General features: G+C 53.1%; 81 protein-coding genes and 2 non-coding genes across 83 annotated transcripts in view; 42 read left to right on the top strand and 41 right to left on the bottom strand.

The window, feature by feature from the left end:
* Positions 1 to 185, bottom strand: part of LRP88_00955 (Rad9-domain-containing protein) — a gene marked incomplete at both ends in the record, with an annotated part of 1623 nt that extends 1438 nt beyond the window's left edge. Inside the window, one exon of the mRNA XM_083237657.1 lies at positions 1 to 185. This exon is cut by the window's left edge and continues 118 nt beyond it. Within this exon, the coding sequence (XP_083106162.1) occupies positions 1 to 185 (185 nt within the window).
* Positions 186 to 2928: 2743 nt separating this feature from the next.
* LRP88_00954 (glycoside hydrolase superfamily) lies at positions 2929 to 4137 on the bottom strand (the record flags this gene model as incomplete). Its single annotated transcript, XM_083237656.1, has 4 exons — positions 2929 to 3599; positions 3653 to 3884; positions 3945 to 3969; positions 4022 to 4137. 4 exons carry the CDS (start codon positions 4135 to 4137, stop codon positions 2929 to 2931), a joined length of 1044 nt encoding a protein of 347 aa, XP_083106161.1.
* Positions 4138 to 8339: 4202 nt separating this feature from the next.
* On the bottom strand, positions 8340 to 8963 carry LRP88_00953 (uncharacterized protein; the record flags this gene model as incomplete). The annotated part of the gene is made up of 1 exon (XM_083237655.1): positions 8340 to 8963. The coding sequence occupies one exon, from the start codon at positions 8961 to 8963 to the stop codon at positions 8340 to 8342; it is 624 nt and encodes a 207-aa protein (XP_083106160.1).
* Positions 8964 to 10179: 1216 nt separating this feature from the next.
* LRP88_00952 (uncharacterized protein) lies at positions 10180 to 10679 on the top strand (the record flags this gene model as incomplete). Its single annotated transcript, XM_083237654.1, has 3 exons — positions 10180 to 10299; positions 10362 to 10425; positions 10480 to 10679. The coding sequence occupies 3 exons, from the start codon at positions 10180 to 10182 to the stop codon at positions 10677 to 10679; spliced, it is 384 nt and encodes a 127-aa protein (XP_083106159.1).
* Positions 10680 to 11335: 656 nt separating this feature from the next.
* Positions 11336 to 12024, top strand: LRP88_00951 (60S ribosomal protein eL34; the record flags this gene model as incomplete). Its single annotated transcript, XM_083237653.1, has 3 exons — positions 11336 to 11373; positions 11458 to 11581; positions 11836 to 12024. 3 exons carry the CDS (start codon positions 11336 to 11338, stop codon positions 12022 to 12024), a joined length of 351 nt encoding a protein of 116 aa, XP_083106158.1.
* Positions 12025 to 12832: 808 nt separating this feature from the next.
* On the top strand, positions 12833 to 13368 carry LRP88_00950 (NADH dehydrogenase 1 alpha subcomplex assembly factor 3; the record flags this gene model as incomplete). The annotated part of the gene is made up of 2 exons (XM_083237652.1): positions 12833 to 13070; positions 13160 to 13368. 2 exons carry the CDS (start codon positions 12833 to 12835, stop codon positions 13366 to 13368), a joined length of 447 nt encoding a protein of 148 aa, XP_083106157.1.
* A 1265-nt stretch (positions 13369 to 14633) lies between these two features.
* LRP88_00949 (triacylglycerol lipase) lies at positions 14634 to 16538 on the top strand (the record flags this gene model as incomplete). Its single annotated transcript, XM_083237651.1, has 2 exons — positions 14634 to 15689; positions 15783 to 16538. 2 exons carry the CDS (start codon positions 14634 to 14636, stop codon positions 16536 to 16538), a joined length of 1812 nt encoding a protein of 603 aa, XP_083106156.1.
* A 587-nt stretch (positions 16539 to 17125) lies between these two features.
* LRP88_00948 (alkaline phosphatase) lies at positions 17126 to 18811 on the bottom strand (the record flags this gene model as incomplete). The annotated part of the gene is made up of 1 exon (XM_083237650.1): positions 17126 to 18811. The coding sequence occupies one exon, from the start codon at positions 18809 to 18811 to the stop codon at positions 17126 to 17128; it is 1686 nt and encodes a 561-aa protein (XP_083106155.1).
* A 3590-nt stretch (positions 18812 to 22401) lies between these two features.
* Positions 22402 to 24242, top strand: LRP88_00947 (uncharacterized protein; the record flags this gene model as incomplete). The annotated part of the gene is made up of 2 exons (XM_083237649.1): positions 22402 to 24026; positions 24080 to 24242. 2 exons carry the CDS (start codon positions 22402 to 22404, stop codon positions 24240 to 24242), a joined length of 1788 nt encoding a protein of 595 aa, XP_083106154.1.
* A 232-nt stretch (positions 24243 to 24474) lies between these two features.
* On the bottom strand, positions 24475 to 25926 carry LRP88_00946 (uncharacterized protein; the record flags this gene model as incomplete). Its single annotated transcript, XM_083237648.1, has 1 exon — positions 24475 to 25926. One exon carries the CDS (start codon positions 25924 to 25926, stop codon positions 24475 to 24477), a length of 1452 nt encoding a protein of 483 aa, XP_083106153.1.
* A 1416-nt stretch (positions 25927 to 27342) lies between these two features.
* Positions 27343 to 30367, top strand: LRP88_00945 (uncharacterized protein; the record flags this gene model as incomplete). Its single annotated transcript, XM_083237647.1, has 2 exons — positions 27343 to 27446; positions 27496 to 30367. The coding sequence occupies 2 exons, from the start codon at positions 27343 to 27345 to the stop codon at positions 30365 to 30367; spliced, it is 2976 nt and encodes a 991-aa protein (XP_083106152.1).
* A 96-nt stretch (positions 30368 to 30463) lies between these two features.
* On the bottom strand, positions 30464 to 31261 carry LRP88_00944 (uracil phosphoribosyltransferase; the record flags this gene model as incomplete). Its single annotated transcript, XM_083237646.1, has 3 exons — positions 30464 to 30873; positions 30923 to 31022; positions 31082 to 31261. 3 exons carry the CDS (start codon positions 31259 to 31261, stop codon positions 30464 to 30466), a joined length of 690 nt encoding a protein of 229 aa, XP_083106151.1.
* A 957-nt stretch (positions 31262 to 32218) lies between these two features.
* On the top strand, positions 32219 to 33679 carry LRP88_00943 (CrcB-like protein-domain-containing protein; the record flags this gene model as incomplete). The annotated part of the gene is made up of 1 exon (XM_083237645.1): positions 32219 to 33679. One exon carries the CDS (start codon positions 32219 to 32221, stop codon positions 33677 to 33679), a length of 1461 nt encoding a protein of 486 aa, XP_083106150.1.
* A 601-nt stretch (positions 33680 to 34280) lies between these two features.
* LRP88_00942 (uncharacterized protein) lies at positions 34281 to 36543 on the top strand (the record flags this gene model as incomplete). The annotated part of the gene is made up of 5 exons (XM_083237644.1): positions 34281 to 34949; positions 34997 to 35219; positions 35275 to 35851; positions 35914 to 36184; positions 36235 to 36543. 5 exons carry the CDS (start codon positions 34281 to 34283, stop codon positions 36541 to 36543), a joined length of 2049 nt encoding a protein of 682 aa, XP_083106149.1.
* Positions 36544 to 38664: 2121 nt separating this feature from the next.
* LRP88_00941 (uncharacterized protein) lies at positions 38665 to 42436 on the top strand (the record flags this gene model as incomplete). The annotated part of the gene is made up of 2 exons (XM_083237643.1): positions 38665 to 41743; positions 41793 to 42436. The coding sequence occupies 2 exons, from the start codon at positions 38665 to 38667 to the stop codon at positions 42434 to 42436; spliced, it is 3723 nt and encodes a 1240-aa protein (XP_083106148.1).
* A 314-nt stretch (positions 42437 to 42750) lies between these two features.
* On the bottom strand, positions 42751 to 43548 carry LRP88_00940 (glutathione S-transferase; the record flags this gene model as incomplete). The annotated part of the gene is made up of 2 exons (XM_083237642.1): positions 42751 to 42945; positions 43003 to 43548. The coding sequence occupies 2 exons, from the start codon at positions 43546 to 43548 to the stop codon at positions 42751 to 42753; spliced, it is 741 nt and encodes a 246-aa protein (XP_083106147.1).
* Positions 43549 to 44489: 941 nt separating this feature from the next.
* Positions 44490 to 47397, top strand: LRP88_00939 (uncharacterized protein; the record flags this gene model as incomplete). The annotated part of the gene is made up of 2 exons (XM_083237641.1): positions 44490 to 45635; positions 45706 to 47397. The coding sequence occupies 2 exons, from the start codon at positions 44490 to 44492 to the stop codon at positions 47395 to 47397; spliced, it is 2838 nt and encodes a 945-aa protein (XP_083106146.1).
* A 537-nt stretch (positions 47398 to 47934) lies between these two features.
* Positions 47935 to 48841, top strand: LRP88_00938 (Extradiol ring-cleavage dioxygenase, class III enzyme, subunit B; the record flags this gene model as incomplete). The annotated part of the gene is made up of 2 exons (XM_083237640.1): positions 47935 to 47977; positions 48030 to 48841. The coding sequence occupies 2 exons, from the start codon at positions 47935 to 47937 to the stop codon at positions 48839 to 48841; spliced, it is 855 nt and encodes a 284-aa protein (XP_083106145.1).
* Positions 48842 to 49097: 256 nt separating this feature from the next.
* LRP88_00937 (class I glutamine amidotransferase-like protein) lies at positions 49098 to 50004 on the top strand (the record flags this gene model as incomplete). Its single annotated transcript, XM_083237639.1, has 2 exons — positions 49098 to 49419; positions 49475 to 50004. 2 exons carry the CDS (start codon positions 49098 to 49100, stop codon positions 50002 to 50004), a joined length of 852 nt encoding a protein of 283 aa, XP_083106144.1.
* Positions 50005 to 55721: 5717 nt separating this feature from the next.
* LRP88_00936 (kinase-like domain-containing protein) lies at positions 55722 to 57214 on the bottom strand (the record flags this gene model as incomplete). The annotated part of the gene is made up of 2 exons (XM_083237638.1): positions 55722 to 56494; positions 56545 to 57214. The coding sequence occupies 2 exons, from the start codon at positions 57212 to 57214 to the stop codon at positions 55722 to 55724; spliced, it is 1443 nt and encodes a 480-aa protein (XP_083106143.1).
* A 1502-nt stretch (positions 57215 to 58716) lies between these two features.
* On the top strand, positions 58717 to 59318 carry LRP88_00935 (uncharacterized protein; the record flags this gene model as incomplete). Its single annotated transcript, XM_083237637.1, has 2 exons — positions 58717 to 58767; positions 58821 to 59318. The coding sequence occupies 2 exons, from the start codon at positions 58717 to 58719 to the stop codon at positions 59316 to 59318; spliced, it is 549 nt and encodes a 182-aa protein (XP_083106142.1).
* A 3897-nt stretch (positions 59319 to 63215) lies between these two features.
* LRP88_00934 (uncharacterized protein) lies at positions 63216 to 64637 on the bottom strand (the record flags this gene model as incomplete). The annotated part of the gene is made up of 1 exon (XM_083237636.1): positions 63216 to 64637. One exon carries the CDS (start codon positions 64635 to 64637, stop codon positions 63216 to 63218), a length of 1422 nt encoding a protein of 473 aa, XP_083106141.1.
* A 9068-nt stretch (positions 64638 to 73705) lies between these two features.
* On the bottom strand, positions 73706 to 75091 carry LRP88_00933 (sulfatase family protein; the record flags this gene model as incomplete). Its single annotated transcript, XM_083237635.1, has 4 exons — positions 73706 to 74197; positions 74250 to 74516; positions 74566 to 74723; positions 74773 to 75091. The coding sequence occupies 4 exons, from the start codon at positions 75089 to 75091 to the stop codon at positions 73706 to 73708; spliced, it is 1236 nt and encodes a 411-aa protein (XP_083106140.1).
* Positions 75092 to 76037: 946 nt separating this feature from the next.
* Positions 76038 to 78042, top strand: LRP88_00932 (uncharacterized protein; the record flags this gene model as incomplete). The annotated part of the gene is made up of 12 exons (XM_083237634.1): positions 76038 to 76159; positions 76218 to 76286; positions 76335 to 76437; positions 76485 to 76552; positions 76601 to 76672; positions 76721 to 76864; positions 76917 to 76968; positions 77023 to 77223; positions 77279 to 77466; positions 77523 to 77586; positions 77634 to 77721; positions 77771 to 78042. 12 exons carry the CDS (start codon positions 76038 to 76040, stop codon positions 78040 to 78042), a joined length of 1443 nt encoding a protein of 480 aa, XP_083106139.1.
* A 555-nt stretch (positions 78043 to 78597) lies between these two features.
* On the top strand, positions 78598 to 79628 carry LRP88_00931 (uncharacterized protein; the record flags this gene model as incomplete). Its single annotated transcript, XM_083237633.1, has 3 exons — positions 78598 to 78747; positions 79029 to 79110; positions 79165 to 79628. The coding sequence occupies 3 exons, from the start codon at positions 78598 to 78600 to the stop codon at positions 79626 to 79628; spliced, it is 696 nt and encodes a 231-aa protein (XP_083106138.1).
* A 4972-nt stretch (positions 79629 to 84600) lies between these two features.
* On the bottom strand, positions 84601 to 85808 carry LRP88_00930 (uncharacterized protein; the record flags this gene model as incomplete). The annotated part of the gene is made up of 3 exons (XM_083237632.1): positions 84601 to 85053; positions 85124 to 85464; positions 85517 to 85808. The coding sequence occupies 3 exons, from the start codon at positions 85806 to 85808 to the stop codon at positions 84601 to 84603; spliced, it is 1086 nt and encodes a 361-aa protein (XP_083106137.1).
* Positions 85809 to 91797: 5989 nt separating this feature from the next.
* Positions 91798 to 91869, bottom strand: LRP88_00929. Its single transcript has one exon. It is a non-coding gene; the product is annotated as a tRNA-Glu (tRNA).
* Positions 91870 to 92679: 810 nt separating this feature from the next.
* On the top strand, positions 92680 to 93999 carry LRP88_00928 (mitochondrial distribution and morphology protein 10; the record flags this gene model as incomplete). Its single annotated transcript, XM_083237631.1, has 2 exons — positions 92680 to 92776; positions 92840 to 93999. 2 exons carry the CDS (start codon positions 92680 to 92682, stop codon positions 93997 to 93999), a joined length of 1257 nt encoding a protein of 418 aa, XP_083106136.1.
* Positions 94000 to 95981: 1982 nt separating this feature from the next.
* LRP88_00927 (Zinc/iron permease) lies at positions 95982 to 97037 on the top strand (the record flags this gene model as incomplete). Its single annotated transcript, XM_083237630.1, has 1 exon — positions 95982 to 97037. One exon carries the CDS (start codon positions 95982 to 95984, stop codon positions 97035 to 97037), a length of 1056 nt encoding a protein of 351 aa, XP_083106135.1.
* A 676-nt stretch (positions 97038 to 97713) lies between these two features.
* Positions 97714 to 98516, top strand: LRP88_00926 (40S ribosomal protein eS19; the record flags this gene model as incomplete). Its single annotated transcript, XM_083237629.1, has 3 exons — positions 97714 to 97746; positions 98041 to 98104; positions 98158 to 98516. 3 exons carry the CDS (start codon positions 97714 to 97716, stop codon positions 98514 to 98516), a joined length of 456 nt encoding a protein of 151 aa, XP_083106134.1.
* An 890-nt stretch (positions 98517 to 99406) lies between these two features.
* Positions 99407 to 100738, top strand: LRP88_00925 (uncharacterized protein; the record flags this gene model as incomplete). Its single annotated transcript, XM_083237628.1, has 1 exon — positions 99407 to 100738. The coding sequence occupies one exon, from the start codon at positions 99407 to 99409 to the stop codon at positions 100736 to 100738; it is 1332 nt and encodes a 443-aa protein (XP_083106133.1).
* A 272-nt stretch (positions 100739 to 101010) lies between these two features.
* LRP88_00924 (uncharacterized protein) lies at positions 101011 to 103291 on the bottom strand (the record flags this gene model as incomplete). Its single annotated transcript, XM_083237627.1, has 2 exons — positions 101011 to 102478; positions 102540 to 103291. 2 exons carry the CDS (start codon positions 103289 to 103291, stop codon positions 101011 to 101013), a joined length of 2220 nt encoding a protein of 739 aa, XP_083106132.1.
* An 802-nt stretch (positions 103292 to 104093) lies between these two features.
* On the bottom strand, positions 104094 to 106919 carry LRP88_00923 (uncharacterized protein; the record flags this gene model as incomplete). The annotated part of the gene is made up of 3 exons (XM_083237626.1): positions 104094 to 106369; positions 106420 to 106747; positions 106800 to 106919. 3 exons carry the CDS (start codon positions 106917 to 106919, stop codon positions 104094 to 104096), a joined length of 2724 nt encoding a protein of 907 aa, XP_083106131.1.
* Positions 106920 to 110420: 3501 nt separating this feature from the next.
* On the bottom strand, positions 110421 to 114983 carry LRP88_00922 (uncharacterized protein; the record flags this gene model as incomplete). The annotated part of the gene is made up of 12 exons (XM_083237625.1): positions 110421 to 111418; positions 111473 to 111641; positions 111883 to 112080; positions 112132 to 113271; positions 113321 to 113752; positions 113801 to 114220; positions 114277 to 114348; positions 114404 to 114472; positions 114522 to 114701; positions 114760 to 114831; positions 114889 to 114930; positions 114981 to 114983. The coding sequence occupies 12 exons, from the start codon at positions 114981 to 114983 to the stop codon at positions 110421 to 110423; spliced, it is 3795 nt and encodes a 1264-aa protein (XP_083106130.1).
* Positions 114984 to 116499: 1516 nt separating this feature from the next.
* On the top strand, positions 116500 to 118052 carry LRP88_00921 (uncharacterized protein; the record flags this gene model as incomplete). Its single annotated transcript, XM_083237624.1, has 4 exons — positions 116500 to 116614; positions 116668 to 116740; positions 116837 to 117374; positions 117447 to 118052. The coding sequence occupies 4 exons, from the start codon at positions 116500 to 116502 to the stop codon at positions 118050 to 118052; spliced, it is 1332 nt and encodes a 443-aa protein (XP_083106129.1).
* Positions 118053 to 118338: 286 nt separating this feature from the next.
* LRP88_00920 (glycoside hydrolase) lies at positions 118339 to 119186 on the bottom strand (the record flags this gene model as incomplete). Its single annotated transcript, XM_083237623.1, has 3 exons — positions 118339 to 118382; positions 118435 to 118687; positions 118740 to 119186. The coding sequence occupies 3 exons, from the start codon at positions 119184 to 119186 to the stop codon at positions 118339 to 118341; spliced, it is 744 nt and encodes a 247-aa protein (XP_083106128.1).
* A 1403-nt stretch (positions 119187 to 120589) lies between these two features.
* LRP88_00919 (uncharacterized protein) lies at positions 120590 to 121210 on the top strand (the record flags this gene model as incomplete). Its single annotated transcript, XM_083237622.1, has 1 exon — positions 120590 to 121210. One exon carries the CDS (start codon positions 120590 to 120592, stop codon positions 121208 to 121210), a length of 621 nt encoding a protein of 206 aa, XP_083106127.1.
* A 494-nt stretch (positions 121211 to 121704) lies between these two features.
* Positions 121705 to 121820, bottom strand: LRP88_00918. Its single transcript, XR_014475136.1, has one exon. It is a non-coding gene; the product is annotated as a 5S ribosomal RNA (ribosomal RNA).
* A 6595-nt stretch (positions 121821 to 128415) lies between these two features.
* Positions 128416 to 129783, top strand: LRP88_00917 (uncharacterized protein; the record flags this gene model as incomplete). Its single annotated transcript, XM_083237621.1, has 1 exon — positions 128416 to 129783. One exon carries the CDS (start codon positions 128416 to 128418, stop codon positions 129781 to 129783), a length of 1368 nt encoding a protein of 455 aa, XP_083106126.1.
* A 2837-nt stretch (positions 129784 to 132620) lies between these two features.
* LRP88_00916 (uncharacterized protein) lies at positions 132621 to 134507 on the bottom strand (the record flags this gene model as incomplete). Its single annotated transcript, XM_083237620.1, has 3 exons — positions 132621 to 133534; positions 133597 to 133845; positions 133898 to 134507. 3 exons carry the CDS (start codon positions 134505 to 134507, stop codon positions 132621 to 132623), a joined length of 1773 nt encoding a protein of 590 aa, XP_083106125.1.
* Positions 134508 to 137834: 3327 nt separating this feature from the next.
* On the top strand, positions 137835 to 138138 carry LRP88_00915 (uncharacterized protein; the record flags this gene model as incomplete). Its single annotated transcript, XM_083237619.1, has 2 exons — positions 137835 to 137869; positions 137931 to 138138. 2 exons carry the CDS (start codon positions 137835 to 137837, stop codon positions 138136 to 138138), a joined length of 243 nt encoding a protein of 80 aa, XP_083106124.1.
* A 601-nt stretch (positions 138139 to 138739) lies between these two features.
* Positions 138740 to 147886, bottom strand: LRP88_00914 (mitochondrial protein from FMP27-domain-containing protein; the record flags this gene model as incomplete). Its single annotated transcript, XM_083237618.1, has 1 exon — positions 138740 to 147886. One exon carries the CDS (start codon positions 147884 to 147886, stop codon positions 138740 to 138742), a length of 9147 nt encoding a protein of 3048 aa, XP_083106123.1.
* Positions 147887 to 150039: 2153 nt separating this feature from the next.
* Positions 150040 to 150852, bottom strand: LRP88_00913 (uncharacterized protein; the record flags this gene model as incomplete). The annotated part of the gene is made up of 4 exons (XM_083237617.1): positions 150040 to 150329; positions 150382 to 150498; positions 150560 to 150673; positions 150726 to 150852. 4 exons carry the CDS (start codon positions 150850 to 150852, stop codon positions 150040 to 150042), a joined length of 648 nt encoding a protein of 215 aa, XP_083106122.1.
* Positions 150853 to 151608: 756 nt separating this feature from the next.
* LRP88_00912 (uncharacterized protein) lies at positions 151609 to 153623 on the top strand (the record flags this gene model as incomplete). The annotated part of the gene is made up of 7 exons (XM_083237616.1): positions 151609 to 151612; positions 151683 to 151736; positions 151831 to 151878; positions 151934 to 151939; positions 151999 to 152067; positions 152117 to 152398; positions 152449 to 153623. 7 exons carry the CDS (start codon positions 151609 to 151611, stop codon positions 153621 to 153623), a joined length of 1638 nt encoding a protein of 545 aa, XP_083106121.1.
* Positions 153624 to 154664: 1041 nt separating this feature from the next.
* On the bottom strand, positions 154665 to 155285 carry LRP88_00911 (NUDIX hydrolase domain-like protein; the record flags this gene model as incomplete). Its single annotated transcript, XM_083237615.1, has 1 exon — positions 154665 to 155285. One exon carries the CDS (start codon positions 155283 to 155285, stop codon positions 154665 to 154667), a length of 621 nt encoding a protein of 206 aa, XP_083106120.1.
* Positions 155286 to 155954: 669 nt separating this feature from the next.
* Positions 155955 to 157613, bottom strand: LRP88_00910 (Abscisic acid G-protein coupled receptor-domain-containing protein; the record flags this gene model as incomplete). The annotated part of the gene is made up of 1 exon (XM_083237614.1): positions 155955 to 157613. The coding sequence occupies one exon, from the start codon at positions 157611 to 157613 to the stop codon at positions 155955 to 155957; it is 1659 nt and encodes a 552-aa protein (XP_083106119.1).
* Positions 157614 to 159557: 1944 nt separating this feature from the next.
* LRP88_00909 (universal stress protein) lies at positions 159558 to 160682 on the bottom strand (the record flags this gene model as incomplete). Its single annotated transcript, XM_083237613.1, has 2 exons — positions 159558 to 160220; positions 160275 to 160682. The coding sequence occupies 2 exons, from the start codon at positions 160680 to 160682 to the stop codon at positions 159558 to 159560; spliced, it is 1071 nt and encodes a 356-aa protein (XP_083106118.1).
* Positions 160683 to 165619: 4937 nt separating this feature from the next.
* Positions 165620 to 167213, bottom strand: LRP88_00908 (serine/threonine-protein kinase; the record flags this gene model as incomplete). Its single annotated transcript, XM_083237612.1, has 3 exons — positions 165620 to 166549; positions 166611 to 166826; positions 166878 to 167213. The coding sequence occupies 3 exons, from the start codon at positions 167211 to 167213 to the stop codon at positions 165620 to 165622; spliced, it is 1482 nt and encodes a 493-aa protein (XP_083106117.1).
* A 322-nt stretch (positions 167214 to 167535) lies between these two features.
* LRP88_00907 (uncharacterized protein) lies at positions 167536 to 169392 on the top strand (the record flags this gene model as incomplete). Its single annotated transcript, XM_083237611.1, has 3 exons — positions 167536 to 167554; positions 167872 to 169289; positions 169360 to 169392. 3 exons carry the CDS (start codon positions 167536 to 167538, stop codon positions 169390 to 169392), a joined length of 1470 nt encoding a protein of 489 aa, XP_083106116.1.
* A 393-nt stretch (positions 169393 to 169785) lies between these two features.
* On the bottom strand, positions 169786 to 171326 carry LRP88_00906 (translation initiation factor 3 complex subunit L; the record flags this gene model as incomplete). The annotated part of the gene is made up of 3 exons (XM_083237610.1): positions 169786 to 169869; positions 169925 to 170962; positions 171018 to 171326. 3 exons carry the CDS (start codon positions 171324 to 171326, stop codon positions 169786 to 169788), a joined length of 1431 nt encoding a protein of 476 aa, XP_083106115.1.
* A 580-nt stretch (positions 171327 to 171906) lies between these two features.
* On the top strand, positions 171907 to 175143 carry LRP88_00905 (GTPase RIA1; the record flags this gene model as incomplete). Its single annotated transcript, XM_083237609.1, has 2 exons — positions 171907 to 171969; positions 172021 to 175143. The coding sequence occupies 2 exons, from the start codon at positions 171907 to 171909 to the stop codon at positions 175141 to 175143; spliced, it is 3186 nt and encodes a 1061-aa protein (XP_083106114.1).
* Positions 175144 to 176348: 1205 nt separating this feature from the next.
* On the top strand, positions 176349 to 177770 carry LRP88_00904 (uncharacterized protein; the record flags this gene model as incomplete). The annotated part of the gene is made up of 4 exons (XM_083237608.1): positions 176349 to 176537; positions 176587 to 176702; positions 176761 to 177208; positions 177261 to 177770. The coding sequence occupies 4 exons, from the start codon at positions 176349 to 176351 to the stop codon at positions 177768 to 177770; spliced, it is 1263 nt and encodes a 420-aa protein (XP_083106113.1).
* A 726-nt stretch (positions 177771 to 178496) lies between these two features.
* On the top strand, positions 178497 to 179621 carry LRP88_00903 (uncharacterized protein; the record flags this gene model as incomplete). Its single annotated transcript, XM_083237607.1, has 1 exon — positions 178497 to 179621. One exon carries the CDS (start codon positions 178497 to 178499, stop codon positions 179619 to 179621), a length of 1125 nt encoding a protein of 374 aa, XP_083106112.1.
* Positions 179622 to 180785: 1164 nt separating this feature from the next.
* On the top strand, positions 180786 to 182321 carry LRP88_00902 (histone methyltransferase DOT1; the record flags this gene model as incomplete). Its single annotated transcript, XM_083237606.1, has 2 exons — positions 180786 to 181339; positions 181391 to 182321. 2 exons carry the CDS (start codon positions 180786 to 180788, stop codon positions 182319 to 182321), a joined length of 1485 nt encoding a protein of 494 aa, XP_083106111.1.
* Positions 182322 to 182544: 223 nt separating this feature from the next.
* LRP88_00901 (autophagy-related protein 16) lies at positions 182545 to 183300 on the bottom strand (the record flags this gene model as incomplete). The annotated part of the gene is made up of 3 exons (XM_083237605.1): positions 182545 to 182718; positions 182773 to 183113; positions 183216 to 183300. 3 exons carry the CDS (start codon positions 183298 to 183300, stop codon positions 182545 to 182547), a joined length of 600 nt encoding a protein of 199 aa, XP_083106110.1.
* Positions 183301 to 183685: 385 nt separating this feature from the next.
* Positions 183686 to 186542, top strand: LRP88_00900 (tethering complex subunit VPS16; the record flags this gene model as incomplete). The annotated part of the gene is made up of 6 exons (XM_083237604.1): positions 183686 to 183830; positions 183955 to 184219; positions 184272 to 184768; positions 184908 to 186057; positions 186150 to 186231; positions 186291 to 186542. The coding sequence occupies 6 exons, from the start codon at positions 183686 to 183688 to the stop codon at positions 186540 to 186542; spliced, it is 2391 nt and encodes a 796-aa protein (XP_083106109.1).
* A 3281-nt stretch (positions 186543 to 189823) lies between these two features.
* LRP88_00899 (uncharacterized protein) lies at positions 189824 to 191739 on the top strand (the record flags this gene model as incomplete). The annotated part of the gene is made up of 3 exons (XM_083237603.1): positions 189824 to 190911; positions 190967 to 191063; positions 191119 to 191739. 3 exons carry the CDS (start codon positions 189824 to 189826, stop codon positions 191737 to 191739), a joined length of 1806 nt encoding a protein of 601 aa, XP_083106108.1.
* Positions 191740 to 192495: 756 nt separating this feature from the next.
* Positions 192496 to 194281, top strand: LRP88_00898 (mitochondrial-processing protease subunit alpha; the record flags this gene model as incomplete). The annotated part of the gene is made up of 2 exons (XM_083237602.1): positions 192496 to 192630; positions 192683 to 194281. The coding sequence occupies 2 exons, from the start codon at positions 192496 to 192498 to the stop codon at positions 194279 to 194281; spliced, it is 1734 nt and encodes a 577-aa protein (XP_083106107.1).
* Positions 194282 to 194777: 496 nt separating this feature from the next.
* LRP88_00897 (uncharacterized protein) lies at positions 194778 to 197499 on the bottom strand (the record flags this gene model as incomplete). The annotated part of the gene is made up of 3 exons (XM_083237601.1): positions 194778 to 195275; positions 195342 to 197205; positions 197279 to 197499. The coding sequence occupies 3 exons, from the start codon at positions 197497 to 197499 to the stop codon at positions 194778 to 194780; spliced, it is 2583 nt and encodes an 860-aa protein (XP_083106106.1).
* A 562-nt stretch (positions 197500 to 198061) lies between these two features.
* On the top strand, positions 198062 to 203527 carry LRP88_00896 (uncharacterized protein; the record flags this gene model as incomplete). Its single annotated transcript, XM_083237600.1, has 2 exons — positions 198062 to 198469; positions 198521 to 203527. 2 exons carry the CDS (start codon positions 198062 to 198064, stop codon positions 203525 to 203527), a joined length of 5415 nt encoding a protein of 1804 aa, XP_083106105.1.
* An 899-nt stretch (positions 203528 to 204426) lies between these two features.
* On the top strand, positions 204427 to 204911 carry LRP88_00895 (uncharacterized protein; the record flags this gene model as incomplete). Its single annotated transcript, XM_083237599.1, has 2 exons — positions 204427 to 204661; positions 204715 to 204911. The coding sequence occupies 2 exons, from the start codon at positions 204427 to 204429 to the stop codon at positions 204909 to 204911; spliced, it is 432 nt and encodes a 143-aa protein (XP_083106104.1).
* A 213-nt stretch (positions 204912 to 205124) lies between these two features.
* On the bottom strand, positions 205125 to 206879 carry LRP88_00894 (uncharacterized protein; the record flags this gene model as incomplete). Its single annotated transcript, XM_083237598.1, has 1 exon — positions 205125 to 206879. The coding sequence occupies one exon, from the start codon at positions 206877 to 206879 to the stop codon at positions 205125 to 205127; it is 1755 nt and encodes a 584-aa protein (XP_083106103.1).
* Positions 206880 to 207753: 874 nt separating this feature from the next.
* On the bottom strand, positions 207754 to 208949 carry LRP88_00893 (uncharacterized protein; the record flags this gene model as incomplete). Its single annotated transcript, XM_083237597.1, has 2 exons — positions 207754 to 208486; positions 208543 to 208949. 2 exons carry the CDS (start codon positions 208947 to 208949, stop codon positions 207754 to 207756), a joined length of 1140 nt encoding a protein of 379 aa, XP_083106102.1.
* Positions 208950 to 209749: 800 nt separating this feature from the next.
* Positions 209750 to 211288, bottom strand: LRP88_00892 (uncharacterized protein; the record flags this gene model as incomplete). The annotated part of the gene is made up of 1 exon (XM_083237596.1): positions 209750 to 211288. The coding sequence occupies one exon, from the start codon at positions 211286 to 211288 to the stop codon at positions 209750 to 209752; it is 1539 nt and encodes a 512-aa protein (XP_083106101.1).
* Positions 211289 to 214292: 3004 nt separating this feature from the next.
* Positions 214293 to 216441, bottom strand: LRP88_00891 (glutamine--tRNA ligase domain-containing protein; the record flags this gene model as incomplete). The annotated part of the gene is made up of 6 exons (XM_083237595.1): positions 214293 to 214373; positions 214423 to 215249; positions 215306 to 215821; positions 215877 to 215950; positions 216000 to 216007; positions 216061 to 216441. The coding sequence occupies 6 exons, from the start codon at positions 216439 to 216441 to the stop codon at positions 214293 to 214295; spliced, it is 1887 nt and encodes a 628-aa protein (XP_083106100.1).
* Positions 216442 to 217476: 1035 nt separating this feature from the next.
* LRP88_00890 (transcription factor domain-containing protein) lies at positions 217477 to 222467 on the top strand (the record flags this gene model as incomplete). The annotated part of the gene is made up of 12 exons (XM_083237594.1): positions 217477 to 217958; positions 218013 to 218025; positions 218080 to 218321; positions 218383 to 218821; positions 218885 to 219030; positions 219934 to 220269; positions 220328 to 220516; positions 220564 to 220702; positions 220758 to 221209; positions 221269 to 221824; positions 221879 to 221973; positions 222026 to 222467. The coding sequence occupies 12 exons, from the start codon at positions 217477 to 217479 to the stop codon at positions 222465 to 222467; spliced, it is 3531 nt and encodes a 1176-aa protein (XP_083106099.1).
* Positions 222468 to 225143: 2676 nt separating this feature from the next.
* LRP88_00889 (microtubule associated protein-domain-containing protein) lies at positions 225144 to 227557 on the top strand (the record flags this gene model as incomplete). The annotated part of the gene is made up of 4 exons (XM_083237593.1): positions 225144 to 225257; positions 225309 to 225573; positions 225627 to 227127; positions 227200 to 227557. 4 exons carry the CDS (start codon positions 225144 to 225146, stop codon positions 227555 to 227557), a joined length of 2238 nt encoding a protein of 745 aa, XP_083106098.1.
* Positions 227558 to 230753: 3196 nt separating this feature from the next.
* On the top strand, positions 230754 to 232302 carry LRP88_00888 (heme peroxidase; the record flags this gene model as incomplete). Its single annotated transcript, XM_083237592.1, has 2 exons — positions 230754 to 231989; positions 232042 to 232302. The coding sequence occupies 2 exons, from the start codon at positions 230754 to 230756 to the stop codon at positions 232300 to 232302; spliced, it is 1497 nt and encodes a 498-aa protein (XP_083106097.1).
* A 274-nt stretch (positions 232303 to 232576) lies between these two features.
* Positions 232577 to 233532, bottom strand: LRP88_00887 (histidine phosphatase superfamily; the record flags this gene model as incomplete). The annotated part of the gene is made up of 2 exons (XM_083237591.1): positions 232577 to 233176; positions 233230 to 233532. The coding sequence occupies 2 exons, from the start codon at positions 233530 to 233532 to the stop codon at positions 232577 to 232579; spliced, it is 903 nt and encodes a 300-aa protein (XP_083106096.1).
* A 459-nt stretch (positions 233533 to 233991) lies between these two features.
* LRP88_00886 (RTA1 like protein-domain-containing protein) lies at positions 233992 to 234945 on the bottom strand (the record flags this gene model as incomplete). The annotated part of the gene is made up of 3 exons (XM_083237590.1): positions 233992 to 234431; positions 234484 to 234735; positions 234798 to 234945. The coding sequence occupies 3 exons, from the start codon at positions 234943 to 234945 to the stop codon at positions 233992 to 233994; spliced, it is 840 nt and encodes a 279-aa protein (XP_083106095.1).
* Positions 234946 to 238101: 3156 nt separating this feature from the next.
* On the top strand, positions 238102 to 238971 carry LRP88_00885 (SDR family oxidoreductase; the record flags this gene model as incomplete). The annotated part of the gene is made up of 2 exons (XM_083237589.1): positions 238102 to 238714; positions 238781 to 238971. 2 exons carry the CDS (start codon positions 238102 to 238104, stop codon positions 238969 to 238971), a joined length of 804 nt encoding a protein of 267 aa, XP_083106094.1.
* A 127-nt stretch (positions 238972 to 239098) lies between these two features.
* LRP88_00884 (uncharacterized protein) lies at positions 239099 to 240889 on the bottom strand (the record flags this gene model as incomplete). The annotated part of the gene is made up of 4 exons (XM_083237588.1): positions 239099 to 239760; positions 239817 to 240112; positions 240166 to 240804; positions 240855 to 240889. The coding sequence occupies 4 exons, from the start codon at positions 240887 to 240889 to the stop codon at positions 239099 to 239101; spliced, it is 1632 nt and encodes a 543-aa protein (XP_083106093.1).
* A 599-nt stretch (positions 240890 to 241488) lies between these two features.
* LRP88_00883 (uncharacterized protein) lies at positions 241489 to 242465 on the bottom strand (the record flags this gene model as incomplete). Its single annotated transcript, XM_083237587.1, has 2 exons — positions 241489 to 242080; positions 242131 to 242465. The coding sequence occupies 2 exons, from the start codon at positions 242463 to 242465 to the stop codon at positions 241489 to 241491; spliced, it is 927 nt and encodes a 308-aa protein (XP_083106092.1).
* A 694-nt stretch (positions 242466 to 243159) lies between these two features.
* Positions 243160 to 245053, bottom strand: LRP88_00882 (DUF4246 domain-containing protein; the record flags this gene model as incomplete). Its single annotated transcript, XM_083237586.1, has 2 exons — positions 243160 to 244704; positions 244760 to 245053. The coding sequence occupies 2 exons, from the start codon at positions 245051 to 245053 to the stop codon at positions 243160 to 243162; spliced, it is 1839 nt and encodes a 612-aa protein (XP_083106091.1).
* Positions 245054 to 246624: 1571 nt separating this feature from the next.
* Positions 246625 to 247617, top strand: LRP88_00881 (uncharacterized protein; the record flags this gene model as incomplete). Its single annotated transcript, XM_083237585.1, has 1 exon — positions 246625 to 247617. The coding sequence occupies one exon, from the start codon at positions 246625 to 246627 to the stop codon at positions 247615 to 247617; it is 993 nt and encodes a 330-aa protein (XP_083106090.1).
* A 379-nt stretch (positions 247618 to 247996) lies between these two features.
* LRP88_00880 (hemerythrin domain-containing protein) lies at positions 247997 to 248616 on the bottom strand (the record flags this gene model as incomplete). Its single annotated transcript, XM_083237584.1, has 2 exons — positions 247997 to 248428; positions 248476 to 248616. The coding sequence occupies 2 exons, from the start codon at positions 248614 to 248616 to the stop codon at positions 247997 to 247999; spliced, it is 573 nt and encodes a 190-aa protein (XP_083106089.1).
* A 1321-nt stretch (positions 248617 to 249937) lies between these two features.
* LRP88_00879 (translation initiation factor eIF3 core subunit c) lies at positions 249938 to 252637 on the bottom strand (the record flags this gene model as incomplete). Its single annotated transcript, XM_083237583.1, has 3 exons — positions 249938 to 251200; positions 251251 to 252227; positions 252292 to 252637. 3 exons carry the CDS (start codon positions 252635 to 252637, stop codon positions 249938 to 249940), a joined length of 2586 nt encoding a protein of 861 aa, XP_083106088.1.
* Positions 252638 to 253210: 573 nt separating this feature from the next.
* On the top strand, positions 253211 to 253991 carry LRP88_00878 (HesB/IscA family protein; the record flags this gene model as incomplete). The annotated part of the gene is made up of 2 exons (XM_083237582.1): positions 253211 to 253567; positions 253620 to 253991. The coding sequence occupies 2 exons, from the start codon at positions 253211 to 253213 to the stop codon at positions 253989 to 253991; spliced, it is 729 nt and encodes a 242-aa protein (XP_083106087.1).
* A 351-nt stretch (positions 253992 to 254342) lies between these two features.
* LRP88_00877 (60S ribosomal protein uL30) lies at positions 254343 to 255794 on the bottom strand (the record flags this gene model as incomplete). Its single annotated transcript, XM_083237581.1, has 3 exons — positions 254343 to 254969; positions 255139 to 255316; positions 255784 to 255794. 3 exons carry the CDS (start codon positions 255792 to 255794, stop codon positions 254343 to 254345), a joined length of 816 nt encoding a protein of 271 aa, XP_083106086.1.
* Positions 255795 to 256117: 323 nt separating this feature from the next.
* On the top strand, positions 256118 to 256765 carry LRP88_00876 (40S ribosomal protein uS11; the record flags this gene model as incomplete). Its single annotated transcript, XM_083237580.1, has 4 exons — positions 256118 to 256184; positions 256241 to 256313; positions 256400 to 256560; positions 256614 to 256765. 4 exons carry the CDS (start codon positions 256118 to 256120, stop codon positions 256763 to 256765), a joined length of 453 nt encoding a protein of 150 aa, XP_083106085.1.
* A 416-nt stretch (positions 256766 to 257181) lies between these two features.
* LRP88_00875 (DNA-dependent ATPase RAD26) lies at positions 257182 to 260676 on the bottom strand (the record flags this gene model as incomplete). The annotated part of the gene is made up of 1 exon (XM_083237579.1): positions 257182 to 260676. The coding sequence occupies one exon, from the start codon at positions 260674 to 260676 to the stop codon at positions 257182 to 257184; it is 3495 nt and encodes a 1164-aa protein (XP_083106084.1).
* A 1179-nt stretch (positions 260677 to 261855) lies between these two features.
* LRP88_00874 (ketopantoate reductase PanE/ApbA C terminal-domain-containing protein) lies at positions 261856 to 263184 on the top strand (the record flags this gene model as incomplete). The annotated part of the gene is made up of 1 exon (XM_083237578.1): positions 261856 to 263184. The coding sequence occupies one exon, from the start codon at positions 261856 to 261858 to the stop codon at positions 263182 to 263184; it is 1329 nt and encodes a 442-aa protein (XP_083106083.1).
* Positions 263185 to 266496: 3312 nt separating this feature from the next.
* Positions 266497 to 267429, bottom strand: LRP88_00873 (SANT/Myb-like DNA-binding domain-containing protein; the record flags this gene model as incomplete). The annotated part of the gene is made up of 2 exons (XM_083237577.1): positions 266497 to 266721; positions 266809 to 267429. The coding sequence occupies 2 exons, from the start codon at positions 267427 to 267429 to the stop codon at positions 266497 to 266499; spliced, it is 846 nt and encodes a 281-aa protein (XP_083106082.1).
* Between the last annotated feature and the right edge of the window lie 2520 nt (positions 267430 to 269949).

The raw sequence follows: 269949 nt of genomic DNA, 5'->3' as shown, positions 1-269949 counted from the left end.
TTGAGGGTAGTGAGGACAAACTGCAGTGTGTAAGCAATGCGACTGATTATTCTAGTCGGGATGGCACCAACAGAATCCTTCCTGGCTTCCAGTGAGACGTCATCACTGAACTTGTTCAGGCAGATGAGGGCGTCACGAAAAGCCGAGACGCCTTCCTCGCTCAGTGTGAAATTGAGAAGCGCCATGACGCTTTCCGAGTAGGTGATGGATCAGCGAAGAACCATGGTGGAGTTTAAAGAACAGAGTCACGATTAAGAGGTCGAATTCTTCATAAACTTGGACTGTCGTCACTCACGATTGCTCTACGTGAACGCGTGCCTGCCACAAGTTCGGTAAGTGCATAACCCCACTTGGTCAGCTACCCTGGATGGTGCGGGAGGCGACGCGATTGAACTCAATATTTTTATTGCCAACTTGTTTAAAGAAAAAGAAGTTCTATTAATCCATGGCTCATATCGCCATTCTTTGCGTGTCTCAATTTATCGCTAAACTCGTTCAAAGCCAGTGTCGTTGTCTCATAATGCCGGGATCCCTCAGCAGATCAACAGAAGAAGTCATCACGTCGGTAAGAAAGATGGGTTCCCGCTTCAAGCTCGGAAACAGCTGAACTTGCCGAGCGAGAACCGCCAGGGGCCTCGTCGGATACCGTTCTTGTCGACGTGGATGCTGGTACCGAAATGGCGACCGCCGATGCCCTTTGACCAGAAGAGACCCATGGTGTGTTGTTTGTTGTTGTGAGGTTCTATAAAGTGGTTGGTAGGAGATCTTGTATCGCCCAGTCAGCTCACGGCGCTTCACAGGTTCTGAGGGTGTACTCACCTTGATAGGTTCAAAAGTCTAGCGCAGGATGTCGTTGAAAGAAGCTTGAAATACAAGAAATAAGGTGATGAGGGGTCGGCGATCGCTCTTATACGAGTCGCTGATTGTTGTTGGGTACGCACGCCAATGACTTCCTTGGCAGGGACCATGAGGCCTCTGGAGGCGTCCAGTGACATGCCTTGACGTAAGCGCCGTGGCAGTGCGGGCCAGACGCCACACTTAGGATATGTCGGTTATCATCAGCTGGACAGGGATGGTGCTCAACCTGCCTACGCGACCATCCATCAGTTATCCGCTCTTCAAACACCCACGAAAGAAAGGAGCAGCAGCTACGTTTCTGCTCTGATAATTACCCCCAAAAACATAATTTGAACACTCCGACGACTCAAAATGATCTCTGAACATGGACACATACGGACAATGTTGTTCAGCAACCTTCACTCTCCCAAGAGGTTAAGGCTGTGGACTGAACAGCCCATAATGCGCTCTCAGCCGGATCTATGACCATCACTCAGGGCTTGCCCAAATACAGAGGCAGATTGTCCATATGAGCACCAACTTCTCGGCAATCCGATGGCCAAATCGATGCATATCCGGACAATGTCGTCCACATCAAGAACACAAACCCTACAAGCACGACCAGCCGAGTTGTGTCAAGACTCGAAATGGACATTGCCGAATAAACATGTCTTACTGGGATTTAAACGAATTTCGTTTACTATATATCGAAGTGTTGGTCCTTGTAACCGTCCCGTTTCCCATCTCCGACACAACTCTCCAGACATCGCCACAGGAACCTGCTAAAGGCAACTACCGACCACTGACAACTTCACTGAACAACGTGGACAAACACAGGCCCTCCAAGATGCCCAGAGAAAATCACCGCAGAAGAACCGGCGACTCTGAGCGCTCCGGCCGGATCCCTCGTGGTCGATTCAATCCATACGAGAGACCTCGCTTTGAAACAGATGCTCGCTCTGTAACTGATGAGCAAGTTAGACACGCAAGAGAGAGGCTTGGTCAGGTCTTGGCCAATGTTATCCAACGTGCGAATGGCTCCCATGCTGAAGCGGAAGTGGTCGAGGAGCAGGAGGCTGAAGAGCTCTTAGATTTGCTAATGGCAATTGATCAGCATCGACAGCAGCGTCTAGAACAGCATCTTGAAGAAGGACGGCAAGAACGGCCAGAACGGCTAGAACGACGAAGACGGCGAAGACGGCGAAGACGACGAGGGCGCCCAATTCCTGCTAGATCCCTTCAGACGTTCCCTGCGCTGCGGCAAATGCCTATGATGCAGCAACAGCCGCAGGAGCCGACATTGCCTCCACTGATCGCGAATTCTACCACTGATATGGCCCCGGCTCCAGCTCCATCGGTTGATGAGCAGCCGACGTGGGAGTTTGATGACTGGTTCGATGGTGAATACCTGGACCAGCTTCTCAGTGACTATCTGCATCCGGAAGGCCAGGAGCTGGTACAGGAGGTGGCGAGGCAGGTTGAGCAACTAAGCTTGGCCAGTAACTTGGCTCAAGAGGTGGCGGGACTTGGTGAGCAACTAGTCTCGGTCCACGTCCCGATTGTTAGTCCAGAGGGCCTGGTGGTCAACGGAAATGGCCCAACGGCCAGCGAATTGAATGAAGAGCCAAACGGCCAGCGGCAGGGGGATGACCGCCAACTGCCTCGGTGAGTACCTACCATCTTTTTGATCGCTGACACGTACCCATAGATAGCTATAATCCGTTTTGGAGGATGAGAGAGAACCGACAAGGCAAGTCTCCAAATGCCTTTCATTGCCACCTGATTGTAGGTGTTTAGATTGTTACGGCCCAACTCGAGTTCATTGAGCCAGTACTATGGCCCTTTTCTTATTTCTTAGATTCTTTCATTCAATGCGAATTCATATTTTTTTAACCCATTCACAGGGCTCGAAATCTGGCAACTATGTGACTAACGAGTTGAAAGGAGTAACTCTCCATGGTAAGTTACCTATGTTGGCCAACATGGACACTCACACACTAGGTAGATATCCAAAACACAACTAAGTTGCCCAGCACGACTATCGAATGACGAAAGACTTGCTTATCTCAAACCGTATGCCATGCCATCACTTTATGCGCATTGAAGTTCGTTCCAGCCTGCAGCGACCAAGCTCTCATCGCCTGTTCGATCTCCAGCACCAGTCCAGTAGAAGAGACCTCCCAACTCCATGGCCTTGGCATATCTGGCCTTGATACGAACCGTGGCGGGGACATCAAATGAGACGAACCCCTTGTCGCCACTTTCGTCGACAAAGGACGCCGCGGCAACGCCTTCATCAACATGAGCGCCTTGGACCCATTCACCTGGGAGGTCGCAATAGTCCATCTCTCCAGCACCTTCAAAGGGATGACCTGGGCCACGTGCCTGGCCAAAGTATCTAGCATACGCTGGAATACCGAGAAGAACCTTGTGGCTTGGGAAACCGTGGTTAATAACATAGTCAACACCAGCCTGGCACGAGCTGCGGAGAGTTGGATAAACGTCGTCTTCACCTGGGGGGAGAAGCTGCGCGTGATGACCGCAGACGTCGGTCCATGCACCGGTGAAGTCGTATGCCATGAGGTTGAGAAAGTCGAGCAACTCGCCCACAGTTGGCAGGTCGAGCTGCTTGAGGCAGTATTCACCCACAGGGAGGGCACTGGTCAAGAGATAATCGGGTGCCGGGAGAGCCTGTCGAATGGCTTGAAGGAACAGGAGATAATTCTGTCCTGCCTCAGGAGTCTGAGGATGTTCCCAGTCAACTGTTCAAACATGTTGGCCTCTCTGCTTGCACCTCATCTTAGGGCACACTCACTGTCGACGCCATCAAGTTGATGGGTATCGCAAAATTCCTTTATCTGCTGCGCAAACGTTTCTCTTGCTTCCTCGCTCTCGGCTAAGCCAGGAAACTCGTTGCTGCTTCCGCCTCCGCCGATAGACACAATCGTCTTTATGTGTGGGTTTTCGGTCTTCAATTTGGCAACGGCTGCAAGGCAGCCCTTCTCACCATCGACTCCCATGTCGTTGTCGGCCCATTCGTCGAGAGTCTGCGGATATAAGCGAGTGCTCCATGTTTCAGAGAGGTTGCATTATAGGCGGCTGCATACCCGAAGGGTTCCATCCTCGTTGACGCTAGAACATGTTAGCCTGCGATTGGCGATCTGTGGCTGGCTTGAGGACTTACCCGACAAAGGCATAGAAGACGTGGGTGATGGAGGAGACGTCCAGGGAAGAAGGTGGACGCTCCTTGTAGACGCGCCACGAGGGGTAGTAGACGGCGTTGGCGTATGGTCCGGACATGTTGGTTGATGCTAATGCTGATGATGATGCTGATCTACGGATCGATCTGACTACCCCACTGAGTGCCTAGATCGACAGGGACTCACCGTGGTGACCCCGCAGGCCGTATCATTTTTGCCAAGGTGAGATGTGAGTTGTCGTGAGGTGATTGGGTCTGTTCTCGTATCCAATGTGGGTTTCCGAGGACGAGAAGACGTGTTGAGACTGGGAATATTGTCTGGGCGCTTATCTAAGCTGTAGATGGTGAACCTGACAAGCAGAAATTATTTGAGAAGAGATTCAAATGGCTACGGTATTGCACTGGTATCACGTGGTACACAGCTGCTGATTTTGATAATAGGTTCTACAGTGTCCAACGAAGTAATGTCGTCTCGATACTCGCAACTCCTCAGATTCCTTTTGTATTAAAGATGCCCTAAAATGATCACAACTTGGCTATAACTCGGTGATCGTCACCCCGCCCACTTTGATATAGACTTTGGTCTCTGGAACGCCGAGCCGCATCAAGTCAGTGTCGTCGTCGATCCCGGCCGTCGATTGGAGCCGCAGACGATATTGGCGTTTGCCTTTCGTAGGTAAAAGGCCCTACTCTTTACATCATGGACGGGAGTGGTTGAGCCTGCGAGACTCGGACCGCTCTAATCAAGGTAGACTAATGCAAGGCACAAATGCCACGAGTTGACAGCGTCATTGACGTGTGCTTGCCAGAAGCATAAATCAACTGCAATCCATACCGATGCTCACACTATCTATGCTAAGGTACTGTTCTAGATGTGTTGTATAGACGGAGCATATACACACTGTCTTCTGAGAACTACTCCTGTGGCAAGATCTGGACCATGCCCGTTGGTTCGGTCTACGAAGGACTACTTCGGATCATCTCGTTCGTGGTTAAATTAGTCAAGAACTCATGTCACAGCGGGCGAGTACCTTGGAGATTGTCCCCGAACTGGCACGCAAATACAAGCGGAACCAGAGCCATGGCTTCAGCCTGGGGTATGCGGCTTCCTCGGAAATCGTATGGCCAACATGTTTGCGAGCGGAACGAAAGCCTCATCTTGTGTCACAAGGCTTCCAACATCTGCTAGGCGGGGCTGCTGGTCAAACAGGCTATCCACGCAGCGGGTAGCCTGGTCTCTGATGCATCCAGCCTTGCCAAACCACCCGGGTTCTCAAGTAGCTCCTCCCCGACCTGATACCCGGAATGCGGATACTGTGCCTACGAAACTTGGGCCTGATCTCGGGAAATGCAAGCACGTGGTGATGGGCCTTGTGTCTCGGATAACGGCCTCCAGGGAGCCTGGGTATCACCAGACTCACAAGCGGTACCGAGATTGCTTTCCCGGGTTTGGAAGCTGGAGAGTTTATCAGGATATTTTGTGTCTCAGACTCCTCTGACATGGTCTGAAGAGGAAAGACGGATGCTTGCTGCGAGGTGGCATGCTAGGAGGGACTCGGTCCTGATGCTGGGAGGTAGATATTGAGGCAATCTCGAGTTTGCCAGCCTCGCTTCGTACATCTCCATTTCTGGACATGTCCTTTGACAATAGCAAAAGTGAACTCAAGCACGTAACCGAGAGTCAAACAAACGCCTTGTCTACTACCCCTGCCGAGTCATCAGTAGCAGATGACAGACACGGTTATCGGGATACTCAACTCGGAAGAGCGGCACATCAGGGGGCGAGCTGGATAGCCGCAGGGTCCGACGGCCTCGAATCTTGGCCCCCCAGTTATCGGTAGCGCAAGGCAGTTTCGTGTTTGTTGGTTCAGTTTTTGTGACAGACAAATGCAGACGGTAAGATCGTCATGCGCGGGCTTCTCGGTGTGGAAATGACCGGGTCAGTGTGCATGGCCAACAGTTCGAGGCCTTGACAAACAGACTCAGCTATGGTGACGATATCCTCGAGAAGGAAAACACTGCCGCGGGGAGGGGGTGACCTTGTACCTCTGGTAACACAAGGCATCCCGCTTTGACGGGCTCGGCGTACAAGCAGCCGGGGGGTAGGGCTGCTGGCATCCCTGTGACTCGGGATGCTGCATCCACAGCAGAGATGCCGCGGATCTAGCTATCTACGCGGCTGGAGTGCAGGCAGCCGCCACCGAATGGTACTCTCAAGTCTCTGTAGGTAGGCCGACGGCTGCCAACATGTATGCCCAGCTTGTTGAAACCGCGTGGCCCCAAGGCACGCCAATGCCTCTCCCCGCCACGCAGCTGACCTCGTTGTGTTTTTTTGTCGATAGTCTGAATAACGCAATCCTTGTCGATTCGGAGGCTTTCTGGAGGCTTTCTGCCCAAGGGCGGAGGCTCAGCCCCCTCCTCAGCCCGTCGACCCCCATCTCCCATTGCCGAGGACCTGGATTGTCTGCCTCTCCCTCTGTATGTGATGACTCTCACTCAAGGCCTGCCGGCTCAGCGCAGCGGTGAACCAACACACTACGGCAAACTTGGCACCCCTCCCCAGTTCTACAACAGTAAACAAAAGACCGCCCGGATTCGTGTGATTCATGCTCTGTGACGAGGCCCGCGAAACCTCGAGGGCGAATAAGAGCACTATACTCAAAAGCCATTCATCGTCGTTACCAGAGCGTCGGGTCAGTCAGGGAGGCGCCCAGTGAGGCTGCGTCTGGCATCGGCGTTTGCTAACTCGATGAAGTTGGGACTGCATGGTTCTCTCTTTCTCTTTTGTTGGTGGGGACGGAGCTGATGTCCAAACTTGTTCGTGAGGCTTCCTCTAGCTTGAGAGTGCGTGAGAGAGACAAGAAAGTCGTTTATCCCGCAAATAGCCTAATTGTAAGCTTGAAAGGACGGTCCACTTTGTCGAGGCGCCTTTGTCCTACATGGGCCCCAGCATGAGCATGGGGAGAAAGAGAGCCTTCGCTTGTACTACGTACGTACCTTGAGTGGCTGCAGGGCATCTCGAGTCGACAAGATGTAGAATCATACCCTTCCGAGAGTCGTACCCAAGCCTCTGGACTCCCAGATCCTGGCTCATGCTGTCGATCCTTCTCTCACTCTTCCAAACACCGTCGCACAAGAGCGGTAATGCACACACACACATAAACACCAAGAGTACTCGATGCAACCCCTCCACGCCTCGAGGGGTCAGAGGTCAAAGAAAAGACAAAAGGGGGAAAAGCAACATCATGGTGGGATGTGCTACTGCAGGTCGTCTGGTGCAGAATATCCAATGCGTGGGGCCGGTGTGCTCGAGAGGTTGGAAATGTTTGCTTGCCTACAGTGTGCGAGGCGTCAACGGCAATGGTCAGAAAACGCCGCTTAGGAAATGCCATATGGAAACGTGCATCCAAGAGGAGGTCCGAGCTCAAAGGAGAGTGTACAGTATGCAAAAGTGAGTGTCTTGATGGATACAACAGGGCTTCATTCATGTCAAGCCGTCATGCAACGAGACAAGCCGCCCCAAAGAAATGCCCTGACAATAACAGTCTGTGATGGCTTCAGGGGCCCATAAACATACATGGTACAAGACAAGACAAACGTGAGAGCCACATGGGCAGACATATACATTTGGTAGGGTTTTCGTCGCCTTGAGGCACTGTACACACCCTCCATCTCTGGATACTCTATCCTCAGTCCTAACGAGAACATCTGGAGATACTCATCCAGTCCCATTAAAAGAAGTAGTCCTTTTGACACACCATACCCTCTGTTCGGCCTCACCATAGGTATGGCCTAGGGCAACTCACTTGTCGCTCACAAAACTCGGACGGGTGCCCTTCTCTCAAAAAAAGTAGAAACAGGAATCAAGAAATGAAAACAAACAGACAAAAAGACCAACATGACCGAAACATTCCCTTGCGCGCGCCTTCATGAAGGGGCAGTAGTAATCTCGCAGAGCCCTCAACTTTGTGGGCCCATTTCCCTGAACGCCCAGAACAATCCCGCAGTTTGTCATCAGTAACAATCCTGAAGAACCTCCATCAATCGTACGTCCTGCTGTAGAAAGTCGTTTCCGTGAACAATCGCTTTTCCATTGATGACTGTGTTTGTCATTTGGATTCTGCAAGTCGTGAAACAAGGCCGCTGGGCCCGCGACTGACTGTTGGCCAAAATGCCCCGTCAAGCTCGCCGTGACACGCGCATGCCGTGTTTAATCATCCCGCTGTGGGGGTTCCCGACGCGTCTCTCGCCTGGAGAGACCCGGAAAGCTCGCAGCAGTACTGATGGTGGTGTAGTCATGCTCCTACATGACCGTTGAAGCCAGGAGGCGCGATTCAACATCGTCCATCCCCATACCGTCCATGCGCGGTCCCTCCATCCCCTGGAGCCTGGACTCGATAGCTTGGAATCGGGGCTCGTATCCTCCCGCTCGCGCTTCGAGGTTCTCCATCCGCTTCTCAATGTTATCTAGGCGCTGCTCGATGCGCATTAGGCCCTGGGCCATGTCGTGGTTGAGGCGATCGAGCTTGTTGGTGAAGGAGCGGATCGAGGTGGCCAGCGGCGCGTTCTCTTGACCGGGAGTGCCAGCGGGAACCCGGGGTTCGTGGTTATGACGACCTTCTTGGATGGCAAAGCGCCATTGATTCCCGAGCTGGACTTCGCAGACAGCCTTTGCACGGAAAGGGCAGTCGATCTTGCGCGTCGATGGATTGCGCTTCTTGGCGGTGCTGTTATACTTGACACCACCGCGATCGCAGACAAGATCGTAACGGGTAGGCTTTCCGTCGCGATAGTTGGAGGCGCGCAACTTGACAATCCCGTAGCCCTGATCCTTGGCGACGCGCTGAACAGAGGCCATCAAGTCGTCAAACGTCCTGAAGATGCCTTCTGGTGGGGGTAATAGCGCTGGAGGTGGTGTATTCGGCATGACGATTGCTTGAGCCAGGGTGGCGGTTGTAACGGGGAATTTTGGGGAAAGTGGGGAGGGCAAGTGTCTTGCCAGAGAAGAGCGGCCGTGGTAGCGGTATAAGAGGCTTGGGATAATCGCGTCTGGGTAGTCGCTGTTGGTCGTAGTTCGTCGTCGTATATTCCGTCGATGTAGGTATGTACTATGCAAGAGGCTGGGCTGTAAGGATTTTTCCAATCCGCACTGTTGATCAAGACGACAGCACTTACAAGGTTTAGTGTTGATCCGGTCCGAACGAGGTCCACTCCGCCTGCAGCAAGGGGCAGAAGTACGTACCCGTTCTGCGGGAGCTTCTTGTCGCGGCGGCTCCGTGCAGATGAGAGAACAAGAGTGTTTGAATTGGGAAGGTAGCTCAATGAAGGGCGTGGGTGTGGCTGAAGAGAAAGAGAGGAAGACGGGGTGTATCAGAGTCGACGAGGTTTCTGCACAAAGGCAATGCTTTGCGGTGATGGGGGAAGATGGTGGTTATATCCTCGAGTCTTTGAGAGGAAGGTAGATTCTTGGAACTGGTGATGCGAGACTTCCCACATCAAGTTGAGTTCCCCAAGCTGCATGGCTAGCACGTGATAGACTGACAATTGAGCATTGGCAGCGGCCTGGCGCAGCGATGCGGGCTCACTCAAAGCAAGGAGAGGATACAATCCGTCTCAAAATCTGCTTGCATCTCGTAGAAGATATTATTTTAATCACTGATGCTGCTCTTATTTCTTTCAACAAGGACCACCAACACGCATGTCACCAGATCGACACGGTGCGGGCTGGCCGTTCCTGGTTCCTTGCTGCCAGCCGACTCAGTTCTGATAGTACCTGGCTCGCAGGCAAAATAACCCGAGAGATGTGGTAACACCGAAACGTCAAAGCTTCTTCCTCCCCTGGCCCCACGCACGTCGCCCAGACCCGTCCCCGACGCGGAGGCAAACGCAGCTGGGAATCAACCTCCAACCTTAACTTTCTAGAATTATTCGTTGCACCTGCTGCACGCAGTGGCTTTTTTGTCTTCTTTTTTAAAAAACAGAGCCGTGCGCACTCTCCCCAGCCTGGTCATTGTTGCCCTCTGCTCGTCTCATCTGGTCTCGGCCACCGGCTGCGCTCGTGTTGCTGCTCGACACCCTCAAATCTTGGATACCCTCACACCCGTCGTTTAGTTGAGCCCGGAGAGCAACAACTCCTTGCTGCCATGAACCAGCAGCCACCCACCCAGAATCAATCCCAGGCGCCAGATGCAGCTGGCCAGGGTGAATGGGATGAAGCCCGTCTCGAGGAAGCCATGCAGCGGCTCAAGCTCCTGCATATCAAGGTAATGGTGCTTCTAAGATAAGAAACCAAGGCGCAAACTTGCTAATTCGGCTCTCGTTTCAGGTTCGTCTCTTGAGAGACACCATACCGCAGATGATCCAGCCGCTTCTGCAGAAGCAGCCCTCACGTAGGCGCCCTATTCCCACACTGAAACAACTTCATCTGATGCATCTCATCACAGCCGACGCCATGTTTGCCGCCTACATGAAGTCCATCACTGAAGCGCAGAACAACGTCAAGGAGTTCACCGAACTAATGCGCGATGACTTCAGCCAGCAAATAACTGCTCAGGTCCAGAAGAGGCAAGCAGAGGAGCCGAATGGCATCGTGCTATGGCGGCATCAGGACCACCCCGACTGGTTCACTCTTGACAAGAAATGATGATGTCCATGATGCTTTGGTTTATGGTTATTCTTTGATGTGATATTAAGGGCGTTCTTTTAGATACAGGTTCTAGGTAATGTCGGGTAGAGTTGCACTGCTCAGACCCAAGTCTGGGCGACATAGATCCAGTCAGGTTAAGGATCTAGACAATGCCATCCCCGTCTATTGTTACAACCCTCCTACGCCTCGGTGACAGATTCGCTTAACTCGACCAGTGACCAACCCTGATTGTCCGTCGGTTGCTCGCTGGTCATATTCATACTGTCAATCAACTCACGACAACGAGTTCCGCATCCCGAAAGGAACCTTGGCTAACAGGTTCCTCGGTCATGATCCGGGAATACGAGCTCGCCCATACTCGGCTGTGTCCTGAGTAACATGAGCCTGAGAAGAAAGGATCCAATATGTTGCTCAAAGCCTGTTCGTCAGTCTCCTTCAATGTGGAGCTAACCAGGTCCTGAGTGGAAGAACTCAGGTGAAGAGAGAATATTGTCACGTGAGGCATTCGGGCAACCCACTGCCCCACTCTGATTCGTCGGTTTAGCGGGCACAATCCAGCTTCCCACCCACACAAAATTTCCAAAAGCCTCGAAATTCATTCTCGTTCTTGGTGAGATCCTCATTGCAACTCCCGACGACCACCAGCCGCCAAAATGGTTTCCCAACGAGTCACTTACCGCCGCCGCAACGGGTGAGTTCCTGTCTAGATGGACTCGAAATGAATACTCGAGCCATTGCCGGCGACCGCCGTGGCTAACCTGCGCTTCTCCAACAGCTACAACACCACCTCCAACCGAACCCGGGTCATCAAGACCCCCGGTGGTGACCTCCGCCTGCTTCACATCAAGAAGCGCGGCACTGTCCCCAAGTGCGGTGACTGCGGCTCCAAGCTCTCTGGCGTAAGTCGAACTCGACAGCAGCGAATTCTTTGCGACGTGGCGGATGGACGAGACGAGCACGATGAGTGTCGGGACCTGGATAGAGGACACGCATACAGCAGACGAGGACACCGACACGCCACACCGGCTGAATTCTCTACCGAAACGAACCCTCTATCCAACCTCTCTCATCTCGTCTCGCAACATTCACCACCACAAAGGGCTTCTCGGACCTAGTCACACAGAACACAAGGACTAACTCTCTTGTCTCATAGATTCCCGCTCTCCGACCCCGCGAGTACTCCCAGATCTCCAAGCCCAAGAAGACCGTCCAGCGCGCCTACGGTGGTTCCCGATGCGGTGGCTGCGTCCGTGACCGCATTGTCCGTGCCTTCCTCATCGAGGAGCAGAAGATCGTGAAGAAGGTGTTGAAGGAGCAGGAGCAGAGCCAGAAGAAGAAATAAATGCAATTTCTAGTTGGCTTTTTCTGCGCGGGAAGGGCAAGGAACTCTGGGGACTCGGTTCACTGCTTTGGTGTTCATTAGGGCAAAAGGGACTGCATGATACATCGGGCCGGGGCCAGAATGGCTGGCCGTCTGCCGTCTTTAGGACTGCTACCTTCCTCTTGGTGGTTTGAATGAAAAAAGAACATCAAGCTGGCGTGGACTGGATTGCCGTCTGCATGAGTGATACTGGGGCTTCTTTGCGTGGGTGAAGTGAGTGCCAAGGTTTTGGCCAATGTTCCGGGGTCTAGGTGAAAAGTTACTGGCGCCTTGAGGTTGAATTAATTCCCCTTGTGGATTCAAGTCTTATGATCAGTGACCCGTAGAGAATATGCACCCCAGTGATGAAGATTGTTGTTGCACTTGATGAGCAATCATCATGACGTGCGGGACCGGAAAAAATATCCATCCCCCACGTTGAATCTCTTCCACTTGAACCCTGCAAGCACCAAGCCCAACTCTTGGCCAACCATCAATTGCTTATTCCTGAACGTCCTTGATATTTTGACGGTTAGTCAACGTCTCAGACATGGCATCGCGAAGTTTTATTCGGCCGTGTAGCGCACAGCGCGTTGCGCGCCAGGCCCTCTCCCAGTCCATCCGACCCTCCCACTCCTCGATCGCAGCTCTCAGAGCCTCTTCCCCGACATTTTTGCACGCCCCTGCGCAACCTATATCATGTCGTCGAGCCTTCCACGAAGCCCCTAGTCGGAGAAAGGGCCAAGAACCGCCAGCGCAGGCTCCTCCGACCGACTTTGGCGAGCTCGACATGCTCGGCAACACGCCCGTCCCCTCAATCTCGGTCGACGTTTGCATGTACGATGGATTTGGTCTGAACAGCGGCGCTACAATCACGGACGGTAACGGCGCATTGTTGGTCGATGGAGAGGTGTTCAACTGGCGGCCGTGGGAGGCGAAGGGTTCGTTGAACCTGACCAACAAGAAGGGCCAATTTGAGCTTCCGCCTCAAGCATTTGCCTTGTTCGATTTGATATGGCCTCGACCTGGTGAGTTCCCGTCTATCTCTCCGCCCATCCTATGCCTTGCCGCTTGTTGGGGGACGGCTGTTGGCAGCACTTAACTAACTCTCTCACAGACCTTTTGATCATTGGAGTTGGTCCATCCATTATGCCACTAGCTCCTACGACGAGACGACGCCTGGCCGAGCTAGGCATGCGAGTCGAAATACTGGATACGAGGAATGCTGCTGCGCAGTTTAATCTGTTGGCTACAGAGAGAGGTGTGTCGGATGTGGCGGCCGCCTTAATACCCATCGGATGGAAAGACGGAGTTGGAGCCAAGTAATGGGACGGCACGGTTATAAGGGACTTGTATACATATAATGTAACATTATGAGCATCGTGGCTATTGTACGCTTTGGTGGTTGGGTTTGGATGGTGGGCAACAAGTTAGACAATGTTGGCGCATGGTGGATGTATAGTAGGTAGTGTATATGAACGCCCACTCTTGACGATCTGTGTTGGACATCTCCTGTGTTCCGCAGGGGCTGGCTCAAATGGTACTTGTTCATAGCTGGCTTGTTATGATGCTGTGTTTTTTCAGTGTTGTGTTTCATCAAATCACCCAAGATTTTGAGATGAAGCAACCCCAGCTAGTAATTCAGTAGTCGCGATTCACTGTCACATTATAACCCACACGTACTTATACAACTTGTCTATCAATATCTCACTATAAGAAGATAACCCATCATCAAATCTATATGTGCTCACCATCAATAATTCGACCATTTCTTCAAAATTCCACTGTCGTTCAGGGTAGCCCTCTCTAGGGCTGTCGTCAATATTAGATAAGCAAGAATTCAACCCCATGTTTATCTGCTGCACAAATGATTCGCCGCAATCGCTCTTCCAATGACGATCCCTTCGCGACCCCAGGCGGATGATGCAATGCCACGATTGGCTGCCCAACCTCAGACTCAATTCATCGCCGACAGACTCAATCTCAAAATCCCATCATCGCCAATTAAAGCATCTCGTGAGCAAGATCGAGTTCCCCACTGAAGCTCCAGCCTCACACCGCGACCGTCCATTTCAAGCCACTCTTGACCTTCTTTTTGAATTTTTTTTTTCGCGCGCCCGCGTCTTGACCGCGATTTCCGTGGGGCCTTAGGGTCAAAGAGGTCTTCAAAAACCCAGCCCAGGCCTGGGTCACTCACAGATGCCCCGATCTATCCCCGGCACTTGCACGGCGCCTTCACCATATCAATTGGCCTGGTGAGCCTGGCCTTGTCCTCCTCTGTCCTGACGTCGCTCTGTGCCGGCTGGAGAGGCTCCGGTCCCGGTGGTACCAAGGGAACAAACGCAAACTCCAAGTTACTCTTGTTATACCCTTGGCGGTGACTCAACGGCTTCAAATCTCGGATACCCTTACTTGGTAGGAGCTACCGAGGAGCTCGGCCTTTCAACTGCAGCCCAATCGATTAATTGCGGCTCAACTACACCTGGCATCTGTCCTCCACCAACCCCATATCTAACTGCGACAACATTATCCCATTTCAATTGGACCCCAGCAGTCATCCATTGAGCACGCTCTCCTCTCAGACGCACGGCATGACGGCTCCTCACTCCGCGGCCTTCCAACAGGCCATAGACTCCACTGACCCTCATCTCACGGACCCCTCCCTCCTCAAGGATCACTCAGACTTCAAGTCTTACAGCACCAGCCGCTTCGCATATTCCGGAATCCGAGTCTTCTACCGCCAGCATGCTAAAGCCGAGCAGCTTCCCAAGAACCCGGCGCCGCTGCCGCTGCTCGTTTTCCTCCATGGACTTGGAGGATCTGTCGCTCAATTCCACCCACTGTTGAGCAGTCTTGTTGACCTGGCCCCCTGTTTGGCAATCGACTACCCCGGATGTGGACGGTCCGACTTCTCGGTCACCAGTTGGGAAGCTTACACGACAGAGGCCCTGGTAGAGCTCCTGGAAATCATCATCGAAGATTACCGCGACAAGGATGCAGGTCAACGTGTCGTTCTGATCGGTCATAGTATGGGAACGGCTCTTTCTGCCCAGTTGGCTAACACGAAGCTGGCCCATGCAACCTCTCTGTCACAGTATGTGGTAGGATTGGTGGCTATTTGTCCAGTGTCCAGCCCACCCAATGAGTCAACGACTACGTGGGCCAGGAGGGCGTTACGAATCCCAGGCTGGCTATTCGATCTGTGGAGAGCCTGGGACGGCTGGGGTGGTCCGGAGAGCCCAAGTGTCAAGCGTTTCGTTGGAGAAGGTGCTGATGAAGCAACCCGAATTCTCCAGTACCGCTTCAACAAGCAGAGTCGGACCCCAGTCTGGAGGCGAATGGCGAATGGCGCCTTGCCAGTTTACAAGGACGGCCAACCGATAGGCGGCATTCCTACTCTGGATACCTGGGCGGGCCTGGATATTCCTGTTTACCTGATCGCGGGGGAGAATGACAACATCGTCTCCCCCAAGGAGGTTGACAAGATTACCAAAGTCCTGGACCCTGAGAAAGAAACCTCAAAGCCCGATGACGGAGAAGAGACAGACCAAACGATTGTTGATGCTGCTGCTCCTGTCAACACCTCGGTACGGCCACGAGATCACATCCCTCAAGCCATTGACGATCTTCGGGATGAGGATTTCCAAGTCATCAGGCAACCCAGGTCCGAAAGCTCCAGCAGCGATAGTCCTAATGATCCTTCGACTCCAAACGAGACACTGGCCGAACTGCCACCGCAGCCGAATCATCCCAAGAAGGTGGTTAGATCCATCGTGATGCCACCTCCTGCAACACACGCCGTTCTATATACCCCCTGCTCAGTTCGTGCCGTTGCAGGATTAATATCCGACTTCCTCGCTACGCATATCACAAACAGACTATCCCTTGCTTGGCAGCTACAGTATCTTTCCCGTGAAGGAAAGTGGGATGTCAAGAATCTCGCCAAGTGGAAGTCAGTCAACCCCGTCTCTGAGCCGATTGGTCCTGTCGACAACCCTGTCTTCCGGGCCCTCAAGACACTTCGAGAGGCCGACGACGTCCACTGCCCACCCAATTTTGTCGACAAGTGGGGTGACATTGTTAAAGATGTTATCGACATCTCCAAGGACCAACCCGTCTATGACCCACGCGGACTGGACCGGGCTGGTGTTCATTACCACAAGTTTCCTACCGTGTCCAAGATCCCCCCACAGGCTCATGAGATCGAGGCCTTTATTAAACTTGTTGATGGGCTCCGCGAGAAACAGGCGGAGCGGGCTGTCGCCGAAAACTGGCCCAACCCAGAAAAATGTGTTGTTGGAGTTCACTGTCACTACGGCTTCAACCGCACGGGATACTTTATTGTCTGCTATCTCGTTGAGCGGTGCGGCTATGGTGTTCGAGAGGCTATTGACGCGTTCGCCAGGGCCCGACCTAATGGGATCCGCCATTCGCACTTCTTGGACAGGCTATATGTGCGATACAATGTTGATGCTGTCCCTCATACCGAGACCTGATGTCATCACTATCATGTCAGGATGAGATCTTGATCCGAAGGAAGGGTAGGCGGATAGGAAAGTGTGGTTGAATCGAAAAGGGGGGTTCTTGTTGGGTTAGCAGGTTGGCGTCTGGATGATTGATTGACTTGTTATAAGAAAGCGAATGAATAGATGGCTGGGCCAAGCGTATGGATTTCACAGTATGGTTCTCACGGGATGGAAGGGTGGAGTTGGCGTTATGATCCATGGATATCAACATTTCATACTGAGATAGCGCTCTTGTCGAATTGATAATAGTTTCACTCGATCCTGGGAATTCACTTTTGCTGTTTGAAATAGAATAAATTGTTTCGTCTGCCTACCAAACGACCATTGATCTCACAGTCATATTCTAGTGACGACAACTACCAAAGTCAAGAGACCAAATCAAACATGGATATTCCAACATGTTACTCCCAATGTTGCCCAGTGTGAATTCCCCTTGAAAACGATTATTGAAAACATCCGTGAATCATGAATGCCTGTACCCAAGTCTCAGTTTCATTCTGTAAACATCCTCCTCTTAGATGTGATCTCTAGCGACAGCTTCTATAATGCCATCTATTCTAGATCGATGCGAGGACATGGTACTCGGTACTGCCAAGAACCGATTCCTCATCTAGTTCATCTGAACCCTTGAGAAGAGACTTGTCCATCTTCGCCTTGAGTTCTTCGGTAATGACATCCACGTCGACGTCAAGGTATTCACGCAGGAACTTGCCCACGTCAGTGTTCTCAACGTTGCCTCGGATGGCGTCGGTTCCCGGGCCACCAGAGCTGTAGATGTTGACATCAACGGCCGTGTGGCCGTGGGTGCTCCATCCGACATGGGCCCGCAGGGAGATGAGGGCCGAGAAGAGGACAAGAGCGCTCTCGGGGTGCTCGGCGATGGTAGTGATCTCCTTGTCTGAGGCGTTGGAGATACCAAGGCCGCGGATGATGAGCTCCTCGTTGATGTACTTCTTGAGCTTCTCCAGGTCCTTCTTCGAGTCAGACGAAGACGCAAGATGGACGTGGAGCTTGGCCGCGAGCCACTCAGCCGAGGCGGTAGCGTTGGCAAGGACCTTGGGATACCAGTTATAGACTGGGAGGTGACCGGGTTCCTGGATGGCAGTGGCGAGACCACCAGTTTCATGGTCGCTGGTCGCGACAAGGACGGTTTCAGTCTTGCTCTGCTTGATGAAGTCGAGAACGGCCTTGAAGGTCTTGTCGTACTCAAGGACCTCGTGGACCTGAGCCGCCGGGTCGTTAATGTGACCAGCGTGGTCAATCCTGCTGCCCTCGATCATGATGAAGAAGCCCTTGTCGCTCTTCTCGGTCGCCTTCTCAAGAGCGCGCAGAGCAGTCGTGGCCATCTCACTCAGAGAAGGGTAGATATCGTTGAGGTTTCGGCGGTCAATCTCAAAGGGAATGTCGGAGGGCGCAAAGAGTCCCAGGAAGGGAAGCTCGACGTTCTCGCCGCCCTTGAGGGCATCGAAGCCAGAGCGGCTATCGGTGTAAGTCCAATTGTGCTTCTCAGTGGCAAGCTTGATGACGTCCGTGTCGTCAGCTCGGCAGCTGCCCTCAATTCCCTTGGCGAGGTAGTTGCATCGACCACCGCCAAGCATGAGGTCCACAGTCCGTCCAAGGGCGCCCTCGCCGATCTGCTGGAGAGCGATCTCGTCCTCCATTTCTCGGACCCTGACATGGGAGTTGAAACACGCAGGTGTGGCATCCTCGATCTTGGTTGTAACAACGAGACCGGTGTGGTATCCGGCGCGTTTCGCAGCCTCGAGCACGGTTCCGCAGGGGTCGTGGTTGGGCAGGACAGCGATGGCACCATTGTAGCTCTTCTTGCCGCAAGAGAAGGCGGTCGCGCCAGCAGCGCTGTCGGTGACGAGGGAGCTGCTGGAGCGAGTACGGCTGGATCCCCAAAAGTGCTTGTCGAGCGTCAAGACGTCGTCGTGAGGGAGGCCTTGGACGAACTGCCTGTAGCTGCGAGTCAAGGACAGCGGCGCGGGGCCCATGCCGTCAGAGACCATGAAGACGAGGTTTCGCTTCGCCGAGGGCACATTGCGATCGTGTCTCGTCTGTTGCTCGTGCTGTGTCCAGACGGCAATGACGATGACTGCGGCGGTGGCTACAAGAGCCCAGACGAAGAGGCCGAGCTCGCGAATGCGCGAGTGCCGGACAGCCTTGCGATTATCTGCGTCATCGGAGCGGTCGTGACCGGACAAGAGAGGATCGCTTTCGTTGGCCTCATAGAAAGCCATTGTTAGCTAAAAATCTGCGTAACAGCTTCGTGATACAGAGGAGTAAGACAAACCATGGTTAAGAATGACGGGCCAGCGTCGAGGGTGAGGTTGATAAAGGGAAGAGTTTAGAGCTCCGGCGAGGCAGCGAGCGATAAGATGGTGGCGTCTCAGTAAAGTTCCATCAGGCAGGGCGCGGGACCCGGAGGCAACAGGGGTCCCTACAGGGGTCTCGACTGCATGGGGCCGCTAACGCTCACTGGGGTGGACACGCTGCTCCGGAAGTGACATCAGTGGTTCACGTGGGAGGGACGGGAGAGGGTTTCATTTGCTCCGCTGCCGGACCCCAACCAGCCGTGTCTCTGTTTCTCCCAAACACAACCAATGAATACTTCTCATCTTGACCACGGGAGCATATCTTTTGACACATGTTTGAGACCATGGGGATTGATGTTTTGCCCGTTGCCTTGGGGACATCTCTTGGATCTCGCTCATCTGCCTGAACTAACTCTATTTATTAGGTCTATGACTGCACCTGACTCTATCCTTCCATGACTGACTCTTCTCTTGCTTGGTCGAAACTTTATACTGAAATGAGAAAAATTCTACCTCGAGTGCGGCCCGTCGTTTCAATAGCCTATTGCCTCTCCCGACGACCCGACGACCCAACACCATCTCATGCAGCAAGGTTCGGGCAAACTCCACACTGAGAGAATTCATTCGAATGGGTCTCTCAACGAGACATGCTCCTATCACCTCGCGATTTCCAAAGAAACCCCTCACCCAGACGACGTGTCCCGAGTTTTGGTGTCAAACTTGCTGCACGATGGGGGCGCTTCCTGAAGCAAGAGGTTGCGGACTCTCCCGGGTTGGTGGACGGTCAAGCGACCGATTTCGGCAAACCTCAACAAGTCACATACGATCCCAGTGGATTGCCAATGGACCAACATCGATGCAATGGACCCAATAGATGCTCGAACCTTAGTGACATTCTGGTGCCACGGACGGGGGGCTGTGGTTCTCTCGTCACGCTTTGAGGGACGGATAACCACGTTGCCTCTCGGAGCGAGTGATGACAGCTGTCAAACCGGTTCGCACAGGAGAAAGTTGCTACACACTCACGAGCAATGGTAGGGAGCTCCCAGCAAGAAATGCATGAAGCTGTCTCGTTTGTTTAAACAAACCCTCCCAGTCGCGGATTGTGCGTTTCTGAGTGATGGATGGCAAATCAACTCTGCAATCCGCAGCAAGGCAAGATGATGCCGGCTGCGTCGACTGCAATCGAGATCCCACTGCCTCAAAAGACGTCAGCCATCAGCATCGCCATGTCCCGTGCCTATCCGAGCACATTCGTCGGGACACAGCGCAGCCAAAAGACCGAGAAAGCCACCCCCCGACCAAGATGCCCCCATGTGCGGCTACATCTTATTAGTGAACCTTTGCGGATGTTATGGCGGCTTCGAGCTTGATACCTCCTGCCACCGGATCTTTGAAGAGCTGAACAGAATAAACGATGCCGACGCCTGGGGTCCTGATACCATCAATGAGCTGCCCTTTTCATTCCCTGACGAGTGCGTTCCTGGCTGGCACAACACGCGCTTCATTATGACCTACAGGGTCTGTTGCTCTCAGTGGTGGTCTAATTGCCCTTCGGTTACGGTTCCTGGCTACCCATGTCTTTACTACTACCTGGAGGACGTGTAGCATCGAAAAAGAAACATTGGGGATTGTACGATACTGGTGAAGATATTAGACGGAATCAGCTCACGCTGAAAGGGGCGGAGTTTCAGGCGTGACAGGTGTGTTAACTTGGCGTTTGGAGAGAGGAGCAGTCGTTTCGAGGTTGAGGTGGGTTTTGGGAGGGCGTTATTCAGACAGGCCTTGTTATTTACTTACGATGTTGTCAGGGAGATAGGCACTCATTGGAAAATGCCCCCCCTCAATACGGCAACACATTCTTTAACTGTTGCATATTGGATTCTGTCAGGTCCCTCAGTTTGATATGTGGTGTCTGGGGCCTTTTGTGTTCTGCTGAACACGATCGACCGGTCAGAAATGGTCGAAAATAGTTCCGCCGGCTGTGTTATACGACGCCGGACGTTCCCCAGCGTCTGAAGCAGGGCCGTTGTGACGCCGTGCCGGGGATGAGATACATGTCAGAGACGAGGATGGCTTCAGGGATGAAGAGAGGGTTGTACATTATAGGAGCTGAATAGTGGGAGGTGACATGGAGGTTGTCCCCGTTGGGCTGGCCTCAGGTGTCAAAGGTCATGCCCCTTGATTGTACTGGGTGTTTCGAAACGTCCTACCAATGAGGCCGTCGTGATAGGTATTCAGAGACTACAAGTAGGAGTACGAGCTTGTGCTCCCTTTCTTTCCCCTGGCCGATAGATCTTTTCTTCTTCTTTCTTAATCCATAAATCTCTCTCGACACCTCCTCTCGACGCGCCCACGCCGCGATAGCTTGCGCTCCCTTCATTTCCCCCACCGAGCCCGCAACAGACCAAGTAGCTTCCTCGACCTCGACCCTTATACCATGGCGTCAACCCTGCCCGCAGTAGCCGCTCAGGCGATTCTTGAAGAAAACCTTCTCCTTACTCTCCCGTTAGACCGCGCTATAAGCGACACTCCTTTTCGCCTGTGAAAACCCCTAGACGCGAGCCAACTCTCTTATACCAAAGCTCTTTAACTTTTATGCCTAGATAAGTCTTTCAAGCATTACCTTAACCCGCGGTCTCCATATCGACGGCTGCCCTAGAATTCTAAGAATTCTCCTACTAGGATAGAGGCAGTTTCCTTACTAGTGATAATATTTTTAACGCTAAATGCCTCCGCTATGGCTAATAAGATCCTACCACTCGAGGTCCCTTCCCAGGAGGTAATTCTATAAATATTAAAAGAAATTTCTTAGCTTATTTCTAATAAAAATTCTATTATCCTTGATAGTCACTCAACTTTGAGAATGACTAACGTGCTGATTTGTCGCCCAGACGGCAGATTGTGGGCTGGAAATGCTTGTTCAGAAGCTTGGCCAAAGACAGCATGTAACTGAGCATCGGCGATTGGCGTGGGGAATTTGACGCCCAGGTCCATCCCATCCCTTGGAGCGAAACACGCAGCGCAGCAACGTCATAATTGGCGATGACTTCCAACAGGGGACGGATAATCGGCTTCGAAATTCGAGACGAACAACTGGCACTAGCTGAGCTGAGCGACGCCTGAATCACTCCCGCTGACATTACCTGGTCGATTTCGCTGCTGGCCGCTGACGGTGGCTTCACTTCTGGATGGTCGAGACCCTAACCAATCCCTGAAACCAATCTTGGTGCTGACGGGACTGGACCTGGTGTTCCCCTGCGTCGCGACGCTCCATCCATGGATGCAAGGCCAGCACGCAACCCAACCCAACTTTACCCTTGAATTTATTTTCGGCTTCGTATTACCTGATGGACACAAACGGGTCTTTCCCTTTTCACCCCTTTCTGCCCACTTGAAGAGGTTCCTGGTGGCTTGAGCGGCTGCTGTAGATCATCCCTTCTCCTCCCGGTTAAACCTTCGATCTTGGGCCTCTCCAATCTTCAGCGCTCGCTCTCTCCTTCCCCGACAACATCATGCCTCAAAACGACGAGGACGAAGGCCGCCCGAGCCATTCCTCCAACACCAACGTATCCAACAATGACGACGACAGCAGCGATAGCCGCCATGTTCGATACAACCTCACCGTCGATACCCAGAACCTCTCGCCGCCCCAGGCCACGCCCAATAGGCCTGCGCGATCCGACACTGAGCTGCATCGCCAGATGACTTTTTCGCCTTCGCTGCTGCGTCGCCGAGTGACTCGCGCCCCGACCTTTAAGACTGTCGAGGACTACGATGAATTCGATACCACCTTTAGCGCCCGCCCTGGCTGGCAGCCCGGCTCTGAGCCTGGCTACGACCCAATGCTCCCCGATGGTGGACATGCGTCAATGCCGACTCTGACAGCGCCCTGCGAGATCTCCGTCATCGACTTTTCGCAGCAGGCCGTGCTCAAGCATCATTTTGACAACGAGGGCTTCATTCACTTTCTGGAGCTGCCTAAGGAGGATTGGGTCAAGTGTCGCTGGATCAATGTCAATGGGCTCAGTTGGGATGTGATACAGGCCGTGGGCAACAAGAAGGGGCTGCACAAGCTGGCGCTGGAGGACCTGATGCAGATTAGGAACCGCACAAAGGCTGATTGGTATCCCAACCACGCCTTTATTGTCATGACTCTGCAGAAGCTCGTCCACCTGGTTGACGACGACGATGATTCGACCGATACGAGCAGCACCTACTCGAGCAAGTCGTTCCACGCGCTGAGGGGATCCATCAGGGATCTCTGGAGGAGCCGCAGGACGTCGGACCCGGAGAAGAATGCGGCACCTCATGGACTGCGACCTCAGGATATCACCACAGATCTTCAAGAGACTGGCATGATCCGGACCCTACAGCGATACCATGCCTCTGGGAACGAGGCGCGGACCGAGTTCATGGAGAACCACTCGTCCCTCGCGCCCTACCAGATGGCCATCTCGGCGGAGCAGGTCTCCATCTTCTTGACATCGGACAATACCGTCATCTCCTTCTTCGAGGTCTCGGCCGGCGACATTGAGCGCCCCATCTTTACGCGCCTCAGCACGCCGGGTACCATCCTGCGGGAGTCTAATGACGCGTCCCTGCTATGCCAGGGCATCATTGACGCTATCATCGACCTCGCTATTCCTCTGACGGCTGTGTATACGGATATCATTGCCGATATCGAGATCGATGTGCTCACGGCGCCGAGCGTCACGCAGAGTAAGAAGCTCTACATCTGCATCAGCGAGATCAACAAGATGCTCAGTTTCCTCAACCCTATCGACAATGTCGTCAACGTCCTGCGCGACCATAAGACGTACATGACACACGATCAGGCCCAGAAGGAGCTTGAGAACGCCGGATCAGGCGTCATCATCACCCCCATGACGCACACGTACCTTGGCGACGTGCTCGATCACTGCATCATGATCACCGAGTCCCTTCAGCAGCTCAAGCAGTCGTCGGACAATTTGATTGATCTCATCTTTAATACTATTTCTGCTGGACAGAACGAGTCGATGAAGCAGCTTACTACCGTCACCATTATCTTCTTGCCGCTTACGTTTATTACTGGATTTTTTGGTCAAAACTTTGACGAAGCGACGTTTCCCGATCTTCATCATCCTATTTGGTATTTGTAAGTTGTCCAGTCTTCCTATGTCCCCAAATGTATACTAATGATTATCACAGCTGGGCCTGCGCTGTGCCTACCGTGGTCGCGACAATCCTGATTCTCATGAGAGAGATGATCTACAACTGGCTTGTGCGCATCGTGCAAAGGAGACACATTGTCACGCTCAGAAAGAAGAAGAAGAAGAAGACGAGGCAGCAAAAGATCAAGCTCAAGGTGTAATAGCTTGGATTGGATACGTAGTTGCAGCATTGGATGATTTGATGATACCCAAACGTTGAGAAGCAGACCAGGATATTTCCTGCTCAGGGGATATAGAGGCCGGGTCGGCATATACACCTGATTCCACAGACTTGTTTTGGCTTTTGAATCAAATTACTTGGATTGAATCTCTAGCTGGTACCTAATAGTATCTATCTGCACTGGTATACTGGCAAGTGTGCTAGTTCGTTATCTATGAGCGCCTGAGCCAGAGTCCTTCATTCGACGAGGACGAAGAGCTGCTCTCCGAGCCCACAGCGTAGTTTCCAGAGGAACCAACCTCTATTATCCCCTGACCGTCTAAGGCCGCTGTAGAAAGACATCCTCCGCTTTGCTCTGCCCTCTTGAGCGCGTTCCAGTAATGGCTGAGGGCATGGTCGAACGAATGCGTCAACATTGCTTCCATACGATCCTTGGGTTCCATCCTCTCAACTTCCGCAATCTTCTCCTCGATGCTTGTCACCGCCGTTCTGAAGCGCTTAGCGTCAGAAGCCACGGCAAAGAGGAAAAGACGTCCAAATAGGTGAAGCCAATACTGCATGGCCTCACGCTGGGGATGCCACAGGCCGTAGCGGAACACCAGCTTGGGCTTCGTGTCTGGGGCAAGGTCTAGCGCTACCGTCATCTCGCCGGCAGTGTTCTTGAGCATTCCGGAAAGCTCAGGGAGCGTGACCGCACTCCAGATCATGTGGATGCGCTCCTGGAGGAGTCGGTTCTTCAACTGGGGGATGTAGTTGTCCATGATTTCCGCCTCAACCGGGAACGAAGGCCGTGACGACGCCAAAACCCGCTCGCGCTCATCTTGGTCAAGGGAGCCCTCTTGGAGGAATTTGCTTGGCCTCATGGCAATGTTGGAGGACTCTGTGATTGGGACATAGTGACTGAGCTTCGGATCCTTGGTCTCAGGTCGCAGGGCGAGGAGCAACTCTGGCTCAAGAAGCCAGACCAGCGTGAGCGCCTTCTTGGAGTCTGTAAGGTCGAAGCCTTCATGCTGGAGGTTCATGTATACGCGGAGCTGGCATGTCGAGTTACTGTGAATCTTGATGTCGGCGCGAAGAAGGCCTAGGACAGTCTCCATTTCGATCTTGCCCCTGAAGGGGGAAATTGGGGCCATCCCTGACTGGGCAGTTCCTCTTCCGAGGTCTTGATCTCCATATCGGTCCCTTGGGAGGATGGACAGCAGCGAAGTGTAGGGACAGCGGAGGCGAACTCCGACCCAGTCGTAGTCTCCGGGGCTACTAGAGGTAGCAATAGCGTTGTGACCTGGAGTGAAGAGCCAGTAGGCCATACGATGGTCACCACCGCTTGGCTCTTCGCCCTTCACTGGCTTCTCTATAGTAAAAGCAAGATCATCTGGAGCCGCGCTGTCGTTCTTATATGCAACGGCGCCTTGGACGCAAGGCTTGCTCATGAGGGTGCGGGCGAGGTACTCAGCGCAGTGCTCGACACATGCCACTGTGGGATTGGACTCGGTGGCAGGACAAGCCCATTGGGTACGGCCGTCCGCTTCTGCAGTGTAAGTCTGGCCGGGCTTCTCTTTGGCGACGAGAAAGTCGACTTCGACGCTCCACTCGACGAGGTCGCTCCAGTTGGTGCGCTCGGAGTGACCAACGAGGGTCTGTGACGAGGAAAGAATATCTGACATTGATGGTCTGTATACCTTGGAATACCCTGGTCGGGATGGCGGTCTGTGTTGATCTTGGGGGATCGATCAGGGGCGCCATCGGTGAAGATATACATAATATGAGTCTGGGACTTTCCTTCACTCTCAGACGTAAGTCGCTGTGAAGCCATGCTGTGAAGAGCGACAAACAAGGATGACGGAGATACTGAATCGGGAGTATTCTATAGAGCTAGATGTGTACTGAGAAGATGTTGAAGAGAGAGTGACAAAGGGGGAAAGCGCGATTCATTGTTCCCTTTATGGACGTGATACAGAGTAACAGAGGCAGGAAAGCAACTGACCAATGAGTTGAATACACCTCGCAGACTCACAAAAGACTCAAGAATGGCGGTGACAAGCAAATCATCTCAAAACCACCGCTTCTGTGAATATCTGACATGCAAGCCCATGAGAGACTGTTGCCAAGACTGTACAAGGGGATTGCCCCATGAAACAATCACGGGCCGATGGGTACCCTGTCCAACTTGTGACTTTCTGTCATGCTGGCGAGGTGTTACGACTGCGGAAAGTTGTTTCTCCAAAGAAATCTTTAGCAATTGCGAGGATTTCACTCTAGTTGTCCAAGTGGAGGAATATCCCCTATTCAGGAGTGTGTGTGAGTGCTAGTCCAGCATGAGAGAAACCTTTGACATGATTTACTCTACGAAAAAGCCAAACAACACCAAACTTATGGGTGTCGGTAGGATTGCCCTGCCGTATACATCCGTGATGTTGAAACAGTTGTGCAACCAAGGCCAGGGTCATCTTGTGTGACACCCAGGGGCTGGCCCTCTATAGTAGGTAGCGGATTCACGTAGATGGCCGGGCTACCAAAAATATCAGCTGTCGTAAGAAGAAACAATCGCAACGAGAATGGCCCCTGGTGACCCTATTCCGATGAGATATGTGCCCAGTAACGAGCTCCATTGCCCATCCAATATATGGTTGGATTCTGAGAGATTACCATCATTGTTTTTCTACCTATCGGGCCTCAAAATTAAATGGCCAAATTAGTACGAAATAGTTCAAAATATGCCTCAATAGGGACTTGACTAAATTCATCAACCAAACAATATCCTGCCAGCTCGAGGTGATGGTGTTGAGGCCATGAGTGATTACGTAAAGCGGGAGCTCGAGCTTGGGCCGTCTGGAGCCTGCAGGCAGCAACACCCATTCTCGGATCACCAAGCCCCAGCTGAAGCTCACTTGTTTACATCAGTGGAGCTTACAGTCCTTCTTTCTTCCTACATCCAACCTATATATACCCCAACGAGAAGAATGTGAACACCGGAAAGCTTTGGTGATTCTTTCTCTTTTTTTTGCGCTAGCTTTAAGGCCTGGGTGTCAGCAACGTTCTTACGTCAATACTCCCCTCATACAATCTCTCATACTCTCATCATGGGAAGTCAGCGAGAAGAGAGAGACCAAACCGAGGATGCGAAACATGAAGATGAGATTCAATATGGCACGGTGGGCATGACCCAGGAGGAAATGGAAGAAAAGTAAGCCATCTCTACCACTTTGCTCTTGCATTAATTAACATCGTCCAAGATATCCGAACCGCCCAAAGAATCACTCAAAGACCCTAGTCTTCTCTGAGCTGTTTCGAGAATTGTTTAATCCATTAAGCGAAAACAAGAAGCAAAATGCCACCGGCGCAGGCCCTAGAAAGGCCTTTAGAGGTGCCAATAAGCTCTCACCACACGAACAGCGACGACACATTATCGAGCGTTTCATCGTTCGATGGCGCAAAGAAGTCGGTCCCGATTTCTACCCTGCCCTACGTCTAATTCTCCCTGACAAGGATCGCGACCGCGGTGTTTACGGCCTCAAGGAGAATGCCATAGGAAAGCTCCTTGTGAAGTTGATGAAGATCGACAAGAGCTCTGAGGATGGCTACAATCTTTTGCACTGGAAGCTCCCTGGTCAAACCACTGCCTCTCGCCTGGCTGGTGACTTTGCTGGGCGATGTTTTGAGGTCATTTCGAAGCGCCCGATGCGTACAACACCCGGCAACATGACAATCGCCGAGGTCAACGAGCAGCTGGATGAGCTTGCGGCCTCTACGGGAGAGGCAGAGAACCTGCGTGTCTTTGAGACTTTCTATAACCACATGAACGCTGAGGAGTTGATGTGGCTCATCCGTATCGTCTTAAAGCAGATGAAGGTCGGTGCCACCGAAAAGACCTTTTTGGATCTCTGGCATCCGGACGGCGACGCCCTTTTCAGCGTCTCTTCGAGCTTAAGGCGAGTGTGCTGGGAACTCTCCAACCCTGAGATTCGGCTCGAGCAGGATGAGGCGGGTGTTGCCCTTATGCAATGCTTCCAACCGCAACTTGCTCAGTTCCAGATGCCTGCCTCTTTTCAGAAGATGATTCAGCTTCTTCGCCCGACAGAAGAAGACCCCGAATTCTGGATCGAAGAGAAGCTGGATGGCGAGCGTATGCAAATGCACATGGTTGAGGACAAAAAGCACCCCGGCGGCCGAAGGTTTTGCTTCTGGTCAAGAAAGGCCAAGGACTACACGTACCTCTACGGTGACGGATTTCAAGACGAGAACTCGAGTTTGACACGACATCTCAAGAAGGCCTTTGCGTCAGGTGTCAAGAACCTGATCCTGGACGGCGAGATGATTACCTGGGATATGGGCGTTGACAAAATAGTCCCTTTCGGCACTCTCAAGACTGCTGCCATCGCAGAGCAGCAGAACAAGTCGGATACGGACGCGGCTGGTCACCGTCCATTATTCAGGGTCTTTGATATCCTCTACCTCAACAACAAGCCCTTGACTCAGTATACCCTACGAGATCGACACCGCGCTCTCGAAAAGGCCGTTAAATCTGTTCATCGACGTCTTGAAATCCACAACTACACCAGCGCAACAACTTCTGACGCCATTGAGCCACTTCTCCGCGATGTTGTTGCCAACGCTTCAGAAGGCCTTGTGCTCAAGAACCCTCGTTCCATGTACCGCCTCAACCACCGAAACGACGACTGGCTCAAGGTCAAACCTGAATACATGTCTGAATTCGGCGAGTCCCTCGACTGTGTCATTATCGGTGGCTACTACGGCTCAGGGAAGCGTGGCGGAATGCTTTCTAGTTATCTTTGTGGTCTACGAGTGACACAAAATCACATCCAAGCTGGCGCAAATCCTGAAAAGTGCTTTAGTTTCTTCAAGGTTGGAGGTGGGTTCCGTGCCGAGGACTATGCAGAAATTCGACACCGAACAGAAGGAAAGTGGATTGAGTGGGATCAAAAGAACCCGCCCTCAGAATACATCGAGCTTGGTGGAGGCGAGCTCAGACAGTATGAGCGGCCAGACATGTGGATTCGCCCCAAAGACTCAGTCGTTGTTTCAGTGAAAGCAGCGAGCGTCGGTCCTTCCGACCAGTTTGCTCGTGGATTCACTCTGCGCTTCCCACGATTCAGGCGTCTCCGTTTGGATCGAACATGGGACACTGCCCTATCCCTAGAGGAGTTTCAGGAGTTGAAAGACCGAGTTGACGAAGAGTCAAAAGAAAAGGCCATGACAGTTGAAGACAGAAAGAGACGGAATCCCAAACGAATCAAGAGGGAGCTTGTTATAGCTGGAGAGGATTCAGCGCCGGTCGAGTTTGAGGGCGAGAAAACGAAGCTCTTTGAAGGGTTGGAGTTTTGCGTCCTTTCTGAAGCTCTGAAACCCTATAAGAAGACAAAAACTCAACTCGAGTCCATTATCAAGGAAAATGGGGGCACCATTTCTCAAAGAGCGGCACCAGGTACAAACATGGTGCTTATTGCCGACAAGAAGGTGGTCAAGGTGGCGAGTCTCATGAAGGGAGGAGAAGTGGACCTTATTCGTCCTAAATGGATCAAAGACTGCCTGGAGCAGGATTTGGGACAATTTCTGCTGCCATTTGAAGAATCACACTTGTTTCACGCTACGGAAGCGATGAAGCGTGCGGCGGAGCAAAACACGGATCAGTTTGGAGACAGCTACGCTCGAGATATGTCTATCGATGAGCTCAAGGATCTGATGGACTATATGCCCAAGATCGAGGACGGGGAGCCATTTGACAAGAATGAGTTTCTACAGCAGCTTGAAGAGCACGGCAAAGATCTGGGCAGTTTGAGGAGCTTCATTTTCCGGCGCTGCGTGGTGTTGTTCCACGGGGTGGACATTGATGCCAATCGGGTCTCTCGGTTGAAGCACTTTGTCAATTATAGTGGAGGAAGTGTCACTGAGGACGCAGGCGACTTATCTGTGACACATGTGGTGATAGAGGGAGGGGATCCAATGCAAGTGGGTGAGGCGGCCGATATGGTGCGCAAGGAGCTGAGCTCTAGACGCACACAACCAAGGGTGGTGACTGGAAAATGGATCGAGGATTGCTGGAAGGAGGGCACATTGCTTGATGAGGAGCAGTTTGTGGTTCCATGAAGAACAATGGGTATTTAACAAGTGTATACTACCTAGCCTTTATGTTTATGTATGCCTTGAGGATTAGACGCCATCAAAACGACCGACCATGGAAGCCTATTTGCCAAGAGTCAAGAACAGTCGGTCTCCAACGTCTCCCAGGCCGGGCTTAAGCATGCCAGTTGATGTCAACTCCTTGTCGACTCCAGCAATCCAAACCTCTGAGCCCTCGGGCCACTCGGCAGCAACTCTCTTGACACCCTCCTCGGCACCAATAACAGCGAGGACGATAATCCGCTTGGCTCCCCATTCACGGAGAGTTTGGATGGCGGCGGCGCAGGTTCCACCAGTCGCGATGACGGGGTCGACGAGGATGGCAAGGCTGCTAGCGTTGCTCGACGAGGCTTGGTCATCGGGGATCTGCTGGGGAAGGTTGTTGTAATACTCGACGGGGTCCAGCGTCGAGGGTTCGCGGTACATGCCGAGGTGATGAACCGGGACAGGTATGGGGAGGATGGTTTGCACAGCTGGAGGCGTGTTAGTTCAGCCCGTGCAGAGGTGGAGGGAGAGACAAACCTTCAACCATGCCTAGACCTGATCGGAGGATAGGAACTAGACACATGGTGCTTGGCTGGACGGTTGTGGAAGTAAATTGGAAGCCCAATGGGGTCTCATCCTGTTGATGGATGGTCAGTACGTTTGGAAGCTTTTGACTTGGCGCATAAACTCTGATACCTGAGGACCGTCGGTGGCTTCCAGCGACGAAGCTAGAGCTTCACACGAGACGATTAGGGAAATCTCATGGATCAGCGACTTGACCTCGCGCGGGCTGATGGACTTGGAGCGAAGCTGGCTAAGCTTGGCGCGGAGGCACGGATGCTGAGAGACATGGACGTTGGAGGGCAGCGAAGACATTGTGTATGTACGCGACCGCTGAGACAAAGGCCAGATAAGAATGTCAATCTTTGGGTTTCACGGTAGGAGGATGGATCTGTTGAGAGCAGGATCTACAGATGAAGCACCACACGAGGGATGCTGGGACGAGGCCAAGGAGAGGGAGAAGGAAAAGAAAGAGAGAGGAGGGGAGAGAGGGAAGAGGAGGAGACGGGTCCCTTTTGTATTCAGTACTTGGCGCATCTCAGAGACACAGGCTCTACATCGTGTACAGTACTACCTGACTTACAGCGACTTGCTCTCACCGGGTTGGATCACAAGGACGGAGCTGGTGGGGTATGGTAGGCGGGAGCTTCCAGTGCTTTGGACGGGCGGCGGCGGGGTGAGATAAGATAAGAGCTTCGGAGCTCACCGCGTTTCACTTTCACCCCGTCTCGCGTCTCCCAGCGGTGAGCAGCGAAGTAGAGGGTACTTGTTTGCTAATATTGGGTTATCTGACTGGCCGTCTCCTGACTCTAGCAAGGATTAGAACGAATTGAAGACGACAAATGATCTTGATGGATCCTTTAACACTACCATCAAGTATCTTGAATGTTCCTTTAATGCTGCGTTATCTCACCCCTGGACCCTGGTCTCAATGGATGGATCCATATCCATATCCATCCCCACCCACCCGACTCTTCCTCCACCTCCACAATGACAGACTCGACCAGGCGCCGCCCGTGGCAGCCTCCCGGAATGTTTTTCCTTCCGAATGCCGTCATACCCGACAGTTCCATGCCACTAACACGATCAACAAAGATTTTTCATTTTGTCTCGCGACTATTCTAACGGCTGATTTTTCGAGTTTAAATATGTTGTTTTCCCACTTTCAGCGTCGGTTCAGCTCGCTGCGACAACTAGGCTAACGATTCATCGAAAATTCCGACACGAAACTCACCCCATTTGCGCCTCGATCGAAATCATCGATTGTTCAACATGCACGAGATTGCTCCTGAACAGAGGCGGCGCAGTAGCTCTGGGGTTTATAACGCACCAAATTCTTATACTGAGCTGGGAGAGATCCTCGCGCAACAGCCAATCGACGAAGATGCGGTTAGCGACACCGAAGCCCCAGCGCTGGACCCCGTACACCGACGCGACTCGGGTGTTTACAGCGTTCCTCGATCGTATAGCAACCTCGACGAAGTATCCCCTGTTCCACCGATCGAGGAGCCTCCATTTGAATCTGAGCAAGATGTACGAGACCGGCCGAGACGACGCAGTAGCTTTGTCCGCCACGAGGGGCCAATTTTAGAGCCGGAGCCTATCCCAGAGGAGGCAAAGGAGAGGACCGTATCTAGACTGGCCACCGAGCTATACACGCACTCGTACCTCATATTCTTTGCGATTCTTGGAACATTAGCTCGTCTGGGCTTGACGGCATTGACGCGGTACCCTGGCACTCCCGTCATCTTCAACACCATATGGTCCAACTTCACTGGAAGCGCGGTTATGGGATTCCTAGCCGAGGACCGTAAACTGTTTCAAAACGAATGGGGCAATGCGACATATGACGAAGCGATCAAGCAAGCCAAACAGAAGCGCAAGGACGAAGAGGATGCGTCTAGTTCAAGTCAGCAGAAGGACGTGGATTTGGCGGCTGCCAAGAAGGCGCATCTGGCTATGAAGAAGACGATTCCCCTATACATTGGATTGGCTACGGGGTTTTGTGGGAGTTTTACCACGTTTTCGAGCTTTATCAAGGATGCGTTCCTTGCATTGTCGAATGAGATGGTGACGCCGGGATGGTCGGACTCGCCGACAAGTCGCAATGGGGGCTACTCGTTTATGGCCATGCTGGCTGTAATCCTCGCCACTGTATCACTCTCACTCTCGGGTCTATTCCTCGGGGCTCATATCGCCATTGGCCTTGAGCACGTCACGCCAACGATCCCCTTTACTCTGAGTCGCAGGGTGCTCGATCCCTTGGGCGTTTTTCTCGGTTGGGGTTGCTGGCTCGGAGCCGTCCTCCTGGCTATCTTCCCACCCCACGAATCTTGGCGTGGTCAGGCCCTCTTCTCGCTGGTGTTTGCACCGCTGGGCTGCCTGGTCCGATTCTATCTGTCTCTGCACCTCAACGGCAAGATGGCGACGTTTCCCGTTGGTACATTCACCGCCAACGTTGTTGGTACAGTGCTGCTTGGTATGGCATATGATCTCGCCCATGTGCCATTGGGCGGCGTCGTGGGTTGTCAGGTGCTGCAGGGTATCGAAGATGGCTTCTGTGGCTGCTTGACGACGATATCAACCTGGGTTACTGAACTTGGAAGTTTGCGGCGGAGGAGCTCGTGGATATACGGAATGACAAGTGTTGTTGTATCGCTCGTGCTGATGATTGCCATCATGGGGGGTCTGCGGTGGAGTGACGGGTATAGTAAACTGCTGTGCAAGGTATAGAACGATCTAGAGATATAGACTGCTAAAGAATAGTTACTGTACTTGAGGTTTACTCTACGGCTGTTAGTCTCAGTTCTTATTCCTCCCTTGGTGAGTGCAAGTTGTGATGGAGCTCTCTACTGATTGGATTGAGAGTCAATGCGGCTCGACAGAGATGACGTCTCAACAGTATGCCTAAACTTCGAATGCGTTCATTATACAGCAATCAGTCTAATAAGATACACAACATCGAGATGTGCTGAGGAACAGCACTACGAGACCATCGACCCCCGAATCAGCGCGAGATGCCTGGGTTGGTATTACATAGATGGATGGATAATATGGAACGGACAGACACAATAAGACGACTACCTCGGTATAGTGTGCGTACCAAGGCCGTAGTTACCTTCGTAAACTCCCTCGGGCCGTTGAACTAACCTGCCTAGGTAGACAGCGCAGTGAGGCAGGAGCACCTGGTTGAGTCGGCCACTGACTATTGACAGCCTGTTCAACCACTTCCTCTCTCTGGATTTCTTCGTTCTGCCAACTTTCCATTCTCCATCCGCATTTCTCTATCAACATCCAACAGTAATACGTCAACTACGATTACCACCATTTCGCCATGGAATTGGATTCCCCCGAGACTACATGTCATATCCTCACGCCTATGACTTCCAACGAACCGCGCACGCCCCTCCCCGGAACAGATCCCCCCGATGAGAAGAGTGAACCGCCAGTCGTGGTCGTATCACCTGCCTCGTCTGTCACCATGGATGCCGAAACTCCTCCTCAATCCCCAAATAGGAACGACCTGTTGCGGCCGGAGGGTTTTCATACAGAGCCCCTTGAGCTACGGATCAAGCCGCCTGCTTCCATAGAAGAGGAAGTCGGGTCAGATGAAGAGCCAGAACCGGTTTACTACCCCCTAGAATACTATCGCAACAAAACTGCGATGGATGATGACATACCAAGTCCAGACACAGAGGAGAATAAGCGCTTCGAGAGGGTTGCCCAGGAGTATGCGAGCCACGTTGTCGGGGAGCCTTTGGAAGAGAGCTTTGCGAATGCTTTGAGAGAGGCTCAAGCCTCTTACGAAGTATCATACTGGGAGCTTCCAGCCACGCAGCCTAAAGAGATCACGATGCCGTGCGGACCGGCTTTCAAGCCAGGGACCCCGGAATACTTCGAAGACCTCCCCCTCGTCGAACCAATCTGTTATAGACAGAATGAAGAAGGGGAAGTTTGCGGGCTATATGCCAAAGTCGGATGCCCAGATTGTCTCCTTATTGCTGTATGCCACCTAGGATCATCACCGCATAGCTGTGCTGACCTACTCAGTACTGTACCGTGGAATGCCAATTGGCCCATGCGGATGCCCACCGATGTCGTGGTGCCCAGGGAGGATTATATTCCAAGATTGCGGACCGCAGCGGTTTGTCTCCAGAAGATCCCACTCAGTTCCGCTACCCATGGGGCCCGTGGCCCGCCATCGATATCCTGCAACTCCAGAAGAACGAAGGCGTTAAGTTTGATGGATTCCTCAACATTCTCTTGACCGGAGGTATGGCAGCCAGCATTGAATGCCCATCGTGTTGGAAGTATACTGACACTGAAAGGCCCAAGCCTTCGCACTCTTGTCAACACCATCGCCAACATTCCTGAAACAGCACATCCTATACTTCATTTCTCGAGCAATGAGCTGAATATGCGCACGGTCGCCCAAACACTCACGGTCTTGCTTCTCCTAACAGATCGCTCTTGTGAGGATCGATACAATGCCGAAGCAGCTGTCTATATTTGGTACTCAAGCTCGATCCCCACTCCCATGATGAAACATATCCAGGACGTTGCCCTGGGGCCGATCCTGGATGCTGTCCGGAAAGCCATGAGATACTACCTACATTACGGCGTCAAGTCAATGCCAATTCGGTTTCCTCGAGGGAACTGCTCAATTGTAGTCGACTTTACCATAAGGGAGTGGCAGGGGATCTTCCTCCACGTAACCCGCACTGAAACGACAGAAATTCAAACGCTAAAGCGCATGCGTTTCGACGACAGAAGGTATTGTGAGAACATTCATACCCGTATCCAGAGGGCACCACATATGCGGATACTTGGGATGCTCAAGTGGGAGACGGACGGAATGCTTCAACCTTATGGCCTTCCCCTACACAAAGATCTGAGGATGAATCCGTATGTGTCTCTACTGGCCCTAAGTATAATGGTCCAAGTGGCATGAAAATTGACAAGGGCAGGTTTTTGATTACGCTCCGGGGCTTGCCAATTCCTGGCATCACCACCGAGCCCGTTACAGAATGGTCGATTTCGGCTATCCTTGGCCAAGATTCAGGCCCAGCAACAAACGACGTCTATGGCAAGATGTTCTATTATGTCCGTTCCCTCTGCCTCAAGTTTCAGCACCGCCTGCGGTCTCTACAGGTGGAGTTCAGTGTGATGCGAAAAGATGTCTTGGCCCTGCCAGCAATCTTTAACGACCAAGGCCGTAGAAGATTTGACCGTATTGATGTGGGAGCTCACATGTCTTGTCATATACAATGCATGCTAACGAGGTTCAGGTGGGCGCGTACTTTGAGTTGGCTCCATTGGCGGTTGCGGCCCCCCTAAACTATCTGCTTCAACACGTAGACATGAATCCCCATGCGACCATGTTAGGCGTGTCTAGACGAGGTGCGATGGCCAGTTCCTCGGAATCGACCAAAGAAGACACTGCTATCGAGTATGAATACAAGTTCGCGCCTATGGGTACCAAGCTGGACGAGCTCGCGCCGCCCGTGAGCCGCGAAGACGAGTTATCTACTAATGGGACCCGTCGCATGTGGGGACTATTCATGTGGCGCAATTGGGACAAGTTTTCGGATCAGTAGGTATTTCTCTCCTCTGTTCAATGGCTTCAGCTTACACGAGGCCTATGCAGTTACCTCAAGGCGCCTCATTATTTCGAAGACATCTCGAAACATGTCCTCGGGCATCATCCTCGTTTGAGCGGCCGCTTGGACACCAGATTTGCTGGCCTTGTTCTCAAAGTCCGGAACACAATCACCACTCGTTGGCCTCACCGTCTCATACATGCCCGCAGCAACACACCATCTCGGACAGACTTTGATAACTATATGAGCTGGGGTTATCCTGGAGGACTCCGATGGCTCGAGTGGTCGAAGGTGACTGACGTATGTCCGGAGGCCATGATTCGTTGGCTTGAGCTGTGCTATATAGAGCGGAAGATGAGCCCGAAGTGTACCCCCGAAGAGTTCACCGAGATAGTGGCCGAAGAAATAGCCCCGTTAATATCGGTCTTTTACCCCTCGGGGGAACTTGTGCATCCCCCTAAACGGGAGGAAGGGGAGGGCTCGGATGAAAAAGTAGAAGCAGAAGCAGAGGGGGGAAAGAAAAATGAAGAAGCAGGAGTAGAAGAGTCCATGGCAGGTGGTGAAAGCTCAAAGAAAAAGAAGAAGAAGAAGAGCAAGAAGAAGAAGAAGTGATAAAGATAAGGTAACAGAGACGTGGATAAGTTCATGCCGGCTATCATGTATGATATTAGACTCACTTGAATACAAGAGGTACAGTAAACTTGAGCCCAACAATTATTGCTATGGTGCTTGGAGTTACTGTATGATTAGCCAAGTAGTGACCTGAGAGATGCAGCATCCATTATTGGGGGTTACAGAACTGGATCTTGACGTCATGGGGGACATGAGGGTAGGAATTAGGCACTGAAGAATATTACTGTCTGCTCTCTGACTCAAGGTCTACTAGATTGAAGGTGCCTCTTCAGTACTGTATCAGGTGAGGTCAATTGACGTTTGACTCAAACGCGGCAGGACTTGGCTCCGTGCCTGGACGGAGAAGCACGCGTCCTCGTGGCTGGGGCCTGCATCATAGGGCGGCCAGAAATAGGCAGGACACAGTCAGTACTCTAAAGGAGACCACTGTGCGGGTTCATTCCTGTTTGATCCCATAAACAAAGGGGATGAGATGCCTCCCTCTCTCATCAAGATGACGTCCGGTGTGAGTGATGTAGCGATGCTTGGCGCAGCTTGGGCTTGACTCAAGAAACAAAGGGCCAAGTAGCAAACTGCCTTTTCGTTGATTAAGCATTCCGATAGTCAAGGCAGACAGGAAATGGCTCCAAGCCATGGCGGACCTTGGGGTCGGTGTGTCTGGCGCCAGGCAGATTTCGCACGGAAGAGCCACTAGCCTGAAGCCTCTGAGCGCAACGAGAATGCAGGCACAAGATGTGCAACAAAGCTCGCCATCTCGGCCAATCAGGTACCCTTGAGATTGAGAGCTGGGACCCGGCAGTTGGGGTCTTGTAGCCGTAGCGTCGTTTCTGCTGGCCAACGAAATATCAAACTCCAGGTCCCCTTTGGTTGCGAGATTTCAGCCCTACCTCGATGGTGCCTCCCTGATCCTGGACATTGGGCAGCTTGAACCAATGGTTTTGTTCCTCTATCATGCTGCGTTCCGTTGCGGGAGAAAAAGCCTGGGACAGAGTCTAGGCCGCTCGTCTCAGTCGGTCTGGATCAGAAGCAAACCATTGGCATGGGGAAGAGCATCATTTGCACCCTTTTCCGTGACATGTCCCCACGGGTTCTCGCATCTCATTTGTTAAGAGGTCACCGAAAATAGGTGGCCATTGTCGCACAAGCTAGCACGGCATGACGGAGAGATAGCTCAGCTGGACCGCTGTTGGCGCAGCCTAAAAAAATCAAGGGCTTGAGGCCGTCGAGAACCAGCCACCTCTAAGATCATGGCCTGGACCGCGGCGGCGGCGGGCCAAGTGAAGCTGGGCTTTTTTTGTTCATGCCCGTTGAACTGGCTCCAATAGTAGGAAGCCATGGCTTGCAGAGAGGCGTCGTGGGCGTTGGGATGGGCTTTGGTTTATGTACCGGTGTGGCTCCCGCCGTGATGAAGCTGCCTGTTCGACCTCTCTTTCGTTATTCACTTTTACTCTATTGCTGTGAAGAGACCGCAAGGTCGTCCTCGCCATGTATCCAAGCCAGGCCGGCGTCAACGCCTCGGCGTTTGGCGCCCGCTACGAACCGCAAGCGACCGACGACTCATCGTGGGACCGCGACGGGCCCAAGTTTCCGTCCTCGCGGCAGAAGAGGGCCAACTACCGACCTACGGCTCTCCGGTGGTACTTTATCGCCGGGCTTATAATCTGCATCATGGCCGTCATGGGTCTCGTTGTGTGGGCGGAGCTCGCGATGCCCAACTCGGAGGAGACGGCGACGATTATCGACAAGAGGGACGGGATTGAGGAGAGGCAGGAGAATACTGGCGGGCCGAGGGTTTCTACTACGCTTATCGTGAGCGAGTTTTCAACGTTGGTTACTGTGCCTGGCACGACGGGCAAGTTCACCACCATGGTTCCGACGACCACGTATGAGACTTCCTGGAACTATTCGACGACTGTCCAGGAGGGCTCGACCGTGGTCAGTTCTGGTGTCACTGTCGTTCCAACAGTGGTTGTCACGGAATTTGTTGTCACGCAGTCTCCCCAAGTGACCGAAATCATCGTTACGAGTACCATCACGGGCGGCACCGTCATCTACAGCAGTGTCTCTGGCGCTGTCACTCCTCCTCCCGCGTACACCAGCCCCTTTACCAGCTATGCCACGATAACCAGCACCCTCACGATACCTGGAAGTGAAGACACATCTTACGGCACTTTCACCTCGGACGAGACCAAAACCGTCGTCACTACGATCGTCGAAAATGGTACCACAAGGACTGTCTCGAGTCTCGTCACGCAACCTGTTGTCAGTGCTTTCCCGAGTACTGGAGAGACGACTGCTGCTCCGAGTGTATATGTTTCGTATGGCAAGATTACCATCACGTCTGTCTACACCATTAAAGATTCTACGAACGAAAAGGGCAAGCAGAAGCCCAACCAGGCAGAGAAGCCCAACCAGGAAGAGAAACCCAACCAGGAAGAGAAACCCAACCAGGAAGAGAGGCCCAATCAGAAAGAGAAGCCGACAGCTAAACCCCAGCCGACTGAAAAGATCATCAACGTTGTTACCGTGGATCCTGACCGAACAGTGAAGAAGGTTGAAAAGGTAGGCCCGGTAACTTATGTCACCAAGGTCCAAGAGAACGACGTCGAGACTTTGGTCATCTCGCAGGGCCGCGAGACCGTCGTCAGCAAGTTCGATGCTGTTGAAACGACCGTCAACGTCGTGGCCACCGGGGCGAATGGAGCATTGACTACGAACCAAGTCGTCCAGACAAAGGCGGCCTCTTTTGCTACTTATGTGAAGCCTATTCCACCTACGGCCGTTGTCAGCAAGGTCGAAGCTTATGAGACGACAGTCAATGTTGTTACAACTGGTGCAGACGGATTGCTGACCACAAACCAAGCTGTCGTGACAAAGGGCGCTTCCTATGTGGTCAAGCCTGCTCAACCTACTGCGGCATACGAAACTACAATTAACGTCGTTACCACTGGTGCTGATGGTTTGCTGACGACAAACCAAGTTGTTAAGACGGTCCAACCTGGAGAAATTGCTACCAAGGCTGAAGCATACGTGACCACAGTCGACATCGTCACGACTGGTGCCGATGGCTTGCCGACTACGAACCAAGTTGTCAAGACGGTTCAACCTGGTGCAATGGTCAGCACGGTTGAGGCATACGTGACTACTGTTGACGTCGTTACAACTGGTGCAGATGGTTTACTCACAACGAACAAGGTCGTCATGACCAAGGGTGCGTCGTTGGTAACTATCGACAACGCTGCCGATAGCGAGGCCACAACATTTGTCAGCTCAGTTGAGGCTTTCGAGACCACTATAGATGTGGTTTCAACCGGTGCCGATGGGCTGCTCACGACTGGCAAAGTTGTGACGACGAAGAGTGCCTCCTTGGCTACGATTGTCAAGTCTGCCGATCCGTTCGAACCCACAACTATCCTCATCACAAAGGGCACCGGCAAAGCCAAGCTCACGACGATCACCTCGGACCGCAAGGAGTCTTCGACATATGTATCGACCATCAAGGGTACCACGAGGACTTACTCGAAAACGACAACTGTTCATCCAACCACTACCGATGAGTCTTCGGCTGGAGAGACGGACGATGATGGAGAAAAGGAGGGAACTGTCAAGACGGTCGTGACGGTGTATGAACTCGACGCTGGGAAATATTTTTTGGGAAAGTTTCTCCCTGCCATGTTGGCTGTCATGCTTTCTATTCCAGCGCGTGTTATCGACCTCAACGCTCAACAGTATCAGCCATTCTACGCCTTGAACCGACCCAACGGCGCTATGGGCCCTCAGTCGATGAATCTTCACTTCAGCGGTTGGACTGGCTTCTTGCAGCCTTTCAAGGTGCTTTCTAACGGCCACCCCGTGCCTTTCATCACCATGCTCATCGTCTGGTGCTCTGCCTTGATGGCCCCGACTGCCGTCGAGGCCATCGGCTTCAAGATGCACGGCAAGTGCAGGATCAACGCGTTTGAGGGATGTGCCCCAGCTCTGGGAGTATCTCCGCAGCCTACTCACTTGCTTCTCGCACTCTTGGCCTTTACGATCGTCCTCCTCTGCTGTCTGCTCTTCTTCCTACGCAACTGGGACACGGGCTTGTATGCGAACCCCTGGAGCGTCGCTGGTATTGCTTCGCTGGCGTCTAACCGAGGGATTCGGCCGAAAAAGGCATCAGAAAATAAGATTGCAAAGGAAATGGCAGAAAAGCGATATGGATTTGGACTCTTTGAGAATCGTATGGGCCAGACTGAATATGGCATCGTCTTATACGACGACGCGGGTGCAAATCTACACGACGAGGGAACAGTATCCGACTCAAACTCTCTCGACTCGCACACGGCAGTCGGCGCCAAGAAGCGAAAACGAAATCCCTTCATGGTTCTGGGACTTGCGTGGCGTCTCGTCTTTTTGGTGTTTCTGCTGGGCTTGATGGCTTTCCTGCTCTACTACCATCTCACCCTCGACAAGCCGTTGGCGTCGTTTAGGAAGTTTATGAACAGCCAGACTTTTGGTGTGAGGTTCTTGTTTGCTACTTTTGGCGTCATCATCTCGTTTAGTTGGACGACATTCTTTAACAGTAAGTGCATGCTGATCTTTACTCTGGAAGTTGTTGCTAACTGTGATAGGCATCGCCATGATTGTGCCATACCATGTCATGTCTCGTGGTCCTCAGACGGCCGCCAACTCTGTACTTCTCACTCGCCCGACAAATGGTGTCTCAGGCTTCTGGTCGGCCATCAAGCACGGACAGCCGTTCCCAGCCATCGTCGCCATCATGAACATCCTCTCCGAGTTCATGCCGATCCTCCTCTCCAACATTCCCTACTCCCTCTCGCAGGTCAGGATCGCACATGACATCTGCACCGACCTCTCGGTGGGCATCCTGTCAGCCATGGCCCTCACTATTATCAGCAGCTTCGTGGTCCGCTGGCCAGACATGCCGGTGGACCCTCGCTCTGTAGCCGGTGCGATGTACTATGTTAGTGAGAGTGTCATGGTGGACCATTTCAGTGGCATGGCAAGCATGGATAACAAGGAGCGTGAGAGGCGTATCAGGGACCTCGGAGGCACGTACATGTACGGTGAGTTGACGACGAGGATGGGGGAGAAGAGGCCTGCTGTTGAGTGGGATGACCGCACGCTGGGGATTATACCCACGGCACCGCAGCATCCAATGGAGGGTGTGCGTACGAGGGAGGACATGCATGCGAGAATGGAGGGTGTTGATACGGCGTATCATGGTTTTCAGGGGGGGACGGTGCATACCTGACGGCGTTTTTGTGCATTGGTTTGAACTGGTTGGGAGGGGGTAATGAACATAGAAAGGAACTGCATATAGAAACGAGAAACTGAACATCATGATTGGATATACTACACAATGAGAGTACGACTTGATGAAGTTGAACTTATAGATGGGTTGCTAGGGCTTGGAAGAAAGGAGGCTATGACGTACGAGCATCTAAACAACTCCATCGGAGTATGGAATTCATCAAAAATTGTGTCGGGACTTTTACTTGATTATTCTTTTACTTGGGTACACAGAGTGAGGCCATAGAGGGGTACCTTTGCCATCCCTCGATCGAATCAGTCCTCTTCCAACTCGGGGTATCTCCGCCAGATGCCGTCCCCGTATGGCTGGCGCCTATCACTTGCCAGGTACTTGGCAATGTTGGGCCTAGCCTTGACTTCGGCATACAACTTGAAGACGTCGTCGTACTTTCCAGACTGCTCCAGTGCTTGGACTGACTTGGGGAAGGCAAATGCCGTGCCATCAACACACTACAGAGTTAGCACTAGTATTAATATGGTCAAAGTGTTTCTTACCTGGAATAGCACCAGATCCACATATGTCAAGCTGTCGCCGTACAGCCATGGGCCTTGGCCGCTGGTCTTTGCCTCGAGAACTCGCTGAATGTAGCCAAAGAACTTGGGGAGGCGGTCCTTGATGAAATATTTGGACCGCCTCTTGGCCTCCTCCTTCTGATCCTCATAGTACAGGCCGACGGCGATGGGGTGGTGAGTATCGTGAATCTCGTTGACAAGACCATCAATGATGGTCAGGGAGATCTGGTTAAGGTGATAGACGGCGTCACCCTCCTTGGGAGCCAGACCAAGCTTGGGGGCAAGGTAGAGGAGGATGTTGGGCACTTGGCTGATAATCAAATCACCGTGTTTGAGAATAGGAGGCGCCAAAGGAGGAGGGTTGTGAGCATCACCACGGTTCTCAGCTGAGATGTGGCTCAAGACAGCGGGGACAGCCTGGTCGGGCGTCTTTGCAATGTCCGAGTAAGGGACGGCGGCTTCCTCGAACAAGAGGCGGACGAACTCGCCGCGGCCAGGGAGGCCGGGCCAGTAGATGAGTTGATACTCTGGCTGAGACATGATGAAGTGAGGCGTTCACGATGGTGTTTTGAGGAGTAAAAGGTGAAGACGAATAATGACGGAGTGAGCTTTACCCTTTACTGGAGGGGCGGGGTTGCTTTCCTCCATGGCCAGTAAGCAATGCATGTTGGTCCTTTTTACGAAACTGACAAGCTATGGATATTACTGGAGCTGACAGGGCATAATCCATTGTTTTTATCCCACCGACAGGCCGAACGAATCGAGTGACTGTGACTGTGGATTCGTGCATCTCACGGCCCGTCGGCAGCTCAGAGGCCGGAAGGCGGGGCGGGGGCGGGGGGAGCTACCGGCCATGATATCATTGTGGTGTTGAGTGCTCGTGATGGCAGGACAACAATGGAGTCTGTGAAGCAGGAATGAAGAGAGGGGTGTTTAGAGCTGGAGACAAGCCCTAGAATCTATCGATGCATTGTTCAAGCGCCAAGCTTGCCTGGGCCTATCTATGATCCTACATAGGTACCCAGTAATCCAGGTGCCCTGGTAACCGATATGGAGCTTGAGCCCATCAAGCCGGATTTAACTGATTTCTTCCGAGGCCAGAATCAGTGTATTGCCACGCCTTTTATCTAAGTCATGGATCACGAAGCTAGATTTCGTCGTGTTTTCAAGCTCATGAACGTAGAAGAGATTCTACTTTTAATTCAAGAAATAGGAATAGGAACAGAGCTCCCTAGCTTATCAGCTCAAGCTTGGGCGGGAGCTTCCTCTCCCCGCGTTTGAGGCTTGCCCCACTGGAACTCCAGCCATTCCGCCTGGGTTACTAGGTGAGATAGCTCGCCATAGTGGAGCCTGATCACTATCGCACCTCAAAGGGACCTCCCCCACCTCCCGGTAACATCTCGCATCTTCCTCCGACTCATAACTATCTCATTCTTTCATCCCTCATCGACCATTGTTCAGCCGCACGTAAAGTAGCAACAATGGACGAAAAGGCTGGCCTCCCGCCTTACAGCTCCCTCTCGCTACCCCCACCTACGGGCGTCTACCCTGTCCAATCGCGAGGCAGACGTTCTGTACGCCGATCACGCGCTCTCAGGCTCTTTGCTCTAGCGTGTCTTGCCTTTATTGTTTTTGCACAATGGCGACAGATTGGGTCTCGGAAAGTCACTACGCTGTCACTCAAGAAGCTCAGTGAAGATCTCGAGACTTGCAAGAAGCTCCGTGCCAAGCCTCAGGACCCTCCCGGCCTCGGCCGCGATAAGAACGCTCGATATATCGACGGTGGCAAGCCCACATTGATCAAGAACGCGACAATCTGGGTGGGCGAGCCTGCTGAGGGCACCAGCGAAGATGACGCGCGAGCTGGCAAGGGTTGGGAGTGGGTGTCAGGCGACGTCTTTCTCGAGAAGGGTCTCATTCAGCGCGTTGATAAGGATATCCTGCTTTCATCGCTACCTGATGATACTGTCGTTTACGACGCTCGCGGCCGACGTCTCACAAGCGGTATCATTGACATGCACAGCCATGTCGGTGTGTACCCTCTGCCCTCACTGGACGGCAACTCAGACGGCAATGAAATGTCGGACAACATCACGCCCTGGGCCCGCGCTATAGATTCATTTTATCCCTTTGACCCTCAGCTTCAAGTCATCAAGTCTGGCGGAGTCACCACCTCACTCGTCCTGCCCGGCTCTGGCAACAACATTGGCGGAGAGGCATATGTCATCAAGCATGCCCTGGGGAAAAAGGACGGCCGCAAGGAGATTAGTGCCGAGGATCTGCTGGCTGATCCGGATCGCAACTGGCGATACATGAAGATGGCATGCGGCGAGAACGCCAAGCGCGTCCACGGCCGTATTGGGAACAGGCCATTCAGCCGCATGGGTGAAAGCTACGAATTCCGTCACGCCTTTGAGCGAGCGAGCGAGTTGGTGCAGAAGCAGGATGATTGGTGCAACAAGGCCGAAACTCTGGGTGTTGAAGCCCTGGACGAGTATCTCCCTCAAGAGATTGCCTGGGAAGCCCTCGGTGCTGCTCTTCGTGGACAGGTCCACATCAACACCCATTGCTATACTGTTCCCGACTTGGAAGCTATGGTGGACCACACGAACGAGTTCAAGTTTCCTGTTCGAGCTTTTCACCATGCCCACCAAACCTATCTAGTACCAGAGGTGAGCACACTTAAGCGGCTTGTAGGACTTTGCTAATGAGACCCAGATCCTCAAGCGAACATGGGGTGGGCGGCCCCCTGCTGCGGCCCTGTTTGCTGACAATATGTACTACAAGACCGAGGCCTATATCGGTTCTGAGTATGCTGGCAAGATCCTCTACGAGAACAACCTCACTTCCGTATATGTCAGCGATAACCCTGTGCTCAACGCCCAGCATGTCCTCTTTGAGGCAGCTAAGGCGTATCATTATGGTCTCCCCTACCATGCCGCACTGGCAGGCGTTACGTCTGCCCCGGCTGATCTCCTTGGTCTTGGGAAGCGCCTTGGAAAGGTCAAGCCTGGGTTTGATGCCGACATTGCGGTTTGGGACAGCGACCCCTTGAGCGTTGGTGCGGCTCCCGTGCAGGTTTGGATCGATGGCACGGCACAATTCGAAGACCCCGTCGAGCTATCGAAGCCGGCAGAGGCAAAGGCGCCTAACGACATTCCTGCTGAGATCATTGAGGAGCCCACAAAGCTCGAGAGTGTGCTCTTTACCGGCATCACTAAGCTGTTCCTTGATAAAGATAAATTTTATGAGTCTGAGGGAACCCCCTTTAACGTGGTCATCTCAAAGGGCAAGATCTCGTGCATTGGAAACTGCGACTCCGAGTTTGATGCAGCAACTGCAACTGGCGCAAAGACGATTGCTCTTAACAATGGTTACTTGACGCGAGCCTTTACTGCCGTGGCTGGTACACTCGGTCTCAACGCCATTGATGCAGAGTCGACGACAGACAACGGGCCCAATCCGGTGGTCTTTTCCAGGGCTGTTGATGGACTCATGCTCGATACGAAGAAGCTGCATGTTGCGGCTCGATACGGCGTCACCAGGGCAATCTCGGCACCGACATATTCGGGTGGTGCTACACATTTTGGTACCAGTGTTGGCTTCGTGACATCGGCGCTGACCAGCCTTGAAGAGGGAGCCGTGTTTGCCTCTGATCTGGCAGTCCACTACACCTTGGATGTTAATGTGAGATCGGCAACGAGCTATTCGGCAGCCTTTGGAGCCTTGAGAACCAAGCTACTAACAGCTGTGACTTCTACGGATCCTGTCCTGAATTCATTTTCTGAAGAGGCATATCTCAAGAAGGTGGTGAATGGAGAGCGAGTTTTGGCCCTTACAATCAACGGTGCAGACGGGATTGCGACAGCTCTCAAGATCAAGTCGGAGGTTGAGGATGTCCTTCTCGAGACTGGGGTAGCGGGTTCCGTGCAGCGCATCAAGCTGGCTATTATCGGAGGTGCCGAAGCTCACCTGGTGGCCAAGGAACTTGCAGAGGCGGGTGTTGGTGTCATTCTGTCGCAGCTGCAGTCGTTGGGTGATACCTGGGACTCTCGCCGAGTCCTGACTGGCGCTCCTCTCACTAACGGTACAACCATCGATGCGCTCATTGATGCTGGCGTTCAGGCTGCAATTGGTCTTCGTGAGGACTGGCAGCTGCGAGATCTTGGATTTGCCGCAGGAACGGCGTACAAGAACAGCGGTGGTCGACTCAACGAGAAGGACGCACTTGACCTTGTGAGCATCAACATCTACCGGATCCTTGGAGCTGACGCCGGGACGACGGATGACATTGGCCACTTTATGGTCAGTGAGGGTAGTCCGCTTGAGATTGGGTCTCGAATCAAGGCGATTGGATCGGGCAAGAGTCAAGTTTCGGTGTTTGTGTAAGGGTCCAAGAGGCGAGGTTTTCACATTTTGGATATTAGAGTTTGATATAGCTGCAGTAATATTATTACCAAGCTGCCGGGTTATGATATTGGATCCGTTAGAGGCGAGACTTGTCATGAGACTTTGCGGTTCAAGTTCCGAGGCGACGATACGAATATTGAGGGATTACAAATACCCGCAGCCCCAAAAGTGGAGACTCGCGCGCGGGTAATGACCAAGTCAGCGCGCGGTCCCATATTTTGTGTCAATTGGCCAATAGGCGTCGACATTTTTCAGATTTTACCGGCTGATGGCTTCGGAAATGGAAGGACGGAATAGGGAAGTGGGAGGAAGGTGGACCCCACAAGCCATGATGGTTGGGATATCATGGGGGGAATAAAAGGCAGCTGAGTCCCCGCCAGATTCGAAATAAGTTGTAGCCAGACTCGGTATAAGAGATTGAGTTACTAGTCAATGCGGAATTGGACTGCTCCAAGACGCATTCTCGCGATACTAAACAAGACGATTTCACTTCGACAACTACACACAACCACAGCAATGGCCAAGGTAGCGCCTGTTGTTGCCCTGTCGCACGGCGGAGGTGAGTTTACTTTTACTACAACATGAACATGGCATCTGACTAACTCTGCCAGGCCCCATGCCCCTCCTCGACGACCCAAGCCACAAGGACATCATCTACTCCCTCAAGAACCGTGTCCCCAAGATTCTCAAGCTGGGCACCCCGGAACAGCCCCGCGCCATCGTCCTCGTCACAGCTCACTGGTCCACCGACAAGCCCACCATCTCATCCGGCGCATCGCATCGTCTGCTATATGACTACTATGGCTTCCCTCGCGAGACATACTCCCTCAAGTACCCAGCTCCAGGACACCCCGAGGTGGCCCGTGAGGTTGCGGACGCTCTCAAGGAGGAAGGTCTCGAGCCTGAGCTAGACGATGAGCGTGGCTGGGATCACGGTGTCTTCATCCCTCTGCTTCTCGTCAACCCCAAGGCCGACGTCCCCGTGGTTCAAATGTCAGTCCTCGAGTCCGAAGACCCCGAACAACACCTCCGCATGGGCAAGGCGCTAGCCCGCCTCCGAGCCAGCAACGTCGCCGTCATCGGCTCCGGCTTCGCGAGCTTCCACAACCTCGGCATCATGCGACAGCTCATGATGGCTGGACCCTCGCAGCGCGCCCAGTTCCGAGGTGTGAGCGATGCCTGGAACAGGGCCCTCACGGATGCGACCGTCAGCAAGGACAGGAACCAGGCTCTCAAGGGGTGGCGCAAGTTTCCTCACGCAGACACCATGCACCCTCCTCACGGAGGCGAACACTTTATGCCGCTGCTCGTGTGCGCTGGTGCGGCGGTGGAGGGTGAGGAGACGGGGAGGTATAGCGATGAGTTTGCGGGGGTTGAGATTAATACCTACTACTGGGGCGCTGACAAGAACGGGAACCTATAGAGATTTTGCATTTGGTGTTTGTTTAAGGTAAATCTTTGTTATAGCGATTCATATGGTTCAAATACCAAGACATGTTTAAACCCACTTTATCTTGACCCGCTGCCGTCATTCATGGGCTTGGCTTCTGTTGCTGACGTCAAGACAAGAAACGACGAGACTATTTGATCCGGGAATTGGGTCCTGGGCTCCTTGGCGAGAAGTATATAGTTCCGTCGATGCCGACGTTCAGGTTGCTCAACTAAACACAATCACAACCATGGCTCAACACTTTAAACCAACCATCGACGCAGACGTCGTCAAGGTTTTTGTCCTAGAGACGGACCAGCCTCATCCCAATACTCAGGCCGAGAAAGGGTCCTTTGGCCAGATTCTGCATCATCACTTTTGCAAGGCTGGTGATGATCATCATCCTCCCCTCGGTGTCGAGACGGAGCAGGTCTTTGTCGTGACTGAAGAGGGTGGTCGGATGCCCAAGGTTGAGGAGTTTGACCTATACGATGGACTTCTCATCACGGGGAGTATGTATGACGCTTACGGTGATAACCCGTGGATTTTGGAGTTGCTGGACCTCTTGAAGCGTAAGATTCACTCAATTTTCAAAACCATCACTCATAGTAACTCATCTTGATATAGAACTATGGACAAAACGCCCCGAGTTCCACTTCACCGGCGTCTGCTTCGGCCACCAGCTCCTCTCACGCCTCCTCGGCGGCAAAGTCGGTCCCTCGCCCACAAACGACTGGGAGCTAGGCCACAATGCTATCACACTCACGCCCGTGGGCAAGAGGCTTTTCCGCACTCACGAAGATGAAGTGTATCTCCACCAGATGCACCAAGACCAAGTTCTTGAGCCCCCGACCCCGAGCAAGTCCAACGGTCTCCTCTCCCCGGATGTAGACTTGCACGTCTGGGGGAAGAGTGACCACACGGCTGTTCAGGGACTGTACATCCCGAATAGGTTGTTTACGACGCAGGCGCATCTTGCTTTCGATGAGGACATGGTGAGAAGGCAGATTCAGATGAGGGTGGATAGTGGGGGGATTCAGGATCTTGAGCATGCGGATCAGGCGGCTGAGACTGCGCACCTTGAACATGACGGGGTAGAGGTTGCGGCGGCGATTCTTAGATTGTTTAGATATGATGACGACGGAATGGAATGGTAGAAGCGCGTCTGGCGCAGACCATGCTGTGGTAGCCAAGACAGATTTCTTCGCATCATGGCTTTCATTGTGAAGATGGAACGCACGCCTGCTTGTGTAAAGGAGCTAGAGTAGCGTGCTTGCAGTGATTTGACTGCATATATATATCCCTCTATGGGAAACTGAAAGACACGCCCAGCCCGACGAAAATCGTTACGAATATCTGGCCCGTCTTGAAGGAAAGACTCGGACTTTGTGACCTAATCACGGCTTCGGAGTGCTTGGGTATATATTCTCAAGTCGATCCATTTCTCGAGAGGCGGTATGGCCTTAGGCATTCCGTCAAAGCATCCTCAGTTTTCTCGATAGTCTTCCCACTTCCCATGGTGAATCTGGGTCTTTTCGAGTCCATGAGGTGCATGTCTTTGAGTTTTTCGGACATATCCTGGCCGTGAAAATGAGAGTCAATCGACATGGAGAACTGAGCCGAGAAGTTGATAACAAGATGGTATCGATTCTCACCCGCCATCGTTCCGCCATCCGCATGGCTAACAAGTGAGAAGTCGTTGTCATACTCCTGATATATAAAGAGGTGCTGTCTGGTGCGGACCATCTCGTTGGTTCCAAGACAGATTTCTTCGCATCGTGTCTTTCGTTATGAGGATTGAACGGGGTGTTGGCATCCATGGTGATTTGACCGTATATGTATCCCTCCGTGGGAAACTGAAAGACACCCGGACAGCCTGACAAGGACTGAATCTGGCCAAACATTCCAATGACCGCGCAACGGAATCCCAGACTGTCTAATGCCATTCCCTTAATCGTACATCCTAAGGTCGATTCGTTCATTCTTGGCCGAGTACAGTCTCAAGTTATATACATGAATCGTAGATTCTTCTTCCATGAGCTTTGCGCTTTCCATGGGGACCGTTGCAGTTTTAGACCCTCTGCGTGAGCTGCCTTGTTTGAGCTTTTTTTAGGTATGACCTAGCCCCAGCAGAGGAAGTTTATCGGCATGGAGAAATGGGCCGAGAAACTGATGGCATGGGGGTGTCCATCCCCATTCATCGGGGTCCTGGTCCGAATCCTCGGACAAGTGTGAAGCTGATGTAGCTTCCTTGATATATATAGTCGGATAAAATGTTCAAGCGGCTCTGAGCGTCTGTGTTTGCAATGAAGTCCGTTGCTTTGGCGAATTCTTCAATCGGTCTCTGGGCCTCTGCTACTGTCGGAGAGCCGAGATGTATCTATACACTTGCGTTTGTTTGAATCTTGGTTCTCTCGTATCAGCCAGTTGAATCCTTTTCGATGATCGTCTTGAGGCAGCAGCGTAGTGTGCTTCGTTGATCGGCTGCCGATGTATTTGCTATAACGATTGTATCCACCCCCGGTGTTCCTCATCCTCCTCAGAGGAGCTCCAAAGTGAACTCTAGTATCTTCAACGAGGAACCGACGGCCAAGGATGCGTCTTCGGGGAGACTCGGGTCACCCGGTGCGACAGTCTGTTGCGGTGGACTTGTTCTGCCCAGTCTCGGTTGATCCCAGAGGCTCTCTTGAAAGGATGGCCCAGGTGAAGAACACCTTTGGACTGGCTCCCTTCTCTGTCGGCTCTTGTTCTGGGATGTGACTCTCTCAGCGCATGCTGCTTTATATATCAATCCATTTATTTGCTCGAAATGAGCTCTGCACAGAGTTCTTTTCTTGCTCTTGAGCGTTGTCCAGATGGTTACGGCGCGTACCTCAAGAAAGAGCAAGAGGCAGCCCGTAGCAGAGGTACGCGTGGTATAGACTCTCCTGAGGCAGTCGTCGAATGAAACTTGTCTGCTTTGATGTCAGAAGTGATGGAGAGAAGAGAGGGGAGCTCCACGAGGGAGTACGGGATATTTCTACCTGGCGGATAGCCAACGGCACCAGGAGGCGATCTCTGTCGGCCTGGGTAGTCTGGTATATATATCTGAAGCCTTAGTCCGGCTCAGCTCTGGAATCATCCACGTGAGCTTCCGCGTTTCCCGACATGATGTCGTGCGATAAGATTCCGTCAACTCGCCTCTTAGCAACAAAGGCATTTCGAGGTGCAAATGGTTGAGGTAATCAATCGGCAAGGTATCCAAGGTCTTCTGTAGGGCAGTATCCCATAGTACTGTCATGTCTAAGACTCATTGGGGAGCGATCTCGTCCTTAGCGGCAACGTGATTTGTTCATCTCTCGGGTCTGTCTCTTCCTCTTCAGCCCATCCTGATAACAGGAACGGTGCCATTAAGTCATGGCCCGGGGCATGGGTGGTCATGGATGTTACGAACTCGTACAACGTAGACGTAGTCATGCTATTTCAGGGTAGCATGGAGTTCATGTCATCGGAAAAGATCACTTCATGGTTATCTGCTTTCTGGTACTTGGACAAGGTCGAGAGCAGGCAGGCCAGCGACCACCACTTGAGGCGTCAAGCATTGGTAGAATGGCATTTCTCGGTAAGTCCAGCTCCGAATCGACGAGGGTTGGTCTCAAGTATCATCCAATCTCACGAGGTGTGTCGTTGGAGATGCCATCCAGCCATGACAGTCTCCCAACCAAGAGCCGATAGGGGACTCTAGGCCAACTGTCAATGCAAGTGTAGCAACAGTCAATGGCTTGAGATGCCATCAGAACTGGGGACACCGTCGATGGCCATCGCTCTGAAGGATGCTGGCGACAACAGCTGTCCAGGCCGCCCAAAGCGCGACAACCTCTGCGGCCTTGGTCCTTGACAAGCCAGGACAGTTGGCGGCTGATGGTGCCCTGATATAATATATGTGGGAATAGGGCTCTCCGTCGGGACTTTGCGAAGAGGCGCATCTGGTTGCTGTGCACCAAGCCTACACCGGAGGCGACAATAATTCCTCCATTCTCGTAGTTTCGATGTGATGAGAAAGGAGTAGTAACGAGTCTCATGTCGTACAGACAAGCCGATCTATATATAGAGAAATTGTACGCTGCGGATGAATCGCACGCCTCGAGCGTAGTCCAGAGAGGGACATCAGTATGCTCTTGTCCACGGCTCTGAGAACACTCAAAGAAAGCATGGCATGAGTGTTAAAGTACCGGGGAAATAGTATAAGGGAGGATCGTCGTGACCATGAGCTCTAGAGCCATCTCATGCTTTTCAATGAAATCAAACCCTTTAGATAGAGTGTCGTAAAGAGGTGGGCGAGCATAGACTCCAAGGCGTATGCGTTGATAAGAGAAGAATGCAGACTCATGATATCAAGAGAGGACTTGGGGGCCTCGAAAGGAGACCAGTTGTCAATATCAAAGCTGTCGACGAGACCTCTGTCCTCTCTTCCAGATGCAAGGTCTGGACTGGCCAAGTCTTCAGGGCGGATCAGCTTCCAGTGAATTCCGAGTTGTTCCGCAAAGCCAGATCTCGGTCGGCGATCGATGACTGCCAGAGCTGTTTTGGGCGAGTGGTGATGAATGAAGAGCAGGCCGTCAAAAGGCGCTGTTGGAGGTATATAAAAAGTTGAATTAAGATAAGTTGTCGAACCAAAAAACAGGAAAGAGTGTGACATGGCCCAATTCATTCAACTCGTTGGAGATGCTCCTCAAAGCCGTCCAGCGCAAAACATGTTTAATGCATGTAAATGTGTCGGCGCCGGAGGCCATCAACCAACTCTTGTACCTCTGCGATTGGGCGCTTCCAACGTAGATCGCTCCGTAATGGTGAGGTGCAAGTCTCGGGTCTTCTCTTAACTTGCCCGTACCCAGTTCTCTGGTGTGAAAGCTTCCGTCAAGTCTGATCATATATGTTGACCACTTTTGCTCTTGATTACTGGCGTTGTCGATGTCGACCTTAATCAGCAAGTTCCATATGCCGCTGTGCCAGTCCGGCGATCCGAAATGGGACCAGTTGTCTCCAAAAGGCTGCCCATTGGCCGCCAGGTAGTTATATATTGTTGGGAGGTTGCGAGAAGTCGGGCACACAGTCATGCTTTCAGTCACCAGGCTGAGTAGTATATATATCGACTTTTGCATGCTCCGAGCCAAGTTGGAAGGCCGTGTGGGAGGCTGGGCCGCACTCTTCTGAAGATGAAAACGCTGCTGAGAAGCAAAGCTTGTGCCCAAGTTTACCTGATGCAGCCACGGGCTAAGGTGTATCGGGGGGAGAAAGAAGTGTTGTGCCGAAGAACGAGTGTCATTCTTTGGTGTCGAGGGTATATAAAAAGGGAGTGTTTAAGATGAGAAAAAGGGCCAGGTATAGATGGTGAGTGTGTAGTCTCCAACCTGAAAGAGCCCCTATTTCGGAGCCGTATGTGCAAGGTCTCAATGATAGCGGAGCCAGTGTGTTGTCGATAGCCAACAAGAGCGACAGAGACGGCATAAGGAACCAAAGGGCAAGAAAGGCAAGGTAAAAAGGTGTCATGGGCTGGCCAGCAGCACGCGCACATAAGAAAGTAGACGGTCCCTTCTTGACTCCAAGGAGTGCGCACAGAGTGCCTTCCCCTGTGTTGGTTGGCTCTCGCCTTGAATGCCCGGTGAGTCCGATCCATCAACGCCCGAGTTTTCAATGTCACTGCCGTAGAAGACGTCTCTAGTACGCTCTACAGCGCACACTCGAGAACGACATTGTCAACAAAGAAGAGTGGCCGTGATACGATCGGGTGTTTCCACACGCTGGAGGAATCTTGTCTCTAGCTGAGAGCCAAAGACCGCATGAGACGCTGCTGGTACCTAGCCAGGACCAAAGGTGGAAACTGTTTCGTGTCCCCGACGAAGAGACAATAATCGTGAACCCATCGCATCTGCGGCAAGGTTCTTTGGGAGCGAACGCAGGAACGGGGGAATATATATAGTTGGGAACAATCATGTGACAAGCAGCGTGCTCTGTTGCTGGTAAGACTGAGAAAGGATGATGAAAGCTGCAGGGTTTTAAAACGGGGCGGCCGAGTTCATATGGCTGCTATTCTGTATGCTTCAACGCGTACTCTGTCCTTCGTGCAAGGTTGTATCCTGTAGGTGGTCCAAGGAATGGTTTTGAATCGAGAAGAAATGCCAACGCGCCCATAAGCGTCTTCGACAGCTTCGTCATCTTGGAGGCACGGCATGAGGAAAGAGTCGTCCAGCATAGCAAATGGCAAGAGACGGGGCGTACGAGGCCTCAATAGTAGATCGGGTTTGAACCCATCCCGGAGAGGGCGTTTATAAACTCGGGCCAGGAGCTGGCTGCGAGTTCTGGCATGACGACTTTAAGTGCTTATATAGGGGGGTCGATATTGAGTTGAAGCTTTGAGAGTCTTTTTCCCGCGGATACTCACTACCTTTTATAGGCGGTGTTGATTTGATTGTTCATACATGTAAGCTCCCGTGGGTGTTGCTTTGGCACAATCAAGGCAATCGTCAAGCTACACAAATTGGTAATGTTGCCGGCAATGCCTGGACAAGCAGTGCAGTTTGTTATCCTCTCCCTTTGTTATCGGCAACAGCCAGACTTGCTTCTATAAAAGCACTCCTGGCTTGCTCTATAGCGGGTTCTTTTTCCTTTTCAGCATACAAATACGAGGGCTGTGGCACTCACACAAACATTTCGGCCCAAGGTTATAACGAAGCTAACTAAAGCAAGCGAGCGAGCATCCCACGCAGCAACAGCAAGCACAAGCAAAACAAACGTTGCAAGACATATTGACGATTGATATCATAAATGCATTCAACTAAAACGCTATCCAGTCGCTAAAATTCCAATGGTATCCCCGGTTTTTTTGAACTCCAAGTCATGAATCCCGGGTCCTTCGGACCTCGGGAAGTGCCCACTGCCTCATCCATCTCGACTCCAGCAGCTCCCGGGCCGAAGCCCGGTCCTCGGGGCGGAAAGTGATCATCTGCTTCATCATCTCGATAAACGCCTCCTTTTCGTTCTCCGACATGGTCTTCATGCCGTTTTCTCGTCTGCTCTGCTGGATGCTTCGCTCCAGTCTGTCTTCCCATGTGAAGCCTCTGTCGGCGGATTGCACTGGTGTGACGTCCATGTCTTCCTCAGCCCAGTATTCGGGTTGGCTTCTTCCGTAGACTGACCATTCTTCTGGTATTTCTCCAAGCAGGTCGGTTTGGTCTCGTAGAATCTCATCTTCAGACAGCGTCCAAGCGTCGAACAATGGTCTTTGTCCCATGACTCCCCAGATCAAGCATCCAAGACTCCAAATATCGGAACTGAAAGAAAGCGGCTGGCATGCGTCAGGGAACTGAGCCTCAGGTGCTCGGTAACGGATTGGAGCGTTGCAGTATTGACGCTTCTCGTTGGAGGGTTTGTATGATTCGCCAAAATCGCCCAAAAGAATCCTTGCATCCGCCAGAGTCACTTCCTCGCTCTTTTGACCCAACCAAATAGGCAGCACGGCATGGTGAGGCGCGTTTTCGTTGAGGGGGGCTCCATCCAGTCGAGTCACGGGAACCGTTTCGGGTTGGCTGTGCTTCTTGTGAAGCTGATCCGGGGAGAGGCGTCTAATTCGTTCAGGGAGCCGTAGTAGTACGTTGTCCAGGTGCAAGTCTATGCCGAATTAATTTCTGTAGTAGATCAAGGATACCATCTTCTCTCACCTCCATGCACCACGCCGCCCTCGTGGAGGTAGGCCAAGGCCTGGACCACCTGAGCAGCAATAGCTCGGGCAGTCCGTGGCTGGAACAGTCTACAGAACGAAGCGTCCTTGGCGAGACGAAGAGACATCATGGCAGGGTCGTTGACCAAACACATATGCCTCCCATTGGGCCCGTCAAAGTGAAAGTTGTCCGTCACATGTCGGATAAGTGACTTTCCAGGATACTTGCTTCCAGGTCTGGCGGCAAGGTGCTGAAGAATGTCTACCTCTGTCGAGTCCTCTCCAAAGTCGGCCAGCACAATCTTCAAGGCGGCATATTTTTGCTTCAGGATATCCCACGAGAGCCATACAGTTGAATAGCCGCCATGTCCAAGCTTGTTGAGGATGAGATATCGGTTGTTGAGCGTCTCACCAAGAGAGACGGGATGGAATCCGCCATGGCAGTACTGCTCCAGATTCTCGACGTGTTCGATATAGTTGAAGGTGTATCCCATGCTGATCAGTCTGGCGTTGTGATCCTCCATCAAGGTAGGCTGAGATGCTTGAGCGGCAGTGGCAAGCCCTCGGGTCGCAATCCTCGGTACCATTCCCTTTAGACCAAAACATCTCCTAGCTCCAGATACCAGAGTCAAAGAAGGCCGCCGCAGCGACTTGAAACCGCGAGTCGCCATGTCGTTTCAGTCAGGAGTTGTTGTATAGGTGAGTGGTGTTTGTTGTATGAGCATGTTCAGGGACGGAGGCCAGACGCGTCAAGCCTCTCGTCTTGGGCTACAGGTCTATCCCATACCGGTGCAATGGATGATGACTGAGTAAAGAAACAGGCGACATAATAGAGCCGAGCCATGGTTGTTACTCATATGATGATGGTCTGATGGAGACACTCGGTTGAAGGGATGCATTCCGGGGTGGAAGATGCCCCAGGCACCAACTTTTCGGTCAAGTTCCGAGAGGTCCACGGTGTGCGGCTGCAATAATAAAAGAAATCTCGATGGGCACACAAAATTAATCGGAGGCTGCCGCAATGCACGTCGCAGCTAGCGCAAGCGCCCGGTTGCTGTGCTGTTGATTTTCGACGTTGTGTTGACTGACCGCCATGTGGTATGGGACATCTCGGTTGCTGCGTTGACGGTTGCATTTTCGAGTCGCTTCGCATGGCGGCAGGGAGCTTGAAAATTTGCCATCAGGTGACAGTACCGTGATTTCGTCCGCCTTGTTTCAACATCTAAGGGGCAAATCAGCTAATTGCCCGAGATGAATCAGGTGAATAGGGCGAGAATGGACAGCAACTTATAGCTTAATGGCCGTCATGAAGTTGTATGCTCGGTGTGGCCTGACCTGACTCATATCTTATCTTTGTCCGGGGGAATCGTCTGGGGACTCCATCCGGGGAAGCCATTCAGCCGATCAATCACAGCCGGTCTTCCATGTCCCCACAGTCCATATCGAGTAGTAGCCGGCTTGGGGTTGAACGGCTTGATATTAGCCTATTAGTGTCTATGTCTTTGTTAGTTGATATTCTGTGAGATCTGGATAGTCTGGGGAACAACCTTGTCGAGACCTAGTTGTGCTGATTAACCACACTTGAGATATCCATTGACAGGACCTTGGGGCCACACACACAAATGTCGCCACTCAGAAGTCAACAGCTCTCAAAGCCTCCTCCTGAGATGACTTACTTGAACAGACAAGTCAAACTTGACTCATCCACCTTGCCATACAAATTCATGAGCAAGAGGGTAAGATGGACACCAATTGACGCTGTTTCCTCGTCGAGTGCCTTCTTCACTCCCTCCACAACCTCAAGCTCCTCCTCAGCAAACGAGTTCAAGTACAAACACCTCCAAGATCATGAGTCTTGGCATCTCCATTCTCCAGCTGGCAGCAGTGCCATGGCCTTCAACGTCGACGCAAATCCCAAAACAGCCAGCACTGGCTGGCAGCTGGCAACTGGAAATCCATCACGTCCCACCCGTTAATAAAAATCTTGAAATTTTTTTCTCAGGATCTTCTCTCCCCCATTGGTTTCTTGAACACTCGTTTCTTGACCTCTTGTGAACAGAGCTCGTCGTTCGCATTCTTGCATCGTCACTTGACGATTCGATACACCACCCACCGTCTGTGAAAAACACCATCAATCACTTGATTGCATAGTCAGTGTATCAAACCGATCAAGATGAGTCTCGAGAAGTTCCTCTTGTCGCTCCTCATCCTCTTCTTCGGCATGGTCTGTTATCATCCATCAGCAACAAACCCAGCAGCATCTCTGACACTTGGCAGGCCCTCGCAGCACCCGACACCACGCTCGGCGACAATATGTCGGCTCACCCTCTCCTCAAATACACTCCCGGCCCTCTACCCTCCATCCTTCGCACCATGGTCAAGGACCCCCATGGCCTTCTGTGCATCGGCACCGATGGCGTGCTCCGCAGCTTCGCCGTCAACTCCTCCATCATCGACTACCGTCACCTCTCGTCGGCGCAGACTCACGGCTTTGCCCCCGACGGACGCGGCGTCCTCTCCGAGGCGGCTATCCTGCACTCCCCCCGTGGCGCCGTCAAGGGGCGGGCCTCAGCGGCTGACGCGGGCCGGCCGGTCGGCGTGGGTGTCCCTGCGGCCAGGAGCACCGATCCCACCGCAGCTGAAGTCGTCCACCCCGAGATTCTGGGCGAATGTGCTCCCCCGGTTGCGTGCTGGAACAGCACGACCTGCGGCGGTGGGTGCGGCGCGTGCACTTATTTCGGCTTCTTCCCGTACGGACTGTGTCTGTCTGGATGAACAGAGAAGGGATGAGGTAGGCAAGCTGTCAGGATGTTGATGATTATCAAGCGGGGTGTGCATGTACAGGCGGACCAATGTCGACACAACCCGGGGTTGATGCGCACGTCAAAGTCTGGGGTGTCTTTCAGCCCAAGACCGGGAGTGAGGCCGGTTAGAGATTGCACTGCAGGCTGAAAGGATTGGATTGGGGTGTCTAACTTGCACATGAGGCAGCCACGACAGTTGATCAATATGTACCTCCCTTGCACAATGCATCATTTTTGCTGCTTTACAACCCCTTCACTCGGGGATATGCCGGGGTGATGAATCTGGGGAAACCTGGGGAAACAGGCATCAGATGAAGAGGCCATCAACCGTGATAGGATGAGACGAGGTTCCCTTGGTCGACTTGAGATAAGCTCCAACGCCCGCTCTCAACCGCCTGCATATGTGTGTCTGCATCTGGTCCGTGTGCCCTCCTTCTTGTTCCCCCTCAACATCATCCCAATATCATGCCCGCATATCTTCCAACGCCTCTCCCTCCCTCGCTTGCTGTGTCCTCCGCTCCTCGCTTTGCTTTGGGCTGCTGTTGCTGCATACTTCGTCACATATCTCCTCGGACTTGACTCCCGCCCTCCCCCCTTCCCCACGGCCCTCGGGATCTACGCTGCACCTCCTGTCTATCACCCCCGCCTTTCAGCCGCCTAAACGTCCTGGATACATACAGTAGCGCAGCCTTTGGGTGTCATGACCTCAACTGGCGATGCACATGCCAGCCTCAAACGCTGTTTCCGATCCCGGCTCGGCTCTAGAGTGGCTATCATCACAAGCCAGCAATGCAGCCTCTACGCACAGCTTGTCCAGCTCACAAGCCATGTCCTGCTTCAACGCTTCGAATTGGCCTACCACGATCCGCGCCGCATCCAATTCCCCCGCCCCCGCGTCAATCACACCCCCAATACCTATCTCTTTGAGTGCGCGAAGGCTCCCAACGCGTACCGGACAGGGGTTTGATCCAATCAAAATGGAGCTTACGAGAGGTACTTCTTTTCCCACCTAAATTCTATGGTGATATAAGTCAAAGCAGTACGATGAGTTACATAGTGCAACATTGCAAAGCTCACAGCCGTACCTTGATTTGGGCACCTTCCTTTTCCCCCTGTTCCCGTCAATCTCCCCCAACGCCTTCTCTTTTGCTTGTGACCTCACAACACCACAGCGATGGCCCTGACAGGCGTGACAGGCAGAGCGCTTGGTGCGGCCTCGATAGCTGAGCTTATGGCCCGGGTGATTGAGGTCTTCGTTGCCGGCCCTGTATCTCTTCCTTCCATGAAAATCGGGACTGAAGGTCGCGATGAGGGCATCTACAAGGCAGCCTCGCCACGCCTCTTGCGACTTGTATCTCTTCCAACTTGGGCTGCCGTGAAGTTGAAGAAGATAGCTGTTGATGAGGGCAATGTCAAATAAGAAGGTCCAGGCTAGAGCCTGCCAAGGGCCCCGACGAACGCGGTGATCATAGCCTAGCGATGCCCTCAGTTGGTCTCCTCGGTCCACATGATTCATTTCGTCGTTGTAAGTAGCAGCAATAGAAGGAATCTCGAATTGCTTCACAGCTTCCTTACCAAAAAAACGCTGTATCGGCCGTGCCCGGGCTTCCATTGTATTTGGCCTCTTCCTCTTCCGGTTGACGCGTTCATCGCCCTTGAATACAGAAGTCAGGAAGAGCACGAGGGCGTTATCCTTCCACGCGATTTGGTTGACCTGCCAAGCCAAGGGACAAATTAGTAAGGGAAATACAGCTAAATCTGTCTGAATTCCTTGCCTTGTGATCAACTGCTGGGGCCATTCGAAGCTCGCCAAACCGAAGAAGGTTACGGCCGGCAGTGTCATCGACTTTGAGCTGTACGAAGGGCTTGAAGATACCACAGTTGCGGCGGGCTGTGCCTGTGGCCCCGTGACCTAGCCGTCGAAGATGTGTGAAGAGATTCGCCGATGAGAAGAGGTTATCGATGAAGACGTGATATCTGGCTTTTGGCAGCTTATTGACTAGGGCAACGACCACGCTTTGAGTCGGATTGAGAGGCGTATATAGGTCCTTTCGTCTCTGAATGCGTAGTTGACGAGAAAACTGACTCTTCTTCCTTGGCTGCCGGCGCGGCTTCTTGGGGAGACCAACAGGTCCGTATCTCTTCTTCGGCTGGTGCCAAATCCACCGTAGGAAGAAGCCCTTCTGGGCCACAACCCAGGTCTTAAAGCCGAGGGGCGTGGGTTTATTTGGGACCTTCGTTGTCTCGTATGACCTCCCTGTGAAGCGGGTCATACACTCATCCACAGCGATATTCGTGCCCGGGCTCCATAGCTCGAGAGACGCCGCTTGTAGGTGCTCAGACCAGTCATCCACGGCCTTGAAGACCTTCGGAAGGCCTGTATCGGCGAGGTTGAACGGGTTGAAGACTCGTAGGTGCCGTTGAAGAAGCTGGAACCTGTCGAACGTCATATATCGAATAATCGAGTGGTCAGGGCCTTGATGCCCCCGATGAGAAGTCTCCCAATGGGCGCGGAGCCTTGGTTCCTTGTGAATTCCTATGTAAATCAGGATAGCAAGCCATACGTATACCTCGGCGACGGAGGTGTCATGCCAGCCTCTAAGCCGGGCTGCCGGGCGTAACTGACGGTCTCGGAGCAGGCTTGCAACCCAGCTATTGGTATATTGGACCCATCTTTTAACTAAGGAATAAGGTAGGAAGAGCTGGAAGAGCTGTAGGGGCGTATGGGGCAGTGGCTTGACCTCAAAGTCGCGTGAAGGCATCTCCATTGGAAGGAAGTAAGCCCCGCAGGTTGTGGCCGGGCTGAAGACCGGCCGGCACGTGATATCGTTGGGCTGCTCGCGGCGGCTATTTTCCTCTGTGATATAGCTACTTGAATCAGAGGCGTTAAGTGCCTCGCCGGGAATTGATTGAGAAGTCATAGGTCTCTTCAAAATGATTTCTATGGTGTTTTGGCTGTAATTCCTGAGAGACCTTCCCGTACCCCGCCCGTACCCTCGTCATTACGTGAGAAAAAGTGGGTCCGGTACGCGTTGGGAGCCTTCGCGCACTCAAAGAGATCTTTTACTTGTTTAGCCTCTACTTCTCTTATCTCCCTCGCTTCCCCTTGTTCTCGTCTCTCTTTTTATCCAGCCCTCCTTCACCCCGCTCTCCCTCCTCATACCCCCGGACGTCCCCCAGACGCCTCCCGCTTGGCGTTGCAGCCACGTCTATGCACTTCCGCCCAGTGCCAGACATGAGACGAGAAACATCCTCGGGAGCCATCTCTTGACCTCTGTCACGGTTGCCTGACCTTGCCTTCGCTATGCCCTCGCCTAACTTTAGCTCTATGCCTTTCTCTTGGCAGTGTCTTCTTGGCAAATTCAACTGTCACTGTGGCACTGATCATGAGATGCAATTGTCACGGTACACGACAAGTAGTTACGAAGTCATTACACTCGACAGTTCACATTGGGTTCAGACAAACAAGTTGTGTCATCTTTCTCTTGATGATTATGATAATGCCTCCGAAGCCTGCTCCTTTTTGGGCGGCCTGGGCTATTCATGGCTACTAAGATACAGTGGCTCTCGTCGCTTGGTATTTCCAACACATGGGATCTGTTTTCATCCCACCCGTTCATGACCTGTTCTCTGTGTGTCTTGCACACCCAACGCCTTTTTTTTTTCGTCATTCCCATGTGTCCTGTAGTCCCGTTCCTTTGTAAATGCGGAAGCATCTCTGTCTTCCTTCAACGCTGGTGGGTATATCGCTTTTTCAAATCAGATCGCCGCGTATCTTATGGAGTTGTAACAAAGAAAACATGCGGCAATTTATGCCAGTAAGAGTATTAGTGTGAGAAGAAGAGATGTCGAGCGGTCGCCGAGGGTTTCAGGATTGTCGGCTGTCAATTGAAGAGTTGGAAACACTGAGTCGGTGAGCATCGAGTTGCTCCAGGCTCTCGTACTCAATGGGGGACTCTTGCATAGGATAGGCCGGGGGGCTTGGGGGCACGTCCTGGTAGACAGGCGGGGCCTCGTTGTCCCAGCTGACGCCCATGCCGGCGTGGTCCGTCATGACAACGCCGTAGTGCATCCGTAGAATGCGGCCGGTGCCCGTCTGTGTTGCGAGTTGTGGCTTGCCCTCGGGCGCATACTCCCTGGACACGACCAGCTCAATGAGGAGCGAGTGGGTCACCTCGATGCCGTCGTGGGACTTGGTATCGCAAGCATACTTCAGCTCCTTGCTGTGAGACTTGTACTGGTTGGCAAAGTAGTCGAACTCCATCTCAACCTTGCCATCGGTACCGGTAAAGTCCGACTTCCAGCCCTCGTGCAGGTGCTTCTCACCCAGGACACGGACCTCGTTCCGAGGAAGACCCTTCTTCTCGGGGTCTTGAGCTTGGGCGGGGGCGTGTCGCTCACAGGCGGGAGCCACAGTCTTGATCGTCTCCTCGAGCCTCCAGGTAACCTTCTTTAGTCGCCAGAAATCAATCGTCTTGGCCTTCTCGTTACGGCTCATCAAGCCGTCGAGTCGCAGGTTGACTGTGTTGGTACCGGTGGGGTGGATGACGTTGTTGTAGTGGGCACTAGCCTTGATGTTTGTGGGAGGAAAGACTCGGACAGAGTGGTGAGGGATCTCGTTCTCAGGCAGAGAGCGCTTCACGGGAATGGTTCTCTCAAATCGCACGGGCGCGCAAGTGCCAGAGGTAGAGTTGATGCCGCGAGTGACGTAGGCATCGGCCTTGAACTCGTAGGAGATGGCGGCCAGGGGGGTATCCATGGTAGCGGGGAGGTGACCACCAAGGAGGATAGAGAAGGGATATGCGTGACGACCCTTTCTAAGAGTGGTAGGGTGAGCGAGCAGTTGCCAGGCCTGGAGCTCAGTGTACTGGTTCTGGCAGTCGGTGCAGTGGCTCTGGAAGGGTCGCTTCTGGAAGACGTGAAGCTTCAGGGATGCCGAGAAGCTGCCAATTTCGACAGCTTCCTCCTTGACATCGAGGAACATCTGGCCCGTGATGAGGGCTCCGGTGCTGTCCTCAGCGTTGCCATGGAAGACAACCGGGGGGCTCTCGATGCTCCAGTCGATGGAAACGGCAGAAACCTGATCCTTGCTTGACTTGCCAAAAGGCAGCGAGATGCGGTGGTGCTTCTTGACGGCGTCTGCGAGGTCGGGCATTCTGACGGCGTGAACTTCTGGTCGATCCTCACCATCAGATGTGTAAGGGCTGTTTGTGCGTGATCGAGCGACCTTCTTGATCTGCGCAATGTTGCCCGATGAAGTACGGAGGAAGTTGGCCACGCGGTGGGGCATGGCTGCTAAGACTGAAGGAACGACCTTTTGTAAGTCGCTCTAGAAAGGAAGTTGCGGTGGGGGGGTTGGCGGGTAAGAACGTTCCAGGGACGGGCCCTTGGAAGTCGGCGGCTAATAAGTAGCAGAGACGAGTTTTTGCAAAATCTCTGCACGCTGATGTAATTCCGTCTTGTCGACGCCGGCGCCGATGGCGGGTGCTTCGATTTGATGGCGTCAACCGGGCGGGAGATGGCCAGGGGCAATTGTGCTGTTTTGAGGGTGGCCTTGTGACTTGTTGCAGTCCCTAGTAATGCAATGACGATGCCTTCAAGGGTCCTTTTTAGTTCAGGGAGCCTTGTTCGTGTGCAAAGGGTGTGTGGTCGGCAGGGTTTGGAAGCCGGGTATAAGCTGCAGGTTCTGAGAGCCGATGGCGGGGCGATTCTTGGTTTTCGCTCTTTTCAAGGTCAGGTGCCTCGATTATATGGATGGTCTGCAGAAAGAACGAGTGACTGAAATCAGAACTGGAGATGTGGTCTCGAGTTGATGTCCGTCTACAAGGTCAATTGTGGTTGACTGTCTTGAATCGTTCGGTCTTGGGTTTCTTCGAAAGCTTCGATCGCGTGTAAGTGACGACGATGGCTTGTAAGTGGGAGGGCGGAGGGTTGGTGGTTGGTGTGAGTAGTTGTTGATTGTGTGTGCTGTGAACCTTGTTCAAGTCTGGGGAACTCGATGTTCAAGTCGAGATGAGTATGGGGAAGAATGGAGAGAGACTCTTCCTAAACAGAGAGGCAGAGGGCATCACCAAGACTAAATATCTGATCTCAGGACTACGACTCGCAAAGAGCTCCTACGCCGGGCTGGGGGAAACGATGTGTCATAGCAAAGGTTGCCCTGTAATGGCGAGCTTGTATTGTGGCGCCTGGTGGGCATGCACTGACAGGCGGCTCCCGCCTGACTCTCCCACCTCCATGCACCCTGGGATGCTCTAGGATTCCCCTGGGCGTGTGGGTTGTGGTTGTGTCGTTGCGGTTCTGGGCACTAGGGCGTGGCCTGGCCACCGCCGGTGGGTGTGAGACCATCAGGGTGGGCTTGATGACCGGGCCCTCGCAACTGAACACGGGCACAGTCTGGCTGGCTTGGACCTCGCCATGGTCTGTGGAGGAGCACCAGACGGTGCGGTTGGCTGAGAGCGCGACTGTGGGCCTGCGTCTTAGCCTGCCCGACGTTCTGACCTGATGCCCTGGACGGAGCACGGCACAGTGTAACGGACAGTACGAGGAGCAGTACGATGGCGAGCTGCTTGGTGGGTCTAATAGGAGGGATGTTGGATCTTGCGCAGAACGATCGTGGATCGTGGGACCAGGTTTAATTCCCGTGGGTGGATAGGACATTGCACAGGACAACGGCCATGGAGACGTCGAGACCGTGAGGGAGACGAAACGAACCGACGCTGCCCGGTTGTGGCCGGTTGTCAATTCGCAAGGGGAGCTCTCCATGTTTAGCAAGGTTCGTCCGTTGATACTGACACCAGAAGAATACTGTGACTCCTGATGCAGATGAGTTAGATCTGATGAGCAGGTTGCCCAGGCTTAGCCTGGTGATGTACGGAGTACAGTGTTGCTCAAACATGCTCACTCTCAGAAAGAGAAATTTAGCCCTATTGCGGCATGGCAATTCCGCTTTGCTGATCTGATCCCATGATTCCCCTTCGCTAGGCTGAGTTTGCTGGTGCTGTCTCGGCATGGCTCCCGTCGATTCACACCAATCCATCCATTCACCCAGCACAGACGGGCCATGTTCCCGAGACTGGCTCCTCGTCAGGAGCACACTAGCCTCAATCCAGTACGCTGTGAGAGAGCGCCCATCAGCAGTGCAAAGCATCGGCACAGCGCGACCGAAGACCGGCCCGGTAGGCGCAGGGGAGAGAGACCCTTTGATCAATCTGTGCCGTTTGAGCTCTTCTCGACTCCCGTGCCTCGACCGTTCGGGAACTGCTGTGGGAACAATCGAAGCCAACACCATCAGATGAGGTGAGGTGACGCGATGCGACTGGACAGCACATGACGCTCTAGATGCGACAGAACCACAGCCAACCAGCTCCATACGCCCCGTCTTGTCTGGCTGTTTCTCCTAGACGAGCAATTGAAGCAACGCCATGCCGAGAAAGGTTGTAAGTGATCATACTGCGGAATGCTTAAACGTGCTCAATTGCAAGGAAATTCGGAAATCCGTTGTTCGGAGTGTCGAGAGTCCAGAGTCCGCGGAGACGACATCCAACGCCACACGGGCACTGGTGGCGGCAGATGCAGGGAAGGCACAGAAGGCGTTCCGTCCTCATAGCGCTGTAATTTTTTAGGCTACAGGGCAGGAGTGCGCTAAAGCGTTCCCGTAGCGGGAAGGAGTAGCGCATATCACGGCTCGCAGCGCCTAAAACACGGCAAGTGATCGGACATTCGGACCTTGGAGGGACCGCCCGTGATTCTGGCATCACCAAACTCAACATGATCCAATGCTGCTGCGGTGCATCCCTCTTCTGGCACGGTTGGTTAGGCGTACTCCAGAGCACCTCAGTGCCCACAGTCGCTGACGCTACAGGCGGTGTACGCCCTCCGGAGCCCTGTCAAGGGGCAGAGTCAGGCGCTGTCTCATCGAAGGAGGACCCCTGTGGCTTTGTGCGAGAAGAGACAACTGGAACCTCGTCCACACCAGCCGACCTCAGGTGCCGCTGGCGAGGTTCTGTGCCCGGAGCTGGACAGGTCAGCAGAAGCTTTTTGCTTCTGTCCGGAGGTACCAAGCCCGACTCTCGGCCGATGGAGACGCCGGCTTGCCCCACTGGGAAATTCTCGTTTCTGGTCCCTGAAAGGCATCAGCCGGACATGGCCGGTTGTCACCATGGAACAGCACAGAACGGTTCTGGCGGCTAAACTACGTCTCCCGTCGCGGTTGCACTGTGAGTCGCCGCATACGACACATGGTCCAAACATACGAGACGACATCATCTACTCCAGATCCGACTTGACCAGTAATAGATTGCGCGTCCGGGTTGATGATGCGGAGCAAACTGGTTGGGGTCTGGGGATTGCCTCTTTCTCGTCGATTCCGACTTGATACGTAGTACATATTGTTGAGACACTATCCAACCCTCTTCACATGCTGGCTTGCAGATGTTCTGCCGGGTGCGCTGGCATGGATGTGAGGTGGCTATCCGGTAATAATGCGAATGGCTGCTTGATCAGCTTGTTCGAAGCTGGGCAAAGGGAGTCAAATGGCACATTCAAGCAGCCAAGAGCAACTGCACGGGCATGAACAGCCGTATCAACCACAGCAGATGCTGCAAAGCCGACAACAAAACGGCCAGGTCCAGTAAGATGCCGACTCTGCTCCCTTGCAAGTCGTCTGAAGCAGGCGCCTCAAACTTGGCATGTCCATCATGTGAGCAACGCCCTTACCCCGGCTTCTTTACATAACCACGTCCGTTTTCAATGGGAGTCATCGAATTGCCGATCATCACGCTCATACTGTATCCTGCTTTGATCTATCACTTTATCCTGTTCTCGTGAGAACTTCCAGATCCCCCAGCGTCCTCGACTCACCTGTGACGACTTGTTTACAGCCCAGCGCCCAGCCGTCACACACGTCAGGTGGCCGGTCTCAGATTTTGCACCTCCGGTGCCGGGCCCGCCAAACAAGGCCAGACTAAGAGAGCGAAAAACTTCTTCGATGGAAGGCGTATCCACATCATTCATGCCGGTTCCGCTCTGAGCTCATCAGGCAAAACGGTGACCTTCTTACGTCTTTGACGCTGGCCTGGTTCCTTGGCCGTCAGCTGGTCTCTTTGACAGGGCCAGTGCTGAATGGTGCAATCCACTCGAATCCAGCGCCTTTCCTCCTGCGACTGAGCACAGTGGGGGTACGTTGTGGGGCTCTTTCCTTGGTCACCATGGGATGAAAATTTTTCTTGAGCGTGACGGTGGAATGTGGGAAGGGACGGAGCCGAGTTACCGTACGTTAAGGTGAAAGCGCACGAGCCAATCGCGGTTGGAAGTCAAATGGAAGGCCACACCGCGGTGGGTACGTACCGATCTGCACCGTGCAAGCCCGTCCCGTTTCCTCTCACCTTCTAGGCGAGCACGTCCCTGACCTCGCTTTCCTTGTTGGTCCGTCATCGTTCTGGCTACTTCGACCATACCATCATCGGTCATCGAACGGTGCCATGCCATCCAAAGATCCTGGGAAAAACTCTGAACCTGAATAACCGCCTCCACAGTTTTCCAAGGCACTAACACAATTGCGGTCGTGCTCTCACGGTGCCTTCGATTTGGAGCTTCGATCTTGTAATAGTCAAGGGGTCTATTACTGGAGCCGAGTCGACACCCAAGACGAGCGTTCCTTGAATCTTGCGGCATGACGACTTGATTGGCCCGTCACCCACGTGGACCTTCTGGAATACACGCACACCCTTCCACGTAACGATTCGATCACGGCATCGTGAAGCAGATTTGTTGCATCAGCAAGGTTTGCGGCCAGCGAGGCCTTCCATGGTGAGATAATCTATGTACTACGGAGATCGCTCTCCTATTGTCGTGGAGGTCCAACAACCAACGAGTCACAGACGTCCAACTACACTAGGCATCGCGGTGTGTCATTCTGGTCTCACAACACGTGGCTCGACATTGTCGCCAGTGTCAACTTACAGTTGTAGTGTGATGCCACATGGGCTTCACGTTCTATACTTCCAGCATTCGAGTCGTGTATGCGAGTCAACTATCCACCCTGGTGAATCACATCACATTAACATCGCCAATTTGAACATTAACACGACCGGGACCTTGTTGCCACAGCGTCAGTGTTCCAAAGCCACTCAGACCATAAGATCGGGCGCTCAAACCTTCTCGATGAAGCAGATCTCACTCTCATCCCGTCTCAGATACGTAGACCTGGGTGACGTGTTTAGGGTATCTGTTCGCTTGAAGCTTTACCCTCATCCCCACGGATCTCGACAGTTGGGCCACACCAGAATATTCCCTGCTCCATGCCTTAGTCGCGGGTACTCCCACCCTGAAGAAGCACCAGAAGCATCTCCGCCTTTGGTATCGAACGTCTACTGACCCCATCGCGGAGTCAGGTCTGGAGGTTCTGATGCGGTCTAAAGTGGATCTTAACCACCATCTCAGCTTCTTTTTCTTGTTCTTTGCCACCAGCACCTGAGTCCCACACGCACGCGCACGTTTGCTTGCGCAAGGCCTCCGGCTCTCAACCACTCAACATCAACTCTGAGGATGCCAAGTTCTTGTTGACAGAGACAAAGATCGGCAACTACATATGCGGCGCAAGCCATGCCCGAAGCCTCCCTCGGCATAACCCGAATCAAGACGAGCCGCATCTTACATGCTGCAGTTCTCGACAAAAACCCTTTACCTTTCAAGGGACCTGGCTGTTTTGCAAGGGTGTGTAACGTAACGCATTGCTCGTTCCTGACGATCCATCGCCAGCCACACAGTGCCTTTCCCGTTACCTAAGAAGCCTCGCAACCTTGGTCGGCCACCACCCTTCATCAACTTTCCACGCCCTTTCACACCCTGTCTCCTGGAAGACCAGATTGGCCGAGTCTGCCTCACACGGCCCTGAGCCACATCTCATCGTGAGAACCCCTTGGGTGTTCGCGACTCAGCCCTGTCACCCTACCCTGGTTCGTCGCCATCTCGGGAACCGCCTCTTTACGATGGTGCAATCATGGACCAAACCAGCGCAACGTGCCTCCAGGCGTCAGCTCTAGACTTTGGCCTTGGCCCTCGTTCTTCAATGGCTGGTTCTAAACCATTACCTGAGCATCAATGGATTTAGGCCAAATGAACGACAAATTCGCCATCACTTACACCATTGTTGTTAGGCCATCACATCATGGAAACCCGCCCTAGATCGAATTCTCTCGACCAGGCTTGGCACATCGATTTTAGCTGGGGGCCACCAATATTGTGTGCACGGGCACCTTGCTAACCACACGTCTTTTCATTTTTCTCCTTCTCTAGCTCAGAAAAGCGTGGGCCAAGCGCCGGTTTTGAGCCGCATTTGAACTTGGTGCGCGGGCCATTTACGCTATTATTATACCATGGGATCCTCTTTATCAATCACAAGACGGCATGAGACTTTTGGTGGGTTCTTTGAGATTTCTCCCTCAGCTCCGTTCCACCTCACGACAATCCCACGGATGTTTCATCTCCAACCTGTCCCGACACCAAGCGGTTAATGCCGGTGAAGACACGGTGAATGGGAATGGAGTCAATTTCGGCGTCCCTTGCCCTGTTTGTTTGGCTGAGAGCAAGGGCTTCTGAGACAAGCTTCGGTAGCGGTCTGAGTAACGGAACAGTAATTGCTGCCCGTTCATGATCGAATCTGGCATCAACTGCATTGTTTGGGCTCCAAGAGGGTCCACGGCAAATCTGCAGATGAGATTAAGCCCAAGGAAGAAAAAACTTGGCTTCAGCACGGTTGCGCCCGAGTCTGCAACGGCGGCGATCGATAGGCATCAGTCGATGAGGCTCTATTTTACATAAACTACTACCCGCCAAGATCGATCTTCATGGCCCAAACATCTTTGTATGCGGCGGAGCTCCATGCGAGTTCGCCCAGAGTCTCGAGCTTACCAAGGGGTGCAGAATAGCCATGAACCGCTTGGCGCCGCATCGGCACAAGGCGCCGTAGCGGCCACGGAGCTCCTCCTAAAAATCGATCGCGACAGCCCTTGTGAGCTCCGGCTCTCACTTGTCCTGCTTAACGGAGCCAAGACCTGGGACGGACACGAAGCTCTTCGGACGTGGCTCACCTGGCACAGTGCTTGCGCTGACCTTGCTTGCCCTTGGTTACGGATCCATACCCTTGCATGCCCTGTCTTCCTCTGCCGACTGTGACCCTTCCAATGCCTGTGCATCATGTGCCTAATTCTCGGCCTGGCCTTGGTAGGCCCTGGTCTCCCTGCTCAATGCGTCCATCTGAACGGCTGTAACCCTGGCCGGCGACGTCCGTGCCAACATGGGCCGTTTCTTGGGATCATCAAGCAAACGGACCATTTCGGCAGACCTGTCATATGGTGCAGCTCCCGATTTCTGCTGCAACACGCCAGTGCTTCAAACGGCGGAGTGCGTGATGTGGAAGCACAAGTCAGCCTGTCATCTCCTGTCCGTCAAGCTGGCTCTTCTCTCGGTGTCAATAAACGATACCCATGGTCTCGGCGACATGTTTGTCTTGCCATTGCAATAGAATTGCATCATAGTTTGGCCGGCCTTGGCAGTTGGTTCCTGAGTTTGAGCACCCATTTTGAGCTTCATCACGAAACTCGTCAGGGTCGAAATAAGCTACCTACGACAGCAGCCACGTTCTCATGAGATATGGGTAGGGGTTGCAGGGGTAGGCTACCAAGATCCTGAAGCCTGTTCCCGCTCCTGGTGTCTGGGTTATTTCGGCGCGCGTGACCGAATCTCGAGTGAGCGACAGCGATTACTTCGGCGAACAGCTAGATGATGCCTTGTGAGGACAGACCAGGTAGCGCCCCTATGAGAGACGAGTGTCGTCGATTCCGTGGTGTCAGCTTCTCAAACACCGGTCAGGTGACCGCGGTTGGCAGTGTCGTTGATCTCTCAGGCTCAGCAGGGCGACCATAAACTACATGCATGAGATCTACGAGTTGGGTGGGTGCTACTCTCTAGCGACATCTAGAGATAGCACATGCATTATCCAATTACAGAGCTGCCCAGATTCTCAGAACGCTAGCTGATATCTTTCATCCTCTGCCGAGAGGCTGTCCGGGGATTCCGGGGTTGAAGATAAGTTCCCTTCTGGGGAATGATAAGGCTGCTTGAGATAAGAGTGTGTGGGCTCATGACAGATAGGGCTGCCTGAACGGGCTGTGATAGATAGGCCTGGAAACTGCCACCTCTCGCACAGTGCCAAGAGGCCTGGTATAGGTTTTTCATCCATGTGGGTAAAGTGAAGGAAAAATCTTCACACCCAAATCGGTTTGATGGGTTCACGATGGTGTTGTGTGTTTTCACCAAGCAAGTCCCCCTATCCGGGCTTTCCCCCTGACAACCAGCTGAGTGACTATGCACGATGAGACAATCTGTTTCTATAGAGGGAAAGTGGGCTTCCTACATCACCCACACCCTTGAATTGTGTGCCTGATTCCTTTTAAGGTTCTTTGACTCATAGTCGGTGGGCTTGTGGACCCAACTTCTTTCATAATGACACAACTTGGTCTCTAAGCGAGGTGTATCGAGATCAAGCGGGTTTTACTAATGTCGATGAGACGGGAGCTGACAGGGTAGAAGCTGGTTGTCACAGTTGTAGGTCTAAGCTTTCGCAGAATGTCACGATGTCCCTGAGTGTTGAGATGTTGGACTTGGCTACCCTGAGGCACACAGGCATTTGATAAGAGAAGTGATCGAGTAACTAGCACGACGAGAGCTCTAAATTTGACCCAATGTATCATTGAAACACGTTTTCTTATAATCAAGTGCGTTTTCTCATGATCAAGTCCAATCACTCCATCTCGAACCGTGCCAATACACGTTTCCGTCCTTCTCAAACTGAGGCCCCTCGGCATCAATGATGTGACCTGACTCGCAGCGAGAATACTCGACTCGAGTTTGCTGTGCGTAAAACTCATCGAAGCGAGGTGATAGTGCATCTCGCAGACTTTCCACGTTGACCTGAGGATGGAGGGCTGCCCATGGCTGGGGGCAGGTCGGTCCCTTGCAGGGCTTGAGTACGAAGAGAAGGGAATCCAATCTTGGGACTACATCCTTGAGAGGGTATCCTAGGATTTTTGTTTGAGAAGCTAGATCTGCTTCATCTGCGTGAAGGAGGTTTCTGAGCTGACCCGGGTCCGTCTGTATAGGTTAGTCACCTGTTCGAGTGGTGTACTCTCGATCACTTACAGTCATGTCATACAACTCCTTCTCGTTCGTACACCAGACAGAGTAGTAGAGGTTATAGTCCCGACCAACAACCCGCAGAGCCTTGTAGGTGTTGTTAAAGATTCTCTTGTCTTTGCCACCGTTGAAGCTCCATTTGCCCTCGCTAATGACTTATCCCTAATACTCGACGTTGACGTGCTCGCGAGTTCGGGAAGCATCTGCTAGCTCTGAAGCAGAGAGGGGAATTGGGGACCCATCAAAGTCAGCTCTGAGAGGCGCACCGACAAGTGACAAGATTGTAGGTACAAGGTCAACATGTGCTGTGACTGCCTCAGAGATGCCTCCCTTTGGTACACCGGGGCCACGGACGATGAGCGGGATGTTGATATCCTCCTCGTAGCTACACTCTTTGCCGGGCTGGAGGCGGTGCTGACTGATGTGATAGCCGTTATCGGTCGTGTAAAAGATGTAAGTGTTGTCTAGAATACCGTGCTTCTCAAGCCTCTCAACTAGACCTTCAACGAGTTCATCCACTGCTTGGAGAGCCTGAAGACGAACCTTATAATGACGATCATTAAAATCGACCATCTCATCCGTGAGTTTAGGCTGACGTCTGATCCAGTCTCCCCCCGAAGGCTTATCAGGATTGAAGTTTTCCGTCCTCGGGACCTTGGCGTCCGGGAAGAGATGCTCATGTCTCTGCGGCTTTGGGATAATTTACGCGGAAGAGGTCGTCGGAGACTGGCACGTCGTCGTCTGGTCCTTTGACGGGGTTGAGGATCGTGCTGTTGACGTTGCTATGTGGTGCTATGGGCGCAATGCCGAGGAAGAATGGTTCACCGGCTGCGACGGCGTCGTCGAGGAAGCCATAGGCTTTACTGGCTACCAGGTCGGTGGAGTATTCGCCGAGATGGTTCTTGGGCTTTTCGTGGTCTCTCTGGAAGGTGGCGTTCCAGTAATCATATGTGTTGGGGTCCAGGAGGAAGTCCTGATGGCGTTAGCTCAAGGCTTGAGAGAGATGAATATTGTTCACTAACTGAGCTATTCCATCCCTTGAGATGAGGACTATCATAGTTCCAGACAGTATGGGCGTTAAACATCTTGCCGGTATAGAATGTGTTGTACCCGGCATTTTGAAGCCACACGGGGAGGTAATTCTCGTTGTGACCATTCTTTACAAAAATCGGAAACCCGCCTTTCAAAATTTAGAAGGTTGAGATCTCAGAGATATGGGCCAGACTCACCATATGGAGGATTCAAGTCAGTCACGTTGGTGTTGTGAGCAAGCTTCCCCGTCCACAGGCTGGCGCGAGATGGGCAGCACACCGCAGTGGTACAAAAGTGACGCTTGTATGCAGTTCCCTGATCGATAAGATGCTTCTGAATCAAAGGAGTAAACTTCAACGAGTCCATATGAAGGTCCTGATCATCAGTGAAGACAAAGACGATATTCGGCCGAGTAGGCTTCTCCTCCGGCCCGGAGCCGAACAACGGCGCTTGGCTATCTTGGGCCTTGGCAACGGCCCATAACGCGAGCGCAGCTTGAACCGACTTGAGCTTCATCTCGACATTTGTTGTCCAATGTCCTCAGGTACGTAAAATCTGCTTCTGCGAATTGAGCTATATTTACTCCATCTGGCGGAACTCGTCTCGGATCTCGCAGCCGTTTTCTGCCTAGATTCGGAGGCCCGGTCTCCAGATTACGGGCCGGGATAGTTGATGATGTGCTCAACCCCATGGATCACGCCAATGCTGAGCAACGTATTGATCAACGCTAAGGTGTGGTTCTCTGCGTCTTCTAGTGGGAAAATTCAGCGACGACCCGACGAGTTCCAAGAAAACTTGTGATGTGTGAGGAAGATTTGGTCTTGGTTGAATGAGTATCAGGTCTTGGTAGTTTATAGAGCCTGGACTAGATAGACTGATAGCTTAGAGGTTCAGCGGTCTATTCATCTCCCACCAAAACAGGCACGGAAATACGGCAAATCTCAGACACTGTCGAGCACGGGGCATCGCATTCACCGATGATTACTCGCACAGAAATCCCAATACGCGTACATACAGCCCAATTGCACCGCGCGGTCAAGTTTCAAAAGCTCGATGTCGCAATTCCATAGTTCGATAGCATCAGACACAAGAACCACAGTGGTCCGGGCTACAGTGGGCCGTGGCCTGGCATCTCCGGACGGTAGTACTCGCCGGCATCAAGCTATCTAGGGCAGAACGTCGTAGCAGTATGGAGTCGCACCGCGTCGCCCCGACAGACATGTCCGTAATGGGCAATTCTAGACACGTTGATGTTGGTGCAGGTTTCCACTCGGTGAAATCGTTCGTCCCGATATATGGGTTCCCTGCAAAGAAGTGGAATGAAGTGAGGGTATGCTCCGTCTGTCTTAAATAGAGAGCGTTGCAGTCAAACTGGTTTCTTTTCCGTAGTCTCTTGGTTCGCACCGATCTGCAAAAATCTGGTCGAATTCGGTCGTTAGCTTCTATCAAGTTATTTTGCATCATGGAGACCATTGGAGACGAGAAGCATCCAGACGCTCTTCAGAGTGATCTTGTCGGAAAGTCTGACTCGGACACTGATGCTATTCAGTGGACAGAGGAGGAGGAAAAGAGACTCCTTCGCAAGTCAGTATTCTTATTATCGGCATCGGCATGAAAACACGACATACTGACAATATTCCAGGGTCGATCTTATCATCTTGCCCCTCTTGATTCTGGGTTTTTTTGCCTTGCAGCTCGACAGAGGAAACATGTAAGCATGGCATTCAATAATCCTTCATACCGGTACTAACCAATGCAGTGGCAATGCTCTGACCGATGGCTTCTTCAAGGATGTTGGGATTACTCAAAACCAGTTCAATGTTGGCCAACAGTTGCTGTCGTTGGGCATCATTCTTCTTGAAGTATGTTCACTCTGTCCGTGGTCGAGAATCGACACTAATAAGTCTAGATCCCTAGCAACCTCATCCTGTACCGGGTTGGCCCGACAATCTGGATCGGCGGCCAGATCGTTGCATGGTAAGCATCGAGCTAGACGAGAAGGTACTATATACTGATTGAATTAAGGGGTCTGGTCGCAACGTTCCAGGCCTTCCAGAAGGGCCTTGGTCCATACATGGCTACTAGACTCCTCCTTGGGTACGTCACCTACCCTCTAAAATAGAAGCAGTTACTGACTTGAAGTAGACTTTGCGAGGCGGGTTTTATTCCGGCTTCCCTCTTTACGTTGACTCGATGGTACAAGAGAGAGGAGACCAGCAAGCGGTACTCTTGGTTCTTCATCGGCAACCTGGTCGCTGGCGCCGTAACTGGTCTCATTGCCTATGGCATGTAAGTATATCCAGAACTTGGGCATGTGGATTAAGCTGATAACCATATGAAGTTTGCACATGCGAGGAGTCGGCGGCCTGGCTGGATGGCAATGGCTGTTCATTGTTAGTTGACAACCCCTCAGTCTTGGGAATCTGTACTGACCATTGGCACTCTAGCTCGAGGGAATCTTCACCATCCTTGTTGGTATCGCCTTTCTGGCCACATTCCCTACCCAAGTTGCAAAGCCGGTCTCCCTTCTCGGTTTCCGCTACTTCAACGAGCGGGAGGCTCAGATCCTCTACGAGAGAGTCTTGCGTGATGATCCTACCAAGGCCCAGGTCAAGCAGAGCGTCACATGGGAAGAGATGAGGAATGTCGTAAGTTTCTGAAGTCCAATCAATCGTGGTTTACATGTTTGCTCACATTATTTAGTTGACCGACTGGAAGCTGCTGCCTCATGTCGGCTTTACGATCTGCGGTCTTGCACCCGCTTCTGCCTTTGGTTCATATGCGCCAAGTTTGGTTGCCAGCTTCGGGTACAAGCCTCTCGAGTCCAACGCCATGTCTTCAGTTGGATCCTGGCTGCTGTTATTTACCAACTTGTTTTGGGGTTGGGCAAGGTGAGCACCAGTCCGTTTTTAAGAGTGTATGGACGTCTCGCTAATAAAAATTTTAGTGATAAGATGAGAGCCCGTGGACCCATGGTTGTGCTTGGCTTTGTTATTGGCCTAGCTTTCAACGTAAGTTCTTGACTGTTTCTCGATGAGTTTGCTCTAATGTTTTCTAGATTGGTATGTATGTGTTGGTTGACTCGACAAACTCCAAGCTCAAGTTTGCCATATTTACCCTCTCGAACGCCTTTTCATGGCCATGGCGTAAGTACAACTTGGTGCTACAAGAAAGACCTTAAGCTAACATGAACAGACCCCGTCAACGGCGCCTGGCTCTCGTTGAACGCGAGAACGCCTGGTGAGCGATCAGTCACGCTGGCCATCCATATCATGTCGGCCAACTGCGCTGGAATCGTGGGAAAGCAGCTCTTCCGCTCAGAGGACGCGCCCAACTATCCCATCGGATTTGGTGTTATCATGGCCCTCACAGCTGTGGCAGTCGTGCTCTCGTGTGTTGCCAACCTTCAGTACTACTTCTGCAATGGACGGAAGCTGGCTCGAAGCGGATTGAGGTATTCGTACTGAGTGGTTAGAAAGGATATTGGTCACCATGAGCTTTTGAGAGTGAATCAGTGCTCGCCAGCCGTCAGGCATTGCTCTCATCCACGCAAATAAACACAGAAATTGTTTCCTGTAAAACAAAACAAAACAAAACAAACCTCCTTCCCCATTGAATCTTTGCATCGTATTTCTCTCTTTGGCCTCTGTCGCCACTAAAACCTGCCATCTCCCTCCTCACCTTCTGACAACGAGAAGACTATCATGCACAGGCTTCGGCTCAGATTTGCTATACTAAACTACCCATTCGCATTCTATTTCTCCCTCAGGTTCACATTTACTGGTCCCCTCAGGTTCGATCTGATAGCTGAAGTCATCGATCTTCGCCACTTCTTGTTGGCTCGAAGCCTGTCACAAAACCCGGCTGCACCTCGATTGTAGACTCAAGACAGGCCGTCGCACACGAACAGAAGCCTTCATCGCAACTTGATCAAAACATTTTGTCGCTTCCCTTGAGGTTGGTTGCCAAACACTCTCGCTGTGGAGCTAACCGTTGATCCAGCGAGTTAGAATCCCATCATCATGGCCGCCTCAACATTCCCGCCCCTGTACAATTTATCCCAGAACCCCGAGGATCAAGCCAGCCTCGGACGCATCAAAGCTGCCTGGGACGATTACTCTTCAGGATGGGACCAAGAAACCAAGATGACAATCCTTTCACGACCTCACGAGGTTCGCACCACGCCAAGCAATCGAAGGAGGCCATGCGATCACAAGCTCCTAAAGGCAGACTTCAACTTTGGCATCTGGGTCATGATTCGCTGCATCTATCCCACACACAAGCTACAATACCTAAAGACCCGGCTCGTGGAAAAGTATCCCTGGATCGACGTCGATAGCTTTGCTGGGCCGAGTCACGGGAGGCCTGCCCATGATATTGGGGGTGCCCATGGGACGACAACTGTCGGAGGAGGCGCGAAACCTGATCTTGACCAGCTCTAGCAGGGCTTTAGGTGCAGATACAGGATTACATCGCTTCTTCTTCTTCCGATAACAACGAGCGTATGATCAAGCATGAGAGTGGTTTGGCACCTGGTGAGTAAGAAGGAGATAGAGTGATGCACCCTTTGGCTAACTAGGCATATCAAGTATTCACGCAGTCTCGTCACCCAGATGGCCTCAACCGACAACAGGATCCATCGTTCATCAGCCTTCGCCCAGTCCAGCCTCTATTTCCCTCGCGTCAAAATGTGGCTCAACCCGCCGCTGCTCATCCACCTCGCGCAAACCCCTTTACAGACATGAACCCCCAACCGCCAGCGGGATGTGTTCCACAGTCGGACTCCTTTTCAAACTTTCTCAAGAGAAAGGCAGAAGAGAATGTCCCCAACACACCCTCCAAGAAACCTGGAGTTTCGGCCACACGTGCTGCTTCGCCCGTGGGTTTTGACTCTCGTTCGTCGTTCCTCGATGACGAGCTCGATCGCCAGGCACCCAATGCCCAGCCCGAACTAGCTCCCGAGGACCATCAGCGCCCCTACGATGCTCCCAAAGAATGCTGCAAGCTGTACCACGAGCGACGCAATGCAGAGTTCAGAGAGGCTCTGGAATAGACGCTTCAACGGATGTAGGCCGACTTGAAGACATTGGTTCAACGCTACAGCGAAGACATGAAGAGAGCGGTAAATCCACTCGGGGCTCGGCAGCAGCAGCGACGTAGCGGAGACGGCGACGTCGATCGCGACGCGTTTCTCGAACGCCTTGATGCAAGGGTCACACGCCTCGAAGAAGTTCTTCGCTCGCTGTAGCTACATCGTCAGCCTCACTCGTCGGTGCCACACAGAGTTGGTTGAATGAAAACAGGGCCTTTGGTCGATCGCTTCAGTGGGGAACAAAAACAGGGCTCATTGGTTTGTATGTATGTAATAACAGTAGTTGTATCTCCTTGAGTGCGTTAAGGCTACAACCAGGTCACGAGCAGGGGTCTGATCCAATTAAAATGCCGCAAATTAGAGGTACTTCAATTGCCTCCTATTTTATATGGTGATAGAAGTCCCAACAATCCTGCTGGTTACAAAGGGCAACATCACACTGCCGGCAGCCGTACCTTGTTTTTTTTGGCCCCTTTTTCCTCGTATTGGTGTTGATGCCGGTTAACGGCTTCCTCTTGCTTCGTGACCTAATTTGACCGCAGCGGAGGCCTTGACAAGCAAGGCAAGGGCTATTTTTCCCTCTTTTGACGCGTTCATGCAGCTCCATAGGCGTATTTTCGTCGCCAGCTCGATATCGCTTCCTGGAATGACCAGTCCAATAAGCCGCAATAAGGTCATCTATAAGGCGGCCTCGCCAGTCACTTTGAGACCGTATTTTATTCCACTTTGGCTGCCCATGAAGCTGAAGAAGATAGCTGTTGATGAGGGCTGTGTCAAGAAGGAAGGTCCAAGCTATAGCCTGCCAAGGGCCGCGACGAATTGAGTGACTATAGCCCCGTGATGCCCTCAGTTGGTCGCCACGGTCCACATGATTCATCTCGTCGTTATAGGTAGCGGCGATAGAAGGGATCGCAAAGGTCTTGACGGCTTCGTCACCAAAAAAAACGCTGTATTGGCCGTGCGCGGGCTTGATCTGTATTTGGCCTCTTCCTCTTCCGTATGACAAGCTCGTCGCCTCTGAACACAGTGGATAAGAAGAGTACAAGGGCGTTATCCTTCCACGCGATTTGGTTGACCTAGGGAAGAGCAAGTCAAATTAATAGGGTTTCTATAGGTAAATTTGACTTGGCTTGCTACCTTATTATCAACTGTTGGAGCACTTCTGAGCTCATTGAACTGAAGAAGTCTCCGGCCGGCAGAATCATCATCTTTGAGCTTCGCGAAGGGGGCGTAGATACCACAGCTGCGGCGGGCTGTGCCTGTGGCCCCGTGGCCGTAGTGACGGAGGCTTCTAAAGAGATCAGCCGACGAGAAGAGGTTATCAATGAAGACGTGATATATGGCTTTTGGTAGCTTATTAATAAGGGCAATAACCACGCTTTGTGTCGGGTTGAGGTGTGTGTAAAGTCGCCTTCTTCTCTGAGATCGAAGCCGCGTTCCGAGGCTAACTAGACCGTATCTCTTCTTCGGCTCGTGCCAAAGCCACCGTAAGAAGAGGCCTTTTTGCGCCGTGGCCCAGATCTTGAAGCCCACGGGGATAGGCTTATTTGGGACTCGTGTTGTCTGGTATGACCTTCCTGTATAGCGGATCATACACTCGTCCACAGCGATATTCATGCCCGGCTTAAGGAATTCAGTTGACGCGTATTGTAGGTGCCGAGACCACTCGTCAACGGCGGCGAAGACCTTCGCAAGGCCAGCTTTGGCAGCCTCTTTGGCGAGGCTGAAGGGGTTGAAGAGCCGAAGGTGCCGATGAAGCAGTTGAAAGCGGTCAAAAGTCATAACTTTGAGGATTGAATGGTCAGAACCTTGGTGCCCCAGCTGGGAAGTCTTCCAATGGTCTCGGATTGTGATTTCCTTATGAATTCCTATATGAATTAGAAGCGCAAGCCATAGATATACCTCTGGCACGGTGGTTGGCTTCCAACTGCGAATTCGAGCCCGTGGCTTCCAGCTGCGACTGCGAAGTAAATGATCAACCCATTCATTCGTATATTTAACCCATTTTGCGACTAGGAAATAAGGCACAAAGTGATGGAAGAGGTTAAGAGGCTGCTGGGGCAGCTCTTTGACCTCGAGGTCGCGATCGGGCACCATCACCGGGAGGAAATTGGTGCCGCAGCTAGGGACCGGGTTGAATACAGGTCGGCAAGTGAAATCGGCTGGCTGCTCGCGGCGGCTATTCTCTTCTGTAATTATAATGCTTGGATCAGAGGCACTCAGTGCCTGACTAGGGATTGATTGGGAGCTCATGAGTATCTTCAAAAAGATTTGCATGGTATTTTAGGTGGAAATAATTAATGGAGCACTATGCCGTACCCCTCTCGTACCTACGTCATGACTAAGGTCATGTGGGTCGAGTAACTGGCTGTAGCCTTAACGCACTCAAGGAGATAGCAAATCTGTAGATCCCATCACCCGCAAAAGCAAAGTGAATCGCCCAACGCAACCCAACACCGACTCTACAAGGCTCCAAAACTCTTAGCGAGAACGATAGCCGACTCGATGGACCTCCACTGTCAGTCATTGATTACCGTACGCTTCGCTTGCTATTATTTACCGCGCAAATTACCGACAACCCCAGCAAGCATCCATACATACGAACCACAAGCCATGTCCAACAAATCTCGCCTGACACGAAAAGCACAGATGCTCAGCTTCGACGACAAGAAACGGTCACCGTTAGCAATCCCTTTCATCTTTTGCTCTGGGAAAGACTCGCTGATGATCATCTCATGCTCATTTCTCAACACCTGTTGGCTGCAGGAACAAATCCCAGCCACTCCCAAGGGGTACCAACCGCAGACGAATTGTGCCTCCAATCGTTGGGCTGCTGCTGCATCTCAGCGAACAGGAGGGTATATCTCGCAGTTTGATCTCCGGTTCGCCCTGAGATGCAATGCATCACCTGATTCTTCGAGGGTCTGATCTCAGACGCCACCCTCGTCCACAGATGCGACAAGATTGATGGACGGAGAATCAGCTACGGGCTCACGCGGTTTTAAAGCCTTCTCCTGTAATACACACATGCAACAAGACGCCATCCCGTCTCTTGCGTGGTCAGAGCACACACACACACACGTAACGGCCGGGACAGGGATCAAGCGCACAGCCATTCGGAGGCGCCGGGTGCCATGTAAATGAGGACACCATCAGTGCCCCAGGTTATACACCTGAGTTCCTGGTGCTTACCAAAGGAAAGGTACCTGGCCTCAAACACGGCAAGTCTCTCCGCGGCTGTTCCCGAGATATACGGATAATGATCACGGAGCTAAATCAATGATGGCGAGGCTAACTAGTGGGCATCGTGGCTTTGGCCGAGGGAAAACTGAGTTTGCGGTAGAACAACTGCCAAGTCTTTAGGCTCTGTGTCTCACTTGACAGCAGTTGGCAGATGAGAGATATATTCGCAGCCGCATGTCAAAGGACAACCTCCAACAAGACAACTCGCGTGGCAGCAGGGTTGATGCACACACCGACTCAGGTTCCCGGCCGAGTACTGCACATTGACTCTCGAGCCCTCCTGAGGCGCTGCGATCAGACTCCTTCCTTGGTCGTGCGATTACGCAGGGCCATGCACGTTGGGCAGAACCAGTCCAGTTGGACGAGAGAGGCTGCGCCCTTGCAGGCGTTAGTCTTGTTCCCTCTCGCATCCTTCGTCCAGGTCTTCTTTGCTTGGCATTTCTCAGAGCCTCTCGCTGACATGCATTGCCGCGGCCGCGGGAGCTAATGAAGCCGACCCGACCTCGTTCTGGAATGTCGATGGCAGCCGGGGCCTCTTGAAGAATAATGCAATGGCTCTTGGTGTGATCGACAATGTGTGTCTCAGTCGAGAGTCTTGGAATGAGGAACGGTTGTCGAGACTCGGAGCAAAGCCACCCGAGTAGAGAAGTGATGCTGACGGCAGTAGAGTCTCTTCTCTCTATGCCTTGGAACGTCTGAGGTTCTTGACGATGTGACGTTTGCATGATTCGTGAAGAGTCACATCGCAAGCGCCACGGCTCTCTCAATGATGCCCTTCTAGGAAACGTTTCGTCCCCTCATCGTCCGCATGCGGAACTTCCCCAGACTGCTCATGTAAGAAGGCATTTCAAACGCTGCCCAGGGCCCGTACTTTCGACTCTTCTCCATGGCGACCGGGGGGTGCTCTCCCCCTCATGCAATGGGTGGTTTGGCCGCGATCGGCGTTAAGAGGAGAGGAGAGAGTTGGGGTCGGTCTGGTATGTGAGGCCCACGACGGACGATGCGGGGAACTTTGAACCACCCGGGGAACAACGACGTTGAATCCCCGGGAGTGGGAACCGGTAAAACTCTAGAGAAGAAGTTCCGGGGTTCTTTTGAAAGGGTCCATAATCATTGACCACCAGTTGTGTTGCCTTGGGGCCACAGGTTGGCCGAGGCGACGCTGCGTTGGTTCTCTCGAGTCAGTAGCCAGAGAGACAGAGAGATTTGACCTTGCAACCCCAGATACAGACTTCACCTATGTTGGATATCCCCTTCGCCCGTTCCCTTCTCCCCGCCTATATCCTTGTCAGGAGTTGTGGGGTCATCTGAGGGTAGACAGGGGTTTCCTTTTGGTCAACGACAAAGAAACTAGTGAAGATCGAATGTGGACCTGGGGACAGGGTACCAGGGCAGGCCTTCAAACCGCTGACAGATCGAGACGCGAATGGTGCATCCAGGGAAGTGCCCTGCTTGTGAGTACGGGGCTGTCAATGCGTATGCTTCAAGTCTTTCACGAATGAGTGAGGAGAGTTTGGTTGGTGCTGACGCCTGTGCTCGTATTCCGTGTGTTTTCATTACATTATACCTTTTGCTGGCAAAAAACCCTCTAAATAATCTATGTATGTGTGTGTGTTTGTGTTTCTGTGGTATGTATCTTATAGCAGTTGTAGTGTGTGTGGTATCTGAGGTGCAAAACAAAACAAGACTCTTATCGCGCGTGCTCGATGCTGTATGGCTCCTGGTGAGCCTTTGTCGAGCTGGCCTCGCTGACGGCCCTCTCGTGGTGCTCGGGGATGTCGTCGTCCTCGTGTCCACCGTGTCCCGGGCCGGTCCTCACAATCTCGGTCACGACCGTCTTCTTGATGCCCTCCAGGTTCTGGCGCTCCTTGAGCTCCATCTCGTCCTCCTCGCCGAGCTCGATGTGCGTCCTGGTCAGGGTGGCGCCGAAGCGGCCGGCGTGCGTGGGCCTGGAGCCGCTCTTGCCCGTGGTGCGGGATCGTGAGCTGTAGTCGTTGGAGTCCTGGTTGTTGCTGGCGCGGACAACCTTGCCGATGAGGTCGGCCATGTTCATCTCGATGTGGAGCTTGAGAAGGTAGACCAGAGGGTGGAACTGCACATAGACGAAGCTGTTGGGCAGAGACATCATGCAGATGAGGAGGATCTGAAAGGGTTAGTTTGTGTAAGAGACATGTCAGAGTCGAACCTACATCAAGAGCAATGGAAATAGCAACGAGGAACAAGTTCATCTGGTACAGACGGTTGTACTTTTGCAGACCGTTGGAAATGAGACGCTTCTTGACGACCCAGATAAAGTAAAAGTTGAGGGCGGCATCCATGACGGCAAAGATGACCTTTTCGCAGCGATCCCAGATCTCGTTGATGTGGATAAAGGTGTCGTTGATCTGGAGCCGGGCGGGCACCCAGATGCAAAAGACGCTGATGTTGATGGCCAGGAGGATGAGGAAGCAGAGCCACTTGAGCCTCGTTCCGTTGGCGCGGACGACCATGAGAAGGCTGACTCGGTTGATGATGATTTGAATGAGGCATTGCACTTGTGTTGACCAGAAGACGACTAGAGACGTGTTAATCACTGCATCTCGATGTCTCAATGAAAGGGATCGTACTGATAAAGAAGTAAAACTGAAAGCTGGGAGGAATGATGCCGCGCAGATACAACCACACCATGACGCCGAGGATGAAACTCGAGATAATCTCGAGCCACACGAGCACCACGTAGGTCGTCAACCGCTTCCTCCTGTGGATGGCCGACTTTGCCTGTCGAAAGGCCTTTGCGCAGTTGAAGACGACGACACCCAGGGACAGGCCCCAGATGATGGAGGCGATGTTCATGTCATCTTCGTTGGGAAGGTCGTCCTTGAAGTTCTCGGGTACGAGAAAGCCTCGCTCGGGAGCCATGGCGAAGGCTGAAAGGACTCGATGTCCTCGTCGTCGTTGTTATCGGTTCGTTTTCCCTTTCACCCTCCCTCGCTCTCTTTCACTCTATCGTGTATGTGTGATGTATGATGATGCACCTGAGATGTGACAAGAACAAGAAAAGCAAACAAAAGACTTGCAACTCCCGATCGATCAAATTGAAAAGAAGAGACACAACAATGAGTGGGATGCACAGGCTTCAAAAAGAAAGGACGAAACCGGGGTGTGTGTGGACGCCTTCTCTCGCACATCCGGAATGGAGAGGGCGGCGCCAATGGGGTTTTTCACATCTCTCACTCATACACTCGCTCTCTCTCAGAGTCACAGGCTCGACGGCTCATACCTTCTGCCTCTCCTCCTACAGTAGTACTGGCCCCAGGCTCTTTCTGGAGAAGCCTGACAGCTCGTAGCGGGCGGTGATCCGAGTCGTGCACTAGGGCCATCCCCTGTGTGCGTCGATCTCGAGCCAACAAATCTGCAGCAACTAATCCAGTGGAGTTGTTGATGAGCCCTGGTCCTCCTCGTCAGCCCCAAGGGAATCCTTGGCTTCAACCATTAGTCTCACCTCTTTTTTTTTTTCTTGGGTCCTTTGTCGCCCAGGTTCCATGCTCCCGGACAAGGGGCGGGACTCCGCTTGAGCTCCGCCTAGCCCGGCGAGTTGGGCTTACTCTGCCTCATGATACGACGAGCACGAGGGACGCTACAGAGAGTGCTTTGCTCTAGCATGAGGAATGGCTTGGTGGCGGCCTTACAGGGGGAGGGGGCCAGCCGGGCCCGGTACAGTAGACCCGGGGTGTGGTTCAAGATCTCCGTCTGCAGGAGAGACACAGAGTGCGAGTGAGTGTGTGTGTGTCGGAAAGAATCTAGAAAAAGAACGGTTTCAGTTGACACAGAAGGACGGTTCGGCGTGGTAGAGGCTCAAAGTAACTTTCCTTCCCGAATGCCAGGACGAAGGAAAAGAAGGATAAACAGGGTTTGTGACTGGTGATGGCTTCATCCGCCCCAGATTCTCCAGAGTGAAGAAACTCAAATCAAAAAGATACCAGGGAAATTCATATCCGAGGAGAATTTCGAGTTCTGGAGTTGTAAACCCGCCCCAAAATCTTCATCTCGTCCCCCTCCGCACTTTTCCTCCAAACAGGCCTTATCCTGACCCTTTTGCCAGTGTCTGGACCTTGCAGCAGGAGATGGAAAAACCCTGCTAAGATTGCATCGCTCTCTGGGCTGTGAGTGGTGTTGGCGTCTGGCGCGAGTCATTCGTCGGTGCGCGCTGATCGGCACTAGACGCGCTTGTCGATGGACCTCTGCGGGACTTTTTTTTTTCCTTTCTTTTTCTCTCTTTCTCTGATGAAGAAAAAGATGGCTTGAAATCCGCTTTGACTCTTTCTGCGTTGGCTTGTCTTGGCGACTTCTGGAGCCCTCCCCGACCAATGTATGTATGTCTCAGTGTGTTAGTCGTTGATGTTCGTGTCATGTTACAGTTCCATCGTTTCCCAGAAGGAAGCCATCTCGAATAATCTACTACAAGTCAGACGACCCAGAGGCTTGGGGAAAAAGAAGCAAAAAGTCGGGGTTCAGGGGGCCGATGACGGTCGAACGTTGCTTTTTCCCTCCCCCAGACAACCGAAATCTCACACTTGACAGTCCAACCCTTTTCCCCGGATCCCCGGATGAAACCCCACGAAACTCTTGTGTGCCTTTTTCTCTGTTCTGATTTCAGACCTGTCTCAAAGGGCTAATCCCTCCTGCACATCATCTTTGTTCCATTCGTCCATTGTGACAGGTTCTTTTTCTCGCTTCCCCTATAGAAGATCTTCACTTGATACCCTTACTCTCTCAACCTCGTCTACGTCTCGTCTACGCGATTGCGCTTACGACTGTTGCTGAACCCTCCCCCCGGTGCCCGGTGCCCATGTTCCCTCCCTAGTATCGACCGTGCGGGCCGAATCATGGGACGCCGTCGCCCATCTCAGCGCCTGAGCGCTCTCGTACGACCAACGAGTCGAGACGCAACGCCTCGCGACCGTCCACTAACCACAGCTAGCTCGCTCACCCCCATGGGTTTGTATGGATGGGTGGACGTAGAGCGATCTCTTGCTAGTGGCCCTTGATCGAGCTTGGTTCCTGGCCTAGCGATATGGATGGGATGGGATGAGCAAGAATCGATCCCGGGTTCTTCGCTACGGCGTGTGCTATCTTGGCTAGCTAGGGATTATCTTGACCCGAGCACGCACGGATAAGTGCTTATCAAGAACCGTTAAAACGCACACAGGGCCGATCTTCATTCAGGCGAGAGAGTCATGTTGAGCCCTGAGATGCCGTCTGCATCCGGAAAAGCCAAGACGAAACGCCCAGCGTTGGCAAACACCGGGTGTTGACGATACCGTCCTTAGTTGATCGTCTCTCTGTCCGATATCATATTTCTTTCGCCCCTCCCTTGTGCGGCATCAGAGATCAAGCGTTGTCGATCCTCGAAATTGGAATCAAGTGCCGCGGCCCCTCCCTCCCTCTGGATCTCGTTACGTCTTGGATTCCCCTTCTGGGAGACATGTCCGAGAGATGATGATGTATGATCAGCAAAGCCGCCCCCCTTCCCGGGCCGTTGCAGACAGCCTCGTGGCTACTTCGTTTTCCTGATGACATTCCCTTCCCTTCTCCCGTAAACTCTGTTCATGTCCATTCAATATCCGGTCCGTCATTAGCAAACGCCACGTGGAATACCACGAGAGTGAAAGCTGTCAGCCTTGGTATGGTGTTGAAGATGTGAAACCGCCGAACCCTTGCCATCGTGGCATCCTTGGCTGCCAAAGCGAATCCCGATTCATCACTCGCCCATTCTCCCCAGAGCGGCGAGTCAGATCTTCGTATCATTATCAAATAGTGTCTTTTTGTCTTTTAATATCTTTTTGTCTCTGGTAGTCACCTCACACTGCCGAACGGGGCTCTTCAGGGTCCTTGTGGCCGGGATATGCTTGCCTCTGCGATCTCACCAAGCAAACACCACTGCTGACCCTTGGCCCAAACACAACGGGGAAGACAAAACCTTAATTCCCTTGAAATTTTCAGGAACCGGGCGGCATTGACCCGGAGACCGAGATGTCGCGAGGTAACCTCATGCGGCATTCTGCGCCGACGCCTTGCATGGCAGCCTCACACACACAACAACAGCACAACGCGGTCAGATGCCAAGGACGCCAGTCCGAGCACATTCTGTGGCACAGACTCTGGTTCGACTTGACTCGACTTGTTCTACGGCGCCCCGATGACACACTACTCTGCCACGGCGTTGAGTACAGGGCGGAATTTGTTACATAAACCCGGGCGCCTAGAGTGGCTTCGCGCTTCATCAAGGCCGTCACGCACGCCTTTCTGATCCTCACCTCCCCCCCTTCAGAAGGCCCGTCTCATTTCAGAAACGCGTATAGCAACAAATCATTACTCACCAGCCACGTGGTGAGAAGCCTTCGCCGGCCGCCAGACTTGAGCCTCTTTTCCCTCGTCCCGTTCCGCCGGCCTTGCCACGTGTCTGAGCCGCCCATGACTCGTTGTAGGGCTTTCATCTTCAGTCTCAAGTCAAGTTCACTTGAAGCTATCAGGAGAACAAGGCCCTTGTCTCCCCTCCTCAATCAGCGCTGTGGCCACCGCTGACGCGCTCATCAAGAGCAGGAGGGGTACTGGCCAAGCCCTTTATCCGTCCAGTCTGTCCTAGAGCACCTCTAGCTCGAGCGCCCGCTTCATCCCATCTCTCTCCGTATCAATTTTTCCCCAATTTCTCCGGCCTTGTCTTATCCCGCCAATGCTTCTCCAAAAGAGAACCCGATGGTGTTCGGGTCCCCTGCGCTAGGGGAGCGTTTCCGTACCTAGATCGGCCAACCCCAAGGATCGTAGACTGAGAGGTTGCAATCCATCGCCCCGAAGGCTGCCACTCAACTGCCTCGCCACTCGCCCGGGAACAAGATGATCAACAGTGATTTCCCAAATCGATGCTCGAGTCAATCAATAGTCGTCAACCGAAATGGTCGACAACAGCCTCATGGGGAGGGCCCCCCTTTTCTCTTCCCAGGTCCCTGGCCAACTTGGCAGGGAGCACGCAAACGCCAATGGTATCAACGGCGTTGGAACCCAATCTCATCCCTATTTCACAACAACACACTACTGGAGGTACAATACACCCAGTGGAGATACTTGGCAGTGCCTCCCGGCTGTCATGTCCCAAGACGGGGTGCTGCTGTCGCCATCACTCAGCTGTCAGCATTCAACGCCGTGTGTTTTGGTCCTGACGGTAGTCCGGCATCCGGTTTTATTAGTGTCATGAAGAATTTGCTTGAGTATCCATAACCTCGGGAACTTCGGCCTTGACCGGACATGAAAGTATGGATCTGGAATCGCCTTTCTTTTTAGATGATGAGGATGTTCTCTGTGGACCAAGGTCGTCGTCAGCCCAAGAAATCCTTTCAAATACGAGGCTTAGAAAAGAGTCCATGGAGATAGGAAAGCTTGGCCATGACGTGCAGGTCTGTTTTGACGCCACTTCCAAGTTTCTTCTGAGCAGTGTCCAGGCACGCATGGCGAAAGATGATGGCAGGGCAAACAAAGTTGACAGGCGATGAGACTGCCGAAAAGGCCATCCCCGTGTTCTATGAGCTTGATTTGACTTGTCTTCCGGTCTCGGCTCGATATTGCTTCCAAATGGTCTTGGTCAGTATGCATGCTCTATATCAAACCCTCGCTTCTGTGCCTCGGGGCATGCAACTCATCAATTGTCGCACCCTCGCAGTCTTCAGTAAAGTCCGCTTGTGTCCGATAGAAATTGTATGCATCAATTTGCCGGGGCCGTAGCCCTTTTTGGAATGAGTGTACGATATCCGTCTGATGGCGTTCGAGGAATCTGTCGAGAGCCTTGATACTTTGCTCCAGGTGTCGTCACTGGTCTAGAGCCTAACAAGACGCGGGCATCAGGCAAAGCCTGTCTCGTATATAGAGTTCATCCCATTTACAGAGGTTTTCCCGACGTTCTTGGGCGGGATAACCAGGTGAAGCCGCAGTCAGAGGGCGACGGCACAGCCCGTTGTCCGTGTCCAAGTCGGTGAAGAAGCCCGAACGCAAGGACATTCAGCGAACAGGCCACTTGCAAGCCTCCCGTGTTTCTGTCTTCTCAATACAGTAAGAATGAGCGGTACCATGGAAGCTCGGGCGCAAAATTGAATGCCGCCAGTATCTTGTGAGCTCGCAACGTCGGCAGATGATGTGTCACTAGATAACATCGGGTTTCAGCCAACAATCAATGAACTGGGCACATGGGCATTGGGCATGGAACCATGGAATTTCATCCTCTCGCAACCTTTCCCCTTTCCCTCAGGGTTTCTATGTGTAAGCGCTGAGTGTTCGCGTCTTCTCCCCCCTTGTGCTTCAGCTGGCCCGGCTTACATCGGTTTTGGGATGGCACGGGGGTATTGCGATCGTGACCGCTGCCATGCCAACATACACAGGAGGCAGTGAAGGAAAAAAGAATGCCTAGGTTACTGGGACTTCATATCTGGATGGTAGTAAATAGCAAGAGAGTGTCTGATCGTGATGCTATACGTGTATAGTGAGGTAGGGAGGGACACTTCGCTGTGCTGCACCGCACCGAACCTCGCGTCTGGAAGCACTTCCTATAGAGCCGTTGAATCCGTTGACTCACTCCATTGCCCCTTTTCACAAGGGCTTTCGGGTCTGCGTGCGCAGCGTTCCGGTCCGCCAGTCCCCCTACCCTTCACCAAGAGTGGCTTACATCGATCAGTCCGACAACTCCGTGATGGTAAACGTTGCTGATAAGCACATGGGGGGGCAAAGGGGGAATATTGAGCAGGTAAGTATTGCAGTTTTTTCGAACAAAATTAGATGAGAGAGATGCCTACTCTTCTAAAGTCTCAGTGAATGCATCACCAGACGACGTGACAGGCAGAGTAAAAATCGGCAAAAAAAGAAGCTCCGGTGCGGGGAGTCGAACCCCGCTCGCCGCGGTGAAAACGCGGAATGATAACCGATACACCACACCGGATGTCAGCTGTATGACCAGGAGCTTCAAATTGCACCTCATAGAGTGACAACGTAGAAGTCAATGGTGTTGTGATGCCTTCAGATATGAGCTCCCAAGTCGCTCTTTCCTATCTCGGACGACAGTTTTCAATCTGTAGTTAATTGACAAGATTCATCATAATTTTAGGGTGGGCATGGCTTGTTTAGGAAGGAGATTTTTTGTTTGTAAGTGGGCAGCCTGGGCAAATGTCTTGACTCTGTGTTTGCCCTGTGCTTGCTTGGGCTATGGCCTTTCTTTCCTTCTCGTTGATGTCAAGGACCAGGTGAATGCTCTTGATAGAATCCCTTCTCACTGTGATTAGACCCATCGGAACCTGGGACGTCTGGAATTGTTCTGGCATGGTTGATTTTACAAACATGTCGTCTCCTTCATATGGCTCTGTTCCTTGACCCTTTGTTCGAGAAGCGAGCTTTGGGAGCACGGTCGAGATGAGTTCGTTGACAATCAGCGAAAATTGCATGCGACTAGGCAAACAAAGAACTAACCCTCCAATAATGCTATAGTTCCCGGTAACTGGACAAGAAATCAAGTTAGAATCACCAAAATCTTGTCAAAGGTTGAATTCGCAACATTCATCGTCAACTTCAACATCGATTCAGACGAGTGGTATAGGGTAGCTCAAAGTCCCGATATTTCCCCGGCACATCGCGTCGGATCCGACATGCAACCAATCGTCATCATCACCGTCACACTCTCTACGACTTCACTCTCACCCAGTGCTTCCGGAGCGACACCCTCGCTCCAAGGGAGGCATGCGCACTACGCCATAACATGCGCGAGTTTATGGACTATGTCCACAGCGCCTTCTACGAAGCTACGGGTTGGAACCGTGACAACTCGTACGCGGCGCTGAATGCGACCACCGATGGTGAGGACACGGGAAGAGTTGAAGCAATTGCTCGAGTCATCGTACTGACACTGCTTATTGTAGCACTCCTGAATTTCCAGACCCCCCGTGGGCTGCGGCTCACCCTCTCCGCCCTCGCAAGCCCCAACTTTGCGACATCTTACCAGCTCGGCTCCGTTGGCATCGTCGATGGCTCCATCTCGTACCTCTTCTCGTCAGTCCCGCTGCGACTCCTCCTCACGCCACAATCGGAAACAGTAAATCTACCGGAGCTGCTGCGCTCGTTCCGACCCCTCGGCGAGCTCCCCCACCGAACCGATCCCTTGCTGCAGACCCCAAAGGACAAGCCCGAATCATCACTTCTGTATGGCCGACTCTATCTCCCACAGTCTCTTGTCGAGGCAATGGTGGTCAGGCGGCTGTCGCCCGCGTTGCAGGTTCAGCTGAGTGCCGTGTCTGCGCAACACCTTAGAAACGGAGGGACAGTTCTGGGGTTGGCGCAGTACGATGTGGGAAAGTATGCCCTAGAAGGACTGGCCTCTTCGGATGGAGGACTGTTGGGCTTCAGGGGAGTGTACAACTTTGGCGGCGATGCCGAAAACCCGTCGGCACCGAGACTCGCCGACAATGGAAATGGTGAGAGGGAGAGGATATACGGGCGGTTCAGCACCGGCGGAGAATTCTATTACGGCACGCTGAATAAGTCTGGTGGGATCAGCCTGGGAACTCGTTTCGCGACATTACCCTCCCACACGGGTACGCCGTTATCCGCAACGCTGACCCTCAACCCCCTGATGGGTAATATCAGCGCGAGTTACGCCGTGGTGGCTGGCAGGCATTGCAGCCTCGCCACGCGGATGGAGTTTAACGTCTTTAGCTACGAGAGTGCCTGGGCCATTGGTATGGAACTCTGGCGGAAACCGTTTACGCGACCTGTCTTGGATGAAGACGTCGATCCCGGTCGACCAAAGGAGCGCAGCTTCCAAGCAAAGCTCGAGTGGCGGCTGGACGAGCCGGAGCCAGTTATCGTCAAACCTCCAAAGGAAGAGATTGACCCAGACAAGCCCGAAGAGGAGAAATACGCCGGTGTTCTCAAGACGCGGTTGGACCAGAACCTCCGAATAGGGGTGCTCTGGGAGGGGCGGGTCAAGTCCCTCCTATTCAGTTTGGGAAGCGGAATCGACCTGCGGAAACTGGACAAGCCCTTTCGGACGCTTGGATTGGAAATTCAGTTCTCTTCATGAACGGGTACCAAGCCACCGACGCGTGGGCTAGACATGGTTCCCGGTCCGCAGGGACGGTAGGAACCCGTTACCACCCAGTTGGGCCGCGTTGATGGCTGCGGACACTGGGATCATGGTGGGAAGTTTATGAGGCAGATCATGCGTGCAGACGCGGCCAATATCTCGATCCGCATACATGAACGCAACGCTAACGGGGATAACGATGGACGAAAGTTGGTTGTGGATTCCCATGAGACTGAATTCGTCAAGGAGGGATGTTGTTGGTAATGTTAACTACTGTATGGCATATCACTGGCGTTGCGGTTGATGAAATCACTACTTTGTATAGGAACGCTAGACTTGGAGTCAATGATGATACGAGCGTTGAGGGATGGTAATCTCGAAGGCTCCAATAGAAGCTGTGTCATCTCTCTTGCTTCATCCCTCGACATGACGGATACTTTGCTGTTGGTTCGCTTGCACCGCATCAAGATATGAAGTTAGCGCCATCCATTCCAGACATGCACGCGAGCTGAACAGGATGGCGATGCCGTCTGATCCGAATGAGTTGTTTGGGCGTTTATAGTTGCGTGGGCAGTTGACGCATCCCGCGCTTACATGGGTCGTGAGAACCTTGATAGACTCCGCGATCTGTCCGACGATCCAAGGTGTGGCTGGTGATGCGTGGGATGATCGAACCTGGCCAATTGGAGGAGGGAGAAATAATAAACGCCACATCTGTAAGGGGAACGGGCTCGAGCTGCTTCCACTGACAGACGAGTTGAATGGAGACGATCTTACAAAGAAACTCGATAGTTCTGGAGACAAGAACCAGACATTTGTCAACCAAGGAACCTCGCTCACTATTAGCAAAAACCTTGTACGTCGCAGTCAGCAAAAGAGTCACCAGCCACAACCTAAACAGAGTTTCCTGACAAAAGTCCATTAGTCGTATGCTTACTTGCTAGCGGGGGTTCCCTTGAGGCTGAGATGGCCATCAAGGTCCTCACCTTAAAACTGACCCACCCGCACCTCTCCCCCTCTTCTGGCTGCGGATTTGGCAAAACGATTTTGATGCCAAGGAACGTGGCAGTTGCCGAGTTCCCTTTTCTCTGGGACCTGATGATGCAACGGGTTCGTTGTCTGGCATCTGATCCGCTGTGGAAATGGAGTGGGATGAACGTCATGTGGGTGGGAGGGATGGAGAGTTTGTGTAATGCGTGGTTGTTTAGCTACTTGAATTGTGAATAACTTGACAAATAATGAGATGGCTTTGGAAGTGTTCATTGACGGAATCGAGAAGGACAGGCGAGTATAAAAGCAGCAGAGTTTGGTAGATCAGAACAAGTCAAGATACTAAACATATCCAACTTCCAGCTTCACCAGCCTGCTCTTCAGCACCCAAATCTTCAAAGTAAACCATAATCCCCTGGTCCCTGATAACGAATCACCCACACACACCCACGCTACCGTCGACGCATCTCTCGGCACCTCGCTTCCGTCGGTTGGCCCAATATCGTTCTCTCCCCCGGCAGCTAACCAAAGAGCCGCCGCGCCCACTTCCCAGCTGGGTCTCGGTTTACCGGCACACTCTTTTTTTTGCTCACGACCTATACATAAGTCTCAAGTCTGCACCATCAGGGTAGTGTCGCGTCTTTTCCACGAAGAACCGGATTTTTCGAATCACGGAATCGACATACATATAAATCCCTCGAGAGGTTCGCTGGTTCACGATCCCTCACACTCTGCAGGCCAAGCATTTTCTGTGGCACAGTCGAATAGATACTAGCGCATCATCCAAGCCCTTGGCATTCAACCCTCCGCTCGAATCGAATCGCTCCTTTGCCCTTGTTCGCTTTCCTCTTTGGGGAATTTTCCAATCGAGGTCATCCTTGGCCTTTGGAGATACACGATCTTGGCATTTTCACCTTGTTGGACAACCACAGACGACTTATACGATACTTTGTGTCCCTGAGCGCCATTGACGCTCTTTTCTCGAAAACATGGCGGACGCTGCTGATAGCTGCAATGGCGACCCCGTCGATCTCGGCCGCAAGGGCCTTCGAATCGGCGCCATCTTCATCATCATGGCCTCTTCGCTCATCGGCGCCATGTCCCCCATCATCCTGGCGCGACAGAAGAAGATTGCCGTCCCCAAGTTTGCATTCTTCATCTGCAAGTTTGTCGGTACCGGTGTTATTATAGCAACGGCGTTTATGCACCTGCTGGTGCCCGCTGTCGAGAACCTGACCGACCCTTGTCTCGAGGACCGGCTTGATGGATATGATTGGGCTGAGGCGATTGCTCTCATGACTGTCATTGTCATGTTCTTTTTTGAGATGCTCGCTACTAGGTTGTCCAACGATGATATGGAACACAACCACAAGACGGACATCGATACCGACCTTGACCCTGCTATGGACGTCGCCAAAAAGTCGATCAGCCCCAAGGCCGAGGGACTCAAGCAGGCCACTGATGTTGAAATGGGACAGCGACAGCCTGGTTTTGCCCCCGTGGGTGATAGCCACCTTGCCCATGGTCGAGAGCACAAGGAGGGTGATTCTCAGGGTGGTCTCGCTGGTCAGCTTCTTGGCATCTTTATCCTCGAGTTCGGTGTCGTGTTTCACAGTATCTTTATCGGTCTCACTCTCGGAACTATTGGCACTGACGAACTCAACGTTCTTCTCATCGTCCTCGTCTTCCACCAGATGTTCGAGGGTCTCGGTCTCGGCTCTCGACTGGCTGTCGCTCCCTGGCCTAGCAACCGCCAGTGGATGCCCTACCTCCTCGGTTTCATCTTTGCCCTTTCCACCCCCATTGGTATCGCTGCTGGAATTGGCGCCAAGCCCAACAACGCCAGCGACCAGAAGCTCGTCAACGGTATCTTTGATGCCATCAGTGCTGGTATCCTGATCTACACCGGTCTGGTTGAACTCCTGGCGCACGAGTTCATGTTCAACCCCTACATGCGCCGTGCCCCTCTCAAGATCCTGTTGACTGCGTTTGCCTGCGTCGCTTTTGGTGTTGCCGTCATGGCTATCCTTGCCAAGTGGGCTTAAAAAAAGAAAGATTATAGAATGATTGGGTCAGCCTGGCTGACTTGAGTTGAAGAGGTGGACGTGGTGGATATAATCGGGGGGTTTGTCGCTTGCATCAGCCTGCTTTCTAGTGATACCTCTCTTGTTTTTCATAGCATATTAGAATTACATGGGGAATTGAACCATGGTTACCTTCTAAATCCCAACCTTACTCCGTAGTTTATTTATTTTGAAGTTGCTATGCCTCTGGTGCTTTGGTGTGTTGGTGTTTGTCCGTCGATAGCTCGGCCCGTACTGGTAAGAGCATGTCAACATAAAAGTTACCTAGTTCTTGCAGATGCAAAAATGAACGAGGCCTGGAAGACAATGCCTTTTAATTGCAAGGCAGAGATCTGCATGTCCTTCACTTACACGCCTGCAATGTTGTATGCTGGTTTCCTAACTCGGACGCTGTAAAGATGGCCCCACTCATACTCACAGTGCATCACCCACAATAAACTGTATCGCCAGCACTGTCCTTAGTCATCATTCTATGGGCTCCCCCGCTAGGGCCGCAAACCCTACTCTGAAAAAGTTCACGAGTTCGAGATAGTCGAATTGCTTCAGCCCGAGCTCACCAACCGACCACGTTCGACATCTCAACCACCCAACGCACCACCCCAATTCCCCCTCCATCCCCCCCATCAATACCGCAAAAATGGCCGGCGGAGTTACCGTGCGCGACGTCGATGTAGGTCCTCCCTGAACAAGAATCACAGAAGCGACACTTTCGACGAAAATAAACCCACACACTTCTCGACGACTTGGCGACACAATCTTCCAAGAGAAACCGCCTGCCTTCGCATCACGAGCCGCCCCGCCCGCCGCAGCGCGAAAGGAGTTTATAAAAAAAACAACTGACCGCTGCGTCGGGACGCTCGCCGCGATGTTGCAGGTCGGGAACAAATGGGATTGAGGAGCAGGCGCGAGGGGGTCGAAAGACTTCTGACGACGGAATCATTGCTAATGGGTATTGTGTCTCCAGGCGCAGAAGTTCATCACTGCCTATGCTGCTTTCCTGAAGCGCCAGGGCAAGCTGCCCATCCCTGGTAAGAACCTCTCACTCAAAAGTGCTGAAAATACCTGCTAACTCTCATTCCAGGTTGGGTTGACACCGTCAAGACTGGTGTCGCCAAGGAGCTCCCTCCCCAGGACATTGACTGGTTCTACGTCCGTGCCGCCTCCATCGCCCGCCACGTCTATCTCCGCAAGACCGTCGGTGTCGGCCGCCTCCGCAAGGTCCACGGCACTGCCATCAACCGTGGCTCGCGCCCCTCCAAGCACGTCGACGCCTCCGGCTCCGTCGACCGCAAGGTCATGCAGTCCCTCGAGAAGATTGGTGTTCTCGAGCAGGACGAGGAGAAGGGTGGCCGACGCATCACCCAGGCCGGCCAGCGTGATTTGGACCGAATTGCCCAGACCACCGCTGAGGCCGAGGAGGAGGATGAGGATGACGAGTAAAAAAAATGCAACCAAAAACTTGCAGGGTAGCAATGGATTTGGGGGCGTTGGGTCATTAGATTTTGTCATGTATGAATGAGATTCCCCCGACAATGGGTCAGGTCATTCGGTTTGCTCAATTAGGACCCGTCCACCTGTCGTTTCGCTTTTACTTGCTCGGTGAATGTCTTCTGTGAATATCATGCTGCAGATATGTGAATGCCGTCAACTCATGTGGTGGGGGTTTGAACCCCTCTCTCCTACATTCATTAACTTCACAACTCGTCACCCATCACTCCGACTCCCTTTGCCGCATCTGAAGCCATCATGAGGACTGGGCTGCTCACGAGCGGTTAGTCTTCTTTCTCAAAGAAGCTCATCGTTGTTGCCGCTTGAGGCTCTCGCCTTGAGGGCCTATCCCATCGTTGAAGCTTGATGCTTTCACTTTGACGATGCATCTCCTCTCCAAGTTGGAGGCTCTCACCAACCAACACAACTCCGGCACTGGCTCAACTCCTCCGTCGCTAGTCGATGCCTGCACCGGACCATTTCATGTTTGAGTTTACTATGTATTCTGTATTCGACCTTTATTCAAGTTGCGAAACTTCTCTACCTCTTCCCGGGTTCCCTACTCGTCATCTCGCTGAGCGAGTGCGAGTGGTGTAAGAGTTTCAGGAGTCTCTATGCTCACACAACTCCCCTCTTATCCACAAAGTATTCCTAAAAGCATGCGCTCGCTGAAGTGATTAAGTGCCTCAGACTTTGTTAGCATTCTTTCTTTTCTGGCTTTATTCCTATGTGAGTGCACCCCAACTCTTGACTTGACTCAGAAACTCATACACCTCTCAGCCAAAACCACAACTCCACTCACTCTCACATTGCGATACACCCCCTCTTAAGAGAAGCCAACAATGTCAAACTTTCAAGAGGTCATCGAGGTGCCTCCCACCTTCCTCTCGAGCATCGAAACTCAACCTCCCCCCATCTACTTTCATCATGTCATCGACACCGAAACCGCCACCCTCAAGGTCATGGTACTAGGCGCAAATCTCACCTTCACCTTTGCGCACAAGCGCGCATTAAAGGTTGTGAGACCATCTCAAATCGCGAAACAGCTCGAGAACAAGACTACTGGTTTCCTCGCCCTCGTTACACGTTCCCGCGAGAGAGTCGTCCTGGTGGCTGCAGAGTCTGGACACGGCGCAGGACGCTTTGGTGATCTTTTAGATCCGCAGAAGGGTGTGCTTAGAAACGACATCTGGACTAGACGTGTCATCGCCTTTGGAAAGACTCTCGGATTACGCATGAACCGTCCCTTTGACGGTATGGGCCGTGCGGCTGTCGCTAGAGTTGACGGAGTCTTTCTCGGCTCTCACGTCGAGGTCAAACTTGCAGTACATGGAATTTGCGTTCTTCTCAGTATGTTTGGCATAACAAAGGATTATGACAATATTACTGTTGAGCAGCTTCGTCAACTTCGAACTGCGCGTTGGGAGGATGGATCGCGACCAATCTTTGAAGTTTACTTCTCCCGAAAACACTGCCATCCTTGCCGGAGCCTGGTCCAGAAACTCTCTGAGATGACGGGAGTACCCATCAGACTCCTCTGGAAGCATCGGCTTATCCCAAAGACGTACGCCGTCACCTGCAAGCCCATAGGTCCACCCCGAGCACGAGACGACCCCGAGCCCGAGGTGATGGTATGTGACAGCCAAGACATGGACTTTGGCGACGAATTATCCGATGCAGAAACCGTCTCTGACAGCGAGCTGGAAACCATCAACACCATCGACCTCACGGAGGTCGATCGCTCAGAGCAAATCGACGCTTACATTGACGGCCTGGCTTATCGAGTTGGCCAGATACGAGAGTCCCCCGAAGGCGTGACGGTCGCTATTGTCGAGTTCGCCGCCACCGTGAAGCGACAGAAGCAGAAGGCTACAGACATACCCAAGCCCCTCCCTGCGACGCCGGTCATAGAGGATCCAGCTCTTGCCAGGGAGCGACACACGTGGCCTCCCGCAAGACGAACCTTCTTCCATGATTCTCAGACACGAAACGGCAGAGCGAAGAGTAGTTCGCCATCTATTGGTCGAGGACATGTTCAGAAGAAAAAGGCTCCGAGACGATTCAACATGAAGGTCCCGGAAACAATTGTGTTGGACAGGGACAGTGAGCCACCACGAAGAAAGTCGAGAAGCAAGTCCAAGGGTCGCCAGCGTCCGACTCGGGCTTTCTACTGAGTTGCTTTTAATTCGGAGATGATGACTTGTCAAGGGGTCATGTTCTCAAACAGCCAGAGGGACCGAGATGAGATGAGACGAGGTTATCAGACGAGACGAAGAGGGCTAGATTCCCCGAGAGGATTGTGCATGAAATTATCGAGTTCGTGGTCTATCCGCATTAGATCCGTCAGATGTGCTAATACCCCTGTAATGTAATTGTATCTATACCAATATCCAACATGTTGCTCTTTGTGAGTCGCAACCATCATCGTACATCAATAGCCTAGTTATTACTTCTCCTCCCCTTGCATGTCTTGAAGTAGCTTACGGAATCCTTCAGCCATCTCCTTCAAAACAATGTTCACATCCGGAGCCTCAGGTCCCTCCTCCATCTCCCGCAGCGCCGCCTCCAGCGCTACTTCTCTTGCCTTCTCCGCACCCGCTACACCCGTCTTGCCCATAGTCAAGGAATGCTTTACATCCTTTCCATGCCGGAGAGGTCCCTTTGGTGTGCCTGGAGTGATGGCTGTATCTTCTAGGAGACTCTGCCAACGCGAGAGGTACACTCCTGGCCCCGACATGTTGTCAGAGTCTGAATCGTCAGATTCGATGATGCGTTGGAGGCGACAGATCGAGAGCGCCTCTAGCTGGGCGAGATAAGCAGCATGATTGTCGAGGGCGTTGAGCACAGGTTGTTGAAAAGTCTGGGGGAGTGACTGAAACAGCTTATTGAGTCGTTCATCCATGGCGCTCATGTTGGTTGTACCGTTGGCCTTGGTAACGTTTGCTTTGTCTTCCTTGCCTGGAGTTTCGCAAGGTTTCCGCTCTTGTTGAAACTTGAGAACAGCATCCTTTGCCCATACCCTCATCTCACTCCAAACATCTGGACATGACGCCGCAAGCGAGTGAACCCACTTGTACATGAGCTCTCGGTTCCTCATGAGCAGATCGACATAGTCGTCCACGCTCGGCATCCTCCCGGGCTTCGCCTCGCCGCCCATCATAGACTTGAGAGGCGTCGAGGTGCCCGCATCGGCCTTCTTGGGCTTGCTGGTCTTGATAAAGTCGTCGATAAACAGCTGGCCTGCCTCGACGTGCTCGCGCAGGTCTACCTGGGAATGCACCGTGCGAAGGATCGGCTCATATGCAGTAAATACGTCCTTGATCGCCGCGGTGAAGAGGTCAGGGGGCTGTCGACAGAACGCAGTTGTGATACTCTCACGGTCTCGGACGGATAGCAAGGCGGAGTAGTACTCGAGGCACTGGGCGTGCTTTTGGTCGGTGAGCTCGCTTGTCAGAGCTGGGTTGGAGCCGTTGAAGATGGCGATGATGATGGACTGAGAATGCTTCGCACTTGCATTTCTCACCGTCTTGTGCTCATCACGACCTAGAGCGATGTACTGCCGGATCGCCTCGAGCATTTCGTCGCTCGGCCGTTCCTTGGCTTTCTCAATCTTATCGGCACCCTTGCGGAACTCTCCCGCGTCCCAGGATAGCACGAGAGATATGATACGCTGCAACAGGTTCATGCCATCGTCGGCATTGGCTGTCAAACCGATCCAGTTGGTGACACTCGTGACGCTCAGCTTGGCGAGAAGCAGGCGCATCATGGCGCTAATCATGGTGGCCGCGTTTCCCATTCGCAGGGTCTGCTTAACCATCTTGTAAGGGATAAGGTTGTGGACGTTTTCAAGAAGCTTGAGTAGGTACTGGCCCTCAGGGGAGAGGACAAAAATGTGATGAATAAAGGTGGCGAGGCTGGACTGTAGTCAGTGATGAACTTGCTCGATGAGAGGAGACATACTGAATAATGGCATACTCTGCTGCAGCCTTGATGACTGGAGAGTGAGACTCGAGGTCGTCGGTCTTGCTGAAGTGGTCAAACATTTCGTCAACCAAACCTCCATACACCAACCCCTCCACAACGTCATCCCAAGCCCTCACAAGGTCCGCAGCCTTGGTTCGATCATACTCGTCCTCTTTATCACCCTTTGACTTCGTCTCCGGCCTGTGTGTTCTCTTAACGCCGCCCAAAGCTCCCCGACCGATCATCTCGAGCAGCCCGCTAGCTCCAGTCGCCAACACTTTCCTAGTTCCTAGGGCACCTTTATCATAGCTCTCAGATAGCTCAGCTTCCCCCAGTCTCGCCAAAAGCCCCTGTACCCTAACGGACCAGTACTCCCGTGGCAGATCCCTCACACCCGGGAGGGGCAGCACGAACCGTGATAGCATCGTCTGCAGAACAGGCGACTCCGACGGCCCGTCATCCTCCTCTTTGCTCTCACTGACAGCCTCACTAACAGGCTCCTTACCAGCAACCGGTGTCCTTGACCGCGGCGTCGCAGGCGTAGAAGTGGCGGGCGTTCCGGCCCAGCTCCTCCAACCCGTGCTGGGCGCGGGAGCCGGCGGAGCCTGAGGCTCAACCGTGGTCCTGGCAAAGGGATACCCATAGCCCGTCACGGCGTCGGGAAACTTGAAGCCCTCGATCTCTGCGTACGTCTCATGATGGGTCAAAATGTCAAAGAGCGCATGCGTCTGCTCGGGGGCCAGAGTGGCAGGCGTCATGGCCATGGTGGCTGCTGTTGCATAGAGGGGTCCCTCCACGTGTGTATGTGGATGTAGGTCAGGATAGTAGCCAGGGTGAGAAGTGTTGGTGGATCGAGATGAAATCCTTGTCTGATGGTATCTTTCGACTTTGCTTTTGATTCAAGGTTGAACAAAATACTTGATTTAAGTCAAAGAGCTTTCATTAAAAGCGCTTGTGCCGTTTTTAAAGGTTCTCGTCTTTGAATAGGCAGAATAAAGTTGTTCAGGTAGAAATACCTTGATACCTACTCAACTCGAGTCGCAAGCGGTGACGTCGTCTGAATGGCCGGCCCACCCTCGACCTCAACGCTGTCTAGCCATTTTAGGTCTAGCACCACGCCGTTTTAAATCCTGCCCGAGGTGCACTGTGCCTCTAGTGTAACCTTCTTTTCCTCAATCACCACCTCATCAACCTTTATCAATTTGGCTCTCAATATTCACTTCGCCTCTTCACTATCATTATCACCAAGATTGGACATAGCCTAAACTACTCTATCTTCTCACTGTGACAGATGCTGCATCACGCTTGGTATAGCAAAGGCAAAACATCAATTTGTCTGAACAAAGCGTATAGTCATTAACAAAGGAAACGGTCATAACTAAGTAATTATCTCTCCAGCGTTTTTCCTAACCAAGTCCCAGTCTTTTGGTGCTTTATCCATCTTCATTACCGCCGTGGTATCAAAACAAGTTGAAGCAAAACTCAAGTCCTTTAGCATGGGTATAACGTCAACAATCCTTCGCTGTCACTCTCCTTTCTCCTGTCTGCGTTCTCATCACTATCCCTCTAGATGGTGCTGATGGGCTGGCCAGTAGGCAGAGCCTGACCACCGTACGCGGTGTGGCCATTTCCGAGACCGTAGCCGTTGCCAGTGTGCGAGTGCTTGCCATTGCCGTTCAGGTGATAACCGTTGCCGTTGCCATTGAGGTCCTTGCCGTTCAAAGCACCGTTACCGACGTGGCTGTGACCGTTGCCAGTGTGGGTATGACCGTTGCCCGCCTGGTGGCCATTGCCGGGGAGGTAAGAGCCGTTTCCAGTGTCAGTGGGCCGGGGGCCGAGGTCAGAAACAGGATGGGCCTTGCGCTGAATCTTGGGCGCAGGAGGAATGTCGGTGCTCTTCTTGGCAGAACCGATGGAGAAGACAGGGCTCTCCCACTTGTCACCCTTGCGGGCAAGCTCCTTGTACTCAGTGGCCTTGGTGCTGATGCCACCAGGGAGGGAGATGTCGGGGAAGATGCTGTCCTCCTTGGTCATGGCGATGTTGGCCTTCTTGTCCTGGGTAGCCTCCTCGGCCTTCTTCTTGCCCTTGGCCAGCTGCTGCTGGGCGGCAGTGTAGTAGCGGTTGTAAATGTTGGGGGCATTCTCAGGATCGCTCTTGGCTTCGGCGGCGGCGCGCTCCGCCTCCTGCTTGATCTGGTACATCAAGGCATCGAGCTTGTTACACTGATCCTTGATGGCCTTCTCAACTGCCTTCTGCAGAGGAGGGCGGATGGCCTTGAGCATGAGCGGCTTGACCAGGGCAAAGAGAAGCTTGTGGCTTGACTTCTTGATCTTGATCTGGAGCTTCTTAAAGTCGACGTCAACCTTGTCAACCTTGAAGTAGTTCTGGCGATCCTTCTTTTCAGCGGTAGACACCTTCATCTTGAAGGAGAAGCCATCGCCAGGCAGGATGATGTCGGCAACACCAGTGTCGGTGATGGAAGGGAAGCCCTTCTTGCGCTTGACGTGGAAGCTGACGTCGCGCAGATCCATCTGGATGCCGGCCACCTTGACCTCAATGGTCTGATGGTTCTTGTTGGCAATCTTCTTGCGGCCCCAGCGGAAGTAGTGCTCGCTCGAGAGCTCAAAGACGTTGGGCGCAAAGTTGTCACTCTCCAAAACCAGGTTCTCGATTATGGCATCGAACTGAGGGTCGGTGTACTCAATGCGAGGAATGGGAATGTAGGCAATGTTCTCAAAGACAGCCGGGAGGATGACATCCCTCAGATCCTTCACAAGATGAGGCTTGAAGACTGGCTTACCGTCAACATCGTTGCCGAGATCCTTGAAGAGCTTCTGAAGAGACTGGGCGAAAGCATGGTTCTGGGCATCCTGGTCGAACTGATCGGCAAGGAACTTGATCTCATCGACGACACGGTCGGTGTGACCACGGTACTTGTCGCGGAGAAGGAATCGACCCTGCTCATAGAGTTGATCCCACTCGCGAGTAGACTCATCCTCCAGGATGTAGCCCTGCTGAAGCAGGCAACGGCGGATGTAAGAGTTCATGGCCTTGAACCAGTCCTTGAGCTCCCGGTCGTTGTCGGCATCACGGTAGATCTGGCCGATTGAGTCCCAAAGATCCTCAGTCGAGGTACCGTTGGCAAATCGCTCAATGATAGTGCGCAAATCATACTCGGCGGCAGAGAACCCGGATCGGGCCTCCTTGGCGGTATCAGCGGATCCCTGACCGTAGGTGCGGCCGTGCTTGCCGTAGGTCTCAGCCAGACGGAGGAGAGTCTGGATGGCCTGGGAGTAGTCCTCGTGCTGCTGGCACTCAAGAATCATCTTCTTGAGACGCCAGATAATCTGGTCCTTGCGCTCCTGAGGCATCTTCTTGTCGAAGTACTCACGGGCGCGGCGGCGGTACTCCTCGTTGCGCTGAAGAATGTTCTGCTTGGTCTCGGGGTCAACCTTGCCATCGAGCTTGGCCTCGGCAACCTGCTTTGCAACACTCTTTCCGGCCTGAGGGTCAACGTTCTGGCCGACCTCGCGGGCGCCAGCGAGAGTGCTAGGTCCATCAGTGACCTGAGTGTAAGTGCCCTGCTGTTCCTGCTGGGGAACGGCGGCATTGAGACCGGCGGCAGCGGTGTCCTTGACGTCCTCCTTAGGGTTTCCGCTGTAGAAACCCTTGGCCTGCTGCTTGAAGTTCTCCTTGGAGAAATCGGGAGCCTCATGCCAGACATTGTCCTGAGCAGGCTCGTCAATCTGTCGGAGCTGCTCATCCGAGGGACGGACACGGGCAGCTGCGTTGGTAGCGGCATCGCCAGCCATGTCGCGGAAGAGAATAGTAGAATCCTGGACTTGATGGGTTGTTAGTATAGTTCTCAGTTTGCGCTGGAAAGTGACTCACGAAGCTTTCGGAACTGGCCGTTGGTGATCAGAAGAGTACCAAGAGTCCTCAGGCCCTGGAGCGCCTCATCGCCGTCCTTCTTGGCAGCATCCTTGCTGAGGGGAGCGTTGGGAGTGTTAACACTCTTGGCGTCAAACTGAGTAGTCTGCCAGATAAAGTCCTGAATCAAGTTGCCCTCGTTCTTGGACAGAAGAAGGTACTTGGCCTGCTGAATAACGTCGTATGCATCCTTGACAAGAGTCTTGCCTTCCTCGGAGAGCTTTTCGTGAGGGCTCGATAGGGCGCGAGAGGCGAGGAAGCTGCTTAGGGCGACGTCGATTTGATCGTTCTGAAGTATTGTTAGCGTGTTGTCGTCGATAGTCGAATTTGTAACCACATACCGAAGGAATCTTGCCATTCTGGAAAGCAGAGGCAATACCGTAGAGCTGAAGCTTTCGGTTGACGTCGGCCTCCTTCACCTCGGTGTTTGTGGGCTTGTTGACGTTGGCGTTGGAAGTCATGTTGGCGACAGAGTGTGAATGTGTAGTATTACGCCTCGAGATAGTACTGGATGTTTTAGACCAGGAATGGATGGAACGACTTCGATAGGACTAAACTGTCGACGGCCAGAGATGTGTGTATGTGTTGGTCCTTGAGGTAGAGGAAGCAATGGAAGAGCTGTTGTTTGGTATCCTAGGGATGGGGTATCACAAAGAGGATGGTATTATTCGTGAATAGGTTGGGGTATAATTGCTTGCGACTTCCACAAAGTAAAAAGATGAGAATTGATGTTTGATGGGATGATGAAATGAGGAAAGAGCTGCGAGAAGTGAGTAGGAGAGATGCTGGATTACATATACTTTTTGGAAGTTGGTGACAGGCAGGCACAAGCACAGTCAGTACCTTGTTCTGGCCTCGAGTTACACATTGACACCCTACCATCCATGCCCTCCATCCTGATCGCATAGGCCAAGCGGGAGTTGGCTGGATCCGGGGCCCCTTCGTCTTGGAGGGAGTGACGTTGACGTTTGCTAAGGGAGAACGAGCCGCTGATCGAGGACGTCATCGGCCAATTTGTCGCAGAACCACTAATTAAGATACCTACGCCGCAGTACCTACGTCGACCAAGCCGGACACCTACGCCTACCGGTACTGTACCTACTGTGTGCACTACCGCACGCGCTACCCGTCAATTCGCCATGATTTGATTGCTGGGGCTGCTTTCATTTCCTTGCTTGCTCCGGCTGGCGGCTCATTGCTGTCCCGGAGCGAACCCTACGGCGTAGCAGGGGTTGAGCAGATATTCATGGATCCTCAGTCAAGGGCAGCAGCTGAAGAGCAAGGGTTTTCTTTTCTTTTTTTTGCTGCTACTTCCATTCACGTCCAATTGGAGGTGGTACCAGGCGCCAGGGGAAAAGAAACGGCGGCGTCGAGCCTGTTTGTTCATGATGCTACCTCAACGACGTTCTGGGCCCCTCTACCAAACAAGTCGACGGGAAGCTCTTGTTTCGGCCACCAAACTCTTGATGCTCTCCTTCACCCACCGTCTCGGTTTAATGGTTCGATCAAAGAGTGGGTTGCCCTGGTAAAACGACCCAGATCAAGCGCTGTTGCTGCTCCATCATGTCTCACCGACCCCTGGCTACCTCGCCGAAAGCAGGGTGAGACGAGAGCAATTCCTGTCTGCTTGCGCCTCAACGCTTCGGCTGTGAAGTGGACACCTGCTGGTGATGCAGGTCTGACTTTGTGTGTCGGCGTCTTGTGCTCTGCTATCGAGATGATGCTCTTCTGGATCAATGGATGCTACTCTGCTAATCTGGAGCCGTCTCCCGGATGATTGACATGATCTCCAGCCCCATGATTTCCCTCTCCACCCACAGACCTGGGAGAAAATCGACAAGGGCAGGCCTGGGAGGCTCTCGATATTGTCTAATCCATCCCGACTTGACCAAACAGGGATCCTTTCTTGGCTGGAATGGGCTACGGGAGAGCTAGCACAGACTGATCTCTTGGTGTCGTCCCCACCAAATGAAAAAAGACCCAGCCATCATGGACCTCTACCTTGAGCCTTAGCATCGTCATCACCCATGGATTTGACCCAATAACACGTAATCGCCAGCTGCTCCCTCGCGTGCATGCCCTGCTTTCTCCCATCTCATTTAATCGCGTCGCGTGGCCTGATGTCGCGATCGCATCAGAAGCTTGGCTCGCTGGATGTGAAAGTGAGCGATCCATGACGTCACCGACTTGACCAACCTCTACACCGTCAGTACCTCGAGCACACCTCAATCCCCGGCCCAGCAATGTCGTCCGAGCGGAAGCCCAAGAGGTAATACGCCAGTCACGGTGCCTCTACTGGGCCTGTCGACGTCAGGTACCCCTTGTTGATGTGCTGTCCAATGCTCCCCATCACGACGACAATCGTGATCTATTAGGAAATCCTCGAGCCAAGATGGTGTCGACCTGGCACCGATTCCGACGGCCAACAGCACAAGTTGTCCCATTTCCTGACCCAATGATTCCATTTCCGCTCGCCAGGTGCAGAGGAAGTCTCCACGCTTCCAGTAAATCCCCGACCAGAAATGCGGAAGACGGTAAGCATGTGAGAGAGCTTGGCCATCGAAGCTGAAGGGTGACGTCTTGGTGGTTGTCTCGGCAGGAATTAGCTCTGAGCCACTGAACGCATCAAAACAACACGATACTTTGCGGTTCCCCTGCCTTTTTCAAACGGACCGGCTCTGCAAGAAGCTCTCCTCAACCGCAACCCAAACCATTACGCCTCACCTTGCCTTCTCCGGCCGCGGGAGGCTGGCAATCATTGCCCAGTCGGGGGCTCGAGACAAACTCCCAGAGCACAACGTGCTTTGTCGCACGCGCGTCGCATCTAGATTTCCGTCTAGATTCACCACCTCGTCTCGTGAGGCGCCACAGGTAGCACTGCCGATGGCTGGGACGCACACATGGCTTCATGGGATGCGAGCTTCCATGTTCTTAGAGGCAGCCAGTCTGAGGAGAAGGATTGGGTCTTCACTACTCCCGTTGATACCGTGAATGAGGGGACCCTGTAAACTGAACGGCACTGAAGTCTGTGTCACATCGTCTTGCCCATCGCCAAGCCGGGAAGTCTTACTTCGGGTGTGCGGCCTGGGCAAACATCCCCGGCATCCATACTCAGTGACAGAAAGCTCAATCAAAGTGAAGATAACCCAACGTTGGGCCGTAAAACAATTTCAAGTTGATTCTTTAATAAACGTAGGCAAGCTGTTGAGGAAAAACGATTGCATAGCGAGACAAGATTGCATAGATAGTAGTTAAAGGAGAGATTTTAGGGTGGCCTAAGATTGATCTGTCAATACTACAAAGACAATAGAAACCACTCTTCTTCATTATCTTCGACGTGAGAACCCCTATTGTAGAGATTAACGGTCTTGCTTCAATGATGGCATGGCTGATATCGTCTTGCCTCCGGTCCTTGGACCCACTTCCCCGGATCTCCGCCCGGGGTCGTGGGCACCTCAACCCCGCAACGGGGCATTGACTACGTGAGAAAATAGAATATAGGCATTCATGCCACAGCAGATGATACGAAGGAAATGATGATAACAGGTCCAATATAATTTTCGTCCCTGTGGAGGAACAAGCTCATACATGTGGTTTTCTCACGAGTATCTTCTCGCGCCTGGATAGCCGAAACATCTCTCAAGAGTCTGGCTCCATGACAGCCATTCACTGTAAACGCCTTCTTGCCCTCCAAAAGGCCAATTGGGATCCTTCAAAAGTACTCTAAGTAAAGCGCACTGTTCCGGGTCCAGGATCCCCGGCAACCGAGAAGCTCGCATTTAGCATGAGGGCATTGCCAACTGATAGCTTAGCAACCTCACTGAAGAGCATGAAACACTAGCCCAAGCGATTAAAAACAAGCGAGTGCAAGGATACACAAGGCCTCTTTATTCACCTCTGAACGCCATCTATGCCGTTTGTAATGCTAAGCGCATTCCTAAATTCCAGATCATCAAGCTTCGTTACGATGTAGGGTTCTCCTTGGACCCGAGCCCGTTGAAGACGCTGGCCTTTACCTGGCTCGCAATCAGACCAGACCGTTCCTTGGTGGCGATGAGGTTGGCGTCCTTGGCCAACTTCTCCACCGCCTTGTCGGTGTTCTTCGCTCCACTCCTCATCATCATGCTCTGTGCCGCCTGATTGCGTGCTATGCCCATCGTGGCCTCCTTAATCTTGGAGCTCAAGTCCAGGACCTGCTTGTTTCCGTAGTCGCGGTTTGTGAGGAGGGGGTTCTGGCTAAGAGTCTGGACCCAGTACTTGTGCCAGAGAAGTTCGAGGAGATGCGCATCGAGCGAGCTCTTGAAGTGTGAGACCTCGAGGCTGTAGTAGCGGCTCGAGTGAGCGCCAAACTCGGCTGCCTTGGCGAGCGGTACTGCCTGGAAGCCATCGGCGGTTGTGCCGCCAACAGGATCCGCCTTGTAGTGAGCAGGGTAGGTTCTGAAAGCGCCAATCTCCACCTTGCCGGCGTTGATGGTACGGTCGGGGTCAATGACAACAGCCAGGAAGGGATCCTGGAACTGCTGCTGCATGGCCTCTGTGTCCACATCGATACCACTGAGCCAGCATCCATAGCCGGGGTGGCTGTGATACCAGCCCACCACGTTCTCCTGACGGCCCTGCGCTCGGCAAAGGTCGAGGTATTCAACCAGATATTCGTTTGCCTCTTCCTGGGCGTTGACTCGTGTCTCTGTTCCTTCGACGGGAAGGCGGAACGCATCGGTGACGACAAAAGTGTCCTGATCAATGTAGCCCTGCATCAGGCCCATGACTTCGAGATTGCCGCCAGAGCGCGCGTGCATGGTCATCTTGATGAGAGCGGTGGCGCTGATTCGGACATGCTTGAAGTAGTTTGGATCCTTAGTCCACGGTTTAGCATCGGCGATGGTCTTCTGAGCTGCGGCATCGTAGTTGTAGAGAGCGTCGCGTTTGGGATCGATTAACTGGACATTATTGTCCAGCTCTGTCGCATGTGTCAGTACCGTTTAAGTGCTGAGAGGGAGTTTTTGGAGCATACCCCACGCTTTCAGAGCCGATGCCTCCATCGTGACAACCCCAGGTCCTTCCTGGGTATGGCGAGTGATGGAGATGCAGAGGACGAGTTGATGTTGGTGATCTAGGCAGTCGACTGAGCCAAGAGCGGGGCTCTTCCTGCTGGGCTTATCGATAAGAGCTCGGTGCTCCACCTAAAGCTGACATCTTATCACCAACTCTACAACCATCTCATCAATCTTACAAACACATTGATCATTACTTGAGTTCTGAATTGAACGAAACAACTTGATTAAACTACTAAGACTCATAAAACTTCATCCGGAGAAGCCAAACATTACGCAACATGACTTAAACCGCACTCCCCGGGGCAGCGGTATTGGCTGGAACAGAAGAGTACAGTGGACGCTGGATTCCAAGGCGGAACCGGGGCACTCGGTCCATACGGTTCAGAGCGGTAGTGGGCATCCTCAGCACCGTCTCGCGGTACATGGTCTGCGTCTCCCACTCATAGGAGCATCCGATGGCTCGCTGCATACCACCCTCAGAGGCACAGAACATGAGAGTCACAGGGGGTCTGACGGCCTCGAACAGGGTCAGCTCCATGTTGTAGGTGTCGACAAGGGTAAAGATCTGGATTCTGTCAGCTATAATGGCACGGAAATTGGGGGAACGACCTCTTACCCTCTTTTCACCTGGACGGGCATTCTTGGCCGCCTCAACCTTCATTCGGATCTCAGGATCTTTGCAAGGGTCAATACCAACACGCTCGCCATACTCGTTGACGACGCTTCGGCTCAGGGGGCTTCCATGGGTGCTCCAGGAGAATCGCCCAAAGTTGCCGCCAAAGATGGCACGCTCGATAGTTGGGGAGTTGAGGTGGCCCTCAAAGCCAAACATCTCAGCCTGGGTGTCGGCAAACTTGCCGCCATAGATGACTCGCACCAGACCGGGTGTGATCATCCAGATGTAGAGGAACAGAAGCAGGAAAATCACACCAGGGGCGATGGTGCTTGCACCGTATGGGCCAGCCTGTGCGCCAGTGGCAATGAGGGCGATGGCGATGATGAAGAAGGCACCATTCCATTCGACAGCGAGGCCGGCAAGCCATCTCTTCCAGGATGGTCCAGTCGACCAATAGACGGGGTAGAAGGTCTTCCAGCGGACGGAGATGCCCCAAGCTCCGTCAATGATGATGGTGTCATTCTCCGCGATACCAGCCACCTGGCAGTAGGGAGTGATATCCCACAGCGAGGACTCATACGCATCCTCCATGTTGTACCATGGCTGATCCTTGTCCACAGGCAGAGTGCAGATGTAGCGCTCGAGGAGTCTATCTGAGTCATTGGCCAGAGACAGTCTGGAGAAAGCCTGGAAAGCAGTGTCGGTTCGGTCAACCTGGGGTCGAAGCCTCAGAAGACCCATGAGGGCATAGGCCTGGTCACCAGGAAGATACTCAGTTGTGTGTCGGCTGTACAGACACTTGAGGGCGAGAACAGCTTGTTCCAGTCGGCTCAGGCTGATGGTGCCCAGATAGTGGTCAATCAAGTGACGGGCGATATCTGGGTCCATATACGTCCAAACCTGGGCTGCAAACTGGTTCTTGGCAACCACCAGCGGCGACGACAGGTCACTGTCACGAGTATAGATGGAGATGCTTCGGCCGGGGCTGAGAAGAACCTCGGGGAAGGTCCACATTCGGCTGCCCCATTCACGAAGGAGAGACTCCGTGTTGGCCTTGCCTGAAGACATCGCCGTCTTGCCTCTTCCGACAGCGATGATCATGCTGTTGGCGCCGCGAAGAACATCAGAGATGCGGTAGACCTATTGGCGTTAGTCCATGTGGCAACGGGACGGGCCTGTCAGCACTTACATCAGACTCCAGCTCACCCTCGTCGCGCATGCAGCTGCAGGCAATCCAGTACGCGGGCAGCTTTGCAGCTCGACAAGCCGTCTCAGCGATGTGATGGAGAGCCATCATGTCCTGCTCAGAGCTGTGGCTGAAGTGCTCAGTCGAGTAGGCGACAAACAGGTAGGCCAGGTTGGCATCCCGACCGTCGCTGTTCTCCCACTCAACGACGCTGCGCACGTCGACTCCCCTGTTCTCGTCGTTGAAGGGCTCACGAAGGAAGCACAGGTATCGCGGGCGCAGCATACGATAGACCTGGTTGTTCCGGGCCATGAGGGAGAGACCCTTGCGGTTCTCGAGCAGGTTGCTCCAGACCTTGGCATCGCCATGGTAATTGTACAGGACCGGGGCATAGCAGAGGTTTCGCTTGATGACGGTGGGTTTACCGTCCCAGAACTAACATTGTCAGATAGATGCGCAGTGCTGAAGAGCAAGACAACTTACCACAAGAGCCATAGCAATGGCCGCAGGAAGGGCTCTGAGCACCATGATGCCCCAATCCTCCCAGCTCTGGGGGTCATAACTAAAGTCAATGACCCAGGTTGCGATTCGCACCTTCATGGGCGCAACCTTGCGGACATAGGTCCTCTTCCAAGTGGAAGTTCCTGGTCCTTCATAGATGTCGTCGGTCGCTGCGACGTACATGTTGCGAAGGTAGCCATCGTTGTGATGCAGATATCGATCGGACCGGGTCTTGTATGAGACACGACCAGCATAGTCGCGATGTCTCATCTTGGTCTCGGTGTCGGTAAAGTTGTACCCAGGCTTCTGGTACAGCACGGGATTGCGCCATCGGAAGACGCTTCGAGGCTCGAAGAAGTGATGGGAGCCCTTGAGCTTGATTGGGAACTCCTTCTCGCCTTTCTGTCGTCAACCTGTCAGCAAGCGCAATTGGGCCACGATTGGGAGTGAGTATTTACTTCGCCATTCTCGGAGCTATTCAGAGGCGACAGCGGCGCGGCAGACACGGGGACGATGGCACCTTTGGTTTGCTAAGAAAAGTTCAATTTGTGCCTATACGCAGAAGCAGCCACGGAAGAGCTTTACCATTGTTCCGTCCTGCTGTCCATTGCCTTGTCCTTGTTGCTGATAGACGACACCCTGCTGCCCACCATACTGTCACGGTCAGCGATGCGCGGAGGTTTGGGGTGAGGCTGAGACAAACCATGGGCTGCTGCTGCTGTTGGTACTGCATGGTGTTTTGGTGCTGCACTTGTCCGAGGGGAATGGGCTGCTGCTGTCCTACGGGGATTTGATAACCGCCGGATTGGGCTGAGAGAGGGCTCGTGGGAGGTGACACGGGCTGTTGTTGATAGGGATGTGTGAAGGGCTGGTTGGGGTATGACTGGTACATATCATGGTAAGAAACGTTGGGACTGTTGCCAAGGGAATGGAATACTAACAACGACAGAACTGCCTGGAGTGTAGGCACCACCGTGCGCTTGGTGCGACACTGGGGGAGGCGGCTGCTGGTACTATGAAGTGTTGGCACAATGCGATCTGGAAGATAAGTCCTCAGAGGGCAAGCTTACATTCACCACGTTGGGGTCGTAGGAGCCTCCGTGTAAGTGAGCCTTGGCGAGAGTCAGCAACAAGACACATCCGCAAGAAGAGGGAGACATACCATGGTTAATGTATGCGAATTATGAAGAGGCAAAGATAACGAATCACTCGCTGGCTTGAGGAAGGAAAGAAAAAAAGAAAGGGGTCAAAGAGCTCGGGTGATCTCTCTGGCTATCTCTCTCGGATGGCCGCACGCTAATATGTTGACAGGACAAACCGAAGGACTCTTGTCACACCAAGAGCTCCCAGGTGGAAAGGAGCTGAGGCTCCATGAAATGCAGCTAGCCGTCTCGTGACGGTGCCTGGACGGGCTCCATCATGTCTGCCTACCCCATGCCCATTCCCATGAGTCGAAGGGGGCTGAAAGGAAAAGGTGCAATGTCCTCTCGCCACCGGAGACCTAGACCGTTTGGGGAACGGGGGTGGTATTCACAATCTATGCATAGGACCACTCGCGTCGCACGTCGGATCAATCCCAAGGGAGGGCGCATGTGATTGCTACTGTACTCTACTCCTGCGTCCAGCCTCACGATGCGCCGGGCCGTGTGATAGGACGTGACTGAGCGACGTTTGCTTGCTGCAGTAGGGGTGGAGCGGCTTGCTCCGTCTCTCTAGGTCTCTGCTATCCGACAGACTAGGAACTATTCAAAGCGGCTGAGCCCTGAGGGATGTCACTCCCGTGGACGATATTGGTGGCCTTTCAGCCGTGGCGCTACTTGTGCAAGTCGGTCGTGTGCCACGGCGCCAGCAGTCTCGACCAGCCCTGCCAAGCAACGCAGCCTGGTTTGAAATGTTTACCGCCATCTGGCTTGTTCAGCCCTAGACGACCCCCCATCTTTCCGGAAGCGGCACACCGGGCGAGAGAGGTTTGGATTTGTCTAGGCAGGGGTAACGGCAGCGCAGCCCTACAGTCTCTACTCTGGAGGTGCGACGATCCGCCCACGTAGTGAGACCTGCACGGCCTCAGGTGAGGGTTCGGCAGTTGTGATAGTGTAGAAACTAGGTTCGTAGTGAATAAAGGGAACCCCTGTCCTGGGGGACCCCTGGCAAGTCCGAAATCCAGCCCTGAGAGCGGGCTCTGGGAGATACACTAGACCAGTGTCCGCCTAAGTGCAACCCAACCCAAGTGGTTGGGACGCGTTGAGTGGAGAGCAAAGAGGAACAATCTCAACTATCAAAACTCTACGCGAGGAGACGAGCGAATGGGGGCCTTTTCACGTCCGTTTTTGGTCGTGCACAGCTAAAAGCCCTGCATTTCCGTTCAGAGACGGCGATGCGGCGTCTGCAGGCTGAAACATGGCGTCGGTCTAGACGCAACATCCGTTGGATATTCGGCAAGCCTGTACAATATTTCTGCAGAAAATAGCTCGACGCCATGAAATAGTCCTAGATATGGGATGCCTTGCGCCGGTTCGACGCCGTGGCTCGATAGTCCGAGACCCCTGAGTGTTGCGCGGCGGTAAAGATCCCATTACTTGACTGTGTCAAAAGACGGTCGATGGGGCAAACAGTCAGTCAGGCTGAGTTTTGTCGCGCAAAGAAGACGATCCACAAAAGAGAAGAAGCAAAGCAAATTCGTGATGTCGTGGACGCACAGAGACAGTCCTCACGATGCGTTTGCCCAAGAGGCGACGCAGACACCCATCACCGTCGCTTTCCCTCAATGGATGCTCAACGTCTGGGAGGTTTCCCATGGTAAGAAGACGTTTTTCCCCCGCGTAGACGATCTAGCCGCTGATCAGGTGTAGATCATCCCGAGGGCCGTTGGTACCTGGAGCCAAATGCGCAGTGTCTCCGCCAAAAGGCGAGCTTGAGGATTGTGTAAGTTTGCGCCATCTGCAACTCCATGAATTAGGAATAACTGCAGGAACGGAAGTATACAATTTTTATCGAGACTTAAATAACTGATTCTCTCAGGTTTGCTCCTCTAGATCTCCCCCGTCGAGATGCCCTCGCGCAGACCCTCGAGCTCTTCGACATCCTCCACATCCCAGGCGACTTTACCAAAGAACGTCTCCAATCCGTGAGCCACAGCTTTGGCAGAAGCACCGACCGTAATGGCTCCAGCTCATGGTTCCACTTCCTGTGCAAGAACATCGACATTAAGCAGGATGGCTCGAACCCGCCCGAGGTGGACAACCGCGCCGCAACCATGGGATACCACATCTCGACGCTCCCGCAGGCTGACTATAGCTGGCACCGCGCGGGCTTCTTTCTACGTGTAGAGAATGACGGGAGCACTACTCTAGTGTGCTTCGGTGCCATGCCTAGGATCAGGCAGAGGATCAATGAGTTTGTCGCGGCCAAGGCGTGGCAGCACGTCGTGACGGATCCGTACATTCTGTTTGATCTGCTCTTTGAGGCGCTATACTTTGAAGTCGACGATACAGTCTGGAAGATGAACACTGTCTTTGGGCCTCTAGAACACGCAAGTCACCCTCTCCCCTTACTTATCGTCCCATTCTAACAGGAGCAGTTGATCCTCGAGTATGCCAACTCCAAGAACATCCGCAAGATGAGCTCCAAGATCCCCTTTGCGGCCATGCACAACTGCGCCAAGCACATCATCCACATCGCCGAAGCCATCGACTCGTGCATCATGCTCGTCGACGCTACTATTCGCAACGTCGGCAACCACGAGCACACGAGGCCCACGACCAACGAGCCTGTCCTGAAGCAGCTGCGCGAAACGCTCCAGTACCGGCGCTCGCTCTTCGGCTCCAGCCAGCTGCGTCTTAACAGTCTCCAGAAGCGCATCGACAATGCAATCACCCTGTCGTTTAACCTGGTCACGCAGCAGGATTCGATGGTGATGATCCAAGACTCCAACTCGATGAAGGTGATTGCCGCCATCACCATGATCTTCCTGCCAACCACGGGCGTCGCCACGGTCATTGGCTCGCAACTGTTCCTGTCCGAAGCCCACGACGATGGTAAGACGTGGAACGTGATGCTGACGCCCTTGTTCTGGACAATGTGGTGGATCTCGATTCCTCTGACCATCTTTGTCGTTCTCCTGGCTATTATCTGGCACTGGTGGGTGCACACCGAGGCTCCTGTTGTAGAGGTACAGCAGGTCATCAAGAGAGCTGCGACTTTCAGTTCTTCGAATACCAAGAAGTTAGAAAAGTGATGGAAGTGTGGATTTTGAGCGTCGTTAGTGTTTCAACAAGTTTAATATCCCCATGTAATTCAAGACACTTCACTGATGAGCGTGCTGTTTGAAGTGGCAAGAGTTGAAGCCGGTTCAGAGCCAGGCTTTATGTCTTTTTAAAGAAATGCACATGCAATGCAGGTATATGTACAAGAAGTTTCGAATACATGTACAACCCAAACGTTGTTCATCATGCCGACTGGCGGCCATGAGAACGAGACCTATCTACATCTCCTCAACCCCCACGGCGAAGAGTTGTCTGCATTTAGCAGGTGAACAGAGCAGGGCCAGGAATCTTGTAGGTGGAAGCTGAGATAGCAGTTAGCAGGCATGCAATAGCTGACAGACAGATAAAACTCACCCTTGTACGCGTCATAGACAATGCCGGAGTCGTTCTGGGCATAGGCTCCAGGGAAACCAACGAGATCGGTGGGGACGGTCGAGCCGGCACCGACAACCTTGAGCTGATGGCAGCCAGGGTAGAACTGGGCTCCGGGGTACTGGTAGGCGGCGTGGAGGGCAATGATCTCGTGGCGGACGAGGTAGTAGCCGGGCTTGAGGCAGCTGGGGATGGTGTAGTCGATGCCCTCGTTGTCGGCCTTCATGAGCGAGGTCTAAAGTATTGTTAGTTTCTCAACTTGTACTTTTTGGAAACATGAAGCTTACGGCAGCCCAGTTGTTGGAGGTTCCCTCTCGTCCAGCCTCCTGAACCTTGAACCACACCTTCTCGCTGGCAGGCTCCCAAGCATCGCAACCCTCATCAGGGCAACGAGCCATGTAAGTCAGAACAGGACCGACATGAGAGTCAGGCCATAGAGTCCAGCGAAGGTTGACAGTAGACCCGGCCTCAGCCTCAGCGTGCAGAGCAGCGGGCTGGCTGCCCTTGACACCACCGGCAGTGTAGCCGTTGCACTGGATGTCAATCAAAGAGATGTCCTCGACGGGGCCGTTGCCGGGGATGGGGCGCGAGATGCGCTCGGGGGTAGGGTTGGAGTAGGGGTCGACGTTGGGGTTGTAGAATTCGTATTCTTTTCCTCCGATGGTCGCGCTCTCGACGTAACCGTGGGCGGCCACCAGGGCCACGGAGGAGAGAAGGGAGAGAATGCAGCGCATTGTGGTTTTTAAGGGGTGAGTTTAGAAATAAAAGAATGAATATATCAGGACGGCTAGCGTCAAGAAAGATGTTATAGAATGAAGAAGAAGAAAAAGAATGTGTATACAAGAATTCACACAACGGCTGGCGTCGAGAGGCGTAACGAACAAAAACGGTCTCTATTCACGAGGAATCATCAACTTAAATATCAACTCCCCTTTCAACCGCCAAGACTTCTCAACGGAGATTCTCAGATGAAAGGGCCCCGACGATGCAGATATTCCCACCACTGAAGCCCATCTTGGCAGTTTCACGTTGGGCGTCTGGGATGAAGCCGTGATTGGTGGATGTTTAAATGTTTCCCAGACGAAACATACGGAACCCTGCTTTTTTTCTAAAGGATGGACTGATTTTATCCCGGTTAAGCGACGAAACTGTAGCGGTTTGAGATTTTGGCTGGGTCCGTCCGTTGACGTAGCATTCGCGGCTCTGTTAAGAACGGATGAATGCTTATAAGATCTGCGAGGTAATAAACTCCAAACAATTCGGATAGGACGACAAAGATTGTTTGTGGCAATCCGGATGGTACAACAGATATCGTTCATAGTCACTAACATTGTTTGTACAACCTCAAACTTCTAGGACGTCTGCCTAGGACTGATTATGGAAATCTGGCGGGTATAAAAAATAAACAAGGGTTCGCACTCCCCTGCAACTAGAGCTGTGTAAGACGGTATCTCAAACTATCCTCTCTTTATATCACATAAGCATAAACCTGTTAACTCTATCTCACTACATCGCGGTCACCATGATTATACCCCTCGAGCTCATAGTGCTCATTGCCGAAAAACTTGCCCATCGCCTTGCCCAGACCTCCCCATTTCTTATAACCACCGACGATGCTGAGTGGGCGGATCTGGAGGTGCATCACCAGGCTCTGGTCAGCCTGGCAGTATCATGTAAAGTTGTTCATCACAACATCCGGCACCTACTGTACACAACTCTGGACATTTGCAACCCCTTCCGTTTAAATACAGCCTTGATCGACATCCTCAAACATCCGCAGGTCGGGCCGTCCATCCGCCACATTTATTGTGACACCGAATTAGACTTTGAGGCTATATGCAAAGGGCCTCGGGGGTCTTCGTTCCGGAAGCAGATGGAGCGGATGGTAGACATCGCATGGGTCGAGGATACTCTTAAGCAACACAATTGTTGCCCTCCTTGGTGGCTCAACCCTGGAACCACGCATTGGCTTCACAAAAACGGAATCAAAACCTGGGTTCATCGGGAAGGACGAATACGTTCGGAATATCTAGAGGTTGCGTTTCTATCGATACTACACATGGCGACAAAAGTCGAGTCCCTCGCTTTTCATCAAGTCGACTCAGGCTGGGGAAAGCTGGTATCCATGCAGGGCGCCATGGGTTACCCAAGCTCGCGTGTTATCGTCACGGTCGATGAATGGGTCGATGATAGCCAAGGGCCACCACGTCTTATTCTGGGCAACCTCAAGGCGCTGCAATGTAATTTCCGTGAACAGAGCCAGTGGCTGCATCTCGCCGGCTCTCTATTCGGTGGCGGATATGAGAACCTGCGAACTCTTGTCCTTGACGAGATGAGTCTACGAGATATGAGCGAATGGTCAGACAAGATCAAAGTCGAAAACACAAAGGTTGAGCAACTCTATCTCGGTTTGCGGAATCCATTTAAGCGCCCGGCCGCCAACCCTCGCTTCGCCAAGCAGGAATGGGTCAGGGGGAGATGGCTCGTCGGTGGGCCAAGACTGGAGAACCCCCAGTTGGAGCTTGCAAGGGAAGACGAAGAGGGATGGAGGCCTAATGCGGAAGATCGGAGGAGACTGAAAGCTAATCTAAGCGGATTCAAGCATCTTCAGGTCTTGGATGTTGTCATCGATTCTCCGCCGAATTTTCCGTCCAGGACCCTTGTGGGGTTGAAGGATATTGCGAGTTCGCTAGAGGTTCTCCGGGTCGAAGGGTACCCATTTAACCTGTACATTCCAGATGACCGCGTGTTTAGCTGAATATGGATGAGGTTTTCGGGTTATATCTAGTTATCCTTGCACTGAAGGGCAGAATAGGAGGCTTCAGGGGTGAGCCCGAATGAGGTTTCTCGGAGCACATTGTCCGATGTAACTAAACGGTCATCTACCACCTCAAGCACGTCGCAGCATGTCCTCCTTGGGTTTTTCCGAAGTCTTCGGAGAGGTGATCCCTTGGGCCGTGTTGTTCAGAGTGTTGGTGCGTTGTCGGTACGAGATGAGCCACCGCAACTCAACAATATGGATGTGAAGATATGGGAGTATGTCTGTTGTTACTCTTCTCTCCACACTCCTTTCCCGTATTTTTTCCAAGTTATCAGCACAGGGGGAGCCTGAAGTCCATTGACTAAAAAGCGAGAGTTGACTCACGGTATCCCCCACATTTGCCAGTATCAACCCCAACCACTGTTCTTCACATCGAGACAGTGTTTACGACAACATAAACAAAGAGGGAAAAAGAAACAAACTGCAAAAAACATACAACAGCGGGGATTCGCTGGTCGTCACCGACCCAACTACTAATCCGCCCCTCACTGGCTTATCTATGGGAGAGCGGACGGGATCCCGAGTTCTCCAGTGGGTATGGTCGTATGTGCTAGAAAGTGGTGCTGAACCAGCCTATGGGCCTGCCTCATATTGAACATAGCATCGGGAAGATCTGACTATTCTTGTGCAAGTGAGAATATTGACAATCTGTGTGTGTTACGCCTAGAGAGTTGGTAGCCGGGAGCATTGGGGGAGCTAAGAGTTGCTAGTAATTTGACACTAACGCCGGCGTTGGCCCAGGATGATCATTTGGTGATGAAACATGTACCATTCGAAGAACCATTTCAATCTCTGTTTAGAATACCCTGGGATATGTGCCGTAGCCATTAGTAACTGTAGACACCGTGTCCCGTATTATAGAGTGCGTCTCAACGTACGGCATCAAGTCATCAAGTTCGTTCCACCGGCCAGATATTCCGCTTCCAGACCCCAGGGACATTGGGCAAAAATAGCAAAAATCCAATACAGTCCTTCTGCCTTAATCACTATCAACATTTGCCTAGATACAGTTCCTTGGGTATCCTATGTTCCAAGTCCCTTGTGTCCCTGGTATCCCTGATCTGCTCATTGGGGGGGTATCAAAGCAGCCTCTTGGATTCGCCTTCTTCCTATCTATTCTACTCATCGACACTGGCATCTTGAACGGTCATCATAACTCGAAACCAGCTGGCAATGACGCAGTAGAAATAGGGAGTTATTTGGCATGATGAGCCACCAGGTGGGCAGTCATTTTAGTGGTTGACCCATTAAATGATCACAGCAAAGGTGAGAATGAAGTTGACTAAGAGTTGATAGAACATACTAAAAAGAAATGAAGACTGCAAAATCCAAGGAAGTTGTTGCAAAGGAAGAGTGCCCAGTTCTCACAAACCCAGCCGAGGAGAGGGGCCAATACACATTGCCATTCGATCCGACAGTTGTGTCAGAAAACATCAATTCCTTTCGCTCGCTCTGAATGAGATTGTACTGTTTTAGAGCAATTGTTGTTAACCGGTGTGTAGAAGCCAAGGGATCGTCGAGTTGAGATGTAGAGCCTGGAGGACCAACATCTCGCTGGACTTGCAGCTTTCCATTGCTGTACTATCTAGATTTACCAGGATAATTTCACAATGACAATAAAGACAGAGTATGAGAGATCCAGCCCCCTCATTCATATCGCCACATCCTCCACAAGATGTTTGGACTGTCCAAAGACTTCATCCTGATGTCGATCCAGATTACCCTATAGCCGGATACCCTCCTCAAGGGCTGAGGGACAACTCTCAACTACCTCACTCCGCCTCTGAAAGGTCAAGGGACTGGAAAGCTCTATCACGATTGCAAGAATAATGTCCTGCGCTCTGTGGAGGATTTTGTGTATTGGGAATGCGAGCATCAATTTGCCATGACTGAGACAGAGATTCACAAGGCTTACGACAAGTCTATTAAATGGAAGACAAGCATTTACCCATTTTAGAGTTCTCTTCATAGATATAGTATATAACAGCCTTTTAAAAAGAAACATTAAACCATTCATTCACACACAATAGAGATAATCAATGCTGTCAAAGTGAGCCCAGCGAGTCATGAAATCTCGACAGTCATCTGGAGCAGCTCTTCGGCTCATCGCAGATCCAGCTTACCCCGGACTATCGTACGAGCACGCAAGCGCACCACCACGCGGGAAGTGTGTCTCCATGCATATCTAGACCTGCGCCAGCTGCCCTTCCTGGTCTAGAGAATCTCGGCCGGCAACTCGATGGTGGCGGCAAGCCCGGGGGATACCGGGGATCCTACCAAGGGAGAGAAGATCATCTCTGTCTGTGTGGACTTGAGCAATGAGGCCAGTTGCCTGGAGGTCTCGGCTGTGGAGAGGGAACAGATCATGGCTGACGGGGAGATGATGGTGTGGGAGTGTTGGCACAGAGGAGGAGTAACAACTGTCACTAGCAATGGAACGTGATAGGTAGAAGAGATAGATCTGTAAAGCTTCTGTAAACCGTATTGATCTATTGAACCATACCGCTGGCTCTTGTGGACCCAAGGGAGCATTCAAGGAAGGTATCGTGACTGGCTATCTATGCAAGTGGGCCAATTGGTACTTCGTCGTAAATCTACTACGTAGTGGGCAGACTGAGAGCCTGATCTACCAAGGGAACCTTTGTATTCGGCGACAACTACCGCAACAGCGAGTCAACCCGAAATATAGTCCCCTTCTTAATAGCTCCTGAATGGCTTTCTCTGGGGAAGCTCCCCTTGGCCATCGTCATGAAGCAGCGGCTAATAGTGGGCACGGTTGCATCGTCGCAGGGAACGACGGTACGTACCTTCTCGACTTGTCCAAGCCCATTTTGCTCCCTACCTGAAAACGGCAAGGCGAGCCGAGCGATGGAAAGGGAATCGCTCGGTTGAGATAAGGAGAGAGTGCTGACAAAAGTTAGTTGAAAGTTCATCTAATCTTGAAGCTTAGCCCCAGTGGCGATTGGGGGCACATAGAACTGTTTGCGACTTGCGCTTTGTCCGATTGCCGGAGTTGATGGGGCTGGCCTGACGGCGAGATAAACAGCGTGGGGTATGTATGGAGAGAGCATGCGTTGAGGAACTGCTGCTGGCATTACCGACGAATGGGAACCGCAGAGGCGACAAACTGACGAGTCGTTCATGTTCAGGTCAGTTGACGGGTCCCGTGATGGCAGTCGAGTGAAACATGGGGTTCAATGGTCCATGGGGTCGCGGAAGCCTTCGCTAGGCACCCGAGATGCTAGCCTGGGCTGATGAGGCCTTCTCAGATGAGGAGGCGGTGCTGGGACGATACAGTAAGACGGCCGACCAGTCTCTGTCGCGTGGCACCTGCAGTTGTCAGTCAGCCAAGAATAAAACACACAGAGTATTACTGTGAACATGGGTCTGGGAGATCTCGATGAACGCAACCGAATCTGAACACGAGAACCTTGTCAAGTCACCACCAATATCCATCACACCCCAGACCAGCTGGCACACCACCTATAAAACGGCAGCAGGAATTCCAATATTGTCGGCCAACTTTTGGAAGCGAACGAGGGGATCACCAACCACGATAGCCAGACCCTGCAGGTGGGGAATCCAGACCCCGCGTTTTTTCCCAGAGATTGGTGTGTGTGGGTGGTGGAGGGCGTATGACGGCGCGGCGCAGGGTCATAGGTCAAGGACGAATCAGACGGCCGTGATAAGGAGAAGCGTCGAGGGAAAACGGGATGGGACAAGAGCACGAGGGACAGGCCAGCTTCCAGTGTGGAGGGGGCACCAAGGTTTTGGTCCCATTGCCCAAAACGAGAGAGTGAGCATGAACTGGGGGAATACGGGCTGTGTGACGGATTGACCGGATGGCCCATGTTTCGCGTGACCAGGGGTGAAGAGCAGCATCTAGGGCTGGGTTGTTTCGGTGATGTCACAGCGAAAAGGACCGGAACCAAGGTAAAGGGGGTTCTTGGGAGAAATCCAAGTGATGGTCGGCAAAAGGTGAGAGAATGATCGTCAGTTCCCAGCGCAAAACTAGACGGCACAGTCGAGGACAGACTGGCGACAAGCAAGATTCCTCCCGTTCTTGTTGGCTCTGCGCGTCACCACTCGCACCTCTTCCTCACCCTCCCCTCCAGAAGTTCGAACCTATCCTCACCCCGAGACCCCATTGGAATCCATCCAGCGCTCAGGCGCAAGGGGGGAGGGCTGACCCCCTTCGGCAACAGAGACATGGCGTCACCAGGAATGAATCAATGTCTTGCCCTCAGGTCGTTGGCCTATTCGCTCTCCCGAGACCCTGCAGATGCTGACAGGTTTCAGAGGGAGACCACCCCCCTTCTGACTCTCTCTCTCTCTCTCTCTCTCTGTTCGTGAGAGTTCGGAGGGCCGATTGATAGATACATGTGCCTGTGGAGTGATGTTGGGCCGTGGAGGTAGTGTAACCGCCGGACGCGGATGGGAAACAAAAAAAACGGTCGACGTGCAAAAGCCAAAAGATAAGGATTTCCATGCAAGGTTTGCTCCGAGGGTCCGGTCTCTCTGCTTTTCGGACGACTACCGGAGTAGCCGCCGAGTGCCTCCGGTTCGGCTTCCTTCACCTTGACTCGCGAGACAAGCGCCGACTCGTGAAGATCAAAAGTGCGAGTCGCGATGAGAAATAAAAAAATCTCTTTCGTGCATTTAGCTATAGAATAGCTTGGCTAGAGATAGATTGCTTACCCTGGCCATGACGGGTCGACTGAGGCGTGTGCGTCGTGATACCCGCGAGGCGCGTCGGCGAGCTGCCTTATCAGCTGGGCACGCGATAGGACCTACACCCGAATCAGGCAGCTTAACTCGTGTGTTTGTTATCTCTTGTCTGCCTGCCGTCGTTCAGCTTGATAGAAGAGACAGTCATATCATAGGCAGGTCAAGAGGTTGGGGTACATACATACATACCTACGTCCCTCTATCCATCGCCGGGATCTGTATGGAACACTTCTCGACGACTGCTGTTGTGCCAGCTGGCTCATCTCGATTTGCCCACCGCGGTTCGAAATCGATTTCTTCTCAGTCCACCATCACAGGACATTTGCATCCATCGTATCCGCACCTCGTTGTCGTTGTCGTCCTTCGTCCCGTCGGCACCCTTGCCTGCATGTGTCTTTGACCCGACAACCTGACCAGCTCATCCTCATCCTCCGTGTGGCCGGCCGAGGCTTTCTCGTGTGTGTCCCCTTTCAAAGAGGGCCGTTATTCTCTGTCCTGTTGTTGGCCGACTGTGCTCCCCCGTTTGGCGCTACGTCTTGGACGACGTCCACCCATTGCTTCCTCGTGACGGTTGAGCCTGTGGTTTTGATTGTTGCGCTCAATCTCAGACATTTGCTTGGCACGCCTTCTTCGCCCAAGGACCCCAGTTATCCCCATCTGGATCACTCCCCTCCCCCACGACCAAGACCAAGGGTGCATGCATTGGGCAATTGTCGAATAAGTATTCGAGGTCACCGCTCATCCGCCGGGGGGAGCCAAGAGATTCTGAACAAGAGGCCGTCGTCTCCTTCTGGTCTATATCAATCCATCGACAAATCCACGAGTTGTCGAGACATACAGGCCTTTCTTAGGCGAACATGGCCTTCAGCTTTCTCCGCGGCCCCACGATCACCGTCTCTCGTTTCGATTCGTCCACGCCCACGCGGCATCTGCCTCTCCCCCAGACGCCATAGACACACGACACGAGTATAAACACAGCAGAGAAACCCTTCAGCGCTCTGCAAGGCACGACCCGCCATCCGCGGTAGCGTCATTCGAACCCTCCTTCAGCTGCTTGCAACACAGGCAATTCGGGGTCCATCACTGAGGGGCCACTTGACCGTCGACGCCGTGATTCGCCCAGCGTCCATCACAACTTCAGTTCTCTCTAGCTCGCAAGCGTCACCCTTGACCCTAGGAGCCAATCCAAGGCTTCGTTTTTACGTTACTGAAATTGTCCTGCGACGCACAGCCTGGGGACAAGACGGACACGCGGTCATCCCCGGACTGGTCCATCGCTTTTTTGCTTTGCATCTCTTGCCCTCCGGTCTGCGGTGCGGATCTCTCATCCGGGACTGGGCTGGGCCTGGAACCTCAGCCGGTTGGGCCCTAGACTTGGTGTCGATTTTCGCTCGAGAAGGAGGACAGCAGCTGAGAGATCGGGCGTCGGAAGCCCCTCAGAAGACGACGTCAGACTTGGGAGGCCCAAAAGGCATACAAAAAGTGACACATTGACCCAGAAAGAGACGGATCCCCAGACATCGTGAAAGGAGGCTTGCCTGCTGAAAGCTGAGGCGGCTTGGAAACCAAAGCCTTGAGCGCCGGCGGGACCCACAAAAACCTACAGTGCCGTCCGACCCTGGAGCACTGCACGCTGAGCAGGCGCAGGCGCCCTACAGCCTACAGTACAGCACAAGGCAGAACCCCCCGGAAGGCCCTGAAAGCCCGCCCCGTGGGCCCACCCCGCCCCGCTGTCGCGAGACTGAATGCCAGCGCACCAGGCCCTGAGGTACCGACCCGAGAGACCCAACCCACCTGCAGCCCACCAGGCCAGCCCTGGCTGTCTGACTGAGGTGTCTGACGGAGGTGTGAGTGCGAGTGTGTGAGTGCCAGCCAGCCAAGCTCTGCCCTGTCGCACTTGCCCCGTCTTGGGTTCCGGGACTCGGACTAGGATTGACTGGGGGGTGGCCACTATGATGACTCCACGCTCCTTCCTGCTGGCCCAGCGCCAGCGCCAAACCCAGTGCCAAACCCAGTATCAGCGCCAGCGCCCTCCCTCAGCTCCTTCGGCGAGTAATCACAATACGGCTTTATCTATTCCGACTCCCTCTTTATCTCCAGCCCTCACTCCCACTCCCTCCCGTTCTCCCTCCCCTTCACCCTCGTCTTTGTCCTTGTCCTCTTCCATTCCTTTACATACTTCGCATACTCCTCGATATTCGCCCTCCTCTTCCTCCTCTGTAAACTACGCCTACACCGACGACTCGTATACAGCATCTCGACCATCCTCTTCGGCGACTGGCACAACCGCAACCACGACGCCGACGCCGACGCCGACCACATTCACCCTCCCGCGCTGGTCGCCCAAGTATGACGATAGCAAGAACGACATTACAGTCACCATCACGCCAGCACAACCAATATCCGATGCAACAATGGGCAAACGCAAGGACCGGCGGGAGACCTCTAGTCTCTCCCCTTCCAGCCCTCCTACTACAACTACGAGTTTGACGACAAGGCCGACAACTCCGACGAGCCCGGTCAAGATTCCCTCCGCCAGCAACAACCGCCATGGAACCCACCCTCAGAAGCGTCACACATCTCAGCGCCGACGGCCCCGTGATTCGCGCTCATCGGAGGCAATGTCGCCTTCGCTTGCCGCTCTGTTGGCTGTGACAGATATTCCCCGGCCAAGACAACTTCAGCGCCGCCGTCGCAGCGAAAAGACCCTGACTGTGGAAGAGGTCATCGACTGCCAGCAGGCGTCGGAGAAGGAGCTGAGCTGGTCATTTAGCCGCAGCCCTCTCGACATGCTGCTCTCGCCTCCTCATGAGATTGCCGACGACGACGATAGCGTTAGTGACTGCAACATCGGGTCCGGCATGTCAACCAGGACTTACTCTGTCGACTCGATTCCTTCTCTTGATGAGTCCTTCACCAGCGACTGCCTCTCATCTCTGGACAGCCCTAGGACACCAAGCCTCTGCTCACGGAGGACGAGGTTTACTCCCATGCGAAAGTCACTGGAGCCTGTTATCTCACCACCTGGATCCGTGGACGAGCACCCCCTGGCTGGAGATGACGCCGATGTTGATGATATGGACGTCATCACCCTGGAACAACCTGAAGAGGCTCAGCCCAGCAAGCTGCAATTCCTGCAGCCCTTCAAGCCGCTTCGATCTGTTTTCAAGTCGAACTTGACTGCATCGCTGCGTGCTTTGAGATCGGCTGCCAAATCTTTCTCGGCCATCAACCTTCCATCTATCCCTCCGGACGACTTCCTGACCCGCTCGATTCTCACCATCGACCCTAACGTGCCCTATGCTGATGAACGCCGGCCACCCGTCTCAGAGGAGATGCCTTCGGCAGCGATGCGCCGTTACTTGAACCCTACGACGAATGCACGGATCGAATCCCCGACAAAGACGGTATTTGCAGGCACATTTGCTGCTTCGATTCAAATGCGCACCTACAAGATCCAGCGTTCCCGAACGGCGCCGGGATCTTTCCGAAACGCTTATCCGTCAACTTCGCTGCAGTCACAACCATCACCTGCGCCTCAGCAGCCACAGCCGCAGGCCCCCACACAGACACCGCCGGGCATGCGACAGCGCGAAATGCGTGAAAACCCCGATTTCATCCGTATCGCCGTGATGGAGATGGCTATGCGCAAACGCGGAAAACTAGACGACCAAAAACCCGGCCGGGCCCGCTGGGCGCTCCCCCCGAGACAGATGTTGACAAAGCCCTACGAAGTGGCACCCAACGGAGTTCCGGTGCGGTGGATTCCAATCACCGCTTAAGGGCAAAGGGCAATGCTGCGCTGCTGTACCACAGCACCACAAGCCACGGGCAGGTCAAAACAGAAGGCCTCCGATTCTTGCAGAGCGATGACACGTCATGTACCTGAGCAGGGTTCCTTTGCAATGCCGGATCGGGCAGGACAAGCAACGGGATGCCTGCCGACAGAGCGCCCACCTCCTGAGCTCATTACGGAGTACCTGGAAACCTACCCGCACCACTGGGTAAAATGATGCAAATTTTCGCCCCCCAACCACAATGGAAGGATTTTGGAAGCCCAGCCACGAGTCACGGTCCCACAAGCCGGCGATGGAACCCCGGCAATGTCCAGCAGTTTCGACAAACTGACAGGGCCCTGACCTGACTCGACCAGACAAGACGAGGGGAAATGATGCAGCACGGCATGGCACAATCCGCCCCGAACACGAAGCCGAAACGCCAGTCTCTTTTTTTTTTTTTTTCGATCGAAACTGGACCTCGGGACAAAGATTTCGGCACCAAGTCAATTGACATTTGTCAATGGCAACACGATCAACCAATCACGAAACCCATTCGATATGGGACACATAACATCATCTAGACAGCGACCGGCATTTTCAGGAGTTTTGACACATCACCCAATTTTTCTTCTTTCTTGTTTTTATTATTCCCCTTTCTGTCACCTTCGGTGGAGAAAAAGCATTCAAAGCACTGTACTGGCATGCATGCGAGGCGAGGCGAGGCGAGGGTGGAATTGATTGATTGATTGACTGCTTGCTTGCTTGCTTCTGTCTGCAAAATTTTCTTCCGCTTTCTTCTTCTCGGACAAGACCCTTGAGGACTCAGTCTGCACCCCACCCAGACGGCATTGGCTGATGAGTGAAATGGCTCACTCGCTGTCAATGCCGGGGCTAAGGAGAGTTCTCGGGAATGCAGACGAGGTTTTCGATTGCGGAGAAGGGCTGGCAAGCTGGCAAGCAAGCAGGCAAGGGGGAGACAGGCATTGCATTGCATTTGTTGAGGGAGTTCAGTTGGCATTTTGGAAGGGCAGGGCATTTGGCTTGGCTTGGCGAATACGGACAAGGGCATTGAACTACCACACACAAAGGTACATATCGCACACACACAGATTTCACTCAACTCACACAGAGTTGCCTTTTGAGACAGACAGCAAAAGGAAAGGTCAGGGCGGCATGGGGCGCAGGCGGCATCAAGAACTAGCGGTCTATATTTTCGGATACCATTTGTTGAATCGAAGGCACATTTTTCAGTCACACACATACACATGCACATGCATCCTCAGGAGTCTTATCTCGTGTGTCTTTCGTCGGCCATTTTGGCGTGGGAAGGGAACTATTGCATGGCCGAAAGCGGCAGGGCTAAAACTTGGCCTCGACGATGAATGGGCAATTGGCAATGCAGGCATGCCCAACCACTTTTCCCCCATGGATAAAAAAGTGTGTGTTGTACGTCGTTTCCCGGTCAATGAGGACTCGAGCAAGCTGGAAACGCGTGATGAAGTCAGCGTCAAACATGGGAGCCTATCAATGGGTCGCTTATTGATAATCTCCTCCTCCATCCATCCTCAGCCGTCTTGAGACTGGCAAACCTGGGTCGGCACGACCTTCCTCGACCGTGGGGGTCACTGACAGACACTCTTCCTTCAGAGCTCAGATCACGCGGGAAGAAAACTTCTAGAAAGAAACGGAACACCCCTTGGTCTCCTTTCCTTGTGGAGATTTTTCTTTGACTCAGACGCTAATCAGCCAGGGGGAGGCTAGAAGTGTGCACCGAGCAAGAGAGCGCATTCTGGTACTGTGCCATCGGTGATTTCCCGGCAAGCCAGCAAAAGATAGGGAATTTTTAAAATTACCCCGCTAAGAAGAGGGAAATAAGGCGGAAAGAATTTTTTGGTCGTTTTTCCTCGGCAAGGGTCCTGTGCAGTAGCGCGTGGTTGGGGAAGATGGGGACGGGGAGACAAACTGAGGTGTTCTAGACCGCTAGATACTGCTGTGGTTTTTTTTTTTTCGTGAGTGTGAAGCGCGCTTAACGAGAGGCGGTGTGTGTCTGTAAATTTGCGGGTTGATGATCAAGTTGATCTTCTGGGGTTGGGATAGGGCAGGGATAAGGATAGCCCTGATGCTTGTTGACATGGGAGTAGGCAACTTGTAGAAGGTCGATCAAGACGTGCAGCCAGGGGTTGACTTTGATACAAAAGAACTGCTGTTGATACAAAAGAACTGTTGTGAGAAGACACCTGCCTCTTGGAGATAATCTCCTTGAAGCAAGGGGAAGAAAGAACTGACATTCTCAGTCATGGCGTGGCAGTTCCCGGGAGTAACTACACACCCCTTGAATCAAACGAGATGGGAAATCACATGCTTGGATATGGCTATGAACTCGGTCTGTCCGAGTAGCACCGATAACATGATAGAGCGAGGCTAGGAAAGTTGCTAAGCATGTCATCCATTGGATCCATCGGCTCTGTAACCGCAAGTATACTGTCAAGACACTGCAAGGACTGTGGAAGATGCCACAGGGATACAGCACGAGTCCAATTTCGTCCGGGAGCGGATATTTGGCATGCCAGCATGGCGATTTGACATCCATGATAATGGATCTTTGTAGGATATACCATAAGAGAATCATGAAACGAATGATCAAAAGAGAGCATCAGAATTCCCCTAGGCCCGAGTTCTCCTCTTATTGTTCGGTAACTGTCGTAGACAATCATCAATAGATAAGAACAAGGATTTCCCGACAACAGTTAGCCTTCATAGTACTCCAAAGAGGTGGTATACTAAATCAATGCTCCTTTTCACCCATGACAGTTGACTATTGAATACTATTATCATTAAAACTACGAATATGCTAACCATCCATGCCATCTACTCCTCAGCTGCTCCGTCCTCGTCATGGAGAGGTACGCAGTCTCGTCCAGTCTATCCTGTAGCTCCTTAAACTTGGACGTCGGAGCCTTCTTCTCGAACAAGATATCCAACTCCAGATAGGTGAGCTTCCTCGTCTCGGGCAGCCTGAAATAGCACCAGATCAAACAGACAAAGCTTGTGCTGGCGTAGAGAAAGCACGCCTTCCCACCAATGTTCCACGCCGACGGGTTCAACATCTTGGGCATGACGATGTTGTTCACCATGATGGCTATGTTGTACGTCACCCTGGCCAGCGCAACAGTCTTGACGCGTAAACGGGTGGATGGAATCTCGGCCACGAGGACGTAGCACACCGGGCCGATGGTGAGGTCGTAGAAGAAGGTCATGGCGATGATGATGGCCCCCAGGGCCCAGTCTGCGCCCCTCCGATCGCCCAGTGTTACCGAGACGATGCCGCCGGCGAGAAGCAGGATGACTGGTATCAGCAAGCCAGAGAGGTATAGCTTTCGGCGACCCACAAACGAGAGGAGAGTCCACGACATGATGCCACCAAGGATACCGACTCCGTATCCAGCAACCGAGAGGTTAAACGAACTGGACGCATCAAAGCCGGCTTGTTCGAAAAAGTATGGCGCGTAGGACGTAAGAGACCAACCGGAGAGTGCCTGGCATATCCAAGCCATACAGGCTATCTCAGTTCTGCGACGGTTGACGCCCTTGAACAAGTCCAGATAGCTACCACCCCCATATTTTAGAGTCTTCTCAACTCTATTGGTGTGCTGCATCAGTTCTATCGTGTCGTTGATATCCATGTTGCTCTCGTTGCTGAGACGATAAAGAGCATGCTTTGCCTCTGCTGTCCTTCCATGACGGATAAGCCACCCTGTATATCACGGCGTGTCAGTCAAGCCACAGGACTCGGGGGTGTAAAGGATTGAATCTCACATGGACTATCAGGAGCAAAGCAGATGCCAAACAACAGGGGTATCGCCCAAGCCCATTGCAAGGCAAATGGGAGGCGATAGGACCACTGAGACGAGTTGTGTACCAATGCCCGAAGAATGCCAGTCCCAATCACTTGACCAACGAGCCAACACATGTTGATGTTGCTCAGCACAAAGGGGCGCAGGACAGATGGCACAACTTCAGCTGCATATGTGGCAGCCAAGGTCTGGATGACGCCCCATGATATTCCTAAGTAGTTGTTAGCAATACATCCCCCGACATTGTTAGGCTTTATCCATACCACACAGAGCTTGCGAGGCCAGCAATACGCCGATACCATTGGCGAAAAAGGCCCCAAAGACGGCAGCACACATCCAGAGCAGACTCGCAATCATCATCTTGCGATATCCGATGACGTCGGTGATGTATCCGTGTGCCAAGAGGCCAATGATCTCGCAGCCAATGGCCGCGTTCTGCAGGCCCATCTGCCACGAAGGCGATATCTCGTACACTTGGTCCTCAGGAGGCGTGTTTGGCGGCAAAGTCGGTCGTCCATATTTTCGCCTGAACGCCGGAAATGCAAGGAAACCCGTAACTAGAGACTTGTCGTATGCCTCCATGACAACCGTGAGGAACAGCAACAGAGACCAGCCGACGGCTTTGGGATACTGCCGACAACAGCGAAGGAATGTTGTCTCCTTTTCGATGGCCACGCCACGACGAACCCGCCCCGCTGTGGTGTCAAGGCTGGACGAACGTGGAAGCCAAAGCGCGTCTGCAAAATTCAATGATACATGTCCGGTAGAAGATTCATTGTGGCTTTGCAAGATTGCAAGGCTATGAAACTCGGGCATGGGGATGTCGTCTTCATCTTGAGAACGGGTTTCGCTGGCTGGGCCCATTGAGTTCATCTCGGTCGCACGCCTCTTGACCGTCGTCGTATTCTGACAGAACCACGTCTCTTTGGAGGGAAGGGCTTCATCGGGTGAAAGAAACGGGAGCCGCGGCAAGTCGAGGAATGGTAAGCTTGAAGGTGAGAGCTAGAAACGGGCACACTTGAGGTTCCTGGCCCATCTCCTAATCGGCGAGAGAAGTTGAAGAAGCATCTTCGCTCGAAGAGTGTTTAGACGACATGAAAAGAAGGAGAGGAACCTCCAATGGGGAAAGCAGACTCTTTAAGACCCCATAAACCGTGCAATGTTACATGTTGCGAGGCGTCATGTTGACAGGGCGATTGGTCAATGGCGCCCGGGGAAGTACGACCCAGGCCGTGGCCGAAGTTTAAGGGACAAGGCGAACAGAAAGAAGAAGAAATAGTACACGTAAAAGGATCGAAATGCCATGTTATTCTGCGCCCTTGGGGGTACTGGTGTCCTGGTGGTGTCCTCGGGCATACGCTCGGGCTGTCAAGGTCCGCCTGGCATCCAGGGATGGTCTAGCCTGGGATTAGCTCAGCTGGTCAAGACTCCGAGGAGCAAAAAAACCCCATGATTTCCAGGCACCGTCTCTATTAGCGACAGAGTTTGGCCGCTTAACGCCGTTGGAGTTGGTGGAGCAGCACGTAGGAAGGGGCTCTGACAGGTCAGAGGTCAGTGATGAGGCGGGCCACTGGATCGCCAGTCGGTTTCTAACCAGGGGTGAAGGCCCGAATTGTCGTCATCTTGCAGAATCGATCAAGAAATGTTTTGTGCATTGAATGGACGCTGCCTGTTGATGTTCATGGTCAAGCTGGTATGAGGGAGTACAAACCACTGCGCACAAGTTTGGTCGGAGTGGGTCACGTGCCCGTGCATTTCGTGGCTTGCCACTACCTTCCGCCACAGTCTTGTAAAGTTAACTGCCCGTCCTGGATCTCACGAATCATGTGAAACCTCAATTTTCACTTTTATACAACTTCACCACATGATCTCAGCCTTTCGTATACGACTCCCTCAACATGGGAAAGGCCATCTGGCTTGGCCAGCACTGGCCAAGAGAGCTTGGCAACATCAGACATTCATCAACAACCACCAATTTGCTAGCTATCACCGCTGGCAAGACTTGGGCGGGATGACTGGCACAACGGGCAAGACGTGGACATGAATGGCGTCAAGCTAGACGCAGCAGGCCGTCTAAAGCGCTACACCGGCTCGAAAATGTTTTCACCCGCTCGAGTCATAAAGAAGCAGCTTCCCAAGCAATTCGGTATCCGTTCTGCTCCTAAGAGAATATTGAACCAGAACCACGAAACAGATGAGCGAGATCTCCGCGTGCTGCTCCGCTACGCCGCGGACGCGTGGGCATCGAAACCGTTGCGGGAACATATCTCAAATTTAGAGGTGCTTGGCCCTCCAAGGTTTGTCTGCCTGGAAGCCAAGAAGATGACTCGCGAAGAATTACCCATCAAGTTCCATGTGGGGGTATCCATATTTGATACAGGACTCCTGGGGCCCCTTCAAAACGGTAAAATGGATCCAGAGAAAGCCGTGACATCTCAGCATTATCTGGTTCATGACCCAATGTTCCACCCCTTTAGGGATTGGGACTTTTTGTATGGAAGCCCGAAGACGGTCACCGATGCTGAGATCGCGGAGAAGCTCCGGAAACTATCTTCACCACCTAACATCCTCGTGACCTACGGGCCTAAGAGGGAGCACCGGGCGTTGAAAAAGCTGGGTTAGACCTAGCTAACACATACATCTTCGACATATCCAACATGGCCCTGAGTCTGTTAAATATTCCCTACGCCATTCCCCTGCACTGGTTGCTACAGAGACTCGAAATTCCGTTCGACCCAGAACTTCTACACGTGGCGGGCAACGACGCCCATTTCGCACTCCAAGCTATGCTCATGATGGTCGCTCTAGATGCGGAGAAGCACCCGGAGCGGCGCAAAATACCGGCGTGGGTGCCTACGTTTAAAGCAATCGCCAACGCCAAACTCCCTGATTGGAACTATGAAACACATATGTGGACGCCGGCATGGTTTCACGAGCAAGAGGATCGTCTTCGTCAACACAGAGACGTCGAGTATCGTATTGCTGAAGAAAGATATCACGAGAAAAAAGCGCGACGACACCATGAAGAATTGTTACTGGGCAATGAAGACGCAAAGAGGGATTCTAAACGTGAAAAAGCTCGGGCTGAGTATTTGGAGTCTTGGCGTTCTACTGGAGGAGTAGCATGGGTTTGACCGAGCAATGGTTGCCCAGACGGATAGGGAGGAGGGCTGGCAGGTGTCGTTGAGCATCTGTCTGTCAGCAGATGAGGAAGAAGCCTAATATCAGTCATCAATGACCCAAGTCTGGGTAGCATCACATGCCACGTACTCAAGCAGGGGGCTCCTTCAACGTCGGGATTTCATTCTCGTCCTTGTTCGATGTTATCTGGGGTATGGCACCACGCGGCCCGGGGCCACGGCAATTTAGCCAACAGCCAGCAGGCAAGGCCAACGAGGGTTTGCCACAGGGAGCGGCACTCAGGTTTGATCTGATGACCTTGTGGTTGATTGGGATGGGCTAGAGGGGGGAACTCGTTCGGTGGACCCCGACCGTCGAATCGTCAGATGGTCAGCACCAAAGGGGCAATCATGATGCCAGGAGGAGCGAATTCGTTCCCGCGACATCGAAAGTTGTTGATAGATTTCACTCCGGCTGGAGCCGAAATCTAGAGATGCATCATGGGATGGACTCTTGCCATGGTTTATGCGCAGAGTTGGGAGTCATGATCGATACCGGTTCATCATGGTAACAATTAATATCCTCACTGTTAGTGGTCGCTACAAAGCATACCCACAATTCCCCAGTATCAACTACCAGGCTGCATCACGGCGACTTGGCAAAGGACAAAGACGTCAAAAAACAATTAAATAAAAATTAATTAAATAAAAAAAATATTTCTATAACTCATAAGACATGCATTCTTTCGTCCGAACACATCAGCCTCATCTAGCGAGCCCTGTTCCCCGGAATCGCCCGAATAGGGTCCGACTGCCCAGGGTCCCAGCCAGCAATCACACCACCATCGACCGACTCGCAACCGCATTGAGCCCTATGTGAATGCTACGCCTCAAGGGCCCAAGGTAAGGGCCAAAGAGCCAAAATTTGATATAAAGATGACTTAGGAACTCGTAATGGAGTGATTCTTTCTTCACCAAGCTCTTCAATACAAGCATCGATACACAGTCAATTGCAGACTATCCCATCTCGACAACTTCTCAATCTACTTTTCCAACTCACTTACACCCGTCAACACTCACAATGGCCGCCCTTGCCAAGCCCGCTGCTGCCCCCAAGTAAGTCAAAGCAAGCTCAAACTCATTCGCATATTTCATCCTAACACTACTTTTCTTCAAGGGCTCTCCCCATCCTCATGGCCGTCGGAAGCTTCGCCATCGTCGCCGGCTTCGTCCGCTCCCAGCTCGCCATCACATCAGCCAAGTTCGACCGATCTTTCGACAAGTACAACACCCCCGAGAGCGAGGCCTCGCGGGCAAAGACATTTGAGGGAGCCGTCGAGAACCCCCGAACAAGCCTGTTCAACGCCCTCGGCCGACGACAGTAGACGACAACAATATCCGAGAAGGGGATGGGAATCTTTTTTACTGCGTAAATATTCACAACGTTGAGCGTTCTCTATTATTGTCACCAAACACCGCCCGGATAGAAAGAGCTGGAATGGTTGACAAGGTTGGCTGCATTTGACGAGCATCGATACCACAAACTCATACATACATATAAACATGAGCATTCAATAAACTGTTAAACATCACAACTGTCTTGACCAACATATAAGTGAAATATAGTTATCAATTCTTTTTAATTACATACGGAAGCCCTCCGCCCAAGGGTGTCTCTTTGTTCGCCTGTCATCCCCTTTTCCTCATCATTGAACTTTGGCCTATCACCTCCTATCCAAACACCACTCATCCATGCCGGAATCGACGTGTATCCACCCCGTCCATTTGACCTGTACTGTACTGTGCTATGCTATGTTGAATGCTTGCTTCCCTGCTCTCCAATGGGCTGAAGCAAGTTATGCAAAAGAATAAACAAGAAAACCTTCTCCTATCCATACGCCCCTATTGTACCATTGTTCTATAAACTACATGTACCTTGCCGTCACTGTGAAGTGACTTGGCTTTTCCTCCTCTTCGTCTCTCCCCTCATCCCGACTTCATCCTGCTGGGCGTCCAACTGAGTCGTGGACCCGTCTGGCTCGACGACCGCCGTGTCCTAGGCCTGGTCGTCGGTGGTGGCGGTGGGGTTTCATCCACGGTTTCGGAATCGTCCTCTTGTTGAGAGCTGCTGGTGTCTCTATGACCGATGCGAGAAGTGAGTGCGCTGATCTTATCTTTGAGATTGCTTGTGCCGCTCTTACGGCGCACACCAGATCCACCCGAATCATGATTACTTAGGCTCGATGGAGGCCGCTCAATGCCAGTCGGGATTCTCCTAAACCCAGGCTTGAGCTGCTGTTGTGCAACCGGCACCGGGATGTTGCTGTGTACACTGCCGTGCACACTGTTGCGAATGCTCATGCCGCTGTGCATACTGCTGTTCATGCTACTGTGCACGCTACTCTGGGGGCTTGCTGTTCCTGGCCTAAGGAGCTCGATGCCATGAGTGTGGTGTCGGTTGTTGCGGTTATCTTCGATGGGTGTTGGTGGTGTCATCATGAGGAAGGATGGCACATTTGGAGCATGGTGGCCGTGAGGTGGCTGAAGGCCATGAGTGCTAGAGGCGCCGTTGCGGTAAGATCTTCGGCTCTTAACGCTGGAGCTGCGGCTTCGGCGTCGCATTGTAGATGATGGCGGTATGCTGCTGTGTGTGCTTCCGGCTCGGATGCTGCGAGGTGGTGATCGAGAAAAGTCAACTGGGGATGAGCCATACATGCTGGAATCGTCGCTGTCGTTGAGACTGCCAGGGTAGTGCTGGGATCCTCCCGAAGACGACGGGGCAATGAGAACCGAGCTGCTAGCCAGTTCTCGTAGCTTGTTCCGTTGTTCAGCATTGGGTCGGTGCTTGGAGAACTTGTTCCCGATGAGAGCGCCCGTATGCGAGATGAGAGCCTTCACCACAGCCTTCTTGAGTGCCAGCGCCAGGTCCAAGTTGGACCACGTCTTGTTCTGCCACTCAATAGTTGGCATCCTGAAGACGAAATCGTGCACATCCTCGATGTTGCGGTTGTCTTTGCCTCGGTAGCTCAGGCACAGTACAACAGAGGGCATCTTGATGGATGCAAATGTCATGAAGTGACTGGCACGCGTCATCATCTTAGTGAGATCGTCAGAAGGCGGCTTCTCGTTGTTTTGCTTCTTGCCGAGACCGAAGCGGGACTTCTTGTCACCGTCCCTTGACTCGCGGCCATCCCTTGAAGACCGCCCAGTTGAAGTGCGTCCAATGCCAACCCGAGGTGTCGCGGTCGATCGCAGTGACTCATGGGATGCCTTTTTCAACATCGTCTTGGAGGTTCCAGGGGCACGGAACAGACGGAACGAGTGCCCATCACTACCGCCGGTATTAACGCTCAGGGCCTTGCGTGGAGATCGCTCTGCCTTCGAGTTTGATGTGAGGGTAGGGCGAAGTCGCAATTCGAGAGAGCCTGAGCCGGCTGAGAACGACGATGAAGACGACGCTCGTTCGTAAGCTCTGTCAAATGACGGCATATCAATGCCATTGGGGCTGTGGATGGAATCATCCTCATCTTCCTCTTCATCTTGGTCAGTCTGCTTAAGCATGAAGGGCGAATCGTTCCTTGTGCCCGACATCTTGTCCCCGTTGATGCCAGGGAAGATGTACTCAAACAGCCGCTTGCCCACTTCGCGCTCAAGCTGAACCTTGATCGGGAACAGGTTCACCTCGAAACGATCCATGACTGTGATACCTGCAATAGCTTCCAGCATATGCCAATACACCCGAATCATCTCCTTGTTTTGACTCTCTGGAGGAAGGGGTCGTTCGGGGTCGATGTACGGTGCAACCATCTCAGGATACGTGGCATCTGGTAGCAGATTCAGACCGAGGACCTTGCCAACTCGGATGAGATTGACGTGGGAGCCATCCGAGTTATCCGTCCGATCGTACTCCAGATCCTTCAGTTGCAGCTCCACCAGAGGATCACTAGAGTCTTGCATGAGATGCCACACAATGTCTCGCACCGAGATGTTCCACCTCAGCAGACCAGTGCTGTCAACCGAGTTGACATCGTATTTTCTTTGAGAGCTGGTGATGGCTTTCATCATGAAGAACAGCTCATCTTCGCAGGCAGCTAGGTCCTTCTCGAGGTGCAAGCGGTCTTCCCAGCCCTTCTTGTCGAGGTACTTGGAGTACGTCTGGAAATGTTCCTTGATCTCCTCCATCTGTCTGATCCTCTGCTGCAGCTTCTGAACCATTGCCGGAGCGCCGCTCAGGTCGCTGAAATCTGATGCAAGGATGATCTTTTCCAAGCGTTCGCTTCTCGTCTTCTCCATGGGTTCGTTGTACATGAGGAGATCCAGCACGATGACATACAATGCATAGTACTGTGACGAGTTGCAGAGTGCACGCGCTGTCGGGAACTCGACCCAGAGGTTGTCCATGCGGTTCTCCACATTGTCCTTTGGCGAGAAACCTTCGTTGTCGTCCGCATTGACTTCGTCGTTGTACTTCAGACGCAGCGTGTTGTACTTATCATATCGAACCATGGCTGAAGTTTTCTGGACAACGCGCTTGAAGCCGAAAGGATCCGCCTGGAAGTCGAAGACAACCTCGATCGGCACCCAAGGTGGCCAAGATGAGCCACTTGGGGCGCCATACTTGCTTCCAACGTACATGGAAACGAGGCTTGTCTGGAACCACTTCTGGTGCGTGACGAAGAACTGAACGCTATCCATGTTGACCAAGAAGCGGCGTTGAACGAGACCACTGACATTGTCAGAGATTCTCTCCTTCTCCATGACTTCCATCACCTTTAGCTCCATCCCCTTGGCTGTCGCGAGCACCACATTCTTCTTGTTCTTATCGCTCTGCAGTTGGATCTGTGGTGCAATGATGCGGATGTGATAGCTGCTCTGAGGGGTGAACTCTTCGGCGATTCCGGTAACCAGGTCCTCGATGGAACCTTCGACAACTCCGTCGGCGTTTGTGCTCCAGGTTGCACTCGTGAACTTGCGGCCCTCACCGAGAATCTTTCGGATCCGTTCCTCGATGTCTTGAGCGTTCTCTTCTTCCCTCATGCTTGACGCGCGAGAACTTCGACCTTTCCTACTGTACGTCGACTTGGCCTTCCCGGGCTTGCTGTTGCTGTTAGCCTTGGCCCTGTTCTGTTCCTCCACAATGTCCAGGATGAATTTGATAGCAGGGCGTGAAAGGTAGTAAGTAAATCCACGCCGCTGGCTGTTCTGGTGGAGGTAGCGAAGTACGATGTTTCGCAGCAGATTGTTCCACTTGAGCTGCAAGTTGTGAATGACGAAACGGTTGTTGAACTCGCTTTCGAACTCGCTGGCCGCCGGGATTTCAATAGTCTCGTCCTGGAACGCAACGGTTTCGCTGGATGGCTTCCGCCCATCAGTGCTGCGCCTGTGTGTGCTTGACGGCGCCCTCATGTAGGCCTGGTTAAGCATGGTCTCCAAGAACTCTTTCTTTTCCCTCAAGACGTGAGTGTGTTTCCTGTACGCCTCAAACTCTTCAACTGCATCGGTGTCCTTGGCATCGCATTTGATCACCTTCAGCTCGGCTTCACCCACCTCACGAGCGTGTGCTTGCATTTGAACACCGAGCTGGTCCAGTCGGTGCTGGATGAGTTGACCCTGAATCCGTCGTGGATCATCATCATGTCGCATGACACAAAAGTGAGTAGGCTCGTTTCCAAACGGACTAGTTCTAGTGGGATCACCAGCAATGACACCCCCAATGTCGGTTTGTCGGAAGTATGTGAGTCGGGGTGCGTATGCAAGGGGCAAGATCTTGGTGTCGGGATGCGGTTCAGTTGGTGTGATCCAATCCAGCTCAACAAAGTCGTCCATATCGATCCAGCTGAAGTCATTGTCAGGAATGGTGAATCGAGACAAGTCCGGCTTCTCCTCAGCGTCGCTCATCAAAGTCGCAATCGACCCCTTCTTGATGGCTTCGGTAGTGGTTCCTTTCAAGCTCGCTGAGACTGCCCTGACATCGGCGCTAACAAGGTCAAGCTGGGCAGCATGGATCTTGATACCGGATGTTTTACTCTCGCTGTCATCATGTCGACCTTTTCCAAGAGTGTTGAATTCCTCTCGTCGTTGGTGAAGATCAAGTGAGAAGCTGTCGAAACGAACCTTTATGCCAGTCGCAGAGACGGCGTTCTCGGAGTAATCCTCGACATCCTTGTGTTTGTAGATGTGACTCAAGAACAAGGGCGCCAGCAGCAGATTGTACTTGACAGTTGCCAGGTGGCGACCGAACTTCTTGCTATTCTTCTCGCGTCCAGGGAACAGAGTGCCTTGGCGAATGGGGAGAGACAGTGGCTGACCAAACAACCCCCACCAGGCGAAGAAATGAGTGAAGAATCTCGGCGTAAGATGAACCGTGTTGTAGCTTCGTGAGGGCTCGGGGTTTTCTGACATCCAATTGCGATCAGCTGGAGCTCGGACCGCGATAGAGAGATGGATATGTCGACTCCTGAAGCCACGCATGGCATCGTACGGAAGGCCGTTCTCGTCGGGCTTGGCAAAGTGCGGGTTCTTGAGGACGATATCGTAATGGGGCCGGAACTCGAAGCTTCGTCTGCCATCCTCAATGGCACGCTCGAAGATGAGCCCCAGCATCACCTGCACCTTGCCCGATAGCTTCATGACGACCTTCTTGAAGCTTGCTTCGGACTTGTAGTTGTCATCTGGCAAGTAACCCTCGACATCGTGTTGCCGCCTGGCTTGCTCTCGGACTTCGTGACTGAAGTCGGGAATAGCGAGAATGTACTCGCCACTTTCCACCGAGAGGAATCGCTTTGGGTCATCATCAGCGTTGATGCTCCATCGGATATCGTTGCGCCAGCACATGAGGAAACCGGCGCCATTTCCAGTGACCTGATAAGGATCGCGAGTACCCTTGAGAGCCAGGTGCACGTCGCCATCACCCTTCCAAGCCGCGTGTATCCTCGAGTGGAAGTTGAGTCGGAGCTTATCCCAGAATCCAACGCGTTCAGAGGGGTCAAACTGAGGTTTAGTGAAAGATTCGATCACCATCATCATATCTTGAACGGCAGGCTGGTAACAGGGACCCCAGGTGATCCGCGTCGGGAGAGCACTGTTGACGTCCATGTGCACGTCGGAGTAAGACTTGACGGGTCCTATCGTGCGCCTCACCTCTATGGCAAAGCTGCCTTCGTTGGAGGAGCCTGGGAGCGAATTCCTTGGAGGAACGACGTTGACGCGTACCCGGCGGGTCGACTCAACACCTCGGAACTCTTCAGCAATGACAAAATTCGTCTTCAACGACACGGCTTGGATCTTGGCTGATTGTCCATATTTCATCGGAGGGATGTGTAAGAGTGGAAGCGGGTAGTCTCGTAATGTCACCTTGGCTTCTCCCATTGCGATGCCAACATGCATTGGTACAAGCAAGCTGTACTGCATATCCCGAGGCATTCCCTTTCCAATCGTGTGTAGGAAATTCGGCAACTCCTTCATCGGAAATGTTGGCTTGTCGATGGTGAAATGCAAGTCACTGATGAGAGTGGCCATGAGCGCTGGTCTCGGTGGCACTTCAAGCAAATTCTCGGCCTCCTCAATGTCCTCGGGAACCTGGTTGGCCCCCCAGAATTGGCCACGGGACTCTTTCATGCTGTTTCGAGAAAGCTCACAGGCGCGGTCGATTCGCTTCTTCCAACTCTGTGCGTTGAACATGTCGAGATGGTTTCGAGCGTAGTGTTCGGTGACCTTTGAAACGCCATTCACCTGCAGGGCCTCCGACTCGGGGTCGTATCGAGGCGCTCTTCCGCGCTGCGAGCTTGGTCGATTCTCCCTTCCATTCATGGCATCCATGCTCCGGCTGCGCGCTCCATGGGCATCCGCCGTTTCGGGTCGCCCACGAGGGAAAGTTGACCGAGAGCGAATCTTACTTGTTCCTCTGCGGATCTCGTCTTCACGCACTCTTTTCAGCTTGACCCTAAAAGCGTTTTCTCGTGCAATGCGCTGTGTCTGCTCGATGAGGCCAGTCCGGTAGATCATGTTCAACTTCCACTCGAAGCCTCCGTCCTCGAGCTCGAACAAGAAATTTCGCGTACGGACCGACACCTTAGGTACTAGTTTAGGTCCTTCTGGCTTCTTTTCGAGTATGTACTCGTTGGTTCCGGTCTTGAAGCGATGATGTAGCTGCTGCACTGCTTTGATGACATTGATGAAGTTGTCGCTGATTTGGCTGACGATGACTTCATGTGGCACAGCGACCCGGACGGCCTCTGTCACGATATCAACCATCTTCTCGTCGACCACTCCACCGTAAGCAGTCTTCTTACGAGATTCTCGGAGATCGAGACGTCCCGACTTAACGCTCACGAGCCTTGCCCACACGTTGCGCATTCGTGGCGGCTCTGTGTAAAGGCGAACCAGTCTGGCTGCAATGTACGGAGTGGACCACCTCTGGCGACCGAGTTCCAGACCATACATGTGCAGCATCATGGAAGGGTCATGAGGCATCTCAGCCTTAAGCTGGATGAGTGCCGCCTTGAAATCGAGGGTGACCAGCTCAGGGGTAACGGTAGATAGCTCCCCGCTAAGATCTGGCGGGGCCCCTGGGGGAGCCAGTCGGTCCTTGCTGGGGGGTACCTCCTTGAAGGTTCCCTGCTGCTTCGGTCGTGGAATGTCCCGGCCTGTTCGCATGAACGCTTTTCGCAGAGTCATGACAGCAACGCCAACTGCGTAATGTCGATAAAGCGAATACTGTGCCAGGATGGACCGCACAGTGACTTGGATGTTGAAGGTCGGGCCACTGGCATCACTGGCAGCTCCCAAGGAAAGTTCAAGTCTCGGGATGCTGAAGAATGGCTCTGGTTCGAGGATATCGATCGCATCCATGATTTGAGCCTCAATCCCGCGCGCAAAGACAGTAAGCCTTCGACCGTCCCCAACGTTTTGCGCCTTCTTCTTAGGCCGAGGCGAGCTAGACGGGGGCGTGAAGTCCGAGTCAGATTGGTTAACTGAGCGACTGTTGGCTCGCCTCCTAGATGGCCGCCGTTGGAGCCCATCAAAGCGATGAGCACGGTACTCGGCCGAAACGGTGTCCCAATGGATGAACACTCCGCGAGTGTCATCTGAGATCTCTTCGTCAATCCCGGCAATCTCCAAGTTCATGTCCGAGGCGTCAAACTGGCATCGCAGTAACCAGCTCGGCATCGATCGCAAGAAATTCTTGCCACTTCTTGGCCGGCTTACGGGTCCCTTCTCTGGCTCCACGTCGATTCGCAGCTCTCGGACGATCTGGCGCACGCCGTCTGTAATTTCAGGTCTGATTATGCTGATTGAAGCGGACTGGAGGTTTCCTGTGATGTCAACGTACACATCGGGACGAGCGCCAAGGTGAACTTTCATATCCAGAGACTCGGTTGTGATGAGGTTGAACCGTTCACCGTTGTTCGTCTGGTAGTAAAGGTCATGAGACTGAAGTCGAATGGCCCCATCGAGCGTGTAGTGAAGATCTTCGAAAAGACTGTGTGAGGATTCCATGTCAAGAGATATGGAAGAAATGGAGGAGATGATGAGGTCGAAATCGTCGGGGTCCTCCGTTTTCTGTAGTGGCTTGAGCTTGATGCGCACAACGGGTTCATGCATTGAAAATTTGTAGTTAGCCTTGGGTAATAGGCGCGAGATGAGATGATGATTCTCGCTCTTGGCTTTTGGTGCCTTGGGCTTTGATTTAAGGAGGGCGATGAGGAGCGGTAAATGTCGAGGGTCCAGATCGACTGAAGGAGATGTAACCACAGAGTTGGCGAACATGATATTTGCGTTCCTCTCGTCCACGGTGCCGTCCCGCAAAACTTCTATAGTCTTGGAGAGTAGGGTCGTCTTGATGGTGGTCGTGGCCATCGGGATGTAAATGAGGCGCTCAGGCTGGCCATGGCCATCGTCAAGGCCGACAGAAATCGACAAAGCGGCGGCCAATGCTTCGTGCGCGATGGCTTCGGCGGGGAAATACATGCGGTGCGCAGGCGATTTGGAGTCCAACCTATGAAGATCTATACCAACCTCCTTCATCGCGAGATTGAGCAGAAGAGGATTTGACCCGGGTTTGATCGACTGGACCTTCTTAGAAACACCAAGGAAGCTCACAGCGAATTGGATCTCCTTGATGCCCCGCAGAATGGAGCTCAAGAACTCTTTGGAGTCTGATACGGTTCTCATCAGATCCGCATTTGTACTTCCGGCTTGGTCAAGCTCCTGGACAACCTTGCCCAGGAAGATATCCACAGGCTCATCGGTGCTGGGAGTTTTGGTTTCGTTCCGGCATTTCTTAAACCGGTCCATGCAAGTCTGCAAGTCGTCAAAGGGGATGTGCAGACGCCCAACCTTGACAGCCACGGCAGCTTCGCGCAGCCCATCCATAGACTTGTACAGATACCCGTGGACATTGATGAACAAATGGTCAAGCACCTCCATCGATTCGCTGCCGTCGGCAGTGAACAGAACGCTCCGGAGCGTAACCGTCCATTCTGCCTGTCGATCCTTACTATGGGAATCGGACCTCCGGGCGAAGAAGCGAGCGCGGTCAACCATTTTGCGTCGCGTGTCCACAGCCAACGTGAAGCTCCCAACCTGAACATTGCCCACGTCCACAATGTTCACGGCCGAGTTGGTTGCGACCACATCAACCAGTTTGAGCCAGCTGATGTTCCTGTGTAGCCTTTTGATCTTTTCTTTGACATTGGTCAACTTCTTCCATGTCTCGCTTCGAACGACGGTACTCGTAGGTCGCCGAGATAGTTGTGGTTTGGGACGGGAACTGGATTTATCCGCCGTCTTCTTGCTCTTGGTCGTCGGCTCGGTGTCGCTTCCTTCGCCGTCTGAATCGGCCGACTTGTTTCCTTCCAGCTCCTTGATGTCCAACGTAACGACAAGCTCGCTCAGAACGATACTTAGCCATGTGGGCTGAGCAAACGTCGGCCGGTGGACGTTAATCCCAAGGCCCCTGATCTCGATCCTGCATCCATCCCGTGGTGTGTATGCGAGGCGACGGAGTGAGAAGTAGCCGATTCGTTGGATAGAGATGCCGGTAAGGATTCGAAGTACGGCGAGGAGGACAAAGGACGATAGGTATAGGAGGACAAGTAAGCCGAACACGAAGGTCGGGTTTAGCAGAGCCATGTTTCAAAGGCTCTCGCGAGCCTCTCCCGCCAAGCTGACTGCATGAGGGCAACGTTAGCCAGGGGCGGTGTATGATGGCGTGGTCAGGCAACTCACATTTACTGTTGGTGGAAGAGGTACCATGCCTTCCTTTCTACTCGAGTTGTCTTGAGGCGGGCTATGCCATCGCCGCGAGCTCGGATGTGCTTGTGCGATCAGAATGCCGAATTTCCGGTTCCTCCCACAACGTAGGTCGCTTAGCCTCCTGATAGCGTCGACCGAGAAGCTTTGCGCGACGAAATATGCCCGAGGGAGGCCAAATAAATCAGATGCTGATGGCGATGGAGCTTGTGGCCGAGCCGTCTGGCATGGAATAGACGACGAATTTAACGAAGCTGAGTTTGGGGCGGGATCGGCGGGATCTCTCGAGCGCGATAGATGTTGGAAGGGGACGGGAGGCGGGTAGATTATCCGTGACGTCAAGGGGGGCCACAACGGTCGGCGGGAAAGGAGAAAAAGGGGGTTGCACGCAGGCGCAGGCGTACAGAGCCGTGATATATAGAGATGGAGATGGCGACGCCTCTGAGCCGCGACCTGAGCAGAGAGAGATGCAAGGTTTGGCAGCGTCGAGTCGAGGGGATGGAGGTGCCAAAGACTGAGATACGTATACTGTCGTAGCGTCCAAGATTGGTTGGGATGGATGGCTCCCGTCCAGTGAGCGACAGATGGAACAAGCGGGCGGGCGTGTTCCGCCGGGGCCAGCCCCTGCCCGTTCAGACGCCAGCACTCAAGCGATCAGAGGGGGTACGTACCGAATCTTCCAAAGCCTCCACTCAGAAGCCTCCAAGCTGAAGCCACGAGCCTCACTCGGGGGTCGATTAGGGCAGAGCACGGGCCATGTCATCTATCAGACAGGGAACGCCTTGTAAGCTCTTGGTAAAGCCAATTCCATTTTGATGATGACCAATCTAAACTCAGCAGCATGTCGAAAGGGCACAATAAGGAGAATTATTACTCTGATACTGGGTCTCAGTTAGCCATTCGGCATCGAATGTCTTGAAAATCATGTCTCCGGCATGTCAATAATCGTCCGGAGATGTTGTTCTAGGCGGAGCAACGGTCTGCCTGCCCAAGATTGGTCACCACGGAACGGAGCGTTCGCTTCCCGGAAGCCCGCATCCCAAGGTTCAACTTACGCACCAAGCAACACTTTCTTTTTCTGCCAGAATTCACCATTGGCTTGGTTAGGTAGGTAGCTTTCTGGCTCAAAGTGCGGGGAAAGCAAGGCAGGATCTTCTATCCCGTTCCAGCACTAAGATCTCGTTCATCATTTGGAGGCGTTTTGCCAGTCAGAGCTAGCCCATTCGTATCCGGCTTGGATTCGTCGTCCACATACCGCCAAGCCCATGCTCGGACCCCTCAGACCACATTATCAAACATTTTACCTGGACGACAATCTTGGGTTGCCATGGCGCTACGTTTGGATCTGGCCACGAAGTGTGAAGATTAGATACTGAAAACAACGTTTCAACCAGGAGCTCGACTGGTGTGACCGCGGACATTTGTTATCCAGGCCGAGTTTCTGTCTCTCGCTCCGAAATGCGTCATCCTTGTTTCATTCAACGGTGACCCTCCACCGACTCGTCTTACAAGTGGCGTGTCATAGCGTTGTTCATTGAGCTCCCACACCCATGATAGCGGTGCTGTGCTGTGCGAGGTTGGTTGCAGACAATGTGGGCATAGCTTGGTATATGCCTCCTTACAACGTGCGGGCTTCGCTTTAATGAGGTTCTTGTAACCCTAATTGCTGATAATGGCAACGCACATGCGCTCATCCCTGCATTGCAGTCCAAAGCTCAATGATCCTGCGCCATTGGGCTTGTTGTTGAAAGTTGTTGGGGATATGCGTTGTCGCTGCGAAAAGCCACCTCTCAAACAAAATGCGGGGTTATTGGAGTCTTGGTTTTGTAGCTTCTCACCGTAAGCTGTCCAGTCTGGACGATCATCTCACAAACTCCGCATGATATGCCGACACATCGCATGAGCCGCCTTTTCAGGGCGGCATTGTGGCCAATAGCATCTCTGCCACCTCCTACGCGAGTGTATCAATGCGTTTTAGTTCCCGCAAGTGAGTCGAGGACAACGTGGGAGCATGGTTCAGTAGGAGTTCATTTTCATCGCAAAGGGGTATCTGCTTGGGCTTCCTCCTGTGCCTGCTTCCTTAACTCGGCAATGCGATCATCGATGAGTGCAATGTCAGCATCGATTCTCAGCATCTTCTCTGACATCATGTTCGTATACTCTTCGTCAGTAAGTTTCTTGAGAGGGCTCCATCGAGAGATCCAACTAGCTTTCTCGTCCTGAACCTTGGGCTGACGACTGGACATTTGGTTCACTGCCATTTGTCCTCCAGCACCCAGGACTGTCCAAACTAGCATGGCCGGGAGTATATTTGAGGGGCCCCCTGATATCATGGTCAGTTGAGATAAGTTGTGTGAAATGCCGACTCAACTTACGAATCAAACCTCCCATGGCACCAGCTGCCGTGCCGGCAATGGCACTGGCCTTGGTTTTATCCGAATTTCTGAGCTGTTCTTCACCGCCCCATGCTTTGACCACGATACTTCTCGTGACTTGGGACTGTCAGTCGAGTTCATGGAGTGAATCACCTGTGCCACGTGAAGATGAACATACACCAAAAGCTGGTCCCTAGTGTGAACCATTGGAAGCCAGAAACTGCACCCCAGACAATGGGGTTTGCTTCCTTAAAGATAGAGCCTCCTACGCCAGCCAAAACACCAGCAGTCCCTGTCATTTGTTAGTTAAAGACAACCTCGTGAGAGAACTCTGTCAGACACACCTGTCAAACCACCAACCTTCAGGGGTGGTAGTACTAGATCGACAATCTCGGGAGCAAACAGGCCTCGAGAAGACTGCCGTTGGCGCAAGGGCGCTGCTTGAGGGTCTTGGCTGCTATTGTCTGCCATGATGAGTGTGACGAGGATGAGAAGAAAGCCGGTTAAGGGTGAAACGGAAGAAAAGGGAAAATACAACTAAAAGTACAATGGGATCTTGACAAAAAGAAACAATATTACATGGCTCGCCGTATCGCCGACGTTGCCGTTTGATATCACGATAAATGACCTCGTGGTGGATATATCGACTTTTCCCCGGCCGGATATTTCTGACGGAGCCCAGGGAGGCTGGCAAAAGGCCAATGGCAGAAGGCAGGAACCGTGGATGAAAAACCCGTGACATGACATCGGCAGGTGCCCGGTCCAATCAATTATTGGTGGGCACTTCGACGCACTTCGACAGGCGCTCACTCGCTCCTGCCATTGCTGAGGCAGTCCTGCAAGCGAGACAGAGGAAGGGGGCCCGGTGGGTGGGGCTAGCGACCAATCAGGTTAGCGCCTCCCACTCTCCCACTGCTGGCCTGGCAAAATTAAGCCAACCCTCACGGGCGCCTCCATCATCATTTTTTCTACGCCGAGCAAATTTCGACTCGTCAACCCCCAGACACGGCAACACTCGTCGGGGCCCAACCACTTCTCGCGACCGTCCCGTCACCATCTTCGAATCTTCAACTTCCGGTCTCCCGGTTCCCGCCTTGACAGCGACCGATCTCGACAGCTTCACTGAGCGAGAGCTGAACCGCCCGCTAAACCCCGGTCGGTTTCGCACTCTGCAATCCTACGCGCATCGGTCTTGGAATCGTTGCGCGTGGCCGCTTAACCGCAATCATGGGTGAGCATTATGCCTCAACACCTCGCAGCCGCTTGCGATGATGGACATGCTGACCATGACCTTCGTATAGCTCCTAAGAAGAAGGAACAGCAGAAGATGTCCCTTGGGGACTTTCTGGCTGACAGTGAGTTCTGCCCCTCGTCTTCTCCCTCTCGTCACCCCGCTACTGCGCACATGTGCCTATTACCCCTCGCCTCTCTTGTCTAACCCTCTTGTAGGTTTTGGTGGTGGAAGCTCTTGGGCCGATGAGGTAGAGGAGACCTATGGTAAGCATCCCGTCGTCGAGTCCATCTCCGTTGTTGGTCGCTAACTCCCTCATAGTCACCGGTACGTGCCATGTTTCATGCCATCGCCGCGACCCACGGTGGACTGACCACACTCTTTAGGCACTCAGGCCCTGCCCCCGAGCGACCGCCCTCGTTACAACAACTCTTCCTCCAGTTGGCAAGATCGGGGTATGTATCAGCCTGGTCGCAGCCTGATTTCCCGCGCTCACATGTCCAGGCTTCTCTGTCCGCGAGGCCGCGCCTCAGCAGATCCCCGACAAGCCTCCCTATACCGCTCACCTGGGAAACCTGGCTTATGATGTTACCAACGATGCTGTGAACGATTTCTTCACCGGCTGCGACGTCGTCAGCGTCCGTCTCATCGAGGACCGTGAGCTTCAGCGACCCAAGGGTTTTGGCTATGTTGAGTTTGCCACCGTTGAGGGCCTGAAGCAGGCTCTTGCTCTTGATGGAGAGTCGTTCCAGGGACGTACTGTCCGAATCAAGGTTGCTGATCCTCGTAAGTCGATATGCGCTATATAATTATCGAGTGATTCTAACTTTCGTCAGCCCGCGGAGGTGATCCTGGCAGAGGAGACTCTATTCGGGAGCTGGGAGACTGGACTCGCAAGGGTCCTCTGCCCGATGCTCCCACTCGAGGTGGCCCCCGGGAGTTTGGCGAGCGCCGACCTCCCCGTGACCCCGCCTCCTTTGAGAGCCGTCCCGCCCGTGAGCTGACCTGGGAGCGACACGGACCTCTGGCTCCCCTTCCTGCCCAGGAGGGCTCCGGCTCCCGAGACGGCAGCCGTCCTCGCCCCTCGCCCGAAGGACTTGGCGAGCGAAGTGAGTCTTACCGTGGAAACCGCCGCGACTCGCCCGCCTGGGGCGAAGCCCGTGAGGGTGGCTCGCGTCCTCCTCGCGCTGAGCGTCCTGAGCGTCCTGAGCGTCCTGAGAGAGTTGCCACCGCCGCCGACAAGGACATGCAGTGGCGGGACCGTATGCGCCCTGACGCTAAGCCTACCTCTCCTGACGGCAGCGCTCCTCCCTCGCCTGCTCTGTCAAACGCCGGCCCTGCTCACGGTGGACGCCCTCGCCTGAACCTGCAGAAGCGAACTGTTTCCGAGGCCCCCGATGCCGCCTCGCCCTCTCTAGGCTCCGATGCCAAGGCCAGCCCCTTCGGCGCTGCTCGCCCCATCGACACTGCCGCAAGGGAGAAGGAGATCGAGGAGAAGCGTCAACAAGCTGTCCAGGAGAAGCGTGAAGCCGATGAGAAGGCCAAGGAGGAACGACGCATCGCCAAGGAGGAGGCGGCTGCCAAGGCTGAGGCCGAGGCGGCTGAGGCTGCTGAGGCTGAGGCTGCTGAGGCGGCCAAGGCTGCAGCGGAGCCCAAGGAGGAGCCTGCTGCCGAGGCTGAGGCTACCGAGTCAGCCAACGGCGAGCAGAAGGTCCCTATTCGAACCCGTGAGCCCCGTGAAGGTGCTGCCCCTCACCCCAAGTCGAGAGCCGCTGAGGCCTCTAGCTGGCGCTCTGCTTCTGGTGATCAGCGAGGATTCCGCGGGGGACCCGGTCCCCGGGGCGGACGTGGTGGTGGACGTGGTGCTCGGGACCCACGGCCTCCCCGTGCCAACGGAGCTGCTGGTCAGCAGGCTTCTGGCGATGCCGAAGGCGCAACTCCGACTACCGACGAGGACGGATGGACCACGGTGCCCAAGAAGGGTCGCCAGGGACGTGCGGTGGCACCCTAGAATGTGTACATATCGCCCCGTTTCTCTACGGTTTGACGACTAGAAATGCCCGTCGCAAGATATCCCACTCGCACGACTCGACTCTACTCTCGACTGGACTCGACGAAGCGGCTTACGTCTTGGACTCTGGAATTTCCTCTCTCGAACGACTCCCATCTCATACCCACCTGCAAGCGATGTCGGAAGCTTCGGCGTCGCGTGCTTTTCTCTCGTTGTCCTTGATACCCAGCGTGTCCAGGACATGGACTCCTCTCCCGCCTTGGTTTCTCTCGGCCACGGTGCCCTAGTTCCTCGTCTGACCGCCACCACGTCGGACTCAACTCATTCAGCCTCCAGACCTTGATCACTCGCTTACAGCAAGGTAGGGAGGGGGTTTTTGAGCATTTGACCTTTTGGCGTTTCGAGACAAAAGCAAAAAGAATGGCGGCGAAACGGATGAATGGATGGATGGACGGAAACGTGGCATGCATTTGAATGATCACAGCTCTCTTATCTCTTTGTTTTTTTTTCTTCTCCTTCTCATTCTTGTCGTTCTGTTTCTTGATTTCCCCAAAAAACGTCTTTGCTGGTTGTTGATGAAGGGATGAGATGAGATGAGGAAAGGGATGATGATGAAAAAAAGAAGAAGAGGAGAGGGACTGAAATCTTGCTCTGATAATGATGATGAGCAGCTCGCAGTCCTCTTCGCAGACTTACACTAGCAAACACGATGAGACTACCCCATGCTCGGATCTGTGTGCTGATACTGAGTGGAGTGGTTTACGGGATCAATGAAATGTACTCTTTGTCTTTCTTCACGCCCTCTCTCTCTCTACTCTAATGCCTTTCTCGGTCAACACGTCTTTTTTGGTCAGGGGTTGTCGGTTGGTGTTGTTTTTTCTCGTTGTGCTTTAAGGGGGTGATGGTGAAGAATGGGGGCTGGCTGGTGTTGTCGCCTCAACAAGTGATGATGACCCGATAGACGAACAGTAATGAGCACACGATATCCCTCCTTCTCAGCCTGATGCCCTATTCAGCTGCCATGCTCAAGATGATGGCTGCTCACTTGCTGTCCCTCTCTTCCCTCCACAACCTGAAACCCTCCAAGACATTCCTCCTCACGCCCTCGCTCGTAAAGTCCAGTTCCCTCCCGTCAATGAACCTTCTCTCCCTGGCTTCTTGCTCCGTGACCCATGCAAACTCGACGTGCTCGTCGTCGCAAATCTTGACGTCGTCGTAGCTCTCAACGTCGATCCAGACCGCCAATTTCCCCCACACCACCTCTTTAACGCGGAATATCATAAAGTCCCCAATCATCTCCAGTTTAGTCTCGAGCACATCAACGGGTAGCTCCCCAGCCTGATCAGCCGGCACAAGCCTCACGGGAGCTTTCACAAGTTTAGCCCTCAGCCCCGTCTCCTCCCACAACTCCCTCACGGCGGCAGCCACGATGTTGACGTCCTCGTCGTCCACGCACCCGCCGGGGATCTCCCACTGCAGGGGCCACGAGTCATGGGGCGCGCGGCGGAGGAGGAGGACCTGGCCCTGGGCGTTGGTGACGAGGGCGCCCGTCATGAGGTGGTGGATGGACGGGTTGGCGGCGAGGAATGCGGCGGGCGTGGACGAGGCGAAGGCGTGGAGGGAGGGGGACGCCTTGTACGTAGTTGGCGGTGCCGTGTTCATTTTGTAAAGTGATGCTTGATAATTGTGTCTTTAAGTCTTTTGTTGTTAAGTCTGAAGCTGTGATGTTGTTGCTTGTTGATGTGGTTCTGAGGTTGAGATTGGTTGGAAGAAATACCCACTAGGTATGATTCATACCTAAAGCCTTGATTGTACCAGGTACAGCATGCACACTGGTTGAATGCAGGTTTTCCCCAGCCTAGGCAAGCACGCAACCAGAATACGAATACATTCAACCTCGAATAAAGAGGCCATTCAATGCAACAAGTAAATATGTAGACACTAACTCTGTATGTCTCTGCGTGCTTCAAAAATAAGGAATGCGGCAATACAACCAACATCCATCTTATCCCTTGCCAAACTCACACGTCTTAGCCACATGAACTCCAATAGGATCAATCATTGTAAATTGCCAAACCAACGAGATATACTGCCTCGTACATCTCTTCATTCCCAAGGAACCGCTGGACCAACCCCGTATCCTTCCCTTCTCCAAGTAGGTATCCAATTCCCAGGCTGGTTCTATGTGTAAACGCCTGTCCTCTTGTCGTAGATTCTTCCTCATTCCCAATAACGCCAAAAAGTCCCCCAAGTGAATCAATCATACACAATCAGCCGCTTATTACAAGTCTCAAGTATAAAGCCATAGTGCTTCAACCGAAGGGAAAGGGACTACGACATCTTGGCGCCCATCTCCTTGGAGCCCATCTCTTCCATTCCATACTCATCCCACTCCTCGTCACCTCCAAGCTTCCTCCCGACCCAGATACCAACAGCTGTGACCAGGCTGCCCATAAGGAACCATCCTTCAAACCAGCCATCCACGAATGCAGGGCTCAGTGCACCCTTAAGCACGCTTCCAACCGCCGAACCCAACGCAGAGGGTAGCTGGCTGCGCAGCAACAGGGCGGATGAGATGACATATGTCGCAGCGATCTGGCCCACAACAAGTGCGAGATTCGCCTGTGCTTGACGGAGCAGGCCAGGCATCCACTTGGCGAACAGGTGGAAGGTTTGAACCACACTGTTGGCGCTGGCCAGGAGAATCACGCCACTCAGGGCGAAGCTGATGAGACGCGCCCAAGCAAGCTGGTCCAACTTAGGGTCCCAGTGACGGGCGAGAATACTGAGGAAGCGGTTGATGGGGTCGGTGTTGGCGAAACTCGACGTAGGAGAATATACTCGACGGATCGTAGTCAGTGTAGTTGCACCAATGCGGTACAGACAGTACAGGCTGAACAGTTGTGAAGGGATCAGGAGGGCTCGTCCCACGGGCGTAGAGGCACGGACAGTCGCCGCATGATGGCTCTTGATCAGGGAGAGACCTGAGGCAAGGTTGGCCTCCATGGTCTCCAAACCAGCAATTTCCAGGCGCAGGGTGCGCATCTCTGCCTCTTCGCTGGTCGGGCCTCGCAGGGAGCCTATCACCTTTCCAACAAGACCGCTACCCTTGCCCACTGGCGCAACTGGAGCGTTGGCTGCCTTGCGTTGCAGGTACTGTAGTCTATGTTGCTTCGTGAGGAGCATCTCGTTGGCGGCATCCAGTCCGGCTTGCTTCCTCGCAACGTCAGCCTCGGTGACAGGTCGCTTTCGACGAGTTGTAACGTCCACAAAGGTGTGCCATGGTGAAGAAACGGCAGCGAAACCGGACAAAAGAGCCATGAGCGAGATGCCGACAACTCCAATACGCTCCAGGCACCCACGAGTCAATATCTCGCTCAAGCTCATGTCCCCATAACTCGAAGTCTTGCGCATAGCGCCCTCAGGAACAGCCTGGCCAACGGACCAGAAAGCAAACAGCCATCCCATGAACAGCGCCAACTGCAACAGCCAAGCAAAACGAGGGAACCTGCCCTTGGCAGTCCTCTGGAAACTCCATCCAGCACTCGAGACGATAGACCGAGCCTCTAACCAGGGCACCAGGACGACCAGCATGAACAGCAGGCTTGGCACCGTAATCCTCAACGCCAGATTCCTTGAATCCGCGTTGATCAATTCGATAATCTCATCCATTATCAGTGCGCCCAGCGTAGCGGCCAACCCGACCGTGACGCCAAACGTCCAGGCCGCGCTGCGCCGCCTCCAACTCTTTGCCCCATGTTCAGCGTGTACCTGTCGCAGCGCAGCCGGTGCGTGCGAGGGGAGTACGTGATCTTCGCCGTCGCGGGATTCGGAGCTGGCGCTAAGCCGAGGGAAAATGTGTCGGACGACGAGGATCGTGACGGAGACGAATACGAAGAAGAAAGGGAGGGCGGCGATGGAGGAGGCGAGGGTTATCGGTCGGGGAGGCGCTTCGCAGGCGTCCTCGCCGCATCGAGTAAAAGGCCACATGATAGAGAAGCGACGGTTGTTGTATTCGTGTAGTCGTCTTTGTCGTGCGTGGCCTATCGACCGAGGCCGCGGGACTTAAGAGGTCGGGCGAACCCCTCTCGACGCTCACTGTCGCAAAAAGACGAGAGTCTGATGGAACGTCGACGTCACTGCGCCTCGCCTTCAACGTCGATGCAGTGCCGTTCCGAACCGTTACTTGAAGCGCAATGTGGATAGATACAAGTCGGTCCTCGTCCTTTGTGTGTCGAAAATGTCGTTGATAGAGGGGAAATGGAATTGGCTAGACTAAACGGAATGAATGATAGTGAGTTGCTGACGTGTGGGTGTCGTCTCCCTCTCTTCCTCATTCGAACATGGCCCAGACCTCGAGTGGCAGGCGCTGCCTCAGGCTGCCCCTGTCCTGGTCCTGTCACGTCCTGCCCAGGCCGGAATGACATGCTCGCACATGGCTCGGGACCGGGACAGGGACAGGCAGGGGTCTCTCTCCCTTCACAAGTTGCTGATTTTGTTTCATCTCATTTGCCCCGCTGAATCATGCCTCCTGCGCTGCTGCCCGCTGACGTGCGCCTCAAGACAAGGGGCTTCACCCCCTGGCCTCGTGAGGTTTCAGCAGTTGCAGCAGTTGCCATTGGTCGCCATCGCCGCCAACCACATCTCCTCGAATTCCTCCCTTCAATTCATGGCACCACACGTCTCAACTCTTTATTAAAGTCAATTCCACTTGCAGCCAGTTGGACATACTGCTCACGCCATTCAATGTTTCGAACAGTATTGCAGGAACTCAAAATCGCTACGCAGTTTCATATTACTGCTTCTACTTGCTATTGACGACGGAACCTATTGATAAATCCGATCCAGCAACCTTGACACGCAAAGTAGCTCAGGAGTCTCGACGTTAAACACGTCTCTTACACACTCGGGGTCCACGAGACATGTCCCGCAGCAGTCCAGTGTGCCTTCCCAGCATCTCCACAGCTTCCATGAAAATGACCCCTCAACCGCTGGAGTTTCATCATTCGCCAGAGCCCCTTCGGGCTGGTCGACCGTTGATATCGCGTGAATCTCCTGAACAGGTTGGATTTCTTGCATAGGCTGGATCTCTTGAATTGACTGAATCTCCTCAGTTGTTGGGACTCCTCTAGTCATGTTGTTAACAGGTAGAGAGCCCTGTTCCGCGTCCATGTTCTGCTCGTTTGACGATTCTTGCCCTTGATCCTCGGTGTTGGATGGTTCATGCCCATGCTCCTCATCGCTTGACGATCCTTTTCCCTGGCTCTCGTCTTCTGGCGGCGCTTTATCCTCGTTGTTTGGCGAGGAACTGGACGTGTCCGCCCCAGCGTCACCCTTCACGGGTTCTCGCTCTGCGGAAGAACCATCATCTTCGCTGACACGAGCTTGGTTCATGTCCTCGATGTTCCAAGAATCGCGGGCCTCGCCTCCGTCGCCAGCATCCGAATTGTACCCCTCTCCTTGGCCGGCATGGGCCATGCGCTTCAGACCTTGGTCCGCCTCTTCAGATTCCGCAGATGACTCCAGCTTCCCTTAGGCCGTGACTTTACGTGATTCGGAACCAGCCATATCGGAAGACGCGCCATCAAGAGTACGCATCCCACATAGATGAGGATAGACATGATGTAGTCCGCATTCGCCCTCTCTTTGGGTTTGATTTATCCGGTAAGGACACCGCCCGAGATGCATAGCCTCCAGGTCTGACACTTCAGAGTCCATCACGCCGTCCTCGTTGCCACCGCAGGGAGCAGAAGGGGCAAGCTGTTTTTTTCTAGGCCGAGCGAGAGGAGAGCTGGATCTCCGAGGAGGGTGTTCATTGACAGATCCAGACACATACTTCCTCTTGAGCAAGTCATATCCTAGTTCCCCGAGGTCTCTTGCACACGTGCCCTTCCAATTCTCTTTGTTGCATGTCGATCGGCTCTCTTCCATCTTCTATGATGTGCTCTTCTGGCGCGTAGGGGTATCATCATCGTCGTCATCATCGTCCTCCATCTTCATCTTTAGAGCGGCAGCCTCGCCCACCTCCATCTTATGGAGCTGCTCGAGCTTCTGCTTGTCCAAGATCTGTTGTCCTGACATGACCTCGAATTCCCCATCGTCGTCGTCATCATCATCGCTCTCGGCGCCTGCGGTGGGAGGATCCTTGACAACTCGTTGATCTTCTGGGGCTTCATCGAGAGTATTGATGTTCGCCGGGCCGGGAGTTCGGGTATTCAAGAGTTGACTGGGGTTGATGGGTTTGATCGTTGGGTCGAACGATGCAGGAAGGCCCAGAGCTCGCGCAACCTGATGGGCCTCCTCATCGGGTGTGTTGGAGACCTCCAGCTCATAGATACTGCTCGCTTCGCTGTCCGCCTCATGCTTACCAGCGGTTGCGGCCAGCATGCCCACATATGTCTGGCGAGTTGAATCATTGGCACGTTTCGTCTTCTTCTTGAGGCGTTTATCCGTCGGTCGAACGACGACAACGGGCACGGGCGAGTATTGCAGACAATACTTGGAGAAAGAGTTGTGTGTGTTGATCAGACCCTGAAAGCCACCCAGTGTGCGGCCTCTGGTTCCGACAATGAGCATAGCAGGTTGATACATCTGGATCTAAAACGTGGATGTTAGCTTTCAGTAGGACCATTCTAGGCAGGACTGACATACCAATGTTTGGAAAGTTGTATGCAGTTTGCCGACGGCGTATTCAAGAATGATGTTGATAGCCCTGTTAGAGCCATTCCGCTTCACAACACCTTTCAGAATCGACTCGGCCTCCTCCTGGTAGGACTTGTCGATGCTGCGAGTGTCCTTCTCAATTACTCTCACACACACGACATCGTCCCCATCGTCGACCAGCTCGTCAAGCAGCCACTGCAACGCATAGTCGGAGTAGGGGTGCTCGTCGACGCCAACCATGAAGGTGCGTGACCTTCGTCGCGCTTGATATCCACGATGCCGAACATTGAGTGTCAGCGAAATGGCATTGTTCTTGGTCGGCTCGCCGGTTGGGACGTTGTCGAAGGAGATGTGGTTCCGGAACCTGTCGGGCGGGGTCTCGGTTAGCGTCGCCATTGTGATGGATGATGTGAAGATGCCACAGAACGTGGGAAGCACGATGGTAAATAGATGTGAGAGATATGGGCAAGCAACAACAGAATTGGAGGAGGAATGCAGAGAGAGTTCAGGTATGACGCCGATGAAAGCCCAAAAAGCCTGCGGGAATTTGCGGGCTTGCTGCGTTCAGGGTGGCTGTGACGAAGGATGGATGGCCTGACAGCCCAGACCAAGTGACTAGCTTCCAAGAAGAGAAGAGTCTTTTGGTCATCCCCACGACAAGGCTTGTCGCAAGCAGCGGGGTAATGAAATAGTGATGCTGTGGGGACAAGGTTGTTGCCAGCGAACTGGACCAGGCCAACAATTGCGAGGTCCCACAGAGGTCGGCATCTCTACCATGTTGGAAGTTGAACCTTGGACAACCAGTCATCGCATCCTTGAAGCCAATCGTCGTCACTGTAGCGATCTCGGCTACAGTCGCATTGGGGATGGTTGCCGAATGCTGATGTGGGGTGTCCAATGCTGAGCCAGCTGTCCCAAGTGTCTCGTTGCATAGCATCATCTCGCCAGCATTGCCGGCATGCCCTTCGGTTCCCAGGAATGTCGCTTCACCCGAGATCTTGAACAACTTCGGCTCGCAACGTGGCGGAGTGAGACCACGATCAAGATCAGACATGAAATACTTTTTCGAACAAGGTCTCGAAAGTGATCGACCGAAGATGGCATTGAAGATCATGTCTGAGAGCAACGAGCTTTGGTGGACACGCCACATGGAGCCGTATTCGGACCATGGTTCGCATGTGAAAACATGGGCTTTGGATAACGTGAGGCTCGATCGAGGAGGTTTTCGAGTTTGACTCGGCGACAGGGAATCGTTTCGGCCAGGTAACAAACCCACAGGCAGGACTCTCATATGGCCAAGGAAATTGACGAGACTAGGGAGGCAACAAGGAAATTATACGATGCAACTTACCTAGCTGGAGCAGGAGAACTGACACGGATACGCGCGTTGCCCATCTTCTGAGGCTTTCCTTGTGGCAATGCAGGATCTTTTGGAGAACGGAACGTGACAGAGCTGATGGATGAGTGCCTGCTAATCAATGATCCGGTTGCTTTTCCTGCATTATCGTTGCTCTCGAGGCTTGCGCTGCGAACTGACGGGGGGTCGGCAGCAAAAGAGACGCTCGACTTGTGACCTGACGACCCGTCGTCGCCGTCGCTGGCCCTCACGCTAGTATTGGATCCATCGACAGTGTTGGAGTCGCAAGAAAAATAGTCAGCCTTGGGGCCTCTTGTTTCCGAATTGCTCGGAGGTACAGTCGTCTTGGGAGATATGTCGGAATCGGAGCGATTGACGGGCACAGGTTGGACGATAGAGGCCGTCGCCATGTCGTCCACCGTGTCGAATCTTGGGATGAAGCGAGCGCTGTGGAAGGGGAAGAGCCGTACTTGGCTTTGGCTTGGTGTTTCCACCAATGTTTGGTTCAAGCAAGAGTGTTGTAAGGATGCAGCTGTGTGATGCCAAACCAGGCAGATAACGGAAGATGGTCAGGACAAACAGGTTGCAGGCGAAACAATCGACAGAGGCCTCCCTTGATGGATGGGAAAGGAAGGAAAGCTCGCGACTTGAGAGATCGGCTTCGACAAAGACTCAAGGAACCCTGGGAACCTCCTTCCCGAGCTGCCAAGATGGATGCGACTGCTGCCAAGACCGAGAGGCTGATAGGCAAGCTTGGCTTGGCCTGGGGAAGACCGAATCACGAGGCGCACAAGAAGGCGCAGATGATGGAGACGGGTTTCCTAGCGCGATAGGCGAAGGGGGCGAAGCCGAGTTTAGCTATGACGCTGAATGAAGCTGTCTGCAAGTGATGGATAGTAGGAAGCTTCCTGACGCGGGTTGCGATGTGGGCACAAGCAGAAGAGAGCAAGCAGCGGGCGCAGATTCGATTTGACGAGGAAAGCAGGAGCGAAAAGATGCGAAAGTCAGAAAGAGGACTGTGCGTCGCTTTATCAATCGATAGAAACCGACAGCGGTGAGTAGACGAAAAGTGCTGGTCAGACGCGAGTAATTCAAGGTCGACGAGCGGGCGGTGGTGAGGTCGATCCTGGAGCTTTCCGAGGGGAGCTGCAAGCAGGTGATGGTGGCGGCAGGAGAAGGAACAGAAAAACCACAACACAACAGGGTTGCTTGCAATGGATATAACGGAAAGTGGTTAAAGATCCTTGTGCGAGTGTGAGATGAGCAACAGACGGTGTGCGGCGTGTAGGTGTGCTTGTGTAATTGTTTTGGTAGGTCGGTGGTCAAGGTGACGAGAGGTGAAGCCACGGCCAAGGCCTAGGTCAGCCCAGATTTTGTTTGAGGTAAGGTTATAGTCAGGCAAGGAATGGAGAAACCACGTTTTCGGACGTCGCCTTTTACCACAACAGGTCAAGGAGACGGGACGGGATGGAGAGGGAAAGGGGGAGGGAAGGTTTAGATTTCGTTTGCGGAGTTCTTTTTTAGTCTAATCCGTCCATGGTCCTTTTTTTTTTGTTCCTTAGGCAGGCAAATTGAATCATGGCATGGGGATCTGCTGTCGCAATAAGAGAGGCGGCGCGTGAGGGAGGGTGAAGGAGGAGGCGGAGATACCTATCCCCCCCTTCTACCCACCCCAAAGGCGCTGGCGCCGAACGGATCGGGCCTTGATCCACGTAGCAGCAGGGCGTTTGCAGGGAAAAGGAGGGTGAGGCTAGAGACAGCGAGCAGGTACTGGATTTCATTTTCAAGCGTTGCAGAGTTGTGCGGTTCGTGCACTTTTTGAAACCTAGGTTGAGGCGGTAGCAGCGGCGGAATTTCACCGAGTTGAACACGACCTAGGTACTAAAAGACATGCAGAAGCAGGGTCGAGGTGCGATCAAGGTTGGAGATGCAGATGTGGTGGCTGTGAAAAGTGCAAACACTTGACGTAGTCCCGGCCCGTCAGAGCAAACCGTTTATCATCCATACGACGTGCTTATCCCATCCCTTGTTGCTCAACCCCCAGGGATAGTAGCTCACTGGGTAATGAGTATCCGTAGGTAGGTTGTGTGGCAACGGGGGACAACGGCGACGCGATGCAGGCCAAGACACGGGACGATTTGGCACGCGAGAGGCATGGGCTCGCTGCGGGGAGTCATTGGCTAGATTCTACGAACTACAAGCAGGGTATCTATCAGAATCTCCTTGAGATAACGACAGAAGCGAGAGTAAGAATCACAGAGGGAACAGAGGGAACAGAGGGAACAAGAGGCCGCCGGTCCAGCCCTCCCTCGAGTTGAGCAACGAGGAAATGAAGGGCACACCACCAGGCACACGCACGCACAGCACAGCACACTGACGGTAGTTGGCAAAAGAAACATTAGCCCACTCACACTCTCTCCGCTGCAGGCAAATACGACGAACCCTATCAACACCATCATCCCTGGGGATCCATTAGATCACATGGAAACTCTTTGGCTCTAACAGCCGGCAACCAACGAGTAGGGCTGCTTGCCGGAATATCCACTTAATAAGCGGCCCTTAGTGAGGACCGCTATCCCCCTCACTAATGCCACCTTGTTTTTGGGCAGCCATGGTTGGAAATCATATTCTATCCCAACCAACTTTGGGTGCAAATCCGTCACCTGCCGCCCTGTCCTCCGCTCTCTCCAAATCTTGGCTCCGGCACTCATGGCCCGAGTGTTACTCTAATGTCCGAGAAAGAGAAAGCCAAGCCTGCGCTAGATGGTCTCGGCACTCGTTGGATGACGAACACCTCACCCAACACCTGGGAGCCGGGAAAAAACAAGCTGCGACTCCCGCCGCCCCGGGTGGATCATATCACCAGCTGGTGCTGCACTTGGGCATCGCGGTGCGGAAGCCCGTGGCGGGGGGTTACAGTTAGCTTGGCTTAGCAAGATGAGCTAGCGGGGCTGCGGCTAGATCCAGCATGGTGTGTCGACTGAGAACAGAGCCTCCGCAGATGAGATGGGATCGATGCCGGTGTCACTTGTCTAACAGCTTCCCGGGCGAGCGAGCAACCATCAGGCGAGAGAGAGGGCTCACCCATGCAAGGAAGCACAAGCGAGAGACATTCAACCCATTCAGAGGAAAAGTTGCCACAGGCTCTTGCTCACCGCATCACACAGGTCGTACCCGGTCCGCCATGATAACCCTTGAAGCAGGGCCTATCTGAGCCAGTCAGTCCTCTTGGTGGGCGCACATGAAGACTTCTGGTTGTTTTGAGCTGTCAACTCCACGACTCCATTCTGTGTCAACTCTGCACATTCCCGTTCCGAAGTCGACTAAAAACGGCCCCGGAATCCTACTCCGGTAATTCCGACACCGCCGGCTTGGCCCAGCCATCAGGTTCAGCCCCAAATCCAGGTTCCCGGCTGCGGAGTGCCATAGGTAATCGGCACTTGAGTTGCTCTTCACGTGGCTCCCCGATAGGAATGGATATCTCGGGCAGAGTATCAATGCTTTCTTCCCACCAATGACGCCAACCTCACATGAAACTTATTAAGGTGGCAGAGAAAAGAATGCAAAGAATCAGTCCAACGCAACCATGTCGTTTAAGGTTAATCATTGTTAACTTTAACTACTACCATTCCAGGTTCCTTCCGAAACAAGCTCATGATCCTACTCGTGATCCCGGTTTTTTTTTCATGGCGCTTGGTTCCAGCTCTGCGGCGCTTTGCGGGGGGGCTTTTTAGGGGGGGTTCTCGTGGGCGTTGTAGGCCGGGGTGTTCTAGCTGGAGAGTGCATTCTCTTGGGCGTAGAAGAACCTGGCCGCGAAGATTCATGGCCTGACGTTGTAGGGGGCTTCCAGTATTTAGGGGGGATTTTCCTGGGCAGTGTAGACCAGGCCGTTCCAGAGGATACTTGCATTCTTCTGGGCGTAGAAGAGCCTGGCCGCGAAGATTCATGGCCCGACGCTGTAGGGAACTTCCAGTATTTAGGGGGCATGTTCTTGGGCAATGCAGACCAGGCCGTTCCAGGGGGCACTTGCGTTCTCCTGGACGGCGTAGAAGAAGGCTGTGAAGATTCTGGATGGCCCGATGCTGTAGGGGGCTTCAAGTTTGTAGGGGGCATTTTCCTGGGCAATGTAGAGCAGGCCGTTCCAGGGGGGGAATTGTGTTCTCCTGGGCGGCATAGAAGAAGGTCGCGAAGATTCATGGCTCGTCGAAGCGTCAGTTCCATGCCTGTCTAGCCCATGTACTGAAGATGGTGGCCCGGTATCTTTGTTCGCAAGCTCGGTATTTCTGGGACTGCTAGCAATCTGACCTGGCAGGGCTTCTTCGACTATTATCGAGCCCCATGAGCCTGATGGAACCCCCAGGCTTTGCTGATGAGAGGCTCCCGTAGTCCATCGACCAGATGTTGGGTCCTCGGGAATAATTGTGGATGAGCCCTCTCTTCCCTCGGGAGTTTCTCTCGTTTCCTGTTCTGCCTCCTGGAAAGGCTTCGGCTTCATCAACTCATGCTGGTCAGCCATCTCAGCAGTCAGCCTCTGGGCCGGAAGGCGAGCCATTAGTTCTTGGACGAAACTGATAGCAGTATCGCTAGCCCGCACCTGCAACAGAGGCTCCTTGGGGAATGGACTGCCCTTCCAGTACTGTCGTAGTTGCATAGGATCGCCGCGAAACGTCTGTTTACGCGTGAGCAGGTAAAAGATGGTTTCACCCAAGCACCACATGTCAGCCGGAAAGGGGTCAATATGCTTGGGGCTATCCCCAATACCAGGGACCGACTCGGGAGGCATGAACCCAGGTGTCCCTTGAACAGTTGACGTAGCGGTGTCGGTCCCAATTCGTTTGCTGAGCCCAAGATCACAAATCTTGACATGCCAATCCCCATGTGGGGGCTTGTTCTTGATCAGGATGTTCTGGGTGAAAGGAATATCTGTCAGTGCAATCGTGTGCGAATCTTGGAAAGGGGGTGCTTACAGCGGGCTTCAAATCGCGGTGCGCAAAGTTATTGTGATGCATGAACCGTAACCCTTGAAGAATCTGCCATCCGATGTCCTGCACTTGATCCTCGGCAAGTTTACCATGTTCCTCGATGTGGTCCTTCAAGTCTCCTAGTTCGCAGTATTCCATGGCCAAGAATAGCGCAGAAGGACTCTGGAACCATCCATACGACTTGACAAAGAACTCGGAGTACTGCAAGTGTTACTACGCTTGTCCCAATGTCCAAGGCGAAGCATAACCAACCTTTGCCTGCGAGAATTTGGCCAAGGCTTCCAGTTCCCTCACGCAATCGCGTCGTTTTGACTTAATTTTCGCAATATCGAGTTGTTTCACCGCTCGAAAGTTGTAGGCCGTTGGACTGTCGGGATCTCTCTTCTCCAGCCAAACGATGCCGAATCCTCCGCGGCCGAGCATCTTCTGACGAACCCATTTCTCCTGCTGTGGCCTCCGTCTTCCCTGGTATTTTAGGTGCGTCGTTTTATTGGGTATATCGGCGTTTGGGTGGAACGTCGCCTCAAGGTGCGAGTCTCGGACCAGCTCTGGTAGGTCTTGGAGAGGAAGGCCTTGGAGTGTAGCCATGATGCATTGCTGTTCAGCCCATCTCCGTTGCCGCTCGAGGCGGCAATAATGATGGATGTCTAGATTGTGGTACGGTGATTGTTAGGGTTCGACCAAACTCGGGAATAGACAAGAAAGAGCTGTGACAAGGCGATCTTGGGAGTTCAGTCGAGCTGAGAATTAGACAAGAAAGAACAATGTTGAAGGTCGCAGGTCAGCAGCCTCTGCGTTGAGGGGAAATACCCATGTCGATGATGCCGAGCATTCAGCCTGGTGTTCAGCCATGCACTGCCACCAAGGTAGACTGGATCAGTGGCTCGTTTTGAGCCACCTAACCGCCAATATGCAGCTCCTAGGGGGTAGTAAGTATCTTGATCCAATGAAAAGGTCGGGCTGTTCGGCTGAATTGGTCTGCTAGCACAGCCTGGTCTTGGCAGTTGATGAGGGTTGAAAAGGCTCCAAGTCGAGTCACGATCGTTGATCAAACCAATACTTTGTCTTTTGCGAAAAACTGCTTCCTATGGAGGTAGCTGGGTTAGCATTTGCAGTGGTCGGTGCGGTAGACTTGTGTATCAAGTAACTCTATCTAACCCCCTCAACAAACTGTGGGTAGACATCTCTAACTAGGTATGAAATAGGTATGGAAGAGAGTTACGGAAGACATGCACGGCCTTCAAAGGAGCCGAGCCCGAGCTCGAAGAGAGAGCCCTCAAGATAGAGATTGGCTGGCACAGGTGCTTCACCCAGCTCGACTTTCTCAAGTCCATCAGCCACCTGATGGACGAAACCCACCAAAGCCTACAGGAACGGACTTTGCGAATGTTATCTATCAAGCTCGACGGCGCAACTCACACTCTGCGGGGAATGGTTCAGCCTCAGACTGTCAACGATGGAAATGGGAAGAGAATCGTCTTTGTTCCTCGACCGTTCAAGTATGCGATGAAGAAGGAGAAACTCGACGAAGCTATTGACGCTCTCAACTCCTGGCAGCAAATGTCAGATCCATCATGGTTTCTACTCATGAGGATGCATGGCCGTGAGATGGGCAAGGCTCTCACAACAGCGTCAAAGGTCACAGGGACTATTCCTTCTGTCGCTGCCATCCAAAAGGATCTAAGAGAAGCCTCACTAGAGAGCTCCAGCCAGGCATCAACTGGATTATCCCTGCCTGCCAAGGAACTCTACAAGATGGATATTTCCGACATTCCCTTCTCTGACTTGAAGATTGCCAAGAGCGAAAGACCTGGGAGGACCACCACCTACGTCCTGGACGAGCTCGGTACTCTCGACTCGGCCTCCTACCAGGATATGGAGAAGAACATTCGAAGCCTGGCTCGCCGGCTCCAGCATAAAGAACCGCAGACATTTGGCCTACTTGGCTGCAAAGGCTTCGTTGCCGAAAAGCTAGGTCCTAGCCTCGGGAGGTTCACGATAGTATCCCGTATGCCGCCTGGCCTGACGAACGCTCAGAGTCTTCGACAGCGCTTATTACAAGGCGGCAAACCTAGCACATTGTCTCGAAGGTTCTCAATTGCCCAAGAGCTTGCCAAGTCGGTCAGTTATATACACGTCTTTGGCTTTGTGCACAAGAACATTCGTCCCGAGACTATCCTCGACTTCGACACTGGGGAACAGGATGGCGCCTCGGTTTTCCTACTTGGCTTCGAGGATTTTCGACAAGAGGATGGAAGGACACGACGTCGCGGCGATGATGCCTTGGAGAGAAACTTATACCGACATCCTTCTCGGCAGGGTATAGTCCTCAAGGAGGGGTTTCTCATGCAGCACGATATATACAGCCTCGGTGTTTGCCTGCTAGAGATTGGCTTGTGGCAATGCTTTGTCAACTACGAGGCCGAGGGAGAAAACCAGACTCTGTCTCCCATGGTCGGTATATCCTCCGATGCCTCGCATGATGAAGCAGCGGCTTTCCTCTCGACTTCGGTAAAAGACCGTTTTGTCAAGTTGGCTCAAACTGAACTCCGAGAATGCATGGGGACACGATATTCGGAGATTGTCGAAACCTGTCTCACTTGCTTGGATCCAGGCAACAAGTTTGGAGATCAGCAAGAGTTTCAAGACAAAGACGGGATTCGTGTAGGTGTGAGGTATATTGAAAAGGTGAGAGTATCTAAGACGCCTAAGAGCTTCTTACTAACTCGGTCAGATCCTCCACCGACTCAACAGCCTCTGTGTCTAAAGGCTCAGAAAAACATGCCTGAGAACCCTCTAATACCAAGTACGCAAACCCTGGAGCAGGATCATGATGCTGGATTAAACGACTTTTGATTCCTTTTATTCTTCATTGCCCTTGTCATAGGCTCCCATACCTCTACGAGGATGTACCATATCTCTGCCACACATATAGCCAACTCGAGAAATTCTCAAGCTTTTGCACGAGCATCACCAACTCCGAGACGCCGTTGCCATGCCATGCAGCCTACCTACCAAGTCGGCCTGCATAAACCCCAAGTGTTTGTCCTGGCCATGACCTTTGGGGGCTTTCAGCCTCAGGGTGCTAAGCACCGCCGGGCTTGAATCGAAGGCCCCAGGAAATTGAGAAATGAGGCTTTCCAGATTTCTCTGAAGCACCTCAGTTGTAGGTGCGGGACAGGTTTCGGAGGTACCAGTCCACGAGCTTGCGTCCAACCTTGGCCTCCGAGATGTGAATCAGGTCCTGTAAACTTGTTAGTGCTTGTTCAATAAACTTTTGGGATTTTCGGAGTACTCACGCCCTGGAGAGCATAGTCAAGGTCGCTGACGTTGACGAGCTCACCCTCGAGCAGACCCTGGTCCTGCCATCGCAGCTGCTTGGTGCGCTGCTTGGTAACCAGGAGCCATGATCGCAGCTCCTCGGGCTTCACCTCGAGGAAACCAGCGAGCTTGTTGAGGTCCATGGTGGTGTAAAGTCGGAGGTAAGACTTGATGGTGGGGCTCCACATGTTGGTCTTGACCTCGTCCATAAAGACAGCGAGGTGGTGCTCAACGGGGTCGATGTTGGCCTCGGGGTTCTCAAAGTCCGGAGGAACGGGGGAGATGAACTTGGGGCAAGCAGTGCGGAAGAGCTCCTCGAAGATGGGGAGGGACTCGGGGCCACCGCGCTGGAGCTTGAGAAGCTGGTCACCGTACTTCTCACGGAGAGCGCTGTGGATGGTGTCGTCCAGACGGGTGGGCTGGAAAGCGACGCAGATGGCAATGAGGGCGTACATCTGCTCGTTCTTCTTGGTGATAGAGTCGTACTGGGCGCTCTTCTGGAAGTTCTTGGTTCGCGACACATAGACCAGGATGTGGCTGAACATGCGGATGGCATCGGCGTAGCGGTGCTGCATCATGTAGGAGAAACCCACATAGTAATAGGTGGTGAAGTGGGCGGCCATGACACGGGCGAACATGGCCTTCTTGTTGAGCTCGATGTCATCAAGGGTCTTGAGGGCCAGGCTGAAGTCTCCCAGAAGAGTGTGGACCCGGAGGAGACCGATGATGGAAAAGTAGCCGAGCATTCGGTACAGGTTCTTGGAACCGTAGTCGCCAGCAACAGCCATGGGGTCCTCGTTGCGCTTCATAGCAGCCAGCTGGTCGGTGATCTGGGATCGCTGGATGAGGGAGTAGAGAACGTTGAGGACGCTGTAGCAGCCCCAGGTGTTGGGGTTCTCGCGGAGAGCCTGGCGCTCCTCCTCGTTGGATGTTTGCCGGGCAATTCGCATGCGGTACGACGAGAACGAGTTGAACTGGTAGATGAACTCATCGATGACATCCCAAGCCCAGTAGTACTATGAGCTCTGTTAGTCCCAGCCAATCCGGGATAAATATTTTTGGGCCACCAACCGAAGGAGGCTCGAGGTCAACGGGACCATCCGAGTTCAGGATGTAATGGAACAGACTGCAGTACGCATCGTAGCTCTGGAACTTGGTCTCGAGAGGGGCCTGGAAGTCGAGAGGCTGAGCAGCCTGGACGAGGCGGGCCTGGATATCGTCGGTCTGCTGGGCCAGGTTCAGAGAGGTGGTGCGGCTGAGGTCATCACCATCCTCGTACTGGACGTGCTCCTTGTACTCGGCCACCAGGGCCTCCTCCTCGACATCGCTATCGTCATCGAGGGCGCGGGCCGGAGCCACGCCGTTCTGGTAGGTAGCCATCGTGTGCGATCGGGCGTGGGTTCCGCGTCGTGTCGGGTCGCTCGTCGTGGTGAGGGGTAGAAATTTTACGCCCCTCCAGAGGTCTCGCGAGTTTTCGTGATTTTAGGGCTTTTGCTTGAGTTGCAGAGCGTTGTGGCTTGAGCTGTGCGGTGTGGCGCAGCTACACGTGACTTGACACTGTACGCTGTACCGGTTAACTGCGTCACAGGTGCCTCTATCGGGGAAGCGGGGCAGCAGCTCAGCGACTTGGTGATGTCTCTATTTGCAGATATGAGTCATTCTCAGTCACTTTGCAGATGTTTCCTAGAAAGAGCATGACAGGGCCTTGTTTTGCTGACTCTCGCGTGAGTAGTGAAGGCTAGATTCGTGGATTAGTCACACTACCAATGAGCAAGACGCAGGCAACCTACCTCCATATCTGCGCCTCCACATCAAGGTTGATTTACAGTTTCTGAACCGTTGGCTATAAAATCTGAAGGCCCGGTTCCATTGCCCCAGGCAACTCAGTCTCTAAGACTTGCGCATTTTGATACACAGATTTCCATTCTACGAGTCGCTTCTCAGAGGAATCGCCACAATCATGCCTGTCGTTACTCCAGAAAAGCTGGCTAGCCTGCAGAGGCAGTCCAGTGATATCCGAAATGTGAGCTAAATTGACCAAATTGTGGCCGTTCTCAAGTTAATGAGATTGCAGATTTGTATCTTGGCCCATGTTGACCATGGCAAGACGTCACTTACCGATGCTCTGCTCGCCACAAATGGCATTATTTCACCAAAATTGGCGGGCAAAATCCGCTACCTAGACTCCAGGCCCGATGAGCAGACAAGAGGAATCACCATGGAGTCCTCTGCCATTTCTCTCTACTTTGCTATGCGCCGGAAAACAGCCCCTGACGCTGAGCCCGAAGACAAGGAGTACCTGGTCAACTTGATCGACTCGCCCGGCCATATCGACTTCAGTTCCGAAGTCTCAACAGCTTCAAGATTGTGTGACGGCGCCGTCGTACTTGTGGATGCCGTCGAGGGAGTCTGCAGTCAAACAGTCACTGTGCTCCGTCAGACATGGATCGAGAAGCTCAAGCCCCTGCTCGTCATCAACAAGATTGATCGACTAGTGACAGAACTCAAAATGACGCCCGGAGAAGCATACATTCATCTAAGCAAACTTCTTGAGCAAGTAAATGCTGTTCTTGGAAGCTTCTTCCAGGGCGAACGAATGGAGGAGGATCTCAACTGGAGAGAGAAGATGGAGGAGCGAGTCAACGCAGCAACGGCCGCCAAGGAATCGGCTCTTGCGGATCAAGTCAGCGACACCGGAGACATTCAATTCGAGGAGAGAGACGACGAAGACATTTACTTTGCCCCTGAGAAGAACAATGTCATTTTCAGCAGCGCCATCGACGGCTGGGCCTTTACCTGCAGACAATTTGCCAGCATGTATGAGAAGAAGCTCGGCATCAAGCGAGGTGTGATGGAAAAGGTTCTATGGGGTAACTTTTACCTGGATCCCAAGACGAAGAAGATTTTGGGTCCCAAGCATCTCAAGGGGCGAAACCTGAAGCCCCTTTTCGTTCAGTTAGTACTTGAGCCAGTATGGACTGTCTACCAAGCGACTGTAGGCGGCGACAATGGTACTGGTGATCGAGAACTGCTGGAGAAGGTCACAAGGTCCCTTAACATCAAGCTCACACCTCATCTGCTCAAGTCCAGAGACCAGAAACTTCTGATGACAACAGTCTTCGCATCTTGGCTACCATTGTCGACGGCGCTGTTGGTATCCGTTATCGAATCCTTACCGTCTCCCGCTGCCGCGCAAGCTGAGCGACTACCCGAGCTACTCGAGGAATCCCCCGGCTCGGAGCACATTGATACATCTATCAAGGACGCCATGGTCTCATTCAAGCATGAAAAGTCCGATCCCGTCGTCGCCTATGTCAGTAAGATGGTGTCCGTTCCCGAGAGCGAGCTACCCGAGAACAAGCGACGGACTGGAGTGCAAATGAGCGGCGAAGAGGCACGAGATCTCGCCCGCAAGAAGAGAGCTGAAGCTGCCAGGGCTCAGGCCGCAGCTGGCGAGAACGGCGTTGACAGCATGGCAACCGCTCTTGATACGATCAACCTCGATGATTATGCCCCTGAGTTGGAGGAGAAGAAGGTCGATCCCGAGCATCTCATCGGATTTGCCCGTATTTACTCCGGAACCCTCTCGGTTGGCGACAAGCTCTATGTCATCCCTCCGAAGTGGTCGCCGGCTGAGCCACATGCTGCCCCTGAGCCTCAAGAAGTTACTGTCACGGCGCTTTACATGCTCATGGGCAGGAACTTGGAGGCTCTTGAGTCGGTCCCTGCTGGCTGTGTGTTTGGCATTGGCGGTCTTGAGGGCAAGATTCTGAAATCAGGAACCCTGTGCAGCCGCCTGGAAGGCGCTGTCAACCTTGCAGGTGTAAGCATGGTGGGCAAGCCTATTGTCCGCGTTGCTTTGGAACCTGTGAACCCCGCCGATCTCGACAAGATGATCCATGGTCTGGAGCTGCTGGTGCAGAGTGACCCGTGTGCCGAGTATGAGCTTCTCGCAAGTGGCGAGCATGTCTTGCTGACTGCTGGCGAACTTCATCTCGAGCGATGTTTAACGGATCTCAAGGAGAGATTCGCTCTGTGCGATATCCAACCTGGAGCTCCCCTTGTTCCCTATCGCGAGACTATCGTCAGGGCCGAGGAGATGCGGCCCCCTGCGAACAAGGAGCTTGGCCGCGGTGCTGTTGTTGCTACTACCAGCTCAAAGCAGGTCACCATCTCACTCCGTGTACAGCCAGTGCCAGCAGATGTGACAGAATTTCTGCTCAAGAACGCGGACGCCATCAAGCGGCTGCATGACCGCAAGGCCAAGGTGGAGGAGTCTGAGGGCGAAGAGATTGCCGCAGAGACCGACGTCGCTGCTGGCAACACCCTGTCCGTGGAGGACTTTAAGAAGCAGCTTAAGGAGAAGCTTGAGAGCGGCAAGGGCAGGGAGAACTGGAAGGATCGCATCGACAAGATCGTGGCCTTTGGGCCTCGACGAACCGGACCAAACTTCCTCATTGATGCCACTGCAGATGGTATCTTCTCCAAGGCTTTCGCGACTGAGAACACCACAGGGACCGCTCCTCGTGCAGGAGAATCCCTCCACCCTAGTCATCTGGCCGACAAAATCTCGTACGCCTTCCAGCTTGCTGCTGCTCAAGGTCCTCTGTGTAACGAGCCCCTTCAAGGCGTGGCTGTCTTTGTCGAGGAAGTCACACTCAACCTTGCCGAAGACGATACTTCAGCACGAGACAAGCTAGGTCGTCTTACTGGCGAGATCATCAAGACCTTCCAGTCCGCCCTGCGTTCCGGCTTCCTTGACTGGTCTTCCCGTCTCATGCTCGCCATGTACAGTGTCGAGATTCAAGCCTCGACTGAAGTCCTCGGTCGTGTCTACGACGTTCTGACTCGTCGTCGCGGCCGCGTCATCGCCGAGATCATGAAAGAGGGCACACCTTTCTTCACCATTCAGGCCCTACTCCCTGTCGCCGAGAGTTTCGGCTTCGCAGATGAAATGCGTAAGCGCACCAGTGGCGCCGCGCAGCCGCAGCTCATCTTTGCGGGCTTCGAAATCCTAGATGAGGACCCCTTCTGGGTGCCCTTCACCGAGGATGATCTGGAGGATCTCGGTGAGCTGGCCGATAAGGAGAACGTAGCCAAGCGATACATGGATGGTGTGAGGAGGAAGAAGGGATTGCTTGTGGAGGGAAGAAATGTGGCTACGGATGCTGAGAAGCAAAAGACGTTGAAGAGGTAGAATCATGACGAATGAAGTATCAGGAGGCAATGAATAAAAGCGATTCTTTGTTGATTGCATGAGTGCCTAGATTTGACGTGCTATACAGGGTAGCACAGGGGCATAGCACTGCCTGCTCAACAGTCTGATTAAATCACCCTCAGTTCTAAAAAGGAACACTTAACATAACTTACATAGAATTGCATGTTGCAATGGGATCTCAATATTGCTAGATTTTCCAGTTACAGGCCTGAGCTGAGAGAAGGGGTGCTTCCCCACCACACCCAGGAGCAACTCATCTCCATCCCATGGGAAATACATCAAAGACCATCTTTTACCGATCAACAGTCCGTGAGAGTCACGGTCCCCAGTTCCATCTCCCGGGAAAGTTCGATATCTGACAGCTCTGAAGCCGAGTCTTGGAACCGCTGGCCAATCACGGGTAGCAGCATTGACGTCAGGTGAGACAGTCTTGGAGTTAGGAACAGCACCCGGTCTGCCGCGTGTCTCGCAGTTTAGTGGTGGTTTTAACTTTTTCCAGGGAGTTGGATTTATTACTACTGCAGCTCTAGTTGGTAGGCATTGCAGTGTCTCTTGGGGTCTTTGTTGGTTTGTTTGTTTGTTGACCTGAAGCCCTTTGTATCTTAAAAGCCCAGCAATGCTCCTCGCCCATCAAAGCAATTCCCATCCAAAACCAAGAGAATATCCCTGGTTTTCAACTTTATAATTCACCTACCTATCGAAGCAAAACTGGGTATCCCTTCAAAACCAAGAATGTCATTCTCGTCTTTAGAGAGGCCCAGCGCTATGGAGTTGGCTACCACAAGCGCCTCCGTCTAGGTCTCGGGCGACAAAGTCCACAGAACTAACGTTTCTTTTTCACCTGCCGCGAAACAAGACCCGTTCCTCCGGGCCTTCTCGTTAGGGATAATACTCCGTAAGGATCGTCGGACGGGTCTCCCTCGGCTCCGCCACGGCAGTTGCCCCGTTGCTAGATGAGGCTATCTCTTCTCCCTTGAGAAGAAGGGTCCTCTAACATGGGGAAATACCACTTTCACTGGCCTAGGAAGAGAACTATTGCCAAGTGAAACAAGATCAGAGGGGGATCTTCACATGGTTTACGATCTGAGCTCTTGCTCTTATATAGCCGAATATCCCTTTGGGGCCAAGTAGTTGGATTCGTTCTTCTGTCAACTTTTTCTTTCTGATGTTCAAGTTAGCCCCAGATGGACCTCGATGCATCCCACGATGAGAAAGCGGCCGCCGCAATGGCCGCGCTTAGGGCCTTCAACATCGAAGCTTTCACTCTCCTCGCTCTCGCATTGTTGATCACTGCTCTGAGGTCGTATGTGCGTATCAGCACCGTCGGCTTGAGGAATCTCTGGGCAGATGACTACCTAGTTCTTCTTGCGGCAGTGAGTTTCGAGAAACCTGGAATATTATGTGATTCACTAACACAGACAGGTTGTCTACTCCATAGAAACTGGGTTGGCATATTCTGTTGGCAACATTGCCAAGGGAATGGCGAACAATTCCATGACAGATGCCCAGCGGGCGGCCCTGCGGCCGGATAACACCGAGTACCAACTTCGGTAAGTATCAATAACCTAGAGACAATATGCATACTAACCTGAACAGGGTCTTGGGTTCTAAAATTCAGTTAGCTGGATGGTCAACATACTCGTTCCTCCTCTGGATCCTCAAGGGGGCAATGTGCACCTTCTACTACCGACTGACAAAGGATCTCGAAGGATACCGAACCCGGATCCTGGTTGGCTTTGCTCTCATCATTGGTAGCTTTGTCGTGGTACAGCTCAACCTGATACTAAGCTGCCACCCATTCTATCGCTGGTGGCAGATCTACCCTGATCCAGGAGTTTACTGCCACCCAGCCATCTCGCCCAATCTTGTCTGGACGTACCTCTCATTCAATGTCGCCACGGATCTTTACTTGATAATGATTCCCATGCCTATGCTGTGGAAGGCGGCTATGCCATGGTTTCAGAAGGTCTGGCTTATAGCGCTGTTTAGCTGTGGTTTGTTCGTCACCATGGCCGCCATCCTCCGTGTGGTTCTACTCGTTTCGGTAAGTACACAAAAGCCTTCTTTGGAATTTCCAGTTGTCTAATATCGTTCAGGACCCCGTGAATGGAGCCCAGCTGGCTGGCTCTTGGGCAGTCCGCGAGACCTTTGTCGCAGTTCTGGTGACAAACTTGCCCATGCTCTTCCCACAGTTCAAGAAATGGGCTGTTCCGTTGGTGGCTCGAGTCAGCTCTTCTCTAAGCGCATCTCGAAATCCATCCAGTTCAAGGGCAGAGTCGAGATTCTCCAACATCACATCCCTCGATACATGGAGGCGAAAGAGCCGTCGGTCATCTCGTCCAATATCTATCAATCCGCCACGCAACAATGAGAGCGAGGTCACAATCATTGACGAGATCAACCTTCCTGAAGCCGAGCTTCAACCCACCACAAGCAAGGAAGAAACTCATACGACAACAGAGGAAGACCCGACACCGCGCATCCAGCTTCATATCGAGGTCTCAGTACTAGAAGAAACCGAAACCCATGATAGAAGGGCGAGCGCAAGGAGCGGTAACTACGCAGTCAGCTGGTCAGATTCGCCGCCGAAAACGGAGAAGCCATAATTCATCCCCGAGCACGCACATCAAGGCGGCTCTAGCAGCACTTCTACTTCTTGTTTTCTTTGTTCACTCAAGACAACTTTCTTTATTTTCTAGCTCATACTTTCAAAGGCTACATTTTTCCTACTAAATACGTACAATTATGATTAAGATGGCAACATATACTGGATACAAAGGGTAGACACACGGAGGGGTCTGTATACTGCGGGAACATGCTCACTGCATGGCTGTCGGTGGCAGCTCAGGGATGCGCTGTGTTGCTGTCGATAGGGTGGCTTCTTGGTACACACATTCAGGGCATAGAAGTGTAGTTATTCACTTTAAAATGCAACATCAAATAGAATTCAATACAGTTATCTGCTGTCTATGCTGAAGGAAGAGCCATTCACCCCTTCCATCCACTTCCAGGCTCGATTCGATGTTGCAAGCCGTGAGACCAGGCTCAAAACCAATTGGGAAAAGGCTGCCTCAGTCCAGGACAGCCCTTCTTTCTATAGAGGTCTTGTTGGCCTTTGTTCAAACGTACAAGGCTCTTTCAGTATCTCATCTTTCGAGGTGGCCACCTCATTCTAGAAACTCGAAACAAAGCCTCCTTGGGTTCGACAAACAAAGGCTCGTCTCTTAGATATGCGTCGGTATACCAGATACAAAAGGAACAGAACATGCCCAAAAGGCTCAGCTAGACTGGAACCATTAATCAATCATCAACAAACATCAAACATTCGCAAGATGGCCCATACACAGTCTAGAGAGCAGGAGGCTGAGGATGCTACCGTTGCTCTCACGTCACCCATCTTGGAGCCCAGCTCGCTCCTTTCTGAGCCCGGGTCGTCGTTTTCAGAGCCCAACTTGCCCGACCTGGACTCAAACACCACAACATCTACCCCAAAGTCCAGGAAGAGATCCAGCTTAGAGACTCAAGATCAAAAGCCCGCAAAGAAGATCAAGTCGGAGCGAAAGCCACTAGTCACATCTCCCCCGGAAACCTCCCAATGGCACGCCAGTGATGACGCCCTGGACTCCAAAGAAGATGATCATTCCATTATCAAATCATTCGGTCAGGACACCTTTATGAGTCAATGGGAGGCCGATGAGTCGGAGGATATGCTGGAGTTTTACCTAGCGTATCCTCACAACCGCAACGCCACCCTCTGCGAGTACCACTTCCTCCAGCTTTCGGAGAAATGGTACGAGCGACGGAAGCCAGGGGTTGAAAGCGCCCTCAAAAAGATGTTTGAGACGTCATTCGGCTGCAGGGATTCGCCTGACCTTGGACCGTTCGGGCTTCCAATCGATCAAGACACTTGGGATCTCAAGTCGTTGGACGAATTTATGGGGGATCTTTCGCGACAGATTGAGCAGGCCAGGCTTCGACTAGATCAGGAGCATAATCAAATCGCATATACGACAGCTCATACACCTATATGTGAGGTTGGACCCAGGGATGAGCATTTGAGGTGCACCCTGTGTCCCGAAGATGACGAGAAACCCGTCCCGGTTGAGCATATGAGTGTTGTCCCTGAAGAGTGCGATGCCGAGATCGCCAAGTGGGTACAAGAGAGAAGAGAGCAGTGGGTACAAGACGTCCTTACATGTGGCCATGCCTCACCCATCATGATCTTGGGCGGCAAGAATCCAGACATTCTTGAATGCGAGGAGTGTGGCCACACTCAACCAGCCGACAGCGATGCCTGTCCAAGCAAGCACGAGTTGCGAATAGCTACCATTCGTATTCCCGTCGAGGTCTCCCCCTCTCACATGGCCATGAACAGCCGGCTCGGCCACGGCGACATTGGGGGCATTCATTTTGTCGTTGACATTTGCACCGGCAATACCCTGATCAAGTTCCGGTGAGTTTCTCAAAGAGATCTCTTGGAAAGCGGAACCTAATCTGGTGTTAGCTCAACCCGGTTTTCCCATGCTCATGAGGCAGAGGGCCGCGGCGTCGGACGTGATCACTGTATCGCGGCTGAAGTGTGTGATGGTCTAGGTACTTATGAGCCCACGGGATGTTCTGATTATTTTGCAAATTGTTCTTGCCATTGAAGGCTCGGGGAGACGGGAGGCTTGTACTATTAGATTTAATAGAGGTTGGTGGCTGGCAACATCAACAAAGATTTCAATACATCTGGCGGGTTTGAGTAGCGCTTGCTTGATGTTGCTTCCACTTACTATCTTTTATGAAAACACACCATCTCTTAAACAAGCATAAACACAAGTAAACCTTATCATTTGAAGGCCCTGACAAGTCATATTGACAAGAAATTGCAGCTTCAAGCAATGCACGTAGGGTAGACGAGTTATGTTGCATGCGGGAGTTATCCAAGCAGGCACCCGACCTGCGGCTGAAGGGGAAAGCCCCCACGTGCCTAACGTGCTAATGTGCCATGCGCCCCACTTTCAACGCCTGGACCAGTCGCCTTGCTCGTACTGGCAGACACGGCTTACAGGGCATTACCTGCCGGGCTTTAGTGGCAGGCGCGACCTACCAGAAGCGACCTGCCACTACTGCCTGCTGCTGAGCTGCTGGGTCCGGCCTCCACTCCACTGGGTCGCACCTGCCCACCCGGCCCCCAGAGGCCCAGAGGCCCTTTCCCCCCGGCTGATGTAAGGCTTCATGCACCAAAAGGCAACCATGGCATGGATGCCGACTCCGACTCCGTACTTCGCCTCCAACTTGAACTCTGCATACTAACCTGCCACGATGCGATACTGAAGGAGAACTTGTCACGACACGAACCAACCACGCGCCCGCTATAACTCTGTATCTTCCTTGTATTACAACTTGACCTCTTTTCTCTACATTCCTTTTTTCTTTTCGCGTCTCCTTCGATCCATTCATTTGTACTTATCCTCCCTCTCTACTTTTAATCTGGTCCCGCCCGCTGCGCGACATTGCCGAGCGACACGCACGCCACCGCGAACCCCTCCATCCCTGACCCAACTCGGCCAGTCTGACTCCGTCATTGTCGCTCACGATACTCTTTCTCACAAACACTGGCCTCCTGAACCTCCACGATGCGTCTTTTTGGTGGAAAAAACAACAAGTTCAAGGCCGATCCTCCCAAGATCCGGATCGAAAAGGTCGTCGTCGACCGGCCGGCCACCAAGCCAAAGCCGAAGCCGAAGCCCGCCCTCAGCGGCTCAGCCTCCCGGTCCTCGTCCTCGCACCGACCTTCCCCGAAGCCTCTCGCACGCCAGGCTAGTCACTCGCCGTATCCCTCATCATCCGACGAGAAGCGGTTGGAGCGTAAGCGCAAGGCTCCCTCGGTGTCGCGTCGATCCCCAGCCAGTGACCGGATCGAGTTTGACAAGGATAGCGATGGCGAAGACGACGGATGGATGACCCTTGACAGCAATAAGAGACAGCGCAAGGGTACCGAAGACGGCTTCGTCGACACTAACCGTAAGCTGCGCAGCGTACGGGCCTTTAAGGATAGGCTAGACAGGAGGAGCTTCATTCATGCCGTGGATGTGGCCTCGCTCCAACACAAATGTGTACCCGTGATGGGCGCTCAAAAGGAGGACGTTGCCATCGAGCTGCAGTATCCCAGCCTACAACCACGCGAGAAGTGAGTGCCCATGTTGAGTTGGACTTGGAAAGTTGCTAACACTATCTACAGATATGAGCTCGTCTGGGGCAAGGACAAGATTGATGCAGTCGAGGCCAGCATAAAGGTAGTTCGACATGTAGCCGAGACATATCTGACCGACGACGAGGCCGAGCCCTTCACAAACCCAAACGGAGGCATTATCCGTCGATTGGAGAAGGCATCCAATCGCAACATACAGGACCTCATGGGTTTCAAGACAGCTCTGCGCGAGTACAACGAGAAGCTCCTAGCTCTGGTCGAGGACGGTGTGATTTCCAAGAACCTCGACAACATGCACGAGCTCCCCCAGCACCTCGTGGCATTCATCCTTGACCAAATCTATGACCGGACCGTGGCGCCCAAAGTCGAACTTCTCTCCAAATACGAGAACGGAACCGACTATGTCTATGGCGAGCTCCTTCATCCCTTCATCTCCAAGATCCTCGTGGAACAAACCCAGATGACATCAGGACAAGTCTTTGTGGACCTGGGTTCGGGCGTAGGAAATGTGGTTTTGCAGGCGGCCCTAGAGATTGGCTGTGAAAGCTGGGGCTGTGAGATGATGGAGAACGCATGCAATCTTGGCGAGGCTCAGAAGAAGGAGTTTGACGCTCGTTGCACCCTCTGGGGTATCAAGCCAGGCAAAGCGCACCTGGAACGTGGTGATTTCCGCCACAACCAGCACATCCTCGAGGCCCTGAGGCGTGCTGATGTGATCCTGGTGAACAACAAGGCCTTCACCTCGAGCCTCAACGATGACCTTACTAGGATGTTCCTTGATCTAAAGCCGGGCGCCAAGATTGTATCGCTCAAATCGTTTGTCGCGGAAAAGAATAACAACCACAACATCAACGACGTTGGCAGCAGGATCCTCGATGTGGAGGAATGCACATACCCCGAGGGTTATGTGAGCTGGACTAATGCGGGAGGATCGTACTTTATTTCGACGCGAAAGCAGTAGACTATAGAGCTTCATCAGCATGGGAGCAGGAGCAAACGGGACAAGATTGGGTCGAGGGTTAAGCGATGGGTAAACAGCTGGGTTAAGAGCCGGGAATTACATCAGCGTTGTAAGAGGATTGTTCGGGCTTACAGGATACTCCATATAGTACTTGTTTTTGTGACTTGAGCGTTTGCTTCTTGAATTTCGTGTGTTGGGATATCATGATGCGGTGGACGGTCGACTATCGTTCTTTTTCGAAGATGGGCTCGTTGGCGAGGTTCATAGCATCGGCTTCCTGGGCTATCCTCTTCATCCACCGGTCGACGAGCTCCTTGTTTTCCTTCTTGACCTTGTCCCGTTCCTTCTCGGCCATGGACATCTGAAGGTTGAGCGCTATCATCTCGTCTTGGACTTGCTGGCGGGGTGTCAGCATGGTATCAGGCTGTGGCGGTCAGGCCGCTGCACGCACCTCGATCAACTTGCGCTTCTCCCGCAGCTCGTACTCCCTATCCTTAAGTCTGGTGGTGAGATGGGTCTTGTCGGCCGTCAAGTCTCGGATCGATCTCGAATCGGATTTTGTTTTTGAGCGCAATTTCGTGAGCTCTTCTTCGGCGGTTCGTAGTCGAGATTCGGTAACGCCCTTGGACCGCAGGGCTTCGGCGAGGTCTTGCTTTAACTGGGCGACACCGGGATCGTTGGTCGAGGGCTCGATAGGTTGTTGCTTGGTGGGTTTGCCGCTGCTGGAGATGAGCGACTCTAGTCCCGTCTTTTCAGCCTCCAGCGCGGATATTCGGTCCGCCATCTGCGAGCCTTGGGAGCATCGTCAGTTTCCTGCACCCGGCTCGTTTGATGTCGTGTCGCAGATGGAGTAGGTACAAGAGGGGTAGCAAGAGTGAGTGGGGGTTTACGGACAGGTCTGGACGAGCTCCATGTTGACGGGGTTGCTGAGCTCTGCATCTTTTAAAGATGAGAGATACTGGTCTCGCCAACTGGGCATGATGGAAGAGGGAGGGTGATGGATGTGTGACGGGCGGTTGGTTGATGTGTTAGTAAAGAAGGTAATAAAATGACTTGACTGATTGTCTGGGGGAGACCGAGTGATGGGACGGACCCTCGATTGACGTACCCGCTCATTCCTGTGGAACCTGAATGATGCAACTGGCGGGAACCTCAGTAACAGCAGGGGTGCCTATTTAGTTGGGCCGAGGAATAGCCATCCCAGGTACCTCCCTATGATGATGGGGGAGCTCCAGCCTAGAATCCAAGCTCATTCATCATATCTGCTTGGGGATAGCTGACGCATAATTCCATCTTCACTGTGCGTGACCTTTCGAGAGGGACCCAAACCGTTAACTCTGCCGTCAATCATGAGATAACGCGAGATGGACACGCTTCACGCGAGAGCCGATTGGGAGAGTGTCGGGGACAGGTGGTTCCGCAAGACGCAGCAGTATACAGCTGTGTTTGACCAAGATCTGGACTTGGACAATTATATCGTTACTGGAGCTCCTTATGCGGGTGCACTAGGTAAGTCTTTTGAGCTCAGGAGCTTCATCATTCTCGAATTTGTGTGGATTAGGCTGGTTTCGCGCCTTTCTTTGACACTCATGATACACTCACCGTGAGCTCAACACGCTAACCTTGTTCTCAGCACTCTGGCGCGACGACACCAAACTCCTGGCCTACCAACCAGGAAGAACATCGAAGCCAGCAATAGACATTTACAGCCTTGCCGGAAAGAAGATTCGGAGTATCCCTTGGGATAAAGGCGCCATCAAGGGCCTTGGCTGGTCGGAGGATGAAACCCTCCTTGTTGTCACTGCCGACGGCACCGTGCGCTGCTATGATCTGCAAGGAGACTTTACACAATTTTCCCTCGGCCATGGTGCTGACAACTACGGTGTTGAATCATGCCGGTAAGCTTCTTTCACTGCTCGTCGACTGGTTGCGCCGGCTAACCATACATAGATTCTACGACCACGGCTTGGTGGCGCTGCTGGGAAACAACTCCCTAATCACAGTGTCTTCATACTCTGAGCCTCGACCTAAGGCGCTCGCGCAGACACCTGAGGGAGAGATTCACTCTTGGTCCCTCATATCACCGAACCATACCTTGTCTAGGTCAGTCGAGGTCCTGCTGAGCGTCGAAAAGACGGTCTACGTTGTCGACGCCACGGACTGCGAGGATCGATTCCTGGACGTTGGTCCTTTTAGCCACATTAGCGTCTCTCCGGATGGTCGTTACGTGAACCTGTACGGCGTGAACGGAAAGGCGCATGTCATCTCGAGCGACTTTCAGGAGAGGCTGTTTGAGCATGACTCTGACTCGCAGACGCCGCCTCTGTATGTGGAGTGGTGCGGCAGTGATGCACTTATTGCCTGGGAGGATGAGGTGCATATTATTGGACCTGGTGACGTATCATCCTCATATATCTATGATAGCACTCGGGTGCATGTCGTTTCTGGTAAGTCCTCTGCTTCAATGAGAGGTATTATGCTCATCTGGTCCAGAACATGACGGTGCCCGACTCATCACAAACGACTTTTGTGAGTTTTTGGAGAGAGTGCCACGAGATACTCTTGAAGTCTTTGGCCAATCTTCAGATTCATCACCAGCCTCGATTCTTCTGGACGCCGTAGGTCAGCTTGAGCTTCAGTCACCCAAGGCGGATGATTATATCCAGCTGATAAGGCCCAACCTGACGGGGGCCGTGGATACCTGCGTTAATGCCGCCGGCCGTGAGTTTGATACTCACTGGCAAAAGCGCCTGCTCAAGGCTGCCTCCTTTGGCAAGTCGGTGCTCGACATCTACAATAGCGATGATTTTGTCGACATGTGTGAGACTCTTCGTGTGCTCAATGCTGTACGGTTCTATGAGGTCGGCATACCACTTTCTTTTGAACAGTACCATCGCCTGACGCCAGAGAGTCTCATCCGACGACTTCTCAGCCGCCACGAGTACCTCCTGGCCATAAAGATTGCGGGTTACCTCAAACTTCCTACGGACCGCATCTACGTACACTGGGCATCAAACAAGGTCCGCGTTGGAGGTGAAGATGACGATACTATCTGCCGATTGATCGTCGAGCGGTTGTCTGGCAAGCCTGGCATTTCGTTTGAAGAGATTGCGCGGGCAGCGTACCAGGAAGGACGTGGACGACTCGCTACAGAACTTCTCAACCATGAACCTCGTGGCGGCAGACAGGTTCCCCTTCTTTTGAGCATGGAGGAGGACGAACTGGCTCTAGACAAGGCCATTGAGAGCGGAGACACAGACCTCATGCTCTCAGTTCTGCTACAACTGAAGAGGAAGTTGCCTCTTGCTGCATTCTTCCGTGTCATCAACGCACGGCCGACTGCAACAGCCCTTGTGGAGTCATCTGCTATGGAAGAAGGTGATAATACGTTGCTCAAGGACCTATACTATCAGGATGATCGACGAGGAGATGGTGCGAACGTGTTTATTCGCGAATCACTCAAACAGCCCGACGCTCGAACTGCGTCTGACAAGCTGGCTCTGGCAGCGAAACTACTTGCTGACTCAAAAGAGTCTACGTTTGAGGTTCATGCCCTCAAGGAGGCCACGACTCTGCTGCGGATGCAAGAGTCATTTGACCGGGATCTCACAGACACGTTTACGGGACTCAGTGTCAACGAGACCATGTTTAAGCTCATCCGGCTTGGCTACTCGGGACGGGCCAAGAAGATCCAGAGCGAGTTCAAGGTACCAGAGAAGGTGGCGTGGTGGATTCGGTAGGTGGACCTCTTCCCCAACAGCCCAGCCCTGGCACCGGGAGGCTGAGGGACCGGCTTCCTTCAACGGCTAACGTGTATGGTCCCTGCAGATTGCGAGCACTAGTAGCTAAGCGGGACTGGAACGGGATCGAGGAGATCTCAAAGACGAGGAGGAGCCCCATTGGATGGGAGGTGAGTCTATCGGCACCGCGGTCTACCCCGGAAGAGTTGCAACGGCTAACGTGGGCCAGCCCTTCTTTAACCTTACGCTTCAGGCAGGCAACCCCAGATTGGCAGCCACGTTTGTGCCGAAGTGCACGGGGTTGGAGCCCGGGGAGACGATTACCATGTACGAGAAGTGCGGGATGCGGGTGAAGGCGGCGCAGGAGGCAGTGAGGCTCAAGGATGCCGAGGCGTGGGAGAGACTTTTGGAGGCGGCGGGTCAGGGGACGGCTGATGGCAGAGAGATTGAGCGTCTTGGCCAGTCGGTGTTTAAGAAGTAGATTGCCGAGTTTAGCAGGTTGACTGGATGGGCTGGTGTTTTGGCAGAAGTGTACATCATTAATCATCTACCCCTTAAAGTTTGCTCAACAAGTTTAACTCAAGATCTACAGCAGCATTGAAAGAACCGCGTTTGGCGCCGTGGCCCTAGGAACACAAGCCAATGGTCAAGTGGCTGCATTGGCTAGATGCAGTGTGGGAAGTGATAGACGCCTCAGGGCCTGAGAGCATGAGGCGCGAGGCTTCGTTTCTGAGACGGGGCTGAAGTCGATGACTGGAATGTGAAAGTCTGGCTGGCCGTTTCAGAACCTGACTCTTAACCCGTGATCCAGTCTCGTGACAAGTCGGCGGACGATTCTGAAGAGTCATGTCTCTTGGCAGGTGAAGTTCTACCATCTTTTGGGGAAGCGGCATGTTGGCGCCAGGCTGGAATAGGAAAGGATGAGGAGCAGACGACGGGTTCCTGGGCCAGTTGACAGGCTGTTGGGTGACACAGGTAGAACAACGAAGAACGGTGGCAACAGACAAATTGGGGGGAGACCATCTGGAGGTTTCACGTGTAGCTCGAGGGTCTGGATGAATCGGGGTCTCCCGAAGAGCCGTCCCACGGATCGGCCAATGCTTGCAGCAGCAAACAACGAGGGCAGATGATGTTCGCATGAGAGCCGGCGGGTGGCATGACAGCTGAGGGAGGGTAGGGTGATGATATCATGGGTTGTGCTTGTCGCTGTGCAGTTGCAGTTGCAGTGGGGCGATCGAGACCTCGGCTGTTGCTTGACCGGGCACCACAGGGAACGGGAAACTCGAGAGAAGGAGGGAAAGTTTGATTTGGAATTATGCTGTGAAATCTACGGAATCTACGGAAACTCAGATTGAGTTTCCATCATGGGCTTGTTCTTCTTGTCTTGAACTTGTTTTTTCTTTTTGGTTCTGGGTGGACCGGTTGGTTGCCTCTTTGGGACATGGCCCATACCGGGGTCTGGATTCTGGTCTGGAAGCGTCTACGGTGGCGGTCTCGATTTGGGCTGAAGAGGAGAAGGTGAAAAAAAAGGAGTTGAGGGAGGGGTGTGTTCCTTTCTCGAACCCGTTTGCAAAAACAAATCCACATTGAAAGAAACGGTCACGAATTGAAGGAAAATGGCGCAGGTAGGGCCGTCGTTACGTCGAGTGGAGGAGGTATAGATGGAGAGGTAGGTAGTTATGGAGTAAACAAACTTAACATGGGCAGATGTTGAAAGAGGAGAAATACGACGAGAGGGAATTTCTCAGAAAGCGAATTGTGGGAATGGGCATTATCAGAGCTGGGGACTATGCTGGCTGTTCAATATGAAAAAAGATGGAGAAGAATATGTCATGATGGGGGGAGTCGTTAGCGGAGATGGCCGTGGTGTTTCCACAAGCCGACTTCAAGTATACAATATCCATACTGTACATAACGTTACTACATGCAAGACGACTCGAGCAGCTTTCATGAACATCTGCTTATGGAATTGGGATCGAGATATGACGAGTTGGTTACGCACTCGGATGTCAGTGACGAATTCATCAAATTGCCCCGGATCCGTCAATGCCCTGTCCCTCGTCGGCCGCCCCTTTCCCATGGGATGGGGGATGGAAAAGAAAGCAAGGCAACACAAGAAAAAAACCCTTGCGCATCCTGCCCCAGCTCGCAACAAGTCCACCAGGGATGTCTCACGCTGGAGACAGACGGCCAGACCGAATCACGCACTGTCTGTTTGTCTGTCGTGCGTCCTGATCACTTGAGCTCGTGCGTGCGGTGCGGGCGTGGGTGTGGCTCGACCCGTGTGCCGTCTTGGTTGATACCTTACGGATCTATTTCGTGATGGGCGATGGGGCCCGCCATCCTGGTACAGCTAAGCTAGCTAGCATTCAGCACGCGCCGCGACGACGACGACGCCATCTCTCCCAAGAACCCATTTGGAACTAGAGAATCAAGTTTCCCATTGAGGGAGTGGAGGGAGGGGGGCAAGGCGAGATCTGGACAGGGGTAGATTACCTCGTGGATTGATATCAACAAGCAGGGTCTTTCTTCTTCTTATTTCTTTAAGCATCTGCTCTGGCAACCTGATTGCGTATGTACTTGCAAGAAGGCTTTCCCATCCCATCTGTTCTCGTCAGTACATACAGTACAGCCCAGGACTGGGGTAAGGTTCCCTCCCTCTCGCTCACCTCCACTTCAAGACTGTCCATCTCCCAATCACCCTCCATCATTCCCCCCCTGTCACTTGAAGAGGGCCCTACTGCTACTGTACACCCCCGGTCGCCGTCCCCGGTCTCCATCCTCGAAATACCGCCGCCACTGCTGTTTGTCGCGACCATCGAATCGCCGTCGCCAAGCCGCATGGTAAATGAACTCGACTCGCCAACCTCCAATTCTTCCAAGGCCATTTTTCCCTCTCTCCCCTGTCCTGCCATCTCATTCCCGTCCTGTCAGTTTTCTTCCTCTCCTTCTTTACTTCTGTCGCACAAAACAAAACGCCAAATATCCAACTGCCCGCCTTGGCCTCCCTAGCTGACGTCGGTTCCCGAGACGAAAAGAAAGACCCTACCCTTCCTTCGCCCTCCCTTACAGAGCCTCCGGGGCCCCTCTTCTACCACTCAAGGACGAGCACCGCCTCTGGAGCAATAGCTGGGAGCGCCCATAGCTGCAAGGCAAGCAAGCAAGCAGAGATATTGGCACAGGAGGAACAAGGGGATATTCAACAATCAGCCATCGCCATCCATACCTACAGTATCCTCCCCCCTTTCGTAGGCGATCGAATAGGCACAAACAAGACCAGTGGCAACTACCGCCATACGCGCGCGACCGTAAAAGGGCCTTAAGTCGCTCTTGTTTCCCTCGGACTCGCCTTTCCCCCTCCCCACACACAAAGCAATCGATTGATCTCGAGAGCTGCCGTCTGTCTCAGTCCAGGTCTCAGCCTTCTTTTCATCGTCACATCCATCGCCCTCGTGCAGCTGGACAGGGCAAGTAAACAAGGAGCAGCAGGCGAGACCAGCAAGGAGAGACAAACCCCGGGTGTTTTCTTTGGTCGAGTTTAAGCTTCGACTTGTGTGTCCGGCTATCGCCGCATCCTTGGCTTTGCTTTGATTCCATCCCTCTCTCCCTTTCCTTCTTGGACTCGAACCGTTCTTCTTTTGCTTTTGCCTCCAATTCCTCTCCGACGGTCCAGTCCTTGAAGAGATATCTTGGCCCCATCCCACGCATATTTTCCACCCTGTTCATCATTTTGTCACCCCCTCCTTCTCCCTCTCCCTCTCAATGTTCACCCAACCGGTCGTCTCGCCGCCGGCTGTAGCGCCGCCACAGTCGTCGTCGACGTCAACTTCGCGGCCAAGCCGACTGCGAGGCCTCAGCTACCTGCGCAACTATACACAGAACCATTTGCTCTCGCGCGACAGCAGTCATCACAGCGGCGCAAATGGGAGCGGAACAGGCTCTGGAGCCGGCAGCCCAGGTGCAAGTGGGAGCACGTCCCCTAATCGACACGGCTCTAGCCTCACGCGATCCCTCAGCCATTCGCCTACCACTACGAGTGGACCGCCCGCCGGAGCCCAGAACGCCAATAATACCAACCACTTGACCCTCGTCAGTTCGACCCCCGATCCCGTGAGGATTTTGACCACCACAACCTCGCTGCCTGCTGCTGCTACTTCTGCCTCGCCTTCGGTCCCTACTTCAGGAGCACCCACTTCTGCTCCCGCTCCCGCTTCCGCTACCACGCAGCAACCCGAGGCCCACGACCCCACCAACAACACCACTGCTGCAGATTCCTCCTCACCCGCAGACATCGCGACATCTTCTGCCCCCGAATCCGCTCAAGACCAAGCCGCCATGACGAGATCCCGAGCTCCCACCGGCGCCGATACGGGCTCCGCAACCCCTGAGAATGCTCCGTCAATCCGATTCTGTGCCTACTTCGATCCTCGCTCCACCCGCCCGTCGCTCACCTTCCCCCCGATCTCCAGGACTCTGCCCACGGGCTCAGAGAGAATCCGTGTCGGCCGTTACTCGGAGCGTGACAGCCATTCCATGTCCAATATGCCCGGAAACCAGCCGTCGGCCGCCCCAGTTGGCTTTAAGAGCAAGGTCGTCAGCCGCCGCCACTGCGAGTTTTGGTATGAGGACGGCAAATGGTACATCAAAGACGTCAAGAGTTCCTCAGGAACCTTTTTGAACCACATCCGCCTAAGCCCACCTTCCCAGGAGAGCAAGGCTTTCCCAGTTAATGACGGCGATATTGTGCAGCTGGGAATTGACTTCAAGGGTGGTGAGGAAATGATCTTTCGATGCGTTAAGATGCGGCTGGAGCTCAACCGAGGATGGCAAAACAAGCTCAACTCTTTCAAGTACGTTTTTTGCCCAACTTTTTCACTGGGTTTCGTATGCTGACATTTTTAATAGTATGGCGGCCCATAAGCGGTTGCAAACAATGGCCACGAGCGGCGGAGCGGCTGGTTCTAACTCTCAAGATTGCTCCATCTGCTTGAGCTCTATCGCGGTAAGTCTTGAACTGTCGTATTTTCTCCTGAGCGTGCTGACTGATAATCTCGTAGCCATGTCAATCCTTGTTTGTGGCGCCGTGCTCTCACACCTGGCATTTCAAGTGTGTGAGATCACTTCTTACATCACCACAGTATCCGATCTTCCTCTGCCCCAACTGTCGCGCCGGTGCCGATCTGGAAGCGGACGTGGACGAGCTGGCTGAAGAGTGGGAACAGATGAAGGAGGAGGCGGAAGCTGAAGCGGCTACACCAGCCAAGGCGGACACAGAGTCCGAGACAGAGCAGGCACCCCCTGTTGCTACCCCGGGAAGGTCGACACCAGAACGGTCCAACACGTGTGATAGCGACCCGATGGACGTTACTGTTAACATAACCCCTGAGACACCTCAGCGACACGAAGTCTCTCATACCGTTTCCGAACCCCTACCCATCAGGAATGCAGCGTCGGGTGCGGGTCGCTCTGGACAGATACGGGATAGCCGAACACCATCACCGCCTGGGATGACCAACGGCGCCGAGGGCCCGATTACGCCTAGAAACAACGTTGGGCCCTGGGTATTTGACGGAAGTGCCGGCCGGGCTGCGGCACCAACATCAGCCGAAATGACAAGTATAGACGCGGCTGCAGAAGTGGATTTGAGCGCAGATGACAAAGACTCGAGTTCACGATAGGAAAGCCTACATCGATGCCCGGAGTTAAAAATGCCGTATAGACAGACGACCTCAGATGGTACCCTCCCTATTCATACCTGGCGCCCACGATCTTGATCTTCAAATACAAGGCGGCGTCCTTTCGTTTTCCCCTGGCTATCGTTACAGCACAGGCGTTGGAGGAGTTTTACAGTCACTACTACCTGCTGTCGGAGACGCAGCAGCTCACATTGGCGGCACAGCGATGCTATTTCTTCTGTTGAGCGAACAAGCAACTTCCGAGAGAACTAGATGCGAGAGAGCATATATACTGCATGGAAGGTTGGATTCAAGGACAGCCAAGACTAGGGCTCCATGAGTAGGAGTTAATGGAATAGATCAAATTACAACATATCCACTGGGATACCTGAGATAATTCGCACAACAGTTTACCGTGATGTCCTACAATGGCACATTTTACAAGAAGCCTCCTATTACGAATTGTTATCCACTGCCTCACCACGAAGCAGACCTGTATTTCCAATCATGGTCCACACGCTGGAACTGGCAGCATGATGGACGCATTATGTCATCATATATCGGCAGCTCTGTTTCCGGCATCGGCACCGAGATGATCCGGCCTATCGCCGAGTGCGGGCGGACTTGCCGGGGTGTGGCTAAATTTCCACAGGCCTTGGTCGCAAACTCGTCCCGTCCGGCTGCTCCAGAGCATTTGCATTTGCGTTGCTGGACAGGGCAAAACTCTTTGGCATTTCTTCCAGCAAGCGCAACGACATAATGCTCCGACAGTTTAGCTCGCGCCTGCCGGCAAAGGCCCGGGCCTCGTGCTCGAGAGCCTTGGGTCAGGCCTCGAGGTTCTCGTTGGTTCCGAGACGGTCCATGGCTACGGTCAAGGTGGAGGGTATTCCCAAGGTATGAAGCGGATATATACCTTCTTTTCTCTAACTTGCGCTAATGTATACAGGAACCTACAGAACTTGACCAAATCACAACCCTCCCCAATGGCCTCCGAGTCGCTTCGGAAGCCCTCCCCGGATCCTTCGCTGGTGTCGGCGTCTACATCGAAGGAGGCTCCCGGTTCGAGAATGACTCCCTCCGCGGCGTGTCCCACATCATGGACCGCCTCGCCTTCAAGTCGACGTCGAAGCGGTCCGCCGACGAGATGCTCGAGCAGGTCGAGGCACTGGGCGGCAACATCCAGTGCGCCTCGTCGCGAGAGAGCATGATGTACCAGGCCGCCACCTTCAACAACGCCGTGCCCCCGACCGTCGAGCTGCTCGCCGAGACGATCCGCGACCCCAAGATTACCGACTCGGAGGTTGCGGAGCAGATTGAAACTGCGCGGTATGAGATCCGCGAGATCTGGAGCAAGCCGGAGCTCATCCTTCCCGAGCTTGTGCACACGGCTGCTTTCAAGGATAATACACTTGGAAACCCGCTGCTTTGCCCGGAGGAGCGACTTGGTACCATCGACAGAAACACTGTTTTGACGTACCGGAAACTGTTTTACCAGCCCGAACGCATTGTCGTGGCTTTTGCTGGTGTTGAGCATGGCGAAGCCGTTCGGTTGACGGAGAAGTTCTTTGGGGACATGAAGAAGAACGAGCAGCCGTTGTTGGAGTCTACAGGCTCTGAGACGAGCGAGAGTGAGCTATCAGATAGCGAGGGCAGCTCAGCGTCACCTGCGTCCTCTGCTTCCTCATCACCACAGTCATCACCTCACCTCCTCTCTCGAATCCCCTTCTTCAAGAACATCTCTACTTCGGCACCTCAGCAGGCCACCGTTAACAACACTCCCCCCTCTCAACTCGATATCCAACGACCCGCACACTACACAGGCGGCTTCCTCTCTCTTCCTCCTCAGCCTCCCTCTCTCAGCGGCCTGCCGACCTTTACACACATCCACCTTGCATTTGAGGGTCTCCCCGTAGCTTCGGATGATATCTACGCCCTTGCTACACTTCAGACTCTTCTTGGTGGAGGCGGTTCTTTCTCCGCCGGTGGACCCGGCAAGGGCATGTACTCGCGGCTTTACACCAACGTGCTCAACCAGCACGGCTGGGTTGAGTCATGCGTTGCTTTTAACCACTCTTACACCGACTCTGGTCTCTTTGGCATCTCAGCCAGCTGTCTTCCCGGCCGCACCGCCGCCATGCTCGATGTCATGTGCCAGGAGCTCCGCGCGCTGACTCTCACCACTGGCTTCTCGCGCCTCCAGGAGACCGAGGTGGCCCGAGCTAAGAATCAGCTCCGTTCCAGCCTGCTCATGAACCTCGAGAGCCGTATGGTGGAGCTCGAGGACCTAGGCCGCTCTATCCAGGTCCACGGCCGCAAGATCCCCGTCAGGGACATGTGCCGTCGCATCGAGAACCTGACAGTCGACGACCTGCGCCGTGTTGCGAGCATGATTGTCGGCGGAAAGGTCAAGAACCCTGGCGGTGGCAGCGGCGCTCCCACCGTTGTGTTGCAGGAGGCCCAGGCGTATGGTGTCAGCAACCACACCATGACATGGGATCAGATCCAGGACCGGATCGACAGCTGGAAGCTGGGTAGTTCCTCTTAGGGGGTTCGAGGCTTTGATTCAAGTGTGAATCCACGAATACGATGTCACGTCTGAGTCTGTATGCTATCTCACGATGATGAAATGGGGTGTATAATAGAGGGTTTTGTACAGCATATACTGGATTGTGGACTGTAGCGGACATATAGGAGGGAGCATCATTCGCGAGCAAGGAGCCATATGTACAACACCGCTGGGCAGAGATGATCCAAACCAGCATGATTTCTCTACTAGACTCAAATCAATATATATCAGTGAAAAGAGAACTCCAAGGCGTGTTAAGGATCGATAATACATGTATGTTGTGTTTGACGTCGTAATCGCTAAACTCCGAAATACCAACCGAGTTCCCAATCTATCTTGGTCTTTGCCTTTCCGTTCCGTGTTCCGTGTTGAGTACCTAAGGTAGGCAGACATGAATTCAGTATTCCCCAACTCTCTTTGTAGTGTTGAACATAGCAAATTCGCCATTCTTGATTTTCCCAATAGAGTTGCGTCATTATAGTTTAGATCTCACAGCCTCGAGTCGATACTTGACATCCTTGAGGGCTTTGTTGGTAGGTTTCCAATCGTCAAATTGCTTGAGCAGCTCATCTGCTTCGTTGCTGAGCTCTGTCCGGACAAAGTCCTCCTCAAGCAAGCCACGCATGATCCACGGCAGGACATATGGGTTTGCAGACGTCAGAGGGCCTTGACGTGCGCTCACGGTGCATGGTGGAGGTAATGCGCCAGTTGACGCCGTCTCAAGGGCGTGAGAGACGGCAAGATCGTAGACGGCGTCGTCATAGTATAGACGGGAATGACCAGCGCCGGAGTAGAGTGAACCAGCGAGGGGAATGGACAGTTCACGGATCAAACCGTGATCCGAAACGCCTAGATTACGGAGCTTGAGAGCAAAGCCGACAAGGTGCGCGATAAAGTCAGGGGCATGAACGCGTCCATCGATGAAAACTGCTCGGTAGATGTAAGGATGATTGGCAGGAGAGTAGACGGCGGACTATCATGGGTCAACCTCTGAACTTGAAATATGTATAAAGGGGTTATAGCTTACCTCCATCGGGACGAGCTGGTCATCGATGCTGCCGATGAATGTGATGCGAGCGCCGTAGTCTACAACACGCTTGAGCGCATTCTCAAACCTCTTCGAGTTGTCACTCTCTGGATTACCAAACTCCCACAACTCGGCAGCCGAGCCCATGAGAAGACCAGATTTATAGTCTGGGAAAGGACCCAAAGCAACACCAGCCATGGCACACACTCCGACCTTAGCATTGGTGATTACACCGAGGTCAATTAGCTTCTCAAGCAGCATGATGCTTACCGGAACTCCCTGTGAGTGACAGGCAATCAAGACAAGATCAGCACTGCGGATGTGGTCAATCCAATTAAGCATAAGCTTCCATAGGTTGTCGACCCGATCTCTGATCTTGCCTTCGCCTTCGAGAGCAACCTTCTCGATCTCACAATCCCCACATCCATGAGCTTCAGCCCACCGCCGGATCGCTTCAGCGCCAAGACCTGCAAAACGAAGTGACGTGCCGGTGGGTTGCCCAATCATCGGACGGAGATACGTGGCAGGGAAGAGGCCATGCACACCGATCGCGATAGCCTTGTGGATCTTGGGAGGGTCCCTGATGCGGAATACGTGGTTGGCGGGAGCTTGCTGGGTGCGAAGGAGGAATTGGGTGAGCTGCTTCAAGATGGAAGGGTTCTCCTTCATCTGGTAAGTGCTCGAGAAAGACGGGAGGAGCAAGTTATTTGTGAGCTTGACTGATGCCTCCGACTCGGCTATGGATTGACCAGAGGAGGCAACCTTGGCAGTTACTGCGCTGGGTTTGTCCATATCGTGTATCTGAGGTGTTGCGCTCCTTGGAGTCGAAGCACCAGACAGCGAGGGTGAAGGAGGATCAAGGTCCATCGACTGAGGCCGCCCTCGCTTGTTCTTCCGCCAACCTGATTTGGCCTCTTTCACCTTTGGAGCGTTCTTCGCGGGTTCCTTTGTAGGTGATACATCGCATTCAGCCATTGGCCTGGGGTGAGCCTCTGATCCTTCACCTATCACGGCCATTTCTCCGGATTCTGGGGAGGTTGGTTTCTGCGGTGACTTTGGTGATTCTTTGGACCAGAACGCCCATGTTGAGCCTGCTTTAGGAGGAGGCTCATGTTGATGTGGAGGAGCAGGAGGCGCATCTGTCATCGTTACATCTTCCGAAACGGCCTCGGGCACTGGGTCCGGTTGAGCATCAGGTTTATCATCTGTGACTTTAGGAGGCTCAGCGGTAGAGTACCAGAAGCCAAACCATGAGGCAGATGGAACTTTTTGGGCGCTTGGTGGCGATGCGACCTCTGGAGGCACCGTCTGTGCTGGTGGAGTGACTGGTCGAGCTTCCTCGGCTTCCTTTGTAGTCTCGGGGTCGGCTGCAGGGACTATAGCCTCATCAGGCTTCGAGATGGTCTGAGTCTCCGTAAATGGTGTCCTTGACCACCAACCAAGCCATCCGGATGAAGTCGTCGGCCGTTGGGGTGATAACTGTGATGCAGGATCGTCCGGTTCTGGCTGAGGTTGAGGTTCAGCTTCCCTTTCGATTGTGTCGGCACTGGGCTCAGGTGCCTTGGGCGTTTCTGGCCTCTCTGGGGCTTTTGGTTGTTCTTTAGGAGGAGCTTCGGTTTCTGAGGTTTGTTTAGGGGGCTCGGTCGGCGCGTTCTCTTCCGTCATCGTCACGTCGGACTTGTTCTCGGGAATCTTAGGCATCGCCTTGATGGTGCCAGCCGTGCTTCGCACGCTTGCTGTATCGTCGTTCTTCTTTGGGTCAAATCGGCTGAGATCGGGGGTCTTGTTCGATTTCACTGTTCCCCCAAAGATGTTCTCCTTCGCTACCGAGGTAGATGCTGAAGCCTTAGGAGCCCGGGGCCAGGATCCGTACCAGCTCTTTGATTTCCGGACCTATACCTGTTATTAGGCTACGAACATGGATAAACCAGCCAATAAGCGCAAGACACACCTCTTTACTCTTTTTCTGACCGGACGCGACACTGTCGCCCGCGGTCTGCTGTCGTGCTGGTGGCATTGGGCTGTTGCTGGTTGCTTCCGATGCCGATGACACCTCTGAGGCCTGTGATTGTGACGTAGCGCTCGCTATCGACGCGCTGACCGGGGCTATAGAGTCGACTTTCTGTGCTGCTTCCGCCGGGTTAGGACGGGCCCTCTTTCGGGGAAGCATCTTGAGCTGTGGTGATGTGTGAGGAAGCACATCAACTTGAAAAAGTTTCAAGATGCAGGTTCATATTACGTGTGTGTTTTGAAAGTTGTTGAGAAGTAGGTTCTTGTGTTAATAGACGTGCCTGGAGTTGTAGGTACCTTATCGGTCGCCCCTCGCCCCGCAATTCCAGAAGCATCACCAGGTACATGGTACATGACCGCCGCGTGCAGGTGGAGTTGGTAGTCCAACATACGACTGAGACATCAACACCCACAACTTTCGGCACTGGGGTTATAGACATAATGAAAAACTGAAGAAATTAAATGAGAAAAACTAGTAGTGGGGTTTATTGTCCAAAAGTAATTTTCTCAATATTTTCTTCAACCGCAATCGCGTTATAAGTGAGAGCTTCCAGCCTTTGGAAGCGCGTGAGCATGTCTGCTGCCTCCGGAAAATCGTCTCCCCGAGCCCCCACCGTTATCAGCTTATCGGACTGGCAAAGGAAAAAAAATCCAGACTCGAATTTCAGGTACTAAACCACTGCGAAGAGTGAGCAGTCGGTGTTGCGCCAGCGCCTTTCACAATGAGCACCCTCAAGCGAAAGGATGCCCCTGGTGGCAATCCTCCCTCCAAGTCGGCAAAGAACACAAAAGAAGCGAGACCTTCAAAGAAAGAAGGCGGAAAGGATGTGAAATCCGCCAGCAAGAAGTCGAAGACCGATGAGGCGCCTGCTAAGGGTCCCGTCGTGTCGCTCTTGAAGGAGGAAGAGCCAATGTTCCCTCGAGGTGGCGGCAATGTCCTCACGCCTTTGGAACAGAAGCAAATCCAGCTTGAGGCCAAGGCTGACGCTATGCGCGATGAAGAATTCAACACTAGCGGCAAGGCGCTCAAGAAGAAGAAGCGGAAGACGGCGCTGAAGAGCGAGAAGAAGACTGAGAAGAAGAAGGAAGAGGAGGAAGATACTGTCAAGGTGGAGAGCTTAAGCTTCAAGGTAGGCTATGGGTTCGAGAACAATGCCGTTCTTAACTGACACTGGATACAGCGGCTAGTCAAGGGCTCTCTCGTCCTCGGACAAGTCACACAAATCAACAACCTCGATATCGAAGTCGCATTGCCGAACAACCTTACTGGTCACGTCTCTATTGTCGCTATTTCCGAACAACTGACGGAGCGCCTTGAGAAGGATGCTGCCGAGAAGGACGACGAGGAGGACGACAAGGATGAGGATAGTGAAGGGATTGACCTCGAGACCATCTTCTCTGTTGGACAATACGTGAGGGCCTATGTGGTGTCGACTGTGGACGAATCTGGCACCGGCAAGAGCAAGCGACGTATCGAACTCTCGCTACGACCCAGCGAGGCCAACACAGGACTGGAGAAGGACGATGTTGTCGTCAACAGCACCGTTGCGGCATCCATTGTCAGCGTCCAGGACCGCGGTTTCGTTATGGATACGGGTATCTCCAACCTGGGCGCCTTCCTGTCCCGAAGCGAAATCGATTCGGGCTTCGATGAGCAGAGACTGCAGCCAGGTGCTGTCTTTTTGTGCCAGGTCATCAGCAAGGGCGCCAATGGCAAGATTGCGCAGCTGTCTCTCCAGCAGAAGAAGCTGGGCAACCCCAAGAACGTCCCCGCCGACGCCACTACTATCAACACTTTCCTCCCCGGTACCATTGCTGACGTTCTCGTGTCCAACACTGACCGACGAGGCTTCGCTGGCAAGATCATGGGTCATCTTGATGTTACCGCCGACCTTATTCACTCTGGTGTCGGTCCTGCTGGTGTGAGCTTGGACTCGACCTACAAGATTGGTTCCAGAGTCAAGGCAAGGATTATCTGCAACTTCCCGGCTGCTAAGGAGCCCAAGCTGGGTATTTCTCTGCTCCCTCACATTACATCTCTCGAACAGAAGCGACCGACCAAGACGACCGACGCCAAGAAGCTTCCTACGACGGTACTCCCCATCTCATCTTTGGTCGAGAAGTGCACAGTTCGCCATGTCGAAGGCGAGATTGGTCTTTTCGTCGACATCGGCATCCCAGGCCTGAGCGGATTTGTGCATATTTCGAGAGTCAAGGACGGCAAGGTGGAGGCGCTGTACGAATCGAGTGGCCCTTACAAGGTTGGCTCTGAGCACAAGGGCCGAGTTGTGGGATACAACCAAATTGATGGCCTCTTCCAAATATCTTTCGAGAAGTCGGTGCTTGAGCAACAGTACCTGAGGCTCGAGGATGTCCCGATCGGCGCTGTTGTTACTGGCGAAGTCGAGAGGGTTATTGTTGACGAGAAGGGAGTTAGCGGGCTGATTCTCAAGATTGCGGAGGGCATTACTGGCCTCGTCCCTGAGCAGCACCTTTCTGACATCAAGTTGCAAAACCCTGAGAAGAAGTTCCGCCCAGGCATGAAGATCAAGGCTCGAGTTCTGTCAACCAACTTGGCCAAGAACCAAATGCGACTCACCCTGAAGAAGACCCTGGTCAACTCGGAAGCGCCCATCATCAAGTCATATGAGGACGCTAGTGTTGGAATGCAGGTTCCTGGCACCATTGTCAAGATCCAGTCTTCTGGTGCGCAGATTCAGTTCTTCGGCCCTGTCAGGGGTTTCCTGCCCATCTCTGAGATGAGCGAAGCTTACATCAAGGATCCCCATGAGCACTTCCGTGTTGGTCAAGTTGTCAGCGTTCACGTCCTGGATGTTGAGCCTGAGTCGCAAAAGCTTATTGTGTCTTGCAAGGACCCTTCTGCCTTTGGTCTGGACAAACAAAATGCTCTCAAGAAGCTCCAGGTGGGCGGTCTTGTGTCAGGCAAGGTTTCTCAAAAGACCGAGGACCAGATCTTTGTCGAGCTTGATGATGCCCAGCTGAAGGCTATCCTTCCTGTTGGACAACTTACCGACAAGTCAGTCTCAAAGAACCAATACGCCTGGAAGCGCATCTCTGCTGGTCAGACCATCTCTAACTTGATGGTGCTGGAGAAGAACGAGAAGCGACGCGTGCTTATCTTGACCCAGAAGCCAAGTCTCATCAAGGCGTCTGAGGACCGAACCCTTCTTAAGACTTTCGAGGACGCCAAGGAGGGCAAGGTGGTCGCCGGCTTTGTGCAAAACATTACTCTTACTGCAGTCTTTGTGCAATTCGCTGGTGGTGTCAGGGCGCTGCTGCCCAAGTCCCGACTCCCTGCTGACGTCCAGGAGCAGCCCGACTTTGGTATGCACAAGCTCCAGTCCATCGAGGTCAGGATTGTCTCTGTGATTCCCGACCATCGCCGCATTGTTGTTGCTCCAGCCGACTCTGACGAGGACGACGTGGTGAAGAAGGAGAAGGCTACCGACGCGGCTTCTGCCCCTTCGGATAACCTCGAATTCGGAACCGTGACCAAGGCTAAGATCACTTCTGTCAAGGATACGCAGCTCAACGTGCAACTGGTCGGTAACGACGTCCAAGGCCGAATCGACGTTTCCCAAGTCTTTGACACGTTTGAGGATATCCCCGACCCCAAGGATCCTCTTGACAAGTTCCACAAGAGGCAGACAATCACTGTTCGTGTGACGGGAGTGCACAACGCCAAGGACCATCGATTCCTGCCTTTCTCGCACCGATCCGCGCACTCTGTGGTTGAACTGACCGCCAAGCCTAGCGACATCAAGGCGGATTCCCTAGAGCCCCTTCAGCTTAGCAAGCTCAAGGTTGGTGACACTCACGTTGCCTATGTCAACAACTCCAGCCCCCAATACCTCTGGGTGAACCTTTCGCCTTCGGTCCGTGGCCGCATCTCAGCCATGGAGGCGTCGGATGACCTGTCTCAGCTCAATGACCTGGAGGCCAACTTCCCCATTGGATCCGCCATGAAGGTTAGAGTGATTGCTGTTGACCCCAAGAACAACAAACTCGACCTTTCAGCTCGTTCATCCAGCTCGTCTGAGGCTGTCAGCTGGAGTGTTCTGAAGCAGAACATGGTTCTCCCTGGACGAATTACCAAGGTGAATGAGCGTCAGATCCTGGTCAAGCTTAGCGAGCTCGTGTCTGGTGCTGTGCATCTCCCTGACATGGCCGACAATTTTGACGATGTCAACACTCTCAAGCACAACAAGGGCGACCTTGTCCGTGTCTCTATCGTGGAGCTGGACACAAGCAACAAGAAGATCCGACTGTCGATCCGTCCTTCACGCATCATGAGCTCTACGTTGACAGTCAAGGACAAGGAAATCAGCAACATTTCTCACGTAAACCCTGGCGATCTTGTTCGAGGCTTTGTCAAGAATGTCTCAGATAAGGGACTGTTCGTCCTCCTTGGTGGACAGGTTACTGGTCTTGTCAAGATCTCAAACCTGTCTGACCGATATTTGAAGGACTGGAAGGATAATTTCCAGGTTGACCAGCTTGTCAAGGCCCGAGTTATTGCTGTTGACAGGGAGGCCAAGCGTGTTGAGCTGAGCTTGAAGTCTTCTATCGTCGACCAAGACTACACCCCTCCTCTGACTTTTAACGACGTCAAGGAGGGCCAGGTCGTAACAGGCAAGGTTCGAAAGGTGGAGGATTTCGGTGCTTTCATCCTGGTTGACAACTCGGATAATATCAGCGGTCTTTGCCACCGTAGTCAGATGGCTGAGAAGCCTGTGGCTGATGCTACCAAGCTCTACAAGGAGGGCGATGCCGTCAAGGCTCGCATTCTGGAGATTGATACCAAGAAGAGACGAATCTCATTCGGCTTGAAGCCATCGCTCTTTGAGGACGAGGACACTGACATGGACGACTCCGACCAGGGCGCTGACCTTGATGCCGAGGATAGTGATGAGGATGTTGAGATGGGCGAGGGTGGTGTTGAGATTATCGGCGCAGACAATGCTGATGACTCGGAAGAGGATGAGGATGATGACGACGATGATGATGAGGCGGACAGTGATGATGACGAGGAAGAGGAGGATGAAGATGAGGAGATGGAGGACAAGCCAGCCAAGAAGGGCAAGGGTCTTGGAGCAGGAAAGAAGTCGGAATGGTCGACTGATCCCTTTGACGAGGCAGAGTCTGACTCTGAAGAGCAATCAAAAGACGAAGAGAAGTCAAAGAAGAAGAAGAAGCGAACCCGGGACGAGATCCAGGTGGACCGAACCGCCGAGCTCGACGCCAACGGCCCCCAGACCTCGAGCGACTACGAGCGACTGCTGCTCGGTCAGCCCGACTCCTCGGAGCTCTGGATTGCCTACATGGCCTTCCAGATGCAGGTCTCGGAGCTGTCCAAGGCTCGCGAGGTGGCCGAGCGTGCCATCAAGTCTATCAACATCCGGGAAGAGACTGAGAAGCTCAACGTCTGGGTTGCTTACCTCAACTTGGAGGTTGCGTACGGCAGCAAGTCGACTGTGGAGGAGGTGTTTAAGCGGGCTTGCCAGTACAACAACGAGCAGGAGGTCTATGAGCGACTGGCCAGTATCTACATCCAGTCTGAGAAGCTCAAGGTGAGACACATTGATACGTTTAACAAGGACCAAGCTGACCATAAGCAGGACGCCGATGACCTCTTCGAAGCTATGGTCAAGAAGTTTGGTGCCAAGGCTCCCAACGTCTGGCTCAACTATGCCCACTTCTTGCACGTCACTCGCAACGACGCTGCTAGGGCACGATCTCTTCTCCCCCGTGCCACGCAGCAGCTCGACAGCCGCCACAGCCAGAACCTTGTAAGCCGGTTCGCGGCGCTCGAGTTCCGATCTCCCAACGGCGAGCCGGAGCGTGGACGAACCATGTTCGAGGGTCTCCTCGCTGCCTGGCCCAAGAAGGGTGACCTCTGGGGTCAGCTCCTGGATCTCGAGTCAGGTCTCACCGACGCTGACCCGACAGCGGTTCGGGATGTCTTCGAGCGAAGGACACGGGTCAAGGGCTTGAAGCCCCAGCAGGCCGAGAAGTGGTTCAGACGATGGGCCACCTGGGAGGAGAAGCTGGACCCCAAGGGTAAGGACCGGGTCATGGCCAAGGCTCAGGAGTGGGCGGCAGCCTTCAAGGCCAAGAAGGAGGCCGAAGCTGCTGCGGCTGCTGAGGAGGACGAGATGGAGGAGTAGCTGTCCTGTGGTTTGTTTTCGGATACCATTATACGGGAGTCAAAAGTTTCAAGCATAGAATCTGAATAACCAAGTGTATGATTAATCAACGGTCATTCGTACGAGGTGAAATTTCGATGGTGAACACGCAGAAGTCAGCAACGAAAATGTCTTGCTGGTCAGCATGAGGCGTGAATAGTGACGTATCGTAAGATTCAATACGGCAGATGACGGCAGATCCACGATCAAATTGGACCCCTACAACGTTGCCAGAATGGGTCAGCGGTGAATCCTCAGCGCGAGGTATGCCTAAAAAACGAAATAGCGGCCGGCAATTGCGAGGCGGTCTCTGGGAGTGCCTTGCTAGTGGAGCACGGCAGTGAACACATAGTGCAGATCGCTTCGTATCCTGGGGTTTCAGATATGTAGAATAGCAACGTTGCAATGACCTTGATCAAATCATCTCATTCTCATAAACAAAACAAAGACTTTTTTTTCTTTCTCACGCACTCTTCAGCCTCATTGATGACATTTCCCCGATTTCACCGTTGCGACGTCCCATCCAACCAAAGTGCCACTCCCGCTTTTGCCACTTCGAGATGGAGGAGTGTGTGAGAAATCGGACAAGTCGGAAGTTTAACAAACAACGATCGGCGGGGACCCCGTCATGACGGATGCCACGGCGGAGAAATACGAGGGGGAGATGATCCTATCGTGTCATTTTTCTATATGCAGATGCTGAAAATAGATGTCCAATGGATGTAAACATGGGGATTGTTGAAACAAGTATAAAGGGGATGGACCTCACGATGGTATACTCAGCTGAACAACAGGGCACTCACCAGCAACTTGACCATCAACAACAAGACTCTCACCAATAACTATACATTCACACATCTACATCAACAATATCCGCCAACATGCGCTTCTCCATCGCCCTCGCTGCCACCTCCCTCCTCGCCCTCACCGAGGCCCGCATCGTCGGCATCAGCGTCCCCAAGACCATCAAGCCCGGCGAGGACTTTGAGGCCATCATCATCAGCGAAAACTACATCCAGAGCGTCTACGATGTAGCCATCGCCTTTGGCTACTCCCCCGGCAAGGGCTTCCCTGGCTCTCTCGGTCAGGTTGCTGACTCTTTCTATCTCGGTCCTGGTAAGACATATTCCTGCTTCTTGACTTGTATGCGCGACTAACTTTGTAATCAGACGAGTCCAACCAGCTCCACAACTTCAACAAGACCGTCAAGATCCCCGCGGATGCCGTCAAGGGAGAGGGTCTTGTTACTGCCTCCCTCTTCAGCCTGTACGGCGCCGCCAGCGCTCCCACCCTCAGCAACTACAACGTCTCTGTCACCTTTGGAGACAAGACCAGCAAAGAGTACAAGGCTAGCAACAGCCAGTAAAGGGGTACCTTGCATGGGATAGAGCATGGAATTACACAGCATCTCTAAAGGAGGAGTTCCGTCGTCGGCGACAGAGTACATATCTTAGCCTACATCAACTTGCACATATTAGAGCTATAGAAATGGTTTATGAATAAGTATTATCTCTATCTAAGTAGGGTATCACTCTATGAAAAGACACTAGCATGTACATATTCCTAGCCCGTCCATGCTCTACTTAACCCTGGGCTTGATCACCTTCATGCCGTTGGCGCTCCCCCATACGCTGTCACTCACTTTGGCCGGGATCTTGCGACCACGGAGCCTCTGGTCAATCAGCCACATGCCAACGACAAACTCTGCTCGTCCAAGAATGCCTCGTCCCTTGCGGTCAACGAGATCCCAGACTTCAGCCAACTCGTCTGCCGGCAGACGCGAACGCTTCCAAATCTCGCGCGCTATAACATTAACAACGTACTCTGAAGGGTCGTTGTCCATGGCATCTAAGGGAGAGTTTGGATAATCAAGTAAAAGCCCGCGATTAGAAGCCCATACAGCTTCATATCGCTTCCGCTCACGGGGTGTAATCTCTTCTCGCCACTTCTTTCTCGACCCTTCATGATGAGAATGCTTCCCAGAAGAATGGAGCTTGTGCAGAGGCTTCTTCTTGTGACGATCCAAGTCTTCATCTGATGCTTTGGCTGGCTGACGCAAAGTCTGCATCATGCGAGGTGACTTTTGTCGTCGAGGCAGTTGTGGAGCAAGGCTACCTCCCGTGTTGTGAGGTGTAAGACGAGCTGATGCGAGTGAACCTGCCACAATGGCACTTGTGAGAGATTCCAATGGGAGACTTGTAACTGATGAGCTTTGAGGGCGATGACGTCGGACCTCCCGAGATGGCGAAGACGGTGTACTAACCGTCGTTCGCCTTTTCGGAGGTAAAGTCGGGGGAGTTAATCGTTCAGGGGACTGAACTGAAGAAGCAGACACAAAGGTATCATCAGATGAGGCCGAGTCCGGTGTTGACGGCCGCTTCTCTCCAGGATCATGTCTTGGGCGAGAAAGCCTTGGGGCCAGTTGAGGAGCTGAATGCCTTGGTGTAACAGTTCGCGTCTTCTGGACGAAACTCTGGGACTGTACATTCGACTTATTCGTTCCTCGAGGCTGCGGCGGCGTAGGCGGGCCTGATTTCTTCGTCTTGACTTTGCGTTTCTGGGGATCCGGCGACGGAGGTGATAGGACTTGAGTTGCCTGACGAGTGATGATTTGCGGTGGTGTCTTTGGCCTCAGCACCGGCTTCGGGGGTCTAGTTGGCTTGGGTGATAGCACCTCTGGAGCTCTTATGGTGGCAGCCAAAGGTGGCGGCGTCACAGGGCGAGGCTTCGGTTTTAGTTTCGGCTTGGGTTTTGGCTTGGCCGTTGGAGTGTCGTCGAGATATGGCACTGGCTCCTCCGGAATACTCTCGGCCGAGTCTCTAGGCGCTCTAACTGGAGATCTCTTTGGAGAGGGTCGCTTCACGGGGTCGCCCGTCCGAGCCTGCTCGAACATGGAGATGAGGTTGCCCGTAGGCGGAATAGACCCCGAGTCCACGACATCGCCGCTGTGCGACGAGGCGCGCGTCCGTACCTTGGGGCTTGGGCTAGCGCTTCGACTGGCCGCCAACGTGGCCGCAATGAAGCTTGCGCTTCTAGCATCCGTCCTCCCAGCGGAACCCGGATGTAGCTGGACCGGACTCGCCCCCAACTGCTTCAACCTAGCAGCAATCGTCGCTCCATTATGCTCAACACCGGTAGCGCTCTCCCCCGTACTCTGTTCGGCGAGCGGCTTGACCGGGCTCCGCGGGCGTCCGGCTGACGGCGTCAGGGGGCCATTGCCTCTTCGCGAAGGCGGCGGCGCGGGCTTGTTCTTATTGAAGGCGAGCGTTGCGCCCTGGAGGGCGGCGGCGGCGGCATCGGAGGAGCCTGTGGTTTGGCTTGCGACGGGATTCATCGCCGTGAGGGCGACATTGGATGGGGAGTTTGTTTAGAGGATCACGAGGGCTGTAAGAGAGCGTCGGAGAGGGCGATGACGTAGGTAGGATAAAAAGAAAAGTTGAGATTCGTCGGATGAGGAGTGAGATGCGAGATCTCGACGTTGGAGATCAATCGCGGGGAAGTTAAAGAAGGAAGGTTGAGGTTGGAATGAAGCTGGGATAAACGCGGCAGCCACGGGAGCTGACATCAACCTGCCACCTGTAGACTTGACTTGACTTTCAGGGACCTCGGAGTGACAGTTCCACTTGCGAATGAGGACGCTAGAAGCTCTCTAGGTTTAGCGGCCGCTGTAAAAACGATTACGCCCCAATTTCCAGGGGTTCTCGCCCCTGACTATTTTTGGACCTTGTTACCGTTTTTGGTGGCTGCCTGTCATCCAGAGCTTGAGATTCGCGAACGTTGTCTTTGTTGTTGCCGAGATGCCCTTTGAGTGACATCTTTGTATCCATCGTGTGGAACGTAATCACCTGGACGACAAGGCTCAATAAACAATACTGGGTCAAGATTGCTCAAGGGTTCTACTCCACTATGTTCCAGAGGTCATGATGGGAGGGGAGTCCTGTCTCATGACGAGAGCGCCACAGACACGATCAAGACACTGCGGAAGTTTTCACTTTCATCCTCGGATTTCGTTAAGACGAGACATTATCGATAATGTTTTCAACTCGAGCTCTCATGTAAGATATGCATGTACCCATGGACAGACACACTAGTCAGTCAGGTGGCAAAGCAGTAAGCACTCAATACAAAGCTTCTTTCGTGTATTCATCACCTAGGCTTCCATCTTATCATCTGGCTACTCAATCCGCTGCTGTTCGGTTTACACAAGCTCATTTGTACTGTACCTTATCCGGCAACTCATATACCGCCACGGCATTTGAATCAGGAGCCTCGACCGCCCCTGGGACAGACGTCTGGGTGGACGGTGATTGCTGAAATCCTTGGGGCGATGGCGTCTGGTGGAACCCCTGAGGCGAAGGTGACTGCTGGAATCCTTGAGGAGGTGGTGTTTGCTGCCATCCTTGATAAGGCATTTGTTGCTGCTGGGCCATGACGGGATATTGCATCTGTTGCTGGGGAGGAGGTTGAACCTGTTGCACAGGCTGTGCCTTGTTCTTGTCTCGTCGGCGGATCAAGAAAATGGCTAGAACAACAATCGCAATGACTGCAATACCTCCAACCACACCTCCAACAATAGCGCCAATGTTGGTCTTGCTCCTTCCACCCTTCTCATTGCCATCATCCTCACTGGCGTCTTTCTCGCTCTCAGATTCGCTCGAGGCGGTCGGTCCAACTGTCACAGTCTTGGCCGCCTTGGGCTTTGTTGTTTCCGCATCAGACTCTGTTTCGTCCTTCGACTCTTCTGCTGTGGATTCCTTGGTCGATTCGGAAGGCTTTGTCGTCGCGGCTTCGTAGATGGTGATGTCCATGGTTGAAGTAGCAAAGTTGGCTGCTCCGTCGGGAAAGATCATGCTGCTGAAGCCGGCAGCCGTATGACAGGGATACTTCTTGATGCCGTTGGGCATATAGATGGTGAAGCAGAACGGTCGAGTGTCGAGAGTACTAAGATGCAATTCGTATTAGCAAGTTCTACAACTCCCCCTTCTTGAAAAACTCACCAAAACTGGATATTGGGATCTCGTCGGCAATTATCATCACACTTGTTATCGTCCGTGGCATCAGCCTGCCCCACACAAGCCGTCTTGAAGTCCTCGATGCCGCAAAAAGCGAGGTTGTACTTGTTGTTCTCCCACATACATGATGTGCCGGGCGAGCAAGTGAAGCTGTAGGTTGTGCTAGGAGTATAGAATCCGCAGAGAGTGTCGGGGGCGACAGTGATGTCGAGTGTCTCCGTCACGGTTCCATCCTCGCGTCTGAAGAGACCTTGAAGAGGTCGAAGAGCGCGAATTCTTGCTGGGGCTGTGGGTTCTGGTCCTTGCGGTGGTACATCAGAGGCATTGGTGTTGTCGAGGAGTGCACATGCTGCTACAACCGCCACGGCAAGCCATCTCATTGAAGAACCCATACTGAAAATGATGAACAAGAATCAGGAAGGATGAAAGAAGGTCAAGTCCAGCCTCTCAAGAGAAATTCGCTTTTCAGCCTTGGGAGCGGGCATGCAGCCATACCATCATGACCCATGTCGAATAAGTAAGTCTAAAGGTGGGCTTGACTAGCTTCAAACGCGGCCGGTCCCCTTGGTGCAGCGATGTGATATCGAGGTGGCTTAGGAACGAATAAGCGCTTAGGTGCTTTGGGACAGAATGGCACATTGTTATTTTAAGTGAGAAGAGGCTTGCTTTCATGTTGCACTTGTCAAACTTGAGTTGTTGCAATATAGCGCGCTGCTCCGGCTCCCGGTTTGAGCTAGATACAACTAAGACGAGCCCTTTCTTTTCCAGATAACTCATTTCTTAAACTCCTTTGAGCAAACATGTTGGACTCGAGACTTGGCCATGCTGAAGGATCAGGGTTGCGTTGAGGCGGCATCAAATTTGAAGCCATCGACAGAGGGACAAGGGTATTGGCTGCTAATATCATACCCCTGTCTCCCCAGTGCCGATCCTCGCAATTTCCTAATTGAACCGGCCTGATATCCATCCGAACTCAGCCCTGCCAGGCGTGCAAAAGCATGCAACTTTGGTTTCATATAAAGACCTCAGAGAGTAGCATTCATTCACCTGAGAATCCCATTAATATCTCTTATATAATCACACTACAATTATTCTTTCAGTTGAGTATAAACCGAGTCGCTTCTGGTGATTTCAAATTGTGCGCTACATCTCCCGACTCTTTACTCAGATTGCTCATGAGGAATATCCATGACTAGTTGAAGGGCCAAGGGCCGCTCGGTCGAGACAGCCGAACTTGCCAACCATCTTCAATCTTTTTGACTTGCACATGGATAGCAACCGGAGTGTCAGTTAGACGATGTACCCACGTACCTTCTCCCATATTGTCCTGCCCTCGTTCATAGAAATGGCCAGCCAGTTCCCTGCTCGCAATTTGACGGAGATCAGCCTTCCCAATGCTAGCCATGGCATTTGACCAGCTTGCCCATTTCCTTTCAACAATGTCATGCTGCACCACGGCGTCGGTTCCGAGAAGATAGAAGAGGACTAACAGGGGGCAGGGCTGGCCATTGCCCAGGTCCACATCCAGCTCTACCATGCCCTCCGCCGTGCGTATAAAGGCCTCTCTATATGGGTCCCATTGTCCTCCTGGGCTGACATTGACTATGGTGAAGGGGGTCGAAGTGGACACATGAATCATAGACGAGGCCAGACTTATGGCTGCACTCCCCCGGGAAATCACGTTGATCTGTTCTGGGGGCAGCCATCTTCCTTCAAGCTCATCAAGCTCAGTCTGGAACAGCTGGTCGGTCTTGACTCTGGCATAGCCGTCTGGAAGTTTCTCGAGAAATATCCCCCCCTGGGCACCGGTCAAATCCGGTATCTCCTTGAAAAGATTCAGGGGCATAAAAATCCCTTGTCCCTTGACAACCAGGAGCTCCATATCGTCAAAGATGACACCCCGGTTCGACACGCGCACATCTCCAGAGTAAAGCCGGTACATGGAGCCTTCAGACGAAGCGTACGCGAACTCGTCTGGGCTGCGCGCGAATATGCCCCGAATCCTAGCACCTTCATCGGCGTCGGTTTTCCAGGCGAATAGGGTGAGGTCGGCGACCCGTTGGCAGATCTCTTCCTGCAATCTCAAAAAGGCCTTTTCTCCTTCTCCGTAGAGCATCGGTAGGTTGACATCAAAGATGCCAAACAGACAATATGCAATGTCCTCGGCTCTTGTTGTCTCCCTCCCCGCCGCCCACGACATACGATAGACGACGTCAATTGTGCTGATATCACATTCGCCCAGCAGAACGTCTGAATCGATCGTTGTAATCTTGGAAATAACCTCATGAAGCTCAATTTTCGAACCGAGAGACTCCCAATCCCGGTTGTAAAAAGTAAGAAACCTGGGCGCGATGAGCTCCTGCAGCGTCCATCCGCGACCGAAACTTGAGTCGACGGTGGTCTGGTGATAGTCGGAGAGATAAGCGTAGCAGTATTGTGCATCCTTGTACCAGCGAAACATGGAGTTGATGGCCTCGGACAGCTCAGCGCTGCTGGACTTGTCGATGCAGCAGGTATCGACCCAGGCGTAGGGATAACCTTGGCTCTTGGCGAAAAGGCAAGTCATCTCTATCTTGGCAAATCCTTTCCTCGTTCTGGCGAATCCAAGGTCCTGAAACTCTTGGAACGAGACCTCTTCATCCTCCCAGGTATGAGAGAGGATGGCATACTTGACGGTTTCGGGGTTAACCACAGACTCGAGCCTCAAAGTCTCGGTATTGATGAGCCACATGTTGAAAGGCTTTGACGGGGTTGATGGGTTACAGACTGCGTTTCGGTGGCGGGGGGAGAGTTATCAGAAATCTGTCGATTGTTGCAAGGTTGGAAAAGGTCGAGAGAACGGAATCAGGCTGTGGGAAGCGAGGCAGATTCCTGTCCTGTTGTGACCATGCAGTCAGCCCAACCCAAACCTTCAGCCCAGCCATGGATGTCGACGACCAGGCTGGCGCTTAACTAGATTCATGTGTCCTCTCAGAGGCACTCACACGATTGGACAGATTATGGGGGGCATTTGCTCGGCAGCATACAAAATTCTATGTCTCCTTTTATATTCCTTGCCAAGTATCTTTTGGAAGCCTATCTTCTGAAAAGTCAATTCGTCTTGTTTATCTAGACCACAGCATGGTTACCAGAGGTTACAACCGCTCGGCTCAGTGCATAAGTATTTCTGTATTTTACGACTAAACGTACTATGCACATGCTGCTCAGACTATCCAACGCCGTCTTAAATTGGTAGTCAACTCTGTATAAACTAGTTGGGGTTAACTCAACGCTTCCAAAGGCGCATGACATTCCGTGCTGAGACAAGGTGCCTCCATAGCTATTTTCCAGCTACCCAATTGTATCTCTTCTTCAACCTGAACAAGATGAGCGTCGCACAAATCCCACCGAGAACCCATCGTCTCTCCTCAACCTCACCTCATACTCTCCTACACGCTTCTCAATGCCATTAGGCTCATCCAAGCCCTTACTAGCCTGTTGCCTTAACTCTTCATCAACTTCCATACAGACCGGTAAAAGAGGGTCATCCTTCCATGGTCTCATGCCAATCTTCGCAGTCTGCACAACCTCAACAACAAGATAGACCATAGAAGCACCCACCATGACCGCTGGGTATACGATCCACTCCCATCTCACCACAATAACAACTTGACTTGTGATGGCCGTGCCCCAGTACCGTGCGTCCATTGGTGAGTCAGTGCCGTTGATCCGCACAGCATTTGTCAAACTGCTTGTGAGACGATCCATCCAACCGTGAATATCATCGAAGGCATTGAACAAGCTAAGAGCAAATTCTGTCTCCCGTACTCCGTAGGTACCAATGCTGCCTTCAAAGGTTGTTTTTGCAAATTCCCTTACATCATAAAGCAGCGCCCAATCCACGGTATATTGGTCGCCCGTGGCCGTATTCATAGAAGACGGTATGTTGGCGAACGTGACATTGTCGGACAAGTATGATTCGTGATCAATCGGTACTTCACTCCAGGTTTCCATGATCCTGTCACTCAACTCGCCCATTTCGACCCGGATTTCCCGTGTCTGAAGGCAATACCACAGCGCACACTCAGCGGCAATAGAGTCGTTAATCATCACCATCGGTTGTGCCGTCACCCTGCTTTCTGGGACACCGATGGCACCAAACTCAGCAATCACATTAAAGGCCTCACGTCTTGGTATATTTGAGGATGAGGTGAAGGCGCGCCCAGAACCTGGGCCGGTGGCGAAATGCTTTCCAATGCGAAAGGGGTATGGAGGGCCGCATGCATCCCTTTCCAGTGTCGTGCCATTAGGTATATCCAGCGCGCACGTCGTCTCGTTCACATAGGTGAAACGGAGATCATCTGTAACATCCAGACAAGTCCCACAAACGCCAATTGTCGGGATAATTGGCCATGTGCAATTACCGGTCGGGCATTGCACTTGCGGTATGCCGATGCTGGGTGCCATGAAACCATTGTACATCGCAATCTTAGTAGCCTGTACTGAGCATCCGGCAGCTATCAGTATATGCAGATGCAACAAGGGAGCAAGAGTTCTGAGGGAAAGCCAAGATGATTTGAGTATTGTAACTGACTCACGGTAATCCCCATCAGATCCCCCATATTTCAGCCACGTCGTGCGAGCAACCTGTCCTGTAGCCGTTGCGGAACGAAGCTCGACTTGGTCAGTACGCAAAGTCACCAGCTGTTGAGAAAATAGACCGAACGCCTGGGATAGAATCGACAGTGCCGCGCCAAAGCAGGCCACATGGCTGGAATCACATGTTATCTTCTGCAGCTCCAATCAAATAAGTAGGTTACTTGCCTTCCCTTAAACCGGTATAGAAGTCGAGCACTCCCCCAGCTCCCTCTTGAAGCCTCATCTAGTAACGCATAGTGTTTGAGAGGGAAGTACTCCATCCCACGACGACTCGAAAACCGGTTCCACTTTGCCTGGGCGAGAAGGCTGCCCACCGTACACATCAATGAGGTACGGCATATCGTCGACAATGTGGCGATGAGGGCGTTAAGTGTCAAGGTCTTGCTTGGCCAGCTATCTTGCGGTTTGCCGTTGTAGCGTGCAAGCACTCCGACTTGCGCCGCGAGGCTGGCCAAGGAAAGAAGGCAACAAAGTGTTTCCAGAAACCACCAGCTAAGCCCTGATGGTGGTTTTGGGGGTTTTGCAGTTATTGGCGATGCGTCTTCGAAAGTGGGCGACGCATTCTTTCGTCTCTGCTCAGACTCGTCAATAGAATCGTCAGCGAGGAGTCGGATACGTTGATGATCTGCTCTCTCGGCAGTCTGAACATCTGCATCTGGTCGCCCTAGGCCCGATTGTGGTGGCGACGCTGGTTGATGGCCGTCTACATGAGACATCGTTGAGCCAACCCTGTAAAGCGTGGTTGGACAAGAGAAATGCCAAGAGCCGAAGCAAGTCATTTAAAGACCTCGCTTTTATGGCGCAGTCGAATGCAGGACTCGTTGCCAAGCGTAGGCGGTCGATCTGTCGTGGTTCACCCAATTAGCACCCATGGAGGTGCTTCCAGTGGCTTGCTTATGAGCGAGTGAAACCTCTAGCTTGCTCAACCTGCATGGAAACAAGGCAGATTCATTCAGTTAGCCTTGATCTTCATCGTGCAAAGGAAGGCGGAGTAAGGCCGCTCTGTTGTTATAATGGTGTGATAGGGGTGTGCAATGTGCAAACCAAAACAAGCATCGATCTTGGAGATGGACTCAATTTTACACTACGACATTTTTCTAGTTCTTTCCCGAATCCTCCTTCAGTGATACAATACGGTTCAGCACAATCTTGTCGTCTGTGCTGTCCGAGTCCATGGCCTGCAAGCACATTAGTTGGGTTACTTTCACCAGGGCAATAAGCACTCACGAAGTAAGCAACACGCATGGCCTGGAATCGGACGGTTTCCGGTCCGCTATCTTCGCTCGTTTCACCGGCGGTAACGGGCCAGGGGGCCCTCTGGCGAACCTCGTTGAAGCCCTCCTCGATCAGAGCATCAGTGTAGACAACCTCGCTGTTGGGGTTGATGTCGTTCAGGAAGCCACCCTCAACACTAGTTGGGTCATCCGACTTGAAGAGAGGGCTGTGCACTCGAACCTCCAGCTTGATGGAGCCATCAGGCACCCACTGGATGTATGTCTTGGGCTTGCTCTCCTTGTCGAACACAGCCTTGATGCTGGTAACCTTGCCCGACTCGTCCTTCTCAAAGGATGTGGCCTTGATCGGGTGGGGGGCGTTGAGGAGGCCGACGGTCTTTCCAGGGGCCAACCGGAAGTAGCCCTTGATGTCCTCCTCGCGGAAATCGGATCGGTCGATGTAGACAGTCTTTGTCAGGCGGACCTTGTGGTTGCCGAACTTAGGGTCCTTGGGGGAGTAAGGAACCTCGAGCTCCTGGGTCTCCTTAAGGTCTTCAATGGTGACAGCGACAGGATCCAGGACGAGCATCAGACGGGGCACCGTGTTTTCAAGGTAACGGCGAACACTCTGCTCAAATCGGGTGATCTGGATGAGGGTCTTGGCAGTGGTGACACCAAGCTCGTTGACAAAGGACAAGAGGGCACCAGGGGGGATACCTCTACGTCGGATGGCAATCAGAGTGTAGAGACGAGGGTCGTCCCAGCCTCGGACGATACCACCCTCGACCAGCTTCTTCAGTGCTCGCTTGCTCATGATCGTTCCGCTAACGTTGAGTCGGCCTATAAGATTTCATGTTAGAGTAACCAACCAACTCGTTCGATATAGTTCGCCTTACCAAACTCGCGCTGCATAGGCTCGTACACCTCAAGTGTCTTGTTCAGCCACTCGTAGCTCTCTCGGGACAGAATGAATTCTGTAGTGCAGAGACTGTGGGTAATGCCCTCGAAACTGTCGCAAAGGCAGTGTGTGAAGTCATAGGTAGGGAAAATCTTCCACTCGGGAGCTCGGTGGTGAGGCTTCTGCTTCTTGGGTATCCGGTATGCGGCAAGATCCCACATCTGGGGGTTTCCACTGGTGATGTCCTGCTTCATGCGAAGGAAGGCGGCCATGGGCTCGTATTTGCCGTCATGCATGTCCTGGAACTTCTGGAGGTTCGTCTCGACGTCCTGCTCGGCGTGCTTGCATCGATATCGAGGGCCCTCCTTGCCATCCTTTCCTCCACGCTGAAGCTTGATCTCAGCCTCGTTACAGTGGCAGACATAAGCCTTCTCCTTCTTAATGAGCTCCTTGGCAAGGTCGAACAGCTTCTGGAAGTTGTCACTCGAGTAAGTGATGTCGGCGGGAGTGAAGCCTTGCAGAATTCGCATTAGATTCGGGCTTCAACCAAGCTGACACCAAAAACTCACCCAGCCACTTGATAATCTTCAGGATCCATTCAAAGTAGACTTCCTCCTCTTCGTCGGGGTTCGTATCGTCGTATCTTGGCCTTCGTCAATCGCAGCTCTCATCCTTCGACACCTGTAACGTACCTAAGAATCTACCAGCAATTAGTTTCATGTTTCAGCTCCATATCAGGGGGTTCAAGCTTACCGTCTTGCCACCGTGGAAGCGCGCAAAGCCAAAGTCAATGGCAATGGCCTTGGCATGTCCCAGATGAAGATATCCGTTCGGCTCGGGAGGGAATCGGGTGACGACAGGCTTGACAGGTCGCTCCTTGTAGACGTCGGAGAGGAAGCCCTGCTTGAACATGGCATCGGGATCCAGCTGGGTGGGCTCCTGGGCCTTGGGCTTGGGGGCGGCAGCGGGCTTAGGATCCTTCGCCTTCTGCTCCCGCGCGGCCTGGGCAGCAGCCTTCTTGGCTCGCTTCTGAGTGCGCTTCTTCAGCTCATTCCTCGTGACCTGCTCTCCCGTCACCTCGTCAAGGACCAGCTTAACAGTGCCCTCGGTCACCTCAGCGACAGGGTCCGACATGGTGAGAATGGGTTTCGAGGTCGATCGATCGGTATTTCTATCGTCGTCTGCTCTCGCAGTCTCGGTACTCGTGGAGGTAGCTCAAGTTTGTTTGATCTTTGAAGTCGTGGTGGGGTTATTTTCTGGCGGTGGAAACTTATCATCGGAAGATGCTTGGTGGGGGAGGGGCGATGCGCACAGTCATACGCCGCAATTGGATGGGATTGACTCATACAGATAAGCGATAAGCAAGACAGCAGTGCCTAAGGTACAGCAAGCTGAGAATATGTCTGTTGATGTAACACCAGTATGTGCCTAGAAATTGAGCTGGAATTTGTTCAGGAACCCAATTATGCGACCGTTGAATCCTGCTGGCTGTAAGATGGGTGATTCAGTCCACTACATAGCTCACGACCCGGTCTAAAGCTGGCGGATTGATTTCTTGGCCATTGAGTTCAAGTTCCTAGCCTAGGGTTAATTATCCGTCCAAGGGATTCACAGAGCTTCAAAGGACTTACCGTCAGGGATTACAGGCGGATATATAGACCACAGGCACTGGGTAATTGGTGACAGGAACAGTTAAGACATTGGAATGACATGCTTTCCTCTCCAAACCAAAAGATAAATATTATTCCATCATGATAACCTTCCAAAAGCCAAGCCCGGACCCATACTTGGAGGGTTGTATAGTTGGATCTTAAGAACGCGAAACGGCTTCGCATAGATTGGTGACTGGGTGAGTTTCTGGTTACCCTACGCCGAGGGCCCGAACCATATTTAAGCCCAGATACAGAGTTGGAACATCACCACATGTCTCTAGACATCATAGGAAGGTCGGTCTTATTTTTGACTGCCGGAAAAAGACCAAGCGGGACTGTCAACTAGTTCTTCATGTCATTGACGCCTCTTGACATTGTCGACCCACAAGAGAGACCGTCGTCGGAGCGGAGTTCTTGTCATCTTCGTCCGAGAATCCAGTATATAACTGTTCTCCGGGACTGAAAACGTCCTGAAAACTTGAAGTTGAATGTTACAATCTTGTGTTGAAGTCTCACAATGTCTACTACTACAACAGCCGTGGAGCTCTGTGAGCCCATAGAACGGACTTCTCGTGGTCCATACATGGCCGACACCAAGCACGAAGCAGACTCATCAACAGACGAAATCCTAAAAGTTTCCCGACTGGCCGATTCCACTGTCCCGGATGGCGGGTACGGCTGGATCATTGTTGGTAGCGGCGCCGTGATGCTCTGGTGGGCTCTCGGGACGACATATGCATGGGGAGTGATGCAGAGGGCGCTCGTCGAGGATGGCTTATCAACGCCCGCAACGCTCTCGTTCATCGGGTCGCTGGATGCAGCCCTGATGTCGGCTCTCGCGATTATAAACTCGAGGCTGATGCGGGCGATCGGGATGCGAAACACGGCAGTGCTTGGAGTAACCGTGATGGGTGGGAGTGAGATTCTGAGCTCATTCGCCGTCAAGAACCTGGGGGCTCTATTCTTTACCTCGGGAGTGTTGATGGGCACTGGTGTTAGGTAAGTTGATATGGCCCCCCTTTGCTCATGGAATACGATCTAACAAGAGTCCAGTCTGTGTTCAGTGGTCAGTTTCATGTCTACCCAAGGAGGGTGACACCAAGTTAACGTGCGTCAACAGGTTGCCTTTGCAGTGATTGCGCAATGGTTCAGCACCAAGCGTGGTCTTGCTAATGGCCTAATGTTTGCCGGAGCAGGATTTGGCGGTGCCACGCTGAGTTTCGCCGTCGATGCTCTCATCCAGAAGCTCAACATCTCGTGGGCGTATCGAATTCTCGGCCTCCTCACTCTAGCCACCGGCCTCCCGGCGGCCTGGGCTATCAGAGAGCGAGCCCCGACTCACACTCCAGGATTCATCGAATGGTGAGCGACACGACGAATTCGCAATGTTCCATTGCCAGATATGATTTGCTGACACATCCAGGCAATTGTTCAAATCATTCACCTTCGATCTGGTTTTCTTAGCCAGTGCGGTGGGAACGTTTCCGCTGTTTGTGCCACCCTTCTTTCTTCCGTTATACACAAAGTCACTCGGGTTCTCGTCGACCACCGGAGCAGGGTTGGTGGCGGGTTTCAATCTTGCGTCGGCGTTTGGGCGGATAGCCTGCGGACTGGCTTGCGATAAGCTGGGATCCCTTAATACGCTGTTCATTTCGCTCATCTTGGCGGCGATTAGCATGTTGGCGATATGGCCAACATCAACGACTCTGGCGCCCATGATCGCCTTCGTCTTGATCAACGGGGTGTCGAACGGCGGATTCTTTTCCACAATGCCGACCGTGGTGGGTAACGTTTTTGGCAGCGCACGGGTCGCCATGGCGATGAGCATGATCCTCACGGGTTGGGCTGGCGGATATTTGATGGTAAGTTGGGCCGGGGCGGACGAAATGAATGACGAGAGATCTGGCTGACGCTCGTCATCGCAGGGTGCGCCCATCGCAGGTTACCTCCTCGAGGCGTATGGAGGTGCTGACGCTGGGCTGCAAGCATACCGACCAGCCATGTTTTACGCGGGATCTCTGGCTCTTGGGTCCGCGGGGATGGTTGCAACGGTTCGATTGCGCAAGAACAGGTCGCCTTGGGCCAGACTCTGAAAAGACTTCAGCTTGCGTGAGAACAAGTGTCTCCATGGTGTATTGCGTGTAACTGATGGGATGCGAGTGATGGTGGTTGTCGAAAAAAACGGTGGTTATGACGAAGGAGAGACAGGGTGGGGGTCACCCACGATGCGTTTGGACGAGACTTGGGATGAGCCAAAGATTTGAATGGCTTTACGTATCCTTTACAAGGAATATGAATGGTCGAGACGCTGCGTGAAATAGACTCCAAGGCAAAGCCCCCATTTCCGACATCCGAACCCCCCATCGAGGCGTGGGATTTCTCAATCAGCAGCAAAATCGTCATCCCCAATGTCAATGTCGTGATATGCCTGGCAGGTGTTGCAAGCGGTTCAGGTGGAGTATCAGCCCACATAGCGCCCGCTGGCAGTGGCTGGTGCTCACCTGGGGTGCTCATACTCCCCGAGAAAGGCCTGTGGCACAAACCCACCTTGGCCGGCGACCCGGTCTCGCGGAGGGAGAGCTAGTCGTCAACGGCCCCTCGGCAGCCTTAGGCCACCCTGAGCCCTCGCACGCCATCGGCTGCTCGCCATGGGCAATTGGCAACATCACTAAAGACCTCGCGAGGTCCTCCCGACAAGCGACTCTTGAGTGTCAATCGCATCGCCATGGGCTGCCGAGTTTGTCGCGCGAGAAAGGTGTGTTTTCCCTGCTCTTCTGGTCGAGTCCGACTACCGAGATATGGTCTTCTGACTCTGTGTGTACTTGGTGTAGGTCAAATGCGACGGCCGACCCAACGGGTGCCGCAATTGCGAGCGCCTCCAGCTTGAATGCGTCGACGATGACGGATCCAAGTCTGGCCGTCGTTCAGTTCCAGTATCTCTTCGAAAGATCCGGACATACCGGTCCTGTACCAGCTGTCGCGTCTCCAAGACCAAATGCGACGGCGACCGCCCGAGATGCTCGCGATGTTGCGCGAGGGACCTCGAGTGCCAGTACGACGGCGGCTCGGCTCCTCGCTGGGCCCGCCACCTGAGCAAGGCGCCCACCTCGGCTTCGACCGAAGAGGATTTGAACTCTTCTCACGATGCTTCGTCCATCGCCGAAGAAAGTACCACGTCGCGAAGCTTGATCCAGTCCCGAGAGACCGACGACGCGCCGTCCAAATCTCAGAGATCCATCACCCGAGAAACGAGCAACGCCGCCCCCCCGATTGATTTTTCCGACGACACCGAATTATCTATTCATTCATGGTAAATATTTCAAACGCTTTACCCATGGAGTCAATATATATAAGTCTGACATTTATAGGCTTGTGTCACCGGATCTTCCGTCCGGAAACAATATCCGCACGGTAGTTGACCACTACTTTGCAAACATCCACCCCCTCCGATGCTTTGCTTTTGTACACAGGCCATCTTTCACTCGGCAACTTGATAAAGGCCTTGAAAATGACGATGAAAAGGCCTTGCTGTATACTATTTGCGCACAGGGAGCCAAGTATGACATCTCCCATCCTGCCCTCGGACGCATTACTGATAAGCTAGATTCTATGCTTTGAGCCTCGAAGTAGAAGATCAGGATGCCAAGGCGAGCCTGATCCGCGCTGCAGGGAACCGTTGGGCACAGAAAGCTGAGCTTCTGGTTCTTACCAACTTTGGCAAGATTTCCATCCAAAGGCTCATGGTACGTCTCGCCGGAACCTCGCTTGAGGGCAATAAACTGATATATACTTCCTCAGACATGTGTTCTACTCTACGATTTCCATTTCCGCTTGGGAGAATACACACAAGCTCTCATGCTGAGTGGTCTCGCCGTCCGGATGGCCCACGCCTTACAACTCAACGTTGAATACTCCCCTGACATCCTCTGTGCCGAAGCAAACGAATCTGCCCCGCCGGCCGTCGAAAAGGAAAGCCGCAGAAGGCTTATGTGGGCTTGCTACATATTGGATGCCTGGACGGGTAGCGGCGTTGACCAGTTGACTCTGCTGCGTGAAGCAGATATCAAGATCCAGTTGCCGTGCAATGAACGGAATTTCAGGCTCCGGATCCCTTGTGTAACGGAAACCCTTGGCGTGGGACACGTTTTACAGTTTCTCCCTCCTGCCATTGTTCCACGAAGACCGGCTGCCAACATGGGTATCATGGCTTACTACATCCGAATCGTCACGCTGTGGAAGCGGGTTGTCAGGTTTGTTTGAATCTTTCAGCTTCCCGAAAGAGATTTCAGATTTCTAACCCTAGCCACAGATATGTCAAGCACTTGAATACGAGCCCGCCTCCCTGGCTTCCCGAATCCGACTTTGCTGCCCTTGATGCCGACTTGAGGTCATGGGGTCGGCATCTCCCCGAGTTTATCTCATACTCCACCGATACCATCTACGCCCGCCTGGAGTCGGATCAGCTCGGCTCACTTGTCGTACTTCATTGCACATATCACCACAATCTTCTAGATCTGTACAGAATATCCATGCCGGATTTGTTCAAGTTGATAAAACCCTTCTACTTCCCGCCCAACCAGCAGGAGTTTCTCCAGTCTTTGCAAGCCGACTGCTTTTACCACGCTCAGCAGATTGCGAGCATTCTTTCCGAAGCTGTTCGCCATGGAGCACGTTATTTGGCCGACAGTCTGCTTCCCTGTTTTGCTTATGATAGCAGCCGGGTTATGCTCTACTACATTGCTCGATTACTTGATCTGAGCAGGCCTGATGCCGAAACCATTGTTGCAGACGCCATCAACGCCGTTGAAAGCAATAGCAAGATCTTGAGGACTATGGCTGCTTTGTTCCCCCTGGCTGATTCTCTGGTGAGTGAAATAGCTTTGGAATATTAACGTGGAACTCGCTAACCATAGATCCAGGCCACTACAACGGAGAGATGGCTGGCCAAGATTCGCAAGACCTTCGCGCAAGATGAGCATATGAGTGACATGCCTCGGCAGGATGATCAGGATAAGTGAGTTTTTAGGCCTATGATTCTGATGTAATTGCTAACTTGGCGGCTTTAGATCACCAGTGCTTCCTGGAAGCTCCTCTCAGAGCAGCCCCGATGATACCCTCGGAGCGCTCGGTTTGACTCGCCTAGCCCGCGGCGAGGTTCAAGACACTAAACATGCAGAACATGACCCCTGGCATAGGGGCAGTGGAAGTGTCAGCCCGACCATGAGCAGGGCCGGACTTGGAAGCAACTCGGGATCAGTCTCGGGTCGGCGACCAACCACCCAGCTCGAGGAGACGCCGGCGCGATCAAAACTCCAGCATGAACAGCCGGTGGCTTTGAGAACACCACCAGGAACCTTGACCTCGCACATGGACAACCAAGCAGTCGACCTGAGCGACCTGCAAAACTACTTGTCCTGGGACATGTATGGCATCATGGAAATGAGCGAAGCGGGCCTGAAGGCTGGTATTGAAGGTAACGCTCTACCATCCTGGACAGGCGCGAAGTAACCCGGAAGCCACTTTTCGAAGCAAGATATGAGATCGCCCAGAAAACCGAGTCACCGGGCTGCCATTTCGGTGCTTGGCAAGCAATTTTGTCATCATGAGAGTTACAACCCCGCTCACGATGCGCTCCGGGCCGTCGGCTCGGATCATCGCTCGCTGACAAAGTCACACAACCGTCACGCGATGAACGGCGTCGGGTTTGGTCACTTCAATGATACATGTCTAGGCATTATCCATGGTGCTCTGGGCTGTCATATTAAGACTTGGGGGTCAATTGCCTCGGATTCACGGCATACGCCACAAACGCTCCTTCAACACTATGCCTATGTTGCTGGTGATCGCCTTGGACGTTGGTTGAGTATCTGTTGGATCACTGCAGAGGTCCAATCATCTTCGCGGATTCTGCATGACGGTTGGCCTGGAGAATGGGAACCTTCTTCACACCTATGGTGGAAGTCGGACGACTAGCGACAGGGGCCTATGTGTTGGACAGGATGACAGAACGAGCCGAAGGAACTGCGAGAGCCCCCACACAGCCAAAGCCCCAAGTTCCAAACGCGAAACAAGCTGTTGTTTTGCCAAAGTTGTATCCCAATCCTCACCCTGTCTTGAGGGTCGAGCAGAGCTCGGGAATGTGGATGACAACTACGACGCCCGGCTAAAAGATCGTGGCTTTGTCCGAACGAGGACGGGATCACCCAGTTCTTGCAAGGCGTCTTAAAAGTGTCCGAGAAGCTTGTGATGAGGATCAAGGCATCGGTGCTATGGTGCGATAGGCGGTGGAGGGCCCTGGGCTGGCTGACGATACGCGGTGCTATTCCCAAGTGAGAAGCCCAACCACCTCATATTGTATCGTCAACCGGAACGGCCACTTATATGCCAGCACGTGTTTGCCGTGTTTTCTACTGGGATGCTCCGACCCTCAATTGGGTTGGTAGGGCTTTCTGATCTGTGGATGTGGCCTGGAAGAAGATTTGGATAAGATGTACAACTTGGCAGATGCGCCAAGTATATCACAGTGAGGCAAATGGAAATGGCGGGCCTCGTTGGAGGCGTGACAGAAAGAGACGGATGATTTGTGGCTTGAAGACATGGGGAGGCGGCACAAAGGGTTCGCCGAGGAGACTGAGGATGAGAACCTGGGAGATGAAAGAGTCTCGGTTCCAAGTAATTCGGCGCGAAAAGAACGTCTCTACATGTAGTGCATGAAAGGGCAAAGATGATACCATTATGACAAGAACCTGTATCGCATTGTCAATGCGATTCGATGCATTCCCATGATCCAACGAACCAAGGCCAGAAGTTGAGGGGCAGCTGAGATGGATGGATTGGTTGTCGTGTTGCATTGTTTACATGCATGTTCCACGCGAGTGTGCGAGATAGAGGCAACCGACATATGTCGGGTGCAACGCCAACGAGGTCACCTGCAGAGGTGATGGAGCGCAATCGATCGCCAATTGGATGTTTTGAAGCAGCCATTGTTTACATGGATGGATGCAAAGCGCAAAGAAGCAACAAGGATGGATACCCGGTAGTTGAGGTGCGCAACATACTGTAAGCTAGACTCCAGCCGTAGCCGCGGCAGGAAAAAAAACAAGCTCTGGTTGCGGAGGTTAATGCCTCCATCTGTGATCCAGACAAACATTATCCGGTTTGTTTTTGCCTCTGCTTCCGGGCAATTGATTCGCTCGATACCAACGCCGGTCTGGTTCGCTTCTGCACATGCAAGTCAGAGAGACGCAAGGAGCTAGGCGCTAAGGTACATGTAGTCAAGGCCAAGGTCCTCTGCGGGTTCATGACCCTTTCTGTAGCCGGTCGAGATATGGTTTCTGCAAGACGCGATGCGATGCGAGGCCGCAAAACAAGGAAGACAGAGGCCGATCGTGGAGGGGCATGGGGCACGACAGCTTGTTATATGCTACGAGGCTATAGTCGTTCGATCTTAACTCGACAAAGTGGAATGCCCATCCTTGAAAGGCCATCAGCTCCCGGTTCACACGAAATGGGCGGGCCATCGGTTGCCCTTGGAAGTGAGGACGGAGAGCTGCGCCAGGCCAATGGCGGGCGTTAGCGGGTGAAGCTCTGGAACAGCGGGTGATCAGTAGCGCTTCGGAGCAAGCTTTCAGTGGGCTCACAGTGGGCAGCACCCTTGCCAAAAGCGTGCGACAGCGGGGTAGCGGCGCTGAAACACGGACCCATGGACCGCCCCGAAATAGCCCGCCAATGGCTGGAAGCCCATCGGGACGAGGTTGCCATGGCAACTTGCTGTCCCCATCCCGGTGCCACTGCCCGTGAATACTTCGCTACAATTCATTCTGCTCTCCCACTCCGACGCACACTCTTGTCTCAGCCATTTCTCGTCTCTCTTTCAACTCCAACCCTTCCTTCAGAAATCCGCAACGGCGGTGCATGGCTATCGACCGCTCATTGCGCATAGGATGCTATTCCCGCCTCAACGATTTCGCAACTGCTCGATGACCAACTGGGAGAGAAAGTAAACAACCGTACTAGGGACACGACTGCACCGCACCGAGACGACGATATACGTTATACCTCCCCTTCCTTGATACCACACACCTCTCACGCCTCTATCACCGACCTTCTTCCCCTTATCGGCTTCATAGCATTGTTATCGCACCACACTCCTTTCTCGCACAACGGTCCACACATCTGAACACAATGGTGGACACCAGCTATCTGGCTCAGCAGGTCAACAGCAGCATTGGCCAGCTGCACGGTCTCTTTGATGAGATCGGTGTTCCTGACCATGAGCGTGAAGCTCGCGAGACCGAGGTACGTTTGGTTCACGGCCAGGAGGTGACCGGCTCGCTAACTTGACCGCAGCTCTTCTCAGCCCTATCCGAGGCCCTCAACAGCCAGGTCCGACTGGTCACTTCTGAGAAGAAGGAGATGATCGACGAGGCCAAGAGGATCATTACTATCATCCGCCAGATGGAGACTTCTCTCGACGACTCGAAACGTCGCCGTGACTATGAGGAGGACGATGACTTGACCATCACGTACCCCTTGATGCGATGCTTGCAGGTGCTCAAGGAGAAGCATATTCAGATTAGCCGACTCCACAAGGAGCGGTTTGAGCAAGTCAAGAGTGAGTTTTCGTCACAAACTTGCCCCTATTGACATCCCGCTAACCATTTGCAGAGCTTGTTCAAGCCCTCGAGTCTTACTCGTCTCACCTTGAGCCCACATTCGTCCAGATCGCACTCCCTCCCACAGCACCGAACCAATCCATCCCCCCGAACTTTGATCTTTCCCCTTCCTACGTCGACAAGCTCGACAGCGAGTTTACGCGAGTATATGAAGAGTATTCTCGTCGCATAGCCACCGTTCAAGCCCTCGCCGACCAGATCATTGGACTTTGGGCGGAACTCGGCGTTCCCCAAGCGCAACAGGACGGCGCCATCGTCAAGTACTACCGCGACGCGCCCGAGCAGCTCGGTCTGCATGAGGAGGACATTGACCGACTGCGCACCAAGCGCGACAGACTCTCGGAGGAGAAGAAGAACCGAGAGAGGAAGCTGAAGGAGCTTCGATCTGCTGTTGAAGCGCTCTGGATCAAGCTTGGCGTTGATGAGAGTGAGACCAAGCCTTTCCTCAACTCAAACCGTGGCTGCGGCGTCAGGCAGATCAACGAGTTTGAGGATGAGCTGGCACGGTTGAACGAGTTGAAGCGCCAGAACCTCCACCTCTTTGTCGAAGACACTCGCATCAAGCTTCAAGAGCTGTGGGATGCACTGTACTTCAGCGAGGATGAGATGCTCGAGTTCACGCCGGCCTTTTCCGATGTCTATAGTGATGCTCTTCTGGAGGCCCATGAGCGTGAGGTTGCCCGGCTTGAGGCTCTCAAGGAGCAACGCGCACCCACACTTTCTCTGGTTGACAGGCACAAGAGTTTGATAAAGGAACGAGATGACCTCGCCACATCGAGCCAGGATGCGTCGCGGTTGATGGCTCGAGGTCAGAAGGGCGAGAAGAGAGATCCCGGCAAGCTGCTTCGCGAGGAGAAGATGCGCAAGCGCATTGCCAAGGAGCTACCCAAGGTCACGGCTGACTTGCGCAAGGTGCTCGCCAGGTGGGAAGATGAGTACGGACGACCATTCCTTGTGTTTGGCGAGAGATACTTGGATGAGTTGGAGGCTGCCGACGGGCCGAGGAAGAACAACATTCCGCCAAACCGCTCCAAGACACCATCTGGACATCCTCCCTCAGCCATCAAGGCTCCCAAGTCGGTTCCTGCACGCGCTCCTCCCAAGTCTATTCCTCCTAGGTCCATGACCAAGACACCCACAGCTGGTGGTACTCTCACCAAGCGCCCTCCGCCCCCCGCATCCTCCACCACCAAGGGCAGCCCTTCACGGAGCCCTTCCCGAATCCCTGCACGCGTCCCTCTCTCCAACTTGAAGCATGGAAACAACTCTCCTGAGCGACCCCGGCCAGAGTCGAGAGCCGATTCTTTCCGACAAGCTCCTCCATTGATGAGAGCGCCTCCTCCCAAGATGCGAGACCTTGTGCCTCTGCCTGAGTTTGAGGCTCCCGCGAACCCTTACAAATCAGTTGGCCTAGCATCAAGCATCGTTCGACATGTTGAGCCTGAGGATGTTTACGACGACCGGCCGCGAACAGAGCGTTCCAACTCTGGTCAGTCCCAATACAGCCAGTCTCAGTACAGTCATCCCAGCTACAGCGAGAGCCACCCCAGCTATAGTGAGGATAGCTATGACGAGCGATTTGCCACCATTCGATCACAGACCTACCGTCAACCTGTTCAACCGCCACGACAAATTTCTGGCAACTCGATGACCTCGACAAACATTTCAGGGTCTGAGAATTGGGAGACATATGACGATAACAGCGAGCCTGAACCAGACGCGTCTGATGCCTACTATGCCAAGCTACGGGCAGCTCACAGCAAGCGTTTCACGCCCGAGCAAGGTCATCGACCAGGAAGCAGTCAATCCAAGCGCATCCGGGGAATCCCTCCATCGGCATCGTATGGCGGACCGGTGATGATTGACCAGGATGGCAACCGCATCATCTCTGGAAGTGAGTGGACTGACGAAGACGCCTACTGAGCGTCATCAAATGATATGAGTCGGTTTCTTGCCGACAAGTCAATCTTGCAAAACGAATGATGCACGATGATGGATTCACGCAAGCTTTTCATGATGATGCGGGCATCTCGCGACGGCCTTGGGTGAGCTGAAAAAGAGCACCACGAGGACAAAACAAAGCCTGTCTTGTTGCGGCGTTGGCGCATAAAAAGGACATCTCGCCTACGACTATTCCAGTCAAGACAGGCGTCTTATCATCTCTCCTTTGGACATGTTTGCTCAATACCTCTTTCCGTTCTGACTTTTATTCTTTTCTAACTGTTCATGTTACATTTCGTCGGGCCCGACGCCAGGTTCTGTATTCTTTTTCTTTTTTTCGAGAGCCTGTCTTTTATGCAGCCTCCCCGGTACGAGAGCGAGGCTTTGCTGATAGGAATACTCGGTTGTGTGCCCAGGTTAATGAGGGATGTGCATCGAAAGGGGGTGAGGGCTATGGAGGGAAGGGTAGGGATGGGGGATGGATGGATGGAAGGCGTCCCGGATGGTTGGCGTTTAGTGTATATATGGATGGAGTGAGGTCGAGCTCCTCAGCTAGGTTCTTCAGCGATGCCAATTTCCTTGTTGCTACTTTTGACTTGTGTCTGTGATTGTTGGGATAGCTTGCGAGAGTGACACGGTGTCTTATAGGCATAAACGAGCTGATGGGCTTGAGCGTCCTACGTTACAAGGAGGCTCATAAAGGCTTGGGTTGAAGCTGTTGTGCTTTGCTTCGCAATATGTCGAGAACACTCGGCAGCCGTCGATCCATAGTCAAACGATTGGGTTGTCTCGGTGATCTTGTGTCACTTTTATGAAGCTTTGGGTAAGACGTGTGGGATTGCCTATTTAGGCAGCCTAGCGACACGCCGTTGGATGAATTCTCCGAAAGGGCTGTCTCGCGAATTAAGTGGGTGGAGGGTGGAAGCCAAGGTCTCTTGGCTGATGGACGCCGCTGGACCTACCCTATAATTGGCAACATTTATTCTGTCGCTAATCGGTTGAAGTGATGTTATATATGATGTCGTGGTTAATATCAAGTTCATAGCGAGGCTCTGTTAGAGGTGTTGGTGCTACCCCGGACCTGGTTGCGGGCCATTAAGATATGGGATCATGGATAATGAGGTTGATGTGGGTGTAAGCATGGCCACATGGCAGTTGATCATGGACTGGTCTATGCACGCGTAAAGGTATGACCTTGTACAACGCAGAAGACGTGTATATTGAGTACGGAGCAGAGCTCCGGTGACAATGAAGACCAGTAGGCCCTCATGCGAATAAGCAGTGCGTTCTCTGTGGCCATGGTAGCTATTCTTGGGTACAGACTTGGCTTTCAGCCTGACAAGACGTCAACGTCGCTTCCAGGCAAGTCATGTGTTTGACTGCGATAGGGCGCTAATAGAGGCTGATATACCGTCTGAGCGTTCCAGAATCCGGTGAGAGTGTCTCGCCCGAGTCCCGGCTTGGCGAGATGATCCCCCGGAAGTGGGGCCGCTGAAGATCGGATCTCGCCCACTTCCCTGAAGCGAGGCCACCCATTTACATTAGAAGTGAGCAAGAATTACCTATAATAAACCTGCAGTAGCTTTGCATTTCGGGATATTCTTGCGACCATGCCAGCTGAGTTCAATTTGTTTCAGGATCCGCTGGCATCGCTAGTCTTTTCCCTTCCCTCCTCTTCAGCTCATTTCATTTCCTTCACCGTTAATAGAACACAGGCCAGCCTTACCAGAGTGGGCAACGCTTGTTTTTGGTCCGCGCCGATTTTTTTCTGTCCCGTTTCTAAAGGACGACGCCACAACTGGGTCTGGCGCAGGGGGAGCTTTTTTCGTTGCTTGTTTCCGTGCGACGGCTCAGGAGGGAGGTTACTATGGATCATTACTTTTGACGGGCTTGTGATTGGGTATCAATGTCTGTAGGGATGAAGAGGTTGGATGGAAAAGGAGGGAGTATGGAGCTAATTTGACATGTCGTGACGTTAAAGGGTCTCATACCGAGTTCCATCAGAGACTGTCAGCGACATGTCTGGCTATCCTACTTCGCGTCGTGGCTGAATGTCTCATTAACATTAAAACGCGTAAGTCGTTTGCTCTACTCACCTGGCGTAGTGCAACGCCAACACTCTCAACATCAGCTGTAGGGCAATCCAGACCACCTCCCGCTTTCAATATTGACAAGGGTATGAACCACCGCCTGGGGGCCCATCACCGTGGAGCACACTTGCAGCCGATCCTCCGGAATTTGAGACTTGGCGTCACGGGCGCTTGACTTTGAATAGACTTGCGGTCGTGTGCTGTCCAATGGGATGTGTACAATTCCAAATCGGTTATCCCGTTGGGCTTGTGATGGCCTCTTTTGAGCATCATGGTTGCTGATACGATATTACATGCAGACGCGGCACGACGTGACCAGGCTCTCTCCCTGAGAGGGGGATGCGTCTTCAGTTCCTACGTGTCAATTGTCCATGGATATGGAGTATGCTGCTGGCTTCACCGACTTGGTCCTCAGTGGTGATACTCACCTTGGACACAGCCTCCTGCAATGAGCTCGGCAGTTCTCAACACCATCGTCACCTGAAGTTTCTCTCAGAGTAATCAGGCCAGAACAGTCGTGATGGGCTCACTAGACACTAAGCTAAGGGCGCTGCGAAAGATGGACGAGGCGTCAACGCCTGGCGCCTCGAACGCACTATCCGGCTCCACAACCGAGCTTTCCACTTTGATCTACAGCTCAGTTCTGCTAAACCACTTTGGCAGGTTCAAGGACCTTGTGCAGAGACAACAGTCCCCATATGGTTAGGGGTAGTAGTAGAGAAACACATGGCGTCCGGGCACCCATGTTCGTTTCGTTTCCTCGCTTCGTCCGCGATCGAAGGGGGCCAGGGGGGCTGGAACTACCGTGCCGAGAGTTCTCGGCGTCCGGGCTGAGGATAAAGGTCCAGATATTGAGTATATATCAGTTGTTTTCCTCTCCTTCAAGTTGAAGAGGATTTGATCTGGAACTCACACTTTCTTTCTCCATCTATTCTTTTCTATACGTTTTATTAGTCTCATTCTACACTCGCTATACACCTTATCTCAAGGATCTTTATACACCATCGTTTACATTGACACTCGCTCATATCTCAACTTACATTCTATTCTACACTACACTTACAAAGACTCCTTTACATATCATCAATATGAAGCTTTCTACCATTGCGGTAGCCGCTCTCGCGGCCGCCCCCATCTCCGAGGTTGCTGCTCACCCAGGAATGGGAGACACCATCCGTGAGATCAAGCGCATCGCTGCTCGCACCACATGGGGTAGCAGCAACACTCAGAACAACAAATGGGGTAGTTCTGGCAGCTCGAGCAATGGCGGCAGCAGCTGGCCTGGTCAGAGCCAGAACAACGGCGGCCAGAGCAGCGGTGGTAGCAGCGGCAGCTGGCCAAGCTCTGGTGGAAGCCAGAACAGTGGAAGTAGCAGCTGGCCCAGCAGTGGCGGCAGCAGCAGCAGCGGTAGCAGCCAGTCTGGCAACGGCTGGTCCGGTGATAGCTTCAACCCCAACCAGCTCATCGGTGATCTCCGCACTCTCAGCGACAGCTCCCTCACCCGAGTCGGCAGCGACATCAAGAAGATCCTCCAGGGCAGCGGCAACCCCGAGAGCCGGGACCGCTACCTTGGAGTTCCCCCCATGAACACTCCCCGATGCAAGCGGGACACTTGCTGCGTGTGGAAGTACATTTCTGATGAGCTGCACACGCTCTTCCAGGGTGACTCTGGTCGTTGCAGCAAGTGGGCTCGCTATGCTGTCCGTATGGGTTTCCACGATGCCGGCACATGGTCCACCAAGACCGCAGCCCAGGGCGGTGGTGCGGATGGCTCCATCATCTTGGCCGGTGAGCTCAGCCGTGGTGAGAACCTCGGTCTTCAGGACATGGGCAAGAAGTACCAGGAGGTGTACACAAAGTACCACGACAACCTTGGCTTCGACCAGGTCACCTACGCCGACCTCATCCAGATGGGAGCCAACATCGCCGCCGTGACATGCCCCCTTGGTCCCCGCGTGCGCTCCTTTGTCGGCCGCCAGGACAGCAAGAAGGCCAACCCCAACAACCTCCTCCCCAACGTCAACGGCAACGCTCTATACCTGATCAACCTCTTCAAGGACAAGACCATCGGCCCAGATGATCTGGTTGCTCTCATCGGCGCCCACACAACCTCTCAGCAGAACCACGTCGACCCCGACCGTGCTGGTGATCCTCAGGACAGCACTCCTGGTGTGTGGGATGTCCTCTACTACCAAGAGACTATCGGAAACGCCCCCGCCCGCGTCTACAAGTTCCAGAGCGACGTTGCCCTCTCCAAGCACCCCCTGACCCAGCCCGCCTTTGAAGCTTTTGCCGGTGGAAACGGAGCCCAGCGTGCCTGGAACGTGGTAAGTTCAATTCTTCCTTTTACTCAAGAACATCTACTAACTTTTGTAGGACTACGCCCGCGCCTACGTCCGCCTCAGTCTTCTGGGTGTCAACAACATCAACGACCTCACAGAGTGCACCAAGGTCCTGCCGCAGCCCATCGACGGCTACAAGCACCGCGACGGCAGCCGGTTCAGCAAGTGGCTCCAGAGCGACGACAACTCGTGGGACTCGAAGAAGATCTCTCAAGAGGTCGAGAACGGATACACCATCTCGACGCCCGACAACAAGATCCCTACCAAGCGTGGACCCTGGCGCAAGTGGTGGTGATCCACAAGGTCACATCCATCATGATGCAAAGCACGGCGTTAGGGGATAGCAAGAGCAGGACAAGGGATACGGGACTTGGGCTTACACACATGCCACTTCAAGGCACAATTAATACATCTATTTAATTCTTTCTAATACAAGATTATCCTATCCTTGTTGAGCGAATCGAGAGTCATGCATGGCGAGTGAGTGAATCATTCAACTGATCTTCATAGCGCCATGATTAGTGGCCAAGAGATGACACTCTACCAAATGCACAATTCTACCCAAAACATCATCCCTCAGCTGTCCCGTTGACCTGTCCTCGTCTCTCCCCTCTAACCAACAAAGCAAGGCTCGTCCCTTCTCTCGTCCGGCATACACCTGCTCCAACAGCCGCCTGAATCGCTCTAATTGCGTACGAATGCACCGTCAAGGACAGGAACTGGCTGTCCTTGGCTTCTTCAAAGATCTCCTCCAGTGCCCGCTGCTTCCTCTTGACATGTTCCTCCTTCATCTCTGGCCTACTTCGCTTTCTAAATCCGTCATCTTCAGTGAAGCCTTCTTCGATCTTGTAGTTGGGATAGCTCTCAGCTATCCAGGTGCGTGATCTTCGGAAGTCGCATGTGTGCATGGTGATGCGCTCTCGTAGCAGTTCTTTCACCATAGGCTGGAACTCTGCGGAGTGAGATGACATGAGCGAGGAAAAGATGAGAGATGTTGTTTGTAAACAGCGAGCAAGAGGACTAGTGTAGAGAATCTCGGGGAGAGGTGCGCCGTCGACATCGATGAGATTTGTCCAGAAGGTGTTGAGTTCAGCTGCTTGTTTAATGCCTACGTCGGTAAGAAAGGCATCGAACCAAGTCTCTTTGTCGTTTCCATCCTGAAATGATACCTTGCTCTATGCGATTCTCAGTATTTGGACCTGAAAGATATGGATCAACTCACATTCCAAGCCTCACTTCCCACCTCAGCATGGACCTTGTTGTGTACTCCAGTTCCATGTCGCGTCAGGTAGAGCAGCTTGTAGCAGACATTCTCGGGACATGTCTCATTGAGCCATCTCACGTACGCTGCCAGCCGAGCCCAGTCGCGCTTATCTGAAGCGTTGGGATTGTCGGAAGGATATTTCTGACCCGGGATGAGACCCAGGCTGGGCTGAGTGGTAACCTTGCCTTGAGGATACTGATGGGCGATATCCGCAATCTCAACAAAGATGCCGGGCTCGGCCTTAAAAGTCCAGGTGGTCATGCCTTGAGCGGGCAGTATCGCGGCGGGTGTGTTGAGTCAAGTTAGTTTATGGTTAGAATATCATGGTGTTTGACTCAGAGAATGACGTAGTTGTTCCGGCAAAATTGTCATCAGATTCGGACCCGGAGTGACTCCGCAAATGCGGGGCTTCCGAGCTGAGCGGCATCGGAGCTCCGGTTGGCTTCGGGGCCGGAAGTCGGTGTAAACGAATGTTTTGATTTGCTACTATTTCAAACGCCTAACAAAGGAAACCCAGTCTATATAAACGCAGTAGTTCCATCCAGCACATCCTATCCTCTCCTGTTCGCTCTTAGCATTCTACCCGAAATCCCAATTTCCCGTTATTAATACACCAACTTCTCAAAGAGCCAAAGTGCTTGACAAAGCAGCAAATAAGGGAGCTCTCAATACAATGCTCCCATCGAAATCGGCACGCTACCGCAGATCTCATATCCATCCTCAGTGCAGAGATTGGAGCTGGTTCTCGGAATCCGTGTTGTAGATGCGCTGCATGCTCTGCTTGTTGATAATGGCAGACGGATGGAACACATTAAACATGACCGAGACGATTAGCATAAGCGTCGCGTCAAAGACGTAGATATAGGCCTCCTTGGCCATGAGCTCCCCGTCCTCGCCCATGACATACTCGATGACCCTGAAGATGGACCGAACCATGATGAGCGCGCTGGATACGTAGAGGGCCACGAGGAGCTTCTTCCACGGTGAGTGAATCTTGAGGCTGGCTGATGTTGGTTCGTTGTGAATTCGGCGGTGGAAGACGATGGCGACGATCATGAAGACTCCAAAGAAGATGAGCTGGATGAAAAGACCGACGATGATGATTGTCTGTCCCCTATCGCGGGCTGACGAATCCTTGGCTCCTGCGAGCATACCGCCACCTGTGCCATTGTCAACCTCATTCCTGTACCATATTGTCCGTCTCGCACTCACCCATTCCCTGGGCAAGGATGGAAGCCACATCGCCAAATAGAAAGATCTTGGTCAGCCATTTGAGTCTGACCATCGAGTATTTATCAGCTTCGAGGAGTCGGATGAGTCGACCGAGGACCATGTAAATCGAAGCGGCGTAGAACGGGGGGCCTAGAAGCAAAAGGAGGGCCTGGATGATGTAGGGACCCTTGGACCATTGTCCTGAGTCCTCGCTCGCGTTGACTGCTCTTCCTCCGTATCCGATTGCCTCGACTGTACGTCCAGGATTAGTTTGTTTGTCATGTGAATATGGTGTCTCTTTCTCGAGTTCTTACCAGCACAACCGACGACAAAAGGAATAAAGTACCACGACCTCAGGCGTGCGACCTGATAAGCGTGGTAGAAGCCGGATAGCCCAAAGGCGACAATGAAGATGATGGCCGCGGCCAAAGACGGGTCATACTGATAACGGTCGTTGGCCATGTTGAAGATTCGGTGTTTGGATTATGGGGATTGGTTTGTTGTTGTTTTTATGATCCAAAATCAAAGCTGATTGTTTAAAAGTTGTTGTTTGCCCATGGGGAAGATGGCCTTGACTTAAATGCTTTCAACTCAGCATCTTGACATTGACATCTCGTGAATAAAGGAGAGACGCGAAAACGAGCATCGTTATCGTAACCTCTTGACGTAAGCTACACGAGCAAGAAGGTCGCCAAAGAAGCAACCTTAATGGCTTTAATTTCAGAAATGCATGTCGTCTATCAAATATATGTCTATATGAGCCGCGATCTAACTCTGTTTCAGTTAGATAGTTATGAGTATAAAAAGCTTAGCAGGCTCAGCCTTGAAAATGGAGTTGCCTCGTTATCGGAACCTGATGCGATTGAACCAGAGACAAGCTTAATGTTGGCCAAGACGAGATGGCCTTGAAGCGCTGGATCAAGCTGTGCACGGTTGAGGCTTGGCCTCCACAATAACCGCTCCTCGTTTTCGCATCTCGATATTATTGGTCAATTCTCTACCTACAAGTAATTCACTACGTCGCATGCGGCTTAGTAACACTCGCAAGGGTCTTGATCTCGTCTCGTCGGGTCTGTCGGGAGTTGCCCGTCTGCAACGGCCGACAACAAGATCCCGCCGCGTCATCAACTGTGGCTTCTGGTGTGTGACGATGGTATGGAGAAGGGGGTTTCAAAGAAGCTTTTGACTCTATAGCCAAGATATACACTCCCGGCTAGACTTGCATACGCCCACTCTTTTTTGACATCACATTGCCCATCACATCCCCCATCAACCATGAAGCGGCTCGGGTATAAGAAATCCCGTAAGGGTTGTTTACGGTGTAAACAGCGAAGAGTCAAGGTTGGTAGTGTTCCCCTCGGGCCAGAATGTCCCACTAATTATTTCTCAGTGTGACGAAAAGGTCCCCTGCACTGCGTGTTGCAGACACGGCGTGCCCTGCAGCCTCGAGGGGTCAGGCCCTGTTACCCCTGAAGTCCCATCGGGTCGAGACCGCGTGCCAGCTAGACAGGTGGGTAGACGCTCCTTTTCATGCAGATATCAAGTACTGACAAGCTAGTAGCAACCGTCTTCCTCTAGGTCTTCTTCTGAGAGGAGCAAGGAGCAGAATACACCGCCCACATCCGACTTGTTTTCATGTTTTTCACATTTCCAATCCGAGGCCGCAAACAACCCACAAGATCCAGGTTGGATATCAGATATCGAACTAACACATCACTACACGGCCAACGCTCATCGGACTCTCTACTCACCATGTTGTCATGCATACAACGCGCTCCAGAACGACGTCCCAAGGGAAGGCTTCTCCCACCCCTATCTCCTTCACCAACTCCTCGCCTTCTCCGCCCTCCACCTAGCCTTCCTGAAACCAGAGTCTCGCAACAGATATCTCATCCAGGCCTCACAGCACCAAGGCGTGGCCATCAGCACCATGAACTCGCTCTTGGCAAAGCCTCTGCCATCGAGTGAATTCCACGCCATGTATGCAACTTCGATATTCGTTGCCATAAGCGCTTTTGGTACCTATCCCAGCTGCGATAGGTATCAAGAGTCATTCCGTCCCATTGATGGCCTGGTCGACATATTCATCCTCATCCGCGGCATGAACATTCTCCTCCGCTCATCTGGTGAGGAGTTGCGAAACGGGCCCTTGAAGGGGTTACTGAGCGGGTGCGATTGTCCACCCTTTGAGAACCTTGACCGCCTTGAGACGGTGTCTTCCAAGCTAGGAGATCTCCTACCAGCTGTACAAGACCAATTACCCTTGCTCGACACCGACGATGGACAACTCTGTGTAGACACCATCGCCGGGTTCATTGAAACCATCTCGATGGTCGCCAACAACCCCAAGTCGGCGCCAACACCCGAGCTGAGGGTCATCTTTGCCTGGCCAATGGGACTCTCAAACACCTTTCTATCACTCTTGAGAAACTGCGAGCCATTGGCACTGGTAATCCTTTCTTACTACTGCGTGCTGCTTCACTCGCGAGAACCAAAGTACTGGTTTTTCCAAGGCTGGACGAACGCGTTGATGAAGGTTGTGGTGGCAAAAGTGGTTGGTACACGGTGGGAGGGACTGATACAATGGCCATTGCAAGTGATAAGAGAAAATGAGACGGCGACGGGGATTGTAGAGGAGAACCCGGAGTCTCGCGCCGCCCAAGAGGTAACGTATCCGATATGTTGACCAGGAGCAGATGCTTATGCTTCTGCTTTAAAGATAAGAGAGTTAGTTGCTATAGACAATGCCTCTATCAAATCCTCACTCTTCACGATTTTCCATCACGGAGAAAACTTGACTTACAGATCTGGCACGATCAGGTCATATTAGAACTTTAATTATCTGACAAAGAAAGGGACTAAAGGTTGAGCAAACTGACCAAGAGAAAGGGGTCATTATGGCCGGTCGCCTAGTATGGAATTAAGCCCTAAATTCAGGTTTTGATCGTTGTTTTTCGTGGCCGAACTTTAAACCTCATAACGAGATCAAATCTATATTGCGGCAATTTATAGGGCACCGTATATTTGTTTTGGAAGGATGGTGTATTGTTGTCATTGATGTCATACAGGCTACGGATCAAGGTTAGAGTACTCCACGCACCAGGAGAGACAATGAGGTCTTCTCCTCTAAATGAAAGCGCTGGCCTTGCCATCACAGATCCGTTCCATCTGCCAGTACTTGGGCATTGCCTGTTCTGACCATGCTTGTACTTCTCGGCTCTTTAGCTCGTACAGTAAAGGTGAAAATCCCCGAGCTTACAATACCAGATTTGAAATCGAGTCGTATTTTATTTGGAATCACAGACGTCAAGAATCATTTGGCTTTTTTCGAGGTGGGATCTCGTGCTTATCTTATATTCGATATTATGGAGGCGCGGGTCGGGTGAAGATACTTCGGCCGATCCGTTCATCGGACCATCCGATTGACAACCACAACACCGTCTGTGCCTAGAGTTGCCTTATCATATCTTGTATTGCATGTATTTTAAATAGCATTGTTGATGAGTATATAAACCTAGCTCGTCTTGCAAACAATTCAATCTTTAATCCGCACTTCACCCACACTCTTCAACACACACTTGCACAAACACTACCAACACCCACCAAACAACTTCCACCATGCCTTCCTACGCCATCACAGGAGCCTCCAAGGGCATCGGCTCCGAGTTTGTTCGCCAACTCTCCCAAGATCCCTCAAACACCGTCTTCGCCATCGTCCGTGACCCCGAGCTCCCCAAGCTCAAGTCCCTCGCCGAGCCCGCCAACGTCCACCTCATCAAGGGCGACGTCACGGATCCTGCCTCCATCCTAGAGGCTGCATCTCGTGTCTCGGAACTCAGTGGCGGAAAGCTCGATGTTCTCATCCACAACTCCAACGCCAATGATATGGAGACCATTGCGTATTCGCCGACTCAGGTCCCCTTTGACGTTGATGCCACAAAGAAGTTTTTCGATCTTTCTTTCCACACTGCCATCTACGGTGGTCTCTGGACGACGAACGCCTTTCTCCCGCTCATTGAGAAGGGAACTGAGAAGAAGATTATCCACATCTCGAGTGGCATGGCCGATATCGACCTCATCCGAAAGGCAGGCATCACCCATACCCTTGCCTACGCGGTTGGCAAGGCCGGCATGAACGTTCAGGTCGCCAAGTATGCCGCCGAGCTCGCCCCCAAGGGAATCAAGACGCTTGCCCTGAGCCCCGGATGGGTCGACACATATGACGGACCCCGTAAGCTCCCCCCCCCCCCCCCCGTCAGTTTACAAATCATTGCAAATATCTAATTTTTTTTGTTAGTACCAAAGCCTGCAGAGGTGGTCCAGATCGTCGAGGCCTTGAAGGCCCAGTTTGTGAAGGTTGCTCCAGAGCTCAACGGGCAGATCACTCCCGAGGAGAGTGTCACGAAGCAGCTTCAGGTCATCGCCAACTTGAACGAGGAGACGAGCGGCTCGTTCATGAGCCACCGAGGACTCGTGGGTCAATACTAGGAGCATATACATATATCGTGTAAAGGGTTCGATCACAAAGGGGCCACTTGTATGGACGGAGGAACTAGAATGATGTTAGCATGATTATTCGATAGTGCATTGATCAACATACATACATATATACCCATTAGGTCCCTTCATATCTTCCAAACCCATTCATCACCTCATTCCACCAAGCCTGATCAAAAACCTGGTTATGGGTGAGGAGTGGAACCTCTGCCATCTCTTGTCTCAAGTCAACACCCCCCTCCCACATGTCGCTCTGCTCAACCACCACATCCTCGCCAACGTCCCATGGATCAACACCTGTAGAGTCCTTGATGCGCTTATCGTAGCACTTGGCAAATAACTTGACTCTAGAGTGAAACACGTTGAACAGCTCCAACTCCTTGTCCGTCTCGGGAACGTTTCGAGCCGTCCTTTCCAGCCTATTCCTCACCTCAGATATGAGCTTGAGAAAGTTGCCCTCGGCAAGGATGCCTCGCACAGCTGCTTGGTTAACCGGCTGATCCTTTTCGCCCAGAAGAGACTGGATAAGTGCCCAAGTGGTCTTTGCCAGAATCTCAAAAGTCGTCCAAACCCGGTCCAGCGTGACAAACGTGATTTGTCGAACCTCTGCTTCCGGGGTATTGATCAAGTTTTCGATGATAGACCTGCTCAGTTTGAGAGCCCGCCACAGCATGGTGCTTCTTCTGGCAGCCGTGCTTTCGGAAACCCAGAGACTATCTACGAGGCAAAACCGTAGGGTGGACAACTCGGCGCATTCAATTTCCATTTGGAAGAAGCGCTCTAGATCGCGATTAGTATGTTGAACGGATAGAATTCTTGTGTAATTGCTAACTCACCAACAGGCTTGGGACAACCCACGAGAGCTCTTGCTACTGAGCTCTTCAGTTCCTCGAGCTCACGAGTGTATCTAATGCTGAAGATTTGGGTAAGAACTTCAGCCCCGGCCGATTGATACACGGTCTTGTGCGCGTGGTGATCATCATCCGCCTTGCTCATGAATGACTGTAAGCGAGCAAGATGCGCAGCCCAAGGGTCACTCAAGCATGCAGTTGAAGCTGCCAGCTCCCGAGAACAATAATCCACCTGCTTGCTGTGTGGGAGGCCGACTGGCTTGTTCAGCATCAACCTCAGGCTTTGCCACATGATGAGTTAATCCTTTGATCGATCAGGGGAAAGTGTACTGACCTTGCAGAGAGCCAAAATGTCCCAAGAACAGCATGTTGCTCCTCTATCGTCAAACCCGTCTTCTTGTCCAGATCCAAGTCGTACACCAGAGTTGTGCACAACTGGACAACCATCACAGCCTCCCTCTTGCCGATATGGAGAGGATGACGATACCACGCAGCATATACAAGAAGACCCTGCAAGAGATCCAAACTTCTCTCAGCGTCGCGGATGATCTTTGAAGTAATCTGGTCCATGATCTCGTTGTACAGGCGTTTACGAAGAGGGTGTAGAAAGTCCATGGTGACCCCAAGGATGCAAAGGCAGAGAAAGGGGCTTTGGGTATGAATATCGACAGCCGACCTCTCAAGCGCAACGACAACAAATGGGAACTTTGACGCCCAGTTGGACTTGAAGTCGCTTATAAGAGATTCTGCCTCGCTCGTACCCACCAACTCGTGCAACACGGTGACTGGTGGTTCATATGGGGTAGCATCTTGAGTATCTACCACAAGCTCATCCAAGGAATAACCTTCAACTCTGTCACCCGAAGAAACAGTAGAAGTCGAAGCAGTGCTAGCTTGAGGTTCGTTCTGCTTGGTCAAGTGTGAGATCTGAGCCATGAGGCCATCAATCTTGCTCTCGAGAGCTTCCACTCGACTATCTCGAGTCAGCATTACCCACACCAATCGCAAAGCTTAAAAACGTACCCTGTAACTCTTTGTTTTCGTCTCCTTTCGGGCATATTCTGATACTCGCAGTGCCTACCCAAACGGGAGCATCGCTCACACCGGCCATTGGCTTGAGGTGTGCATTTCAGCTTAGCCGATGTGCATGATACGCAAGCGCGACGCTTGGCGATCGAATCAGGAGCCATTGGGTCCTCTCTCTTTTTGGTAAAGCAGCAAAAGATGAAGCTGAAGTTGCACCCGTCGGCCGATCGAAGTAATGAAGGGATCGGGTCGGGCTGTTGGAGTATCCGACCTGAGCCGTGCTGATATGTCAGCGCTTACATCCTCATCATTGGTCAGACTGGTTGCCGACCCAGTGTAAGCAGACGGTATCGGCTCGTCGGAGCGTCCGAAGACCGATACGGATCCGTGTACTTGTGGCACCAGACCAGCTCAAAAGGCATAGACAATTTGTCATCTATATAGTTTTGGCTGAGATCGAAGAATAATAATATGTAGTCGCTTGAATAATACCCGAATGCAAACTTGTAACTCCTTCCGCGGTTTTACGCAGACTCACCCGGCTCCAACACACAGCCTCCATCAAACAATCACCAACGGCTAGAAGCCAAACACCAGCCACGCCGTCTCTCACAGAATTGCCAGCCCAGCTCTAAGCAAGCTCGACAGGCTCCTTCTTAGGTCCATTGTCGGCAAGCTCCTGAGGCTTATCCTTGACCTCAGCCTCATGAATGGCAAGAGCCGCATTCGGCGGAGTGTCAGAGTACTGTGCGCCAGACTGCTGGCCAGGCTGCAAGGCTTCTTTGTTGTTATCGTCGCGAGATGTCGGTTCATACTCGGGAGGGCTGACATCTTCAGTCTTCTTCTTCTTCCTCATTCGGAGGAAGAGAAGAATCGCCACGGCGAAAAGGGCTATGGCGCCGACACCCCCGACCACACCACCGACAATGGCGCCGGTGTTGGTCCCCGAACCGCCGCCAGAATCCTTGGCCTCGGTGGCGGCCGGGGCAGAACCCTTGGTAGCTGTGCTATCGCTGCCTTCAGTCGTTGACGCGGGCCCGTCCAGGCCCTGGAAGAGAGCGCTGACTTGTTCATCGTTCATGGTGAAGAATTTCCTGTTCTTTTGGCCCTTGTACGTGAGGGCGGCGCTCATTGTAGTCGTGATGTCGACGTCGTTGCACGAGTAATCGACCGTGTTTCCTTCCCATGAAACGGTGTGGCAGTACGGGTAGTTGGTGTCTGTGCTGTGTCTTGTTAGCTAGCCGTCGTGGACTTGAGTGTGTGAGGGCCTCACCATTTCAGGATGTAGCTGTCAACCTCGCAGCCGTCGGTACACTTCCTCGAAGTAAAGTACTCCTCAAAGTTGTAGCACGTAGACCACCACTCGCATTCTCCATCGCCGCAGCAGACGGCTCGGTTGTGCTGTGGTGTCTGTTGAGAAGCTGGCGGGAAGAAATAGCAATAGCTCCCCAATGCACAGCCAAAGGTGGCACCAGGACGCTCAGAGATGAACCCGCAGATTTCGTCCGGTGCCCTGGTGGCGGTGATCTTCTTATCTTCTCGCCGGTGAAGGTCGTCGAGTGAAGGGGCAGGCGTCTGCATTGAGGCATAGGTGTTTATGAAGCCCATGATACCGGTCGACGTGATGGTAGGAATTGAGTTGTGCGAGTGGTTGAGATTGAGTCACAAGTCGTCAAGATTGAGTACAATCAGGCATCAGGTATCCAGACAATCCTGATGTCCCGGGTGAGAAGCGAGAAGCTCAAGAGATGACGGGGATAATATTGAGTGCTGAGGGTGTAATACGACTGTGAACGAACCACACAAACTCGCAGGAAAAGAAGAATCAAGCCCTCAACAGCACCACAGACAATTCAGCAACAAGACGAGAAGCGAGGGCAGAAAAAAGAGTATAAAAAGGTTCCAGAAATATGAGCAGTCCCATCGACTTGGTCAGCACAGCCCGCCACTTCTTGAGCCAACCTCGCAGAAAACAAAACCAGGCCACCCCCATGCAGCATAGCCCTATAAGGCTCCAGAAAGACAGACTTGATACGGCGAGATGTCGGAGCTGAGCAGGCATGCCTCCATCGCGATGCCCGAACCCTTGTTGTGTGATTGCCGTTTTAGGTTGAATTCTGCGCTCAGGATCAAGCCGGCATAAGCAGACGCACGAATCAGCTTGGCGTATGCAGGGTGTAAGGCAGGACGTTGCTTTAAACAATTGGACGCCGTAAGATATTCTGTGCTCGAGATAAACTTGTGCTTATTCTTGGCATGCCATCCTCTCGTGTTGTTCATCGGAGCTGAAAATGTTTGACCATTAATGCTCGCAAAAGTTCCACTCATGACGCCGTATCTCGCTCTCCGTTCCCTCTTGGATCACACTCCGCTCAGCCATGAGCTCCTCTCGAATCTTCTTGGCATCTGTCAGGGTGATGGGGAAACCCATGTTGTTGATAACCATCTCTGTCACCTCTGGCGGCAGCTTGCCTAGTCGGTCCCCGGGTATTGTCTTCTCGCTCCACCAATGCTGCTGTTGAGGCGGCACATTGGCCGTCGAGATGATGGGCATGACAGGGTCGATGAGGAATAGAGCCAGGATCTTGCGGTGACCAGGCCGCGTTTTGTCAGCTAGCTCGAAGGGGCTGACGTGGTGTTGGTACAAGTTAGGGAAGAAGAGCATCCGGTCCTGGCGTGTAAGTACACTTCCAACGTTCTGCACCGTGTCGCCGTGCGAGTCAATATCAAAGGTACGCATAATAGAGCGATGGTCGTCCTGTTCGTAGCTGAGCTCCATCATGAGGTCATCCTCATTGGCAATCGTGCGAAAGTCAAGTTGACAGTCAGTGATGTTGTCGCAGTCATAGTAATAGAGAGCAGTTGCACAAATGTGCTCATTCAGCTGGCCCTCAATGTGCCAAGAGCCACCGTCGTACTTGGGCTTCTCGGGTGTGAGGTGGATGTTGGCAAGCTTGACAATGACCTGGGCGCGAGATGCACCTCCAAAGAACCCAGAAGTTTTTACGTCGCTGGTCTTGAGCTTGAAGAGGTCATTCAAATCCTTCTTGGGCTGTGGCTGATAGATCGGATGTGTAGAGTTGAACCATTCTCTGTCAAGTCTCTCACGCTCTGAGCCCTCATACCATTCCTCGTCTTCTTCATCCTCTTCCCGAGGCTGCTCGCCTTCGTTCAGCGGCCGCATCAGAGGGGAGCAGTAAGAGTACTCCCCGGCACTGCATTCATCAGCCTGGCAGTCCGTACCGACGCGGGTAGCTTCAACACGTTGGACTTGATATTCCTCATGCCATTTGTAAATGACGTCCCAGGCAGGTAGAGATTTTGCAATGATTTGTTCGATGATGGGGTAGAGAGCAGCATGCTGGACGGGGTGTAGGTTGTTGATGTAGCTATCAATACGTGGGTGCTCGCCGGTCAAATCAATGTCACAGGGAAGCCATTGAAAGCGAGTTGAAGAGACAGCGGTCGGGTGATTGTAATACCTGTAGCTGGTTCGGGACTCTGACATGGGCCTCTCGGGCGGCGCGGGGAGCACATCGCCCATTCCACAATACTCGAGACAATTCTCGACATTGATGCGCTTGTCGGAGAGGATGTGCGAGCGTCCATAGATGAAGGGCCAAAGCGAGGGATGAACGAGATCGAGGACCTTTTCATCACTTCCGGGATGCCAGTCCTTGTGCTTGTCGGGGACGTTTTCGAGAGGAGCGACAGCAGCCTTGAGGGCCTCTCGGAGCTCCTCAGGAATGAGCTTGTCGGACTTGATGGCGGCTGAGCTGTAGTCCATGACGGGGATGAGACCCGTCTCTTGATAGAACTTGGCCTTTTCGCGCAGCTCCAGGATACACTGCCAAGCTTGTCAGTCATGTCTACCACCCTTCAATATCAAAGCCAGCACTTACAGCGTCGGCCATTGCCTCGGAAAAACTGGCATGCTCATGAAACTCGGTCCAAGGCATCTCGAGGACCTCTTTGGCCCATCTTGCAGAAATCTCGGGGTCCTGGACCTTGATCCACCACTCTGGCTTGTTGGTGATGTCCTCAATGAACTTGAGCATGCATCTCTCGCGGATGGTGAGAGTAACAGCACACCAAGTGTGGTCACCCACAAGACCCGGAAAGACCTCCTTATCTAGAGGTGTGTAGTTGTGAAGCAGTCCGAGGCCAATGACGGCAATCTTCTCGTCGCTGGACATGATGAAATGTGGCAATGGGAGCTCAATTGATGATTTTGATTGAATTGATCAGAGAATAATCGACTAGCAATGGGGTCTTTATGTAAACTCCAGAGATGTCGTTAAGAGGCGCTGAAACGCGGTGAGAGCTGGAGGATTCCGACCAACAAGGCACCAGCGTCCACTCAGGGCTCAGCTCAAGCCCCATGCCCGCTGAGCTATGGCTGTGAGGCCCACCAGGCTTGCTCGGCGCTTGCCAGAAGCAGGAGCGGCGTCGCCATGAAGTCGAGGGGAGAAATTAGGCATGCGGAGCGCGACGGGAGTTCACGGCTGAGGATGAGGACGCGATGAGGTCGTCACGCGAATCACGCGAAGTCACGTTACCAGCCGGGCCTGCTGCTGCCTCTGGGGCAAGGCAGCAACTCGGCTCTCGTCTCCATAGGTACCTAGTAGGCCTTGATGACTCGGCCCAGGGACTCACAGATGGGGAAGGCTTGAGCTTACGACGGATGGACATGGCAATGTCGGTGAACAACTCAACATCCATGCATATTTCGCTCAGCAGACGACTAATCCTCCAGCTTCATCACGGTACATTGTTCCTCCGGCCCGCCAAGCCTCGTCAGCAGATTTCCGCGATGGGAGATGGACAAATGGGACGAGATCAAATGCATCATTACCTTGCCTCGGGATCCTTTGCGCGACCCCGTGTTGGTCGTGTCACAATTTCGTGTGTTGGCTCGCTTCCCCAGGTTTTTCTCCTCGCGGCTCTTGACACGGGAGTAGATGCGCCGATGAGATACAGGAGATGGTGTGGGCCCGAGGCTCAGGAGTGTGTTTTCCGGGGGCGTGTTAGACAATCATCAGATGTTGAGTTATTGCCCGTTGTGGTGATTTTAATGAGAGACTTCTTTTTACTCGGGATTAGAAGCCGATAATGTGAGCCCCTGAAGCTCTCAGATCTTGTCTCTGTTGCTCATATATCTTGTGAATAACTTCCATCAACTTCCCCCTCCTCAACAACTCATCATTTACACAGCCGGGAAATCCTCGTCCAAAAGGGGATAAACACCATTCCCCCCTTCCCTTGAGCAACTGCCTTGACCCCCTTGTACCGAGGTTTCTGCCCTGGCTCATCTCATTTTCTCCTCGTCTCCGACCTTGCACCCCACGCGCGAACGAATCATATCCACAAACCTACCGAGGCATGGCGCGGCTTTTTCTCTTTTCTCTCTCGTAAAGTCTAGACGGACCGGGGTTCTTCACCTGCGGCCTCGGCCACCTCTGCGATCTTTTTTATCAGCTCAGCCAGCTCCCACTAGTTATCAATCAGCGGGTGAGGTCAGTCTCTCCACCCCCCACGACTTCTCTCTAGTGCTGCGGGCCGGTTCAAGTACATGTACTGTACCAAGCCAGGTTCTTGGGACCACTAGCACTGCTACCGTCGAAACAATTACGGATTTATTTTTTGTATGAGGCCATTGATTCCTCCTTGAACCCTATTGTGTCATTTTTCTTTTTTTGCCTCTCCTTTCCTCTCCTTCACCTTCGATGCTCACCGTGAGCTTCTCTTTTCCAAACCACCCGCCGCCATGACCGAGACCGCCGTCGAGTCCCCCGCCGAGGCCATCGCCGTGCCTTCGGCGGAGCCCGTTGTCGCCGATGCACCTCCGGTAGCCGACCCCGTCGAGAAGAAGGTCAACGGCAAAGCCACAACACCCAAAACCGCCGCCGCCGTGACCTCGAGCCCTCTCAGCCGTCTCGCCGCGACGCCCTCGGCCCTCGATGATGTTATACGCCATATCCATCGCTGCATCCGCACGCGCGGCGGCACCGACTGCGTCCTGCTCTTCACCACCTACTCTGCCCGTCTCATCGGTGCCCTTCTGAACCTCCTGGGCCGGACTACTCTCCGCCACTCGGCCCGCAAGCTGGTCGAGCTGGCTTTAAAGCTGCCGCCCTCGAGCACCGTCGTCCTGTCCACCGCGACCGCGCCGCCGCTGGCCACCCTTGCGCTCAACCTCTCCAAGCGCATCCAGGGTTTCACCGACATGTTGGGCGAATGGCGCACCATGAACCGTCTATGGGGTATCTTTGCCACATACCTGGGGCTTAGGGACCTCATCCTGCGCATTCGAGGCAAGAAGCTGGACGAGAACGGTGAAAAGGTGCCTCCTCCTAGCCGATTCAACACCATTATCGAGCTTATTCAGTACACCCTCCTCATCGGATACCACTTCGGCGAGGCCAGCTGGCTGCTCACCGCCAAGGGCGCCACCAACCTGTCGCAAAAGACGGGTGGCAAGCTCGCCATCTGGGGCGCGCGCTCGTGGAGCACCTGGGTCTTCCTGGAGCTGTTCCGTTTGCTGGTCGAACGCGCGCGCAGGACGCCCACCGGCGACGTCGCCGCCGAGGAGGAGTGGCAGACCAACTGGAAGGCCGAGTTTGTGGGAACCCTGCCCTGGGCGCCCCTGTCGGTCCATTGGAGCACCGAGGGCGGCCTGCTCCCCGAGCTTGCTATTGCCGCTCTCGCGACTTGGCCCGCGACCGTCAACGTCAAGAACCTGTGGCGCCAGACTGCCTAAGTACGCAATTGAATTTTGCAAATAACATGGTGGCATCACGGACACAACGAGAATAGAGCACTGGCATGGTTGTGTGTCAGGAAAGAGAAGGATCACCGCACTAGACTTGACTTCTGGAGCTGGGGAAATTGTCGGCATCGGTGCTTCAGGGGTAGCAACAGAGCGCACTTGAAGGGATTTGTTGGCTTCTCATCTGGAAAATGGCGAAGACACATGCCGCCATGGTTCACGACGCTATACTGGGGGTCATATGGAGGGTATTATATATATAAATGGGCGCTTAGAGATACCTCCTTGGTAGAATAAACCTATGCTTTCGTGTATTGTGAGTTGAGCAGCCAAACATCAAGACATGCCCTCCTCTGGATACATCTCCCGCTCACATGGGCAACCTCATAATCTCCTCCTTTGTCCAATACCTCCTCATATTCTCCGCTCCCAGCGTCTTGACCTCCTCGTCCAGATGCTTCCACAGCACCTCTCCCCACCCCTCCATCTTTCCCTTGAGCACGTCCATCTCAAAATCGACCTCGCCGGCCCTGCACTGCCGGAGGTACTCTGCAAAGACATCAAGCCCAGCATGAATCTGCTTGTGCTGGCGTAGAAGCTCAGCCCGCCCGCCACGGAACTCAGGCATCTTCTTGGCCAGCACGGGGAACACGTACGCCTCCTCGATGCCGTGGTGCGCCGTGAGGTGATCGGCAAACTGGATACCCTCAAGGAGAAACTGCTTAAGTGACATGCCCTGTGGCCGCTTGTTGGTTGTGCATGCTCCCCAGAGGAGATTCCATGAGCGGCGGAAGTTGTCATGCTAGGGGTTGTTAGTTGTATTTCAACATGTTTAGAAACTCGTCTCACAAAGTAGTCCATCTTCACAGCAAGGCGGTTATAAATCTTAAAGTCCCGGTCCGACAGAGGCGGCAGCTCCTCCACGGCTGTCTCTGTCTTCTCCTCGACAGGCTTTACCGGCTCCTTGGGGGTGGGGTTTGATGTCGACATTGCTGCTTGGTGATATCTTCGTAATGGGAAAGAAGGTACAAAAAATCTCGTCTTGGCTGCTGTAACAAATTTCGATAGAGTAAAAGAAGTAGCTAGCCGTCCTGTTTGTCTTTTGAATATGCTCTCGTAGATTGGTCTTACAAGATATCGCTGTAACATCAGTCTCATTGCCGACCCAACTTGAAGAGAAAAAACTCGAGAAAAAAAGAGACCCAGGGACTGGATCTCACTAGAAAAAGCCCAAGGCAAGACTCCGCAACGCCCTCCCGGGCTCTCAAAGAACCGTGATCTCCCCGAACCCTTTACCCTCTTGGTCCACTCAGGAGCCGCCCATTGCCATTCGGATTGGAAATAGCTGACTGAGCCCGACTACCCGCGCGCCAACTGAGTAATCCCAGGTCGTCGCCGCGCGGGACGCTCTTTCGGTGCGCTTGGCAAAGTCCGAAATGTCATGCTCGGGGAGTTTTCAGATGGACGGGGCATTCCAATTCCTATCCGGCCGGATCTTAATGAGGCATGTATCTGACTCGTAGAGCTACCAGGTACCTACTTATTATAAATGTCGCCCCATCCGTGCAACACTGCAGCGGTGTTGCTTTTCCGAGCACTCGGCAAGAAGACCGACCTCATCTCGCTCTTCATTTCCAAGTCAGGATAGAGTCTAACAAGATTAGAACGCGCTTATCTTGTTTTAAGCTTTGTTATAGCCGCTGATCAGTCCTAGCTGGAATCATAGCATGTTTGTGGTGGAGTGCCACGGATGGCCATCTTTAGGCACTTGATAACCAGACATCTCTCTTCCAGCCACTTCCGTAAAGACGTCAGTACCAAAGCTAACAGCATCTCGTAAAGTGGTCTATCTATGGTATCCTTTCCATTGTTTAATTTTGTTTGTCGTGACAAGATACCAAAGCCTAGTTAACTCTTTGCGTCTAAGAGGCTAGCCTAACTCACAAATGCAATGTTGCCAACCTCATAACTATGGGCAAGTTCGTATCATGCCACACTCAGCCTTACACAACTTGAAACATCATTCATAGGAAAACAGCATCTCTCACACCAACCTGATGCTATTCAGTTCATGGCATTGTTGCCTACACACTATCTCTCTTCCATCCAATCTCAAATGGCTCGATAGTCCCGCCAACTTTTCACAACATAGCACAAGCATGAGACTGACGAGTTCTATGGATCCTTATTCCGTTTCGACCTAATGACACGTAGCGAGTGCTCCCGCATCCTCGCCCCTTTTCATTAAAAGCAACCATCCCATGCAAAATGCAAACGATCAAGACGCCTCATCTCGTTCATTCTTCCCATCTTAACCTCGGACAGCTGCACCCAGCGCGCCACCCGTGAACTGCGTTCCACCAGCTTGTCGCTGCGTGTTGCCGCCCGCCCGTGCTCCTCCTCGGCCCTGTCGTTGTCCTGTCCTCTGTCCTCCTCGGCCTCGGCCGCCTTGTCGCTCAAACGCGTTTGAGGTGCCCTGTGTTCGCTGCTCCAGAGTTCGCTCGTTGGTCTCGATGAGTGCGCTGGCCTTGTCTGACAGGGCAAGAGCCAGGGACTGGAGACGGCTGAGCTCGACACCCTTGCGGAAGATGACAGTAGAGGTGACCTGGTCGAGGGAGGCGGAAAGCTCCTCGTGGCTGATCATCTTGCTGACAACGGCCGAAATCTTGGTAACATCAAGCTCAAACATGGCGCTGAGAGTCTCGATGGAGAGGGTGTCGTAGAAGGGGGCGTAGGTGAAGAGGTAGGTTCGCAGACCCTCCTCCTGGATCTGCTTGGAGAGCATGGCCTTGATCTCCTCGGCGCTGGGCATGAGGTCCCAGATCTTGATGCTGTGGATGAAGCTGATTGACTTCTTCCACTCACCAGCAGCCAGAGCCTTGGACGCCTGCATCACATGGTCTCGTGTGTTCTCGGGGGGACCGGTGAAGATTTGCCTCTCGTGGTACTCGAGCATGCGGCGGTAGGTCTTGCTGATGACTCTCTTCTTAACATCCGGTGAAGAACCGGTCTGGGCCAGCAGAGGAATCTCGAGAAGCATGCTGCAAGTCAGGTAGACACACTCGAGGAGCTCAAGGTTGATGTGCATATGGAAGGGCAGTTGTCGCTGCTTCTCGAGGCGCTCCTGCTCGGGAGACACCTGGTTGTATCGCTGCATCATAACACCCTGGGCGAGCAACTCCTTCTGACGGCCGCTGCCGCAGATCTCTTGCAGAGTGTTCTGGGCATCATAGACAAGACCCTTGCGGAAAGCGCAGAGACCAACTTGGACCAGAGTTCGGTTGTACAGGATCTGGCTCTGGACATCAAAGTTGGGAATGTTCTCCTGCAGATGCGACATCAACATCATGTCACGGGCCTTGTAGTACTCGCCGTGGAGGGCGAGGAAGTAAACCTGGCACAGCATGGCTCGGGCACGGATAATACCGTCGCTGTTGCTGAACAGGTAGTTGCAGAGAACATTGACGAGGTTGCCAGCGTTCTGGGCCTGGTCGCGGGGAGTGATGACAGACTCGACCGAGTCGCCAACAGTCTTCCAGCAGTTCTCCTCGAAAGTCTTGACAACCTGGGCGGGCTAATAGAGAGTCAGCACAAAATCAAAACAGTGGCCGTGAGATTACATACCTTGAAGTAAACGTGCTCCAATCGGCGCATCACAATTCGGTTCACGCTATCTTGAGGAGTTTCCAGGGAGTCGTCCTTTCGGATGTACTCATAGTAGAGGAGGCCGCGGAAGATGATGTTGTAGAGGGCACCCTCGTCTTGCAACCGCTCGATATACTCGGAGGTGTGGGGGTCGATGCTCTGGAGAGAGCGAACGAGCTCATCGTCAAGTCGCTCAATGTAAGAGACGATGCTGCCGGGAACCTTGATGTGCTTCTCACCAGGCTGCAGAGTAGGGGGCTTCTCGTCATCATCCCACTCCTCAGCGTTCTCAACGACAACGTAGTCACGGTTCTCTTCGAGGACCTGGAGGAGGCTCGAGAGCTCCTTCTCGGCAGCCTTCCAGTGCTCGAGAGGCATGGCAGAAGCACCACCAGAGCCAAGGTCGAATCGGGCAGAGACAAGAGTGAGGAGGAGGCGGATCTTCTGGTAAGGGGTGTTGGCAATCTCGTGCAGCTTCTCCATGACCTTGATCTGCTCAGCACGATCGGTGTTCTTCTTTCCTCGGGACTCCATGATGGTTCGAAGGTGCTTGAAGATGCTCTCGGGAGTGTACTGGAGTGTGCGGCCACCCTTGCCGACGGTAGCAAAACCCTCATCGTCAGCCTCCTCAGTAGGAGCAGCCTCGACCTGGAGAGAGACCTTCTTGGCCTTGACGGGAGCAGACACAACCTCCTCCTCGGATGACTCCATGAAGCCATCCTTGTCCTCTCGGTAAGAGTCAATCTGACTCTGGTACTCCTTGTTGGTCTTCTTGATCTTTTGCTTGACGGCGTTGAGGGCTCGGGCCTGGGTGGCGTTCATCTTCTTGGGGGTGACCTTCGCCTTGGCCAGTGACTCATTCATAAAGTCCTCGAGCTCAGCGAGAATCCGGATGTAGGGCTTGGGGGGTTTGCTGCCGGGCAGCTTGGTAACCTGGCGGTTGAGCTTGTCATATTCTGCATGTTGTTGTCAGTATTCATGTTTGCGAGATGGGTTCGATGATTTCTCGTCATGTCGTACCGGCAGAGATGAGGGTCCAGTCGCCGTTCTTTTGGCCGTTCTCGATCTGCTTGATGGATGCCTCCAGCTCGTCCAGGCGCTTGTCCTTGGCGCTCTTGACCTTGCCTCGGTGCTCGTCATCGCTCTCATCGCTATCCGAGTCGGATTGTCCGACCAGGAAAGCACTGGCACCCGTCTTCTTCACGCCGCCATCGTCGGAATCATCGCTGTCGCTGTCTTCTTGGGAGGATTCCTCCTGGGAGTCCTCCTGCTCCTCCTCCTCTTCCTCCTCTTCGGAGTAGAGCTCCTCCTCGTCGCTGGAGCTGTCGGTGGAGCTGTCGTCGCCGCCGCGGAAGAATCGAGACATTTTGGGCGAGTTTCTTTGACGCTGAGCCTTGTCTGGTGAGGGTCAGGTTCGCGAGGTGCGTGCGCGGGGTTGTTTCGACGGAACGAAAATTGTTGATTGTGGGAGGTGGGGGCGTGCACCGGGGCTTAACGATACGGCGACTCGCGAGTCACAAGCCTCTCTGCTATCGATAAGCGGGCGGAAAAATCAGATTGATTATGTCAGCGCAGCCCACAACTTAGAGATCGAGTCATTGCAGAGTCATAGGGGGCGACAGTGAGTCTTCAGGGTCTTTCAGGGCATTACAGCGCCCACGAGTCACTGAAGGTGCCCTGTGACAGACCTTTTGCCCGTGGCCGGAATACGATCGGCTACCGAAGTACGTACTTTCTTTCCCGAACTGGTGACCGCGCTTTGCCTCGTCGAACCGGCGTGCCCTTCTTCGGTCCCCGGCTCCGTAGCAAGAAATTCGAGGTCCGGCAAACCAGTGAGTGCTTCGGCTTCTCGCATTTCTCAGCAAGCATCCACTACCACCACCTCGACCGCCACCATCTGCACCCACCTTCGACCTACAACTCTCTACAAGCCGTCGCCATGGCTTCTCTTCACTGCGCGAATGCGCCATCCGCCGCTAGATCTTTTATTCAGCTTGCTCGACGCAGCTATTCCACTGCCGCTTCTCAATCCTCGACACCCCTCGAGTTCCTCGTCCCGCGATGCGCACCCTCTCCGCTCCGAGTCACCGAGGTTTCGACCACTACTTCAAGAGTACACATCCACCCACGCAATCCCAATGATTCCAGGTGGCTTTGGCGTTCCAACTTGCATGCTCCGGTTGTACGAGCGTTTTCCACTTCTGCCGCTCGACAGCAGACACGAGCAATCTTGAACCCGCAGCAAGACGAGGATGGCAACGAGATGATGCTGGAAATTACTGAACGGGCAGCCAAGGTATGTCATGACATGGGAATTCTTCTCGCCAACTCAGACTGACATTGAGAAGCGCCTCAACAAGATTATGGAAAAGGACGCCAACCCGAACCTCGCACTACGAATCCAAGTTGAAAGCGGCGGCTGCCACGGCTTCCAATACCTTATGAGTCTCATAACTCTACCACCAAAGGACAGCCCGGAATGGTCAAACATTGTCAACGAGGACGACACCATCTTCCAATACATCCCAGAGGACGCCGACCCAGCCACGGCTTCGGAGGACGGTCCGAAGGTCGTGCTCGATGAGCCATCTCTCGATCTCCTCAAGGGCAGCAAAGTGGACTTTACGATGGAGCTGATCGGCTCTCAATTCAAGATTGTCGATAACCCATTTGCTACTAGCAGTTGTGGGTGTGGTACTAGCTTCGACATCAAGATGTAGAATCCCAACAGGTTTGGACATGGAGGTTAAAGAGCCGGATGACATAGACATAGACAATTATTCTCCACATGTAAACTAGGATTATTAATACCCCTCTTCAAACAAGACCTTTCCGAGGTCGTCCTTCATAGGGACTCAAGAGACAAGGCAAATCGGCACAGCATAGGTCACAATTCACATCACTTGGCCATCAGGGTCATCACGAATGTTTGAAATCTCGGGTGTCATTCATCAAGGTATCAATTGCCAAATCCCTGTCGTGATATGAACGCCGAGCAGCCATGCAAATCTTTTTTGAATCCGTTAAGGTCCTAACCATTCCCATTTAACCATTTTCCGAGAATAACCATCTTAGTTCATCTGGCGGACGAGGGCGTTGATGGCCTCCTCACGGTTACCAAGGTCACCACCCTCAATGAAGTGCTTGAACTTGCGGGGGCGGAAGCCACCGTTGGGGTTGGAGAGCTTGAAGGGCCAGAGGAAGTTAGAGGCCTGCTTGAAGTTGGGGCCGACGGTGTAGATCTCGTGGATGAGATCCTCAACGCAGACAATGCCGTACTTGCCGAGGGACTCCTCGACAATGGCGTTGTCAGTGAGGGCAATGCGCTGCTTGTTGACCTTTCCGTAGCCACGCTTGTAGACGAGCTCCTTGACGGTCTTCAGGTTGGGGTAACCGTAGGCGATCCAGGGCTCGACGACCTTGAGCATCTCGGTGGTGGCCTTGGTGACCTTGATGAAGACACCGTTGTTGATCTGGAGGAGACGGAGAAGCTGGAGGATCTTGCGGGGCTTGGGGGGCATCTTGTTGATACCCTTGATGCGGACGACGAAGATGAGCTTGGCCTCAGCGGGGATGTAGGCAGAGTCCTCGCTCTTGGCAACGCGGTGGAGGCGGATCTTCTCACGCTCAGCATCGCGGTACTCCTTGACGTACTTCTCAGCACGCTTGAAGATGACGCCACGCTTCTCCTTGTTGGCCTATTGTACTTGTCAGTCACAGGTCTTTGAACAAGTATGCAAAAATCATATGTTTCAATCAGGCATTGTCAGACCCGAAAGAAGGTTAACTATCAACAGCATCGAGTGTGTCTAGTTGATGTGTATGTTTTCCATCATATGCCAAAGGAGACGGTAGGGTGGTACTCACAGCCTTCTGCTTCTGGATGGCGTCGGCGCGCTCAGCGCGGGCCTTCTCCTGAGACTTGCGCTTCTTGAGAAGGGTCTCAGGGACCAGGATCTGGTCGTTGGTAGGGACGCTATTGATCAGATTAGTTCGAAGTCCGAATACCACAGGTGTGGTATGGAACAGAGCGCCGGTGCGAGAACTGTTGCAAGCAGCATTCTCCGCCTTGGCTAACTCGAATGATGATTTTGATCGGTGAGCTGAGAGGTCCTCGACACGTAGTGTCTGTAGGCGGTGCCATCTCGTAGCCGCTCATCCGACAACAGTCCAGACAAGATGTCCGAAAGAAGTAGTCAAGGGATGGGGTTGCAGTGCGTGTTTCAGCAGACCACAAGCATCCAGTGACAATGATTTTAGGAGCGAAGAGTTTGCATCTTCATCTCCAACACCCCAAGCAACATCTCTCAACACACAAGCCATGTTCCAGACCTGGGCAATTGAGGGAGAAACCCGAGAAAGATCGAGCTGGCAGGCCAGCGAAACTCGAAAAAGGGTCGAGGATCGCGGCTTTCCAGCGAGAGGACCACGATTAATCCGCAAGCGAGAGAGAACTCGGGAGACCGGGGCATCTGCCCATATCGTCCACGTCTTCAGGGAGGAAGCACATACGTAGCACCCATTTTGTCGGCGACGGCTGTTGGGATGGTCGGTTAGTGGTTGTCGGTTGGGGAGGCTGTAAAGAGAAGAAGAGAAGGGGAAGCTCTTTTTCTGGGGGGAATTACAATGAGTGGATCCCTCGCCTGCGAGAAAAAAAATATTCCCTGCTAGGGCTTGGACCTTTTTTTCCCCCGCGCACCATAATTTGCGTGAGGTTTTCTGCCGCACCCCACCGCTCGAGCGGGCAAATCCACCACCACCAAATTGGCACCTCGCGAGAAATCAGTTTGGAGAACCTCATTCTCAACCGCCAAGTGACGAGTAACCAGAAGTCGCCCATTTCAAAATGCCCCCCAAGAAGGTCGCCCGTGCTCCCCAGGAGAACATCTCCCTGGGCCCCTCCGTCCGCGATGGTATGCGCCCATGTCGAACCGAGCGAGAAACGAAAAGACTAACAGTTTTTGCGCAGGCGAGCTCGTCTTCGGTGTCGCCCGTATCTTCGCCTCCTTCAACGATACCTTCGTCCACGTCACCGATCTGAGGTTCGTCAACCCGTGAATAAGGAAAAGAGCTGGTTGCGGCTACGAAAAATTGTACGGTTCATTGTGGCTAACTTGGGTGATTCCAGTGGCCGTGAGACCATCTGCCGTGTTACTGGTGGTATGAAGGTCAAGGCCGATCGCGACGAGTCCTCCCCCTACGCTGCCATGTTGGCTGCTCAGGACGTCGCTGCCCGCTGCAAGGAGCTTGGCATCAACGCTCTTCACATCAAGATTCGTGCCACTGGTGGTAAGTTTTGACTTGTGTAGGCACATTAGATTCATACTAATTCACCCCTCCAGGTAACGGTACCAAGACCCCCGGCCCCGGTGCCCAGTCCGCTCTCCGCGCTCTGGCTCGTGCTGGCATGAAGATCGGTCGCATTGAGGACGTCACTCCCACTCCTTCCGACTCTACCCGCAGAAAGGGTGGTCGCCGTGGTCGCCGTCTCTGAGCTGCTCACAATTGGGTGGCTTGGATCGGACAGGAGATTCGCTATCTGGTTTCTCTGTGGCGTTGAGAATCACGAGGAGAACGGCCAATGCGCCTGGTCTCCAGTCTATCCTGCTATGCCTGGTCCGGTTATGGGTTAGGACGCAGTAGACAGTTATGAATTCGCCCGAAGAAGGCCTATGAATCATCCTCCTTGTCAGACCAACTCTCCTTCGTGAGACTTTGATTTATGATGCAACATGGACATAGTTTCTCGTTGGCCATGATGATGAGCAAGAAGAAAAAAAAAGCACATGAATTTATCAAGCCGCGGTATCTATTATATGTGATCTTGTAGTATCCGAACGCCTCGCCGAACGACCAGCCAATTCATGATCCCCCTCAAGGATTTCATCCTCGATTCAATCTCCCTCTCCATCACTTCACACCCGGTTTCAATGTCCAGATTCCTCTACCCGTGCCGCCAGACTTGTTGAGCACGGCAACTCTATCCAGGGCAGCCTTGAACTCGTCGCTCTGTTTCTTGTTTGGACAGTACGGGTTGAAATGATCCACCAGCATCTTGCTGGGAACTTGGCCACCTTGACGATTGATGAAGGTTTTGATCATCGCCACGAAGTCCTTTGCCTTGAGATTCCTGTCCGAGCCTGGGGTACCGGATCGTGAGCTGCTTCCACTTCCGCCGTCGAGACCTTGACGATCAGCCAGGTTACTAATAATGCCTGTCGAGCCAGGTCCTCCACGCCGACGGTTACCTCCTGGGCGACCAGCCTGTCCAACCTCTCCGGTCCATGTCACAGTACCGATCGGGACTCTGCGTGCCTCTAAGCCAGCCTGACGAAGGTGTGCCGCGGCTTGGCGGGCGACTTGGTTCGCCTCATGTCGAAGGACAGACATGTCCGCCTTGGCTTTCTGGGGCCCGCTGACGATTTGTTCATGATCGTAGGCGCTGTTGACAGACTTGGCAAAGATGCCCTCCAGCATGCGCTTCTCATCATGAGCAGACTTGTCTTCTTTGAACTCCTCCATAGCAGCCACCAGATCCATCTGCTGGAGTTCTCTGCCCTCAGCGTCATTGGTGTCACGTCCAATGCTACTGATGGGCTGTACGTTCTGGCCTCCGCCCTCTCCTCCACCAGCATTAGCCAAGTCAACTTCAGCCCCTTTGAAGACTTCACTTCGTTGAGCTCCCGCCTCTCCCACCGGGTTGAAACTGAAGAGATCGTAGAGATCTGACAGATCATAGCTGCTTCGCTGCTTTGGATCCTTCAGCACCTTGTTGGTCATGAACTGCTTGAAGATCTGACGATGATAAATCTTCTCCTCGATCGTTCCCTCAGTCATCAAGCGGTAGATCTTCACTGGCTTCTTCTGGCCCAGCCTCCATGCTCTTTCTCTGGCCTGGAGGTCAGTCGACGGGTTCCAGTCTGGGTCGAAGATGATGATCCGGTCGGCGCCAGTCAAATTCGTTCCCAGTCCTCCGGTTCTCGTTGTCATGAGGAACACATGAATGTTTGGATCTTCATTGAACTTGTCAATCATGGGCTGGCGTTGATCAACGGGAGTTTCGCCATCCATTCGAACGTAACTGATGTCGCATTCTCTGATGCACTTCTCGATAATGTTGAGCATTTGTTTTCCTTGCGAAAACAGAAGAGTCTTGTGGCCATTGGGGATCATGACCTTTTGCAGCAAGTCTTTGGTCAGCTGGAGTTTGGCGGAAAGCTTGGGGTTGCCAAAGTCGTATCCATCTTTGCTTGCAAGACTCTTGTCCAGCAGATCGGGGTGGTTGCAGATCTTGCGGAGAATGTCGATCCCATAAAGGGATTGTCGTGTTCGGGACAAGATGGACGAGACCTCATCAGATTTAAGAAATGTCTCATAAGCTTTGCGTTGCCCGTCTGTCAGCTTGCAAAACAAGACCTGCTCCGTCTTCTCGGGGAGATCAGCAGCAACGTCGACTTTCAATCGCTGGAGTAAATACTCGCTGATTGTCTCCTTCAGAGCTTCGGCACATTTCTCTGCAGTCATGACTTGCAAGTTGGAGGCATTGGCATAACCGCCTTGCCGAATTGGGATCTCAAACTGGGTTCTGAAATTGACAAGCGTTCCCAGGCGCATAGGGTAGATGAAGTCAAACAGAGACCATAGCTCTGTCAGATTGTTTTGAACGGGCGTTCCTGAAAGGATTACACGGTTGGGGGTGTTGAGTTCTTTGCAGGTGACTGTGATCTCAGCATTCGGATTACGAATCTTGTGTCCTTCATCAAGGACGGCATAGTCCCATTGAACCGGCAGCAGAGTGTCTGCGTATGTCTGAAGGCCGGTATAGGTCGTCACCAGGACATGGCCATTCTTGGCAACTCCGTTGACAATCCTTCTTGCGGCCTTCTCTGATTTGGTCGCGAGAGGCTTGAAATGATCCAAATCGGCCTCGTCCTCGGCTTTGGGATCCATCATGCCGCTACCAGAAGCATGGAGAATTGCCACGCGAAGGGGTGGCCACCAACGATGAAACTCGCTTACCCACTGTCGTAGAAGCGTGGCTGGAGCAACAACAATGACAGGGCGTGTGAGCTTTTTGCTGTAGTGAAGAGCCGCGAGGAATGCGATCAGTTGCACAGTCTTGCCCAGTCCCATCTCGTCGCCCACGATACCTCCAACGTGCTGCTTGTATAGTTCCGCAAGCCATTGGACGCCAGTTTTCTGGTATCCGAAAAGGGATGGATGGATATCTCCAGGAAGTTTGAGCCCCTCCCCAAAATGGTGATCTGGAAAGTCTGGAGCAGGCTTGAACCATTCCTCTTCCTCCTCGTCGCTCTGTTCAGCGTCGCCGCCAGCCTCAGTTCCTTGTCTGCGTGCTCGTCTGGCGTGACTCCTTCGTGTGACCCAATCGTTCAGCCTCTTCTTGTAGTGCGCCGCGTTTCCGTCATCGATCTTGCTAAGATCAATCGCGTTTTGCTCGACGAGTTTAGCTTTGGCCTTGGCCTTGCGGCGTTGTTCCCGGACGAGATCATCCTCGGTTCCTTGCTGCCAAACAGCATCATCTCCTGATTCAGAACCAGGGGTTCCTTCAGGCTCAAAATCGGCAGATGGGCTCCGATCCCTCTGAACACGTCTCTTCTTCCTTGGTCGGAGAGAAAATTCAGTCTCAACTGCAGTGGTCTCTGGCTTGGTCACCGGCTTAATCGTTTCGGGCTCGAGCTCGTCAGCAAAGCCAGGGCGCCGGAGGCGTTGGTGAGAGGTCGGGCCTGCGAACTCCTCATCTAACTGCTCTGCCGCAGCCTCTTCCTCTGCGTCCAAAATCGTGTCCGCGAGCTGTCCCTCAATGCCGGCTGGTCGTGGTCCACCAATCTTGGCGAAAGGCGTAATCTTGCCAGTCCGGATGAGAAATTCGCGATTGCTTTCGCCTGGAAGCTTCTTGGATTTGGCTTGCTTTGAATCCTCGACAGGGTTCTCCTGGTGTCGCTTCTCGATACGTGCTTGAAAATCCGAGATGTCGCTGCTGACTTGTTGAATCTCATCGTCTAGCTTGGCAATTTCCTTCTGGATATTTCGGGACTGGTAAATGTTCGTGCCTACTTTCTCGAGGCGCTTCTTCTCTTTGTCCAACTGTAATTGAAGCCGATGTTTGGTTGCTTGTAGCTTGTCGATACGATTCTGGTCCTTCTTGTCATCGGCTTCCATCAACGCAGCGTTGGCTTGGAGAGTGATGTCTCGTTCAAGTTCATTCTGATCTCGGACAGCACCGGTCAGGTTCCGAAGCGCATCTTCCTCGTTCAGGCCCTCCGTCGTGGGCTGTTCCTCGTTGTCATCTTGGGAGGCACCCGCTTGCGCGGCGGCGAGCATTCGATCACGAAGTGCGGCTCGATCCACCGCTTGGTTTTCTGAGTCTGCATCTTCTGGTGCCATGATGAAAGGCGGGTGTTGGTAGGCAGAAGAACAACGCAGGCGCAGATGCTCTTGAAAGGAAAGTGAGGAAGAGAGGAGCAGATCAGTTCGCTCCCGGAAGCAGAGGGATCAGCTTGAACAGTGAGTCACGGTCAGATTTTTGGCATCTTCTTGAGCAGAAAGATGGCGATTATATGTGGCAAAAAGGAAAGGATCTTGGAGGCAAGCGTGAAGAAGCTGGCGAATATTGCTCTTGATGTTGACACCGTTAGGCACCATGTGCAACCCGGATGGCTCTTCCCCGCAGGATGTCCTCCAGAACTGTAGCCTCAAGAGGAAAATAGAAGGAAGAGCAGAAAATTTCAGGCGTGTAGACACAACACTCAGTTGTGAATAGGTCAAGTTGAAGCCATTGTTCACTATCGCAATGACGCACAGGAGTTGAGTGCGACTAAGCCGGAGGAATTTAGATGACACGCGCGCGCTGATTGGCGCATTCGAAATTTCTAGGCACCAGGCGGGTGTGGATTTCTAAACTAACACCCGGCGTTCGGAATTCGGGAAGAGGTACCTCTCTCACGAAGCTCTCTAACTTCCGACAAGCAAAGGAGAGAGGCGGATGAGCAATGAAAAAAACTATGTATTTCTGTGTACTCATGTATCAGACAATTTCAAAGTTATTCTATAGGTATTTCAAATAAGAAATACGTTCGTAGTTGCCCTTTCAATGCATCCGTGGTTGCCTACATCCGTATTCCGCACCCGCTTCGTGCCTGCTTCCAAGCGGATACAGTGTATTGATGGGCCCAACCATACCAATTAACACTGTACTACCAACTCCACAGCCCCAGCATTCATCTCAGATCACCAGCCTCATTCCAACCTCACCTGAAGGACGATGCCAATATCACACGGCATTCGTTTCGACTTTCACGGCCTACATTGTCATATCCAGTGCATTTTCATCCTGAATCAACTCCTGGTTTTCAGCACTTCATCGTAAGCACTTTTCGGCCCTCCTCACCGCATCGGGTACCCAGGGGGTCATTCGAGCCTGCTTGGCACAACATTATACCGCGAAGACGACACGCTCGCTCTATAGCGTTACCAGACATGAGACCTCTTCCATTCGGATCAAACGTATTCCATCGCCTCAAATCTACTAGCTATCAACGGCCAATCCAGCTCTCATCAATCAGAATGTACTCTCAAAGACCACCATGGCTCGAGGCCTTCCACAACGACTCGGGTCTACCCCCAAAGTTGTTCGCCTGGAAGCCTTCAAATCTCAATTGTGATTCCAGCCTCGGTACTTCTACCAGTGGTTCGACCTCAAGTGTCCCTAGTGACTCGGAACAGCGCATATATGTCCTAGGAATTGGCAACCTGGGTCGTCTTTTCGCAAGTTCTCTAGCACAAGCGCCTGAAAGGCCTCCCATAACGCTCGTTGTGCACAGAAAGGAGCTCCTGACACAATGGATGGAAGGTCAAGGCATCGAGTTGTTGCGCTCAGGCACACTAGAGAGGAACAAGGACTTTGACATTGAGTGGTGGACAGAGTCCAAGCCAGAAACTGGTCCGGTCAGCGAGGTTGCTCAGGGCGGAAAGCTGAAGAATCTAATCGTCACCACCAAAGCCTCTGCGGCATTGCCACAAGTTGATCGGGTTCGAGGATATCTGGATCGAAACAGCACCGTCGCCTTTGCTCAAAATGGAATGTCCAAACTCTGGCCACCTCATGGGCTGGCATATGCCAACCATCGGTTCGCAGTTGGCGACGCACCCAACTTCTTGGCCTGCGTGACAACACACGGGGTTACCTCTCAGGGACCGTTCAGAAGTCTGCACGCTTCTCAGGCGGACGTCACAGTTGGGTCCGTTCTCCCAAATGAGTCATCGAGTGAGCAAAGTGCATACTTGATGAAGCAGATGCTCGAGGCCCCTCACCTCAACGCCAGATCAGTGTCTAGAGGGGAGCTTTGGATCCTTCAGCTGGAGAAGCTGGTTGTAAATGCCGTTATCAACCCTTTGACAGCCATTCTAGGGTGCAAGAATGGTGCTCTATTCACAGAGCCTGATGGAGTTATCGCAACCATCATCGACCAACTTCTAAGCGAGGCAAGCCACGTTCTGCAGCTTCTCGTTGCTCACGAAAGCAGTGCAGAAGTCATTGGACAGTCGTCCAACCAGGATGATACAGCAGCAACGCAGGCATACACGAGACTTGACCTGTCTCCAAGCAGCCTGCATGAGAGATTCTCTCAGCCACACTTGAAGGAGATGGTGTACCGAGTGGGTCACAAGGTGAAGGACAACACCAGCTCCATGCTGCAAGACGTGCGCGCCGGCAGATCAACCGAGATCAGGGACTTCAACGGCTGGCTAATCGAGACAGCTGCCTTCCTGGACGGGAGCTTGGACGTGGCAGGTCATCGTGCAATGGTGGACCTGGTAGAGGGAGGCCAGACCCTGGATGTGGATCGTCTCGGAGCGCGTCTCAACGGTTCCGGCGCAGGCGCCAGAAAATAGTCAAGAAGGAGAATAAATGAGGGATCTCGGAAGGTGCCCTATCACAAGTTGAGATCAATCCCGAATCATCCTCCCTCCACAAGCTTGGTGAGATGGGAAGCATTGGCCATGGGGTCTGAGAGAGGGCAGGCCTTCAAGGACGGACCTTGACCTAGAACTAGTCTTACTAGGGTCAGCCACGATCGGCTCCGGGCCAACCTCGACGACGACGCTACTCTACTGTCCCTTCTTGTCGTCGTCGAGGGCTCACTCGCCTCCCGTTTGGGAAACCGAACCTCGTACCGCCGAAGGAAACTTGGCTTTGGACAAGGTCCTTCTTGGCAATTCCCGCAAGTGGCGTGTTTTGTTTCGTTTGCCTCTGTCCCTGTCCGTTTCGTCAACTTTCCGGCTCTCGTTGCCAGGGGGTGTGGGAGGGCGAGGGCGAGCAACACTTATAACATCCGTGATATAGGGCCATAAGACAGGCGAGTATCGACTCGCGCTAGCCACCACAAATCGAATGCCCTGCCAACCGCAGCCAAACGAAACATTCGTTTTAGGGGCCCTTTACTTCTTTCTTGTCCCGTGGGGCAAAAAAGGGCAAGGGGCTTGTTTCCATCTTGACCCATACCCAAAGAAACAGCGTCGCACTGCATCACCACCAAAGCCGGTGTCGCGCCTCTCCTCCTCAAAAGAGGGCGGCCGATGCTACCTCGGGACCCGGCCATTATAGCCCCAGGGATCTGTTGACGAGAGAGAAAAAAAAAGCCTTTGCTGCCTTGCCAGCCGCTGGCCAGTGAGGTGAGGTGTGAGGTGACAAATCCATGACGAAGCTCTCTTGTCCTCTTGGTCTCCCTCCCTCGTTGCCCCGTCCTGCCTGCCCGAGACACATCGCTACTCTATGTACCGTACCCGTGCCCCCCGGGATGGGGACGGAGACGGGGACGGGGACGCGAGACAGGCCATACGATCCAGTTTCAAGCTTGATTCTGACAGATCGGGCTGGGTTTGGTCTGGAGCAGAGACAAGACCACCAACCACCCACGGCCCTTCGCTTAGAAACTGCGCGTCGGAGATTTCTCACGACATGTTTCAGCGGGCTAACCTTCTTGTTTGCTTGCTTGCTCCCTGGTTGCACACACACACACACACACACACATGCTGCCATGCCATGCCGGGCTAGGCCATGTCATGTCCATGTCCTTTCCCCATGCCATCCATCGCCTGCTTCTACCGGACCACCTCTCAAACCCTCCCTTGTCAGGCTCCTCCCGACGTGACACTCCCCGGGATGCTCAACAGATGCTCGATGGGACCCTGACATGATGCCCATCTTGCATCATCACCCAGTCAGTCGCCTTGCTCCTCCCAGCTTTCTCCAGCCTCCCTTCTTTCTTCACCGTAACCACGTCACCATGAAACACGCGTGGCTCACCGCAAAGAGTTGTTTTGAGTCCCCCTTCACATTCACCGTCCTCGAATGTTCTAGGCTCTGACTCTGTCTCTCTCAACAAGTGCCCTCCTCCCCCCCTTCTTCCGTTTAGCGCCCTGCGAGTCGCATGCCATGCCATGCCATGCGATGTGATAGCCCATCGTCCTGCGGGGCGCTCCAAGTCCAGCCGACCAACCAAGCAGAATAGACTGACAAGAAGGAGACTCGGGAGAGAGACGAGAGAGTGAGATCGGGCCTTTTGTTTTCTTGTCTCGCTCGCTCGCCTTCTTAGACCACCGTCAAGGTATCACGAGGCTTCTCGGAGTCAAGGCTCAAAGCCGTTCAAAGCCCCGGGGCGACACAGAGGCCGTCTATACTCGTTTCATCGGTTCGATCCGCTCGCCGACGAAACAAACAGACGCCGGTGAGAGCTTCCACCAGTCGGCAACTACGGCGATCGGGCCGCCGGCTGCTGTACTGTACCGTACCTACGTGGCAAGGTCCCGCCCTCCCTATATCACCGTCTACCGTAGCTCTTATGTCCCAAGGGGCCAAGCCCAAGCCCAAGGGGGGGGGGGGGACGAAGCGCGGAGTGGCAGGGGATGGGTGCTTCGCTGTCAACTGTTAGAGCATAAACGTTACCTTTTGCCTCCAGGTCAAATGTGGAGAGTGATCCGGTGAAGCAAAGCGGCCGGGGGGTTGGGTTATTAGTTAGTTTGCTAGCTCAGGCAGCCCTTCAGATCCGAGGAACTTTGGGCGCGTCTTGAGGACAGACTTCCGGACGTATATCGCAATTCTCAACCTCAACTATAGGGCCAAAACGCAGAGGGTATAGGGATCCATTTTTTCGCTATCGTAGTGCCGCTGGCATGAAACTCAAGAGGAGCCTCATGGCGTGATTTCAGTGACGATCCAGCAGATCCTCTTCCTCTGTGATCTAGCCCGCTTTTCTCCAAGTCCACCCAAGGTCGGTGCTGTGCTATACTCCAAGAGATGACGCCTCGTGTCTCTGTCCTGTCCCTCCCTGTCAGCGCCTGCTTACTGCTCCCTCTGCCTTGTCTGGCTTTTCCTTTCCTTTTCCTCTCATCAAGTAATAGCAGACATGCCCCTGCCTTCGCCAATCTGCAAAATGTAGTACACCAATCTTAGTACAACCCTCCAAACAAGAAAAGCTCCGTCATGCCCAACCAAAACCCGAAGAGACCTGTGTCATCCCGGTCTCAACGGTCAAAAAGAAAGCAAAAAAGTAATAATAGTAAAAATAAAGGAAATGAGAAAATGTGATCAGCCACAAATAATCCCAAGCGATTGGACGGTTCCCCTGGCTGAAGGATGGGGAGCATTAGGTGCATGTAAGTAATTCTCTCTCCTTTTCCGGGGTTCCCAAGTCTATAGTTTTCGTAAAGTGACATAGGAGATCATAGACGTTCAGCTGCAAGCATAGAGTACAAGGCAATTTCTAAGAAGGTGGAAATCAGGAAGTGAATACAGAATTAGTGTGAAAGGGGTAATGGGGAAAAGAGGTCAGGATCCAAACGTGAAAAATAATGATGCGACCTGCAAACATGGGATTGAGAGAATAATACAGAGATAAGAAAAAGAAATCAAGTCGTAGAATGTGCTCTTCTGTCCTGGTCCGGTCTGACCCGTGTGTTCAGGCTGTCGTCTCTAAAAAGATGTTCCGTTCAAAGTGATGGTGATGTCAGGTTATCCAACGGGACAACGGGGATAAAACAATGGTCGAATGCGGTTTTGGGAGGTAAGCGAGCGTCTTCGAGGCTCCGCAGTTCCGTTGCAAGTTGGTGTGTATGTGTTTGAAAAGAGTGTCGTTTGGGGGGCGGTGTGTATCGTCGTTCCGTTGATTTCGCCCTCCGTCCTCGTGGGTCGGACGGTTTCTGGCATCACTGAAGTTGCTGCGAGTATATTGCGTCTCCAGGTTCGGGAACCGAGGCAACAACAGGTGATAGTGACTGTGAAAGAGTTGCCAGAGTCGTAGTGTCTCCAGATACGAGTTGTTCGGCTCTCTCCCGGCACGCCGCGGGAGTGAATCCGGTGCCAACCTTGTTAGCTACGATTCTCCATTTCTCGTTCTCGTAGTCCTGGAGTGCGGTTCGAAGTTTTTGGTCCTACGGCAGAGTTAGTACGGTATCCCGGCAAATAACAGTATGGATGACAAGGTCTACTAGTCTAGTAGCAACAGGGGCTTCACTTACCGTCTCCTCTGTCCAGTTTGTAGTCTTGGCCTTGAGCTTGGTACAATACCGCACCTGTAACGTCCCAGAAGAGCGCCCAGGGAAGAAATCCGCAATTTGCTTCCATGTGAGGTTCTTGTTCTCCTTCAGCTCGATCAACAGCTGGTCATCCTCGGGCGTGAATTTTAGTTTTGGTCCTCGAGGACGAGGTGCCGGGGCAGGCATCCCTGCTTGACCCACGACGCTTGGAGCTCCTCCTCCCCCGTCGTCGCGACGCATCATCTTTGAAGGGGGTCCCGAGTCCGGGAGGTGGTGGTGGTGATGTATCGGCGGTGGTTGGGACACGGCGGCAGCGGCAGCTTGGGCGTATGCAGCCCCCAGGGGGGTCTGTTGCATGCCGCTGAGGTCTGAGTGCTCCAGGTCTCCCAGGCCCGTAACGGAGAGGTCAAGTTCACTTGGCCGTGGCCGCTTGGAGCTGGAGCCGGGATGAGTTGGCGGCGTCGGAGTCGACATGGCCTGGTACATGGGCGCCATGACTTGACCTGGTGCACCAAACTGCGGCGGCCCAAGACGATGATGGCCCATTTGGGATGGGTCCATCACCATCTGGGGTGAAGGGTGCTGCTGGTGATGCTGGGCCATGGCTGCGTGCTGGACGTGAGGGTTGGCGTGGTGCGGATCCGAGGCGCCATGAATACCAGCAGCCGGGCCTCCGGGGTGATGGATGGAGGCCCGATGCTGCTGGTGTCGGGGACGTTGGTGAATCGACGGATCATATGCGTGCTGGTGCTGGCTCTCTCCTGGTTGTGAGTCCTGGCCAGAGTAATCCACATTGTAGTCCCCTACTCGATAAGTGCCCGCCAGCGTGCCTCCGATACATGAGGTCCGCCAGAGCGAACCGCTCTGGACGGCCGCCGGGCTCTGGATGGAAAGAATTTGACAGGATGAAGCCCTTGCGGGCTGCGGCGCGGAGAGAGAGGAATCGTTTATCTGAGGGCAATACGTTGCGGGGTCGCGTCCGTCGGCTCAGGCTTCTCCAACTTGCATCCGGTTGTCAAGCTATAAGTCGACAGCGATATTGGCTGCTGGTCAGCTTGCCACATGCGTTGTCGGGGTCTGAGTGATTGGCACGGGTTGGGGGCTTTCCCGCTTCCGTAGTTGAGCGAGACGGTAGTGGTGGGCGCTGGAGGGCTGTGTTGGAGGGGTGAGCTCAGGCTCGAGTTATGATGTCGTAGTGGTGAAGAGTAGTCCAGAGGAGCCAAAGGAGTGTGTTGTAGGCGCATGTAAATCGACGACGCCCTTGTGTTCGGACCAAGGGCACAAAGGAAGGACGTGTTCAGGACAGAGAGGGCAGTGTCGAATCGTCTCAAGGATCGATAAAAGGGAATCAACGAGAAAGAGAGTGAGTAAGTCGAAGTGGTGATGTTAGTCTTTGTATGAGCGCTACCGCCACTTGGTAGGGCAGTCGGAAGTGTTCCCCTCTTCAAGATCTCTCTTCTAGCTCCCGGGCCCGGGGTCATAAACGTATTTAACACAAGGGCTAGCAACCTGGCAGCGCTTGCCAGGGCAAGGGCCGCTCTCTATCGTCTGATGACGGAGTTGCTAAGGCAGGGTAGCAGAGGGAGTGGATCTCTGAGTCTGCCTCTCTGTTCATGCTGCAGGTTTAAGCACTTCAAGATTTTGTTCAGTCCCGTAGGAGAACAACCCCCGTCCGCCCTCTGCTGGGTTGCGGAGACTGCCTGCCAACCCAGGCCAGGGTTGGGAGGGTAGTCAATTTCGACGATCTTATGCCATGGCCTCCAGGGTGCCGGATATAGAAACAAGAGCCACCCCTGACATCCATCATGGCTAGCAAGGGTGACAAGGTAATGCGGTAGCAACGCCCTCGACGGACGCGGGCTATCCTGTCCAGATGGTAATTTGCCATGACGAGATCCCTGCACGCAAAAAGATTTGGCAAAGGTGACCGCGTTGAAGCAGACGACATGGAAGGACTCTGGGCGGTCGCGCTTATTGGGGGACGAGCCAAAGGTGAAACGCGCCTCGCCTTGAGAGCGTGGGACTAGGCCGGACTGAGGGTGACTGAGCTGGCCACGAGCAGCAGTGACAACAAAACAGCCAATGCCCGTTTTTCCGCCGCCTTTCTAGACCAGAGGAGAGCCACAGTGAGCGGGTGCCGAGCTGATGGCGTGGCAACAAGGGAGCGAAAAGTTCTGGTGGTCGTTGCAGGACAGGAGAGGTCCACCATTGAACGTTGTGGAGCGGGGGGGATATAATACATCCAGGGTCTCCTATATTAGATGGCTCAACCAGGATCAAGTCCACCACCTGGGCTAGATCGCAAAGAGAGCCATCTCCACAAGCCGGGAACTGCCACTTGACAAATCTGGATGCAAAAGCAGGGAAATGCCCATGCGGAACCATGAGAAGTCAGTACGCCGGGTAGCCGGGACTGGTCCAGATTGGTTAAGTGAGCACGCACGCCATGATGTCGCCCTCGACGCAGTAGATCGACAACCCAGTCGCCTGTGGCTGAGGCAAGGAAGTTGCCCCCACCGAGAGAACAATCACACTGCGTAGAAGTGGCTGTCGCCCAGAATCGGGGCTAGACCGCTGAGCTCCTGGACAGGGCACAGCTGGGTGCGTGACCTTGGAGACTAGCCGGGGACGGGGACGGGAAAATCAACCTTGTGAACCAACCCTCTGGAATCCAAGCAAAAGGGGACCAAGGGCTGAAGGTGGCGGCAGCCGCATCCGCATCAGAGAGCAAGCCGAGATGAGTCGATGACAGCTCCCTTGGCGACAGACAGAATGAGTGTGGAAAGGAGTTGCTGGTAAAGGTTATTGAGTCCGAAAGGAGGCAGCTCCGAGATGCTTGCAATGGAGTACCGAGTGAGGGACAAGCGGATCCAGGGTGATGGGAACCCAGCCAGGGCCAAGCTCAACGGCTCTAGGCGCAACGGCTTTGAGCGCTTCTCGCTTCCATTCTGGAGACGGACGATAACGAGATCACAGCGTCTAGAAGGCACGGGCGCCAATCGCCATCCACGGCCGGCGTGCTCGGAGCAGCCCTACTGAGTGGGCGATGGCGTTCTGTTCGGGGTCTCCAAGATTGCACCCGTCAATGCTTAATGCCACTCGGTCAGGCTCCCCCGCGGAATG

Source organism: Fusarium phalaenopsidis (assembly GCF_050370095.1).
Source record: "Fusarium phalaenopsidis strain FUZ10S chromosome Unknown contig_32278, whole genome shotgun sequence".
In the NCBI taxonomy this organism is placed as follows: domain Eukaryota; kingdom Fungi; phylum Ascomycota; class Sordariomycetes; order Hypocreales; family Nectriaceae; genus Fusarium; species Fusarium phalaenopsidis.
This window is presented reverse-complemented; position numbering and strand designations above follow the sequence as displayed.